The sequence below is a fragment of the Rissa tridactyla genome, chromosome Z (assembly GCF_028500815.1).
Source record: "Rissa tridactyla isolate bRisTri1 chromosome Z, bRisTri1.patW.cur.20221130, whole genome shotgun sequence".
Taxonomy (NCBI): domain Eukaryota; kingdom Metazoa; phylum Chordata; class Aves; order Charadriiformes; family Laridae; genus Rissa; species Rissa tridactyla.
Genome location: NC_071497.1, coordinates 61881518 through 62158955, shown reverse-complemented (window position 1 = coordinate 62158955; position 277438 = coordinate 61881518). Strand labels below are relative to the sequence as shown.

At 39.6% G+C, this 277438-nt stretch overlaps 3 protein-coding genes across 14 annotated transcripts; 1 reads left to right on the top strand and 2 right to left on the bottom strand.

Annotated features, from left to right (window-relative positions):
- Positions 1 to 4473: 4473 nt before the first annotated feature.
- On the bottom strand, positions 4474 to 51448 carry TENT2 (terminal nucleotidyltransferase 2). 9 transcript variants are annotated; one of them, XM_054185512.1, is made up of 15 exons: positions 51308 to 51448; positions 49027 to 49218; positions 47767 to 47892; positions 45319 to 45568; positions 44057 to 44255; positions 43845 to 43936; positions 43150 to 43216; positions 36285 to 36354; positions 32094 to 32170; positions 28509 to 28637; positions 24413 to 24456; positions 17491 to 17627; positions 11202 to 11293; positions 6717 to 6782; positions 4474 to 4892 (listed from the first exon to the last, which is right to left on the bottom strand). In XM_054185512.1, the coding sequence occupies exons 2-15, from the start codon at positions 49179 to 49181 to the stop codon at positions 4780 to 4782; spliced, it is 1617 nt and encodes a 538-aa protein (XP_054041487.1). In that variant the 5' UTR covers positions 49182 to 49218; positions 51308 to 51448; the 3' UTR covers positions 4474 to 4779. The 9 variants fall into 9 exon arrangements, with proteins under 9 accessions (XP_054041487.1, XP_054041488.1, XP_054041482.1 ...); XM_054185513.1 differs by having other exon boundaries at positions 6703 to 6782; positions 44057 to 44171; positions 47767 to 47883; XM_054185507.1 differs by having other exon boundaries at positions 6703 to 6782; positions 51308 to 51423.
- Positions 51449 to 88660: 37212 nt separating this feature from the next.
- On the top strand, positions 88661 to 181029 carry HOMER1 (homer scaffold protein 1). Its single transcript, XM_054185518.1, has 9 exons — positions 88661 to 88754; positions 112831 to 112987; positions 120212 to 120343; positions 124995 to 125087; positions 133077 to 133219; positions 156994 to 157150; positions 171284 to 171394; positions 173002 to 173082; positions 178226 to 181029. The coding sequence occupies exons 1-9, from the start codon at positions 88750 to 88752 to the stop codon at positions 178412 to 178414; spliced, it is 1068 nt and encodes a 355-aa protein (XP_054041493.1). The 5' UTR covers positions 88661 to 88749; the 3' UTR covers positions 178415 to 181029.
- Positions 181030 to 190427: 9398 nt separating this feature from the next.
- On the bottom strand, positions 190428 to 264753 carry JMY (junction mediating and regulatory protein, p53 cofactor). Of its 4 annotated transcripts, none has more exons than XR_008463795.1 (11): positions 263878 to 264753; positions 243852 to 244025; positions 228285 to 228435; positions 225895 to 226064; positions 218750 to 218915; positions 214640 to 214827; positions 206367 to 206453; positions 203685 to 203780; positions 201891 to 202443; positions 195211 to 199544; positions 190428 to 194767 (listed from the first exon to the last, which is right to left on the bottom strand). XR_008463795.1 is itself a non-coding variant. In XM_054185501.1 (11 exons), the coding sequence occupies exons 1-10, from the start codon at positions 264718 to 264720 to the stop codon at positions 199237 to 199239; spliced, it is 2736 nt and encodes a 911-aa protein (XP_054041476.1). In that variant the 5' UTR covers positions 264721 to 264753; the 3' UTR covers positions 190428 to 195866; positions 199234 to 199236. The 4 variants fall into 4 exon arrangements, 3 of the variants coding, with proteins under 3 accessions (XP_054041476.1, XP_054041477.1, XP_054041475.1); XM_054185501.1 differs by having other exon boundaries at positions 190428 to 195866; positions 199234 to 199544; XM_054185502.1 differs by having other exon boundaries at positions 199234 to 199544.
- Between the last annotated feature and the right edge of the window lie 12685 nt (positions 264754 to 277438).

Genomic DNA, 277438 nt, shown 5'->3' with positions numbered 1-277438 from the left:
CCCACTCCCACCCCACCCCCCGCCAAAAAAAAGTGCATTTCACAAGTTAAGCAAATTCCGCCCTTGAGCGCACTCAGAGCCCCTCAAATGTGAGCTGGAGAGGTCCAACACAATTAATAGTGGATGAGCCTTGGACACACGCCTTTAATAATCCACACCGTACCATGTATCAGATGCACTGTAGTTTTTAACACCGCACAGGCAATATATTTGAACCGCCAAATGTGTCACTGTGTTAAATCACAGGACATTTAAAATTTCCTCTTTGAGTGGACATGAACCAATTTTCATTTAAAGCAAAGACAAACTACTTTACCATGTAAGGTTTATGTTATGCCATGTCTATCCTTTATTATTCTGCATTTTTTTACAAAATGCAGTGCTTTTCACAGACAAAATGGAAATAATTCCAACCTGTGCTACCCAATGACTGTATTTAAAACTATCTTTCCGAAAAGGGGGACAAACACCTATCTGATTCTAAATAAAGAACTTCTAAGTCATTTCAGGTATAAAACATCATATATACAGTAAAAGCCTAATCCTCCTTTTTTCTTATTCCCCCTCCCCCCCTTCTTTTTCTCTAATTTTTTCTTCAAATAAATAACTGGTTAGAAATCAATCAGCAAACTCATCCTTGTGTTTTAAGTACAGAAATACCCAAGCAGGTATTTCTGAGTACAAACTCTCTCTGCAATGCTAAATGAAAGCTCTACTGACAAACTCACCTGAAGGGAAATATTTCCTGAACAGTACGTACAGGTAAAATCTGTGTGCTCTCTTGACCTACCCACTGAGGTACACAATTTATAAGGTCAGAACATAATTTCTCAAAGAAGCATACCTGAAACAAATACTAACCTAAACTCCAGATTTTACCATGAGCACAGAGACAGTGTACGCAGCAGAATGAAATTTAAGGTAGAGGACTTCACATTCTTTACACTTGGAAGAGCATTACAATCTTCTAGAAATGCTTATATACAAAGGACACATATATTGCATGAGCTTTGATTCAGTCTTCAGCACAGTAAGAAGGTAAGCACCCTTATAGCAGAATGCCTTCAAATTATTTCCAGACCCAGTGCTCTCCTTTCTGTACTTCTCACAACTTAATTCGACCTGTAAATTGACCAAAATAGCATATTCTTCCATGCTCTTCCTACAAGCATCGTACTCTGTAAAATCAATGAGGGTAAGATTTCCATCAAAACACACAAGGATTAGAGAAAACAAGACAAACCTAACAAAAATAAACACTACAAAAGACACGTGAGATAACTCAGAGCAAGTAGAGTCCATTGAATCAAGAGCAACATTCTCTGGTGGACTTAAATTTAACACCAAATACACTGTGAATCAAGTAAAGCATTGGTTCCAAATAAGCGTTTGGGATGGTGTTGACAAGCGCTAACTTCACGTTATCTACAAATCTTCTTACATCCTTTTATCGTGGCTGCCCATTTCTCCCAAATAACCATGCCACCCTTCAATTTGAGCCTTAAAGTTGGTTTATATTGAATTCTTTGAAAGGGATTTATTAAAAATAACTTTTCATACTGTCAGAGCTTAAGGTACAGACAGTACACTTGCACAATCACATTTTAGAAGTCAGAGCAAGAGAACTAGAAGAGAAGCTTCAGGTTTCACAGTATACAGCCTATACCAGTTCTGGCACTACTGTTATGAATGGGAAGCTCTCCCTAACATTTGGTTCTCCCATGCAACACACTGCTAGAAGACTAAAGAGAGTTCGTAAAATCCTAGACAAGATACTAGCAGTTCCTGATATTATATAAGGTGAGACACGACAGGCAAACCCAATGCCAAAATGAGTAGTCAAAACTAGTCCTAAAATAACAAACAGAGCTGAACTAAAGCATGTTTATTTCACAGCAGTAAGAAGCCTCAGAGAAGCTTGCATCTTGCATGCACACTGAAACCTTGGTCAGCTGTGAAAACCACTTTTTACCAAAGAAAAACTATTCCTGCTAGACCGTATGCCAAGGGATAGGTGTCTGAAGGTTTTAATTTTGAAGTTGAGGAGAGGGGAAAACTTCACGCTAACATTAAGATTTATGATAGCCATTAGTGGATTTCTGGCTCTGGATACCTGCCCAGAGTAGATGAAACTCCAGGTCATTAAACCACTGAACAACCCCAGACTACACAGAACTGAATCGAAAGTTAGTTAAAGTTCAGCTCCTACTTGCTCTTCCCAAACCATTCATTTTGTGGTATTTTATCTGAAGTTTTCTGATGAAAGTTGCAGCCCACCATTTAACAAATACCATGATGTTCGCTCAGCATCGTTCCGATTGTCCGGCACTTCCATGGAAGATGGTGCTGCTCTTGTTTGCCTTGAAAGGAGAATAATATAACACGGCATCTGGTGAAATTTGTTTTCCAAACCTCGCAGATTATTTTTCAGTCTGTGAGAGCGCTGCCACTTCCCATGCTCTTGCGAGATTACCCACTAGCTTCTTTCACTATGAGCTAAAACCAAGCTACACCACGTTGCACCTTGCTTAGCCAACGCAGTAAACTACTGGGGAGTTGCCCATTGTTAGAGAGGATGTGACAAACAGGCTTGTCCCCAAACAGTCAGGGAAAACTACCGCCTAGACTTTAAATTTCTGATTATAGATGTAGCTTATCAGAAGTACATAAGCTTGAGGGAAAAAAAAAAAAAAAAAAAAGGAAAAATATTCTTTTGAAAGGAACAGGCCATTATGGTTACAGATCTTTGCTTGTATTAAAAAGACCACTGAGTTGCTGGGTCTATGTTTACGGAGTTGCATGGAGGTACCACAATTTTTTTAATTGAAGCAGCCTCATACCTAAGGCAGTAATTTAAGGTGTGAGATATGTTGACACCTTAGGTGATGCAGGGCAAACTCTTAAGAGCTAGACATGCATGAAGTTTTGTGCCTCACGTCCAGCTCATTTGAAATACATTTTTGCCAAGTTTGAATATACATGTCCCTTCCTAGTTATCCTACGGTGGGAAAGTTACACATTTTCCAGACAGATAGCCAGCACCTTTAAAAACAAAAACAAAACCAAACCAAACAAACAGAGGAAAAAGAGAAGCCTCCTTCTCTCCCCAGAACCTATCTGGGGCTAGTAAGGCATCTTTGGATCCAGACAGCATCCTGGATGCTGTCAACATGGAAGCAACAGCAAAAGTTGTGCTTTCATTTTACATAAAGCAGGTCAAAGTGACTATTTTACTGGGACCAAGTCTACCACCTTTTTATAAAGAGGATGGGCAGTGAGGAGGAATGTACGCATGGAGGGAGAACATTTTAGTATATTGCTGTAGTTGGATTAAAACTGCAAGACTGTTAAAATTGCAGAAGGATGCTGTTTTAAGAAGCAAGCCAAACTCTTACATAGACTAGATCATGATGAAGTGTGCAGTTAAGTAACCTCGCAGCAGGCAAACAGTTTACAGTTTCTAGAGCTTCTAAACTGTAAAACTTAAAATGAATTAGAAGTTTGCCCCAGAAGAGATAATGCTTGTTATTTTACACAGTTATAAGGGCTTTCACAATCTCGTTAGAAACAGCAGTAGTTTAAACTGTTACCTGTACACAGATGCAGGGCAGAATAGCCATACAGAAGTTTATGATTTGCAGCAGGGGCCTTACCTTTACAGGGCATTTCCTTTTCTGCTTAATTCTATGGAATATTTCAAATATGCAGTACAAAGTAACATAAACTGGAAAAATAAGCTTTATCTTGCATATGTAAACTTTATTCCACTGAACACCATACAAAATATTAAACTTAAAAAAAAAAAAGAGAATATTAATTTGACATCAATGTTAAGTACAGTTTTAACAATGAATTGGTCTTCAATAACAAATATAGGAGAGGCACAAATTGTGCTACAGCAGGTCTAAAAGAGGGTTCACAACTTTGTATTGGAAAAGCTGGAATTTTCAAGGTTACTTATTTAATTTACAGTAGCTGAACAATTTACAAATATTTACACATAATCAAAACAGAAGTCCAGCTTATCATTGTAGCAGTGGTTGGGTTGTGGGGTGTTTGGGGTTTTTCTTTTTTTCATTTTCTTCACACCTCCCCCCTTTTTCTCCCCCCAAAGCAGGTATCACTACTGCTTCAAATATGTAAAAGGAAGCTGCCTACTCCCTATGAATATGAAGCATTTATTTATATTGATTTGTCCTTTTTTATTTCATCATCTTTGTAGCAAAACTGTTCCTTGAAAATTCCAGTTTAGATTACAGTTCTTGATATCTAGAACACTACCAACAATAATCCAGCTTAATTTTCATAAATTGTTGCTTGTTGTTCCATGGAAAAGGGAAATAAAACTGGGAAGTGCCCAGTTGAGCAAAAGTGCTTACTGCAGTTAAGGAGATGTAAAGCACGGGCTGTATGTTCATCAAGAAGTGGGAACTGTGAGCAATGCTTTAAGGATATAGACAAACATGCACAATGTTCAGCTCTGTATGTCTTTATTTCATGGTTAAATGTGTCTGAAATAATGATTACACAGATTTTGGAAACAACAAGTCAGTATATCCCCATACTTTCCTTAAAATGGATTTATTCTTGTTGTTTCAGATTCTTCTAACACAAGTGTTTTCAGAAAACATCTTTGAATGAACAGCTGTATTAACAAATATCAATAATAAAATACAGAGTCTTTATTATAAACATTTCATTAACAAAAGTTTACAGAGAAAAACAGATCATTAAAAAACATGTGGTAACTGCCTCTTGATTTTGATACTGTTCTTTATTTCAGCAGGATCCAATACGAAGGAAGTGAAAGAAGCTGGTTATCTTTTCTGTATTGTTGGTCTTAAAGGTAATATACAGTTCAGGTCTTTCTTGTCTTGTAATATCTGCCAAGACTGGGGGAAAAAGTACAATTTATTTTTTTTTGTCAGTAATACTTATATATCGTTGTCAGCAGTAAGCCTCACAGACCCACAAAGATAAGGTTGACTATTTTTTCCCCTTCTTGAAGAGAGAGGCATTTGGCTTTGTTTTGTTTTTTTTTAAGGGAAGAAAAAATCCAAAAACTACACAAAATGCAATGAAATTTTGAGGAAGGTACAGCCTTTCAAGAAGACAGTGATTTGTGGAAACTGAGATGTTAACATTATTTAAGCACTACATTGATATTCTGACTGCAAAATAATTGGCTTGAATTCACACATGTCAAGAGTTCCTTATATACGATGTTACGCTCTGACATTCCCAGAACTTAACTGTGTCTTTAAAATAGGTTATTTCGATTTTCTTCTGTATTCTAGTGTGAATTCCAGGACACATCTGTCAGGCCATGAACCTGCAAGTAACTGCAGTGACCCTCCTATTTTTACATGCAACACATTTAAACCACAATGTGTAATGAAAACCACAGGAAGAATAATCTCTCAAAAGGCTATGAGATAAACAGATTCCTTAGGCTTCTTAAAAAAAAAGTGCAAGATATTAATAAATACTTGCAGTTTTAAGCAATTTCTTTAGGGCCATAACACTCTAGTATATAGGCTTCCAGATGGCTAGGATCAAACAGCTGCTTTTACATTTTTCAGAAAACCACATAGGTTTGAAACCAATGTTTTAATTGAAAACTCTGAAAAGAGAAGTTCACCCTGATTTCACACAACAGTGACAGAGCCCGGACTACTTTGTAAACCGCTGCATTAGCAGATTCACAAAATCAAATATTTTACGTGAAAGTATGTGAACAGTTCAGTATTTTGTATGCTAACATGGTTAAATGGAAGGAAACTGACATTTCTGACAGAATTATAAAGCAAAAAAGTTATCCTTTTCTGCCTAAGGCAACACCTTATAGCATTTGCTTTATTACAAGTATCTGGCATTGATTTCCTTTTTGCTGGAGAAGCTCTCAAGATATTTAGGGACTTGATTAACTGGAGTAAACAGGAGCCTCCAATGACAGCATAACAGGGGAGTCTAACTGGTTAAAGCTGGAAGCCAGTTCTGCGCGCTAATGTCTAGTGATAACTACATTATGAATAGTCAGAGATCTCACAAAATGAGAATTGGGGCAATGCAATGCCTGTGATAGGAGACAAATGTAAAAGAGAGCTGGTACCAAGGCCTAAATCTTGCTTGCTTCAAAGTGCCCTTGCCTTCTCCACTGACTGCAACCGTGAAAGCTCCAGTTTGAACTTCTCATGTTCTAAAATTATGAGTGTGGTCTCCCTAAAGCAAAGTACCAGTGTAATTCAGTTGTCAAAAACCAGTAGAAAACCACTGGTGGTGATATTTACGAAAAGAAAAGGGATAGGAAGTATAAAACATTGTTTATTACTAGTCAAATTAATGTAAGAAGAAATAATGAATGAAGATAAAGTTGTAATTCTAAAGCTATTAGCTATCACTAGAACTTTACGCACACAAGAAAATCTAAGACAAAGGGTTTACTATTTCAAGTATCCATTTAAACTTAAGCGTTATGCTAAATGGCAGACATTAATTACTCTTACTAAACAGACTTAGTTATTCTTAGTAAATAATTTTCCACATTTTTTAAAACAATACATTTCTATTATTTATATAGTAGAAAGCATAAAAATATTCATAACAGAAACATCAGAAACAGGCAGGTTCAATGACTAGCATTTGTATAACTATCTTGAAAACCAAAGTGACTAGAAAAATTAAATTAAATGTATTTTTTACCTTCAGAAATTCACCTTTGATAATATCAAACTTCTGTTTCTCATGTACAGCTCTAGCCGTGTTTGTCCCGTCAAAGGGCTCTGCAAGACCAAACACAAACATTAAAAATGTCAAAAAACCCCCTTAGAGCTAGGCTGTCTTCACTGAGCAAGTCACCAGATAAAACCTAGAAGAGTCAACATATCATTGCTTCCCAAGAGTGTTTTGAGTGCGTGATTCCACTTTGCTTCTCAATCTTTATTTTTTCATAACATTCATCAAAAAAAAAAAAAAGGCCCCAAATGGTCTAACAGTTTGTAATCCATAATAAAGGCAGGTTATTATACCTATTGAAGCACACTCTGATTGTGCTGAATTTATGCATCAGTAATTATTTGCTACTGCTTAATAGTCTGTGATGACATATCAGAATATGATTTTGCACATTAAATCTTTTGAAACTTCCTACACATGTGACTCTTGGAACTGTTCACTTTAGATTCATCTCACTCAACAGCTTCTCAGTGAAATACATGGAGTATAGTAAAATATTTTCTATAACTTTTTATATAAGATGTATCCACTGCTGTAAAAATATATTTCATCAGTTCATATGTATTCTACAATGCCTATTCATAAGTTAACTATCTGGGGCTTCCATCTTCTAACAGACTACAAATTCACATGATGTTTTCCCTTTGGTTTTGATAACATAATTAATAATTTGGAACTTTTTGTTTTTTAATTGAAGGATTAAAAAAGTACTCCTTGATGCTGATAGGGTTGCCAGCATTAAAGCAATAGATAAAAAATTATGATGCAGAGACAATGCATTACAATGCACTGCAAACCAGATTTTATAGTCTTTTTTGCCTTACTAGAGAACTGCTTAAGTAAGATGGTACATTTCACACTTGCAGAACGCATGAAAGTCCTTAAGGGCCACAGAACCACAGAAGTATTTCCTAGATCATGTAGGTTTTTTGTTTGTTGGTTATGAATTGCTTTTATTCAGATAGGGACATATAGTAAAATAAAGCATTAAAAAGACATCAAAAGGACTCTGCCATTATGGAGACTGAGACTCCAGATTTGGAACATGTTCCATGGCACTGCGTTTTTATTTCTGCAAGCTATTTAAATTCACAAAGAAATTGTTTCATGGACTAGATGTTGTATTTCAGAGGTTTCCAAAAGGTTTCTCTTCAAACTACCTACCAAGTTTTCAGTGGGCATTAACAGGAAGATTTATTTTACTTTAGAATGCATCGTTAATTTAGATCAGAACAAAAAACTAGCCATCAAATAAAAAAGGTATATAGTCATCTAAAGTAAGTCATATGATTTGACACAGTGGCCTACTGCTACTAAGAATTCTATGTCCCTTACCATGTGAAGCATTACCACATTTCTTTTGTGTGTCTTAAACATGATGTTAACTGTTTCTTTAATGCTAGAACCTTTACGTACTTTATGTTGAATCAAGAGATGTATATTTTTTAAACCAACAAGAGCAAACCTGTACAATCTTCTGAAACTGTCAGCAGGAAAAAAGGTACTCTAGTCACAAAAGCTGACTCACATCTTCCCTTTATTCTTCCTGCATACTTACTGACTGTCAAAAGACAAACTCACTCCCTGTAGCGCAGCAAGAATAATTTTGCAATCAGCTACTATTTACACCACTACATTTTCTAACCATTAAGACAGTGTGAGCCCATCACAAGTTATTTTCTTCACACACAGAGATAAGAATATTAAAAGAAAAAAAGTAATACAACTTCAACACTGATGCTTGAGAGAAAGGCTAAAGAGGATCGTCTTTCCAAATGAAAACACAAGAAATCAAAAAACTTCAGAACTTCTGCAACCAAACCCTGAGAAATTATTTTTAGAATTATTTTTAGGATGTGGATCTGAAAGATTTAGAAGTAGAAGCATGAATCAGGTGCAGCTTAGATGGCTTCTGATGGCGTTCCCTAAATGATTATCAATGTAATCGTCTCACAAAATTGCCATGTTTCTAGCTTTTCCAAGCTGTCTTTTTCACTAGTAGAGTGTATGATATTATTTGACATAGAGAAAATTTAAACTGAAACCGGAATAGTTCCTAGCAATTTAGAATTCCAACCGGGAATGTTCACAAATGTTAGCTAAAAGCAGTGTTCTCTGTATTCCCATAATGGTAATAGCCTGCCAGATTTTAAATCGTCTGAAAAGAGCATCTCCACTGTATTTGTTTCTCTAACAGCAGAAAGACTGAGAATCAGTCTTAAGTGCAATAGAAATTAAAACAGAACACAAGTTTTTCTTTGAGCAAGCTTAAATACAGTGCTACATGCAGAATTATGGCAACTTGCTGGCATAGACTTGTGTAATTTATCAACAAATATATTTAAAATATTAAGAAATACCTGCAATAACACCGATTACTGAAATTTTAGTCTGCTAACTGGAAAATCTGACAAAACCAGAATACGTTGACATGTTTAGCTAGCTTTTAAAAGCTTCTTCTCAAAGTACAAAGAAGTCTATCTGCATAAGTTGTTAAACTAGTTCATCTTAACAGCTGTTATACAGATGAAGCCTACTTTGAGTTGAAATAGGAAATTTAATTTTTCCTTTCCACTTAGAAGCAAAAACTTGGTGAGTGAGACTCTTAATGAAGTCTTGAAGCACACTGTAACAGGAAGGAATCGGATGTGCCACCTATAGATAATTTTGGGTTTTTTAGCAGTGCAAATGCAAGACGCACTCTTAAGGAAAAGTTGTATGTAATCAAGCCCATTTAATACACATTCTAAAACGCCTATTTTGTATGCTGATATTCTATTTTCCAATCTGACAGAAAGAAAACCTAATTACCCAACCATTTTGTAATGCCATAAAAAAAACCTGAGAGCTTGAAACACACAACCCCCCCGCCACACAGCGGATCAGCATCATGTGACAGCAGCAGACACAGCTGCCCAGCATTCCCTCCTCCCACGTTCAGACCAGAGCCATGCCTGCACTGTGATATCCCTTATCATTTCAGCTGTGCAGATACTCTAATTCTCACATTTCTCAACTCTGAGACTGCAGAGTCAAGCACGCAGTTGCCTTTTCAGAGTATTTTTTCCCCTATGATTGGTAGTTGATTTTTCCCCCCAAAAGTCAAAGAAAGAACAGGAATCCCATCATGTGGCTTCAGGCTGCTGTCCATACAATTATGGCCAAATTGGTGAGCTCCAGGCCACATTACCTACCACCAGCAGGTAACTACTGTCTCCACAGAGCAGCACAAATGCAGGAAGTTACATGCACACTTATGTGCGCACACACATGGGTGCACTCCCACCCCCAGCGATCTTGAGGGATGTCTGTTCCAGCCACAGGACTTCTGCCTTATCCCCACTCTCCCCCAGCCTCTAAAAACTCTTTCCATACCGTTTGGCTCCTGTCCAAGTTCTGTTCCTCTTTCATCCTAAAACTTCAACCCTTGATATACTGATCCTAACAGCCTGCGTTTATTTACAGACAGGGACCAGGCCACCTCTCTGATTTCAAACCTTCCCTCTTCACCCCAGTGTCCTAAACCACCTACTTCTAATGCTGCTCCCAGTCCACTTCGGTTCCTTATCCAAGGTCCCTTGTGCAATCAGTTCCCCTTCACCTAATGCATTCCGATTCCCACTTCCCTTTCTTATCTCTTTGTGTTAACTGTTTCCAGTTAGACAGCACCTCTTAGGTCCTTCCCTGCTTCTCTTTACTTTCTCCTAACACCTCAATCCTTCTCTTGGGCTGTTATCTTCTCTTTCCCTTATCCAAGCTTCATATCTCCTATGCATGCTATCTATTCAGCTCCATGTATATTTCCCATGACAGCTGAAAGGCATCACGAGCACATGAAAGAAGCCGTCTGTATACTGCTTTTGCCCAGTTCAGCCTGCACTAAGGCGGCTGAGACCTGCCACTCCAAAAGGTAGCCTGGGTTTACCCTCCAATTCTGCAGGGGATCACGCAGTCTCTGCAGAAACTCGCACAAGCGAGCCAAAAATAGTAGCCACAAGGGGACTGACATATGCATAACGTAGTCACTGCTAGGACTTGGGAGGCCAGAACATTTCTAGAATAAAGAATATTCTTAGAGAGGAATCTGAGTGTGTGCTTGCTGTGTCTTTTCAGAAGCTCAATCTTGGCAAAACTGATGACTATTTCTGCAGAGCAGGAAAACACACATTACTGTCATAAAAGCCATTCCTTGTCAAAGTCCTAATCCCTGTTCCAAAAGTAACAGGGCAATGAGTGCTCTTGAAGAAAAGGTCAGGAGAACTATTTTTAAACACTATCGGACTTAAAGCTTCCTTCTCAAATGTTTTTGGCAGGACTGTTTCCAAAACTATTTACACTGGTTAAACTTGAGTTTCTACATAAATATATTACATGTCTCCATTATTAAAACACAATGTCTGATTCACAGATTTGTGTATTTGGTGTCTTTAAACAGTTAAAAATGATACTGCAGCTTTACATTTTACCTTCTACACAAATAAATTTGTTTCTCCATTCAGTACCATCAGGTCTTGGAATAGCTCTGGCCTCACGAACTGAAATCATCTGGTGGCTCCAACTAGGAAAAAGAAAAACAATTTGCAAAATTTTTAGCTCTTGATTCTATATGAATAGTATCAGTTTACATTAAAAAATTGTAGAATTGCTATGTCATAAGCCTGGATAACACAGTAGTTTATAATCATGAGTAATTTAGTGTAACAGTCTAATCTTCGTAATTCACAAGAGTAAGGAATGATGGGTAGGAAACAATAAAAAATTTTCCACAAACACAAGTTTATTTATGAAAACATCTGCAAAACAGAACATTTCATGTATCCACGAGTAATGTATAGTCACAAAAGCATAATTTTTTCAAAAAACAATGTCAACTTGAATATGGACACCTACATTTATTTCTAAATTCAAAAGAAATTATAGCCTCAAATCTATCTTTCAGAATTTTCTGTGGGGAGAAAAGGCATGTAAGGAGTTCAAGTACAGATGAAGTCACGTACTACATTCTATTATAAAAAATATTCAACACTATAAAGATATATAAAGATAGCGTGCTTACAGGTCAGCGTTCCTGGTGTAAGAAACCTATTATTAGAAAGCACTAACACTTTGCATATGCTTAATTTTAGATATCTACAAGTGTAACAACAGAACAACAACATAAATATGCATCTGAAGATATCCTACTGCTTTCTGCACGCAATTTTGTAACAACAAAACCATAGGGAATGACCACACTGAAACAGGAACAGCAGGCAGTTTACAGGGCAATCTTTACAATATGCCAAGCATCTTTATGATCTTCTATGATGCTCGGCACAACAATATGCCAAACGTAATGGAAGCCAAAGCAACCACTTGCAGTTTTGTGTTCTCACCTACCCAGCCAGTTTTCAGATGCTCTTAACTAAACCAGGGAACTACCACATCAGCAAAACGCCTGGATCACCAACAATGCATCACCATATGCCCTGATTAAATGCGGCTTAGGAACAGCTGGGTGCTGATAGCTCTACTGGTGTTATGTACACCTGACGTGATCTCCTGACTGAATCAATCTTTTGACATAATGCAAAGAGAGGAGCTTGGCTGGGTGCACCAGCCACCTGCAGTAAATCTGTAAATATCAACTGTAAATCAAAATACAATTATAATTCATCAGTTAAATTTGGAATAACTCTGTGCTCCCTAGGCCACAGATCAGCTGTCACAACCCCATTAAGTCAGTGGTGATAAGACAATTTACACCAGCTAAAAATCCGTGCCTGTAATTCTACAAATCACCTTGGATATAACCCATGATTAAAACCACTTATCAAAGTGATCTGTTTGAATAACTATACTTCCACAGAACACATATGTTATTCTTCTATTTAAGAATATGAATAGGGCCTATTTCAAAAAAGGGCAGGACACAGCATATGAACCATAGTTTAGGATACCTCAGATTACTTGTTCACCTTGTTCACTGCTGTGTATATTTAGACTTCTCTTGATATGCTCTTTAGAAAATTACTACAGGTGATGATGATTTCTAGCATTCAACGCAAACTAAAGCGTTACTTCTAACCCATCACTCTCCCTCTCCTTAATTCCCATAGCAGGCCACTTTTGCAAGAATTAGAAATATTGTGAAGCACCAAATAATTTCCTGTCATGTCTTTTTAATAAACTACCATTAACACAGCTTATCAAGAAATTCAGATGAATTGATGAAAAAAAGAAAAACAAACCAAACACAAAAAGGCAAAAGAGAAGAAGTGACTAGAGCATCAAAGAAGCTTCAACTGCAGCTCTGGAACACTGGTCATGAGCAGAAGCTGACAGTTCCACTCTTCTGCTTTTTCTAAAAGTTAATTTAAAAATCAGAGAGAACTAGGCCAGAGTTGAAAAAAAATAAATCACACAACAAAGTATTTGATCTGTGTTTGGTTAAGCCAGGCTCTACTCTTTCACTTCAAACATGTAATTCTTCTCTTGACTTTTTTTTTTTTTCCTCTAGGTTATACTTGGCTTGATTCCTCAGCAAAAAATAAATGCATTTATAATACACTGGTTTTGCAAAAAACAACAAAAAAGGTGACATTTCTAGCTATTTAAACAGCTTTTTATTTAAACTTGAAAACAACTGTTTTATCTAATAGTCTAATTAAACCTTCACTTACCCTGCCTTGATACCAAAATCAGCCTGAATTAGAAATGAATTACCAATAGCAAATGATTTGTGTATCAATTTTAACAGTTTTGGCTTGCACACAGTAACTTCATTATTGCCAACACAAAGCAAATATTCTCTGTATATACACTTTCAATCCATAAGCTAAGAATAACCATTTAAACAGCTATTTCAATTATCAGTTGTTTCTGGTGTCACTGCCCGCATTAGGTTATGTGCTCCTCATGGAGAAGGCAAGAATGTGGAAGACGATGACCAGGCATTTCCACATCTAAGTGTGTATGAATACTCCACAAATGGATTAAAAAGCTTATCTTCTCTAGAGCATTCTTATAAACCAAAGCCACTTGCATAAACGCACTAAGATGGGTACAAATTACAAGCATATTTAATTCAACATACTATTAAAAAATGATCCCTTTATTCCCTGAGCAATTCGACCCTGAAGAGAGCCATGAGCAACTGTATTTTACATTTTGCCATGATAGTGTAACCAATCTTTTATCTTGTCCATGAAATACAACTGAATCCATGAATTATCTTAAACAACTGTTATATAACTTGAACCAATAAATTTAAGAGAAGTACAGTCACAAAGGACAGTCTGTAGGTTCCCTAGCAGTAGCTTCAGGGGAGCAAGGCCATGCGCCAAGGTCTTGCTTTGTAAAGAGATAGCCAAGTGAAAACCTGTTGCCTTCACTCAGAGCTGCAGGAATGAAACCAGACACTCTCTCCAGAGGGCCTGGTAAACATGGACCAGTTTCCAAATGCTTTCTTTTGAGAACACCTCCATACATTTTTTACTTGATCACGTTCACTGTGTGATCAGCAGACCCTTGACAATTTGAAATACTTAAAACGAAGTTAAAAGCATACTTTTAGCCAGCTGTCTCATACAAAACATTACGCAGACTTGAACTCTTATGGCAAGCTAATTATACAACCATGTCGGCAAATCAAGCTTTGCCATATGTAGTGTGTAAGTCCAATATATGCGGCAATTTCCAAATCACATTTCTGGTAACTTATAAAGGGGGACAAAAATTACTTCCTACGGACACACCAAAAATCCCAGAGTAGGTCTGTGGAATGTGCACTGTATAGACACATGGTAATCGGCAATTTTCTGCAAGATCTTATAGTCTAACTGAACAAAGCAGATTAAAAGCATAAGGGAAAAGAACACAGCACAAGGAGATAAACTTATTCATGGCTGCACAGCTGCAAGGTTCCTGTTTCTTCCTTCGCGCCACTCCTGTTTCTTCCTTTGTGCCCATCCTGCCTTTACATATTATTCACAACATTAAGTAAATTAAAACCACAGACTTTAACTCAAATACCTACTGGCTTTTGCCAGACCGAGGGGGAAGTTTAAAACAACGTAACTCCATCTTCCCTTCATCTTCCTGACCAATACATGTAAGAGAGCTGAATCAGTTAAGCATTCCAGGCAGGTGGTGGCAATGACTCATTCTGTCCAAAATGGTGATCTTCACACATGGTCTGATAATTCTTAACTGCACACTGTTCTTTCAGCAGAACAGATGCTGTGTATCAAACCTGGTAGTTTGGTGTCCTAATCCATCAATAGGAATCTACAAAAGTCACTTTTATGAAAACTTAAGTAATATTCTCTTTAGTAATCTTTTAATCAAACGCATTACAGTTCAATAATGAAAGTTCAGTGGCACGGCACAGGTCATTTAAATGTGACCTAACTTAATAGTCACAGTATTTGAAATACAATCTCAAAATTTCTGTGCATAAAAACACCAGTAAATGCTTTACAGGGAAAGCAAACATGGAAAAAAATATTGATTACAGCAATGAATATATTCAAAACATTCAGGAGTAAAATAGTAGTTCTTCCATGAAAGGCAGAATTTAAAGAGCCCTGTGTTGTGTGTATTTAACTCTTATCCTCATTCCCACCTATAATGTTGTTTCCATCAGCAACCTCAAAGCAAAATAACAGATACTGCGGATAGCACAACACTGTACTTGTTCTCATCAGCTGGCTATCACACACACACACAAATGTTTAAACACTATGTTCTGCCCACCTTTTCCCCAGCATGGGCATTAACTTGGCTTTCTCTTCTCCAGTCAACTACCATTTTTTATGAAACTATACTTCGAGTTACAAAACTCAAAGAATTGTAGTATCTTCGAGACATACACCCCCCTCCTTTCAAACAGGATTTACAGTTGTCAGGGATACGCAGATAGTCAAGTAAACAATAAACCCGACTAAGCTTTATTTCTGTAGCAGAGAGAGTTAAAAATAATATAGATTGCTGCATTAGGTGCATCATTTCCTGATATGACTTCTCAGCTATGCAACATTTTCAACACAGGAATTGTAATGGCTTTTTTTTTTTACAGGTTTTTTGTTGTGGTGGGTTTTTTTGGTGGTGTTGGAGGTTTTTTTGTGTGGTTTGGCTTGGTTTGTTTGTTTTTTTTAAAAACAGAATATCACCAGTCAAATGTTTAAACACTTAACACTGCAAAAACAAGCCAGATGTTTTTTTGCTTGGTAACATTTTTTTCCTCATTTATGATCATCACAAAAAATAATATGCAAGGATTACCATCAGTTCAAGTACTGATATTGCAGCATTGTCAGTCTGCATACTTCTTAGGACACCCTCCATGTCTAATAGCAGTCAAAAAAAAAAAAGTCTTCCTAGACCAGCTACTGACTCATGCAGAAATCTGCTCTTAACTATGTTCACAAGCACCCAAACCAGAAAAGTCAAATTATGTATTTTCCCTGCATTTGGGCAAGATCATCTCTGCTAGTTTACACAGGCAAACCAGAAACTTCTTCCTTAGTGGAAAAGATATTTACTTTCATGTACGAGAAGATTAACAGCTCATTATACAGACAAGTAGTTGAGGATGCATCTAGCATCCCACATAATTAGGAACTTGAGGATATCCCCCAGCAGTGTCTTCTAATTTACCTGTTTAGCAAACAGCACCTTGCCAGCTGAAAGGAAAGGTACTCAGGAGAAACTTTTAGGACAAAAGACCATTCCCTTACCTGCAGAGATCATTGAAGGAAAATCCTTTATGTGAAAATCTCTCAGAATCAGGCTTAAGCATGCACAAAATGCAATTAGTTCAAGAATTGCCACAGGCAATACGGATTTAGCCTAACATTCCACATGTGGTGCACACCCCAGCAATGTTTTCTTACAAGGATTTCATTATTTACTTCTTACATTGAAGTAAATGATGAACACTTCAAAAATTATAATGAATAGCCAGCAGTTATACATTTTGTTCTCCTTCCGGGAAATGGATATGATGAACATACACAGGAAAGAAACGTGTATGAACAAACTGCCTCAGCAACAAGTTCTTTAGAAGATCCTTAAGCTTATTGAAATATAACCATTTGATATTGTATATGGACAAGCACTTTTTATAAGAAATTCTCGAGTGACAATTTGGCAAAGTGTTCGTAATCTACAGTGTTCTCAGATGCCCTCACAACTTTAGCTTCTCCTTCTCTTTTACAAAAAAAGTCCAGATGCCAGAATTAAACTCATTCCAGCAAACCAACAAGGTTAGTGAACCAACTATATATGGGAGAATTCTTCACTAGGTGTGGCCTATGTTGATATAGATTATAGTCAAAGTAAGGAGCCACCTGCTCAGTTACCTCCATTGACTTGGGGTGACAGAAGACAATCGCAGCTATTAAGGTTTGATAATTTCTATCACAATCAATACCTTAAACTACAACTAAGAAGAATAAATTTTTCTCACATATGGATATGCAGTTTTAGAATAGTGTAATATAACAAAACCCAGTTATTTTTAAAGGACAAAGCTCTCTTAACTTCTGGCAGCTATTTTACAAGACAAGATGCTTTGTTAAGCAAAAGATGTCAGACACTCTTTATCAGCATTCCTGTTGTCCTTTAATCTTTTTACCCTTTTCCTCTCTGTCAGTTACCTCTCCTGCATTACTGCTATTCTTTCTCTTCAAGTGTTATTAAGTGTTGGTATACCGAACAGAAGGAATCAAAGTTTTGCATATTCTAAAACACTAAGATGAGCTCATTACTTACTCAAATTCTGTGGCATAATATTTGAAGAAGCCTATTAGCAAATCCCCAAGGCTTGATCCATTTTTTGAGTGGTAAGGAGGAATGGTACGTGGAGCTCGATGAACAAGATGCAACTGCATAGCAGGATCAAAAGATTCCTGTCAAAATAAAATCAGAGACCATGTATATACACATGCACCCAGCCTTAATCTAGGTGCATATATTTTTCACAATAAAAAAAGCTGCTTATCATTTGTTCAAGGACAACTTAAGAGCAAAAGACACTACATCTCTTGTGCTCCTCTGTTGGTTAGTAGTTACTCTCCCTGAACTCAGGTAGAATCATCTTGCACAGGAACATACAAGACCATCTCTTGCCTTTTGTATGCTAAAGAATTTTAACATGAGAAAATCTCTGAACTGGATTTGCTTTACATGCTAGTAAAACTGCATGAGCAGAGGCTGAATAAGGTAACCTGCACTGAGCTGCCTGCAGTTTAACTGAGATAGGGAAGGTGAAGCTAATGCACTTATTGCCAAGTTCCCGTAACTGTGGTATAGAAACATTCCAAAAGGAAGGCCTGACTTCTTTTTCCTACAGCATGGGGTTAAAATTGCATATGAAACCCACTGGCTGTAGTATGAACCTGCATCCTCCCACATAATGAGTTTGAAGACTGCAGCAGCACCTCCTCTAACCAACCTATCTGAAAGAATTAAAAAAAAAAAAGTTATAGAAAAAGCCTGAATACACAGAATGCAGCGTTTAAGCTGAAGTATGCTTTTCTTTGAGGGGGAGGAAAAGGGGTGGGGAAGAAAAAAGTCGGATTTGCCACAAACAAAAGTCACTATTGTCAGCTTAGAAAGGAATCTATACAAGTCTAAATTAAGATGGGTTTAGATCTGCTGTACTGTTTGGGTGTCCATTGCATCCTGTAGGTTCCTCTGAGAGACTGGAATACCTGGAGAACACATTTTCTCTTGCTAGAGAAATAATGTTTAAAACCTGGTAATACTATGGTTTACAGCAATGTTGTGTATTTTAAGGCAAATGAACCCAACATACACAAAAGCAAGCTTTACATTCACATAAAGAAATACATCTATGTAAATTTAGGAACCTGTTCAGTCATTCCTGTATGTCCCCTCCCACTCCTTTGTTATTTTAAAGAGTAGTATCAGACATGAGTCAAACTTTATAGTACTAGAATATCACTGGAAGCACTATACGCTGTAATACTATTTCCATGTTCACAGCTGGCTATGCTTCCTTGGAGAAAAGTATGGTTATTAGTCAAACCAGTAAGACTGGAAAGTCTGGGTCTCCCGTCTTCTTTTGCCGGTTCTAGCACAGCTTCCTGGAACCCTGCACAACACCTTCTGGGAAAAAAAGGCCATTCTTCTATCTATGAAAAAATTTGTCTTGTTTTCACAATATAACTTTGCATAGAAAGTATTATTAGTCAGCAGAGCTCAGAATTTAACAGCTTACAGTCCAACAGAACACACCAAAAACACGGAGACAGACAGACATAAAAAGCAGATGTGCAGCATACAAAGATCTAAAGAGGGAACAGCTGTTCTTATGTTACACAGCATATACAGTTTTAACCCCAAAGGTAATCAGACAAGTACTAGAGTAAGAGTTACTCCTTGCTCATTCCCACAGAAAACTGTAGGAGAGTCATAACAAATTTAGTATTAGCAGTATAACAGCTCATGAGGAAATGGACATGGGGGTGGGGTTAGGACTGAGAACAAGGGCTGCTGACCTCCAAACAACACAAAATAGAAATGCAATAAAATTACTACAACAGATGTCTACTAAGACTAATAAGTAAGTGTTTGGAGGCAGCAAACATTTTTGAAAAGGAGAACACGTGATTATTTTTTAAATGCTTTGAACGTTCAAATGTCTGCGAACTTCTCAACTGCAAGAAAAATCTGCCACCACAGGGAGGCTGGCACACTGAGCAGCTAAAAAGTTAGACTTTGGGATATTATTTTTCAGGATTATAAGTAAGCTATTTTCCTTAGTCCTATTACAAGCTTAGAGCGGGTGTTGCTTTTTCTTATCAATCTTGACCTTAAGTACATTTATTTACATTTTATATATAGATCACAATTAATAATTTTTATTAGTGTTTGTACATCATTTGAGTAAGAAAAAAATAAATCAACAGTTATAGCAAAAGACAATATATCAAATATAGTTGTAATAAAACTTTCAGGAAAAAAAAGTATGTCTGTGCCTGTATGTGTACGCTTACACTCAAAAAAACAGAAGAGCAACAGCATATCAAATACTACTTTGTACAAAGATTTTTTTTCAGTAGGATTTGTTAGCGGTTAACGAAACAGGAAGTTATGAAACCTTGCAGAGTTTTAAAATCACAAATCTGTAGTTTGAAAAGGGTGCTTATGATAGAAGCATAGTCGAGATGAATGAGTTTTTCAGGATATTTCGTTTCTCTTTTTCTTCACTGAGTTTGCAACTGATCAAAAGTCATGTAAGCAGCAGCGATAAAACTGAAAGTCTCCTAATTTGAGAAGCAGGAAGTCTACCACATTCCAAAGATTCCAACCTATGGTAGAAGAGATAAAATTCCTAACCTGCATTAGAAAGCAATTCTCTAAATCTTCATTTAGTAATTAGGATTAAAACCCTTCAATTCTTCAATCTAAAATTATGATGTTTAATTTTTTTTTTTCAAAAGCAAGTTTAATTTAATGAAACTTGCAGTTCCAAGTGTATATTAAATACACTTGCCTCACAAAGGTCAGGCAAATTAAAGTCTTCCTTACTCAGAAAGGCAATTGCCTTCAAAAAATAAACACATATTATTCTATACAAGTGCTCTAGTAAAAATGCAAGTTACAGTCTATAACAGCTAATCATTTAAAAACACAGCCACCTAGTTTAAGAGACACGTATAAATAATTCCCATCTCCACTTCTTTTAGTGGTTATACCACTATAAAAATGACTCTTAAAAAGACAACTAAGCATTACAAAGTGGAAAACATGATTGATACTACTTTTCTGGAAGAAGATTTTTTTACACTAAGGCAAACTGTTAATCATATGTTTCTGATATTATTAGTCAATTTATCTTTTTGGACACTGAGTTGCTGATCACCACATATAGAAGAAAAGAAAAAAGTGTTTTATCTTTCTGAAATGCACAAAATTTGTTAAGGAAGAAATTGCTATTACTAGATTTGAAAGTTTTACACGTAAAACCAAATTAATTATTGCTTAAAATTGGGTATGGGGAAGATTTAATGAAAACTTCTCTCAAGATATACCAATACTCAATATATCAATAAACAACAATGTAGTTTGTTTAAGGTCATTTCTTAACAAAGCACTCAGTGAACAAGAGGTCAGACCAGCCACAGGGTACCTAGGCTCACTTTTTTGCTTTTCCACAGACAACCCATGAAAATCCATTAGCCTCAGCCCACCCTCATTCACCTATTGTAAAACAGGGACAACAGTACTCTTCTTCCTGCCAGAGGGACTCAGGGATTAACTAGATGAACAGAACAAGGTACACCTTACAGATTCTGCACATAAGGGAGGTTGGTAATAAAACAGAATTACAAAGCATCCTTCAAACTAGCTTAGTTTCAAGTAGGCGTTCCCTGCAAGCTTTCCCTACTTAACTTACTCTAAAGGGCAAAAAACTTCAGCCTCTTTTAAAACTAGTCCCTAATTTGCTTGCTGTGTCTTTGGATTATGCCGCCTTAAGAAATGGCAAAGAAATTCAGGATCTGGTTGACAACAAATAGAAATGATCTGTCCATTACTTCAAGATACCCCAAGGTGTTTTTTCCTTTTTTTCCCCGGATCTCTACTCTTGACCTTGGCCGGCTGATTTCTCAAGGAAACACTAGCATTCAACAACATGCTTCATGTTCAAGCTACATAATGCTTACACATATTCTCACTCCACCTTACACACTGGAAAGGAACACAAGCGTACATTAAAAAAATCTTTACATTTGAATATCTCGATGTATAATGTGTTTAACTCTGAATGTGCAAGATTCTTCCTTCAAAAAAGTTTAAGTGGTAGCATCAGCATGGTAACTTGCCATTTTTTGGTGGGTATCTATACTCGCACATATAAAATAGCCTTCCCCAGTCCTACAAATGAACATTTAACTCATGTTTATATTTTTAAAAAGTGCAACTCAAAGAGTGAAGCAAATCATGTCTGTCCAAGGACTGGTGCCCATGCATGAAGGAGCTCCAGTAAACACCATCCCATCTTCTGCCTCACCCTTTGCAAGCTGAGGCAGCAGAAACAAAAATGTGCTCAGGCTAGAGTCCACAAAGTTTACAATCCAGAGCACTAGTGAAGACACACTTCCATCTGGATTTAAGCTAATATGCCAGGCTGCTCTGGAACACTGTAGACTTGGGCACACATTCCCTTCTGACTCCCAGTTGCAGCAATGCTCACCTCTGGCAAACACAGGCAAACAACCATAAACCATAATGGCCTCAGCCTCCACAGGTTCTCCAGAGCTCATCTGTAAAAGTCCTGGCTTGGAGGCAAGTTCTATATAGACTTCAGAACTGATCAACACATTTTATGGGCTACTCTCAGCTACCCCATCTAGCTGGGAGGGGGGGTGGGGGTGGGGCAGGAAGCCCCATAATCCAACCCCACATCTGATATGGTCCCATACACCCTCTAAACTAGCAGTTGCAAAACACAAGAGCTTGGTGCCAGCTGGAGACTCCCCCATAGCAACACATGGGCAGATTTGGTGGCTTTCCATGACTCCTCACCCTTCACATCTGCAGTAGAGATATACTGAGTCAGAATCTGTGTTTTGTTTGCCACTCAAGGTAAGCATGTCTCTTTTACACAGCACCTACAATTTAAAACAAGCAGTTTCTTTCAAAGCACAGAAGTATTTTCAGGCTGCAGAAAGAGATGCAGATTTGATTTTGGAAGAAACAGATTGTAGGTAGGGTGGCTTGTTTCAGAAAGGGAGAAGCAGTGTTTATGTGTAGTATTAGGATGGAGACACAGCTTTGACCAGCTACAACCACAAAACATACAGTTTCTTTGGATACTGATATTTGCCCGTGCTTTGTAATTATTACTGAAAGTTAAAAGACCAGAACTGTTTTGGTGTATTTATTTTCATTTGAAATGTCTTTGCAATATCACTGTTCAGAAATTGTAACTTTCACAATTTTTAAACTCTTAATTATACTCCTAATGGAGACAGCAGACAAAAAATATATTTTCAAATTTCTAGCACTTTTTTTTAATCGTAATCCATAGTTTTGATTTGGTTTTATAGTAAGCATGTATAAAATATTATTTTTATTCTATTAGCAATCCTACAATATTTAGTCCATCCTCCAGAGGCAAGATAACTAACAACAACAACAAATCTACATTGAAACAGGGTAAAAAAATTTTATTCTTGTTCTAGAGCCACAGGAACCTACAAGTGATTTACTACTGTCACACGTCACAAGATAAAACCTTGCATTTAGCACAGATTCATCAGATTCGTAAGCTTATGGTATTGTATACTTTTGCTTTAATCATTTAAGCCATTAATATTTGTACAGTGCTCTGAAGTCCTTCACACAGTTCAACTCTATAAATATAAATGTTTGCATTATTATTACTAAGGAGTCAGACGTTACCAATTTTTCCCGTTGTTTTCTTTAAATTATATGCTACACAAAACTTAAAATGCTACAGTATGTGAGCATTAAGCAAACATAACCAGCAAACTTAGCAAAAACCCATCCAGAAATGAAAAACAGCTTCAAATGCTTTTGAGCACTAACAATGAAGAAATCAGAACGTATATACAGCAAAGTAAAAAGTCAGAGGAAAAAATAAAGACCATAATAATTTAGCATAGATATGCCTAAGCAGGTTTACAAAATAGAAATAAAGCTGCAGTGCACTGTAGCTCAAAGCTTTCTTCTGCATCTCCATTATCCTAATTACCCCAAATGGCTGAAACCACAGTATTTTCTCCCTGATGTACAGTGCCATCAAATATTCCCTTTTCAGCATTATTGGAAATATATGCAAAAGAAAGAATGGCTTTCTGATACTACCTCAGCACAGTTATCAGCAATGGTGAAAAAAACCATACATAGACAGGGACATAAAACTATGGCAACTATGAATAAAGAAAAATTTAGAAAGTGACATGTGAGAAGGTAAGGAGGAAGGAACTGAGGAGTTTCTGTTAATCAGTTATGGCATAGAACTATTCAGCAATAGCTCTTTTGTCCCCAGACAAATATTTAGGAGGCTAGGTCTTATTTCTAGATAATCTTCCTTAGACTAAGTCTCACTAATTACAGTCCTAATTCTGCAGAGGATCAAAGCATACCAATTCACAGAGTTCTCTGAAAATCAACAGAGTATGATCTGGATATAACAGCAAAGCCCCCAAAAGTCATTTTCTTGTTGGACTGAAGCCAAATTTTTTGAGGTCTCAAAAGTCTCCTTAGTAAACATGTATCTTTCACTCTCTGCACCCAGAAATATCAGGCAACTCAACAGCGGTGGGAAGGTATGGAATTCTGAAACACCACAGCTGGATGGAAAAAAACACTACTTAAGGTATTAAGAAATAAGAATCAGAAAGTTACAGATGACACAGGGATATTTTCAGGCCAGCATAAAGAGAATTAGGTCAGCAGCTCTCATTAGCACTTGTTTCCAACTGTGTGTGAGATCTTCTCATACGTAACAGATTGTTTTCACTAAAGAAATGACAAAAAGCAGCAAATAACCTTTTTCACACTTATGTTTAGAATATCAATGACCAGGCTTACAGGCTGTGTTTAATTTAATCCATTAAAGATATTTAAGAATTCATGAATTTTAGATAAGCAGCTTCATACACATATATGATGTAGTAAATTAATGAGAAACACTTACTGGGTAATTTTTTTGGAGGGATGGAAGGATGGGTTCAGGTAGGGCTATAAAAAAAGAAAGTTTAAAATTGCTGTGATTCATGTAATTCACAGGAAACAATATCATATCAACGACACCAAAGGGTTGGACTGAAATTCCATCTTAAAAAGATCTATCAAGAACTTCACTTTCTTGCATTTTGTAAAACAGAAGTTATTCAGCAAATCCTTCTATTACTGTATTTTGTATATAGTAGTATAAGGAGTTAATTCAGCTAAGGGATGCTGTTACTAAGATACTACTATTTGTAGAAGACATGAAAAATTCTACAGCAGCTGGGTACTACTTCACTTATAAAATTCATGTTAATTCACAAGTAGAAGAAACTAATCTATATTCCCTAAAAGAAAAAAAGCCACTCTTCCCCCCTCGCCCTACATCTAATGCAATATTATACTGTCACAGCATAAGAAGTCTGCAGATACTACAAAAGTACACATTCTTCAGCTGCAAAGGATTACACACTGAGTCTCCAAAAGTAAAGATAAAATGCCCAGTACACTTAGAAGGCATTGCTAGCAAAATCCCCATAAAATACATAAATACAGTGTAATGCTGTTAGCTGGTCTCCTGAACAGCAAACAGGTTATGAAAGTTACACAGACATGAACAATACAAACAAACATAAACTAAACAATTTTAACTTGTATGAAAGTCAGGGATGGGAGAGCATCTATTGCGCAATACAAGTATGGGGAAAAAAAAAAAACAACTTATCTCCCAGGTTAGGTGGTCCTACAGATAGACAGAAAAAAAATCCTGAAGTATTCACATCCCACACAAGTCTTAGAGCAGCTACAGAACTGTTAGAGCACTTCTCATACTAAAGCTTTAACATTGTATCTTCAGCATTTATTTGTTTTAAAGAATTGGGCTACATTATTCACTAGGGAGAATGATAATTAAGTTCAGCACACAGGACTCTGACTTGGGACTTAATTCACCCTTCAGACAAAATCTCACAGGGAATGAGATGTTACAGAATCCTTTTTCCATAGGGACTAAGAATCAGAACAGCAGAATTCTCAGAACATGCTCAGGATATCTTCAAAGAGTATAGTATATTAACTAGCAGGACTGCTAAGAATATGATCACAGCTGCTTTAATAATATTTTTATTTTGTTTGTGGGTGTTCAGAAATGTGCAAGAGCATCTTATTTCTGCAACATCTTGGACAATTTCTAGTTCTCTGCCACACTAAAATAAAAGGCAACAAAATCTGAGCAATACAAGCAATGAAGATATTTTTTCTGGGTCTGTTTGCTATACTAAGAGGATGCAGTTAAGTGGAAAAGTTACCACTTACCACTAGCATTCACCATGAGTTTTCTTTTTCTTACTGTACAAGATAGTTGGACCTGTTACCTGGAGGAAAGTTCATGTACAAAACAGTAATGTATCTACAAAATAAACTCAAGCCACACTAACCTTAGGTCCAAAGACATCCACACAAGTATAAGAATATAGAAATGGAGTAAGTGGTAAAGGAAAGAAATTTGCCTAGTGAAGACAGGGAGAGTATTTATTAAAAAGCAAGCTTTTATTTTGTTTTTTTCTTCGCCAGTAATAGCAACAAAAGCTTTATTATAAATTCTATGACTAGGACACAAGCTACTTTCAGTAGCATCACATGCATGTAGCAGAAATGGGGAAAAAACCCAAACATTAAAATCTGCATGAATAAAACATCAGACTCTAAAAAGCTCGTGCCAGATACATGTCCAGAGCCACACTTCAGCCTTTTTTTATCACAGAAGCCTGTTGAAGCACAGGTAAAAGGCTCCTTTTTGGGCTGTGGACTGCTGACCCTTCCCAGGCAGCTGACAGATCATAGTTTTGCATGAAAAGGACTATTTGAACTTTTTTTTCCCTTTACTAGACAACTGTGGCAGCTGCCAAAGATAACTACAGCAAATGCCCTCATGCTTTCAAGGTTAACGCTCTGGCAAGCCTACACATTTATACTTCCTTGCGACTCTTACTCTCTTCCCTTTTGTGTGTTAGTTTTATGCACTGCTCAGTAATTGCTATCAATGACTGCACAAAGCACCCAATACATCCCTCTAGAGTAAGTGGGATACAATGAAAATAGATTTGGAGAATAAATTACCAAGTGAAAAGGCCTGTTTCCATTAAAAGTATAACACTAACTATCAAATGCTTATCAAGTCACTGTTAAGGTGGTCACTAATTGCTAGACCATGTAAACATACATTTTCTCCTCTCCTGCTTGTGCTTCACCTTTGCATAGCAATCTTCACATGCAGTAGTACCCAACATTTTCAAACTTGTATCTAATAATCACTTTGGTATTTTTAAGTTCATTTAATCTCTGCCAAATGAACTTTTTTTGTCTGACTGATTTTTTTTTTCCCTGGTGTGTATTAAGGATCTACAATGAAGTACTCAGTCACCTCCATTATGGTTTCAGAGCTGTGACAAGACTTGGCCACATTTTGTTTTCTGTCCACAGAAACAAAAAAAAATAAATGGAATTCCATCATAGTAGATGCAGAGAAAAAAACAAACATATTCACTGGATAGACTAGCTTATGTCCTACTGTCTTCCTCATTCGTACATTAACAACGACCACAGAGTATGGGCATCAAAGAATTCACAAGTAATCCAGCCAACTGGATCCCAAATACACAAAACAGTCTCCTAGGTCCTCTACTACAGATACTGTTCAGGTGAAAGAAAAGCCACCAGCTTGAGTCAACTATCATAGAAAGCTTTCCACCCTAGTACAGAGTGGGTGTAGAGTGATCTTGAAACTAATAAATAGTTGGCTACCCACTCTACAGCAAGTATCTACATTCCAGGCCAAACACACTGTCAGAGGAGCTAAACATTGTTTCTACCTGATTTAAAAAGAAAAAAAAAAAAAAGAAAAAAGATTAAAACGTACACAAACTCACAGATGGAAAGCCTAATGCAATGTGTCCACAGATAGGATCATAAAATGTTAACAACGAGTTGCCGTTAAAATAACACGAACAATCAGCACATTACAAAAAAATTAAAGCAAAGGTGTAGAATGAGTACAAGCAACAAAATACAGTCTATACACAAACTGACAGGAATTAAGAAAATACTTCTACAGGCACGTTACTCCACAAGATATACACTTCACAGGTTCCTTGCCTTCCTTGCTGAAGCCACTTATCTCCCAATAAAGAACCAAGAAACTCATGCTGAGCTAGATGATTTCTTAAGCAAGAATTGCAAACTACAAAAATCACAAACATGGACTTCCTCTACAAAAGAAAGAAATAGAGGGGGGAATAAACTCATTTCAATTTATTCCTCAATAACATTTCTGGACTGCATGGGATTCTTGAATTTTCAACAGGTATCCTTAGTTTCTGAGGTAAAGTTTTCCAGCTTCATACAGATGTTCAATGTTTCAATATATTGAAGTCTCAAGAAATCACACTTCCACTCGCAGTCAAATATCCCAACTTCTAATGGCCTTTAACATCTGTCACCTTACAGAAGACAGTAATCAGTGGAAAAATCTAACCGCATGGTAGTGCATTCTTGCATACACATATCCTCCATGTTCAGCCCTTTGCTCACCGAAAGACAGCAGAAAGACCCACAGCATTTGTTGCCCCTTTGAATTTTCTTGGAAGTTCCCAAATTAAAAAAAAAAACAAACCCAAAACCAAAACCAACCATGTAACAAAAAACCCAGAAAAAAAAACACCAAACCAAAACTCACTGAAATTGTTATTTAGGCTTTTCCCTTTGTTAAAAGGCAGATTTCTGTTAACTAGAGCTTGAGTTTATTTTATAGTTACACTGTGTCCTGCAGGTACATTGATATATTTTTTTTTATTTTTACCCCTTTAAAGCTGGTAACTCTGCCTCCAGAGAAGAGGTCCATTCGTTAAAGAAAAATGCCGCACTAAGGAAATGGAGTAAACACACTTTATTTTCAGAATTTTCTGTGTGGAAATGAGAGTCCTGCTGGTGTTTGATTTTATTAAAGAGGAAAACTACATAAATATGAACTCAAAAGGGACAGTTTTAACACATAAAAAAATACTTACTCTGTAAATAGTGCAAAACCATCAATACAAGACTATAGCTGTTTAAAGTACCACGACTGGCATCATTTATGTCACGAAAACTCGCCCACTTCTTAACAACAAGTACTAACGGACGAACTCGATTCTCAACTGCAAATAAAATAAATACATCTCAAAAAAAGCACATTTGTCTAGACAGCAATCAATCAACAGTTGTTCCTACTTAATCAACATGATACTCTTGTATTCTAAGATTACCTTTTGCAGTCATTTAATAGAAATTGTTTAGTTATTCTACAACTACTATCCATCTTATAAAAATCAGAAAAAATATTTGCATTTGAAAACAGTCTTTTGAGTAGTAAAATCCACAGACACATTACAAGGGATATGCCAGCCAACTTGCAGATAAGAAAAACTGAATACATCAGTCAATGTAGCAGTGTCACATTCCACTTTCAAGTTCTCCAGTTCATTGTAGTAATATTCCCTGAATTAACTTGCTGCCAGGACAAAGCACATCTAATTTTTTAATTATTATTTAGACTATACACACTTTGAGGACAGGGAAAAGAACTCTCCTGGTTGGAGGACACAGAGCTCATTCTTAAGTTTTCCTCAGGATCCATGAAAGCAGTAATGTCTGTATACAAACATTAATTTTAAATTTGTCTTATCCTCAATAGCTTTTTATGTAGATGAGATGTTAGATACAATAACTCATTAAATCAAGACATATGTTTTTCATGAGGAAAAATACAGATACACTCATATTCCAGGTATGATATTCTGAATTTCTGGGGAATATTTTAATTAAGAATTACCTTCTAATTAAGGTAGTAACATGTTGTAGGGAGATGTCACTCACCACCACCTCCTAGGGACGTTGCAGCACACTTAATTTATAAAGTGCAGATATGTGGCAGCAGATCATCAGCTCAGTCAAGTGCTTTATGATGGCCTTACAATGCATTGTATGTTCTGGAGTATCTTTTCTAACCTGACAACACTGTCCAAAGTTTTTGTATTCTGCACATCAGGACAGGAATATAACAATAGGTAATCATAGAATGTGTTGGGTTGGAAGGGACCTCTAAAGGTCATCTAGTCCAGCCCCCCTGCAGTCCAGGACAACAGACATCCTAGCACAGCACCAGTTGGAGTGCTCTCTGTTATTCTGAAAATGCTATCAAGCATGTGATTTTCTCCCAACCTGTTCACAGTGGTTCACCACACATGCCCCTGTAAGTGGCACTTTTTTTTCTCAGCAGGAATGACCTAGCTCTGGAAGACCTCTTAGAAACCACAAAGCTCCTTACCACCAGTCACCTCATTCCCAGTGGTTGAACTAAAAAAAAATATGACTATTAGTACACTAACTGTGAGATGCAGAATTACTTTACAGTCATCATATGAACATGCATTAACTGAAATAGGATTTTTCCATGAAAGAAAAATGCAAATAGGCTCAAATTCCAAAAAGGACTCTTTTGCGTGTCTGTGCGTGTATTACAGTAGAAAACATCTCTTTTTAGTTGATCTTATTCTGAGATAAGGTTTTCTGTCTCCTAGTGCCTGTAATTAGTATTATTATAAATAAAGTTAGTGTGTGACATGGCCAGTAATCTTTTCCTGTAGCTCTTTCATCAGTCAACAAGCTACCTGCTCGAGAAAATGCATAGTAATGTAATTTGCTCAAAGGTCCAGATTCAACTAATTGAGAAATACCTACCATCAATTGCTGATTTAATTGCAGACATGCTTCCTTAGGCAAACAACTGATAACAGCATAGACCTCAGTTTCTAGCTTTGCTTAATCTACCTACATTTTCTGTGGACATTCCGCTTCACTTTGCCGTATCATCTTTGACATTTTCTACAGCACCTATGCACCAATATCGGAGGGCTGATTTCAAAAAAGACACAAGAGCATCCACAGAAGTATTTGTGGTTTGTTTTGGTTTGTTTTTTTGTTTGTTTGGTTTTTTTGTTTGTTTAGTCGTTTTTTTTTAAATCATGCTCACTAAGATAACAAATCCCTTGTTTGCCTGAGCAACTAATTTGTTCTAATGGAACAATGAGACCCATATATCTTCCACGTGAGAGGTAATTAGATCTTTTTTTCTCCCATGCAGAGTGAAGCCCTTCAGCCACAAATTTAAATGAGCAGGCTAATACTTTTAATGCTATCCACCCTGGTTGATATGACTTCAAAAGTACATAAAGAGACTGACTGAAAAAAACTTTCCATTTACTTTTGTTTGCCTTCTGTCACCTGAAGAGTTTTCTGGTCCAAAGAAGACAAGACAGACTACGCTTGATATATTTTGCCCAATTAAGAAAGTCCAGCACAATCAGGATATAATCTTTTCAATCACAAGTCTCCCTTAGTTACTAACTCACTCCTTAACCTCAAGAAAATAACAATTATTTATCCTTCATCAGGAGACATAAAGTTAATTGTGCTGGCCTTATAAAAGTGGGCACCAAGGCAGAATGAAAGAAACGGTGGGACACTAGGACCCCTCCCACTGCTTTGTTCACATCTGGACTCTTGTCTGCCCTACAGTGATATGCTGAGAGCAATAACAGAAATCTGTGGCAGAAGTTAGGAACAACTATGTCAACATCAGACTTGGTGAAGTGACCCCTCAATTGTAGCCATGAATCACAAAGATTATTTCCCTAATCTTTTTAAGCTTGGAAGGAAAACCTTCTCCAGGCATATGCCTTCCTGAATGTATGAAGAAATTATAGTTGACCAACTGATCCCGGACAAGTTGTAGACTCTCCCAGTAATGTGAATATGGACCACTAAAATTACTCTGACCAAAATATTAGTAAAAATGAACTAGTAAAGGTAATTTCTACTGATAACTTCCTACCCAAAAAAGAAGGGAATTCCTGTATGCAAGAACTGAAGAAGGTGGTAAAGCAAGAACTACAAGCGGCCTAGAAGAATTAGCCTGAGGTCCACTCCTTATGTATTTATCTGCCAAATGACATTGTGTTGCTATGTAAGAAAACCTTAGTTTAGGCCTGAGTGCTGTTCTTATTGCTTCCCTTCAGAAGTCTGTTTCACAATCTCTCCCTAAAACACCAACTCCTGACACAAACCAGTTTTATTTTGGGGTTAGTATAAAAACTGAAGAAGTATTTTGAATCTTCCAAGGAAAGACTCTGTAACACCATACAGACACAGCTAGCTATCAGCCACACGTACCTATCAGTGTCTGTAAGGAAATAAAAGAAACTGGAGATTATACCACTAGATAATCATTAGTATAATGATCTCGTTATCTGCAGAATACCAAAGCAGCTCTTGTAGCAGATATGAACCTTAATATGAAGAATGTTTCTTATCTTCTGAATATAATCATATTTGATTAAAAACATACCTAGCCGGTATGTATCAGTTTTTGCCATATATTTAGAGTGTGCAAGAAAAAGTTATCTTAAAGCTATCTAATGCAGCTCATTAGGTAATTTTATACATATATATATATTAACCTAATATATTAACTGAGTTTTAATAGTCTATTAATACCAAAATACAAATTTAAAAACCAAAGTTTACAGAAATAAGAAAATACATTAAAAACTTACTGTGTGCATAGGTTCTCAGAAGGAATGTATTTCTTATTCCTACAACATTGTTTACATTCAAGTCAAACTCCACACAGCTATTGGAGAGGAGAAAAGAAAAAGAGTCAAGCATCATGGTATTCAATTTCAGAATATTTATTAACTAGTTAGTGACAGAGATGGAGAAATGTAGCTTTAAGATAATACTCTAAAAACTTTCTTCAAACAGAGTTTTGATGCTGTGATTTCTACTCTGGTTTTGTTTCTAGGACTCAAATGGCTTATAGACTTGAATTCCATTATTAGAAAACTGTAATTGTTGTTGCATATAGAGAATACATGTAGATTCAAATTTATGCCTTAGGAAACTTAATATATCAAATACATTTTGGATTGTTAACGAATCTTTCGCCCAACTAGACTAGCACTACATGATTTACTACGGACAACTTCTGATGCGAGGAAGGATTCTCTGAGGTATCAATTTAGGAAATCATGCCAATGAACAGAGAAGGAGAATTGCAAGAGGTCAAAAGGTAAGAATCTTTTTTCTGCAATGATGGGCGGAGATAATCAGCAAGCACTTTGAAATGAAACGTGTTTATTAGTAAACATTGCATGTTTTGTGATAAAAGTTTTTAACTGTTTCATGCTGTTAACAGCAAATAAGAACAAGGCAAACAGCGCTACCTGCTTTATTTATATTGATCAGATCCTGCCTCAAAGTTTGAATTTCTTACTGCATCTAGGTCTTAACTATCCACAGTACTTAAGAAACGTTATTAAATTCATAGTTAATAAGCTATAGCAACATTGTAACTCGCAACAAGAAGAGCCTGTTATTGACAAAGAAGTAGCTATCTGCAATGTACAGCTATTACCATTTTATATATCCAAGCCTCATTCACATAGCATGTTTGCCTGAATATTCCTTTGGATTTTCTTGAATTATTGTAAGGGGAACATGGACCTTGAATTTATTAAGCTGGATAAAACACATTCATTTGGTGCCTTTGGTGTCAAAAACAAAAGGTTTTTGACATCATTTGCTACATTAAACCATTCTTTGCATCAAAAGTATTACATTTTAAACCTGCATTAAGCATGACTTTTTAGATGTCTGAAGAGTACAGTACATAATAGTACAGGAAATAAACAACCTTGAGCTACTGCTTTACAGCTGTAAAAGTAACCATAAACACCAGTAAGAATATTAGTTGTATGTGAAGATAAAATAAAGAAATATGTCAGACTGCATACATAATTCAAATTAACCCCAACTGACAATATTACGATTTACTAGATGGTGATTAAACAAGTTCTATTTCTGTTATTTTGTACTTTAATATGCATATTTAATAGTTGTTGCTATTATGGCAAGCAATAAAGGTTTTGTGCTGTTGGGAACTCAAGTTCTACCAAAAGCACTGAAGGAGAGGAAAAGAGTCAACTGCACATCAAATGTAGCATAACTGGAAGCTTTTGCATCCTCTGTAGTACAAAAATCTTGTTAATTAATCAAAGGCTTGTCTGGTGGTGCTCTGCTGGCTCAATGCCGGCTCTCAGCATTGGAATTATTTCCTGGGAAAGACTACAGAAAAAAAGATAATAAGTCTTTAAGTGCAGTGGATCTTCCCTTACTGTTATAGCACTAAAAAAACCTTTAAGATGAAAAAGAACAAACACAAACTGAATGCTTTCTTGTTCACCAAGTCCAAGTAAGTGGGAAATGGCAATTTTCAGGTATACATGGACCATTGGTAACATATTAGAATTCAGATGCATAGGAACCTTATTGCAGCCTTTCAGTACTTAAATGGGGCTGCAGGAAAGATGGGGACAAACTTTGTAGCAGTGTCTGTTGTGACAGGACAAGGGGTAGTGGTTTTAAACTAAGAAAGGGAAGATTCAGACTGCATATAAGGAAGAATTTTTTTACTCTGAGGGTAGTGAAACACTGGCACAAGTTTTCCAGAGAGGTGGTAGGTGCCCCATCCCTGGAAACATTCAAGCTCAGGTTGGACGGGGCTCTGAGCAACCTGATCTAGTTGAAGATGTCCCTGCTCATTGCAGGGCAGGTTGGAGGAGATGATCTTTAAAGGTCCCTTCCAACCCAATCCATACTATGATTCTGTTCTATAGCACACATTGAATTCTACCATCTTCTCCCAGCAGCCAGACATCAAGAAAACTGGCTTTCACCAGAAGCTCATCATGTTTAGTTTCTGGTTTTGGCTAAAACAAGGTTACTGCCTTGTGTACAGAATATTCAATCCATTTTTCAAGGCCTCTGTGAAAAAATGAACAAGTGTGCACGTATATACATGTATGAGCCTACAAAAGACAGAGGCCGATAAGAGACTAGAAAGAGACAGATGCTTGAGACAAAACATGGGTGGAGATGACAGTTTATGTAAGAGAAAAATAACTGGAGAGAAAAAAAAAAAATATAAAACCAAACAAAACCCCAACCCAAAGTCATGTCATTCTCTCCCTCTTCCCTCTTTCAAAAAAACAGCACAGGAAACCAGACGGTGAACAGTACTGGTTTTTTCCTCTGAAAAATGTAATGGGCAGCTTCTACTCTAAGAAGATTATATTTTGATTTACTAGGAAATAAAGAATTTTTAAAATCCTGTAAGGGATATGAATATAATGACTTTTTTTTTTTGCAAGTGACCCTAGTATGGACTATAAATGCCTACAAAAAGACTTCAATCTTCTGACATAATCACTTAACAAATTTAAGGTTTCTTTTTAAAGTTTATTTTCTGATTTTATATTGGAAAAAAAATATCTTGCTATAACTCCATGATTTATTCAATACTTGTACCAGGAATTTACCATTTAGTGCATCTATGAAAAGACTAGCATTGTTCTATGTAGCTAAGCATTTAACCCAAATTTTAGCCTAACAAGTCTAATACTTTCAGAAAGCATGGGAGAAGCCACCTTCTGTACTGCTAGAGGAGAAAATTATAAGATAAAAAATATTCCAATTTTTAAAAGGTAGGCAAGTATACAGAAGTAAATATGAGATTATGTGAAAATGAAAAAAAGTATAAAGCAAAAAACCTAATGAATGGTATATAATTTCAGATGCAAGAAAAGCTTAAATGGGTGACATTTATTAGTTCAAATGGAAAACACGACAGATTCAGTTTTAACACAGCAGGGGTTCTGCCCTGATAAAGGTACATTGTGACAAAGCACATTGTGATATGCTTTTATAAAGAGAGGCCAGAGAAGTGGGCTTGTTTGTTTTTAAAAGACAGAGACACGATTGCAAAATTTTGTAAGTGTATAGTCAGGATGAGATAGTTAGATACAAAAGAATTGTTCAAAATACTACTTAGAAAGAATCATCAAGCTATGTTATTACATGAAAGTGATACACGTAAGTCTTACAAAAATCTAAGCCTATAAATACCGGAAGATTTCAAAATACTCAGACTCCCAACCAATTTGAGGCGTTGCACAGTTTTTTCCTCTATCAGATACTTTTATCACACACAATTAAGAAATACATTTTTCTGTGTCCCAGTACAACACTCTTTATTATTCAAGTCTTCATTATGAAGATACAAAGAATGCCCATAACATACAACACATCCACTTCTCTATTACTTCCCCCTTCTAAAAAAAAGTCATACAATTAGTACCTAACACTGAACAGAATATGTAATACTACTTCGCTAAACAAAGAATACCTCCCTAGAAGACAGCAGAATACACTCTTCTAAAATGAACAATAGTTTTTTAATCAAGAAAACAGCATCATCACAAGAAACTAAAGTTTGTTTTGGTGTTATTTATATAGTATAAATGCTGTGAATAAGTCCTTAAGCAGCTCAATAGTTAAGTTTGCACAGCAATCAAAATTATCTTTCACAACAGTTTTCTTGCCACTGTTGTTTTTCTGTCATGAACCATTTGTCACCATGTACAAATAACCCATAGAAATACATGATGTAGTGCTACTAATTCACATCACAGAAACTAAACAGCACCTCAACCATAGGTGGTGTTTCAGGCCATCAAGGAAGTAAGCCGACTGCCACTGCATGCTAGCTGTACAAATCTGCAATACAACTATAGCACAATACAAATAAACAAAGCATGAATTCAGTAGGACTACTCATATGGACAGTACATATATAGAGTGCTTTCCCATGTCAGAGACTAATAAATGATGTTGAACAGCATACTTACCTGACTTTATCCCTGAACTTCACTATTGGCACTTTTGCTCGAATCAGCTGAGGTCGGTCAATGTAGCTTGCTGAAAGGGAGAAAAATATGCAATTTAAGTTTCATGTAAGATGCTGATCTTAAAATAAGACCCTAAAGTGGAGTCATATTAACTGATTTATAGCAAGTAGTAGCCTATTAAATTTAGAAAAGATATTCTCAGAAAGGTTGTGCTAAACTAAGTAACCTTTAGCAACTGCAGCAAATACACAATCTAGGAAAACGTGAGAAAAAAAAATGCACTAAACATTAGAGAAAAACATTAGTGGAAGATTTTTCTGTGGGAAGTGTATTCTAGAAATTTGAACATAAGGAATGCAGTTCTACAGTGCTTTCACTGAGCAGTACTTGTACTAGAAATCCTGAATAGTTGTAATAAAGGTTCAAAAAGAAGGGAGCAAGACCATATCCACCCAGGATGGTGAGACACTCAAGCCCAGCACTACATTGTAGCAATGTGATCAGCTGCATACTTTTTAATCCTGTCCAGTTTGCTTAAGACCTGGAACTATGCATTTTACTGATCAAAAAATATTAACACAACTGTATCTTCACTATGCTTATTATACTTAAAACTACCTTTAAGGAGTGTTTATTTGACTGATAAAGTACATACCAAGAAACACATTTCATATCGAATTGTTAGTGAAAACAGGACACCGCTTCCCATCAAAGATGGGATAAGCTTTATTTGCTTTTGCTTTAATGATGATAGGACACGTAATAAATATACAATTACAGGAGTGCACTTCAGATGATTATCCACACAGTACAGATATATCCACACAGGTTCAATGCCAGACCATCCAAACCCAAACATACTGAGCTCTGCCAGACTCATACAGTGCCACCAAATGCACCTTTGCAACCAGATCCCCAAAACTCTTGCATCAGCCATATTATCTGCAATTTCCCTATTCTTGATGATATGTCAGGCTATATTTAGTAGTTGCCCATAATCCTGAATGAGAAACGTGCCCAAGAAAGTAATGGAAGAGAAGCAGAGCCTGTAGGTTACATGACATGAATTTGGTCAAAAAGCACAATGTTAGTAATTTCTTCTGTTGCAAAATCTAGGACCACTTGAATTTGCCCATGTGTAACATCATACATTTTCTCCATGCTTCTATAAATTAACCTCAAATTACCATAAATATCTATGACAAAGCTAGAAGACATATAAACTAAAAAGAACCATAAATAAAAGCTGATTTTCACTTTTTTTTGGGGGGGGGGGGGAGAGGGAGGGGGCAGGGGAATGACAGAAAAAAGGAGGTATTTCTATTGGTCTTGATAGCAACCTTGATTAAACAGCGTTATCTCCATTGCATTTGGATGACAACTTCAGTTTTGCTAAAACCCTACTGTGCAATATTCAGTTAAAATACATTTCACTTTTTTTTTTTTGAGACTTTCTGAAAGTGTTTTATGGATATGTACATTTAGACATATTTGATCTGAGGTAATCCTTTATCTCGATTTTAATGCATTGTATGATCCCAAACAACACACAGACTGGCACTCAAAAAAAAAGAGATAATCTTATTAACTTACCAATTTTAAACAAGCATCTTACAGAATTCCAACCCATGTTAACTGAACGTACAGTCTAGTACAATTTACACACAAGAGCGCCCTCTTTCTAGTTGCACCTGCAGACACATACAAGCATTCCTCCTCCAACACCCCAGAACATTCTTAAAGCGAAGCTATAAAGTGTTGCAGAGCTCTCTGACTCCTTTCCTTTCACTAGTTTAAAATAAAGATGCCCAATGCATTAGCACCTGGTAGGCAATGGTGGGTATCTATCTGCATGCCACAGCAATTAACATTCCTCACTATGACCTTTCTCAAGTGCCCTTTAGGAGTTAACTGAACCCATTCTAGTGACAATCCACTTGCAAACACATCCTTGTCTGCAAATGCCTCCCAGTACTTGATGGATGCTTGTGCCAAATTCATTGGCTAAGAATAAAAAATAATATCTGAAAACATAATCCAAATCTGTTTCCCAGGGTGAAACAAAACAAAGAGGATGTTAGAAGGCAGTAACTTGTTGCTGGTACCCTCTTTCTTGGCTCACACCAACAACACTGTTAGCAGAACCTTTACTGTACATTAGATTGTCATACTACAAGGGAATAAACAGTCACATACATGTGATGTGGAATTCTGAAACACACACAGGGTGAGTGCCTTAGTAAACTGACTACCTGACCTTGAAGCTATGACCAGAGGGACTACACCAAAATACACGTAAAGAATTACACATAGCTGCTCCACAATTTTGGGCATGTCTATGAAAAAGTCACAAACACCACTTCAGCTGTAGTGAAAAAGAATATAACCACTTCAAAAGACTAAGCATTGTTTCATAAATAACTTATTAATTCAGAATTTCAGATTAAACAGCCTAAGTCTCTCTTTTCTTTTACAGAATAATAGATTAATCAAATGTAGAAAAACATTAATCACAAACATGGCACATGCCAAAAAGATCTGTGGCATCCTGTACATGTAGCCTGCTCTCATTGATAGGGTTATACTATATAAAAAGAAACTGGACGACACAGAAGGCTGAACCAGAGTCATGAAGAATCTAGGAGGTTACAGCCCAGCACAGGGTTAATTAATTGTTGATGTTTGCAATTCACCCACCCACCTGCACAGTCCTTCAAGGTCATTCATTTGAGTTCCCTTGCTTGTCCTAGCTGTTGCACATTCCCCACTAGACAACTGTTAGGTAGATTCCTCTCTGATATCCCAGTCTCAAGACTACTGCATCTCTTTGTATAACTAAGAGAAAATGAGCTCTTTGTCATTTATTCAGACAGTAAACACCAGTCAACCCAGCACTGCTAAGCTGTTTTTCAAATGAATTCTGCCTAGACGAATCTGAAGACAGTAGTAAGTTTGACGTTTACTCTCTGTGGTTTGGATTATACTCTCTTCCATATGTTGTAACGGTTACCACCCCAAATTCATGCTTCACATTCATGGAATTAAGATGAAATAAGCAGAGAATCACACTCTTATAGCCCTTATTTTGGAATGTACAGGAACACCACGGAGGGCATGAACAAAGAGGAAGATGTTAGGAAAGGCACAGCTCCTCTCATGTTTCTGAATTGAAATGATCTGGAAAAACTTTTTAAAAAGCACTAGAGCATTACCTGTACCACAAATCTCCTCCTTATTTCTTTTTGTCCTTTAACTCTCACAAAATCATCCCAAGAACTTTGTTTAAATAACATCTTTTCTTTCCTCCCCCTTCTTGCTTCTCTTATAGCTTGGCACATACTTAGTTGCTTTCATGTTTGGCTCAACCTATGTTTATTTCCATTCTTTTGTGTGAAGCAAGGAATAAGCTTAATGACAGCTCACACACTTGTTGAGAACATGCTGCAGTCTTTCTTCTACAGAAGAAAAAAAAAAGAAGGAAATACTTAACCATCATTGTCAAAGGGGGATTACTTTAAGATTACAGGATAGCATCATATGTATTAACTGGACAGCACAAAACTTAAAAATAATGATCAGAAGAAGGTTCATACCTTTCAGGTTGTTAAAAAGCACATGCTATAAAATACAGAATACTGTGGGAATGAAATTGCAGTTCTTAAAGAAGCTTGGTACAGACAAATCTTACACTTGCTTGAACATAGTGGCAGCATACGTGTACTGCTAACCCTTTAAAAGTTGCAAATCTAGAATTCTGGTTCAAGTTGAAATAATGTCTCAAAAGAATTACAATTTCTGTAGGCTTTTTCTTTAAATGTATGTACCTTTAGATCCCATCCTTGATGATTAAGCAGAAGCTGACTTCTGAAAGCCGCAGAAGGTAGGAAATCACTTTAAAAATTGCAGTTCTATTAGAAAAGAACTCAGCAGACAATCTGAGCTGACAAAGAATAGCCATTTCTAAGCACGTAAACTTGACTCCACAAACCCGCAGGAATGCCAGCAGGACAACGCTGAAGCACATACTGCTAAAATCGTTTCCCCAGAGGTGAAGAAAAGGCATATGAATTCATTAGCTTCTGAAGTCTAGCCTGGAGAAACTCCCTCCCCGTCCCCAACCAAAACCAACCCACAAGCTACTTCAGAATTATGGATGACAGAAATTATATTTGCCTAAGTACGTTTTAATGAAAATAACAGGGCAACCCCCTTGTTTCAGAAGTACTGAACCTTAGCATAGTTGAGCTACAGTTTGTAATTAACTAAATCCAAATGGAAGACCCATACGGCAAAGCCTTTTCATTTTGAACATTTCAAACAACTTTTGTCTATCGGTTCTATCCACAGAACATTATACACAGGCACAAGGACAGATGACTAGGTATAGGAATTCGTGCCCATAGTGATGTTAAGATTATGAAGAAATGATCCAAGAGGTCTACATACCACAACTAAGAGAGTCTGACAGGAGAGGTAATATCAGCAGTGTTTTGTTCTACTACACCTTCCAAAGAACATTTTGATTAAATGAAGCTAACCAAAAGGCACTTGCAAGATAACAGAGAATTAGGAAAGCATCAAAAATGAGCAATGGCACAAAGAAAAACCTGCTGTGATTGTCCCCACACGACCATCACGTCTTTCTGATAATCATATTCCCCGGCAAACAAACTTGATTTTGTCTAAAGCTCTGTCACAGAACACAACCTCTTGAAAAAAGAAGATGGTGATAGTTTATTTAGATGCTCCCTTTCTGATCCCTGAAAACACAACTGTTATATCACTGTGCTTCTCAGAAAGCACTGGAACATCTCGCATCCTACACCAACATAGACTAAGTGCTGGACTCCTTACGCAAACATCAATATACAATAGTAATAAACCACTAAGTATCAGATGCCTGTTCTGCGATAGATTTATCAAGTCTCTTGTCAATTGAGCTGTTGCAATGTGGGTATGCACACTTGCCAATGAAGAAATGTTGAAGCCTTCATTTAAGTTTCTGGTGTGTTCCTTTTACCATTGCAGGATTGTTCAAAACAGCAATATAAGGAGTGGCATCAAAGAATATACTGCAAGTCTGAGAAGTAGGGGAACACAGTCATTGACATAAATAAATGACAGGGTCTTTTATAATTCAAAGGATGGTACAAAAGTCTCTGAAGTAGGAGGCTTTCACATTTAAGTCAAGAAATGCCCATGTGAATTCTTATCTGAAGAGAGTCTAAACAACAACTCATAAGAACTATGAATTGATCTCTTTCTCCTGTAATTGCTGGTACTGCCAACATTTAATATTTTCTTCACTAGGCACCTAAGTTAATTATTTCAGTGGTATCAGGGTGCCCCCCCAAAAATAAATTATACTCAGTCTATTGTGAGTGACACCATTTCCCACAGCATTCTCCTGGAGAAACTGGCTGCCCATGGCTTGGATGGGTGTACTCTTCACTGGGTAAAAAACTAGCTGGATCGCCAGGCCCAAAGAGCGGTGGTGAATGGCGTTAAATCCAGTTGGTGGCCAGTCCCAACTGGTGTTCCCCAAGGTTGGTAATGGGGCCAGTTCTGTTTAATATCTTTATCAATGATCTGGATGAAGGGATCAAGTGCACCCTCAGTAAGTTTGCAGATGACACCAAGTTGGGTGGGAGTGTTGATCTGCTTGAGGGTAGGAAGCCTCTACAGAGGGATCTGGACAGGCTGGATCAATGGGACGAGGCCAACGGTATGAGGTTCAACAAGGCCAAGTGCCAGTTCCTGCACTTGGGTCACAACAACCCCGTGCAGCGCTACAGGCTTGGAGAAGAGTGGCTGGAAAGCTGCCTGGAGGAAAAAGACCTGGAGGTGTTGGTCGACTGCTGGCTGAATATGAGCCAGCAGTGTGCCCAGGTGTCCAACAAGGCCAATAGCATCCTGGTTTGTATGAGAAATAATGTGGCCAGCAGGACTAGGGAAGTGATATACCCCTGTACTCAGCATTGGTGAGGCCCCACCTTGAATACTTTGTTCAGTTTTGGGCCCCTCACTACAAGAAAGATGTTAATGGTACTGGAGCATGTCCAAAGAAGAGCAATGAAACTGGTGAAGGGTCTAGGGCACAAGTCTTATGAGGAGCAGCTGAGGGAGCTGGGGTTGTTCAGCCTTAAGAAAAGGAGTCTGAGGAGAGACCTTATTGGTCTCTACAACTACCTGAAAGGAGGCTGTAGCAAGGTGGGCGTTTGTCTCTTCTCCCAAGTAACAAGGGACAGGACAGAAGGAAACAGCCTCAAGTTGTGCCAGGGGAGGTTTAGACTGGATAGTAGGAAAAACTTCTTCACGGAAAGGGTTGTCAAGCATTAGAACAGGCTGCCCAGGGAAATGGTTGAGTCACTATCCCTGGAGGTATTTAAAAGACGTGTAGATGTGGCACTTAGTGGTAACTTAGCGGTTGGACTTGATGATCTTAATGGTCTCTTCCAAACAAAGTGATTCGATCATTCTCTGATCTTATTTTACAAATTCTTAGAGTATGTTCCCCAGGCAGCCACTGCAATCTAGAAAAGTAGTAACAGAGGTTTCCCAAACAGAAATCTACTTTTCACACCACCTCACTCCTCCCCAGTTGTGGTCTACAATTCAAAATTCATTTTAGATGCTACCCCTTCTTGAAGCCCTCTAGTTTGCAAGGCAACTGTTATGATTTTCTAATTACTAACCATGAGCACAAAGATAAGTCACATTACTAAATATTTATAGCTTTTCTCCAAACAATGCCGTGATTAGAAACTAGACAAGATACAATTACACAGATTAGTTACAACTGTGCATCAATACGTCTTCCAGAATTGCCAATAATCTTACCACCTCAATGTAGCCATGAACTTACAAAGTTTAGTACTGAAGAGTTTTTGGACTAAGCTGAGTATATGCCTTGCTTCAGTCTTCTGATTTACCTGAAATACAATATTAAAATTAAAGAAAAAAGTTGGCATCTCTCATTTAGATGTTCCAAGTAAGCATGCTTTACTTTTGAATAAAATTAAGTCACAGAGTAAGACATGAACACGTATACCAATGCATTCCAGAGTCTACATAGACCTTTTGTGCAGCAAAAGCCAGACAGAACAATTCATATTCAATATGCAAAGTAACTGAGACATTCATAAATCATAGAATTTGATGAAAATCTAGCCTTATACAAGCATCATTTCCCCTTGGTGAATCCATACGTATCGCTCCCGGTAACCTTCTTTTCTTCTACAGGCTTAGAGAAGACATCTGGAATGAGCTGTTCCATCACCTTTCCAGGAACGGAGGTGAGGCTGACTGGCCTGATGTTTCCCAGGTCCTCCTTCTTGCCTCTTTTGAAGACTGGAGTGACATCGTCTTTCCTCCAGTCCTCAGGCACCTCTTGTGTTCTCAATGACCTTTCAAAGATGATGGAGAGTGGCCAAGCAATAACATCTGCCAGCTCCCTCAGCTTTTGTGGGTGCATCCCACCAGGGCCCTTCCAGCCTTGTAAAAGCACATACATTTTAGAAACAGACTTTGTTTTAACTATTTATGTTTTAAATTACTTACTGGTTCTTCTTTAACCACCAGGCACAAGTCACCATCACTGCTACGAGTACCAAACCCATTCAGTGAGGACCCAACCAAAAAGAGTCGACTCTCTGTAACAGAAGAATCACACAATAAAACTATGATATGTCGTACCAGTTTTAAGTGGAAGGAAGAACTGCGAACCTAAAGTATATTCAAACTGATATTAAGTAACCAAATTCAAAACATACGTGGAAAAATTCGCTGAATCTCTCTCTGGAGTTCTGTTCTGCAGAGCTCTTTTCTGTTCAAATCACAGGTCTGTTGCTGACATACTTGAAACAAATCCAAAACCTGCTGACTTAACTTGACACCCACATGCAAAAAGTAAATATACAGAGAAGTGAACATTCTTTGCTGCCAGAGATGCAATACATGAAACACAGAAGACTGTATTAAAACAAAAAAAAAAAAAAATCAAAATACAGCATCATTTCACATGACCTATTCCATCGTCTAGAGTTTACCACACTTTAATTCATGTTGAACAACTCCCCAGAAGAAATTTCTGCAAAGTTTTTAAATTTAAATTTGTTCAATCTGTTATAAAATATTTATCCACAGAAAATAATTTTCACCTCATCAGTATCTGCTGCCTTTCAGGGAATAAGCAGGGAAAGACTAGAGATACCTTCTGCTGACTTTAATGTCATCAGTTTGCCTACCAGTAATAAGGAGAAAAATTAATATTAAAACTGATTTAAGTTCGCTTCCTTGTTTTATCCCACACAAACTACTAAAGAAGTGGTCAGATCTTTGGTGGAAGGAGGTATTAACTGCTTCTCTTTCACAACACTGCTACATACTATAATCAGACATATTTATACTAAAAAAAAAAATAAGTCTTCTGTCACGCTGGTGCAAATAAAGTATGAAGACTGATTAGCCACGTTTGAGGGTTTTTTTCATTAAAAATGAACAAAAAACACAGTTCCAATTCCACCATCCACCTAAAGAAGACATCCTCTTCTATATTCCAGAACAGCTCGGACACTAACTTTTATCTCCATCTGAAGAAAGGCAGAAGACACCTTTACAGGCCCAATACTGTATTTATTCAGAATGGGCTTCTCTCACAGTACTTGGGTGGGGTTTTCTTTTCCCCACCAGGATTCTCCCTGCCCTCCAGTCATGTGACAAATGGGCTATCCCTACAATTTCTACTTCCTGGAGCAGATATGTAGGTTTCCTGACATTAGTAACGAAACCAAACAACACAAGCAAACACCACCCCTACACCGAAAAAATGCTCCAACCCAACCACACAAGGAGGCTATATAAGACCATAGCGGCAGCTACGCTTACCGATATTCCTTCTAATGACGTCTCAGCAATAGAGACCCCCATGACACTGTCAAAGAACCTTGCAGAAATTTTTGTAGTCTTCCACAGCACCATTGGACCCTCCCTAATCAGAAGGCAGATGTAAAGTGCAGACATAAAAAGATACTACCTTATCTTTGGCCACAGGGAGCGTGGTTTCTGTATGGTCTGGAAACAAAATATCTCGCAGTGGAGGGGTACATCCAATTAAATCTGGTAGGTGACATGCATAGAGCACTGGAGATTGAACTGATCCTGGGAAGGAGTATCTGCATTCTTCTGGTAAAGGCACTGTTTGGTTAACTACAATTGTTTCAGGACGTTGTGAATGAAACCGCTGTCGTTTGACATCATGTGGAACACTTTGTTCACTTAGTCTCCTAAAAATAAAAAAAAAAATAAGAAAAAAAATCAATAAGACGACAGTCATTCCTCTAGTTTGCAAGCACCAAATCATGATTAAAAGACAGTTCCTACAAAGTACAAATACCAATGCTTAATTATGTGACTATTTCACTAAAACCAAGTATTCTACAGAACAAAAGCTTGCCTATCCTAGATAATAGGTGAAATAAACCTGACATGGGGCAAGAGAACACATGGCTGCAAAAGTGCAGCTACCCTTGAAGTGAATTGATCCAACTGCTTTACAAGAGTGTATTAACCAATTGAAACCAAAATGGGAAGTTTAGTTAAGTAGGACAGCTTGGAAAGCTGGTCACACTATTTTGGTGACAACATACCTTTAAAAAAAAAAAAAAACAAAAAACAACAAACATACAGACTATGTAAGGGTACTTTTCTTTAAAATCAAGATAAGTGCAGTGAGAAGTTTTGTGAGAATACACAGCGACGAATGAAATAAACTTGGTAGCGGGGACGTGAGAAAAATAAATTTATCACAGTAGCCATTCAAAATGCAGCATTTCTCTGTGTCTTAGATTGTACAGAGAGTAAGCTGCATAATCTGGGCAAAAAAGAAACACTATTCATTTGACAAATCAAACTGATGATTGTATTAAGCTACACAGGTCATAAACCTAATGTCTCACTTTCAAACTTTAGTCTGTATCTCCTTGTTAAGGCCTTTGTCACAGGAGTTCAAACATATTTGAAGAGATAGTGCTTACAGACAGCCCCTTGGCGTCTGAACTCTTCATTAAGAACAAGTTGTACTGATAGCTGACCAGTAGTTGAACAGTGTCATTCATCCACAGTAAAGGACGGACATTAATGTTTTGTTTATCCATCAAGTATTGCATAAAGTTAATCAGTATGAGGGTAATCATACTTTTTTTTTTTTAATTAAAGAGCATGAAATCAGATGTTCATATGTATGAATGAATTAACTGTTAATAAAACTACAGTAATTTCTTGTAGTTAAAAAAGCTGGCATCAAAGTAGTTTGGGGACGTGGACAGATACTATTATTAATAATAAAAATCTAACTGAAGAGACTTCAGGTCATCTTTTCAGTTTTCAAGTCTGAGAGAAGTTCTGATAACATTATGTACCTGCAATCTTAAAGAAACCCATAATGTAACGTCAAATCAAAACATAATGCTGTTTCAGGCTATTTTGACAGAGAAGAACTTGCACAAACTCACGTTCAGCAAAAATACCTTAAGAAGAGCTGACTCAAAAATCTAAGGATTAACTAGTTGACTGCAAATGTACTAACATAGCACAGCTTTCCATAAACCAGACTGGTCAAGAAAAGACACACATGCAGCATGAAACGAGTAACTTCCTTAGTTCATGTGATAGTTATTTATTCAACTATAACTTAATACCATGCATTTAATTGTACTTATTTTCTCATCTTTTAAGTCTGGAAGAGAAATCGCATACAGGAAATAGTTTTCAAGACGGATTACACAGAGCTTCCTCCCTACCAGCCGATTCACAGAATTATTACAAACACACATCAACTATTTCTGAACTGGTAAGAAGTAATTTTTTTCAATAATTTTTTTCTAAAACCATACATTCATCTGAAATTCCTCTTTCTGTTGTAAAGTAACAAAGGAAATTATGTACATTCAAGTAAGCTTAGTTTTTTGAAAAGTAGAAAAACTATGTTTCCATAAAATTCCTCTTAAAAACCGAACTTATACATGCTTGAATTTAGCACTTTGTATTTGAAAAATGAAGTATCACATAATTAAGAAAATCAGGAGAAACACCTAGTGTGTCATCAGAAAAACATCACAATTCCCATAAAACTTTGAGGGTGCACTCTTACTCATAACCTGGCAGATTAACAGGAACAGAACACTCAATTTATTGATGCAAACCCTCTTATAGACAAGCACAATCTATTATAGTATTAAAATAAAACATGTAAATCACAGCTCTGTAAGGCTCTAGCTGTTGGAAGAGAAAAACTACACATACTAAGTCACTTATGAGTACTAAAATTCTCAAAAGCAGGTACATGGCCTGTTTCATCACATAACATTTTACTCAGTAGTTTTGCAATTTCTAACATAAAAGCTGCAAAAGAAATTTATATTAGACAAGCTTCATCATGTGTACATTACAACCAGAATTACTCAAAGACACACAAAGAACTTACTTTCTTCCCCGGAATGACGTGGAAGCATCAGACCTATGTCCTGAACTGACATTTCCGTAAGTCATTGGCTGCAATGCAACAGCTGGAACAGTTGCAAGGTTCCCACTCAAAAGAGCCCTAGAAAGACTACAGTCCATAACTGTTATTCATATAATAACTAAGATGCTTTTTATGGGTTAGTAGTTTTTCTCAAGTGAATATGAAACTCAGGAAGTCCTATCATTTTTTTCTTAGAAGCAATTCATCTGTCATTTCTACCCAAAATGAGGAGATATTTCAGTATGTATTTTTTCCTTAGAAAATAGAAGATGGTCATTCTTCACAGCGCACATGTAAGAAGACATTCTTTAACCCCAGCTGGCAACTAGAACCACACAGCTGCTCACTCAACACCCTCCCCCTCCCCTTCCTTCAGCCCCACTCCTCCAAGAAGGGTTGGGAGAAAGAGCGAAAAAAGAAGAGAGGAAAGGGAGTAAAAAAAATCAACTTGTGGGTTGAGATAAAGACAGCTTAACAGGTAGAGCAAAGCCATGCACACAAGCAAAGCAAAACAAGGAATTAATTCATTGCTTCCCATTGGCAGGGAGGTGTTCAGCCATCTGCAGGAAAGCAGTGGTCGGGTGGGGTCAGCTGTCCTGGCTGTGTCCCTTCTGAACTTCTTGTGCACCCCCATCCTCCTCGCTGGCGGGGCAGTGTGAGGCATGAAAAGGCCCTGACTGCCCAGGAACAACTACAAACGCCTGTGCGCTCTCAAAAGTATTTCTCATCCCAAATCCAAAACATAGCGCTATACCAGCTGCTAATAAAAAAGTTAACTCTATCCCAACTGAAAGCACCAGAGGTTAGTAAACAAATAAGTTAATAACTTAAGGTACTGTTAAATTTGAGAGCCTAAAGAACACTATGGTGTCTTCAAACCTAGCCCCAAGAATAAGTGTTTCTTCCCTTTCTCATCTCCCCCGTTTTCCCCAGTAAACAAATACAATTGAAGATCTTTAAAACTGAACTGTAGATTATTAACTCTAATCAGTGTAATGGCATCTCATGCATTATGGACAATGCAGGGGAGCATTAAAACTTGCAGGTTACCAACAGAAATGGTACAGTTTTGTTTTACACAACACCTGTTTTTTAAAGTTTAATGCAGTTTAGTGTTAAAAACAGTGGAAAACATCCTCCATAAACAGAAATACTTCTCTCAAAAGACCATTAATTCTCTTTCTCAACCCAATCCCCACTATCAAGTCTTATTGTACTTACACTGCATTCTGAAAATTAATCTCAGCATAAATACTTTGCTGGTGAGATAGATGAGTAGGTGGTATATTTAGAGGAAGCTTATTGAAGAAATTACAGCGTTGTTGATGTTTTGGAGGGAAGGGTGGACGACCCAAGTTGGAGGAATTTGGGAACATGCTCCTTTCTACTTGAAGTGAACATGTATCCTTAGACCTACAATTAACAACAAAAAAACAAACAAAAACCAAAATTAGGCAACAAGAAATACTAGTTACCTTTTGAACTCTTGGTTTAAAATTTCGAACTACCTAGAATATATGTCCAGAAATTGCTTTAAAGAATTGTGATAGTGGGCTAGTTTTATCTCCTTTCAGGACAAGACACTAAACAAAAATACTATATGCTCTTAAGTTTCACGATTATTACTTACTTTACTTATGTTTAAAAGTGAATTTTTATTTGCTTCCCTCCATTTTAATTTTAGAAAAATTACATGACACAAGACATAAGAGTTTTCATCTCAAAGAAAACAGAGTGGAATATGTTTCTTATTTCAAACACTCCACAATGAGGCTCACAATATATGTAAAGAAACACTTGACTACATCATAAGAACATGATGATGCAGCTGATCATGAACTATAAGTAAAATTAATTTTTTTTCATTACATGATATGCAAAGAAGCAGCTAAATGATGACAGCAATTGGAAAGTAATCTACTCGTGTTTTAAGTATATCATATATATAATATTATTTTATGTTTGTGCTTACTGAATGGATTCTATGATAATCTAATGGATTCTATGATAGAAAAATGTAGGTTTATTATCTTTTAAATTTTAAATTTATTCTGGCACAACTGACTGCTGTTTGATATTTTATCATTACATGCTTTACACATTAGCAGAAAGTTTGGATGAAAGTCTTTGCCTCTACAACAGGTTAAAATATATTTTGCATCCATTTTGCAATTCATCAATATTTTACCTTAAGCTCAACTTACATGTTGGAAAGAATAGAAGTTCAGACTTTACATTGGAAAAACAGTATCAAAAATTTTTTAAAACTAGTTACAAGTACTGTATATATCTCTTAACTGGAGTGAAAACCTGACATTATTTTCAAGTTTCTTCAGTTGATTCTTACTTCAGTCTTAAATAAGAGCCCTACAAGCAAAAATACCACTGACAAACACAGTTGCACATGATCGATCTCATTACTCTGCATACAAATATTTATCCAATTAGTGCAATACAGGGTTTCAAATACAAGAGGAAGAAGTTTTTTCAAACAACTTTTGACTCCTCAGGCAGCTCTGACTACCACTGCAGGCAGCATTAGCTTGGAACACAGGCAAATAAATACCAAGGAGTTTATTTGCTCCGGTTTGACTTTGTTCATACGTCCTGTGATGGCAACCCACACTAGTGAAAACCCAGTACTACCTACACTGCTGTACGAGCTCCAATAAAAAGCTGTCAGGACTAATGCTCTCACAGCTTTTTCTCCTTTTTTTTTTTGGGGGGGGGCGTGTGGCGGGGGAACATTATGTGTTAATGAAAGGTATTTTGGAGATGTTTACTTTCAATTCTGCTGAAGAAACAAAACCAAATCACGTGACGCGAAAGTCACCTGACACATTTAGTCTGAATGATATTTACATGCAGTCTAAACTTCTCCATTTCTAGTGCAGACAGGCGATGTAACAACTGTTAACACGCCACATCCATCTCAAGCAGCCCAGGCACCCTCAACATCACACACAGTTGTACATAAGCTTTTTACGGATATAATCCACCAGTAACAGAACGGCGCGTTAGAATTCAAGATGGAGTTGTAAACGTAACGCGGTCGTTTTAGTCTCCGAAGCCGTAAACACCACGGAACAATGAAAGAATTCCCTTCTAAAAAACCAAACCAGTGTGGTAACACCGCCGCCCCACAGGAGCTATAACGGCATTCACCGTGACTTCCAGTAGATTAAATTTCCTGCCGGAAATCGACAGCCTCCCCCAAGAGTTTCACAATCGTTACAATTCAGGCACGCTTGTCCCAGCGGGCCCTTTTCCCAAACCAGCCTGTACTTTGGGGGGAAGCACGCCCGTAAATGCCGGTACACTTCCCGCGTAATCAAGCCCAAGCGCAGACGCCGCTCCCGCGGCTACCGGAGCCCCGCCAGGCCCCTACCTCAGCGCCTGGCGGCCCAGCGGCAGGCCGCTGGGGCCACTCTCCGTCCCGACCCCCAATCCCCGCCGCCTCCGGGGCAGGAGGGGCACCCCCACACGCCGCCGACAGACTCACGCCGGGCCGGGCCCGCGGGCGGCGCCGAGCAGCCCCTCCGGGCGGAAACGAAGATGAGCTCCTCCAGATAGGTCCTGCTCTCTCACCCGGATGCAGATCCGCCGGCAGGAAGTGACGACACGACAACACCTCGCCGCCCTCGCCTTCCCCCTCCCTCCCTTTAGCGGCGGGGCTATGGCGCCGGGGCCGCGCACCGGTGTCCGCCTCGCCGGCAGGCCGGCCTGGGCCGGGAACAGCTGCCCGCTGAGATGAGGCACGGACGGCGCGCTGCGCTGCGCGGCGGGGCGGGGCGGGGCGGGGTTGGGGCCGCCCCCGCGTTGCTGCGCCGCTCTGTCAGGATGAGGAGGAACCAGCTCGGCCCTGTAAAAGCGGACACAGAAAGCCCGGCCTCACGGCCTGTCTCTTCTCTGTCCCCGGCTGTCATGGCTTGCCTGAGGAAGATCTGATGGCCGTTGTGTGCTGACGAAGGAGTAAAAGGCAGAGGGTACAGCTCACAGAGCTCCACTGACAACCGGTTCTGGTTGAGGCCAAAAGATAGAAATGACAATGCAGGTGTCTTGCTTTCTAAAGTCACTGGCCGATCATAATTGAACTACCGTTCAGAAGTGTGTCAAAAAGATAGTATTTGAATAAATAAGTTAGGATTTGGCCACCAGAGACTGGTGACAAACTCTGTCATATACACTCAGACAAACTCTGCTGGTGTATATGGAGTGAAGCTACAAAGGTAGTGACAAAGGAAAGTTCAGTCACAAAGAAATTTCCCTTAACAATTTTTGATTTGGGCCTTTTTAAAAACAATTATTTATTTATTTGAAGTCTTAGCACATGGCTCGGGTTAAGGCATGGGTTTCAGTTCAGAGAGAGACAAAGCCTAGGGGTCTAGATGAAGTGGGACTGCAAAGAAGCTGCCAAGGGAAGGTTTGGGCCACAGAAGGTGGGTTCTGGGCAATTTTAGAACTAGGAGGGAGATGGTTCCTAGGGGTCTAGTTGTGGTAGGTTTGCAGAGGGGCTGCATAGGGATGGTTTGGGCTGCAGAAGAATTACTCTCAAAGACTTCAGTCAGGGCCATGTTCGGGTTTACCTGGGGTTAAGGCCCTGGGTGCATTTAGGGTGAAGAGACGACAGTTCCTAGGGGTTTAGGTGGTGTGGGGCTGCTGAAGGAAGGTGTGGGCTGCAGAAGGAATACTCTCAGGACATTTTTATCTGGGCCCCATTTGGGGCTGTCGGGTGTTAAAGCTCTATGCACTTCTAGCATTAAGGTTCAAAGACAGAGAAAACCTAGTGATCTAGATGAACTGGGGCTGAAAACAGGCTGCCAAGGGAAGGTGTGGGCTGCCAAACCAGTTCTCTCCTGAGAACTTTCTCATCTGTGCCATGGTTTGGGTTTTCTGGGTTTACAGGCTACCTGGCCAATGTAAGGGTTAGGATTAGAAGGGAGACAAAGCTGAAAGGTCCTGTTGTGGTGGGGCTGCAAAAGGGCTACCAAGGGCAGGTTTGTGCATCACAAAGAATTATCCCCTGAGAGCTTTTCCATCTTAGCTGTGGGTTGGGGTCTTTGGCTAAGGTCAGCCCATAGTTAAGATTAGGGGCAGGGTAAGGGATATGGTTTATAAATGTCACAAAGTCCTGGTGTGAGTTGTTCGTGGAGGGGGATGATAAGCATTTGAAATGGGAAGTATTGGGATGAAGAGTTCTGCCCTGTGAAGGAATTCAGTCCCAAGAGAGCTAAATCTGAGGATGAGTAGCATAATACATCTTTAGTTTCATGAGAATCTTACCAGTGCCCACTTCTGCAGGACTTTGATTTTCAACTGTAACTCAGCCTTCTTTATATGCTATTGGTTTGGAATCAAAACTTAACTCTCCGGTTTCTGCTCAAGGCAGAAACTTAATGTCTTAACTGTTAATAATATGACTCCTGATAGCTGGAGTTCCCTCCCCATTTGGCCTGTTCAAATGGTGTTCTCCAGACCATTCGACCACCCTTCTCACCATAATCTATCCATTAACCAATAACATGTCATTCTTTGCAGTTTCTCACATTTGCTATGGGGCCTACAATAGATATAACGTAATACAATCAATATACCTGGTAGCAGGCAGTGTTTATAGCAGTGTATTAAGCACCAACATTTTTTCGTACAGCAAAAATAATAATAAAAAACATTTAGGAATGCATTTACCCAATTAAAGTAACTTCTGTTGCTTTGGTTTTCCTTGTCTTCTTTTCCTCTGCTCCTTGGCACAAGGCACCTTGATATTTTATGTTTGTCTTAATCTAGATACTAAATCTAACCATTTTTTTTGGCACAGACTGTTCACCCATAATTTTACCTGCATGCATTTGCCAAAATAGCTACACATTTCAGTGAGGCAACCTGAAATAAACTGACGTTTTACAAATAGCCATCAGCCTTCTGAGACAAATCTCTGTGCTTTGACATGCTGCGAGATCTTCTATTTTTTTTCAATATGTTCCTTCTTACATCCTGACCCTGACTGTGATCTTAGAAAGTTAACTGGGTTAGATTATCTTCTGTCAGAAAAGAACTACAAAGCCTTACTTCTGGTTTTAGTCATTCAAGCAAAGAATCAGACCGTTAGTCAAGAGATGCTCGACTGAAAAACCGCAACAAGGAATTTGAGAACTAGCACTAGACATTCCACAAGATCCCCCAAAATAGAATAGGATTAGTACCAGTCTTGTGTTACTGCCTCGAAAGAGAAATATTGCTTTAGAATAAAAAATGGTATATTTATGGTAACAGAACAGTTGGTAAACCTAATTTATTGGAACAACAACAAAGAAACTGAATGACCAATGAAAGAAATTTATGACCTATAATAGAAGCAGAGGTTGTATTCAACCTCTAAAAGCTATAAACAATATTTAGTTCTGATAGATATAAAAGAGAGTGGTTTCCAGAAGTCATTAGCAAAGAGCTCTCTGATAAACTAGCTGCAATCTCTCTCACAGAATGGAGGCAATTCTGCAACATTAAAGTTCCTGTTTGGTGCTATTTGCAATTTTCTGAAACTTTTAGATCTGAAGTGTTCCAGGTATAGTTGCTGCTTGAAGGTAAGTAGTGCTGGAAAGTTTGGTCAAAGCAGCTCAATGTTCAACAATTCAAGGAGAAAAAATACAGGAAAAAACCCTATTCTTCTATGGAAACCTTTGTCTAATCTTAAAAAGTCTATAGGCTCTTTTCTCTATCTCTTAGCGCCATATGGGAACCAAGACAGGTGTATGTTCAGAATGTGCTTTACCATAGCAAACAGCCTTATGAAAGAGCATTTAAGACTGTTGCTTTAAAAGTGTTACCTGATTAAGAGTGATTAAAAACATGTACTCATGCTTTCTCTACTGGGAAATTACTTAACTTCCTGGAAACATGTTTCAGTTTCAAACCCAGCTGTAATATATGATCATTTATGATGTTGTTAGTCTTCCGGACCACATCTGAAGTAATGAAACTTGTATCACTACAGTGCTTCATTTTACGTATTTTATACTGAGCCCAAACATGGCAAGTACATTAAAATAAGAAACGTAACTCCAATGAAATAAATGAAGCTATAACAAGGATTAATATGGTGCAGAATCCACAGTGAAGGCTGCAGCTTTTTAATCATGATGCCTACATGATTTGCTTTGCAGTTTGTTGAGAGACCAGGATATTCTGGGATTGAAGCCAAACCAGAGACTTGGGTCTAAAATAAATTTTACGTACCAGGCAAAAAGCATCTTTTCTCAGGAAAACAATACAAGATTTTAATAATAATACAAAGAACTTAAATTAGATGTATGTTAAGAAACAATATTAAACAGGCACAAATCAATTGCTGAAGGTTGCCAGGTGTCTGTGTAAATATCTACCACATTAAAGGCAATATTCAAGTTTAGCATGTAAATACTGAAGGAAAAATTAACAATGTTCTTAATTTAACAAATGCAGTATTTTTTTTCGTCCACTGTGCAGCATCCTAGTTCTGATGTTCAGCGTTCAGCCAGGTTCAGTGATGTTCATGTGTGCCTTTATATGCCTTCTGTAGGGCTTTTTCAGTGAGAAATCAGTTGATATATTTAAGTACAATATGCTAATTTTTATATATGTATATGCGTATCATGTAATATACAGTACAGTATTTATGAAATGTAATTAGTGTATCATCGGCATTGATATGAAAATGTTAATTAACTATGCAAACATGTATATTGTACCTACAAATTCCAACTTAACATTATAAAATACAGATTTTATAAATCTACCGTGCTGATTTATATAAAAATATTTATTTACAGTTTTCTTTATTTTGCGTGATCCAAAAACATGTCTACATATGAATGATCCCTGTATCTTTTTCAGATGAGTTGTTTGTACTAGGCCATTTTAGATTACTGTTGGAAATACACTATTTGTTTGGTTTTTATGAGAATTAAGGCTGTTGTGATAAATGGTTAATGCTGTGCCCTGGTTAGATTAATGAGTATATTTGCTAGTAATTTCATTACGTCAGTGCTTTGGATTTGTAAATTTTGTAATTAAACTCCTTTAAATACATTTTTAAAGGAAGGTCTAAGTTCTGGATTTCCCTAAATTTTAATATTTCTCTTGTGTGTGACAAAAGACAAGTTTTAAAATAAATAAAGTCATGAATTTTGATTGAAAACAGTGGATGATGCCAATTAATTCTGCATAACTCTTCGAAACTGTTTTTTTCACTTAGTTTTGTTTTAATCCATTGTACTCTTGAGAGGATAGTCATATTCCCCAAGTCCTAAGCTAGTCAGTAAAGTTTTTGAACGGTTTGCCTGATATGTCAGTTCCTGGTGGTTAGGTATTTAAGAAGGAATTTGATTACTGTTACAAAGGTCTAGTAGATATTTCACTGTGGCCTGTTTTTTATCAGTGGCTGAGAAAAAATTAATTTAGAGTTAATGGATCTGGAGGCAATACCTACTTATTAACTTAACTCCGTGTGTATATTAACATCGCCAAACTGGGGTACAGACAGATGCAAACTTTTTTATCTCTGGAACTAGGCATTTTATAGAGACAGTGAGAATTACCTCTATTTTATACTTTACTAGATTAAGCATGCACTTAGAAATTACGAGGTCTCAATGAGCATATTGAGATTTGAACAAGGGAAGTCCTCCTATGAATTAATGAATAAAACATAACTTGCTACCTGCTGTCTGTTTTCCTAACATTTCCTATGTGCTCTGCCACAGGTTGAGTAGGGAGCGAGAGCTAGCTGTTGGTGGTCAACTTAAATTCTGTTGTATTCCACTTCTTCACTGCCTTCTTCAGGTTTTTATGTCTGATTTTGATTGCTTACTTGTTTGTGGAAAATGCATGTGAACGCCCAGTTTATTTGATTCCCATGTCTTCCCATGTTTAAGAACTAAATTTTGTCAGTTGGATATAAATGATCACAGTATTTTATGGGGAAAAAACTTTATGTGGTGGTTTTTCTGGCAAAGATGTGTGCCTATCTCATATCCCCCCAGAGCAGATTATTAAAGATAGTACTATTCTGGGTATTACAAGTCTCCTTACACAAAAGCTGTTGTAAAGTTTGCCCAATTTCAAATACACTTGGCAGAATGAGGAACATTTTCATGTACCATAAAAGCTTTGAAATAAAATGCGTTTAAGAGTTTTTACTCAAGAAATCAGAACATCTTTTTAGCAACTTTAAAGATTACCTTAAACCTTACAATATGCGTAAATGTGTTTTCTTCAGACCCCTTCTACAAAGCCTTTCAATAGGAATAACTAAAAGCATAGTTTTTACTTAGCATTTAAGTAAAGCAGCCTATGAAGAGTTGGACCTATGTACTTTGGCTCTGAAAACCCAGGTCCCTCTCTCTGAAGTTGCTAGCATTTATGTTACTAGTAAGCTATAAAAGTGACTTTCATTTTAAAATGCAGGCAGCCAAGAGATGGACACGTATCTGGGTGCCCATACACACTTGCTGAAGTCTGTTACAGAAGGCTAATCAAAAGTTATAGGTTCAAAATTGGAACAATTCTGTCTAACGCAGCAGTAATCCCCAGCATTGCTTTTATTCACAACTAGCATTTTTCCAGATGCATGTGGTATATGTTCTTTAATGAGTTGTAATTCAAATAAACTAATTTTTTTCCCATTTTCAATTTGCAGACGTGTTCCTTCTTGCCTTCAGTTTTAATCTGGCATTTGTCAGGCCAGATGATAGATAGTTTTTCAGCCGGTGTCATAGGGGAAATGAAACAGGGCTCCAAAGGGAAGCTGACAGCACCTTATCTACGAAGAGGCTACCACATATCCATAATACATTACACCAGCTCTAGGCAAGTTCAGTCTTTGTTGTGAGCTGTGTATTAGTGCAGTTTCTTCTGAATAATTTCTAATGTTGCTATGCAAACTAGGTTAGTATTAGGAGCCCTAGAAATGTCAAGTTTCAAAATAATCCTTCTATTGGTAAAAGTATTTGGTGTGAACTACTATATTAAAGCGACACTGAAGCTGAGCTTTTGAAATCACAAAAGGCAGGAAATGCAGAGTTAAGGTTGCCATAGAAACCTTAACTCTACACCTTTAGGTAGGTAGTGTGCTATGGTTCTAATTACTTCCTCTTCATACAACTCTGTATAGGTGTCTTCCTTTTATTATGCGAATTCTAATTCTATTGAATGCTATTTATAATACATATTAATTGCACTGGCTACTTAGCAAACATGAGGAATCAGTCATTAGCTATGGCTGACTGTGTCTTGCACTCTAATATTAAGGTAACTGTATGATGTGTATCTAGAAAAGAATATTATGGCTAACTTACTGGCTAAGGTATTAAAAAGTGCTTTGTCTGAGTAGGAATTGCACAGTATGGCCATCACATTACAGGGTATCATCACCAGAAGAGCAAAATCTTAGAAAACACAGGCAGTTTGCAGGAGGTAAACTGAAAATGGTACTTCCCGGAAGTTTAACCAGGATGATGGTACGCTTCTTCAGCAAAGCATGAAAATATGGCATTAATGCTTTATAAATGTGCATTGTTCTCTCCAGTACTGCCTCTTGTACTTCAGAGGACATAGGTTTTGCTCCTTCTCCTCCAGCTTCCTTCCCAACAGCTTGGTGAGCAGTCTGAAGCCTCTTCAAAGTTTGCATTAGGCTACAAACCCAGAAAATCTCCAACCCAATTCAGAATTCCTGTATCTGCCTGCTAGTGAGGCAGATTTATTTGAAGTTTTGTCTTCTTTAAGTTAGCCATTGGCTTGATTGATATGCAAGGAACATTGTTGACATGTTGAACGTTAGGAACCTCAAGCCGAGAAACCTGGCAGCAAGCGAACATCTTTAGTATGGTACCTTGAAAGGTGTTGCAAATTATATGGTACATTGCCCAGAAAAAGTCCTCTCTCCATGACTGCAATTCATATGATGTCCAGGAGAATCTGTTTCAGGAGAGGGCACACTTGCAACTAAAATTTCCAGTACATTCAAGTACAAGGATAGATACTGTGTTAACATGCTGGATCTGAAAATCAGATTTGGCCTTCCAGCTCAGATTTTTTTTTTTTTTTTCAGTTTCTCAAAGTGTGAGTTGTGCTCTTCATGGTGCTCCCCATAAGGCAAAACCATAGATTTACACAAGAAGGCTTCCTAGGGTTTACATAGTTCCTACGAAGTCAGTGAATCCACTGACAAAATTTAACAAGCTAAGCGCAGTAGAAAGCAGGATGGGGAGGGGTTCTTCCCTATGGCATTTCTCCGGGTACTGCAGCCTGGTTTAACTTTCAGACTGCAGTTACTTGTCAGTTGATGTGTGACGGATATGGCTAAGATTAATATCAATACCAATGAGATTTAAGACAAAAAGGTAAATACTTAGTAAAAGTGGTTCAACCTGCTCTGTCCTGGTGGTTTGCACTGATTTTGAGCACTTGTGACTGAGATGATAATGGACAAACAAGGGCCTAAATGTCAGGCTGTATGCAGGCCCAGGAGGAGGCATGCCTCTGCCTTTGAAGCTACTTCTGGTCACCAGATGTGGTGTTCCTCAGGGCTCAACTGTAGAGCCAGTTCTGTTCAACAATCTGGTTGCAGGAGTTGAATGCACCATTGGCACATTTGCTGATGATACCAAACTGGGAGGTGCTGTTGATTCTCTAGGAAGAAGAGACCTTGCAGAGGGATCTAGACAGATTGGAGCGTTGGGCAATGATTAATGGGATGAAATCTAACAAGTCCAAATGCCACATCCTGCACTGAGGATGGAGTCATGCTGGTCACAAGTATAACTTGGGAGAGGAGCAGCTGTAGAGCAGCCCTGCAGAGAGGGATCTGGGGGTGCTGGTTGGCAGCAGCTCAAGAGGAGTCAGCAGTGGGCCCTGGCAGCCAAGAGGTCAAACCATGTCCTGTGGTGCATCAAACAGCATCACCAGCTGGTCAGGAGAGGTGATTATTACACTGTATTCAGCATTGGTGTGGCATCACCTGCAGTACTGTGTGCAGTTCTGGCACCCACCATTTAAGAACGATGTGAAGGTCATTGAATCTGTCCAGAGGAGGGCAACAAAGCTGGTAAAAGTGCCAGAAAGCATGTCCTATGATGAGTGGTTAAGGACTTTAGGCTTGTCTAGTTTGGAGAAAACTAGAGGCTGAGGGGTGACTTTGTTGCTCTCTACGGCTTCCTGAGGAGAAGAAGGGGAGAAGGAGGTGCTGATCTATTCTCCTTGGGATCTAGTGACAGGACACATGGGAATGGTTCAAAGCTGCACCAGGGGAGGTTTAGATTGGATACCTGGAAGCATTTCTCTACTGAGAGGGTGGTCAGGCTTCCTAGAGAGGTGGTCGATGCCCCAAGCCTGTCAGTGTTTAAGAGGCATTTGGGCAATGCCCTTAACAGTATGTTTTAACTTTCTGGTCACCCCTGAAGCGGCCAGGCACTTGGGCTGTATGGTCGTTGTAGGTCGTTTCCAATTGAAATAGTCTGTTCTGTTCTAACTGCGGGACACTGTGCAGTCTCTGAGCAGCTATGCCCTGTTCTGTCCTGCCAGGAGGCCACAACCAGAGGAGGAGGAAGTTGAATGGGACAGCACTGAAGGCTGCATTGGCTGCCCTACCCAACCGATGAGCTATGAGTCTGACCAACAGAAGACAAGCCAGAGTAGCTGAAAGGGCAGGATAAGGTATTTGGCCCCATCAGGAGGAGCGGGGAAATGCTTTTTTCTTTTTTGCGTGTTTGAAAGCAATGTGAGGGTGGCACTGTCCTGGCAGCTGGTGGCGCACCGACACAGGGCTATTACAGAGCTCGTTAAGGTCATTAAATGAACAGTATCAAGAGTGTAAAAGTACACTGAAAAGACAAAGGGAATCATAAAACAGAAGAAAATGGGAACAGAGATGGAGCAGAAAGGTAACATCCCAGTCTGATTTCTCTATTTCACTGATTTGTGAGAAGAAAAACCTCAACCCTTACACACAAATCTTAGACATAGAAAAAACTATGCCAGACTATGCCAACAGAATTCAAATATAAAGCCAAATATTCAGGATTTGGAAATGACAAGAATGAGATTGCTTCTGTAATTCTAATTCAGCTGCTTTGTGTGCATGCATTATGCTCACTCCATGTATCCTTCAGTCTGCTGAAAGAGAACTCCTATTAACAATCCTAACAGCTAGTATTCACAAAATCTTGAGTCTCCCAGAAGATGGAGAGCACTCCTGCCAACTTTAAAGTCATCCCTCAGCTAGAATTACACAGGTATCATAGTAAGAAGGAGTTAGGTTCCCCTGAGCAGAATTCAGCTGCTACAACTACAAAATTATCCTCTCTTTCATTTAATTTCTCTTCCTTTTCCACTTAAAACCTACTTCTGTGGCTCTTCTTAGAGCGTTTACAGTACAAGCCTTTTCTTCTGGGCAGGTAGAGACTCAGTTTCCCCTAGGAAATGCGTACATTCCAAGCAATGCAATACACAAGGCTTCTTAGAGGGAGGTTTTCCTTCACTGCAGATCGTCTTCCAAGCAGATCCATCCATCCTAGTCATTCAATAAGGCTGGAATTCTGTGCAAAAAGGAAATTACAAAGTTTGCCTGTACATCCTCATTTGTAGAATTTCTCTGAATATCCTTCAAACACCTGAACCATAAAAGACTGATCCCACCCTGTGGCATCATATGGTCCACATGGCCCACCGGCAGGACGGAGGCATGTTGTTACTTGACTCTTCAGAATAACTAGTACGATTTACAGTTTACCACCATTACACCGGCAGCACAGGACAGGGCTGAAATGCCGATGGAGCCTGTGGGTTTCACTGCTGTGTTCTGACAGCAGAGGAATGACACACTGGAATGACTGCTGAGCAGACTGTCCATCCAGTTTCACCCATGCAGCCATAAATCAGGCTTTAAATATGTCGATAAACTAATAGATTCGGGGGTGGGGGGGAGAAATATTAAATTTTACTTAACATTGAATAAACAATTATAGCCCAATTACAGCCTAAAAACTGTTATAAGGGAAAAAGAATTAAAAATTAGGCTTTAACAAACAGTACTTTGAAGGAGGAGAAACACTTTGGAGGAAAACTCAGATTTTAAAACCCATACACATTAGTTAATCTAGTATAGAACTCCATTAAATACCACTGACTGGTCCGTGTCAATACAAACTTCTGCAAAGTCAACATACAAATATTTACTAATGTATTAGTTGTTGATTTTATGAAAGGTTGGAACATGACTGCTGGACATAAAAAGGAAAATTCAAATTATTTTCTTGGTTTCAGCTTCTCTATCTTACAGGGAGATTTGATGCTTCCATAATGTAACTATTGCAGATGCTGGGTAATTACAAGGTAAAAGGATGACTATAAGTGTTCAGGCTTGCATGCTGTCTCTTCTCCTTCTTTCTTTTTTGAGACAGAATAAGGGGTGGGTGGACTGCTGGTCTCTTCTAGTGTGCTATCTGTTATGCTCTTAATCTGTACTGTTCAGTGGCTCTTTCAACAAAGATTGCACCAGGACTTCTGCTGTTACAAGTTGATGATTTCCTTCATTTAGATTTGATTGATAGAGCTTCTGTTTCGACCACTGATACCGTTGCAAGCTGGACTGTATCTACAGCCGAGATTTCAGATACAGGAGTTTCATCTAGATCTTTTTTTAATAACTCTGAAAATGGGACAGACAGATTTTAATGGCCAGACAACTTAGCCCTATATAAATCTTTCGGAGTCATCTGTAAAGAAAATTTGTTAATAATGAGCAATTAAAAAATGGCTGAAAAGGCAGATCCAGTTAATAATACTTTGTTTCCAGCTATCAAATTACAGGCTCAGAGAAAGCCTTATCTCTTAAAAATTCTTTTCATTACATTAAAATTACAAATTTGAGAGCAGATCTGAGCAACCTCCATGGAGCTCTTGAGTTGGCAAGGCAGTGCACAGATGCAAGCTGACACAAGGACCATGCAAGAAGTGACTAAGACTGGCACCTGCTTCAGGAGCCCTTCGTGTTGGTAAGGCACATGACTGCCAGCATGTGAGCAGAACAAGGGAGAAGACAGCTATTATCTGTAGTCACAAGAGTCCAAGTACAAGGGATCCTCCATGTGATAGATCAGTGAAGATAGCTTAATTTATTAGAAAGGGAAGGATAGAAAGTTGATTCCTGCCCTCAGGCTACAAAATTGACTTTAAATCTGGCTTGCATTTCAAGTGTTGTAGTGATTAACATGGAGTCATGAGAAAAAAATCACAACCGGAACTTCCTATAGTTAAAAATTACTGTTAAGAGAAAGCACCTGGGCAAACTGTAAAATGGGGATTTTAGGGCATTAGTTGAGCACTAACCATATTTGAATCCTAGTATTCCTTAGCAGAGTAGATTACTTGTAGTAGAATCTTAGGGCAGCATGAAGAAAATACCAGCTAGAAACAAATACCTGCTAGGTTTCACTATTCCCTGATGAGACCTTGCTATGTATCAGTGGAAAGAAAAGCTCAACAGCGCTAGGGAGGATTTTATAAAAGAAGGATCTTCTTTTCACTTTTCTTGCTAGCAAACAGGGTTAGAAGTTGACGTCTCCCCACAGAGATGCTGTTTCTTCACAGTATCAACACAGTCTCCCTTATTGACCACTAATTACAGCTGCATTCCTTCAGGGGACCAAATGCATGGTTCTGTGCCCAGTACTGTCCCAGTAGAGATCCTGTTGGGAATTGCTCCCTCCCTGTCTGCACACCCAGGTTTCCTAATGAAAACCAGAGCAGCTGGGGGAAAGAGGGAAATGTTGCTTCCCAACAGGTATCTGGGCTGTGGCCAGGGAACATGTCTGCTTCCTAGTGAGATCCAGGAAGTTCTCTCCAATCCCTGAGTTTAGATATATCCAATGGCCATCTGAAGCACCTCCATGGAGCCTCTGAAAGAAAGCTATTTCAGAAACACTAATTTCCCCATACCACCTGTTCAGTGAATGTATATTTCTGTAGAGCAGAAGCCTAACTTAGCTCCATGTTGTGAACTTTGTCCATGGCAAGGTTACCTTTTGCACATCACCATGAGAGAGAATCTAGAGAAATAAACTTCCCTGAGTTTATATAAACTTACAAAAACATTCCAAAAACCTATCAACTAAAACTAACAAACCAACCTATACACTTGTTACCTTGCCAGATTTGAGAAAGGTTCCAAAATTTTTTATTATTGCAAATGCCACAGAACCCTACACTAACCTTTGCCTATTTTTCTCTTATATTTAATCAGATATCCCAGAGATGATATCTTAAGCTAATAATAAAACAGGCCCTTCAAAATATGCGGTTCAAAATATATGCGGTTCTACTGGTCTATTCAACGTTAACTAAACAAGATAGAGACACTGAATGCACATCCTTTAATGTACTGCATTTTGTGCAGATAATGCACCACTCGACTGGTGGTTATGGCATACTTCTCTTTCTGAGTCTATATCCAGAATTTTTCACAATGAACACAAAGGATGAACTAAAATAAAACATTTGGCCTGTATACCTTTCGATACTAATTTCCTGGTACCCATAATAGATGTTTCTTTGTGGTGAGATTAAATGGGTCTAAACTTCAACACAATCCAGATGGTTTACTGTATTAATAAAATTTAAGAAAAACAACAAAGAAATAATACAAGCAATGCATGCCATCAGCTAGGAAACACATTTAAAGAGAAGTACTGTGTCTGACTTGACAGGCCGTTAGTCTGGGCCTCAGAACACAAGGGCCATATTAGACCTGCTGGTTTCTGATAACCTTGGACAGGGTTATTCATTCTGTGATTTTTTTTTCCCTGGCTATCTGTTACATAGCATAGTGATACTTAGTCTAAACATCTGAAATTTCTTAACCTCTGAGCAAAGAGCCACATCTAAGACATATTATTAAAAAAAGTAACTGAATTATGCCATGATTTGTATTTGGAAGCAAATATGCTATTTCTGCTTTCTTCTTAGTTTTCATGGGGTATTAGTAAGGATTACAGAAAACATCAAGTTTTATCATTTATTTTTTTTTATCTAACCCACGATATGCTGGCTGACATCTTGAAGCTGAGAATTTTTGTGGTTTTTTTACTTCTCTTCTCCTGCCTAATAAATATTAGAAAATACATGTATTTTTTCTTCCCAAAAGAAACTGGTGCACCTCTGTGCTTCCATAATAACCCACTTATTGAAAACCTATCCCTCTTAAGTCAGTACCAAAATTTCAGTTTAACAGGCTAGTATTCTCCTTAAGACTTTACTGCTCTGCAGGGAGCAAAAAGATAAAAAGCTGTCAAAGACTTTGAGTTTCAGAAAACTATGGAATTTGTTTAAATATAAAATGAATTGAATCAGCTTTTTCTTATAAAGTTATACCAATTTTTGTATGAAAAAAATATCCAAGCTTGTTGATAACTGGTTTGGTTACTTTAAAATTTAGTTTGAAGAATTGTGTTACCTCAGTACGGTTTTTCTCTTGTAGGACACTGTCCTTCATGCTGTCACTTCAGGCCATAAGAAATAGCCACAGGGGAAGAAAGTATAAATATGGTCCAATTCACCATGACTGAAAACCGTGCTTATAATCTTAATCATCTCCTGCTGAAAGACTTGAGGGTGGTGGGAAAAATGGGACTGGAAGAGGAGAAAAATATTTTAAGTGATACTTCAAGGTGAAGAGCAATTACAACCAACTGCAAAACTGGTAATCTCCTCCCACATTGTAGTGCTGGAGTTATTTTCTGGCCCTCCTGCTGAGTACTAAAGGATATATCAGAGGTTCTTTTTGTGTCCTTCCCTGCTCCTTCCTATCAGCCATTGCAAGGTTGCTTACAACTTTGTGATTCATCCATGAGCTGCTTTTTCCATTAACACACTGAACAACCAGCTGAGCAGACATGTATCTAGTTTCTATCTTTTATTCTTTTCTTTCTCTTTTGACAGTGGACAGTGGAAGTTGCTATTTTCTTTTTTATATGGAATTGGCAGCCTGTCCTTGTTTCCTGTCATAAGCAGGAAAATAGATGCCTCTAACTCTTTGCCAAATGCAAACCCTTTTCTTTCTCCAAGGACAAATCATTTGAAAAGGACTACCTTGAGTTTTCACAATTATTAAGACACTTCTTATATATAGAATGCAGCAATACTCCAACTTTATAGGCCTCCTTTACTGCAAGAATGTTCACCCACTCCTCTGGTATTTATATATGGTCTCCGTCTTCTGCCCTTGCCCAGGGTTTTTTCTCTTGCCACGTAGATCTGCTTTCTACCACAGTTGCATGCACTTCACTGCGATCCTCTCAATGTAACTCTGTCACCTTTTCTCTCCCCAACATCCTCAAAACAGCAAAGCGCTCATACACAAAACTTTGCGTAAAGTCTATCCTGACTCTATTCAGTTCAAAACCCGTGCTACCCACCTCAGTTTCCAGCAGATGATCAGCTTCTTGTACACCTAGTAACAAACACTTTCCTTGCCCCCACTAAAACCCTGTCTATTCCAGCTGACTCTCAAGCCTCCTTCTTTCTACTCACAACCTTCTCTGCTCACAGTACCAAGTTACTCCACATGAATTAGGGTTTCACCTCTTTTCTTTTGTATCAAATTTTTCAGGTGTCTTTGTTGCATCATACTTAAAAATTACAGCTTCACTAATTTATAATTTCCTTTCCATGCAGGCTACCTGTGGTTACCTAGGCATGGCTGGAACAAACTTTCTGCTATCAGCAAATGCTAGTCACAGAAGATAAGAAAGGGAGAAAAAGCTAAGAAACTTCAAATGATGTGGCTGTAGAGTCAACATGACGACTGAGAAGACCATCACCTCAGAGTTCCTCACCTCAGGAGTTGGAGGCTGGTAATTAGTAGTGTACTCTGGGGTCAATACTGGATCCAATATTTTTCAACATCTCCATTAATTAATTGGATGATGGGGCAGAGTGTACCCTCAGCAAGTTTGCTGATGACACAAAACTGGGAGGAGTGGCTGATATGCCCTGGGCATCATGCTAGCATCCAAAGGAACTTCAGCAGGATGGACAAATGGACTGAAAGGAAAATCACCAAGTTCAATTAATGAAATCGAAAAGTCCTGCACCTGGAGGGGAACAAGCCCATGCACCAGTACATGCTGGGGGTTGACTAACTGGAAAGGAGCTTTGCAGAAAAGGATGTGGGGGTCCTGATGGACCCTCAATGGAAAATGAGCCAGTAGTATGCCTTGGTGGCCAAGAAGGCCAACAGTCTCCTGGACTGCATTAGGAGAAATGTTGTCAAATGGTCAAGAGAGGAGAGAGCTGGAGCTGCTCAGCCTGGAGAAGAGAAGGCTCAGGAAGGATCCCATCAAACTGTAAAAATGTCTGGAAGGAAAGTGTAAAGAAGATGGAGCCAGGCTCTTTCCACTGCTGCCCAGTGACAAGAGGCAACGGGCACAAACAGAAACACAGGAGGTTCCTCCTGAATATCAGGATACACTTTTTTACTGTCAGGGTGATGGAGCAATGGCAGGAGTTTCCCAGAGCGCTGGTGGAGTCTCTATCCCAGAACAATATCTTCAAAAGGAAGGAGATCTTCAAAAGCCACCTGGATATGGTCCTGGACAACCAGCTATAGGTGGCCCTGCTTGACAGAAAGCAAAAGGGGATAATGTCTTGGAGTGTGCCATGAACTTCTTTAACATAAATGCTGCAACACAGTCCCTTTCACTCAGCTCTAAACACCTCCCCCTTCAAAGCACTGGGGCAGGATTGCCCAACCCCCTTTGCCATCAGCCAGGCCACCTGTCCTGAAGACCTGCAAGTCTGGTGCCATGGACAGGGGCCATGCTGACAGCCCTGTCCCCACTGGGGCCTCCTGCCCGTACCTCCGCACCTAAACAGCCCTTGTCATCCTTCCATCAAAACTCTCCGAGCCTTTCTCTGGCACTTCTCTACATGCAGGAGGTTTGCACAAGATGACCTCCAGAGGTCCTTTTCAAGCTCTGGGGCTTTCCCATGGCAGACAAGGGGTGAGTCCTTCTTCCCTGACAGCCCCTGGAGGAGCCTAGTCAGGGTGCTCCCTTGGCACTGGTGAGCCCACCAGGGTTCCCCACCTGCATTACGGGCTGCCCATTGCCAGGCTGGGAGGAATCCCCAGTGAACCCTGTGATGTCACTGGGGGCATCTGAGACAGCCCCAGCTTCTCTCCTCTTTAGCAGCCTTAGTCTCTATCCAGACACTTTTGGCCCAGGGCTTCTGTGAGTGCATACACATAGTGTGCAAGCTCCATCAGGAACATGGACCTCTGCTTGGAGTGCTGACTTTGTGCAGAGCCTTGGCTGGCAGGGGTGCTGCGGGTCCCACACAGTATCTGTCCCAGGGCTCTGGGCTTGAGAAGGTTGCAAGGGCTCTTGGCACCACTGAAGGCTCCCAGCTGGTTCCACCACCTTCCCTGACCACCTCCTGCAGGTACTCTTGCGCTAGCTCGAGTCATGCCGGCTGTCTGGGGGGAGCAGAGGGGATGGAGGGTCTTGGACTGTGGGCAGTGTCCCTGGGGGAAGCCAAGGGGGATAGGGAGGTGGGGAGGGCGGCCCTTGGGGCTGGTTGTCCCATGGTGCTGCTCCTGCTGCCGCTTTTCAGAGCCTTCGGGAGGTCTTTGCCTCCCCTCTCCCACCACTTTCTGGGGCTTTCTTTGCTATTCTGTTCCTAGCGCCAGGAAAGCTCAGGCACTTTGAATATCTGTCTTGGCAGGATGTGGCGTTGGGTGCTGAGGAGCCTCTGGAGCAGATCAGCTCTACTGCCACAGCAGCCATCAGCCAGCTGCAGTGGTCAGGGTGGTGGGAGGCAGTGGCAGACGACTTGTACTCCATCTGCCTGGGCAAGATCGGCAACGCAGCCTGCATCGACATGTGCTTCCAGACCTTCTGTTTTGGCTGCATCTATGGCTGGGCTGCCGCAGGAGCTGTGTGCCCCCTCTGCAGGCACCCTCTGATCCTGCATATGGTGAGGGCAGATGATTACTACCACGAATACATGGTCAGTTCATCCACCCACTGGCAGCGGACCCCAGCCAGGCAGAGGGTGCGCAGCAGATCCCCATAGTGGCACTACCACCTGTGCCCAAGGCCCAACAGCAATGACCCCACAGCTGGGAGACGGGGGCCTGTGGGGAGGGACCAAGGGGCACGGGGGGATGCAGCTCCAAGGATCTCCAATGCCTCTGCCCAGCAGGCTGCAGGGGAGCGCCCAGGCAGCTCAGTGGATGAACCTGTCCTCTGCTTTGACATGATGGCGCTAAGAGCATGGCTGATGGCCTTCATGGACATTGAATAAAGATCCAGAAGTTTTTCAAAGTGTATGTCTTTCAAAATCAAAGCACAAGCCATTGCAGGCCGTGCATTCCAGCAGGGTCTCAACAGTGTAGGAAAGCAAAAGGGAACAATGTCTTGGAGTGTGCCATGAACTTCTTTAACATAAATGCTGCAACACAGCCCCTTTCACTCAGCTCTAAACACCTCCCCCTTCAAAGCACCAGGGCAGGATTGCCCAGCCCTCTTCGCCATCAGCCAGGCCGCCTGTCCTGAAGACCTGCAAGTCTGGTGCCATGGACAGGGGCCATGCTGACAGCCCTGTCCCCACTGGGGCCTCCTGCCAGCACCTCCACACCTAAACGGCCCTTGTTATCCTCCCATCACAGCCCTCTGAGCCTTTCTCTGACGCTTCTCTATAACAGCAGCCTGACTCCTCCAGGCTCCCCTATGAGGGCGTTGCTCTTCTCTTCTGGGGACAGCCTGCCTGCTTCCCAAAAGCCATTGCAGAGGAATGCGGCCCATCTATTGATTTGCACACCTTGGCTTGGTCTCAGTCAGGAAAGCAAAGCTCCAAATCCTAGGCATCCTGGGATTTCAGCAGCCATCAAGACACAGACTGCCATGCGAGCAAAGCACGCTTCTGCCACAGGCTGAAATCTGCTACTTCCTCAGCATCCAGCAGGACCCATCCCAGTCTCCCACCTTTGAGCCTTCCCCCAGGAACACTGGCATGAGTCTTGCACATTTCCACAGGGCCCTGAACAATGGCTCAATGTCCAAATAGAAACTAGTAATATGTCATGTCCTTCAAGCATCCATACATAATATCTTCATTGATGACATGGACAGTGGGATTGACTGTGCCCTCAGCATGTTTGCAGATGGCACCAAGCTGAGTGATGCAGTTGGTTCACTGGTGGGAAGGGATGCCTTCCAGAGGGACCCTGACAGGCCTGAGTAGTGGGGCCCTGCAAACCTCATGAAGTTCTACAAGGCCAAGTGCAAGGTTCTGCACCTATGTCGGGGCAATCCCCAATATCAGTACATACTGGGTGGTGAATGGGTTGAGAGGAGCCCTGCAGAGCGGGAGTCAGAGGATACTGGTGGCTAAAGAAATGGATACAAGCCAACAACATGCACTCGCACCCCAGAAAGCCAACCGTATCCTTGGCTGCAGAAGCATGGCCAGCAGGTCAAGGGAGGTGACTCTCCACTTCTACTCTACTCTCATGAGACCCCACCTGGAGCATTGCATCTAGCTCTGGGGTCTTCAGTACACGACAGGGATCTATTGAGGCAGGTCCAGAGGAGGGCCACAAAAACTACCAGAGGGCTGTAAGACTCATCTCAGTCTCTCGCTTTTGAGCCAGCACCCAGAAACCCTGGCATGAGCTTTGCACAGTTACACAAGCCTCAGAACTGCATCACAACTTTTGGGCACCCTCAAGAACATCTCCCATAAGAGGAATGGCTGAGAGAGCTGGGATTTCTTCCTGAGTCCCTTCATCTAGACCACAGAATCACACAATCACAGTATGTTTGGGGTTGGGAGGGACATCTGGATGTCACCTTGTCCATCCCTCATGCTCAGGATCTTATCAATGTTTATCAATATCTGGTGGGAGGGATTAAGGAAGACAGAGACAGGCTTTTTGCAGTGGTATTTGGTAACTAGACTAGAGGCAATGGGCACAAATTGAAATATAGGAAATTCTATTTAAAGATAGGAAGAAACATTTTCACCGTGAGGGTGGTCACGCTATTCTGTGATTTCTGAAAATGTCTGGCAGCTGCTTATGCCTATCTGTATGCAAAATTCATAAACAACTCAAATTTCTGTAAAATATTTTAATCTTTGGTCATAATTATTTAATTTTTGATTATGCTAGCCTTCCTTTTAAGCTGAAATAAAAGGAAAAAGAGAGGGCATTAGTGTGCATTAGGTATCTTTTTGACATCTCTGCCTGCTGACTGATCCTGCATCCCACTTCTATTTCTACTGTGCTGTGTTGATCATCAGGAGAAAGGAAGGATCCTGCTTAAAAGGTAATGTACAGAGCAAAACATAGGAAGAAGTGAGAGACGACGCTTTTATTTTACCTTATATTTACTTTCTCAATCACACCTTAAAAATGTCAGGAACAGATTAGCAAGATCCTGGAAGGAAGAAATAGTCTAGCCATGTCTTCCAACCTTTTGCTGTAGGGGGAGGATTTTATGAGTTTTTGTCTCTGCCCTGGTACTGGGGAGAGGAGCCACTAATATTTTTTCTGTGGAATAATCCTTCAGGTACTTTTTCCTCAACTGCATTTTTTCATTGAACTTGGAACATACGAATCTATTTGCTAAGTGACCCTGAAAAAATATATTGAACAAAGATCTCAGCAATACGTATAACATGACCACATAAGCTGCTGACACACATCCTTCTCATGCACGAGATTTCTTCAATGTCCCCCACAACACAGATGCTGAGAAGCTGTATTTTGTGTACTGGCAGCTCCAAGCCTTGGTGCCTGTCACAAGGAGCACGTGCTCATTTGGTGATCTGACTCCTACCATGGGAGAAAAGCTGCAGCACTGCATAGCAATGGGGCAATGTGTGCAGTACAGCATGGTCTTACATCCCCTTATTGCAGCTGTGTCCTTCCCCTTGCGACATACCTGACGCTAGGACTGTATGCAGCTGGAAGGAAAAGGTTGATTGTCTGTAACTTAGTTACCTCAATGGTATAAAGTACGTAGAGTTTTCTCCGCTTTCCTAGGTAAAGGTAAGTTAGTGTAAGGAATGTATCATATGAGTGTCACTGGTGATATGAACCATAACACAAAATCCATAGGTCTAAGCAAGAAAAATGCCTTTCAGAAAGTATAAGGAGATAGAAAGATAGACAGATAGATAGATAATTTGTTTTCACAGAACTCTGTTTAGAGGCTTTCCAGTAAAACTTAAGGTCACAAGCTTTTTTCTCTCACTGAGGAAAGTTTACCTGTATTTCCCTTGCTGTCCCCTTGCTTACTACCCATGAAGATCTCAGCTCTTCCACAATACAGGAAAGGAGACAAAAGAGGGCTGCAGAGCTTCGTGCTCTGTTACTCCCAATACCACAAGGCTCGGGGAACTCGGGGGTAGTGGTTTGCTGAAAACTCTTGAACTAGCCAGAACATTTTGGCCCAAATTACGGAACAATAAATCCTGTTCCCTCTATGTCAGTTTCCACGAAGAGCTCAAAGCTAATGCCAGTATTCTTCCTTAGTAATGCTGTAACGTATCTGTAAATGCTACTTTTAAGAGAAATTGCTCTTATATTTGGGGGTGTGGGGGCATGAGGGAAGCTGGTGTGTTTTCCTTTACACAAAGGTAAATCAAAACTACAGTAAGAGGTTCTGAACAGCAAAAAGTAATGAAAACATCCTTCTAATAGAGAAGAGGTAAAATCGTGTAAACTGTAATTATATGCTTTCCATATAATTTCCAATTGTGATCCATGTTCAGAGAGGTGAAGAGTTGTAGGAAATAATATCCTAATATATTGTTTGTTAGATGCCAGTATAGGAGTACTGGTGGGGGCAGTATTTTTTCTGTGCATATTTATATGCTGCCGAGCCTTTGGATAAACCTTATCTTTTAACGGCAAAAGCATCTATCAATAATATACTTGCTCTCACAACTGAGGTAATAAAGTAGCTGACTGCTCACCCTCAGAAATAATGCAGACCTTAATACTACAGTCAGTTACACACATACTTTCCTATCATATATACTGGACAATTCATGTACACAACTATTTGCAGTCTGAGGGCATTGGAGCATAAGTAAATGTGCTGGCTTGTCTATTTCTCACCACTTGCTAAGGACATGTTTTTCAAATTTTTGAAGAACCATAATGGTAAAAAGGTATTAACCTAGTTCTTCTTGAACGGACACATCATGCTTTTCCTTCCTCATTTGTACACTGTTTTATGCTCATAACTCATTTCACACTCAAGATCTAACATTACCCTAAACACATGTAGCTGTAACGTAACTACTGCAACCTTCACGATAGGCTTCTTTTCTTGTTGAACAGGCATAAATTCTTTAAGATCTTAACTGCTGCCAAGACAACATTCTGGTAGAGAGGGAAAGCAAATAAATAGAGAATAAATAATAAATTTAGTATTAGCCTACAAGAAATGGAGAGGTGAGCTAGCTTTAAAATGAAGACACATCAAAGAAACAATTAAAATGCCAAAACGATAGCAAAATATGATTTGCTTTCATTTCAAACAACTAAGACTACCTGCACTAAGACTCTGAGCTTCAATTGCTTGAGGAGGGCTCAATCTGTTTGGATTTATTAAAAAATATAGCATATTTCCTACTCAAATGACAGAATTTTTTGATTACAGAGAAAGTCTTTTAAAAGTGTCCAGACAAAACTCTTACAATATAAGAGAGAAAAGGAATTTTTAAGGACGTCCTTTAGGAAACGCTCCTATCCTTTTTTTTTTTTTTTTTTTTTAAAAAAAAGCGCGATGGCATGCCTCTTTTACACAGCCGGCTGGGGCTCGGGTCAGAGCGGGTTCGTCTCCCTTGTGAGAGGACAGACGCAGCTGCTTAATGAGGTCCTGCAAAAACGCTGCCTTTCCCAGCGCTTATGAAGCAGTTGTTGCTCAGAGTGGGAGTGCAGCTGTGGACAGAGAACATCTCCTTGCTGCCTCCTGACGGACGCGATGGCTGCCCCTCCGAGCCCTCTGCCCGCGGCCTCACCAGCGGGGCCCGGCAGCCATGTTGAGGCAGGCCCCGCCTTTGCCCACGGCACTGTGGCAGGAGCCCTTTGCTGACAGCAGCGACTCGGGGCTCAGCCTTGCTCCCACCCCTCTGTTAGAACCCCCAATTTTCCGGCTTGCTCCACCGTGGCCGTTTCTAACCCCGAGGGCGGCGGGGCCGGGCTGTGACGAGCGGCCGGGGCTGCCCCGTGCCGGGCGCGGCCGGCTCCAGCCGGCTCCGGCCTGTTCCAAGGGAGCCGCCGCAGGGCACAGCTGAGCCCGGCAGAACGGGCAGTGGCGCCGCTATGGGGAGGTGCTGAGGGACGGGCACCAGGCGCCCTCAGAGAGTCTGGGTGAGGGGACGGTCAGTGCCTTCTGGAACAACCGATATTGGGCCGGAGAATGGCAAGAACGGCGGCGGTGTCACCGTGAGGTCACCGCACGGTATCCCAGTGGGGAATGTGTCAAAAGTTTTAGCTAAATTTCCTGCTATGACAAGCACAAGGGTAGATATTGTGTGGTTAATTAATATGCTGGTTCTGCTGGGCTATTACAGAGCTTGTTAAGGTCATTAAATGAACAGTATCAAGAGTGTAAAAGTACACTGAAAAGACAAAGGGAATCACAAAACACAGAAGAAAATGGGAACAGAGATGGAGTGGAAAGGTAACATCCCAGTCTGATTTCTCTATTTCACTGATTTGTGAGAAGGAAAACCTCAACCCCTTTATGTAAATCTTAGACATCGGAAAAACTATGCCAGACTATGCCAACAGAATTCAAATATAAAGCAAATTATTCAGGGTTAGGAAATGACAGGAATGAGGTTGCTTGTATAATTTTAATTCAGCTGCTTTGTGTGTGTGCATTGTCATAGAATCACAGAATGATTTGGGTTGGAAGCAACCTTTAAAGATCATCTCCTCCAACCTCCCCTGCAATGAGCAGGGACATCTTCAACTGGATCAGGTTGCTCAGAGCCCCGTCCAACCTGAGCTTGAATGTTTCCAGGGATGAGGTACCTACCACCTCTGGAAAACCTATGCCAGTGTTTCACCACCCTCAGAGTAAAAAAATTCTTCCTTATATCCAGTCTGAATCTTCCATCTTTTAGTTTAAAACAACTACCCCTTGTCCTATTGCAACAAGCACTGCTACTAAGTTAGTCCCCATCTTTCCTGCAGGCCCCCTTTAAGTACTGAAAGGCCACAATAAGGTCTCCCTGGAGCCTTCTCTTCTTCAGGCTGAACAACCCCAACTCTCTCAGCCTGCCCTCATAGAAGAGGTGCTCCAGCCCTTTGATCATCTTTGTGGCCTTCCTCTGGATTCACTCCAACAGGTCCACATTTGTCTTGTACTGAGTGCTCCAGAGCTGGATGCAGTACTCCAGGTGGGGTCTCACAAGAGAGGACTAGAGGGGCAGAATCACCTCCCTTGACCTGCTGGCCACGCTTCTTTTGGTGCAGCCCAGGATACTGTTGGCTTCCTCGGTTGCGAGCGCATGTTGCTGGCTCATCTCCAGCTTTTCATCCAGCAGTACCCCCATGTCCTTCTTGGCAGGGCTGCTCTCAATCCCTTCATCCCCCAGTATGTATGGATACCAGGGGTTGCCCCAACCCGGGTGCAGGACCCTGCACTTGGCTTTGTTGAACCTCATAAGGTTCAACACAAGCCCACTTGTCAAGCTTGTCCAGGTCCCTCTGGATGACATCCAATCTCTCAGGTGTGTCAACCTCAACACTCAGCTTAGTGTCATCTGCAAATTTGCTGGAGGTGCACTGAATCCCACTGGCTATGTCATTGATGAAGATACGGAATAATACTGGTCCCTATACAGATCCCTGAGGGTCACCCATCTCCATCTGGATATTGAGCCATTGACCACTAGCCTCTGGATGCAACCACCCAACCAATTCCTCTTCCACCAAAGAGTCCACTCATCAAGTCCCTATATCTCCAAGTTAGAGAGAAAGATGTTGGGGGAGACTATATCAAAGGCCTTACAGAAGTCCAGATAGACAACATCCATAGATCTTCCCTTGTCCACTGATGTCAGTCTATCATAGAAAGCAGCTAGGTCAGGCAGGACTCACCTTTGGTGAAGCCATGCTGTCTGCCTCGAATCACCTCCCTGTCCGTCATGTGCCTTAGCATAGCTTCTGGAGGATCTGTTCCATGATCTTCCCAGGCAGAGTGGTGAGGCTGAGAGGTCGGTATTTCCTAAGGTCCTTCTTTCTACCCTTTTTAAAATGGGTGCAATGTTTCCCTTTTTCCAGTCACCGGGAACTTCACCTGACTGCCGTGACTTTTCAAATATCATGGAGAGTGGCTTGGCAACTCTATCAGCCAGTTCCCTCAGGACTCTGGGATGCATCTTGTCAGGTCCCATAGATTTCTGTATGTTCAGGTTCCTCAGCTGGTCATGAACCTGATCTTCTCCTACGGTGGGAGGGAGTTTGCTCCCCCAGTCCCTGACTTGTGGTCCATCCACTCGAGAGGTGTGGGGAGAGAGGTTGCCAGTGAAGACACAGGTAAAAAAGTTGTTGGATACATCAGCCCTCTCATCCATTGTTTCCAGTTTGCCAGTCTTACTCATCAGGGAGATATACTTTCTTTGACCTTCTTCTTCTGGTTGACATACCTGTAGAAGCCCTTACTATTCTTTGCATCCCTTGCCAAGTTCAGCTCCTGCTGTGCCTTGGCCTTCCTGACCCCATGCCTACACAACCGCGCAGCATCCCTATACTCTTCCCAGGACACCTGTCCCTGCTTCCGGTGCCTGTGCATTTCCTTCTTGCCCTGTAGTTTGACCAGCAGGTCTTGACTCAGACATGCCAGTCTCTTGCCCTCCTCTCCTGATTTCTTACACCTGGGTATTGAGAGCTCTTGTGCTCTATGGAAGACATCCTTAAAGATCTGCAGGAATTATGTGCAAAAAGGAAATTACAAAGTTTGCCTGTACATCCTCATTTGTAGAATTTCTCTGAATATCCTTCAAACACCTGAACCATAAAAGACTGATCCCACCCTGTGGCATCATATGGTCCACATGGCCCACCGGCAGGACGGAGGCATGTTGTTACTTGACTCTTCAGAATAACTAGTACGATTTACAGTTTACCACCATTACACCGGCAGCACAGGACAGGGCTGAAATGCCGATGGAGCCTGTGGGTTTCACTGCTGTGTTCTGACAGCAGAGGAATGACACACTGGGTCCTTTACCATCAGGACATCCTTTACAATTGGGAGGAACTGGTTGCCCTACTGAGCAGACTCTAGTTTCACCCATCAGCTTTGAACAGTTTTGTCCCCTCTGTCACACCACATATCACCCTCTCCTCTTGACTCCTCAGGTCTGTATTATCTTTCACTTGCCAGTTCTAGCTTCTAAACATCAGACTTCTCTATTCACTGCCCTGCCAGTCTGAAGTGTCCCTTCTGCCCTTCAGCTTAGATTTTCCCCATCCTAGTTTTTCATTCAGTCAGTTTCCCTGCCTGTTAACTTTTTTCAAGCTTCTCTCACTGGATTTTAGCCCTGGGTTTTTATCCAATCTTTGTTTCATTCTTGATTCACTGGTTCCCACCCCTTTGACTGCCATTTCTCCTGGTTTCCGCTTGGACTTCTGACTGTTTGTCAGAATATAATGTGAAAAGCTGGTCTGACTTTTTACCAAGCTGGTCCTAGTCTCAAAGACATCTTCTCTCTTAAGCCTGAGCTGCAGAATGGCGTTTTAGAGATCTGCAGGTAAATTCCCAAGTGTGTGTGAAAAGTAATTTTTTTTCAAAGTTTAGCCTGTTGTAAATGGGACCAGCCTGCTAGAGGAATGGAAGAAAACTAAAAGTGAAAAAAAAAAAAAAGATATTCAGAATATTTATGGCCAAATTTCATTTTTTTGCTTCACAAAATGAAGATGTTAGTGCTTCTTGAAGCTTGGTCAGAATTTTCTCACGTGGAGAAAAAATGGTGTATATGCTAGGATTTCATTCGCAGCAGCAGCTGAAGCCCAAGTGCATGGAAACTCTGCGGAAATAGTTGGAAATTCTGGATGTTCTTCGTGGAAAGATTTACAGAAGTACAGCACAATTTTCTCCAAATATGACTTTTTCAATGTGTCAGGAAAACTCACCTCTAAGAAAGAAAAGTCAGACAGAAAATTAAGCAGTTTATTCAAATATTCACAGGTGCTATTATTAGAACATCTACAAGAACTTTTAAAAAATAAGTAGTAAAGAAGAACTGCGAAAAGGCAATCTCGTAACTTCACTAGTGAAGGAGTACTTCATACACTACAAGCTTTCAAACGCTGAGAAATAAAAATATTAACCTATGACTTCAAAGATAGGAAGAATGGATACAGAAATCATGGGTGATGTTTGGAATTTGTTAGTTCTACTGTAAATCAGCTTGGTCTGGTTTGGCAGGAGTGACAAAAAAGAGAAATGCCATACGATTGCTATGACTTACTCTTTCTGAAAACACAGACCATATTGTCTATAATGTAAGTATGACTGAAAAAACTTCTAATCAGCATGTGATTTCTCAGATGTGATCCACAGAGAACACACTAGAAAAGAAGACTCATTGTGTGCAAGTACAGTTTTGCCAAGAAAGGAATGCTGTTGGAGAGGTTTCAGATTCACAATGCCATTATTGCTACAATTCAAAACTCCCAAGTAAAAAATACAGTGTTGTTTTAGAATATTTTCAGCATGTTCAGCTGAAACTGCAAAAATATCTGAACGGATTTGGGGAGGCAAAGCTGAGTGATGTATCTAGATAAACTTGGAGTGATTAGACAGAAATGTCAAGCTGACATAATCAGTGTACTGGCATAAACTGTGCTTTCTCTATGGTCAGAAAAAACATGGAGGAAATAACAGCCACTGATAAACCTGACTAAGAAATGAAAGCATTACTCAGGGCTCAGTATCTTTAAAAAATTCCTGTTGGGGTGTAGTGCCACAGAGCTGTGTAGGAGATGTGCGATCTATTTCTGGTGGTAAGACAATGAAATGTTGGAAGTGGGTGCCGGAAAACGAGCATTCACTGGCAACAGGACAGAGTTAGAAATATTGGACCATAAGGCATCTCAGGGAATTATGTCATACACTTGCTTTCAAAAACAAATCTAGTCTTAGTTTGAGAGTACCGCATTTACTTGAATAGAAAGCAACACTCTAGGTCTCTTCATCTATTCCAGGAGAAAAAACGGTGAATGTAAATTCCCCCAGAATCCCTCCAGGCCCACCTGATATGACAGTGAAGATTTTTCAAGACTGATGGAAATGCAGATAGAAATCTTGGGCTCAGGGAAAGGGATGCCTTTTACTCTCTTCCCCTCTTTTCTGTACTTCATTTATAACTTAAACACAGATCCTCCAAGGAAAATGATGGAGAAGTGATCCCACTCACTGAAAGAAGCATGTGTGTGGGGAGGGAGATTTGTGATTAGACAGGAGAAAGGAGGGCAAGGAAAAGGCATAAAGGAGTAGGAGGAAGGAAGAGACACAAAATAGCAGTAATGCATGAGAAGTGAGGGAAGTGTGAGGTGCTGGCTTCCTCATCTTCAAAGGGAATAAACATCCACAGTGTCCCTGGGGATTTTGGAATTTACACTCATCTGGTATTAAAACAGCAGCTGATGTAAGGGAGCAGCAGTAGTACCCCAGCCCAGAGCTCTGGAGGAAGTAGTGTCTGCAGGCTGCGTGCGAGCCACCGGAGGAAGGATGTCTCTATCCTGCCAGCTACTCTCACCTCCTCCCACATGGAGGCAGTGATGGCTGCCATCTGTGATTACTTTTCAGTCATTGTTTTTTGCACCCAGTCCTTATTTTGGAAGTCTGCTCTTGAAGCTACCAGCTCTTTGAAGATCAACAACCTTTGGAGCACCAGGAAAAAATATTTATAGCAAGTTTATACTCATTTATTCTTTTGCCCTTTAATAGCTCTTTTCACTCCCTTGCTTGTGTTAACCTCACCCAAAATATTTGGAGACCATAATAATGTGTTGTATTGGATTTTACTTTGATAAACCAAGCAAGATAATTTTTATTTTTCTATTCTCAAACAATGGCTCTGAGGTTCCCTAAACAACCTTAGAGTTTTTCTCTGGTTTTGGTGTGCTAGAATTCCTGTGCTGACCAGAGCTGAACAAGGAATTGCAGTTCAAACATTTTCAGTGCTTTGTCGAGTGAAATGGGATTTCCCTGTGTCTTACAAGCATGTTTGTCTTTTCTGTAGGAATAGCAGCTCCGAACCAATGTGCAATCAGCCCGTACAGATCTGGTTTTGCATGGAGAAAACAGAGGTACCATGCAAGGAGAGGCAAAATGCAGACCCTTGGCGTGCTTCTTGCTTTTTCAGCTCTGTTCTGCTGTGCTTACAGGACTTTGGCCAGACCAGTGGCCGTGTTGATACTCAGCAGGCTTGAGATTTAGACAGCACAGCCATCTGTTTTTTTTCCATCTACAGATATCCCACCGGGAGGTTCAACCCAACACTCCTTTCAGAGGTATTGATACTGCTGCCAAGATTACAGGTGTTGCCCCAGCTGGTTGGCCATTCAGGGCAAGGGTGTCAGAACAGGGTTTGGCAGCTCGATCGTTGGCTATGGATGTACATGCCAGGAATATGCTACTTCAGAGCAGCAAACAACAGCCTTTCTCCTGCACCACCCTGTGCTGTGCCCTGCCTGAAGCCACCCATCTCTTGTTTGATTGTGGTGTTGCGGAGTAACAGCTACTGACCTGCTGATAGTTTCCATCAGGCAGCATGCTCTACAGCTCAAGACTGCCTCCAGCAGAGTGCTCTAGACAAAGAAGTGTTCTAAAATAGCAGGGGAAAAAACCCCAAACAACCAACTTAGAGCTGAGCCTCTTGTCATCACTATTTAATTTCTTCATGTTACATTATTTCAGTCTTCAAGATGGAGTGATTGTGTATTGTTTCTCCTGTTAATGTCTATGATTCAGTCGCCTCGTTTGCTTTCTTTGTACCTGCATGTACAGTTCAGCCTTAGCTGATGGATGTCACCATGTTTTTGTACCGTATATTAATTTGGAGAATGGCAAGACAGAGAAGTGATTTTAGTAAGCTTGGCAAGCACAAACAAAGGCTTTTTCCACAAGACAAATAAAGTTAACTCAACCAAATCAACCTGGAAAGTGATCAAAATTTCGAAAGGTTTTAATTGAGACAAAGTTTAAGGCTTAGAGAAAGCTCACTCAGACTTGGAGAAACAGTAACAATAAATATGGAAGTAATCAACTATGTGGAGCTTCTACACTTAACTGTAATAACCAATTATCACTGTTTACATGAAGAATTAAGAGAAAATAAAGATGAACCGTGAGATGTACTTGGAGTGGTGCTTTCATTGGTCAGTAAAGACACTCTTGGTATCCCACACGGGATTTTTCTGGAGATAGCAGTGCTTCTTTGCCCCTGAATCTGTTCACACCTCTCATTGTCAAGTGAACACGCAATTCTTTCCCCCAGGGCTCAGTGTGTGTTTGCTTTCTTTTATATTTTTTCTTTTATCTTCAGTCTCAGGGATTTCTGGTTTCGCACCCATACAGTGGGAAAACATACTTCATGCAAGCCAAATATGTGAACAAGTTGAAAGGCAGAGACAGATGGAGCCATCTCTGTGATAGCTAAACTAAATACTTTGGACATAATGAAATACTAAAGCATTTGCATTAGTGTGTGAGCTTGAGCTGAAAGACCAAAAATGATGCAACAGAGTTACTCATATGTGGATTTAGAGCGTTAGTTTCTTTCCTCTTGACCTGCTGTTACTGCATCCAAAATGTCAGGTGGGACTTTTAGAAGCTAATGAATCTAGGCTCCTAGCTACTTGACATCAAGGAATGTATTTATCAGCTGTGTGTTGTTTACGCTTGCCTAGTCTGAATTATTTTTGATCATAGTCTCTTTCACTCTTATCACTCTTATCATAGGGAAAGAAAGAACTGTTGTGGATCTTCATCTTTCCCCCACCCACACCAGGGACTGCCTCAAACAGTTTTATGGATAGAAGGCTGTACATCTAATTTGATTTTTAGTGGAAAATACATAGAGCTTCATGTGTTCCAGAGTTAGCACGTGAAACCCAACCAAGAAATGACAATGGCAGTCCAGAAAAGTTATGCAGCCTCATCATAACTGTGGATGGAATGCCTCTGCTATGAAGACAGGCTGAGAGTGTTGGGGTTGTTCAGCCTGGAGAAGAGAAGGCTCCAGCAAGACCTTATAGCAGCCTTACAGTACCTAAAGGGGGCCTGCAGGAGAGATGGGGAGGGACTCCATATCAGGGAGTGGAGCGATAGGACGAGGGGTAATGGTTTTAAACTGAAAGAGGGGAGATTTAGATTTGATATCAGGAAGAAAATTTTCACTACGAGGGTGGTGAGACACTGGCACAGGTTCCCCAGAGAGGGATGTAGATGCCCCATCCCTGGAGGTGTTCAAGGCCAGGCTGGATGGGGCTTTGAGGAACCTGGTCTAGTGGGAGGTGTCCCTGCCCAGGGCAGGGAGGTTGGAACTAGGTGATCTTTAAGGTCCCTTCCAACCTAAACTATTCTATGACTCTATGATTCTATTCTATGCATGTTCTGAGCATTGCCCACAACAAACCTAAGTCTGTTGCCTCTCAGTAGCCTCTCAGCTTTTGTAGCTCAGTGCCTTCACTTCAGGTTATGAGATATTGTCTGAGAAATGGGAAACTGAAGAAGCTGTTGTTTTGTCCCTTGTGAGGCAGTCTGCCTGGCTGCTACTGCTAGGAATGATTCATGCCAGGTTTCTTAGGCTTGTTTTTGTTTGGAGATGGTTTTCCTTGATATTTAATTTGTCTTCCCATAGCTGATTACTTTTATAGGTCAAAATGTTGAAGCAAAGGTCCGTAAAACATGTGCATGTGCAAATTAAAATAACCTTTGAAAATGTCTATCCTTATGGTGGGGAGATCAGATTGTTAGGTAAATCCTTTTGTTGGCTTTCATTCCAGTCTCTTCGTGGGATACACTTGGTCCCAGGTAGTGGAGATCTTATGAGAAGACAACCAACCTTTTGTTAAAACAACAGCTGAGAACGTACCATTGTTTGTTTTGTCACGTTTTACAGTGCCATAACACCCATTAGTAAGCTTGGGTCTTGTTCCATTTTTATGTGGGGATTGTCACCTAGTATCTTATTGGTATCTCCCTCTTACACTCATAGTAGTTTAACTGTGAATAAAGAAATTGATAGGAGGAGGCAACAGATCAACTTGTGGCTCCAGGACTGGTGTTACAGCCAGGGCTTTGGGTTTTTCGAACATAGGTGGCTATATGAGACACCTGGCATGCCATTGTCAGGTGGGACACAGCTGTCCCAGAGGGGGAAAAGAATTTTGGGGCAGGAGTTAGCAGGGCTCATTGACTGGTCTTTAAACTAGATATGAGGGGGGAAGGGGAGATAACTGGGCCTGTCGAGATTAAACCTGAGGAAAGCATGCCACGGTTTGAAGGAGACCACATTAGTGAGGACTCCCACTCTGACATTTCATCAGGGAAAGGTGATAGACATTTAGAAATTACTGCTAGAGAACAATGGGAAAACCCTTTCCTAGAAGGGGAAAAGGGTACTAGGCTAAGAGTTAACAAAGCTCATGGACAGAGCTTTAAGCCGAAAGTTAAGGGGGAAGGGGATAAAACCAGGCCCGCTGGTAATGAACCTGAGTGTCAAGGGCCAAAGATGGGGGTGAAATCAGTAGCCCAGGTCAAGTGCATCTACGCTAATGCACGTAGCATGGGCAACAAACAGGATGAGCTAGAAGCCATTGTGCGGCAGGACAACTACGACATAGTCGCCATCACGGAAACGTGGTGGGATGATGGTCATGACTGGAATGCTGCAATGAGTGGCTATAAGCTCTTCAGAAGGAATAGGCAAGGAAGGAGCGGGGGGGGTGTGGCTCTGTACATTAGGGAGTTGTTTGACTCTATAGAGATAGACTCCAGTGATGAAGAAGTTGAGTGTTCATGGGTAAGGGTGAAAGGGAAGGCTAACAGAGGTGATTTTGTGCTGAGAGTCTGCTATAGACCACCCAACCAGGATGAGCAGGTTGATGAGGTATTCTATAAGCGGCTGGCTGCAGTCTCGCAAACACCAGCCCTTGTTCTAGTTGGGGACTTCAACTTACCAGACATCTGCTGGAAATATAACACGGCAGAGAGCAGGCAGGCTAGAAGGTTCCTCGAGTGTATGGAGGATAGCTTCCTGACACAAATGGTAGGTGAGCCTACCAGGGGAGGTGCCTTGCTAGACCTACTGTTCACAAACAAAGAAGGGCTAGTGGGGGACGTGGAGGTCGGAGGCCGTCTTGGGGTTAGTAACCAAATGGTTAAGTTTTCCATTCATAGTGAGGTAAGGAAGGGGGTTAACAAAACCTCCATCTTGGACTTCCGGTGGGCAGACTTTAGCCTGTTCAGAACCCTGGTTGTGAGAGTCCGTGGGAGGCAGTCCTGAGAGACAAAGGAGCCCAGGAAGGCTGGACGATCTTCAAGAGGGAAATCCTAAAGGCCCAGGAGCGGGCTGTCCCCATGAGGCGCAAAATTAAAGGGTGGGGAAAATGGCCAGCCTGGATGAACAAAGAGCTCTTGATGGGACTTAAGGAAAAAAGGAAGGTTTACCACCTTTGGAAGAGGGGACAGGCAACTCAGGAGGAGTACAGAGATCGTGTTAGGTCATACAGAGAAAAAATCAGGAAGGCAAAAGCCCAGCTGGAACTCAACCTGGCAATTAACATAAGGGACAACAAAAAAAGTTTCTATAAATACATCAACAAAAAGAGAGTGACAGAGAATGTCCATCCCTTACTGGATGCGGGGGGAAACCTTGCAACCAAGGACGAGGAGAAGGCTGAGATACTTAATGCCTTCTTTGCCTCTGTATTTAATAGTCAGACCAGCTACCCCCAGGGTGTTCAGCTTCTTGGGCTGGAAGATAAGAATGGAGAACGGAACAACTCCCCTGTAATCCAGGAGGAAGTAGTTAATGATTTGCTTATGCACCTGGACACGCATAAGTCTATGGGGCCGGACGGGATTCACCCAAAGGTTCTCAGGGAGCTGGCAGGAGAGCTCACCAAGCCTCTCTCCATTATCTATCAACACTCCTGATCAACAGGAGAGGTGCCGGATGACTGGAGGGTGGCTAATGTGACGCCCATCTACAAGAAGGGCCGGAAGGAGGATCCCGGAAACTACAGGCCTGTCAGCCTGACCTCGGTACCGGGAAAGATCATGGAGAGGATCATCCTGAGTGAGCTCTCAAGGCAAGTGCAGGGCAGCCAAGGGATCAGGGACAGCCAGCATGGGTTTATGAAAGGGAGGTCCTGCCTGACCAACTTGATCTCTTTCTACGACCATGTGACCCGCTTTCTCGATGAGGGGAAGGCTGTGGATGTTGTCTACCTGGACTTTGTTAAGGCCTTCGACACCGTCCCCCACGGCATTCTCCTGGAGAAACTGGAGAATCATGGCATAGACAAGGGTACCCTCCGCTGGATAAAAAACTGGCTGGATGGCCATGCCCAGCGAGTTGTGATTAATGGAGCAAAATCTGGTTGGTGGCCAGTCATCAGTGGTGTCCCTCAGGGCAGTCTTGTTCAATATCTTTATTGATGATCTAGACTAGGGGATTGAATGCACCCTCAGTAAGTTTGCGGATGACACCAAACTAGGTGGGACTGTTGATCTGCTTGAGGGTTGGAAGGCTTTACAGAGGGATCTAGACAGGTTGGATCAATGGGCCAAGGCCAATGGGATGAGGTTTAATAAGGCCAAGTGCCGGGTCCTGTATTTTGGTCACAACAACCCCAGGCAACGCTGCAGGCTTGGGGAAGAGTGGCTGGAAAGCTGCCCGGCAGAAAAGGACCTGGGAGTGTTAGTGGACAGCCGGCTTAACATGAGCCAGCAGTGTGCCCAGGTGGCCAAGAAGGCCAATGGCATCCTGGCTTGTATCAGGAATACCGTGGCCAGCAGGAGTAGGGAAGTCATCGTGCCTCTCTACTCAGCACTGGTGAGGCCTCACCTCGAGTACTGTGTTCAGTTTTGGGCCCCTCTGTACAAGAGGGACATTGAAGTGCTGGAGCGTGTCCAGAGGAGAGCCACCAAGCTGGTGAGGGGTCTGGAGAACAAGTCCTGTGAGGAGAGGCTGAGGGAGCTGGGCATGTTTAGTTTGGAGAAGAGGAGGCTGAGGGGAGACCTCATTGCCCTCTACAACTACCTGAAAGGAGGCTGTAGAGAGGCAGGGGTTGGCCTCTTCTCCCAAGTGAATAATGACAGGAGCAGAGGAAATGGTCTGAAGTTGCGGCAGGGGAGATTTAGATTAGATATTAGGAAGAATTACTTTACTGAAAGAGTGGTCAGGCACTGGAACAGCCTGCTCAGGGAGGTGGTTGAGTCACCATCCCTGGAGGTATTTAAGAAACGTGTAGTCATGGCTCTTCAGGGCATGCTCTAGTGCCCAAGATTATTGGTTTGTGGTGGGGTGTTGTGTGTGGGGTTGTGGGTGTGGAGTTTAGTAGGTGTGTGCTTTTTTTGTGTGTGTGTGTGGGTTTTTTTGGGTTTTTTTGGTTTTTTTTTTTTGTGGTTGGACTCGATGATCTCAGAGGTCCCTTCCAACCACTAAGATTCTGTGATTCTGCGATTCTGTGATTATGCCTCCGGTGACTACGACATTGCTTAAGCAGGAAAATACCATGAAAATATTGAAGGTGGTCCTAGAAGCAGCAAAGAGCTGGGATGCATGTCCCACCTGGGGTGTCCCGATGTCATTGGCATTCTCTAGGAGCAGTTATACCTAACGTTCATAAATCCAGGAAAACTTGGGGGAGTTAATGGAAGTATTTGCTGAACCAAAGGTGAGGCATGTGCCGTGGAAGGCAGTGCGTGGTGCTGGAGCTGGGGCTGCTCTGTGGCGTTAGGAGCAGCCACACCATGGTATCTGTTTGCATGGCACCATTGAAGGACTCAGCCAAACCCAGCAGGATCTGGCAGGCTCCCGGTGCTGGCTGTTTCCGTGCGGTAGCACTGACTGGCACAGACGTGCTGGAACCTACATTTTTTGGGGGCGATTTTTAGCATGGCTGCTGCGTCTCCTTCCCGTTCGGCCGGCAGCGCTGTCGGGTGTGACGTGCTGGCGAAGCATGGCGCGGGGCTGGCGGGGGGGGGGGCAGGGACGCTGCCGGCCCGTGTTTCGGGCAGGGCACCTGCTGCCTTCGGAGCGGGGCGCCCTGCCCCAGGGCGGAGGGCTCGGGCGGGACCCGCAGCCGGGCCCGCCGCGCCGCTCCGCAGGCCGCGCCGCACCGCCCCAGCCGGGCGCGGCGTTGCCGTGGAGACGGCGCCGCAGGGGGCGGGGGCGGCAGGGGGCGGGGCGGCCGCCCCGCTGCCAGCGCCCCGAGGCGGTGCACGGAGGCGGCGGGTCCCGAGTCCGTCCTCCCCCTCCCGCCGTCCCCCGCCGCCATTCCCTATTATAGAAGAGCTTCCGGCGCCGTGGACCACTCTGACATCATCCCCCGCACCCCGGTGACGTCAGCGCCGGGAGCGGGGCGTGACGTCGGTGCGTAGGGGAGCGCGGTGACGTGTGCTACTTAAAGCTCCCTTGGCGGAGGATGGAGGCAGAGCGAGCAGGTGCCGCCGCCAGCAGGAGCGAGCTGGCCGTGTCCGGCGCCGTGCGCGGGGGACTGTAGGGCAGGGCGCGGCGGGGCCCGGCCCGGCCCGGCTTGGCTCGGCTCGGCTCGGCTCGGCTCGGTTCTCCCCTTCCCTTCCCATCCCTTCCCCCGGGAGGAGCGGGACGGAGGCGCGGGCTGCGGGCAGCGACTGTGCCTGCCCACCGCGGGTGGGACGGACGGACGGGCGGGCGGGCGGTAGTGGAGGTGTGAAGCAGAGGCGGGGGATGCGAGCGGGCAGAGGCAGCGGTTCGGGGGCGCCGGAGCAGCCGGGCACTGCCTGACGCGGCGATCGCTCCCTCCCTCCCTCCGTCCCAGCGGCGGGGCTGAGCCCGCGGCCCCGCCGCAGAGGAGCGCGGGCTCGGCGGCGGTCGCCCCCTCCCGCCGCCCGCTGGCAGTGACCGACCCGCCGCGCCCCAGGACGATGCCCGCCCGCTCGCCGCAGAAGAAGGCGTGACGGCGAGGAGCGGACCCGCCGCCGCGGGAAGGAGGAGCGGCGCCCCGCGTCTCCGCAGCCGGGGGTGGGCGGGCGGGCGGATCGGGGGAGCGCGGCGCTCCGGTGCCCGCCGGCGACGCGGGGCCGCAGCCCGCCGCCAGCCGCCTCACGCCGGAAGCCCGATGCCAGCGCCGGTGCGGCGGCTCGCTCAGCCTCCTCGGGAAAATGCATCGGTGCCCGCCGCGCTGCCGGCGGGGGTGCTAGGGGGAGCGGCGGCGTGGAGCCCTGCGCGCACCGCCTGCCCCATCCCGCTCCGCCTCTGAGGCGCACAGAGCCCTCGGCGGCCGCTCACGTCCCGGCCAGAAGCGCCGCAGCCGCCGCCAGCCCCTCACGGAGAAGGCGACCGCCCGCAGGAGGGGACCCGTCTGCCCCCGCAGCTGCCGCCACCGCCCGCCCCGGGGCCGGAGCCGCTGCCTGCGGGCGCCCGGCGGGGCCGGCGGCCATGGGAGCCCGGCCCGCGGGGGGCGCTCCCTAGGGTGCGGGCGGCCCCGCTCGGACCGGCGGCTGCGAGCCGGCGGCGCGGCCCCCCCCAACCCCCGCCCACCCCGGGCCTGCGCGGCGAGCCCAGCGCAGCGGCCCGCCGCCACGGGGCTGCGGAGCTGCCGGCGCGGCGAGGAGCGCCCCGGGGACGCGGCACCGCCGGTGCCCGGCGCCGCCGGCCGCCATGGGGTAAGGATGTCGCGGGGGCCGCCGGGGTTGGTGGCGGGGTGGGTGGGTGGGTGGAAGCCGCTGGTCGCCCGAGCTGTTGCTGTTGAAGCGGGCGTTGCTGATGGGGGCGAGCGGTTTTGGTCGCGGGGCGCAAGGCGGGGCGGGAATGCTGCTGCCATCGGTGCCGTGCATCGGCCCCGCTGCGAGGGGAGCGGTGCGGTGGGCGCGCCACCATCTGCAGAGGTTCGCCTGCGCCGTAGCCACGTTGGGTGGCTGGAAGAGCCGTCGTGGCTGCCAGATCGCCGCCGCCAGGACCTTCCCCTGGGTCGTTAAGGGGTGGTCAGTCCTGAAAACCACCGCTTTGAGCTGGGTGTGACAAGGTGAAACTTCAGAGCAGCGGAGGCTCGTTTTAACTCTTCTGGAGTCTTCAGGAGGTGTATAACGACATGTGAATTTCCCGATAAAGTGAAGAAGGCTCTAAGGAAATCTGCTCTGCAGCAGGTCCCCTCGTAAACTGGGACATCCACTTCTCATTTTAAGGAAATGAGAGGGAATAAAATCTTTAAAATGAATCCCATCGCATCTAAATTAGCAGATTTAAAAAGTGACATAGATACCTGTGAAAACTTTCCACAGTTGTATCCTTAGTAATTTGTATAGTGGGATGAAAAAATAATCCCTGCTACCAGGCTTGTGTGGTAGCCTGTCAGTGGAATGGAAACTCATCCATGTTAAAAAGAACAGAAATCTTGAATGATTTGGCGAGCTGCAAGGTGGAGGCACACTTTTAATGCATTAACAGGATGCTGGTTTTCTAAGACTTTAAGACGTAGTATAAAAGTTACAAATCATCTCCTTTGTATTTTGGTCATTCAAGAATTCAAATGTGAAATTTGTATATTAATATGGAAGTTAAAAGTGCCTCTTTCCCCAAGCCATTAAGGACACTTGGAATCCTCCAGTTTATTTACTTCCTTGCATGTGGGGTGATAACAGCTGCATCCTTGTCTCTGTCCTAGTCACTGGGGTTCACAGTACAAGATGTAGGAAGGAATGACTTCTTCAGCTAGCTGTTTCTGTTGTCTTCCCTTCCATGTGGAAAAAAAAAAAATAAAAAGAAATCCCAACAGAGTAAACCCAAGCTTGCAGCTATTTACATATTTAAGAAAGTGATAATGTGTTTCAAAAACATGCCAGAAGGCCAAATGATATTATAATGGCATATATACTTAAAACTGCTAAGGAGACACAGAATTATGTAGCCTTTTAAATTCAAATAATGGAAAACCTCTCAACTTATTTAAAATCAGTGTTATGTTTGTAGATACATCAGTTACGTGCGTCATATTACAAGTACACAGAGCTGTTGAAGAGGAATAAACATTCTTTCTCCAGAATTAAATTGAGCATTTCTGTAAACAAAAACCCGACTTAAAGAAATTACTCCCTCATTTCATCAACTCCAGTACTGCTGGTGCCTTAGTGTCATAGCTTCTTAATGAACAGTGCAAATCCATATCCGTAGAGGGAGTTGAAATAATCCTAAATGCTGAAGTTGTTGGTGTGGTGCCTCAAGTAATATCTTCGCACATTGAGGTCAAGAAGACAAAACTTGCTGGCAAAGATTTTGAAGACTCTTTAGACAGTACACATTGGGGTGTTGCAGATCATCTAACGAGGTGGACCTTCCCAGAAGTGTAGGTTTGTGTTACTGGTAAGCTCCCTGCTCTCTAAATGTGAGCAAGCACATCCAAGCCAGGGCCAGCACCAACTCTGTGGATCTGTGGTTAAGTATCAGACATATTTGCTAGCGTTCAGAGCAGAGGTCTTGATTCAGTAGCTCTTGATATTAACGTCTAAATGCAGTTCCCGGTGGATTTTGGAGTATTTCTAGACCAAGGTGTACTCGACTATTAGCACTGCAGTTGTGAAAATAGTCTTCTGATAGTCTACTAAGGTCTTAAAATTGAGTGTTCTGCAAGTAAGTTGCAAAATGGTTGATAATCCACGTACTTGGCCACATGAGGGTCTGCGTACTGCATCCAGTATTTAATGGGTACTTCTATCCTGCGTAAGCTTGTACAGTGAGCTTGTAGTACCTGGCTGGTGATTAGTTTACCTATACCAATGGTCAGAACACAGAAAACTTGAGATGGGGGAGAGGAACTGGCTGGCCAAACCGGCAGTGGCTTGTGTTCATCTCATTTGTTATAGTGAAGAATTCGCTGTTCTGCCAGCGTAGTTCAGCCTGCTCGGCGCATTGAATACCATCAGGCAAGTCAGGTAATTGTGTGCTCTGTGTGTGGTGGATACCAAGCTGTGGGTGGCTGGTGTCTGGGCCAGTGCTGCTGTTACATATTTGAGAAATTGGAAACTAGAGAATGGTATATAGGATGCAGTAATTCAAGAAACGCTCTTCGTAGTGCTGTATCCCATATGTCTCTGGGTGTCTCTCATCTCACAGGAGAAGGTAAAGGAATTAAGCCCTGGGGATCATATAGGCCAGGCACAGAGGATGTCTGCTCTTTCTTCTCTGCCTGCCAGTCTGTCTCTCCCCTCCTAGTTTCTCATCCCTGTTGCATAAGGACAAGTTCTTACCAATAGTCACCGTTGAGTGATATACCCATTTATTTGTGCGGGCCCTTCTGTTGGTTTGACCACACAGAATATAGCCTTCTTTAATAGGAAAACGTGGATTTTTGTGTAAATAAGATGACCTCAGTATGTTCTGTCCTAGTTCATAACATGTCTCTCTTGTGTTCCCAGTATTGAGAAACACGTAATTTGTCAGCGTTGTGCAATCACTTGCCTTTGAGCAGAGGTTTGATTACATTAAAAATCCTCAAGAAATAGGTCTTATGTAAACATACTCAGGATGTATATTGGTAGCCTAGATTGCTGTATACGTTGACCAGGTAAATTCCGTGTTAAAGCTGCAAACCACCACCAAAACTACCACTGCGTTTATTTTTAGCTGGGGCAGGGGAGTTGGAGGTTTGTATTTGTGGACTGTGATGCAGTCATTGTTCAGGCTGAAATGAATGCACTTCATGCTAGATACAGTATGGAAGCTGCATGGCCATGAGTTCTGGTAGAGGTGAGAAGTTGGTGTCCTGTTAATCTTTTGGATTAATTCCTGGTTTATTAATGGGTAGTCTCTCCATAACTGCTTTCCTTTATGGCTTTCTGTGCTGTGGGCAGGTATCCAAATTTATGTTGCTAGCTTTCCCCTTCATTCTTGCTGAATGATAAGGAATTACAAGGTAAAAGCTTCTGTAAGATCGCTTGTCTCTGTCATGTCATGTTAATCAAGGTGTCTTTATAAAGACTTCAGCTTCTCTTCACTTTTGTTGGACTATATTTAGTATGTTATCTTCATAAAGGTGGTTATGATATGTGTCAGTTTGAGATGGCAGAATTAGAATACTAGGGTTCTTAAGTTGGCTGGAGAATATTGTGGAAGATGAATATTTTAGGATGTACTTATTAGCGTTGTAGTTGCCTAGAAATAAGTATTTTATTATAATTTTTGGCAGTCAGGAAAATGTCTGTGTCTGGTTGATCCACTCCTAGTTCTTACCCATTTTGAAGGATGGGGAGTTAGTCAAATGCATTTCTTTAAAGCACTCGGGTTGCAGGGGCCCATTTTGAAAAGAGGGTACTGTAGTTGTAGGGGAATTGAGAAATCATGCTAATTCTAAACTGTAGGATGTAACAATTTTTACAAAGCCTGTTTGAAGCTTTAAAATCTAAAATTATGTGAGCGTTTGTAGTGTTTGAACATATGGGATAGACAAATCTTGCTGTGGAAATTGGTTTTGGTTTGCTGTCTGTTGACTTACTTTTTCAGGTGTTTCCAAAGCATGGTCTTGTCCCTAGACTTTTCAGTTTTCTTTCTCTAGCTGCAACACTATGAGCTGTTATGAACATTATATGAACATGAAAGCTATAAAGCTGTTAGGAGACAGAAGCATTGTTGACCATTGGATTTGGCCTGACTCAGGTTCTTTAACCTGTCTTTTTCCCTCCCACAAGACTTAATGATAGCTTTCCCAAAACTTTGTCTTAGCAAAAGTTCCATCAGCTGTGTTCCTCTGACACAGAAATATTGCAGGTAATAGAGCAGAAGGTACAGCTTCTTGGCAGTAGTTCAGTGTTACTGCAATTCCTGGCCATCTTGCTTTCTTAGTGGTAAAATGAGGTGCTTATTGTGTGAAAGCAATGACAGCAAAGTAGTTTATGCTGTCTTCTGTAGCAGTGGGGAGAGTGTAACAAAAACAGTTCAACATCACTTACTGTAGATAACACCCACCAAACTTGATTATCTGAAAAAAATGAGTGAAGTATAAATACCTAGACAGATGGACTGTATGTAAATCAGCTTGAAATGGTTAATGAACTGCTTTGTCAGGCACTCCACACTACTGTGTGGAGACCTCTACCATGCTTAAATTATATTCTGTCACAGTAGTTTTATGACCATGAAATAAGCATGAGAAATCTAAACCAGATCTTCTGGCCTGGCAACACATAAATGCATGTCCTGAACACCATGGGGGGTGATTTCTGTGCTGATGCAGTTGAAAGTATTTGTAATGCCTTAAGGTTGCGATTGATCTGTTTCAGTATTTCCATGTGTCATAAAGATTATATAGACCAACTCTTTGAGTGAAATCCTAGTTCCACTGAAAATAAACATTTAAGTTCTTCACATTCATCACATTGAGATTATTTTTATTCTCAGTGTCTCAAGGCAAACATCAGATGAATGCTCCGCATGTGTGTTCTTGTGATTTCTCTCTCCCAAACAGTGCTTGCCCTACCACAATTCCTGTTGTCTTTGCAGGGCTCGTAACCAGATGTCAAGCCGGTACTTGAGGAAGCACGCGGTCTCAAAGCCATAGAGATTGCAATAGCTTGAAATACTGTAACAGGCTAACACTTCTTATTAGGGGAGTCAATGACACCTAACTGGCATTGGAGTGTTTCTGCGTGCTGGTTAGTAAAAGTAATAAGTAGAATTCAGATATCACTCTTATGGGCATGTTGTTGGAAAACATTTATTCTTATGTTGACTCTTAACCCTGTAATTTGATGTAAAGCTCTTAGCTGATCACTCTTTAAATCACAGCTTTCCAAACCTACATCTATGCATTAGTGTACTACAAAGAGAACAGCGTTACCTCATGATGTAACACTAATTCACTAGTAGTTTCTCATTCATATAGGTGCCTGGGACATCACTTCAGCTGAGCCGATGGTTCTCCAGTGTATTCCAGATCAGTAACTATCTCGCCCACCTAAAGAATGCAAACACTTCATGCAGATTAGAAACGTAATTCTTCTATTCTTTTAGATACCTTTAATTTTGAAACTGTTGAGGCCCAAAGTAATTACCAAGAGCTGATGTCTCTTCTAGTCCATAAGTTGTCGTTTAAGAGGCGCTTTGCAAGGGAGCGTGTGTGGTGTAGAGATAGCCAATGAAGCTGAGACCCGATCTGGAACGGAACTCACATGAATATATGTATATATGTATGCACACAGAAATTAAGTGCGCTTGTGTTTTAACAGTGTGCCCTTTGTATCTGAGACAGTCCTGCACTCGAGAAAAATCTCATGCTTCCCCATGTGTGTGGTTATAGTCTTAGTAACAGGAAACTGTAACAATGAACAAAGGGACAAAGTATTCTGTATTATGTAAAATAAAAACAAAATTCAGAGTACTCAGTCCATCTTCTTTTTTTTTTTTTTTTTTTTCTACAGATACCATGTTAGGTTGAAATGTGTATTTAAAAGCCCTACTTAGGGAAAAGCCTTCTGTAAAAAAAATTTGCTAGAGCATGCTTTCTAGTTCAGGGTTTTGTGCTGTTCTCCCTGTGAGACTTTTTCAGATGTATTCAGTCTTAAAGGGACAAGGAGTGTGGGAGCATTGCACTATGAAAAATCCGCTTTTAGATCTAATTTTGGTAATAGGTTTCTTTTCCCCATTCTGCTGCGATTATTTTAATTTTTATTTTTTTCGAGGCTGGGCTGTGTGAGATCCACCAAAATTAGTATTCTGTTCAGGTCAGGGAGATGAGGAGGTCAGAGGGGAGAGGAGGCTAGAGGGAGCTGTGGTTTTTATTCCACCTGGGCCTTGCACAATGTAGTGTTCATGTCTGTTGTATCTACACAGAGCCCTGGTAGCGGTATTAATGTTGTCGTCTCCTTTCTGCAAAGTAATGGCACTGTGTTTGAATACTGTATTGATTTTCTGGAACTGCATCACAGATATGCTTCTGGCAGCACACTGCATTCTGACACGCTTCTCTGGTGGCAAGTACTGGTGAATGCCAGTCAGCATTTAAAAAATTAGTCTAGGGAGACACTGTTTAAATATGCAATAGGTGATGCTGGATTGACAGATACAAGCATATATTGACATTTCCAGTATCTAGTCATGCTTTATTTATTTTATTTTTTAGCTACAGATACCAAGTTAGCTAACTTAAGCAGTCTGCATTACTCATTTTGTCTAATGGCTTTTACCTGAATAAAGGGGGAAGAACTTGAAATACATAGTTCCTCTCAGGTTTTTCTTCTTCCTCTATATACGTGCAAATGATTCTCAGGCACTGTTTTGTTGATCTTTGTGGCTGTCTTCTTTGTCAACACGTTGATTGTTAAGTTTTCACTGAGCTTGGCACCAAAAAGTGGGAACAACAGAAGACGGGGGCTGCTTTTTGCTGTTGTCTGCTGCAGCACAAACATTTGTGCAGTGAGCCATATCAGTTCTGTAACCTATCTGACTGCATGAAGGTACAAATACAGGGGCTGCCAATAGGGAAGTGTCATTACAGGTGGGATAGACATACCTTTTGCCACAGCGGTGTCTGTTTATTCTGTCAGGAAGTGTTCAAAAAGATCCAGACTCAGAGCTATCCCTGTCCGAGTTTGGTCCTCACTTTTGAAGTTCAGGTCTGGAAAGGGGTGGTTTTTTTGAGACTGTCCACTAGGTTGAGTCTCAGCTTGTTGAGAAATGGCATTTTTTTTCTCCTTTCCATAGTGTCTTTCATAGTAAAAAACATAATAGGTGATATTGGCGGGATTTAGAATTTGGGGTTTTTAAAATGCTTTTAAATTACTTATTCTGTAAATAGTATGTAGTTAATCTTGAAGCTATTCTTCTAACAGCACACATAATGAAATCTTTCTTGAGTTTTGAAAATTGAAGAATGAGCTTTAAATGGTCAACACTTTACAGTGAAGTGTTGGTGAAATAAATAATCTTTGACATGTATTCTCGCAATTCCTACTTCTTGTTCTGCTTCATTTCCCACAGTCTGCTGCCGCTGGCTTGTCTGTACGCAAATCTAAAAGAAGGTAGCGTAATATTGGAGAAACCAGTGTTTTCTCCACACGACTCACTGTGGAGTGTGCAGACATGTCAGGGCTTCTTAGGGTATGAAGCCTTTTCCATGCCAACAAAATTAAGTTTATGGAATAATATATGCTGTGTAACTCTGCTGTCAAATCATTGCATGCAGTAACTGAGGTCCTAAGCAGCTATTTGGCCATCTGACTTTGAAACCAGAATGTCTGTGCTTTTGCATTAGCTGTATTTTCACTGACTGGTGTGTGACTAAAAGAGTTAACCTGCAATTGGACAGGAACAATTTCTCCGGGATTAATTTGCTTTCAGCTTCTGGATATTGATTTCCAAGTGCTTTTTCAACCTCTGAGTATATATCCCTCCCATGTCAATATTTGTTCTTGTTCTTTTACAAAACATGGAAGGATTTCCTCTGTCTGCTTTAGCAAGCCTGCTACCCAGACATCCAGAGCTCTCTGCATCTAGACATATGCAGGAACTGGATTCCTACCAGGAAATGATTGGCAGCGCTTGGGGAATGGGTGATGTCCTGCTGATTCGAGTGCTAGGTAGGCTTGATCCTTGAGGAGCACTGCACAGCTCAGATGACAGCGTGTCTGGCTATGCGCAATAGTAAAACTCCCAGGATCTTTAGGAAGTTTTGTGGGAAAAGACACAGGTGCTAAAGCACATTGTTAAGTAATGTTCCATTTCGATGGGATGTCTGTGAAATGTAAGCACTAAATTCCATAAGTTACCTGACATCTTAATGGGCCACTCAAGATCTGAGGTCATTTTTACTAATAATTATGTATTTGGTGACCTTAAATGGGAGATACGTCTTTTAAAAAAATCCTCCCTTTTTGTCTGCATTAATTGTGAATTTTAAAAATCAGGTTGGAACAAAAGCTGGAATAGTTCTATTACGGGATGGATTGATGGGCATTACAGGGGCCTTTCTATAACATCTGTGACTTACTTTTATCATTAGTAGGATTTGAGATTTAATATTATTCTGGAGTGAAATTCTTAGGAAAACAATCTGCTACTTCCCCAGTTGTTCTTACAAAGAACAATTTTACTTAGTATGAAAATGTATTTAATGACCTTAAGTCCTAGATTTAAAGAATACTGCTGCTTTTGAGAGCTCAGGGATGGACATGGTAATCCTGGAATCACTTGCACTAATTCTGCTTTTACAGATAGGACCCAAACCCAGATCTTGTAAAGGCTGCCTTCCGTTCCACCTTCTTGCTTGTCTTGTCTTGCTACTTCTGCCACTGGCTATTGTTTTTGTAAAGCTCTAGACTTCACTGATTCAGAGGACCTTGTTGTCACTTAGAGCAACGTGTAGGGTGTTGCATAGGTTTCTGTAATCATTTGGAAAAGAATAGTTGAACAGCCTGTCAGGAGGATTCTGTTGAGGCAGACTATTAACTGTCAACACCATGCTCAAGTTCAAAGTGGTTTTACAAAATCCAACCATCCAAACAGTTCTGCAACCTTGGAAAATGCTATTTATGTAGTAGGAACCTGGAATAGATGATGATTTGATGTCCTATATGGCTCTGGGCAAATCCTAATGAGTCTATTTAGAGCCTAAAAAATTGCTGGCTTGATGATCCTGCAACTTGCATATGGTAATATTTCTCTGAAGTCCCTCAGGAAGAATGAGTGGAATTTACCCAGTTAATAAGATACAGAGTTTTGTCTTCACCCTGTACAAGTCCTGCTGGCTTCCTCATTGTAGTGTAGAAATATTGGGTGGGATAGAATGATGAATTCAGACTGTGGGTAAGTTAACCAATTTTTGGAAAACCAGATCATCGAATGCTGCCTCATGTGAATACCAGTTTTGCAGCAAAGGACATGACTGTGTGCTACTATTAAGAACTTGATGATAACACACAGTTTATGATTAGCATTGCTGGTTGCGATCACAAAGTGAAATTTCGTCTTTCACATTCAAAAAATGCAGCTAGTATTCGTCCGTGAGTAGAATTGTCCTTTGTTCTGCTGAAAAAGAAATACCCCTAACCAGAGTGGCACAATCGCAGTTAATCTTTATTGAAACTGGACAGTCATGGTGACCTGCTTGTCACCTAACACCTTTACAAAGTCCATTAGAAACAAGAAAAAAGACAAGAATTCTGGTTTCAGATACCATTATGTTTATAAACTAATACGCTTGTATGCTAGAGGCTTGGGAAATTAGTGGTCATGATCAAACTTTACAGAGTCACGATTAAGTCATGATTAAAACTGATGCTTTTAACTTTAACTGGCAGATAAAAGAATTTGCTATAAATCATCTTGTCTTATATGTGTGCTGTTCATCTTCCTAAAGAACTGTTCCTCTTCATTTGCTTGTAAATGCTGAGATTTTTTTGTAGTTAAGTATGGTATTAGTACCTCCTACTCATGGCATTCTATTTACTAGGTTAAGCAGTCATATATCATAGTATGTATTCAGCTGCTAAACACAAAACCTGGTAGAGAGTGGGAAATGGCAGTTTCTGCTACATGGTCTTCTATTTGATGCTTTAGTTAAGCCTCTTTTGAAAGTAAACATGTGAGCACTTATGTGCTCCAGTTTAGGAAGACTATACGACATTCAGCATACATGAGTAAAATGTTTTAAAATACAGCTTTCTTCAAACCTGACTTTGCAATGCAAGCATTCTGTAAGTAGCTAATAAACCTGCTTGTTTCTGGCCTCTGTTTATTTCATGGATACAGAAACACTAGGGATTGACTTCTTACATTTAATATCTACTCTGTTATTTCTGCAAAGGAGTGGGTGGGAGAGGCTTTTCTCATTCTTGGTTTGTACCTAGGTTTTGAATGCATTGAACCCCACCAGTTCATTCAGGTACCATGTATGGAAAACCATTCATGTTCACAAAAAAAGGTCATACTGAAATAAGTAAGTAGGCGTTAACGAGCACTGGTACCTGATCTTTGATTAGGTGCTTCCTAACTGTGGTAGCGTGTATTCATTGCTTGAATATTTTTATTGAACTATTAAGTATAGGCCTCTAATATAGGTAATTCCAATTCCATGTGAAATAGGTAAGAAAATTCCAGTTCTATCTGCCACACCAGCATTTGGGCCAACACTTCTGCACAAACTGCATGGTGTGCATTTTGTTGCTCAGTTTGTCAAAATGCTGCACAGTTTCCTGAGATCTGATTTTTTTCCTGTGATTAATTGCACTTCCAACAAGTAAAGTAACTTCCATCTGGGTAAAGCCCTGATACCTACCTGCTGTCTTGGGGTTAGAACTACAGTCATTGTAGGTGCCTTTCTGACGTATAAACTGTATTTTGAAGCAGGTTTTGCCAAGGTAGTTGATAATCTAGTTCCAGCACAACTAACACATAATACTTTGGCTTTACCATCCTCCAGCAGTGCAATCAAAGCAAGTGCATGGGCTGTCAGTGAAGAAATGTTTCTTTACATGTTTGTCTAGCAATACCCAAGGGTAGTACTGATGCAGCCATAGTTTTTCCAGCACAGTCATCTTTCCTATGAGCTGCTCATCAGTGAGACAGCCTACTTCAGATTTGGCCATTCCTTTTCAGCTGTTGGGGCCGGTCCCCGTGGCACAGCACTTGATAGAATCCCTTGTCTGGCACTTACTGTGCAGACCTATGTGCCTATTCCCATGTCAGCCTCTGTATCGGGCCGTGAAGGGCACCCATTGCTCCATGCACAGTGTGTGGTCATACTGGTACGTTTAAAAACTTGTTGTGAATCTCACCATTACGGTGGAAAGTTGCCTGACAGTGCAAGGCAAGTCATCGGAGGAAACAGGATTTGCAGCATCCTGGGAATGTCTCCAGTGATCTGATAAGCAAACTGCTCTGGAGGCCCATCAAGAATGGTATTTGGGTGCCCTGCCTTAGGAGGAGTCTCACAATGTGTTTGGCATATGTATGGTGTGAATGATCAGGGAAACGGAGATCTGTCACTTCCAGTTACAGCTCAATGTAGATGCAAGCACTGCTTCTAAAATTCAATAGTGTTTACTACGCTGTAAGTTATCAGAAGGGAGGGTCTTGCTGGCGTAGTAATGGCATACTCAAAGTGAATTAAAGAGGCTTTATAGCTCCTGCAGTGCTCAGTGGGATGATTCAAATTGATTTGTTACTTATGAATATAAAATTAATTTGTTTACCTTTCTAGGAGTCTAATTCAGTTCCTTGAAACAAATGAAATAATCCAGTTCTCGTCTTGTGATGTGGACCAGCGATTCTTTTTGAAATTTAGCATGCAGCTGTAGCAGTCTGGATGGGATTGCAAATTGTTTGAAGATCAGTTGATGGTGATAATGATGAAATGCATGTTTATTCAGCCTGGTTTATTCTACTCGCTCCATTTGTAAGTTCTGATACTTCCACTGGTGGTGGTGGAACCATGACTTCAGCTTTGAGGTGTGTGCAGACAAAGTGCAGGTTGTGGTAATGATTTATTTCAGGGTGTTTATTTCTGAGAGTTAAGTGTAAAAGCTCTAAAAACTGACTGTTAATTGACAACTTCTTAATGTTAAATAAAGGGTTTGTGAGTCTTAATCTGGAAATGGGAGGAATGACAAGTGCCAGGCCCACTAAAATAAAAAGCATTTTCACATGTAGAAGGCATGTCAAAATTAGTAACTTGGAGATGCAGAAAAAGGTGAGGTAGACTTGCCTGATGGGGTGAGAACTGGTAAGGAGGTGTGATCATTTCTGTACGAAGACCTACATGGAAGCAAAATGGAAGTTTAAAGTCAATAATGAGGGTAATGTAAGAAAACTGGTAAGAAGTATTACAAGGAGGGGTTGCTAAAGATGGTGGTGCCAAGTGAGGAAGCCTTATTTTGCTGCAGAAATGTGTTTGAGACAAATTCCAAGTGTCTCATAATAAATAAGGAAGGTACGTATTCCTTGTTTTTTCTGTAGTTGACAAGTTGCTGAGAGATCTAGTCTTTAGAATAGCAAAATCATGACTAGTATTAGTTGAGTGTTTCTCTCAAAGGTGATTGGAAAAACATCAGTTAAACTTAACATCATCTAAAAATACTAATTTTTAAATTATATCATTGTTTACCATATAATTGCTGACTATCTTGGTGGATACACATGGTGAATTGGTTCTATGATTTTGTCTTCCTTCTGTTCCTTTTTAGGTTCCAAATTTCTCATCGGTCTCTATTGTCAAATGCCCCAGCTTTTTCTCTGTTGCCTCGTACCTGTGAAATACAGCCATGAGAACAGAAATTTTTATCATAGGCAATGATGACACTTGATGGAATGCACACAATCACATTGAATGTCAAATTAGCAAATACTGTATTTATGTTGTTTATTTGAACTCTGCCATGTTTTATGGAACTTAAGCTGGTGTAGGATTGCCACTCTTATTATTTCAGTGCTCTGCATGACTGCACATCCTAATGCCAACCCTCTGTTCTGGGTTCCTTCTTGCTGCGCTAGCTGTGCACTGTGACACTTGTCAGTGCTGCTGAGGGACTTCATTACAGCTGCTAAATTGATCTAACCAAACTTTAGAACACAGGGTGTTGGGTTTTGGGCAGCCTCGCGCTTTCATGTCGTGACAAAGCAAGTAGTTTCAGCCTGTCGATTGTTTGAACGTGCTGCTCTGTGTGGCATTTCTACCATGCAGTCTTATGTCTTGCATCCCACCAAACAGTACGATTAACATCAAAGAGTCTTCATGTGCTCGCAGGGTGCTGATTTTCCCCATCTGTGCCTCAGCAACAGCCCCTAAGTGGCCCCATCTGATTTGTCATAATTCTCACCTTGTTTAGTCAGCATCAGTTGGTCTAATTAGTTATTTCTGAGTGGCAGACCTTCTCACAAACTGAAAATTGTTTTGCAAAGGAAACTATTGAACTTTAGGTCTCAAAGAGTCTGTGAACTAACTTGAGGGTGTCTGTGAAATGTGACAAGGAGAACACACTGGATGGGAATAGACTTGCATTCTGGAGGTTGCAGGAGATTGAAAATTCTGTCCTGTCTGGAGCCTTCTTCCTCATCCTCCTCCGCTGTTGCCCTGGAAGGCAGAGAGCTGCTGGGCCTGCTTGTAAAGCTGAGCGTGGTGTCCTGGCTCAGCAGCAGCATCCCTGGATCCCAAAGCAAGTTTGTGGTCTTGCCCTTTCTGCTTCTGTATTCGGAGACCTGTGCTTGTTCTGCTGGTGTAGGGGTTCTCTTTATTTATTTTCTCTTCTTTCCCCCTCCCCTCCAAAAAAAACCTGTAGGTCTTTTATTGATTCTGAAGGCTACAGATACTGTCCGTGAGGACCATGTCTAGAAAATGTCTATTTATTTAAACTCAAGAAAATTGGTGGCGCAGAGCTCAGGACACTGTAACTTAGGGGTTGTATGACTGTGTGTAAAGTGCTGTGCCGAGCAACAGGAGAAGTTCAAGATGAACAGTTAAGCTGCTTTAGGTTCTCCCTTAAAATATTTCCCTGAGTTCTGTAAGAGTAATGTCACTGACACACAGATCTGTTGCATGGGAGATTTTAAATGCAGATTGCAAAGGAAAGATTGCCTATGTACAGAGATTATCAAGGAACTAAAGAAATTAAAAGGAAAACCTGGTTATCAATTGCTTTTGGACCTTTCTAAACTTTTTTCCGAACAGATATGAATGACACTTCTTCCTTTGCTACGTTGTGCTGTGTAGGCTTCATTTTTCTCATTTCTGTGTGTGTTGCCAGTGTGGCAAAGTTGCTTTTCCATGCTATAGAATAGAGGGTAATGAGTATTTTTAGGCCATTGCGTGCCTCTTTCTTATTCCAGCTGCATCTTAGCTTAGTTTACTATATGTAAGAGCTGTTGCAGGAATGTTAGCACCTAGACTTACTTTCAGAAATGTCTCCTTAGCCTGTTGTTCCGGGGTTCTTTCGTTCATAGAACAGAATCTGACCTTAGGTTGTTTTTCTCCTTGCTTCTGGTTAACACTTTCAGTGACTAGATGTGGAAAATAACTATACATCTTAAACTTAATTGTCTAGTCATAAAGATAGAAGAAATCCTTTCTTGACAAGAATTTTTGGACACAGCAAAATCCAGGAATAAAATCCAACTTTGTATCAATGTTTGCTATCATGATTACTTGGTATTTTCACTATAGGTAAATATCTATCCTAAAATCCAACTTAAGATAGTGTAGCTGCTCTTAAGTTATTAAAAGTTGCTGATTAGTTCTCCAATCTTGTAATTTAAAAACAAATTTAAGGTAAAAGTTAATTCAGAGATACTTCTGTCCACTTACCTGCACTATTTAGAGACATAATCACCTAGGTACCTAGAAAAATCATGAAGGTGCCTGTATCCCTGTAACAACTTAATAAGTGAAGAGCATGAAGATAAAGCTGAGTACTCGTCCTTGGCAATACACTTTATATTATCTCATCTGACTCTCAAGGTTTTTACTTGACTCACAATAGGAAAATGAGCTTTTAAAGGTTGGGTGGAAGGGCGAAAAAGAAAAGCCTTACAGAGATGGACCTTCACGCAGCTGTTGGAGGAACTTTCGTATTCAGTGACAAATTCTTGGTGTGGATGTTTTCTGTAAAACTTCAGCTGGTTGCCTACCTGCAGACTTAAGCAGCGTGTGATAGCTGGGGCATTGGAGGACAGGCGTTTCTTAAAACCCCACAGAATTATAGAAGTGAAAACAAATCCAATGTTTATGTATTTTTCTTCCTTTTTAATTACGGACTACATATCCTCTTGGTATCTTTTTTATTCTTTAGTGTAAGCAGTTCCATGTTCACTGACATGACACCAAAAATTGTAGAGTTTTGGTGGGTTTTTTCCCCTTACTCTAGAACGTAAGACTTAATTTCAAGTAGTATCTATTTTATTCAAAACATTGAAGTTTGCATCTTAACTGGAAAATGTAATTTAGCGTGTTCTGTTTTGATCAGGACGTTGAGGGCATGTTGGCTCTGCTTGTTCGAGCTCAGCAGGAACGCCTTTACCATCTTGGAAGCCCCAGAAAACTGCAATGCTAGACTGCAAGTTGTTCTGTGCAGTTCGGAGGCAGACTTCTAGCAGAGGTTCAGCATGCCAAGGACAAGGAACTATTGAGAGACTACCTAGATGGCAGGATGAAATGCCTGAGCTACAGGTGTAATTGTGACTCACATCTAAGCTGAATTTTACTGCAGAATCCTGGGCACTATGTCCTGTTCCTTCTCTGAAGAATGTGTGTACATTTTCATGTTTCAGTTTTTGCTTTCTCCAATTTGTGAGAAAGCAAAACATGATTTTTTGCAGATGATGTGGCCATTATTTAGTAAGACCCACCTAATACCACTGTATCATGGATGAATTTTTGTCTGTTCCTTGTTTGAAGGAAAATAAGCGGACACTGTCAGTTTTTCAGTATATTCTGAGAAATAGTAATGCAACTAGAGAATTCACTTAAGTCTTATCTACTGATATCTCAAATTTGCTCTGGAAATTAAAAGAAGGAAAAAATTAAAACATCTATCATGTGGTGAAGTTAACACTGACCAACTAAAATAATTTATTCCATCAATCTCATTAATTATAAGTTAATACGTTAAAGCCTTCCCTGCCTGATTTTAGGCATCTGAAGATGAGATGAGACAAAAGACAATTCTTGGTTTCTGAGTGCTTGTGCATTTTCTGTGCCTTGTGATAGGGTGAGGGCCAAGGATGGCTGCAAGGGGTTTGTTCCTAATGCAAGATACTGAGGGCAGAATCTCTTTGTTTGGTGTGCTTAAAGTATGCTAACTGAACTCGTGACCAACTATATTATTAACACACTTTGTCATATCTTTGAGGTATATATACAATGTGTGTGTCTATGTAAAAAATACTGATCAGAGCATGTCAAAATGAATGTGACATTAAGGCCATGAAGGACAAGCAGGACAAAGAAGAGTATCAGAGACAAATATTTAGGGGACAGATGTTTAAGGAACCCTTTCTCGTAATGTTTCGTAGGGCTTTCCCAGTTAGTGAGATGCCTGAACAGAAGTGCTGGTAAAACAGGTTGGAGAAGTGTATTTTCTAAGAGGGAGAGTGCTAGGAAAGAGTTGGTCAGGCCAAATGAATGACTTGCAATGAGGCAAGAAGGTAGGTCTGAGAAGATGGATCAGAGCCAGGTCGCTTGGGTCCTGGTCTGAGACTCGCTCCATTCTCCTGAGCCTGCGTCCTGCCACCACCACTGTCCTGACAACAAACTCATTGCCCCTTGGCTTTTCTTGTCCTCTGTGGAGAGTGGGAACCAGGGCACTGATTTGCTTTGTGATTTGCAACTCTGCCAGCTTCCACACTCTTGATGTTACAAAGTTTTAAGTCCATAATCTCTAGGCTGTACTACAGTTAGTTTTAAATCTGTGCTGGGGAAGAAGATCTTTACTACTCTACAGTTTACCAATAACTACTATCCTTCACTGGTCTCTTATGAATGGGAAGCTCAGACAGAAGAGGAATGAGTTTAAATTAACATTCTCATTGCTCTTCATAATTATGTTTTGGGGGGGGGGTTGGGTTGGGGTTGGGTTTTTTGTTTGTTTTTTTTATTTGTTTGTTTGTTTAATAGCAAGAGCCTTATTTCCCCAGGTATGGTGATGCTAGCTCTTGCAATTTTATATGATGACTATAAATTGTAAGTGCTGTCTGCAGTTGTCTTACAGTGCCTGCTTGTAGGATACTCCCCTGCCTTTCTTCTCTCCCTTCCCCCTCTGGAAAGTTTCATCTTTGGGCTTCCTGAGCATTTAGTTGAGATTGGCACATACAGAGTGGTTAATTTTTTTCCTAAATGGGACTATTTTGTAGGATTAAATGCTCATAAAGATGCCAGCAACATCAATGGATGTGCCAAAACATTATGAGAAGGAATCGATTTCAGAAATGTTTCCTGCCCTACAGTTTGAAGTTACCTGCTTTCCTGACTTGCCTCGTGTATCATACAAAAACCTTTATTCATTGATACAAATAATCATAAGTAGGCAGTTTTCTACTGATGAAAGTCTATAATCACTGACTTCATTAGAGCTCTCTGTTGTTTACTTATAGGTGTCAAATTTAGCCTCGCTTGTATAACACTGTATTCTTTGCATCTGGCTGTACACATATGTATTTTGCACATACTTCTTAGTGATGTTGAGTTGTGAGGTTTTTTTGGTTTTTTTAAAGCCTAGGGTTTTAAGGGATGCAAATAGAGTGCAACTTTTCCCCCTCATGGCTGAATAGCTCTCACGTTTCAACTAGTCTTTGTAGGGACATTGACATTTCAAAGATAATAGATTTCTGAGAATTTTATGAAAATAAAGAGACATGTTGAACAGAGTGCTTGTTGGAAGAGCAAGGGCTCAAGTTCTAATAGTCACAGAGGAATCTCTTGGGTCAGATGTTCTGCCCCAAAATGCAGGAAGGTTTTGGAGGGAAGTTTCTTTTTGTTGGACACTGGAGGTTCAACTGTGGGTTAGAATTTTGCTTTAGACCAATTTTTATTAATTCTGCTATTTGTAAAAGTACTTCAAAAAACATCCCCAAAACTTGGTAAAGAAGAGGAAAAGGGGTTGCCATCATCACCAACAGCTCCTTATTAAATAAACAGAGTGTGGAACTATGTGATATGCTGTGTCTTTGGGATGATACAAAATAGTGTGGTGAGCCGGACTAGGGAAGTGATCATCCCCCTGTACTCGGCACTGGTGAGGCCCCACCTCGAGTACTGTGTTCAGTTTTGGGCCCCTCGCTACAAGAGGGACATTGAGGTGTTGGTGCGTGTCCAGAGAAGGGCTACAAAGCTGGTGAGGGGTCTGGAGGACAAACCTTATGAAGAACGACTGAGGGAGCTGGGGTTGTTTAGCCTGGAGAAGAGGAGGCTGAGGGGAGACCTTATCACCCTCTACAACTACCTGAAAGGAGGTTGTAGAGAGATGGGGGCTGACCTCTTCTCCCTGGTGACAAGTGATAGGACGAGGGGAAACGGGTTCAAGTTACGTCAGGGGAGGTTTAGATTGGATATTAGGAAACATTTTTTCACTGAAAGGGTTATTAAACATTGGAACAGGCTGCCCAGGGAGGTGGTGGATTCACCATCCCTGGAGGTGTTTAAAAAAAGGGTAGATGGGGCACTTAGGGACATGGTTTAGAAGTGGCTTTTGTCAGGGTAGGTTAAAGGTTGGACTCGGTGATCTTAAAGGTCCCTTCCAACCTCAGCAATTCTATGATGCAGGTGTAAAATTGGATGAGTATGAGGTCCTGAGTCACATTCCACTGGAATGGGTACCATGGTATATCTGCTATATCTAATTATCTGTCTTCACTGTTAATAATACCAGTGCTCTGGAGTCTTTTCTTGTAAGCTGTTTTCCAGGGACTGTTATATGAACCCATCACAGAATCATTTCCAGTTCTAAAAAGTGTTTTCCAACTTGGACAGTATCTTAGAGCATGTTGTGATTTCCTGTTCACTGGACTAAAGCTAGTAAGTCTATTTGAATTCTAAAACCAGCTATGACAGCCCATTTAACATTAGTGTCACCATTGTGCAGTGCAGTTTAAGAGGGGACTCCAGGGGACTTTGCTTATTTATACATGCTTTAATGTTAGAAGCTGTTTCATCAGTTCAGTATGGGGTTTGCCATTATCTTCTGAAGTTATTTGACATCTAAGGAAATTTAAAAATCCGGTGTTTGAATAGTTCTTCTGTATTTTCAAAGTCTGATCTGTAATTTGATTGAATTAGAACTAATTCAGACTACGGTCTGTATTTCTACCATCTTTGAAACTTCTTTGTTTACACTTAAGACTAGAGCTAACGAGCAAAGAAGATGGATGAAGATGCATAGAAGCTGTAGTGTGGGCAACAGTGGAGGGGAAGGGGCAGAGTTTATGGGCTGGGGTTTGAACTTTTCCTTCGTAAAAATAGACAATACTGGGCATCAAAATGTCTACTGTAGATTTATAAAAATAAATGTTAAAAAACAGGCTACAACTTAACCCTTGGAAAAGCAAAGCGTTGGAGCTGGCCAGGCTGATTAAGCTGTCAGGCCTGGCAGCTGTCTTGTGGTGTGTCAGCAAGGCCTTGTCTCATGATCACCCATGACAAAACACTAATTTCATAGAAATGTAAATATTAGCAGATCACTAAATGATTTCCTTTTGACTTCCTGCATCTTATGTCCGTTAAGTATGGTGTGTTACCTGGTTTCAAGCTGAAACAGTTTAGTTGCTCAAAACTTCAGATCCTTGGAAATCTAATGTACAGTATGTAATCGTGTTATTGGCAAAGATAAATGTATTTTTTAATTACTTTACTTGTTCTGCCTTCAAATCCTGAAAATTTCCTGGTATTATTTGTGATGGTGTGCTAACTCAGAAGTGAGTAAAGATCTAATACTAAATGTTAAACGGGAACAAAACAGTTTAGAAAACAGCTTGAAGGCACTGCTGTGTGCAGCATTATGTAGCTATAGAACATATTCTATGAAGTAAGCTGTTGAACTTTATAGGTAAATAGGTGCATATATGTATGAACTTCTAACTGAATACAGAAAACTTACCAAGCTTTTTAGGAACAACTTCCTAAGCTTTTACTGACCTTGCGTAAACCTGACTCAAACCCAAAACATAACAGCAAAAGCAGGTCTAAGAATGTAAGTGTAAAATTAGATAAACAACTGGTGGCATAGGAGAGATTTTAATCTGGTTGCTGGATTTTAACTTCCACTTTTTTCACTATCTCAAAACTTGTTTTGAGGCATCAAAGTTGTTACTTTATGTATGTAATATAGAAAGCAAAATCTTAAGATGTACTCATTTCACAAGTATGCTGAGTATGTTTTTTTCAAGTACTTTATGATTTTAATTTTTATTTCAAGGTGACAATCATCAGTCACTTTCTGTCCAGAAGAAGATTTCATTTCAGAACAATTTCCATACAACAAGAAGCCGATGTTAGGCAATACTGTCCCACAAGCTAGAGTATACAGTATTTATCAGACTTAAGAGCATTTATAGGAATAAGGGAAATTCTATGTTTTTCTCTTGCTTTGAATTGTGTTTGCAGAGCTTGTTGACTCAGACTTTTGAGAAGCCATTGTCTGTGTTTGGATGCCATAGTTGACAAATCAGTTTTGACTATAGCTGCACTTTTAATCTCTCTCCTCATTTCTTTTCAGGCATCTCTCCTCAAGCTCAAGTTACTCTACTCCTTAGAGTAACAAAAGCTTGCTACAGCTTTAAAAACAAGCTAGGGAGAGTATTTTTCAAGACTGTAGCAGAGCATTGGAAGAAAGCTCTTGGTATGCTGTTATTTTGAAAAAGCAAAAAGGTCCTGAATCTGAGGATAATCAGCAAATGCCTGAGAAATCATGCAGAGAGTTCATGTTGTCTGTTATGGGGAGAGATTACCTTGGGTGACAGTTACTGTACAGGCGCAGAACTCGCTGTGTGCAGGATTATCGCCAGCAAAAACATGTACGTGATGCCTGCCGAGAAGAGTTTGCGGTCCTTAGGGCTGCCAGAGCACGTGTGCTGAGTGTGCAGGCTGCCACAGGCTGAGGGCAGCACACCTTGTGTCCAGTCTCTGCTGTGGATGTGGGTAACTTGGAGTGTAGTTGTACTCCAGTTCTGAGCATGGGGATGTTGTCCTGTTTTTGAATGCACAGGGCATCATCTTCCTCTGAAACTCTGAGACTGAAATCTGAAGGGTGGGATCTTGCCCTGTTTGCAACTTGCAAATGTGATGAAAAGGACTTCCAAGGCACATTTTGTTGGACTTGTCTTGAAAACAGTCTTGTATGTGGACTCCATGTGCATCAAAACCAGTAAGTCTGGATAATGCACTTCAGAGTTTTTAAGATCCATATCATGAAAATAGAAATTGTGGAAATGATTGACATAAACATTAGTTCTCATCGACTTTTTCATTACTCAGTAGCTACTTAGAGCTACCAAAGCTGAGCTGAGTAGGAAGACCCCATCACACTGGACCTGTGTATTCATCCCGTTTTGTCCTACTGGTTGGGGAAAATCAGTCTGCTTAGAGATTTAAAACTTCTGGTGTATTTGAATGCTTTGGGGATCCAAGAGGCTGTTATATAAAGTTTTATCTCTGTTTTTCTGTGTTTGTGGCAGGGAGGAAATGTCATGTGCAAGAAAACCATTGTGATTCAGGAAATTTAATTCAATTTAGTTTATTGCCCCAATCCTGGGGCAGATCCTGGTCTGTTTTTGTGTCTGCACAGGGCAGTCCCTGACTACCAAAACCCTGGCAATTTAGCCCAGTATGCAGGGGGAAGGGAGAGGGGTGTGTAATTTAAAAAATATTTTTAGCATCATTAACACACCATAAAGCGAGGCAAGGAGGACATCAACTAATGCTGTAGAAATTCATACCTTCTTTTCAGTAGCCTTGTTGTTTTTACAGTACCTAAACAGAATCCCAGCCTTGAGAAAGTTTAGATATTATGGCAGTGGAAGTTACTTTGGAGTCATGGTAAACGTCAGTGTGGGGAAAGAAATAAGAGGAAGGAGATCTTCAGCACTAGTGTTGGCATGATCTGGAAGTGCCAGGCATGTCGAAGAATATATATCTTTTTTAAAAAAAGCAAATATTAATTATGGATTAGCAAGGAAGGTTCTTTCTAACCTTCTGTACTAACTTAAGCTTCTTTTGTGAAAGCTTTAATTAGTGTACGATACGGAAAAATGAAACCTTAGGTTCTTATATTCGGTAGTCTGCATTTTTTTGAAAAGGATGTGTTAAGGTGTCAAAATGGAAAGAGTGGTTGAAAACTCTGTTTATTCAACATTTCTTCTAAGACTAGCTTAGGACTGATCACGTATCAATGAATGGATTTCTGCATCGATGTTGAAAAAACCTGGTGTGACTCTGCCTGCTTAAGCGGTAATTCTCATCCTTCTTCAGTCCTCACATTGCCTCTCAAGTCCAGAAGGACTTAGCACTTACTTCTTTTTAGGTTGTGTTTGACCATTGTAATGTTGCAGTCTAAGCAAATTAAGAACAGCAGTGTATTAGCCTTAATGTTTCTGCCATGCCTGAGTCGACGTTTCTAATAGTCAAAGTGTGTTACTATGGCATTCTATTAGTTTCTTTTCTTTTTGTTCAGCACCAGCATATTTCTGGAAAAATGAATGACTTCTTTTTGTAATTAGTGATGAGTTCTTGTCTTAGTTCCTATTAGTGTCTTTAATGAATACTAAATACTTTCTGGTAATGAAAGAATGAAAAGAGGAAGCTAAAAGAGGAAGAGAGGAGAGGGAAGAGTAGGGAACTGATAGGAGGTTTTTCACAGGACTGTTTTTTCATATTTAAAGCTGTTCTCTTCTTCCTATCTCAACTCTGTATAAGCAAAAGTAGATTTATTTTTTTTTAATATATAAACATATATTCTATAATCTATATGAAATTATATTTTTAAATATATGTTAATTATCTGAGCACTTAGCAAGGGAAAAAATAAACTATTCTCCTATTTAACTAATACTCCTGTAGCTAGTACTACTTCAACTGAATTAACTGAAACTTCCAGACAGGTAGGACATCATGTCCTGTCTGGATAATGGAACTACAAAAAGTTTGAGTAAAGGTTGATTAGCTGAGGTGTTCAGTGACGTTTGTATGGAGGACTAGCATGTGCACTGATTCCCCTGGCCTGGCTTCCTTCTCCTTTAGCTTTCACTGAAACTCTCTGTTTCGCTGTCTTGGTCTGTTCTGTGTCCTTCCTGTCACTTCTTCCAACACCCAACGTAGGAGAACACCACATCTCCTGGCAGGATGAGCTTCAGGGAGCCTTAACTCCCAGCTGGGTAATATGATTCTTCTGCTGAAAGCAGCTGGTCTCAGCTGTTCTTGCTGCCAAGTAGTAAAGCTATTTCTAAGAGTTCACATGTACTCCTTTGCAATGAGGCCAGATTGAAACCTTTAGACTATGAGTACCCAAAGTCCTAATTTTTAATTTTGCTGTTATTTTGGGCAGAAAAATGTATTAAAAGCTTACCTCTTAAAAGGAGATGAGGGCAGGGACAAAGGATGTGTTCTTCACATCCTGGCAACGGGAGAAAACAAGAGAGTCCAAAAACCTAAAAAGTTAAATCCAACTTAAAGTTCTGGTACTTAATATCTTTGGGATTTGATGGCAACATTCCCTGAAGAATACAGCAATCTATTTGTCACTAAAATGTACCTAAATTTAAATGGAGAACCATCATAGTGATACTAAAATATTTTTAGATTTCTGTGCAATACTGTGTGTCCTGATAATGATCAGAGAGAAAATAAATTGTAAATTGATTAGAATAATCAGAGTGTTAAAAGATTTTTGAGAAGATGGGGGTTTGAAGTCATACACATTCTTCAGTGTGCAGTGTAATGAGATGAAGTTACACATATATTAATGCCAGTTTATTTAAAGGGACAGATGAAGGGCAAGGGCTGCGGAGATGATGGGACAGGACTGAATCTATATTTAGAGATATCTGTCTTTATCTGACTCTACGGTTGGGTGCTGATTTTTGCCTTAGAAGGCTTGCATTTTGTTTGCATATGTGTATTAACGCACTTATCTGCTCTACGGGGCTACAAATACAGAAGTTCTTAGGAAAAATTTATCATGCAAAGTGAAATGTGTGCATCTTAGTGGGCACAACTGGAAGATAACTTGTGTGCAACGATATTACGTACAAATTGGATTCATGACTTTACTCTCTATCCTTCAGGGAACAACCCATCTACAGCACCCGAGCTCACGTCTTCCAGATTGACCCAAACACTAAGAAGAACTGGGTTCCCACCAGCAAGCATGCTGTTACTGTGTCCTACTTCTATGACAGCACAAGAAATGTCTATAGGATAATCAGTTTGGATGGCTCAAAGGTAAGTTTTATTTCAGAAAACTTCCTTGCTTTGTCAATTTTTGTATTTATTTTCTAGTCTGGTGTCCTTCATATATGTTCTTAGATGCATTTACTGACATGATAAAATGATAACATTGCTTCATTACATGTTTCATGTGTTTATCTGAAAATGCTATATTTCCATATGTTCCATGTATTTCCATGCCTTTCCATGCAATGTTTACTTTGATAAATCTATTGCTGAATTTGAGTGATGACCTGTTACTTTGTATTATGAGCCAGCTAAAAAGGAATTCCCTGTGAGGGGCCCTAAAAAGTACAAATAGGGTTAGAATAACCTGTTTTCATTCCCGCGTTCAATGATCTATCGATATTGTTGGCTTCAGTATTATGAAGGACATCTGTTCAGTGCCATAAGCACTTAGTAAATCCTTCTTTGTTACGTAATCTTCCAATTTTTACTGTAGAGAATGTGAGGATTCCCTCCTAATAAAGCTCTCCATGGTAAGCTTACATCAAAAATCAGTTTGGTATTTTGTGTTTGTTTTTTTATTTATTTTTAATTAGGAAGGATAATGCTGTTGTAAGAAGCCTTGTCTAAGAAATTAATTTGGCATGGAGAAAATATTTGACCGTTCCTTAGGTTCTACCCCAAGAGGGTATAAAACCAGTAAGTTTACAAACAGCATATCAGAAATCTCTGCAGTAAGGACATTAAAGATATACAGAGTGTAACAAGAAGTTGTAATCCTTTCAAGAGACTTTCATTTGCAGCTTCTGGAGAGGCATCAGTTCATGATGGTTGGAACTGAAATACTCTGTTAGAGCATGGCAGTATTCACAGAGATTTTGCAGCTATTTATTGAAAGCTGAAATATATTGCCCTGCGTTTTTTTTAAATATCCAGACTGTTGCTGATTTAAGTAAGGAAGGAGAATTTCTATGATAAAGAAGTATGTAGAAATATCTCACGGTCAGAGATCTCTATATGATAGTACTGTCAGTGATATGAGACTCTGGTATCAAAGCCTACCAGAATTTTTCTCAAGTTTAAGTCTTATGTTGTTTCTTTCCTTCTAGCCTTCCTTCAGATGTGTTTTTTTTTTGTAGTTCTGTCAAGTAATTAAAAATCCTTTTATCAAATAGTTAAAATACCTTTTGTGTGAGTGTTTATTTTGGGATTGGAACTAGGTGCTACATGAAATCAAGACTACCAGTTGTAACCTGTAGCACCTTAATTGATCTGCACAGCTTACAAAGTCCTTATTCTGGTATCTACTGGGGTTCCTTTGCCTTTGTCCAAAGCTGCAGCTCCTGCAAAGTGGCTGCTGAGTTAAATTGTCAAGCATTTGTTCGTCTCTTTATTTGTTTGTCTATTGCAGCTTTTCCTTTGCATTTGCAGTATTATTGGCAAGGTATATTGATAATGCAGTCTATCACTTTTATTTACTCTCTCTGTGATTGCTGCAATCCTAATAACGTTTTCACCCAAGTGTTAGAAGTCTGACTAAGATCTAGGATCCCAATCATGATTAAGAAAGACCCATTGTTTTAGACATCACAACATTGCTCTGAAACAGACACAGGTGAATAGCAGGGGGACCCATGGAAGAATTTTAAGGTTTTCAGCATAATTCCCAGAGAATTTTTTTATTTTTAATTAAAGCCCCATCTTTTTTAACATGTCTGCACATATACAGTATAGTATGTACAAAGGGCTAAATATAAAGCATTCTTAAGTTTGGAATGTGTCCAGATAGTGTCTCTGCTATATGTCATACAGCTGGGTGTCAGTAACACTACTGGCCTCTGAGCTTGTAATGCCTTATATTGTTGATTGTTAGATTTGCAAAGGAGAAAAAGCTATGCAATGTAATTCTCCCATTTTAAGTTTTGAAATGAAACTGAATAAAGATGATTTTGTGGGGTTTTGTTTATTTGTTTGTTTGTTTCTTAAAACAAAATTTACATTGAAAATGTCTCAAATACAGATGTTGCCAGTGGCCACAAGCTGCCGCTCCCCTCCCTAGGAGGGAATAGATGTATGATCCAACCAGGTTTTATTGTAAACCTTGGTGCTGGTGGGGTTTACAGCACCCTGCAGGTTCGTATGGTGGAGAGAAGGATGTGCGTGTGGCTGCTCAGTTACAGCGGCTCAGGTGCTGAGCAGTAAGTCAGTAAGTCACGGCAACTGACACATATGTTCACTTAGACGGCAGTAAGGAAAGTCAGAGAGATACTTTAGATCTGAGTGATAATCCTATTTCTGTCATACACCTTCCCCTCTCTTTAGGTCAGTGGGTTTCAGTAGGATTCCTGAATAAAATTTAATGTCTGTACTGATTGTATGAATGCCATAAATGTTTCTTCTTGAAAACAAAAGGACATTTTAAAGTCATGATCTTCACTCACCTCTGAGGGATACTACTGTACATTGCAGATTCCCACTTGAATTTTCTTGTGCGAGTCTTTGGTGTATTTTTAGAGAGGGTTTTTTTGCTTATTCTGTATCAATAGGTATGAGTCACATTGAGCTGAGATAGACTTTATAGAAGCAAATTCTGCTTATTTTTAATCCATTCTGTGTAATGTTGTTTTCTGAAGCTACAGTCTCCTCTTAAAATGCCTTGCACAAGTAATGGTGCATCTACATCTAACTTGACGCCAGAAAATTTTCTAGGGCCATAAGTTCAGCGTTCAGTGTACAGACCATATTTTAGAGTCGTACACAGTATCTAGATCCCTGTTGCCCATGGCAGGGGGATCCTGATGCAAATAACCTGATACAACTCAAGGCTGTTTTCTGTGACCTCTTGAGTAAGTACCTTTTATGCGACCTTTTTCTCCTGCCACTCTAGGAATCAAGAGAAAGCCTGAAAAATAAAATTTCTTATGCAATATGACATGACAACATTGAGCAGTTGTTGCTAAGGCTTTCCGTTCTCATTAATTATGTAGTCATTTCATAGCTCCTTGGAAAAGTGTGTTTTAGTACTTCTTTCTCCTAGGTGATGGAAGGAAGCTTCTGTTATTTCTCTAGTAACACTAGGCAGACACTAGGATTATTCCCAGAATCATGCTGTCTTTTCTGTTCAACTGGTGGTCACTGAGAAAAGAAAGGAGATCAAGTAATGTGGTTCCTGCAGTACTAATTAACTCTCTGATCATTTTTTCATAGATGCAAGATAGGAAAAGAACCCTAAAAATTTGTGCTCATCTAAACCAAGGGAAGACTGGAAAAGAGTGGTTTTCCAGTCTGTAGGTTCCATGAGCTTTGTATGTATTATTTCTGAGTCAAGTCTCCCATCAGTGTTACTGCAATAGATGATCCTTGTGTTTTCAAGACTGCTGTAAAATAAACTAGTCACACAGCAAAGTGATAACCTTTTTAAAGCTGAATACAGGTTTTAAGTAAGGCCTGTAAGCACAGGTCTTCAGTGAGCTTCCTTTGAAGAAGTTAAAAAATACTGTGCGTTTTGATTATTATTATTGCCATCAATTTTAGCACAAGATGAAATCATATTTGACCACAGCTGTGTATCTTGCAGCTGTTGGATTTGCAGTCAGTAAAACGAACAGCTAAGACACATGCCCTATTTTCTCATAGCTAAACTAATATGAAAGGAAAACATGAAAGCTATTTTATTATTCCAACAAAATCTAAAGATAACAAAAACAGTTTTATTCAAAAGCTAAATGTCTGCCTGTCAGATTGACTCTGTTCTGGTTTTAAGATATTCTTGTACGTTTATACTAACAATGTTCTGAAAAGTTGATGAAATATTTGACACTTGTTAATACTGGTAACTCTACAGTGAAGTCTGGTGTAGGGGAGAGCAGTTAAGCAGTACTTATTTACAGTAGACAAGACAGGCTTAATTATAAATTCTAATTTAAAAAATAAATCTTTATTTTGTTTTTAATCTGAAGACATGAAGGATTCATATCTAGTATTTTCCAGAAGTAGCTGACACTGACTGTTTTTGTAGTATGCTCTAGCATTGCACTTTTTAAAAGCATAATTAATTTAGCATGTGAGAGATCTAATTCAGAGAGGATTGAAAGCCTTGATTTCCTTGTAAAACTTGCAAATCTAATGAAAGGACTCTTTTTTTGTATCAGTGGGATATGAATGTAGTCTTCCCAATGGGGAACTTGCTGGTTTTGGACTAATACTGACCGACCACTGGAGGGAAGCATCCATATTTTTCTCTGCTGTAAAATAAAGGGAAGAATTGCAGCAACTCTTTCTCAATACAATTATTTTTTTTTAAAGTTTTCTTCCTACCTTTCCCCCTTGCAAGGAAGCAATTTGACAGCCACTGTAACCCAACCTAAATGCAGACTGCTGTCAAAGCACATGCCCCATTCTGGTCCAGGCAGCCTGGCCTGGGTTCTCTCAAGCAACCAGCCATGTGGTCAGCCGACGCAGTGATCAGTCTCGGCTAAAAATTGGTTGGTTTCTGGAAGGTTTTTCACTGGGTTATTTTGCGACCAGATATGCCACTGTCACTGCAGCAAATGCCAGTCCTGCAGGCTTTAAACCTGCCTGTTGCTTGGAGGTCCTAAGTCCCTGTCCTCAGAGTTGTCTTCCGCATTGAGGAAGTTACATCCATGGCATAATATGCACACTCTCAAATCTGTGATGTAAGCTCAAATTAATCAAGCAATGGATGGAACTAAGGCCTAAGCAAGCTAGACAACATAGCTAGAGCTTGAGTTGGGAGGAAGACTTTTCTACACTGTGCCCCCAACAATTTAATTTCAAACATATTATTGTTGACAGCTTCCACAGCAAGACAGGCTGAGCATTAAGAAAACTTGCACAGCATTGTTCTGGGCTTCCGCCAGGTTATTTCAAAAGAGGACTTCCAGGCACTAACAGTGCACAAGGAGACAAGAAGCATAAAAGAAAAAAAGAGCTCTAGAATACCTCCTTTCCAATAAGTCAATCACCCTGTCTCACATTATCTCTTCTGCGGCATAGACAGCCGTTTTCTATGAGGTCAGTTGGAGGCCACAGTGCTAGTGCAAGCCTGCTGGCTTTATCTGGGCTCTGGACCTTATGCCTAAAGAAAGAAGAATGAAGTTTGAGTTATCAGTGACTTCATTGACGAGCTTCTCCTCTATGAAAATCTGAGGAGATGTTTCGTTCTCCAGTCTCTGATCTCACAGCATATCCTGTCCTTGACCTGAGGAGGCTTATTGGTTCAAATGTAAGCTTTCAGGCATTCCAGTATTTTCCATGAGTTGTTCACCATGGTAGCCAAAACTTGCATTTTGAGGCAAAGGTTATCAGAGAGGACTGCCTGTTTGATATCCTCCACTGTGTCCAGATTTGCTCTTCTAATTTAATGCAAGCATAGCGGAGCTGCCAAAGCCACTGCAGAAGATGCCAGTTTTGTTAAATTAATCTGTACTGCAGTGTCTTTGCTTGTTTTTCTACATGTTGCAATAGAATGCATTCCTCTGAACTTTCTAGTAATGCTCCTCTCTGCCACTTCATCTGAGAATCACCATATAGACCTGAAAGCTGTTTGTGGGCTTAGCTGGCCCCTCAGCTGTGAATTTTCCAGGCTTCCCCTATAGAATTCAGAGAAAATTGTATGTTGATGGTAGCTGTGCTCCGGTGCTACCCAAATCTCAGCAAAAGCAAAAGGTGCTAAGTAAACTCCATAACTACTCATTTTAATATCCACCCAGAAGGCCATCTTGCACAAGTCGTATAGACTGATTTTGACTTCTAGAAGATCTCAGGCTTGGGAGAGCAGTACTTCGTCTCTCTCTGATGTTGAAGTTTCTCACTGTCACCATCCTGAGAAAATACCGTTACGCTCTACACATCTGTTCCTGCTATTCAAAGAATAAAAGAAAGATTTTGTTATTTACGACAGAGAAGATGGTTTGGACCATGTGGATTTTTTGCTGCTCTAGGATTCTACGGTAATCAATGGCTTTGAACTGCCAGGGGTAAGGCAGGGGTTATGGTTTCATGGAAGCAGGAAACATGCACACTGATGTTCGAAAGATTCCCGACTCGGTAGTGTAAGACAATTGCAGTAGGTCACATACTGACAATAACCTTTGGAGCACAGTAACTGGCGTGTAAGAAAGATTCTTGCTGAATTGCTCTGCTCGCAATGTGTGCTATTTTCTGGGAAGTTTTGAGGACATTCTCTTTCACGTGGGTGTTGCAAAGCACCAGTGCTTCATGAAAAGGGCTGTGAATTACTTAACAGATGTGGCTGAAATTCTTAGTAGCACCAGACAGATGAGAAAGCGTGCCTGCGTTTCACTTCGAAGACACATATTTTTGAGTTTTACGTCTAGTTTTTCTTGTTTGTGTTGTCTGGTTATAAACTGTACTAACCATTGGTTTTCTAGTTAAATGGAACCCACTGGTGTCACTGTAAGACTTTATCCTGAGGTACTTCAAGTCAGTTGGACAGTTCCGTGTCGCAGCTTTAGAATATGTTAGACAAACTTTAATGTGATGGAAATACTGTTGAAATCCATCGTAAAACTCTACTTAACTTTTAATGCAACCAGCATATAATCTAATAGTTGCATTTTTTGTTTACAGTAGCAGAAGTTGTATGCTGGAGGATGTGCTTGTTCCATCCTGTATGTAACAAGAACTAGAGAAGAAAAGTTATTCTTAGAGTAGCTCTTCTGTAGTTGGTGTATGTTCCCATCATTGTTAGGCGTATTTCTCTGTGTGTACAGGAAAACCAGATTAATCTAATACAGAAACTTAAAAAGAAATTGTGCTTCTTGTTTTATGGCATGTTTGCCAGTGAGAATCGCGTATACAACAGGAGTGGGGGGAATGGAGCAGTGAAGCTTATGGTGGAGCTTGAGAGGTATTGCTTTAGGGTACAAAGAAATACACTTGTGAGACAAAAAAGGACTTTGCTAGTTCTTCTATTTTGATCTCATTAGCCTATGCAGATGCTTTAATGGACTTTTTTTAGACTTGCTAAGTACTAAATGACTGCATGCAGTTGCAAACAAGTGCCCTCCTCCCAGCTTTTGCTCCTTTTGCAGAATGTATGCAAAAATACATTTTCATAATTTTAGCTTTGATTGAATTAGAAGAAAACTGTTCCCTAGTTCCAGGTTTGTTTCTCATCGAGTGTACACAGATACTTGACTACAATATTGGAATTTTCAATTATGAGTAGTCTTTAAAAAAAAATCAAAACCACCAACCCCCTTTTTTACAACTATTACTTTTTTTCAGGCAATAATAAATAGCACTATCACCCCCAACATGACATTTACTAAAACATCCCAGAAGTTTGGCCAGTGGGCAGACAGCAGAGCGAATACAGTCTATGGCTTGGGATTTTCATCTGAACATCACCTTTCAAAAGTAAGTATGACCAGTGGCAACTATTCAGCTAGCCAAGTGGCTTAATAATGTTTGATTCCTGTTCATTGGACCTTGACTCTGTGCTCGCTGCTATTGTTATTTAAAAATAATTTACAAAATAATGTTCTGTATCCATCCTTGTAACGTAAAAAGACAAGACAAAGTATGTTACCTGCAAATTTTCTTTTAACTGATGGAGGAAAGGAGGGAGATTTCAGCTATCACAATATATGTTGTTAATGCTTTCTAATTATTAATTTTTTAGGTTTCTCTTTTTTAAAGTTGGTTCTTCCATTAAAGTTTTTCATGATAGAATTTGAAGGAGTAGACAATTTAGTGTTTCTTCTGTATTTGGATCTCCTAGAAAAAGAATTGTTGATTGTCTTCAGATGACTTTTTGTCTTTTAAGCCACATTCACTTTCACTTTTCCACTGTGTAGTGCATTAGATTACAGTTATTTCAACATCTGCAAACTTAAAGTAAAGCCAGTAGGAAATATATTCAGTGTAAAAGAGAACCACATTTTCATGTTGGAATACAGAAGTTGAAATGTTTACGAAAAGGAACTCTATACCATATCTGAGGGTTTTTTTCTGTCTACTAGTGCAGGACGGATGTACATTTTATTTTGAGGAAAGCAGTAACCCCTGTTTCTCAAAACAATGGTATAGTTCCTCTGAGCACCCTTTCTACAATCCCTGTTGCTATTCATACTACTCTGGTAGATGAGTCCAGGAACCTGTACAAACATTTTTCTCCAGATGGGGAATTTCAGTTCAGTTTAAGAACATGTCTCCACATTAAGCAGAGGCTTTTCATCTTTGAAGTATACAAAAGATCTGGAAACCCAAGTGGAATAAAAGGAAGGCATAGCAAGTACATCTTTAAGTAAGGAATAATGATTGGCTTGTTATTTAAAAAGAAATAATCACACAAGCCCCTTTGAGAAAGTAATTGTCACTATCCAAGGATAGTTAGAAAACTGTCTAACTTTCTAATGGTTAGAAAACCATTAAAATGAAAACCAGTAAAACTGCTTGATTTAGACAAGTGTTACATTTGTAGGATTTCTTCCTTTCATAATCCGATAGCTTTCATTTCTACAAAGCAACACAAACACAGGAAGTTCTGAATTGGTGGGTTTGTGCACCTATCATTGCTTCAGTGAACTTGGGAACTTTGTCACTTAAATTGGTTGTGTATGTCCTAGAGGCACTTGGTTACCAATGTGGTAATAACTTTTCTTAATATTTCAATGGATTTAGGATAAATGCTGAGTTATTTTACCTCTCTCATAGAATAGCTTGTCTTCCTTAATCACAGAATGATTCTTTGGAGGCAAAGTATCATGTTGTGGTCATGCACAGTTTGTGTTTGCCTGACTTTAAACACTAGGTTGTCCTTGCCAGTGAAAATAGTTTGGGTTTTTTGTCTGTCCTGTCCTTGACTCTTTTCTTGCCATATGGTATTTATTGCCTTCTTAATTACAGTTGTCTCAATCCTATTCTTTCACTGACGTCAAACGGATGTCTAGAGTTTTATGTATGCCCTTGGTTTAATCTCAAAAGCAACAGTAGATATTTTGTCTTAAGTACGTGTTTGATTAGCAGTTGCTCCAAGTGCTGTGCTTTACAAAGAACACACAAATCTGTTGAGAAAAATACCAAGTCATAGACCTTCTCTGAAGCTTATGATGATGAATCTTCAGGACCTTTTAGCAAACTGTCCCTGTTGTATTATATCTTAATTATCAAACTGACATTCATGTGAGTTTAAATTGCTGATTGTTGCTACTAAAATTCATAAAGGTAAAACTTCTAGTGTTATTTTAAAATTAACAAATATATTTCGTGGGGGAAAGGAAACTTTTCCTTAGATTACAGTCTATTCAGTCACTGGAGTTCATGGATATGCTGGTCTTGGAATCAGAAAAGCTGAATTAGAAACCCTAGATCTCCTGTGTAGCTTTAGAGAAAGTACATCCATATTCTCTTCCTTGTCTTGTCTCCCTGCTCAGATTACTAACTCTCACTTCTGTGTGCTAGCATTGTAGTCAGGTTTATTAGAGCACTCTTAGGTACACCTAGCGTTGTAGGACATGAAATCTAATTTAGGGCTCAAAGTACTACTGGATATTCTGGGTATTGGTAATAGGGCTAACAAATAAACTATATTAATGGATTTGTTCAGAAACAGTTTGCTTCTAGAAATTGCCTTAAAAGTGGATTCTGGAACTTCTTTTCTGTATTTGATTAGTGAACAGCCCTGTTGCGTATAACTTGTTTTGCAGTAGTGTCTCTGAGCCCCAGTGGAATATATCAAGTTCTGGTGAGCAAAAGACAGCCTGCAACCACAAAAAAACTTAGTCTAGTCTGTGACTGATTTCAACAGGCTAATGAACCAAATAATCAGAGCAGATACAATAGACTGTTTATTCTCAGATCATTGTCTGTTTAGCTCATAGTAAATGTTTGACTTTTGGACTATGTGGTTTTGGTTCATGTGCCTTTGACCTCCTGAACTAATTACTAGGGTAGAGTGCAACAGCGTTAACCTCCTTCTGTGCAACTATTGTGACTGAGAATTAGGAGAGTGAGAATATCTGGTAGAAAAATAATGGCACGCTAATCAACTTCATATACAAACAGTATAGAAGAAAATTAATTAAACATGTATTTATCCTCATGAGAAGTTTTCTCAATATGTCAGACCACAAGTTCATCTCAAGATTCCATCAGAATCCAGTGATTCTGATCGCTGACTTCCATCAGAAGTCAGTGATACCTGAAAGATGCTTCCTGGGTTGAAGAATACTCCCTTCACAGGATCAGGATTTGTGAGCAGAGTCCCTCTTGCTGCTGCAGTAGGAGGAACAGAATGTCCCATGATTTTCAGAGAAAACTGGATGACTTTATCAATCAGAATGTAAGTCTGTGCTTTTGATAGTGGAAGGAGTTCCTGATCTATGAGGAAAAATGTTCCTTTTCAGGTTTGCTGTCTTACTCCTTTGAATTACTTCACCAGATTTATTCTATATAACTTAAGAGTATGCTAAATGGCAAAAGTGCCACCACAGATACTTGTAAGAGCCTCTTGTAGACTCCTTGCACCATTTTTCATCTTTTCCTTACAATATTGATCCTCCAGAAAACCTTTCACACCATGAGATCTCATCTTTGTTATTCAGGAATTTTATCAAGAGATTGCTATTATCCATCATCTAACTATCTCAAGGCATTCTAGTAAATTTGTTGAAAATTTTCACTATGTTAGCCTTGTTGGCTCTTTCTTAGAATGCAATCTATTTATCTGTCTATTACATATTTTTTTATAGTTGCTACCATTGTGATACAGAAGATTGTATTTACTCCCTTGTGTGTCTTCAGCCATTTATTCTAAACCTCAGCATCATGTTTGCCATTTACTAATCCTCTGATCTTAAAGCTGATTTAAATAATAGGTTACCCATCAGATTCTGAGGTCTGTGTACAAGTCTTAAATAAGTATCATCTAGTTCTGGTGATCTGTTGCCAATTTTATCGTCTATTCTGACACATTTTTTGATGCTGGATTGATTAGACTTTCAAGGTGGTATCTTTTGTTTCCTTCTATATTCAGGAAGTGTATGTTTTTAAATAACCTGACAGATGAAATATAGGATACAAGTGGAGAGAAATGATATTCACTAGCAAGTGAAGTTCTGGTTGAAAATGGTTGAAGAGGTTGTGTGACACAAAGGGTAGCCTTCATCCCTTCTAAATACATGCAGTGCAAACCAATTTCTTTGTATGCTCTATGTTCTGTATAAAAGCAGTAGGAAACAAAGCCAAATGCTTGGCTACTATAGCAATCAGTGTAGTGTCAAGCTGAGATCTATAAAGCCAAATTTTTCTCTAGCCTGAGAAACCAGGCCTTAATAAATTGATTTAATCTCTCAGTTTTAAGGGTGTGCGTATTTCTAAATTTCTGCTTTAGCTATTTTCTGGAAGAGGTACATGTAGCATAGAAATCAAGCTTCATACGGCAGTTCAATGTGCAATTCATGAATTTTGTGTTCGGTATATGCAAGTTCAATGAATTTGTTCTTTAACTTGATTGATGTCAATGAACAATCAAGAGATGAACTTGACTCAGTATTCCCACTGCTGCTTTCCTAATTAGCTATTGAAATTATAAATGCTGTTAAAATTAGGGAAGACATCAGTATTGTTTCAGTCGTGAAAGAATGAAGCCCATTGAAAGCTCTAGGCTAATAGTGACCGTACTAGGCTTCAGAACCAGATCATTTGTACTCAGGAGGAGAGTAAAACGTGAATCTGAAAGAAGCTGTGTGAGGCAGCTTGTCACTATTATTAGCCATCTCTGAGGTGGGGTTTTTTTTAACACTTATCAGCAACAGATCAAACTTCATTGCATCATAATTTTCCTGACATATAAGCACTGTATATTATATCTGAAAGGTACTGAAAGGTATATCACTGTGTAATTCACTAAACTGAGTATCTAATAAGGAGAAAAATTTAAAAAATTCTACTGACAGAATTTGACTTTGTAAAATGTTAAGTACAGCTTTCTGTTCTGCATGTAATGTACTATTTCACGCCTACTCTTTCTCTTTTTCCTTTTTTTTTTAAACATATGTACCTTCAGTTTGCTGAAAAATTTCAGGAATTCAAAGAGGCTGCAAGACTAGCAAAGGAAAAATCCCAAGAAAAGATGGAGCTAACAAGTACACCCTCTCAAGTGAGTCTTACTGCCTGATTCAAGCCTGGTACTTCATATCTCTGCAACTCACTGTATTGTATCTTACACACGCATGTTGTATTAAAAATGAATGGGGTACTTCCCAATTACCCTGAATCCTCTCAACAGTCAGGTAGAAGTGTCAGGAAGTCTAAGAATACATTTAACATACATTACAGAAATGTGAAAGAGACCTGCTTTAAAATAAAATTGGCCTTTTTTTAATTCCCATTCGTTTCTTTGAGCTTGCCCCAGAAAATGAGTAAACATGGTGAGCAGTTATGTAAGTAAATCTGTAGTAAATACCTTTTGAGTTTTTTCTTATTGTATCTATGAAACTTCAGGTGGTGCACTGTAAAGGACTTTTGTATAAAAATCATTGTAACAAAAATCAAAGTTAAAGCAGCAAACTATTTTTACGTATTTCCTACTGTGTAGTATTCACTTGTGAAATGTGTTGAAGGAAGATGACAGATTCACATGCTGGTTCTGGAGTTTCATTGCAGTTAGCCATGATGTGAAAGAAGAGTTTGTAAAAGGTATCTCAAAACATAAACTGGGTTAATGTGAGCCTAACAGGAGGATAAATTAATATAGTCACATTTACATCAGTCATGCCAACAATTAATTTACTTGAAAACAAATACTTTGAATTTGCTTTGAAAAAATAAAATCACATGAGGCTTTTATGCCACTCCACTCCCAACCCGTGCCCAGTGTTTCTGGCTTTGTATTTAGGTGTTTGCGATATTTTAAACAATAGTGAAGACAAAGGTAATTCCTTCTCTTGGAGGATGAAGCAGCTATAAAACTGCAGCAGGGGTTCCTGCGTTGAGTAGATTAATGCAGCTAAGTCTTCTTTCCGGGGATTCTTCATTCATTGAATCAGTGCATCTCTTGGGTGCTTTGCACTGTAATATGCTCCTGATCTTTGCTGGAACAGGGATGGCAGGCAATTTGCAACGTGCTGTACAAATAGTTTTATTGCCACCAGAAAGCTAAATCTGGTGCCCTTCCAAGAGAAGTCAGTGGAACCCACAAGAATATACACAATCAACCAACCTCACGTTGTTTTCCCAGTAGGCATTTTGCCCAAGTGCTAGGCTGGCGTTTGCTGTTAAAGAGAAACTGCTTCCTCTACTGTAACAGGAGAAAAATAAGGCAGTCTTTTTTGATTAGTTTTCTTGACTGTCTCTAAATTTCTGATAAATTCCATAAATAAACACAGAGATAATGGAAGCAGGCATTTCACTATTATAACCTAACATGCACTTGGCTTTGGAAACAGTGAAGTGCTGCAGACAGGCCTCTAGTTACTTGGTATTATGGGCAAAACAATTACTCTGCTTCTGTTTTGACATGTTAACAGTCTGGACTCGGAAGTTAAATCTGACGCTGTCAAATGGAGTGACTTATTATTTGGTTTGGACATAAATTTGAACTATTCACTTAGACACAAGATGCTTATGTCTAGCAGCTGCCCAGGGTTAAAGCTTTCTCTTAAACTATATAAGCTATTAACATTTTTCATTTTCCTCTACAGATTTCCTTTTATACTTGGAACCTAACATTTTATACTGTAGGCAGTTACAGAAATGTTACCTTGAGCGATTTTATAATGCACGTTGAGAGCTGCAATTTAATTACTGCACGCTTAGGAATAATTTCATATTCAGGCCTTACTTTTCATCTCTTGGCTTTTTGCTGTGTTGATAAGTTAGCGTATTATTCTGAAAGATACAGTTAGTGCAAGTGCTGACACATCAGCATAATAGTCTTCACATACTTAATGCTTCTCATTAGTTCCCCAGAGAGAAGGGAGTTGAATCAGGAACTTCGGAGCTTGGAGCAGATGAGAAGCGATGGCTTCATGGCAAACTGCAGCACTTCCATGGCACTGGGGCTCATTCAAAGAGCTCTGACTGCAGGGAAGATAGGTGCTTGGTAGTGCGGAGGGAAGGTGGGACCCTAGAGACATTTGAAGGAGAATGTCATTTTGATCATCTGCCAAGAAGTGACTGGAATTGGAGTGTTGCCTTTCTCAATCATTTTACAGCTCCTCTTTCCCTTTTGCGTAGTGATCCTTTGCAGAGAGGGAGAGTAAAAGAGGAAGGAGATATTTTCAGTGTCTGGTCAAGACTTCACAGGAACCTGGCTTCTTTAGGAAGCTTTGACAAGAAAGGCACGGGGAGGTAGCGTGTGATTAGTGAGCTCTACAACGGTAACCCAGTTAGCTACAAGTGTCAGTCCCTCTGCTGTCTTGGACTTGCAGATATCCTTCCTCATTAAAGTAATAATAAGTAGGAAGATACTGCATGTAAAAACTGGAAAATATATGAATCAACTGTAAATAAAATGTTATATTTCTCTTGCTTTTACAAATGCCCTTATTATTTACCAGTTAATTAATGTACCACATGTGGTACATTGTCCACCTTCCTTGCTGCACCATTCTAAAAGATTAAAAGTACGTGTGCTTTTTTCTGCATTCAGTATGTTCCTACAGATTGAATCTTGATTAAAATATCTCTCCAACTAGTGTAACAAAACCCTGGACAAGGTATTTGCTCTTCCCTATTGTTTGGTGTAACCATGCAACTACTACTGGTATAGGTGAGTTTCAGTTCTGAATGTCTGCAAAAACTTGTTGTGAAACTAACGAGAAATAGAAAACTAGAGATAACAACAGAAATATCACATAAATAGAACATGAATTTGTAGTCCAAGTACTTACCAGAGTTAGTCATGTTAAAACTTAAGAACAATCGTATCTAAAGTCCACTGAGGTTAGGGTGTTTCTCTAAGGTGTTACAAGCTTTAGCAAAGTATGGGTACTATTTGGCTAGATATTTCCACCAGAATAGTGCCCCAACGGCCAGGAAGTAGTAGTTCCATGTTGAGCATTTTTTGGATACAGTGTTTCTGTATTCTTCAGCATTTTTTGTGTTTGTCTGTGTGGGAAACACATAGTAGAAAGAAAATAATACATAGCCCAATTTGCAATTACTTAGTAGCGGGAGTTCCTTTTCCCTTAAGCTATGCTGCTGCTAATTTTAAACTCTGCGTTCTTACGGTTTCTTTAATACTGCGTGTTCGCCTCCTGTTTACCAGTGGGCTTTGCTTTAATTTCCCAGAATATCAGATAATATATAAAATCACCATTCACCTTGACTGTAAATAGAACTTAAACTTGTCCAAAGAAAGACAGTGGCCCGGACCAACAAATTACAAGAGAGATGCTGCTTTGTTAAGTGTAAGCCCCACCGAGTGCACAGTGCTTTCTTGAAATGAAGAGGAAGGCATTGTTTCTGTGCCAGAGTACTTGTACTTTCGACCCTTCTGTGTTAAGATGGATTCATATAATAATACACCCTTTATCTATTTCCGGTGTGTCTGGAGGCTTTGGTCTAGAAAAAAGTTGTCTATTTTGGTACTTCTGAGACCACCTATGCACGTAGGTACCCCATCTGGGTCCCTTTTAACTCAGCCTGAGGTAATACAGTTTTGCAAGGCTCTTATCTTGTTGATATAAAACTAAAATACTGGCTCCCCTGCTGTGCCAACTCCTATTTCCCTGACATATCTTTTAATAGAGGGAATTATTTTGCTTAATTCGTAAACTCATGGATCTTACAGTGACAAGCCACCTATTGTCTGTTTTCAGTTACAAGCTTGCCTGTGCACTGAAAGAGCAACACTTCGATCTGAAGTTCACTGTGAACGTGAAGTAATAGCCTGAAAACTGTCTCCCATCCCCGTTCCTCCCACACACCCCCTTTTTTTTTTGTTTTTTAAGCAAACCTTAATTAGGTTCAAGTACACAACCAAACTGAGCAGTTTGTGGGGTTTTCAGTCTCACCCCATCAGTCTTAAAACCACCTGGAGTGTGAACCTCAGTTCTTTTTCTCTAAGCAAGAATCTGTCCTCTGATTCTTCTTTTGACCCCCATCATTTCACATTAAGATGTCTGTTAATTTCTGAAATTGTGTGGTGAGTAACTTGCTCAAAACAATGTTGTCTGTGATTCTGAGCCCCTCCTGTGCAGACAATTAGGAATAGCTATTGCCTGAAAAGTTTCAGAATCACGACATTTTCTAGTGCAAGGAATGGGTTGATTGGAGCAATATGGTCATGGTTTGTCACCTGTTAGCTTATTCTTTTTAGAAGTACAAAATTTACTTACAAAGCTTGTGGAAAAAGTGACTTTCTGAGATGTTATGTGAATTTCTGCACTGGAACAAATGTTTCACATGTGTTGTGGTATCTGAATCAGTAGCTGGCAGACTTATGCCAGTAATTACGAGCAGAGAAGCACTATGAAGAACACCAGTGCCAGAGAAGTGTATGGGATACTTAATGAGAAAACAGTATGATACTTAATAAGAAAACAAACTGGAATTGATTTGGTTTGCTCATGATTTTAGAATCACCTACTCCTCCTTTTCTTCTGTTCCCGATCTAGTCACCATTAAAAGGTGGCTTGATCTGTGCTGTGAAGTCTGCTTGTTTTACTCTACTGTTTTGTGACTGCATGCATTTTGCTTATAAGATTTTTAAATTTAGGCATCTTTTGATGAATTCCCCTCTGTTATGTTCAGTTTACATACTGTAGGCACTGTCATTTTTATACTGCTTGGCATCACCTGAGTCCTGCATTAGGAAGGCCAGAGCTCCTTTAGATAGTGCAGATCTCTGACAAACTCTTAAATAGCAAAATATACCTGAGTCAGTGTCTCACATTTATTTGTCATGTAGAGAAATACTAATCCTCAGTCCATGTGTAAGTCCAGGACTGGTGAGTGGCTTAAAGTTCAATATCCTCCAGAAACTTATATATGATACAACAGTGGTTTTATACCATAAAAGAGCTGTTAATACTTTCTTCTCAAATGTATGAAATACCTATTTGTAGCTGTCACAAATGGAAAGTATCAGGCATTAAAATACACACCATTGATTTACAGGAAGACTTGTCATTCTCAATTTAAGCACTGTTTTTTCCATATAGTGTCTATACAGTTGAATGTTAGAACTAATTTAACCTGCTCTCCCAGCTAAAATGGAAGGGTGAAAATCCCTTTTTAAGTTGACCTCAATTTCTTCCCCAACTCTGTAAAGTCTGGAGTGGACGTGTGAAGCTATAATGGTATGGAATAAAAACTTCATTAATGTATAAGCATCTCACAAAAATGTTTCCAAAATTCTTTACTCTCTCTAATTAATGCAAAACGGGAACACATTATTTGTAAGAACTTGCAAAAATTTTGTTCAGTGTAAGTTGCTTTTTCTGTTCTCTTTGACGCTTTATTAATATCCAGATTCATTATAGTTAGCTGCAATTAAATTATTTATCAGACAGGGGTAGTTGTGAGTGTGTGAGAGCACTGATTAAACTGTATTATTGGTGGGAGAAATACATACTAGAATCTGATGCTTCTCTTGTACATACTAAATCAGCCACTCATGAATTTGCAGGTAGCAAACGTCTAGGTATTACATAGACTGTGGTGTTTATCTGCATTCATTTTTGACATTTGAATTTTATTCACATTAGAAGCCTATGAAAGTGCTTTACTGAAGAATAAGCCTAGATGGAACTTGCACATTTTGTTTTCTTTTACCAAAATAATTTTTATGCATTCACACTTAAAATATTTTAATAAGTAGGCTGTGCTTTATGTATCTAATAATAGTGTTGTAGGATTTTTTTCTTAAAGATACAAGCCATTCAGATTTTGTAGGGTGTGGTATGTATTTTTTAGAATATTTAGTGTAGTTTGAGAAGAGGAGGAAATAAAAGAGAAACTCTTGGGTCCGTAAAGTTTTTCATTTAATGTCACTGGAAACTGTTTATCAAATCAGAGGATAATAATAGACAAAACCATATGATTTCTATAAAATAATTCATTTGCCTGATTATCTTGCAAACTCTGCTCTCCTGTCACACTTAATTTCAATTGAGTTTCAGTTCAATAAAATTAATCTGTAAAAATCAAGACTTAATTTTGACTTTTAAAGTATTGGCACTTAAGGTAATAATTTTTGAGTATAAAATAACAAGATTCTTCCTGAAGGTAGGTAACAATTTGCATTCATATAATTAAAAAAATTGCATTTATAATATAGATAACAGTTTATATCTGTGGAATTAAATCATTGTACGCTAATTATTTGAGCTTTTTAATCAGTAGGAATGTAATAAATTTCAGAATGGAGACACTGGTGCATGTGCATTGTATAACTTGATGAACGCTAAATATACTAGAACTGGAAGTTAGTATAGTCAGTATTAAAATGTTGTATCACCCACTAATTCAAGTTGTAGAGTGAGGTACATATATCTCAGAATGGCAGAATAAAAGCAAAGTTTTGACGATTGTTGTGCTGCAAATGCTTAATGTAATTTTAAGTGCAATGAAAACATTGAACAACAGTATTTTGGTTAAGGGACACCAGAAAGGTGTGGAACGTGGTGATGACAGCAAGATTGTATTTTCTTTAGAACTGAGGTTTTCCATCTAGTTAAGGCTTAAAGTCAATTACAACATTTCCCATAGATGGAGGATCAGATTCAGTATTGGCTTTAAAAAAGCCTTATCCTTGTAAAGTAGTTGAAGGCTCTAAATGGAGGCTGAAAATTAAACCTTGATTTTGTAAGAACCTTTAAAGGTCCCTTCCAGCCCAAACTATTCTATGATTCTATGGTCTTCAGATATTTTGCAATTGCTTCTGAGATTGAAACTCTGTATAGGAAGCCAAAGAACAGCAAGGAACTGCGAAGAGGGGCTGCTGGCTTCCCAGAGACTGTCCTGTCCTTGTGCTTCAGTTTAATAGCATTAAATAACAGCTTTATCGTTTCCCCATGCAGATGGTAGGAGCCTGTGTGGCCATAGGAGATGCTTAGCTTTTGGAAATACTGTAATTCAAGCAGTTGTATGCTGTATAAACACCCCTCCATGACATCCAGTGAACTCTATTCCTGAAACTCTTCTATCGTAGAGTTCAATATTATCACTTGATTACTAAAACCCTACTAAGATATTTTAAAATCAAGATGAGCTACTTCGCTTATATGACTCGCTTATCTCCTGCAAAAGTTATTACTTGAAAATGAATACAATAGGAAAGAAAATAATAAAATTAAATCATGTACAGGGACTGAAGAGCCTATAATGTTCTACCTTTGGATGTAGGCTACAAGAGCGTACTTTGTTTTTATCCAAAAGAAGTACTTCTCAGTGACTAGAAATTAGCGAATGATGCTTGTTGGCTAAAACACAAACGTACACGTTGCTGTGACGCAGGGTGATTAAAGCTGAACCAGTGCCTTCTGCTGGGAGGCAGCCATTAAGTTTTTCAGGTGTCCAGTTACGCAGCAGCAGCAGAAGCTGCCTGGGTGTAGCTGGAGTATTCTCCTTCACAGATAATACATGACTAGCGAGAGCTAGCCCAGGCTAACGCGCCTGCAGAAATTCCGCAAGGACTCTGCTGAACCAAGTGTTCTTTACAGATAGGTGAAATGTGAACGCACCAGCAATGGCCCTTCCACTGTTCACTTCGGTTAACAAACAATATGAAAGCTAGATTTTGAAACAAATATTAGAAGCATTTGTTTCACCGTGTTAGAATATAAAGTAAGAGATAAGAATCCTGGGTGTCAATAGTCACCCATTGCGTAGCAGTATGAGGGCTGAATATAATACCAGGTAAGGGCGAGAGGTCTGTAATAAGCAGGAGGCCGGATACTTGCAAATAATTCATAAGTCAATTGTATTTTGTACAAGATAATGTGAGACTTCTGTTAATATACTTCCAAATTAAATTCACGTGATGAAATAGGACCATGAGAGATGCTGTAAATCTGAGCCTCACGTTAATACTACCTAAGATTTGTGTATCATTTAAGACTTTAATGTTAGTGGTCATATGCACATAGCCTTCCTGAGCAGGTCAGTTTGTAATTTTAACCTGTTGTTTGTTTTACTTAAGGAATCAGCTGGAGGGGATATTCAGTCTCCTTTGACTCCAGAAAGTATTAACGGGACAGATGACGAGAGAGCGACGCCGGAAGTGACGCAGAACTCAGAACCAAGGGCTGAACCAACCCAGAATGCATTGCCATTTACCCATAGGTACAGATTCCATTCCCACATCCTGATTAAGTGATACCTGTCTCCTTCCTCGTTAAAGGGACCACTGGTTAGTGGTTGAACACTGGTTAGTGCAGGTGTCCCTTTAACAGGAAGCATTATTTCAATGTCTGAGGTCTTAGTGAAATTAACTGCTTCATAGAATATTCCAATTAAATTATTTTTGCACCCATTCTTTAAATGACTGATAGGACTGGATGTCAGCCTTTCATTGACAAATTATTGGAAGAAAAGGGACTTTTACACCACTTCTGGATTACGAAGTTTAAAGCAGCCTTTAATTGAACAGTTTTCTAAGACATGAAAACAGTTTCAAATTATTTTTTTTAATATGAGAGAAGTGTAGTTGCTTCAGACTGAGTCATAATTTGTTGCACTAGGAATGGTGTGCTCTCTTGTTCTTTAAGAAAGCTAGGAGTTTTTATTTAATGGTACAAATGATGAGTGAAGGTGGATATATCTCCCCTGTTAGAAATGATTGTAAATGGGACACTCTGAATAAAACACATAATGTATTGAGACTACAAAGAGTAACTGAAACATTTAATAAACTTAGAACAGAGCTAGAAATACTAGATTTATTTTTATAAACATTGTTTAATTCAATTCAAATAGAGCTTAAGAGCTCTTGATCAAAGGCTGGGGAATACTAGGGTGCCAGATATGTCATGCAATTCAGAATGAGCAGAGATGGAACTGGAATTGTGCAGGACTTCTTGCTTTTTTTGTAAGAGACTACTACTATTAAATATTTATGGAAAAAATAATATACATTTTCAAATGAGAAAAAAAAAATATACTTTTGCACTAATTTTTTAACAGAGTGATTGTGTTTATTTTTATACTTCAGTTGTCACCAGTGCATCTATTACATGTTTTAGAAGAAATGGTGCTTTGTAAGAGTGCTCTGTGCATGTCGAAGGAGTATTACAAATGTTGCACATCTATCAGTGTTCTGTAATGAGTTCATTTAAACTGTTTGTGTGTTAGAATTCTCTTATCAATATTTTTGTGAAATGGAGTTGTGATAAAGTCCATGAGTAGTAGTTGTTTTTTAAAAAAAATGATAGCTGCAAGATCTTCCCTGTTGTTCTGCATATGTAAATATGTTTTCTGCTTTGCTAGTATAGTAACTACGCTTTGCTCTGCATTGAGCATGACTGAAGACACTTTTTGAAACTACCTAGTTGTAATTTTTGATGGTGTGGAGTAGAGGTTACTAAACTTTTACGTGCTTTGCATTATTCTAAATCTACTTTGTTTCTGCAGTGTGGGGGCCTGGTTTTAGTTTTTTGTCCTGTTAAATACCACCAGCTAGAATTGGTCTTCCAACAATAACTCTGCATTTTGAGGGTCACTTCTTATGGGGATTCTCAAAATGGTGACCAGAGTTTTGTCTTGCTAATGGTAGCTTCAAGTTTATTACTGAAGAAAATGCAAATTTTTAAAACCCTTGAAATAAGTTGAATTTGGGACTAGATGAGGTTTTTATTATAAATAAATAAAGATTATTTATTTATTTTAAATAAATAAAAATGCATGAAACGCATGAAAGAGATGGAAAGTGAAGCCTCTAGGATTGTGTTAGACCTGGTTAAAGGGCATGTTTTTGTAGAGGCATTTCGTAATACTAAATGGGCAACTCAGTAGACATACCGAGCTGCTTGTGCTGGCCGAAACAGTGCTCTCTGCAGGCAGTCTGCTTGCTCTGATTTAAAAGAAAAAAAATAATTAAATTAAAAACCTTACACAGCAATCATTGGAGACTCCCTGGGCTTTTCATGTGTCAGGGTAGAGAAAGGGATTGTATTCCTTCTTGTTGCCTGCCCTTCTGAGAATGCTGTGTGTTGGTGGCGCTCCATGTGTGATGGAGAGGAGTTGCTGAACTGCGCCCTTTCCCTGTGCGATCAAACCTGATTGCATTGCGTTTCAGCGAAGGTGAAGTTTGGCCAGTGCTTCTGGGTGAGGAGGATAACGCTTGATGGGCGTTTGGGTATTGTCCGGTGCATGGCAATGCTTTTTACATATCTGCCTTGACTCCAGGAGCTGATGATGAATCACTAGATGCTTTTCAAATGAAAAGGCGTTGTGGTCTTCCCTTCAATGAGTTCAGCTATAGGGGACACGAGAGTCAGTGAGGCTGGCTGTGCTTCACTGAAATAACAGTAGCGTAGCACGTTCATTTCTTCCATAAATGGGAAAGCTGTATTCCACCCTGGCATTGACGATACGTACTTACCCTGTGAAAGGACCAAAAGAAGTGGTCCCCAGTGTAGGCTGGAGAACAGGTAAGGCACCCGTGGGGCTGCACGGCAGGAGCCCAGGCAGCCCTGGGGCAAGTGTTGGAGCTTTGTGGGCAAGATGAGGTGCCACGGCACTGCAAGGCAAGGGGGGGAACCGCTCTGCTGCCAAGAGGAACATTGCTGCAGCAGAGGACAGGGGTACAAGTTTGAAGGGGGCTGCTGTCGGAACAGTGATATAGGTAAGGGTTTTTCAATGTCTTTGTATGAACTGGCAGGGTCTGGCAGGAGTTAACAAGGTCGGAAATCAGAGGTGTGGAGGTCATGCTTTGGTCTACACGTTACTACTTGTCATTTTTCATCTGCATACCTGAAAAGTGTTCAATTTGATTTTGTTATAATACATCCTTGCTGGCCAGGTATGTCCTCTTCTGCAAGCATTCTTCTCTGTGTGTACAAAAGACACACTTTGTATGTCTTGGTGTAAGTAGTTGGGGCCTGTTATTTCAGCAGCATAAGTAAGTGCAGACTACATTGGTATTTATAGTTATTTTCTCGCCACTTACACCCAAAAGCTGAAAAACAGCATTGTGTAAGTCACCAGAGTTTTGTTAGTAGAACTCAAATTTCGTATTATTTCAGTAAATAATTGTAAGTTTTGAAATGAACATGCTCCAATATATGTCTACAATCCCATTCATACCCCATAAGCATAATAGAGCAGAAGTCTAGTTGCTTCAGTTTATCCTCATCTGAAAGGTCCTAATGCTGTTCACAACCAGTGTTAACGCTAGTCAACTGCTTGGGAGATACGGATATTAAACAGTTACAACCCTTGCACAGAAGATAAACTCTTGCAATTAAACATCTTTTTTTTTAAACTATCCATGATGGTTAGTGTTGAACTATGAAGTAATATTACTTGGGAACTCCCACTTTCTGTAATGTACTGTAGCCTGAGCACTGCCAGAACAAATGAAAGTAAAATGCAGCCTAAGCCTGGCATTAGAAATTTTAAAAATCTTGGCTGAGACATTGATCAGTCCTTTTCTGTATGATAACTAGTCTAGGAAGGCTTCTAACAGAAGCTAGTTAATCAAATGTAATATTTTAAAAAATTAAGACTAAAACCTACATGTTTTCATTCTTAAGTAAGTCTTAGTTTCCACAGACATCTTCTTTGCCTAAAAATAATTTCTACATTCTTAAAATTGTGATTATTTTTTTTTCAACTGAAAACTCTTGATCATAAAATGGGATTTGGAGAGAAAAAAGTTGTGAAAAAATTTAACCACTTCTGTTGTGACTGGCTTTTAAATAAAAGTTCTGATCCTGATGGTGCATAGTATGCAGTTCCTGATTGTCTGAATCAACCCAGAGAAATACTATACTAAGGTTATTCAGTCTTAGAATATAATTCATATATTAAAACTGAATGGTGTATCTGGCGAACTGTGCAACTGCTGCTTGGGGCTTTTTGGTAACCGTTTGGTGAACTTGCTCTTTCTTTACCCTTGAAGAGAATACAATTATTTATAACAAGCTTTATTCCATTTTTGGCACCTTAAGAAGCTGATAAAACACACTTTCAGAAACAAAATGTAAGAGGATTCTTCTGAGACAAATCTGGAAAATCTTCAATTTTGTCAACCGTGACTCGAACCTGTTGCCTCATTTTTTCTTGTAATACATAAACTTGGAATTTCTATTACATAATGTTTTGATCCGACGATATATATGTGTGTGTTTGTTGCTTGTTCGTTAAAATTCCTATTTTTGTATTCAAACAAGTTTTTAATAGGGAATTTTGACTCCATTGCCTTAGTGAAAATGGACTTATTTCAAGTGATGTTTATATCTTAGGTATGTTATTGTCTAGATAGCTTACCATTTAATAATGCTGCATGTAAATCCAATGCTGTACAACAAAGAAAAAACAAAAATCTTGCTGCTAGCTCGTGTTCCTTCACTTGAGTTTTCATTAAAAGTTGTATGCAGAAATCTGTTCAGTAGATTTTTCACTTTCTGTGTTAAAACTACTCACTTTTACAAGCTTAAATATTTTAGTTATGTTACAGTAAAGGTGCTGTGTGGGTCATGCTGAACTGTTAAGCTGGCTTCAAGGAAAAGTTTTGAGTTAATTTTTGTCGTGTTTTGTAATTTGAAATTACACTCAAATCCTAGTATTTGGATGTTATTTATAGGGTTATGCATAGCTTCCTTACAAAGTAGACCTGGGGTTGTCTATTACTTTTTTTATTTATTTTTAAATTCTTGGTTTTGAATGTTATTTAACCTGATCATAGGATAATTTCTCATTGTGAGGAAGCTCAGGAGCTGTATAATCCAACCTCCTGCTCAGAGAAGGTCAGCTATGAGGTCAGACCAGGCTGCTCTAAACTTTGTCCAGTTAGGTTTTGAAAACCTTCTAGAACGGAACCTGATAAAGCCAGGCTTTTTAAAAAGGTTTCTCTGTAACATAAAAGGCAGTAACTGTCTTCACGTTGCACAGTACTATAATGAACTGTGACATTTTAGGGCACACTGGGGGAGCTCTGGTAAATTCAGTTACTGTGTTGAGAAGAGATTATTATTTCTGGAGGCACACTCAGAGAAGAGACTCAAAGGTGATACGTTCCTGCTGTCAGTGTAAGCAAAGAACTAGTTAATATAGCAACTTAGACGTAGGTGTTGGCTTCACCTCAACCAACATTTGTTTGATGTTGTGAAGGTCGTAGCTGTACCGTTCTTCTGCCCCTTGTGCTCCACTGTCAAGAGCCTGGTGGTCTCTGGAAGAAGAACACAGGGAGGGATTGCTCTCCCCTCCCTCCCTGACCCAATTCCTGCTGCTTCCTGCACTTCTGCCTAAGCTGCTGGGGTCTAGCTCAAGTAGGCTATCCTTCAAAATAAAAGGTCTTGCTAGGAAATTACTAATTTGAAAGGAGAATCTTTCCTTGTGTTCATGTACTTTTTTTCCCACGTCTCTGTCTTTCCTGACAGAAATTTCAGACATTTTCAGAAAATTCTGCAAGGAGTTTCTGGAATACACAGTAAACTATTACCTGGTTTTAAGCCAGTAACCTGTCAAACACAGCACAGTACAGTTCATCCTTTTTCATAAGAAGATATTTCTAGTAATGGAAGGGAGGTGGAGAGGACTTGTGTCTGCTATTGGAAGAATAGTTCATGGTGTAGACGTTGGTTAGCTCTTCAAAATGAAGAAACTCTGCAACCGATAGAGCTAATTTTAATGACTGGGAGAATGGATGAGGGCCAAAACTAAAAATAGCTTAACACTTAAGAGAGTAATTTCACCATCTCCCTTGTGCGCCTCAGCACGTTCTAGTTTGGAGCATGTGAATTACCTACTTCCTGCCGTTTATCTAGTGAGGGCTCCAAGCGGTGATTCAGACGATGTGAGATGGGTGTTTGAAATTAGATAATATAAATGCTGTCCTCAGGGATAAGTGAGCATTCTTGAAACATATCTGTCAAATACGTTCTTAGAAGAGGAATATAATCCTTAGGCAATTTATATTTAAAAAAAACAACAAACAAACAAAAAAAACCCCAACCCCAAATCAAAACCAAACCAAACCCATGATATTTTTACTATGTAATTTTTTCCCCTTTTAATCACATACATTAAAAAAAGGCTAGTAAAATGAATTAAAAAAAAAAAAGGAACTATCCTGCTTAAGGAATGAACTTTCATTTTCTAAAATACATCCATTTTGCTCAACTTATCCAAAGTATAGATGACATTGAAAGATTGTTAACAGTTCAGCAACTGTGAACATTGGCTCATTGAGAGTTGGCAACATTGGAGTTGGGATGTATGAGTCTTAACACTAAATCAGATTCTGTGGGGTGGGTGCTTTGGGGTTTTTTTGTTGTTGCATCCATTAATTCACAGTCATTAATTTTGTTAGGTATTTTCAAGAATACAGTTTTCTGAAATGTGTTACTCATTTTAGGAGTCCACTCTTAGCACACAGTGACTTTTCTTGTCATTTTTAGGCAGTGGTAGAGGAGCTATTCTCTTTGTTCTGAATTTTTCTAGTAATTTACTTTAATAATTCTTTATTAGAACTTTTTCTATGGTGCATTTCGATACCAGTGTGTATACTTGTTTAAATTTGTGATCAGTGTCTGTGAGTTTGTTTTATGGTATGATTTGTACATATATTATTTAGAATATCTGCTGTTTTGTGAGTTGTAAGCTCAACCATGCAATCATCTTTTCAAGAAGAATTAAAATGAACGTTAGAGAAGATCTTATGTAGACAGATTGGTACCTCATGTTTTCTCTACTCCTACTTCCAGCAGTGTTTTTTCATAGGGTTAGTGTCATTGTAGGAAACCTTCCAACCAGTAAGTAAGGATTAGCTGCAAACGGAACTTTCCCCAGACACCATGAAGGAGTCCAAGGTGTCGTCTTTAACACACCAGAGACCTCTCTGGGTAAATTTTGTTGAAGTTAGATCAACATTTCCAGATAATAACCAGTGTCTTCTCAAACATTTTTCTCCAAACTGAGAAGTGTCATTAGTAACAAAGAGAACAGACACCAAAGAAATGCTGCAGGTCTCGATGCACTCTTCTCCAGAAAAAACACAGTGAAAGCTTTTGAGAGGAAATAGCCACTTTGTAGAATTGCTTTTTATTTTAAAATCATCTGTGGACTTAATACTTTGAAACTGCAAATGTCATGCCTTGTTTGGGTTGGAAGCCTCGGTGCATACTTATCATTTTTCAGCCACCCATTAAAAAAACAGAAACAGTAAGCCAGTAACACTTGAAGTTACCAGGGGGGCGAGGAGGGAAATACCCACATAACTATTGATCCCCTGAGTCCCAAATGAATTTTCTAAAACTCATGACCCTTCAAAAGAGAAGTCTTTTGTGAAAAACAAAGGCAGAGGGGATGTTTTGCAGGACAAATATATTTTTCACAGTGTCTGATAATTCAAACCTCACTGTCTCTTCCTTGTGGGTTAGGAAAGTTGATGTATTTCAAGACCAAGATAGTGCAAATCATTCATGCCCGTACCTTCAGCCTGGGATTAATTCTTGATGAGGAGGTGGGGGGCTTTCTTCAAAGCCTGGAATTTTGACTTTTTGTAACCAGATTTTCCTATGGCAGTCTGTTCTGCAGGTAAGAGTATCACACAGTTTGCACCCATCTGCACACACACATGCTTTGCCTCCCCAAAGAGACCTCTCCAAATTTTGCCCCAACAGCCACTCAAAAGTATGCGTTAGAAGATAAAGGCTCCTTGTAGCTGGTGTGTAGCTGCTTCAAGTGCAAGACTTAGTCCACTTACCTTTACCAACACAAAATAGAACACTTATGCAACCATCTATATGGGTAGACAAATGCTAAAGAAACTTTTCCAGACTTGGTCACTTAACCGTTTTCTGTCTCTAAATGGACTCTGTAGTTATTATCTGGTTCCATGAAACTGAAGAATAGTCTAGACGTGGGTTTCAGTGTACATAGTCCCATCCACATAGAAATGACTGAAAGGTTACACAGTTTTAGAGAAAGGAAATTAAAGAGAATTGAAGATTTGTGGCCTTCAGATCACTTTTAAGTATGCTGCAGAACAACCTGCATCACTATCATACTTCAATTGTGTATTTTACTCATCTCAAGGTTCACTTGCTGTCAATTTTGCGTTATTTTGTAAAATCAATATACAGAACATGAATGAACTTGTGTTACTTACAGTCATTGTAGTCATGGTAGAACGACTCTGTCATATTCCTTAGAAGTAAAGGAAATTGAAGTGTTGCTGAACAGTTCTGAGTTCAAAGTCCACAAGCTAAAATACAGCTTTAAAAAAACTCAGAAAGCAAGAGAAAACTTGGCTTTTTGTCAGTTTTGGTATATTAAAATATGCTATAACTCATAAACAATATATGCTCAAAATACAGCCTTTCAAAGCCTGCCCCCACAAGCCATGCTTTCTTGAATATTTGTGAAGTGTCTGTACTTAATGAAGAAACACTTCCAGTTGTTCAATTGCTCAATTACTTGAATATCCTCACCCAAATTTTTTATTATGAGGTTGATGAGACACTAGAACATGTTGTTCAGAGGAGTTGTGGATGCCTCAACATTGGAGGTGTTAAAAGTCAGGGTGGATGGGACTTTGAGCAACCTCTTGTAGTGAACCATGTCCCTGCCCATGGCAGGGGGGTTGGACTAGGTGATCCTTCCAGCCCAAACCATTCTATGATTCTGCATCAGGAGTTAGAATCTTGCTTTGCTGTGAAGACAAGAGCTAAAATTAAGTCACCTGAAAAAAAAACAAAACCCAACCAACTGCAGCAAAACAAAACAAAAAAAAAGCCTTTCAGTTAGTGGCTCTTTTCACACGTAGGCTGTTTCCAAGTCACTTGACCCCTCTACCCTGCACCGTGTATAGTGTGTGTTTTGGCTGCTCATCTGCTCTTCCAAAAGATCTCAGTGTTGCTGTACCTCATCTGTCTACCTTATTGCAAGAAAAGTTAAGTTTTTTATGCAGCAGGGCCAAACCCAGTGGAGTAATTGAGGGAAGTATTTTTAAAATGGGGGAAAAATAAAAAAAGAAAAAAGTGCATAACTGAGTACATTTTAGTAAGGGTGTAGCTCCATTAAATGCATCTGCATGATACCAGTTTAATCCTCTTACTGATACCAACAAGTTACTCTGCCTTCTGTGTTATCTCAGGTGTAGTGGTGAATCATGAGAGACATGGACTTCCCCTGTGAGAAGCTGCATATATATATATACACATAGATATCTACTTCTGAAATCTTATATATGCTGTCTGCTTATGGTTTCACTGCTTCTGGAAGGCCTGATGATAAACACACAACTATGATGACAATGTTAATGACTGAACAACTACTATTCTTGGAACAGTGTAGAACTCATTTTCCTCAAACTTCCAAGCAGAATATAAATAAACATACCTCTATCCTTTAACAGCTCACCTTGGAGATTTAATGATTAATTTGCTTTATGGATTTTTGTATTCCCTTTAGTTTTTTCTGTATTACTCCCTTCTTAAGTGCCCCATGTCCTTGGAGAAGATGTACACTCTGGAAACAGAAGTCAGTCTGGCTAGCACCACCTTCTGCAGGTGTTTAAGCTTGAAAGCCTGTCACTCATTTTATTCCTCCTGTCATTTACAAGGATACTATTAGATATGGGGCATGGGAATTTACATTACATCTGTCTTGGTGAATTATTATTTGTGGATTCACCTAAAATGCACTACAGGGATGAGTTTTGCCATTTATAAAGTGCTTAGATGGTGTTAATGAAGCCCATATGGACTTAAAAATTAGCTAATTTTTGATCAATTAGATAACTTTCTCCTAGGGGATTGGCCATGAAAGTCAGAGCCAATGATAGCTGGCAACAAATTTTTAAGTTACAGATTCTTTTGCTCTTGAAGATATGAGATAGATGTGTTGCTGTGCCAAATTCTGCTTGGGTTAAAAGGAAGCAGAGATGGAGCGTGAGTTTAGGAGGTGGCTGCAGCTCCTGTTCCTTTGCTACCTCTCTGATACTGTAGTTAAAGCTTCGGAATTAGCAACTGTAATTAGCAACTGTACCTTGAGCAGCTGGTGTGGGCTTCTCCAGTGGTCACACAGAAAGGAGGATTGGGTAGAGCTGCGTGAATGCTTCTGTTCCCTGGAATATTGAATCCCAGCCACATGCGGCTGAGGAACTAACTGTGCTCTGTCTGTTGACTTCTCGAGTTCAGAGCCGACATACAGTTGTCTGCATGGTGCAAGGAAATCATGGGGAACTTGATGAAGCCACTTGCTGGTCTCACATATTTATTGATAGGATTCAGCCAAAGGGATTACCTCTGCCTGCTTCTTGAAGGAATGCAAATTAAAAGCTGAAGTTTGACAAAGCAGAGAAAAAATGTTCAGAAAATTCTCTATATTAAAAATACATAGCATGAGTAGTAACAGCATATTTTTTTAAAGAATTGTTTCATATTTAAATAAATCCCTTATACAAAAGTAGCTTTCATCAATTTTTTTTTTCTAGAATTTATCTGGAATAGAGCTGACTGAAATTCATAAGCTCTGTATGCTTTCAGGGATCATTTTGCATCCCTGCAAGAGATGTAGGACCAAGGGCCAGAAGCTCTTAATTTTCACATGAAGTAAAAAACTTAGTTTCAAGTTTAATCCAAAATATCCGTGCCATTTTACTGCTATGATACTCTTTGGTGTGTGTCATTTTTGTGTGTCATTTTTGTCAGATGGACTAAGATTGCTAAAGATTTCTCCCTTACTTAGAGGTAGGCTTTACAAGTAAACCCAGTTAAAGTAGTAGTTCCTTTGGAGAACGCTGTGGCCTGGATCCTCTGGGGGAGAACCAGCAAATCCTGACACTTTCACGTGACACTGAGGTCAAAAAATTACGCCTGAGATGCTTCCTTAGTGCCTGGTGCGTTTCCTCCTAGATAAGTATCTTAAGACCAGTCAGACGAAGTGCCATCTCGCAATACTTGACCTCTCTTAGTTTTTAAACATCTAAACCTGAGGAAGATGGGTTTCAGCCACTAAGCTCTCTTTACCAGGTCCAGCCTTTTCTCCTGCCAATATTATGATCCAGAGTTGTGCTTGCTGTTTTCTGTGGAGGCAAGACAGTGTCGTGTTCCCCGGCGTTGCTGTCACCGTGCTGTAGCTCCTTGGTGGGCTCTTTCATGCACCCTCCCTACTCTCCAGGTCAGATCTCCTGTCCAGATAATGTAAGCCCCTGGAAGACTAGAGTCAAAGCTCATTGATCAAGTAAAAGTCCAAAGTTGCTCTATTATAAGCCATTTCAGAATGTGTCTGAATGTGCGAATGGTATTCGGGCTCCACCTGGACAAGTAGTGTTACTGAACATAATTGTGTTGTGTTGATTATTTTCCATCACATTGCGGTAGGCAGACCCCTTGCAGTGGAACTTCAATAGCATCAGCCTACTTCCTGCAGACACTGGTAAAGGTTAGGGGCAGGCACATATAAACACAGAAGTTGAATATTTTGTCTGTCAAAAAATGAAGCACGTAATACATTCTCTTCTTGAGGTAAGAGTTAGCCTGAAGAATAAAATGGGGACTACAGCTAAATGGAGATCGTAATTTCCTGTAGTTTTCCATCAGCTTTATGCTTTAGGGAAGCTTTCTGTACCTAAAGAGTCACATCTTCTGAGTTCCTTTAGTATCACTGTAGATGCCAGTGGCATTTTGTCGTACAGGCAGGAAGTGGTTTGTGTTGATCAGTGTTCTGAACATATAGCAGGGGGCTCTGCTGAGATGAATTTAAGTTGCTGAATAGCACTTTGGTGAGATGTGGACGACTGGCAATTCATAAGCATCATCAGCATATTTCACAGTGACACCAAACAGCCATCAAGTTTTGTCTGTAATGAATTGAGTTGGCACAAACTAGCAATGAACTAAGATATCAGAGGGGGTTTTTTTAATCAGCTCTTAAGCCATTTGGCAAATGAAGGAAGCTGGAGCTGGGCGAAGGTGCTGAAATAAAATGTCCAGGGTGTCTAGGACTCTGTTTTCTTAAGTACACAGTAATAAAACATTACGTGTGGTCCATTTGTTGTGATGAACTTCCATTGTATGTTGTTGCCTTTGCAGATTTTACTCCGTGGCACTGTGGGGTAATGATGTTCTCTCTTCCTTTCATGAAACACAAAGGGTTTGGTTTCGAAATTAAAGTTAGAATAGTGAAAACTGTTCTTCCGGGAGACTGCAACCACAAAGGCAATTAAGAAGTAATTTTATTTAAACAACATGGCTCAGACAAAACAAAGAAGCCAAACCAAACCAAAACCCTAAAACTGGATTGACTGAATTGTAGTAAGTTATCCAAATCTGTAGTTGGATAACAAAATAGAAAAATAGAAAAATAAAAGGTTTTTTTCCCCTCACTGTAGTGAAAATAGGTGTGAAAATAAGATATGGGCTTGCTGTTTGAAGCCAAATGCTTTTTCATGCAGGCAATACATTCAGATTAAGCTGGTCTGAATTTTAAGAGGATAGCTAAAATAGTTTCCTACGTGCCCGACGTGTGATCTAACTGATCACAGTGTATGACTGCGACTTACCTGTTCACTTTATTTAGGAAATACTCTGAAATTTAAAACTGATGTAATTACCTGACAACGCTGATTGTGTAGCACCTTCTTTCTACACTCTCCAGAGATTTTAGCGTTCTTGTTTAATTCTATTTTAGCACTTCAGGGATCATTTGTGCTGGGCTTACGTTCAGCACAGCAGGAGGCTCAGGAAGGCTGGCTTTTAAACATCTTCACATCATGCTGTTTGCCATGCCCTTTTCCTAGTCAGTGGGCCTTATCAGGGAAAGTGAAATAGAGCTTGTAATATTAGAAAAAAACATGCCGAAGCAGTGTTTTGGGCATCAGCATAGCCTCGTGAAGGGGCGGGGGCCCAGCATCTGTTCTGCTGTTTGTGAATTTCCAACTAGCAAAACTTATGTGCAGCTTCATATTGGGGGCACCCCTGTTGGGTTTGTGACGAGTTAAGTAGGATGGGGCTTCTTTGAAACTGTTATGTCAATTAAGTGTTAAATTGGGAAGAAAACATCTATAAATTACTATATTTCTGACTTCTGTCTGAGTTTTTGAGCCAAATCATCTGAGCTATGCATTATTCTGAAGAGAAGCTGAAGGAAAGCCTAGTTTAGACTGAGTAAATAAGAAGTAGGAACTATCAGTGAATTAAGCAAGGTAAGGTTTTTTCTTAAAAACTGGGATTTTTTACAATAGGGGAGAGAGAGAAACTTATATAGGGATGACTTCTGAATGAATGTTAGCATGTAGTTCACAGAAAAAGTACCACTATCAGAGACTTCCCATGTATTAAATTTAATCTTTTTTCATCCATTTAATCTTTCTTTAGTAAATTTGATTTTACGTCCAACATAGTGCAAGAAATTTAGTCTTTTCTTGGATTCAGATTTGATTTAAACAAGGCAAATTTAATATTTCCATTCTGTTAAAAAGCTGGGATGGAAAAAAAACGGGAGTTGCTGTATCCACTTACAAGTGTTGCAACTCACTCAGAAGTTGTTCCATTCAAACCTGTGCAGTCAATAAATGTTTTACTGTGTTCATATAGTTCATGTGACTTACTGCTTGTTCTTCAAAATACTTCTGACAGCTCCACAGTAGGTTTGGTTTGGCCTTTATATATAGGCTATTGACTCTTAAGTAATTGTACGGCTATCACAGGAGAGAAATGAAACTTAATTAAATTTCCCATGCTCTCACATAGCTTCTGTTCCCTTAATGGAATAAAATTACTTTGTTGTCAGCATGTAAACTGACAGTTCATCTCCTGTGCTAACTGTACCATTAATGCGTGTCGTTGTATTTACTGGGATAAGCAAACTGGCAATTGTAGTGCAAAAATGAATTGCACCAGTAGTTACTATTTGATGTTCTAAGATAACCTAATGCACTAACTGGGTGGAGGCCAAATACTCGTAATTCAGAATCTTTATGCAACTGCCCGATCACATATAAGTATTTCTGTAGGTCATTCTATAGAACGTGTTCCTGGCGCTGGTAGTGGAGTAGTGAGGCCCTGCGGCTGCAATGGTTCTTCCGCTGAGCGCGGTGTTTGCTATGAAAGTAAGACAGGAACCGGCATTAGGGGGTCTTAAAGGCTGGGCTAGCCCATGGTGCCACTAACAGGAGGCTCAACTGAGCTCTAAAATCGGCACTTGCAAATCTTGCATGTTCAGCCACTCATAACAGCCGCTGTCTTCGGCAGGGGCACACACGCTCCAGTAAAGGCTGTGGCAGTACCTGGAAAGGCAGGCACAGGCTTGTGCTGAGGATCTCCACCCCTCATGTGTGGTGTGTGTTGGATTTACGGGGCAGGTAGAGGTCCCTTTAGCCTCCTCACTGCTTTACGTGTGGCCGCAATTGCTCAGGGCATAGCTCTGCTGTTGCAAAGCTGAGCATCCCTGCTGAGCTCCGTAGAATCGACCTGTAGTTGGGATTTGTGGGCCATGTCTGTACGGCTGAATAAAATGGGCCTTGGCACTGAGGGCTGTGGGACATTTCCATAGGCTACAGCAATGATGCGGGATCTCTCCTGCACCCGTGCAGTGTCCTTGAGGTTGTAAGACACAGTTCCTGTTCTGTATGGAGTCCTTTTCCAGTTCCACACGCCCGCAGTGGTCTGAGGGCTGCATTGCCACTCACGAGAGGGGTTTTCTCCTTGCACGGACTCTCTCAAAAGCACAGACCTGCAGTGCATGCCCAGAAGTGTTTCAGCTGGGGGTGGGAAGGTTGCAGGTCACGAGATAAAGCCTCGGAAGACCGCAGAGGTGGAAGGGTGCTAAACCTTACAACATGCAGACTGTGCTTGGGATCTGTCTGGACAGCCGGCACGGACCGTGGCAGTTTGTGGAGAGTGTGAACTCCCCAGTCCGTGCGACCTTCAGAAGATGGGGGCTTTTTGGCCCCGTTTTACTTAGTGGTCACTGGGAAAAGAGTTGTCCCTTGTCCTAACTACCACAGCACTTCTAGGTGGAGCTGGTTCTCACGCTCACCGAGGTGTAACAGAGAGCACAGTTTGGTGAAACTCCTACAATCAGAACAGCACTCAATAAATGAGAGCCAGGCAGGAGAAGTGTAGGGTAGTCAAATACTCCCTTCTGTTGCACTGCTGACAGTGCGGATTGGTTCAGTGCACACACAAATTGTTGTTATAGGCAGGGTTTTTGAAAGAAACAGAGGGTTTTGTCTAGCCAGGGGCCTCAGCAAAATTAGTCCATACTAATTCAAAGTGTGAATTTCCAGTTAAACTGCGTTAAATTCTTGTGTGTATAAATGAGTTCCAGAATGAAAGTGGTTGTAATTCAGATCATTTTAGTGTCAGGGTCACCATGTCCTGGTATCTGACTTGCCAGTAACCACATCATCTAATCGCTTTTATAAAGTGATTAAGTGCCATAGGACCCCAAGTCAATTTGACTTTCTTCACAGCCAAATACCTAGTGATTTTAGAAAATGAGACGTAAGTTCCTAAATAACTTATGTGGCTTTTGAAAATGTAGTTTTGATGGAATATTTGAAGTATTCAGCGCCATAGCAACAGCAAGGAATTACGCCTAGTGTTTAAAACACTAAAAAAACTTGCTGGGTATCAGTTGTGAAAAATATGAGTTATATTACAGGTGCAAAAATAAACTACTTTCAATGATACGAAAAAGCAATTTCAGTAAAGGAATAAGGGCAAATTTTTTTTACTTTTTCAGAGTGATAGAATTTTAGGTTTGCAAGGTCTCACAGGCATGAGAATAAAATACTTGCAGTGATACTGGTAAGCAATTTCAGTAGGGGAGCAAGGGCAAATATTTTTTAATTTTTCAGAGTATGTGATAAATGTTACGTCTGCAAGGTTTTAATGTTTAGTGCAAAAAACCCTAGAAATTAATTAGCTATGCTTGCTCTTGAAAAGGGCTACACGTTGTAAGACAGACTTACTGATTTTGGTTTATGCTTTATGGCCTTCATGAAGAGATAACATAGTCTCTCTTTACTGTATAGAATTAAATGGCTAAGACAAAAATGAGATCTTTCTAAGAGAATAAAATTAAAATAAAAGTTGAGCCTCTTCAGAGAAATTAGGGATTTTCTTAGTGCTACTGTGATGATTCAGGTTAAATACAAGTCTTGCGTTGTGATACAGTGTACAAAAGATATACATAAAACTTATTAACAGTGTAAGTTTAATCAGAAACAAAACTTAAATGTCATCTATGCAAATACATTCAGCAAACACTACAAGACAGTACAAGAAGCTTGGAAACTTCATTGTTTTTTGTGGAGAAGAGTGACTCTTCTCTTTGTCCCCCACTTTAACTTGGATCTAACTTGGATCTAAGTCCCTGACTGATAAGTATCATAGCTGAAGTATTAGTTTTGTGTTAATATCTAGTATTCAACATCCCACGGAGTGCCTTTCAGGAGCTTTTCTGTTGCTGTTGTCTCTTCATGTTTCAATAAGCACTATACTTATTTTTTTTCTCTGGCTTTGATGTCTTCTGCAGGAATACTGTGCTGGGTTACCATAGAGAATATTTCTGTGAATTCTTTCTGCCTTAAAAAGAATTTACTATCCAGTCTATTCCTCAGTGATAAGCTTCCATGTTGAAAGGCAATCTGTGTTGTGGTGGTTTCTATGGGCCCTGTGGTGAATGCAGGCTGTATTACAAAATACAGAACATGGATTTATGTGGTGGATCTAAATAGGGTATAGCCACAATTTGTGTTGCCTAGTGATCTGCTATATAGTGGAGTCTGTAGCGTTATTCAGCCTCTTTGGTCATCTTCACCCATCAAGTCTGCAAAGATATTGACCCTTCCCCAGTGAGCTGATAAAGCATAGCACAAGAGACGCCTAAGAGCAGGACTGCCTGTAACAGAACTGGAAAGGCTGTTCTTCTGTCTGTGGTCAAACGGAAAGGCTAAACGAAAGTGAAAGATCGTGTATGAAACACCTTGAAAAAGAAATCTGTAATAGCTTCCTAAGCATCCCTCTGCCCAAATTTACAGAAAAAGCTTCTGCATGTCGCTCTTCCACACTGGCACAGAAATTGGGAGTTCAAGTGTATTGTGGCTCCGAGTTGAGCAAAGGGGTGTGCAAAATAAAACAAAACAAAACAAAACAATATACCCTGGAGTGGGATAAACCTTCAACATTTGTAGAGAATGACAGACTCTCAGAAAAGTCATACTGTCACCTGCTGATTTCAGCCATTTGGCTGCCTGTCTCACTTTCCAGTAGGTGCGTGTGGCTTTGTTATTAGTTACCTCACTTAAAGTACGATGTGCTTCCAGGGCCTCCGTCATCTTTCTTGCTGCGATCGAATTTGTCATTTAGCCAATCTAAAGAGCTGATTCACAGCTATGTTTCCCTGGTTTTGTGCTGATGTAACTCCATTGAGATCATGTAGATATTCCTTATCCCAAAGGGAAGAACAGCTCTTTCATGCTCCGTTAATGTTCCTACTTCTCTCCCCAGGGGAGCTATCCTCCTTTGCTAAAAATTCTTTTGAATACTCTAATTAAGGATAAGGATCTCTTTGAATATTAATTAGTTTTTCATTGGCCTCACTCAAAATATTTAACTCGAAGTAATTTTCTGGTAATTATGTCTTGATTATAACTTTGAGAGGATTTACCCTTGTTTAATAAATTCCAGTTTATCAAATAAGACTTCCTGTTGTATGTGTCCAGTTAATCACAACTACTGATATGATAAGACAGTAAGCAGTCACTGTGAAGAGGCAATTTTGTTTTGTTTCTTAAGTTTTCTTCTTACAAAAGCTGTCAGTCTTACTGTAGCTTTCTCTCTTTTCGTGGCATTTAATTATTTAACTATACTGTAGGTGACTGTCCCTCATGCACATAGGTTTGGAGTCTTTTGAGTGGCTGACTCTACTGGGCCTGTACCAGCAGACAGCTTTGTACCAAGACTAAAATGGCAGAACAACTCAAAATTTTTCTTTCTTGCCTATTCTGGGAATGGTGAGATAGGACCTGATCTGCTCCACTGCTCTTTCTTCAACTTCCTCCTCATTCTAGGATCCCCAGTTTAGGTATAATTAAATAAATGACCCAACCCCTTTCTCTTTCCAGTTGTGCTTTGAATGCTAAAGAGAGAGGGAGAAATTTCCATATCATCACTGAGGGCATATGGTACTTTGGATTAGCAGCAGGACAAACTCTAAAGCCATCATGTTTAAATCCTTCCTGTCATGAAATAATTTTACACATTTAGTAGATGGCCACAGAAGATGCCGTTTGAAACCTGTCACAAGGGGTGACATTCCCAAAATGCCTGTTTAAAATTTCTTCTGAATCAGGACATGAAGTGAGGAGCTTCAGCTCCTGTTCTCAGCTTAGCATGAATGAGAGGAGGATTCTTGTGAGCTTTTAGGAATACCTTGAGGGACGCTGCACTCGGTAGGCAATAGCAAGCGCAGCCCGTTGCAGAGATCTCACCTTTCCAGCCTGGGACCGTAGTGTTATCTGTAGCTTTTTTCATATGGGGGATTTCATAAGGACCTTGTGCAGAATTCCTTCCCAAACGCACCAGGGAGTTTTACATAAACCCAGACACTTGTCCTACACTTCCAAAGAGAAGAAGCTACACTACTCGAGTTCACTAGAGCTCTCAGATACTACTGTAGCAGAAACAAATCATTCACAATCCCCCTTTGCTTCCTTAAGCTTGAAGAGCTGCTCCGTAAGGCTCACCAGCAAGGCTGTCAGAAAGGATCACCCCTTGCTGCCAGCACATCTAATGCATTGCCACCAGCTGGTTGACATACCTCTCCCTCTGATCGGTAGTGCTCACTCCACCAGGCTCTTGGGCTGCTTCCAACACATGCCACTATTTATAATCTGGGCAGCAGCTACAGGGACTCTGCTCTGTTCATATTTGTCAAGTCTTGTGGATTCAGTTACTACACCAGATGCCAAATTTTGTAGTGAGAGTACTCCATTCTCTACTCAGCTGAATTCTTCCTCGTTTCTGTTACCCCAAGGCAGCGCTCCTCACCATACACCTGCAGTGCAGATCACAGTGACACCTGAATAAAAGAATTTACGTGCTTTTGAGTAACTGTAGATCTTTGAAACCATGACTACGCTATAGTAAGACATCCAATTTTTAAATTAATTCATTTTATGCAATGAATCCAATATTAAAACCCATAAAATATTAATAAAGCAGAATTCTGCACACATTTTATTTCTGTAAATCCGAAATAAAGCTTAAACCATGTTTTATAGTGTTGGTATTGCGTACAACTCAGCAAACAATGAATAAGCACTACTGATTCAAAAAGCAGAAAACATCCCTTGATTTGAACTGCTTTTGTTTCTTTGTTTCATGAAGGCATCTCTCTAAAATAACTTCACTCTGAATGCAACTCATTAATGTGTGCTCCCCGCCCCTTTGTAAGCCTTCTCCAACTGGCTAAATGTGGTGACTGGAGCTTTTCGGATTAATTTTCCTTAAGTGACCTACTTTGCAGAGAAAGATAATCATGCATTTATAGCCTCTGGCACTCTATTCAGGTCACAGATGGACAGATAGCAAAGCTATTCCTCAGCGACTTACTGGGGTTGTAACTAATCCCCAGTGAGAAGGGAGATCGGCCTATTGTTAATTGGTCAGAATGCCTAAAAGTATGAAAGATCATTGACTCCTACTTTAATTTTCAGGGGTTACCACAGTTAGGCTGTATGATACCAGCCAGCGGTAGTTCTAGGAGTGTTTTGTGGGACTGATCGAATTATTGGGCACTGTAGATATTAAATATCTGACTTTGAATCCTTTGCCTTGACGGTGGAGCACCACGTGGTGTTCCGACGGTGGACATGTCTGATGTTACACACATACCAAATACCGTGGCTGGCACCAAGGATTGAAGATTTGTGAGAGTTTTCACCTTGTGCTGACTAAGAAGTGCTTATGATCCCGTGAACAGTTATCATTGTAAAGATAATTTTCTGTGCAGTCCGACCCAAATCTCTGTTACAAAAGCATTCTTTTGTATAGCATGATCAGCTGAGCCAATAAAACTCTTATTATCCTTTAGAGGCCCATTTCCCCTCTTGTATTTGGCACCAATGTAGTGATGTATGCAAAACAGCGTCTTCTTTTACTTTCAGACGTTCAGAAGTTTCACAAGGTAAATGACCAGGCTTTATTCTCTGTTAGGATATTTTTAAAAGCTTGGTGGAGAATCAGGCAACAAGCCAGGGTGTTATGGATGTCTCTTTTTTTGAAGGACCGTCTTGAAATGTTGAGTGTGCCAGGCAGTCAGTGATGTTAATTCTGACAGGTCTGAAGAAGTAACCGTGAAAATTATGACACTGCCAGCAAGGGGATAGGTGGCTTTCAGAACAAAATAGAACATGTATGCAGGTTTAATTCTTGCACCACAGGACCACAAACATGTGCCCCAGTGTGTACGTACAGCTTTGCACCGCAGTGCAAAACTGGAGGGTGTTGTGGTTGGAGCTGCACTGCAGTTTGGATCACTTTGATCACTGAGTAAATTTTTGTATTTCATGTGCTTCCTAGAGCAAATAATCTCAGAACACATGAGGAATTATTTGGGTTTGTTGTAGATATTTACAATCGTTAAGACAACCTGACAGAGCTGTGTGTGTATTTCCTGTGACAGAATCTAACGCATTGAGGGCAAAATCAATTCCTTTTAGCAAAAAGCCTTTCAGACACAAATTAAGTAGAAGATTTTAGAGAGAAAAAGTATGTGCTGCCCTCCCATACCTGTCCTGAGGGACTCTAGTGCAGCTGTTCCACCATCAAACTTCTGGCCATGGGCTCTAGCAGTTGCTGGGAGCCCTTTGAATTTTCCATCTGTCCTTCAGCTTCTGGATCTATGTGTTCCCTTTCCCGCCTATTACCCCAGCATCTTCTCTTCCGAGGTAGAATTGTCATTGTGTCTGAACCTTATGTTTCTCAGCGATTCCTCTGGAAGTGTTGATAAATTTGAACCAATGTAGCTCTACTGATATAGGCGTCAATGCAGATACTCCAGTTTAAGAAAAGCCTCCTTCTTTTATCTGGTCCTAAAATAATTAATGTAAATCCAAATAAAACCAGTTTTAAGCAAAATAATCCGTAAAGCCTAATTATTTTTTTTGTCTTGTTTGTCAAGAAAGTATTTGAGAAAAGTCAATGAGCAGTGCCAGGATTTGTTACGGGCTATTTTAATCAAATTATGATTTTATGAAAGAGTATTCACATCTTTGGTTCTGTGTTTCCTGGTATGATATCCATCACATTGTTGTGTTTATGTCAGAGAATGTGGAGTTTTGTAAGAAGAAGCAGGATAAGTAAACAGTTGGGAAGTCATTGTGTACTATCAGGTACAAAACTAGACTAATTAAAGTAATATGCTTCTATTTTATGGAGCCATAGTACAGTCTGTAGAAGATAAAGTATAAATTCTTTGTAGGAAAAAACAGTATATGCTACAAACAAATAACATCTGCATTACAGTAGACATGTTCATGCCCTCTATGTAGATCTCTTAGGGATAAAAAGTATGATTGAAAAGTAATAGTGGTGCATTCCTGTCAAAAACAACCAATTTAAAAATAATCAGCTCTAAAGAAACCTTCTAGCTTTTGAACCAGGGTAGCTATAGCAGTAATAGAAAATACATGCTTCATATTTAGTGCTGACATTCCAGTATCCAAGCAATAACTTAGGAGCTCCTGACCGTTTTCTTGGCAGGGTGGTGAGGGCACCGGGCAAAGGTGAAGGTAAACGCCACGAATCCCCCTTGCATTTATTACTCAGCACTACCCGAGAGTCTGTCTTCTGGCATCTTCATGGCTTAGAAGTTTGCCTTGTGTGATTGTGGGTATACACACAAATACACATTTTTACGTAGGAAAAAAAAAATCCATTCACTTCCCTGTTTGCATATTAAATTAGAATATTAAGTGATCAAACAGTTCTTGTCCTGCAACTGTCCTGGATACAAAGCTTTTAATCTTCTGTGTTACGTCAATATAAAATCTTGTGTGTTTATTTCTTCTGTGGGGAAAGTTGAGTAGTATGGCACGTTTTGTAAACACGTATAGGTCTCACACACACACAATTTACTACTAATCCTGCCATAGCAGGGCCACTAAGTGGAACTACTCACTTGCATGGGATGGCTGGAATGGATATTTGTTTGCCAGATCAGCACACCAAAGAGGACTTACGAATATCATAACGAACTAGATTTTTTTAGCGTGTTTTTTACAGAAATTGTTGATCTGCTATGCTACTATAAGTGAAAAGTAAATCTGATTAGAGAAACAGAAGAGTAGACGTTACAGAAATTTGTTCTCATCTTCTTTAATATGTGAGTCAGTGTTCCCTGATGAAGTAGGATTGTCATTGTTTTAGTTTAGTCACTTAAGATTTTAAAATTTCCAGTGGTGAACTTCTAATTAGTTGAATAGATCATGAAATGCTAGAGCAGTTTGAAAAAACCCATATTCCTCTTCTGAAGGAACTTGTGTTCCTGTTCAAGGGGACGATGCAGCATATTGGGAAGGAAATGCTGGAGCGTGGAAGGCTCAGGCATCACGTTTTAGTCAAGCAGTAGATGTGATCTGAATTGGTAATGAATATTACTCGGTGGCCAGTTGATTTTGAACACTTAAAGAGCATTTATAAGAATCATAATGTTTTTGAAATAATGCTTTGGTGGAATAGGCTGTGCATATGTGTGAAGTGGAAAAAAGTAATTTGGTGGACAAAATGGTGGCAGAATGTTTCATTGTTCATATGCACAAAGTTCAAGTAAACCTGTAAACTTACATGCAAAATATCAATAATTTATAATGAGATTAAGCACATAAAATATATTTATTATAATAAATAATTAGATTATAATAATTCCTCATAATTCCCATAAACCTATGTACAAAATAGTTTTGGGCAGAGTAACAGATCTTTGGTTTTCAGTGATGCCTTTAATAGTAAGGTAATTAGACAAAGTTAATTATTTTCTATATGTATTTTCCATGTAGGTGTGCACCTCACATGCTGTTAGCATTATAGAAGTAAACATTAATGAGCTATTTGCATTCTAATACATTCACCTGATGTGTCTGATTTGTTTTTCCCTTGCATACTGGGTGCAAAGATAGGGTCTGTGGATGATGGCAAACTAATTACCTGTGACAATTAAAGCCCTGTGTTTGCTCAGAGAATAACTAAATTGTAGGCAACGATTGTTCCTCCATAGGCTACTTTGGTAAACCCCAACATTGGCTTCCTCTTTGCAATAAAGCAGTAATATCTCTATGCTCCTTGATCTTTAGTCTCTTTGCTGATATTACTGAGTAATAGTAGTATGGTGTTGAAATTCAAGATCTTTGAGTTTGCGAGTACAAATTAAATATGGTATTTGATAAAGAAAGTGTATTTCAGGGATAGAAGGCTTGCATTAAGACAACTAAGCTGTAGTTCCAAAGCACTGTATTAGCTCTCTCTAATCAAGTTAGTGACAAATCTTTTTCTACAATGCATTTCATAAAGTAGTAGATTAAAAAAGCACTTTCACTCAATAAGTATATATTAAAATAGAGACTAATCATATACGTGCTCTAGAATTACATGCTGTTGCTTTTGGGAAGCTGATGTGGATTTCATCATCCTTAGCATTTTATTTAAAAAAAAAACCAACCTGTTGAACTGGGAAGGTAGAGGTTGTTTTCCAGTAATGATATACCTGTATTTTCTGAATTTATGGTTTTGATGATTTGAGCATTTGGATTCTCATTTGGACATTCAGTGATAGGATTTTTGCGTAATTCTTTTTTTCCTGCATATTTTGAAAAAAAAAATTATAAGACATCTTAAGAAAAAAATAAAAAGGCTCTGACCGTTCTCGCTCTGTCTGTGCAGTTCGACAATCAGCAAGCATTGGGAGGCAGAACTGGCCACGCTGAAGGGTAATAACGCCAAGCTCACAGCAGCCCTGCTGGAGTCCACTGCCAATGTGAAACAATGGAAACAACAACTTGCTGCGTATCAGGAGGAAGCAGAACGTCTTCATAAGCGGGTAAGTCGAGGCAAATGGCCAGGATCCTTGAGGTGGAAGTACTGGTGACTGTATTTACTCATTTTCAAGAAAAACAAAGAAGTTTATTGTTGGGGCTTTAGGTTAGTCTTTGAGACAGAAATTAATGATTACTTTAAAGCACACAGGGTTCCTCCATTGGGAAATTCTTTCCTTTGTAGCAGTTCCTTTTCTGCAAAGGGCATTGTTGCAGGAAGAGTTATCTAACCTGTGGTACTTAGGACATGTTTGCCAGCTTTCACTCTTCATTTGCTGCCAGCTGCATCACATCTGATTCAAGACCTTTTCCATAACATTACACTTCAGTCACTCTTGCAGTTAAGCCCACAGAAACTTGACGTTAAATCTATAAGTTAAAGAAACTCTGTTGTATTTTCCACAAATAACAAAGACAAACAGCTTCCTCTCATCCTTACATCTAAAGAAAACTGGACGTAGAGTCAAGATCATTATATGTAATTAGAGGGATCTGCTCCTGCTTTCATACAGGAGGGGCTGGGTCCTGTTCTTTTCACTGTAAATTTCGCAGAGATCATTTGGCAAACCTGGAATTAGTGCACAGTGGGGGAAGGAACAACAGTATCTGAGGGAAGAATAAAGCGTATACAATGTTGAAGGCTGCATTATGAAAACAAGTATACAATATTTTCATTTCTCTTTTCACATGTAACTCTTCATATATTGTATAATCTATTCACATTTATCCATGTGAATTTGTCATCATAGCTTAGGGCAGATTTTTGTGCGAAGTGACAGCATGTGTGTGGAGGGAAGATGTCTCCAATGAAGCTGAATTAGTATTGTTAATATCAGTTAATTAGAATAATATGAAGGAGATGTACTTAATTAAGAAAATAAAACCAAACGAAGGCATTGCTTTTTTGCATGAAAACAGGTTTAATGAATATGCTGACAAGAAGGGAAAGGTCAAGCAGCAAACATGGCAGACCTTTCAATTTGGTTTTGTATGCTGTATTCACCTATATGAAATAAGGTATGCCAGTTACAATTAGCCAAATCCTGCAAATTGCGAAGGGTTCTTTCAGACCTGCTCTGGACCAGTCCAACTGGAGGCTGTTAGTAGTCCTGAGAACAAGGCTTACATTCATCTGAGGGGGAAGAAATTCAACAGGCTACGTGTAACCCGGGGATGTGGAAGAGTAGCAAGAATTCCCTTGAGCTTGAGAAATCTGGGGAAATGGCAGGCCGTTGGGGATGTCCTGTAGCTAGACTGACTTGCAGACAAGGATCCTCAAGTCCCAGCCAAAGGAGTTGACAGGGAAGAATGACAATTTCTGATGGACTGTAACTGTGTGCGCCATAGCTGGCTGGACAAAATGCATGAAGTGTAATTAAAAGTGGGGGTTTTTTTCAAAGTGCATTTAGTTCAAGAAATTGGCAGTTGCTGACAAAACTGCTTTGCTTCAGAAATTTTCCAGTCAGGCACAAGCTTGTCATGTGTGTTTGTAGACAGGGAAACTCTCACTTTGTCATCTCACTTAAGCGTCTTCTTTAGAACGGTGGAAGTTCTAACCTGTGCTCCAGGTTTGTGAATAGATGATAATACTCATTGTTGATAAAATTGTTTAAATTACAACCTTGTATTAAAATTACAATAGTGCAGATGTCCAGGTGGATTTGACCACCAGATAGGCTTTACAGTGAACAACTCACCGTTAAAACATGGACATAATGAGGTAGCATTCTTCCTAATAAAATGTACTAACGGCTTTTTTTGCAAAGCTGAGACAATATAGTTCTTACCTAGGAAAGAGGAGAAAAGTAACACACAACAACAGCAGCTGAATCTGCCTTGGAGAGACCCAAACAGACAAGACTATAAAAAGGACGTGGGCCTGTCAGAGGGAGTCCAGAGGAGGGCCCCAAGGATGATCAGAGGGTTGGAGCACCTCTCCTGTGAAGACAGGCTGAGACAGTTGGGGTCATTCAACTTGGAGAAGGGGAGGCTCCAGGGAAACCTTAAAGCAGCCTTTCAGTACTTAAAGGGGGCCTACAGGAAAGATGGGGAGGAAAGTTGGGGAGTGTAGTGATAGGACAAGGGGTAGTGGGTTTTAAACTGAAAGAAGGTACGTTTAGATTAGATACTAGGAATAATTTTTTCATGAGGGGAGTAGTGAGACACTGGAACAGGTTGTCCAGAGAAATTGTGAATGCCCCATCCCTGGAAGTGTTCAAGGCCAGGCTGGATGGGGCTTTGAGCAACCTGATCTCGTGGAAGGTGTCCCTGCCATGGCAGGGGGTTGGAACTAGATGATCTTTAAGGTCCCTTCCAATTCTAATGGTTCTATGAATCTATGATTCTATGAATTTTTAGCAGGTCACTTTGCTTGCATGTGATACTACAGTTAACAGAAGGACTAACCAAGTTTTTGTATCTATATTCATTCATAGAACCATAGAATACCAGGTTGGAAGTGGCCTCAAAGATCATATGGTCCAACCTTTCTTGGCAAAAGCACGGTCTAGACAAGATGTCCCAGCACCCTGTCCAGCTGAATCTTAGCAGTGTCCAACGTTGGGGAATCCACCACTTCCCTGGGGAGATTATTCCCATGGCTTAATCTTCTCATTGTGGAAAATTTTCCTCTTGTTCTGGTTGGAATCTCCGTAGGAGTAACTCATACCCACTACCCCTTGTCTTTTCCGTGTGACTCCTTGTAAAAAGGGAGTCTCCATTGTCTTTGTAGCCACCCTTTAAAAACTGGAACATGGTGATAAGCCTCCCCTAAGCCTTTTTTTCTCAAGGCTGAACAAAGCCAGTTCTCTCAGCCTTTCCTCATACGGCAGCCTACCAGTCTTTTGAGCATCTTTGTGGCCCTTCTCTGGGCCCTCTCCACCCTGTCCGCATCTTTTTTCATAGCAGCGATCAAAACTGAACACAGTATTCCAGGTGTGGCCTGAGAACTGCTGAGTAGAGTGGGATAACAACTTCTTTATCTCTGCTGGTGATGCCCTTGTTGATGCAACCCAGCATCCCGTTGGATTTCTTTGCCACAGTGGCACACTGTTCACTCATAGTGAGCTTGTTGTCCACCAGGACCCCCAGGTCCCTCTCCAAAGAGCTGTTCCCCATCTGGGTGGATCCCAGCCTGTGCTGCACTCCTGGATTATGTTTTTCCCAGGTGCAAGACCTTACACTTGTCCTTGTTGAACTTCATAAGGTTCCAGTTCGCCCACTCTTCCAGCCTATCCAGGTCTTCCTGCAGGGTGGCTCTTCCTTCCGACACATCCACTTCCTCACTCAATTTGATATCATCAGCAAACTTCATTAGGGTGCACTTGATCCAGATCACTTATGAAGATACTAAACATCATTAATAGCTGATGGTTTTTCATAACCTCATAAACTTTACCCAGATAATTTTCTGCAATTATTTTGTATTTCTGAGGGAACGCAAAATCTGATAACATGGGATCGTCTACACTGTGCTGTTTTGATCACCTTTTTACACGCCTTTATTAAATGTTTCTGTAATGTGTGACCTTGGGGCTTGTTGATATCTCACGTAGAATATAGGAATGCTCAGTGCCTCTGTCTCTCTGGGCGGGCCTGTAGATTATGACAGGATAGTTCGTCAAGAGCATTACCCTCTATTGGAATTGCTTTTAGAAAAACATAGACTTGGCTAACTCAATAAATCAAACTCTCTAAGCAGAAGTATGCAGATCATGTAAAAAAGAATCAATCTCAATCTGTTATCCATACTGTGCGATACAAGAGCTCTTGTAACCTGCGTGCTGGAGTCTGATCTTTCAGATCGAAATAGTGCCCCATTTCTAAAAGAAGCTGCAAGTCAGACGCTTCTCTCTTGCAGAGATCAAAAATGCTCTGTTGAAATGGCAGATCTGGAGACTGTTGGTTATGGTACATGTGGTAGCAAGCAGTGTTAAGTCACTGTATTGTGTTGTCGTCCTCTTAGGTTTATCCATTAAGCTCAGTATAAACATGTAGTTGCAGCTGATCCAAAAAATATTCCTCAAACTGGAATCCATCTCACCTGCAATTCTGTAAAAGTTAAATATCAAGTCTAAGATGGTCATCTTTTTTTCTTGTGATTCTTGGCAAGACAAAAGCATGAAGAGTAAGTGTCCCAGTCTTAAGAAAACTGACTGAGGTGCTGAGTTGAATTTGCTTCTGCTTTCTCCATAGGATAATCATCTAGATAGTCCTATAGACATACTTTTTCAGTCCGATGAAATGAACACCACCCTTGGTTTGTAGAATCACAGAATAATTTAGCATGGAGGGGAACTCTGGAGCTTATCTGGTCCAGTTCTCCACTGAAACCAGGGCCAGCTTTGAAGTTAGATCCAACTGCAGGGCTGGATCAGGTTACTCAGGGCTGTGAATCAAGTCTCAAAAAATGGAGATCCCACAGCCTCTCTGGGCAGCCTGTTCCAATGTTTGACCATCCTTGTCAAATTATTTTTCCTAATATCTTTTCTAATCAAAATTCACTGTGCTGCGACTTGCATCTGTTGCCAGTTCAATAGGAGAATGAGGTTTAATCCTAAAAGAAATTTGTTGAGAAATGCTGAAAATGGACTGGATTTTTAGAAATAGTCTCAGAAAAATTGATTTCAAGGAGAAACAAAAATTTGGAAATCAGTTTGCCTGTTCAGTTGTAATGTAGTTGTTGTTTTGTATGGAAAAGTTGGCTGTCACAGCATCTTGCCCACTGGAGAAAAATGTGTGTAGATGTGTATGCATTGGAGGGATATGCTCACTTACCAGATCATAGTCTTGTACAAAACAGACCATCCTCCAACATGAAGAATGGTACTGGTACTGCCGACATTAGCTGCTATATTTAGTTCAGTTTAATAATATATTATGTGGTTTATGTATAATGTAATTGTGGTACTCACTTTTTATGTGCTTTAGGTTTATATACAAGTTTTGGTGCCTGAGTCACCTGTCTGCAATGTATAGCAGACTCATATCCTCCATCAAGTGTGGTGTGTATGGGGAAGTAATGCATATTAATCAGTAAACTTTGCATTATTATTTCCATCTTTAGTTTCTTCTTTATAGAAATAGTCTTATAAATAGCCTTATTTACATAAATAATTTCCTCTTTATATTAAAAAAAACATTGCTAGTACTGTCTTACTAGTTGACTTCTTATGGTACCTTTTTCAACAGTTTGAACTTTGTCATGTTTTATTTATAAATATTCTTTGATTTCACATTATGTCTCATTCTTTTATCTTTTTTTTTTCATTCCTTGCAATAAACGGGGTATTTCATCTCGTGCAGTATTTCTTGTAAACTTTGCTCTTTAATTTTTTTAAAATCGTTGTAAGTCCAACATTTTTATTCTCTGTTTTCAAATTTGGCTGAAATAATAGTTTTTCTGTGCATCACATTGTTTACACCTTTTAAAATACAGAAACAAAGCTAAAATGCCCCTTTCTTTGATTCTGATTGCATTTTTAAAAATTAATTTCATTTATTATTTGCCAGTTCTGACTAAGTATAATATTTCCTCATCTCTTCTTCATATTAACCTACATTTATTTGCTTTTTTTGAGGCCTTTGTCTTCCTACTTCCATTCGTTTTCTGCGTTAGTAATGCCTAGAGCTGAGACAAAATACAATACAGATTCGGTGTGGCTGAGTGCAAACTTTGCAATAAATTAAAGTTTTATGCTCTGTTCTGATATTTTTTGATCATAAGTCAGACATTATGTATTTCAGAAGTTCGCTAAATGAGTGTATGGGTTTTTTCCTCTCAAATACAAAGAGATAATAATTCTGGGAAGATGTGATGCCCAGTCAAGATCTTAACTTGGAGCGCTCAGCCTTCTCTCCTCTAATCTGCTCAGAAGCAACTTAACAACAAAGATTTTCCTTAAACAGGGTTGGGGAGCACTCCTACACACCTTGCATAGCTTTTTAAAGTCAAAAGGGATTCATAAGTTTAGAACAGCTCAGTAACAGAATGAAAAACCCTGAAGTGAGCTACTTCAGACAAGTAGAATAGCATTGGTACTAACATTAATCCTGATACCACAAAAAGGAAAGAATTGCACGGTGGTATGAATTATGGAGAGTAACCCAAAGTTCTGTCTTTGTCATGTAAAAAATGAAACTGATGTGGTTTTTTTCTTGCATGCTAACTGCTAAAGTAAATCATCCTTTGACACTGGGCAATAGCACAGAGTAATAACACCAGTGCATAATAATAAGAGCTGCAGTCCTTGAAGATCATTCATCTGCAGGGAAAGAAACCTAAGATAAAAAGACATGAAGGGAAGTGATCAAGCTCTTGGGTATTCCTGAAAGAACAGAGAGGTAATCTCTTGAATTCTAGCTTGTAATTTTACCAGAATTTCCTAGGAAATAAGATAAAATTACCCTACTGTGTTCTGGTTCTTTCATTCACTGAATAAATTAGGAAGAGGGCATCTTATGTAGTTATCAAAACTACCTGACAAATAATGGACCCTGATTTCACTACTGTTAAAGGAAAATTTAAAGTGGATATTAAAAAAATGCCTAAGCATACAAAAATAAAACCACAGTCATTTTATTGGGCTATTTCTGTGCTACTTAAAGAAAACAATTTATAAAAGCAGTTATTAAAGTCCACAAGAAGTATGAAATGCTATATTAGCCATCTGCTCAGATTATCTATAGAAAATCTTTGCAGATCCTTTAGCAGTCAACTCCATGTTTCCACCAGCTGCATTAATAATTGAAGAACGAAAACTCGAACATACAGAAGTGATAAAGTTGCTTGCTGAATCAGAGGCCATATTGTGGGCTTCATCCTTGTTGAGAACTCTTCCTAGCATCACCGTAGGACTACCATGAATAACTGGTTTTATGTGGCCGAGGAAGGACATTATCTAAAAGTGGAAATATGAAAGAAAGTGGCAGGAAGTGTGGTAACAAGAAATTTATGAATGGAGTTTTGATCCAGAAAGTTATTGGCAACGCACATTTTTTATGTGGTGGCTATCTCTTGTCATCCTCCTTTTAAGACTGTGTCCCTCCTACCTCCACTGAACAATCCAAATTTACGTTATATTAAAATTTGGTTTGATTTATTAAAGGAAAAAGTGACCAAAGTATAACTTACTTTTAAGGAAGTGGCCAGAAAGCAGCTTGGTGCAATTTGTTTATAATCTAAATAGGTAAGCATTTTGCAGGGTAGATATGGGTAGCTTCCAATTTAATCAAAGCAGTGGGATTTAATCAAAGTTGTGTTAGTACTTGTCTGTAAGCCAAATAATTTGAAATTTCAAATAAATTTCATTTATTTGAAAGAAACGTGTGTGCAGATAGACCAATTCTGAGTGCACAAAAAATGGACAACCAAGCCCCTGTATAGATGTATGCAGTCCTTTCATCTGGAATTGCAAACAAACTCTTGTTACATTAGAAACTCCTGAAAAGGTGCAAAAAAAAAAAAAAAAAGGCAGCTCTTGTCCAAGTGAGGTCATAATGTTAAACATAGACCAAATGTTCAAGAGAGATGTTCTGGGGAGTATTACGGTTTTCTGTGACACAGTGAGATCTGTAAAGGCTAATTGTTGTAACGGTGATAGTTGAGTTTTTAGAAACGTATGGGATTATAGTGACTTTGTTTTTTCACTTTTGAAATTAAAATCTTGCCTTAAAAAAGAGTTTATATTTCAGAGCAGGCTGTAATTATCTGTGTAAGGTTGGTTATCCTTCTTGCAGTGGAACTAGTTTCTAATGAAAAGAAATCCAGAGTTAATATTGTAAAAATCCATGAGAAACCATTGCAGAGGCTGACCACCACCTTTTCATGGCATTAGAGGGTACCGAAGGAAAAATACGAGCATTTTATTTCAGGGCTCCTCCAATATCCATTTCAGCTGTCATAAGTTCTGTATTATTTTTGAAATGGTATGTCTTGTCAGTCTTGACGTTGGATTATCAGAGCATTTCCTAGGACAGGGTTTCTGAAATCCAGCACGTTCTCTCAGCTCCCTTTCTGTGTGTGATCCCTAATACAAATAATCCATGTCTAGCCTTTATCAAGATTCAACTGTTGGTTAATAATTACGGTTTAGTAAAAAAGCTGTCTCTTCTCAGACAGGGCAGGTGAGTCAGGTTATGTTAGTTTTGTTTCCTGAAATCAAAATGTTTTGTCTAATGTACAGTGAACTGAAGACAAGTCCTTTCTGTCTTCTTCTGTTTTCCTTGATTTGTTTTTAGAGCAGATTTGCATTTAGGACCCAAGACTATTTAATTAGGTTTGTTTTTTTTTCTGGGAATTCACTTTCACTGAATGTGTCATATACAGAATTATAATTTAAAAAAACCCCAAACCACCAACCAAGTTACCATCACTCTGAGAAACGAAAAAAAAGAAAGATTTTCACTGAAATGTACCTCATCCCCATCTTCATCTTCCTAAAACACCTAAGAAAAGCGCTAAGACCTATTTATTTGCAAGTTGTAAAAAGCATACTTTGTGGAGGCATGCCACAAAATTTTTAAGTAGTCGAAGCTTTGTAGAATGAAATATATCCTATAATTCCAAAACTTCCTTGGAAAGGAAATTACTGGATTTAAATCCCCTGGATTAAAGGATGACATACCTGTACTGTGTTTGCTATTGCATGTATTTCATAAACCGTCCATATAGCTGAAAAAGGTATGTGCTAATTAGATTGCAGAGAAAGGGATGTCCCCTAAAGTTAGTATTAGCATTATTAGTTGCAAATAATAATGCATGGCTGAAACTCAAAGCATCAATTTTAGTAAACTTCTTATATTTTCAAATATTCCTACTGTAGTTTCATTACTTTCTTCACAAAATTCAAGCAGATGATGGATTATTCCTCTTTCATCTCTGTAGAAATGAGTAGCTGTGGAAAACATTTCGGTATTTCCATGGCTTGAGGCACCAGTGCCCACAGAGAAAAATATGTCCTTTTCAGCAAAATCTTTAATTGTTTTCTCTGTTGAAAAAAGCAATATATTGTTGGTAATGCACAAAACTCCCCCCTGCCCCCAGGTTATCATTTTATCTATGGGTAAATCTTGGAAAACTACAATAATTAATTTGCTGTCAGAAGTGATGTATATGAATAATACTCTGGTGTGCTTTTTGTTCTTTCAGCAGCAACCTTGAAAAGCAATTTTCCCTGTTTTCTGCATTTTCACGTTTCTCAGCACCAAAAATCTTTCCAGAGTTTTTTATTTTTGAAAGCTATACTGGAATTATTTTTATGATCAGCTTGTTTGCATGCTCCCTTGCATCTTACTGTCCACCATGAAGATCTGAGAGGCTTCTTCTACATAAAGTACGTGAAACCTTATGCAGTTTTTCCTAGTGTTGCTGAGCCATGCAACACCATTTCTCTTCTCCTTGTGGAAAGCAAAGGGCTCTTTTTTCTTTGTAGGAGGTTCATCTTGAATTATTGATGGAATAATATTATCACAGTCACAGTTACGATCCATTTAGGGATGTAACTCAACCAGCTAAAAATACATAATTAATACTTAAATTCAGTCTTGCATGTGAGCACTCTACCTTTTCTGCACTGTAGCCTGGGCTGGTAGACCTTAGATAGGGCATTCCACAATAAATAGAAGGGATAAAAACACCTTTAGGAAATGACAGGTTGATAGTGTCAGGTACATAAAATGGGCTACAGCTACACTGAAAATATGTTCTAATCTGTCTGTCTTTGCATTTCTGTAGCAGCCAAAGTAATTTCTGTATGAAGTTTAGAAGGAGTTTCGTAATCTATTGGTACTGAATTTAAGATGCTGAATAAAAATTATCGTTGGTTGGGTTCAGAAGTGTACAAATTTATCTCAAAAAAGTGGTTTCAAAAAATACTCAACCTGCAGCAAACACAGCGCAAATTCCTTCAGTCAGTAATTGCTTGGGGAAAGTGATCACTCAAAATATTTCTGTGATTTCCACTTCTTTGCCTCTGTCTAACTGAAGTTCTTACTTGTGAAGCAGTCATCTGTGTTGGGATTTGATGCAATCTCCTCTCGATTTCTTTGTGGTTTGATTTGACTTGTTTGCTGAGATTCTACAAGTCTTCTGGAGCTTTGGGTAGTCACTGTCTCAGGCTCATGTCAGGGCCGTTCTTGCTTACGGAGTGATGTGGCCTGAAGCCCCACTCCTCCAGTCTCCCCAGCAGCCCAGTCTGCGCTAGCTGCCTGCTACAATGCAAACGTTTGCCTGGCATCCTCCTCTCTTCATAGGCTGTTGACCCTACCTCACATCTTCCAGAGAACGCTAGGATGGCCTCTGCCGAGAAGGTCAAGGCTCTGCCAGAACAAGTTGCCTTGCTGTCTTATTTCAGCTGACGTATTTCTCACTGAAGTACGCAATTAAGTATAATGACAGCCATATACTAGAAGAGTTAGCTCATTAAAGAGTCACTAAAAAGCCCTTTCAGAATTTTTTGCCCTACATGCGATCCTTACCTGGATGATAAATGCAAAATAAAGAAGCAGAGGCTAAAAACACTACTGTTTTCTTTTTTAGTCTCAAATACAAAGCCACAGTATTGACTTTTTTTCAGATATGCAAGTCGGTGCAGACTTAGGATAGCACAATAGAAGAACTTTGTTTAGTCAGTGATTGTTCAAAGACTGTTCTTTCAGCCTGGATTCTGTACTGGCACAAGGCTTAATCACAGATACCTTGTTCAGTGTTGCTGTGCAAAGGCTTGAATGATTGATCGAGCCTTGCTCTTAGACATGGAACACTGAATGAGATGTCCCTGAAAATAGCACGTGGGAGGGTCAGACTAAAGCATTTTAGCTTCCTTTTATGCCCCCTTCTGTGCATAATGCATAAACAGTTATTTTTAATGATTTTTGGACCACTGGTCATGAGAAAAATGAATTCAATTTGAAACAAGGAAATAGAGCAAGTAAATGCTATCCAGATTTTTGCCTAGAGCTTTATCTTTTGTTACTTTTGTTTTCAGTTGCATATTCTTTATATCACATAATTTTCCAGCCCATCTTACTCTACAGATTTTTTTGAAAGGGTCACAATATGATTTTCTTTTTTATATGTACATTCAAGAAGATAACATCATGAAGATAGTTGGCATCTTTTCAGATCTTTGTAGGAATGGGTATTTAAATAAGACTGCGATTAAAGTAAACCCATTTTTTTAATTGAATTTCTTCTTTTTTTCCAACTTACTGATTTTTCAACGAACAGTAAACAAAACAGTTGAACAATGCATTCTTTTCTTGCATAAGCAGTAAGAGATGGACGTTTGCCCAGAGAAAAGCTGGACCAGAGGAAGACATCACAACCCCTTTAATGTTGGTAATTAATTTCCCTGCGGACAGCAGTTGCCTCTGTTGGCAAGAAGTTCTGTGAGAGCACTCCCTTCTCTGCTCAAGCAAAATGAGTTGTGTTTGCTTCAGCAATTTCAATAGTGTCTTGGGTTGGTATGGATGAGGGGGTCCAGGGGAACGTTCAGGTGAGCTGTGCATCTGGTGGGGCTGTTGCCGGAGATGTTTTCAGCCAGGGACAATTTGTCCACCACAGTTCAATCCACCATCCTCCTTGGGTTCCAGGCTTGCACCAACACACGCATCCTCGTTGTGTGTACCAGCCCAGAGGAGACCAGTGGGGGTCCGAGTGCATCCTCAGTCGCAGGATGAGATGCCTTTGCACACTTGCTTCCAAGGCAGTAGGTGCTAGGACAGAGGTGGTTTGGGGACTGGGTTTTCTTCTGTCTCTCCAGTTGAGGCTGTTACCCTTTTGCGTAAATGAGTATTCACTGTGCCGGTGCTCGGTAAGAGCCAGTGGATATTGCGGAGCGCAAGAACTCTAAGAGTGAGATTGACCTTCTCGGAGGTTACCATACAAAGTTGCAGTCTTTCACAAGGGGTGGGAAGGGCCTGACGCTGGGTTCCCCTAACAACCCTAGCCCTGGATCCATAGAGGCTTCTACCACCAATTCAAGACTCAGTTCAGCAGAAAAGCTTGGAAATCTTTAAGAAGTTAAACATCAGATGAGGTGAAAGTAGGCAAGGCGAGCGAGTTTGACAGTTCCAGCAAAATTTAGGAATGCATAAACCCTCAATGTCAGGAACACAGGAACCTGCCTAAAACTGTGGTAGCTCTGCTAGAGAGTGAAGGGTTCTTGACCAGGCCAGGCCCTGAGCAATCAAATGTGACTTCAAAATTGGCCCCATTTTGAGCAGGGGTCCTCAACCAGATGACCACCAGGGTCCCCTTCCAGCCTAAATTAAAGTGTGCCTCAGTGATTCTTGCTGTGTCTAGATGTTAGTTCAGACGTTGTGTAGGCATAGGTTCATCCTAGTCCGTCTGCTCCAATTCTGCTTGTATGTGTTTGTGTAACTGTAGTGGTGAATTCTCTGTCAGTCGCAATTGATAGCAGTCACAAGCAATCTAAATAGATATATTTTTGTGTAATTGAAGCAAATTTACATAATTATCTAAGACTTCAGTTGTTATGTTCAGTGGCAGATAAAACGGAGCAAACTGCTGTTACTTTTTGCCATGAGCACTGGTATTTCTTTTGGGACAATTCCAGCAAATAAGATGGTTCTTTGGGGTGGGCGGTGGGGTATTGTGTTACCAAGCTGTATCTTCAGCTCTCATTCCCCTTACCTCTCGCAAGAATTTGCTGTAATCTCAGTACTGTCCATTTATAAGTCTGATGTGCAAAAATGTCTAATCACAGTTTTCCAGTAGAAGAACTAAACTTGTCATGGCTGTTACAGAGGGGAAGTTCATGCCCTGTGACTCAGAAAGGAGAAGTTGATAGGGATTTTGTTTTCATTTTCTTGTATTTCATCTAGGTTTTCCTTTGACTTCTCTCTGCACTCTGTAATCTACCTTTTGAGCCTACAAGTGGTTCAGAGTCTGAAATCACGGGCATCACAGTGGCTTCACTACCTAGACATTGGTGCTGGAGGGCACCAACCTTGATTGTCAAGATGTTCTTTTATCTAAGAAATAAAATTTTCCTGGAGAATGCCTGCCCTCTGTCTAAGGGCTACTTCTGCAAGAGAGTCAAATGGAGACATAAAGATTTTCATTGCAGAATTGGTTAACACTTTGTCAAAAGGAGTTCTTGGGCCAGATTTGTTAGTTACTGTAGGTAGATGGTGCAGCTCTGTCAAGACTGTGTGCTAAGAAAGACTGACAGGACCATATCTTCTGGAAAAAACAGTTACTAGGTTTTAGATAGTTTTTTAAATATTTTAACAGTTTGTTATTAAACAAAAGGTTTTAGTGCACACATCCACACAGACATGCAGTGTGAGAGTTCTCAAATATTTTGATCTGTAATTTGAGAGGTACACCAACAAAGGCTTTTCTGCATAGACTGTAGCTGCATGGATTTTATGTCTTCGCTGCAGAAGCTATTTTTTACAACTGTTTATTTGTGAATGGTAGGGTAGTAACATATCTTTGATTAAAAAAATAAAATAAAAAGGGCATACTGCTGCCAGGTATCTTCAACTTACCCAAGGGCAGATGGAGAGTGTTTGCTGTCTGCTAATAAAGAGGAACTGTGCAAATCCAAATTGTGCCATTAGCTGTTGGCTTTGTGACTGAGAGATGAGATCTGAAACTAGAGGAAGTAGAAAGTTGGCAGCAGGACATTGATGGCTGAGTGTCTGCTATTACACTGTTATGCCGACTTAGAAATTGAGACTGTGAAATGTTAATTGGCTTGCTGGGAAGTGGGTGAGCATTGTGGCTTGGTTGATTAAGTCGGTGCAATACTAAAAAGTGTCAGGTGGACAGGTTAGTTACACAGACAGGTCTGTGTTTAATCATCTAGCTGTTTCTGAAATGGTAATTCAGCTTCTTTCATAAAATTTTCAATAATTAGTAAGTGTAACTTTTAATTAATGTGCTCTTCAGCCTGCAACGTATGAAATTTATTGTTTCCAAGAAGTTACAGCAACCATTTTATGCTAAACAATTTGTTAAGGAATTTTATGCTAACTTCGTAAGAACCCCATAAGTCACCCAGAACTGAGGCTGTATTTCCAATGCAGCTATTGATGCAAAAAAAGTAATAGTACCTTGAATTTGTTGAAATTTATTCTGTATGTATTGCTTCTACTTATTTCAACAGGTGACTGAGCTAGAGTGTGTGAGCAGTCAAGCCAATGCAGTCCACACACATAAAACAGAATTAAACCAGACAATACAGGAGTTAGAGTCTACGCTGAAGAAAAAAGAAGAGGTATTTGCTAACATTTATTCTTGGCTTTTCTGTTATATCATTTCTAAAGGCTTTCAATATTAAGCTTGTGATGGCTGGTAAATATTATTTCCTATTGCTGTTACAAACTAAAATTTTTTACAGCTTCTTTGAAATTATTAATATTTTTCCGCATGTATAATTAAGTCAGTCCAATATAGAGCTGGATATCCGAACAACAAAAAGAAGTATCATGGTTTTCTGTTTGCTTTTACCAAGCATCTCTGTTTGCAAAAGTCAGTCATAAGTGGTTTCCACAGAGCAGTCATCACGCTGAACGAGTCCAGAGTCGGTAAGAAGGGAAGTTGTCGTAAGCATGCTTTCCTTCTTCTGGAGAGTAAGGTTTGGAGCAAGTGATAGATCAATGCCTTTTTCATGCCAATCTGTTTTTCAGGCTGTGTTAATATAGCGGTCTTTTATCATCCCTAAGATCAGCCCTTTCCATAAACGCATGCCAAGGCCCCCGCCTGAAACTTGATGATATTTATTGTGCCATCTGCCTTGGGCTGGGCCAGCAGCAAGAAAATAAGAGTAACTGGAGTAACACCTGCATTGGCATGGGTGCTAGAGGAAAGCAGATTTGTGCCACAGAATGGTTGAGAATCGTCTTTTGTGGATGGGAAAAAGGAGGTGGAGGGAGCTGTGTATAAAGGATTATTTTTTTTTTTGCCCTGTGTAAGAGCAGATTGCTTGAGCCCTCCGTGACTCCAGTGGAGCAGTTGTTAGCTGTTTCCAAGGAGGACGCAGGAGAGGCACAGTAGTTACAGAATATTCTCCCAAAATGGAACGAAGCCTTTTCCAAACTTCCTCATACTTAAGACATTAGCCGGAGATCGGTAATGTTTCCTATTTTGGTGCCCGTGCACTTTTGAATTATGCTGAGCTGATAGCTGCAAAGACATGTTTCTGAAAGGAGTTCTGGGAGGTGAATATGCCCTTCCAGGTAAAAGTACTTAATAGTTTTAAGTTTGATACACTGTAGTTTCATTAACTGTTTCTATTCATGCCTCCCGAAAGTAGAAAGTGTTGATTATTATTTTTATCTATATTTGTTATTTTTATGCATTATTACTTTCTTCTTGTTAAATTAAAGATACCATTTTTTGTAGACTCTCTTTTTACAGAAATCAATAGTCAAAGCAGGCGATTTTTTGATGCTCAGCCCTGCTGCTAGTGACATAATAAGCAGCTCGCAGATGAAAATTGGATTTTTCTCTTGAAAAAATGGAGAAAGATAGATTCTAATAGAATTTAAAGTATAAAACTGTTTCTCTAATTACAAGGACCCTTAATTTTCCAGGAAAAAAATATTTCAGGTCTTTTGTGTGGGAGAGGAAACTTGGACTTTTATAAAAGAAAATGCCTATCCGTATTGTTGTTTATTTGCAATGGAATTGCTGGTTTGGGACTGTGATTCAGGAGTGTTGAAAGCAGGGCTTAAATTTTGTGTGCTGTGATGGGCAGTAGCCAATTGCTGGTTTTGGTATCACTGCAATGGCTGGCTCAGGAGAAGAAGCAGTAGCCAGCTTACCTGCACTGCGGCCAAGCCAGGTAACGTGTTGCTAGCAAGGCTGTTTTTTCTCCCTTAGGAAATAGAAGGATTGAAACAAGAAATCGAAAATGCCAGAGAGCTCCAGGCACAGAGGGATTCTCTGACCCAGAAGTTACAGGTGAGCTATAGTGCATCATCTTCATTTAGAGAGAAGGGAAAAACGATCATCAAGTGAGCAGTTCACATCAGCAACTTGTGCTGCATTCACTGAAGGTGCCAGATAAATATGTACGTTAGACTGCATTGCGAAGTGGTGGGTTGGGATGATCCTTAGGAATTTGTATCAAAGTTTCCACCTGCTGTAAGCTGCTATTTTTACCCGAGGGAACAGACCCAGATTTCATTTACAAGTCCACAGAGCACTCTCAGGCTAGCAGATGTCCTTCATTGATACGTGTCCTGGGCAGTTCTGTCTCACTTTCATTACAGTGTCTTCCCATAGATCTTGTGTGCCACCAAAACTGTCAGGCTGCGTATCATCAGGTTGGGATGAGTTTGTATTGGGCTTTTAAACGTGCCCTGACAAAGTAAAGGTTAAAGCGCTCTTGTGTACTACAGACTTTAAAACCACACTTTGACGTTTTCTTGGAATTATTTAGGATCATAGTGGTTTTATTGGGTTTTCTTCTGGGTTGTTTCTTTAGTGTGTGTAAAGCCAGATACCTCAGCCTACTGGAATGGGCATGCCCTCAGTAAACCCTCCCTTGCTACATCTCAGCTCCTGTCTTTCTGTCGCTGGGCTGACCAGCCGGCACATACGCACCTCCCTTGTGAAACCTGCCCTCTGAATGAGGCTGACCCAGAGCTTCGACGGGTTCAACTCTGAATTCAGACTTCAGAGTTTTGATAGGACTGGGAACTCAAGCTTTAAATGGCTCCAAGCCCAAAGTGCTGAAAGGTGACCCTCACTCTTCTGTGGCTCAACCTCAATCATGCTGAAAGCAAGCCCCATCAGACTAGCCACAGCTTAAAAATCGTTAAGCAAGTGTTCTTTGAAATGCATTACAAGAATTGGAACTTCCTTGAATCTCCTTCTAACCTACAGAATAAAACCACATTATAAGGACAAAATGAGTTTATTAATTTTTCCCCATTCTTAAGTCAAATTATTTGGAGAAAGTATGTTATTACTTTAAACAATCTTTAAAGATTGTTTTGAATACACCTGAGCTTGCCTGTTCCACTATTTCAAGAATTGTTGCTGGCTTTAGGCTAAAAATGGGGAGTTTTCAGCTGAAAAGGAGCTTATCTGAGAGACTCAAAAGGGAGATTATAATGAAAGCTGGAAATTGTTCTAGCAATAGCATATGCCACAATTTCAGTGTGAGATCATATGAAAAGTAATAATGAGCCAGAAATCAGCTATCCTTAGCAAGCAGAATTATAAGAGACTAGAAAGAGATGAACGATGAGAAAATGCTAAGTTTTTATTAAAATTTGTATAAAGTCAGTAGCTTCCTTTTGGTATATTGATATCTTTAGTAACCAAATGGATATATTGTGTATATATGTCCATACGTCATGTTGTAGGCGATCAGTTTCTGAAAATAGCTCTATATGGTTCTATTCAAGTAAATTTAAAGCTCACTTAGGATCTGAGTTAAAAGGGGCCTTTCTTAAGCTTAAAGCTTATTGATGACCCGATGCAGCCCATCTAAAAGACCTTGAGTCTTTGCTTTGCTATAACCGTCCTGCTTTGATTATACTGGCCTTCTCTGAGCCACTTCACCCCGCATCTGTGACGTCCGTGAAATGGTGTTTTCTCCTCTAGCTCCAGACTAACCATCTCGCATCTGTTCACTTTGTTGACTCATCATCTGTTTTCAGGGTGATTGTCTCCAGGGTCCGTATCTGTTCATCTCTCTCTTTTTTTCTTCTGGTTTATTTTTTTTCCCTCTTGTGCTTGCAAATGGATTATGTAATTCTAAAACATTTTGGAATGTAGCCTGTATGAAAAATGCTATACAGAGAAATGACCGTTTCAAGGTGTGTTGCGTTTCTGACACACTCATGTCAGGGAATGCATTAGGAATCCATCACTGGCAAATTCCAGTGAAGAGCAATATGTTATCACTGTGAAGGGTAAGTATCGGGGCCCTTGTTACTTACTAATTTCATTAGCAATGTAGAGAGGACATATCAGTGAGTCACGATCAGTGTGACTCTCACAGTAAGTCAGGGTATCGTCATTACTATGGCTGATTCCTAAATATAGCTGTTGTGTATGAATTCTTTGCAGTGAATTCTACAAAAGATTATTACAGTACGAATAACCAACATAACTTGTTAATAATTTATTTCTTTTCTGAAATAATATATGCGAAATGATTGTGTCTGCTGTAAGAAGAGCTTGAAAAAACAGGGTAAAATAGACTTTGCAAAGGGCGTGAATGTATCAGAAAAGTCAGTTTATTGTTAGATGAGATTAACTACAAATAAAATGAAATGACACGACTAAGGGAACAGATTACATTACATGTAATCTCCACTTCTTCCCATCAAGAAGCAACAGTTTTGAGGTAGACTGATTTGTCATAAGAAACTGCACATGAGCTGGACATGAACTTGTAATGCAGTACTATTGTAAAAATCATTAATACTAATCTAGGTTAAATACGTGTAAGGATCAAATGTAAAATTTGGGAAGAAGCATTTTCCAGAAATTAAAAGCAACAGCTCCTGGCATATTTCAGTTTGTTCTACTTCCCATACGTCATTAAATATTTTAAGCATAAGGTAGGGAAAATAAAACAGGAGGAAGGGTGGGAGAAAGTATATCTGAGGAAATGTTTGGGAAGCTAAATGTATATGGATAAGGAAAGAGATGTCAAGACTGGGATATAAATAAAATATGGAAGCTGGAAGTTTAAACACAAGGGAGCTCTTCTGATTTGAAGAGATACAGGGCAAGGACTACCAATGGAGAGTTAGCCTTTTGCTGAATATGGGTGAAGTTCCTACATCTCACTTTTGGTTTTACCTCGGTGCTCACAGCAGAGCAATTCCGCAGTTAAAGAGCATCTGAGGAGGGCCTGAAACATGATCTTCAGTGCTAGATACAGACCAATGGGATGCTCTTCAGGCCCGGATATCACAAAATAAAACCATGTATGTATCCATGGATTTGTTCCAAAGTGGTCCCTTTCATCACTGGCTTGCCTTCTTATAGAAGTTAATTATCTCTAGGGTAAGAGCAGTGGCAAGGAGACTTCCTAGAGCACACAGATTTGGTGTGTAGAAGAGGAACAGTGACAGGAGAAGCAGGATGCGTGAGCAAACGTGGACAAACAGCAGTCGGTTTTGTGTGAGATGAAGATAAGACTCTGTCATTCCTGCAGAGCTGAGGGGACCTTGAATTTCCCTTTTTGTCCTGTGCTGCAGTCACTTGGCCTCAGGGGGCCCGAACCCCTGCAGTCACTACAGCAGGTGGTACTTGCCAGTACCTGGTTTGCAGAGCAGGAGTGGGCTCGACGCAGGAGAGCCTTCAGAGGGTTATAATCAGTTAGCTTGTTTGTTTATAGCAGCAGTGGGGTAGCTAATCACTACATACGCATGTATGTATTTTAATTTCTATTGTTTCTACAAATACTCTTTTCAGTTGCTTCCTTTAGTGCTTTGGCAACTGTGTTGTTCAGTGTTAAACAGATTAAACTAATTCTTCTGTGGGTCCTGGCAGCAAAGAGTAATTCCTGCTCTCAGTTGTGCTGTTCAAGACCAGTGCCCAAAACTCTTAACTTGCCCATTTACAAACAAGAGGTAAGGGAGGTTCTCCACTTCAGCTTGGACATCACCCTTGGCTGCACGAGCAGCCACAGTTATGAGGAGATGAGGTTCCCGAGGCGCTGCCTTCTCCACCCGCGCCACTGCTGGGGTGCCAGGGCTCTCCCCGGCTGTGGGGCATGGGAGCCCACACTGAGCACGAGCCACATCGCCCCATCCCTCCTCGGGCCAGGGATGCAGCGGACCATCGGCGCTGCCATCAGACCCTTCACGGGGGGAACGTGTCTCTTGGGCCACGGACTTTGACACAAGTCTCATACCTTTTACTCTTGGCTGCCCAAATACGTGTTCTGCGTGGGTCAGGCTGTTTCTTAGCTGAGATCTCTCCCGTGAAGAACCATAACAAAATCAGTGGAAGGGCAGAAGGAGGAGTCGCTCCTGCCAGGAGCAGCAACTGCTGCCAAATGGCTGTGAGAAACCAGTTGTTGTAAAAACTCAGAGCAGGGCCATTAAAGCTTTGTGACACAAAGCCGCTGTAAAGGGAAGAGGTGGTGAAAAAATGTTAAGTGTGTGTAAACACAAATTCACTATGCACTTTTCCGGAGGATGGCTGCAGAAGGTGCGTGGTATACTAAACATGCTGCCCCGGCGCTGCCGTGGAAAGTGTTTTTCATAACCGAAATTACAAAATTCAGCGTGAAATTCCAAGACGTGCAATGAGCGCGCCAAGAACCCGTGTGCTCTTCCAGGCCCAGGTGACAGGAGAGGAGGGCACAAGCTTTGCAGGAAGCCAAGCGGTGTCACCTCCCTCCCCCTGCCCGCGGACTGGCACGGGGGGGGCTTCTCCTCCTGCTGAACCGCAGCTCAGCTCGCTCGGCATCACCTCCCCCCAGCTCTGGGTGACGTGCTGCTACTTCATGGTTCCACCCGCCGTGTGGGAACAGCTTTGTCCGTGCGGCACTTGGGCTGCTCCCGCCGCGGGGCTTGCGGGTGTGAGCGCCAGTCTTGCTAGTTCATGTTCCTGTCTTAATCTTCAGGGCGAAACGGCCCATAATGTGGTGCGGGAGTGAGGCAGTACTCCTCCATCCACAAAGCTGCATTCTGGATGGGTTTCTCTATGAGACCATTTAGTGGGGACGGTGTCCTTGAGCAATTCATGTAGTCTAAATCAGGGAACACTTGAACTTGGGTAAACCTTTGAGAAGCTGTTTTCAGTAGGTGGCACATTTCTGAATGATGGAGGCAATAACTAACCTAAATAAGTGTACCATCTCATCAGTTGTTCACTGGCTGAATTTTATCCCTCTCCAACAAACAGTTTCTGTCCTTCAGACGAATTGCTGAGAAAACGGAGGAAGCGGCAGTACATACGCAATCATAATAACAATTTGGGTGCCGGTTTTGGTGTAGTGAAAACTGTAAAGGGTCACAGATTGCTTTAAAATCCAGTTGACAAAAATAGCACACGAATACCAGCAGGAGGTTAGACTGCATTCTGTTTGCAGAACAACACATTAACGTATTATGTATTTTCTCTGAAGGAAGTAGAAATTCGAAACAAAGACCTGGAAGGCCAGCTGTCTGATCTAGAGCAACGTCTGGAGAAAAGTCAGAATGAGCAAGAAGCTTTTCGCAATAACTTGAAGACACTTTTAGAAATTCTTGATGGAAAAATATTTGAACTAACAGAGTTACGAGATAACTTGGCCAAGCTAATAGAATGCAGCTAAAGAAAATGGGATTCCAGTGCCAATCAGCTTAAAGATGCACTGTCTCTCTTCATAGGACTGTGTTGGGCTCTGCATCAAAGTTGCACAAAATTAGAAAATGCTCCTCTGAGAGGGCTTGTTTTAAATTTGAGTCGTATTTCAATGTAAAATTCAGAACTCAGCTTGTAGCTAGTTGAAAAAAAAAAAAAAACAACAAAAAAACTTGAATTACAAATTACCTCCTTGTACATTATTGGCCATAGATAACTTGAAAGATATTAACAGTAATTGAATGCAATCCTTTTCTAATTATCAGTGATGGAGGAATTAGCAGTGTCCCAGGTCACATCCCCTTTTTTTCTGGTAGACACAATATAGGTTATCTGCTGTTTTATTTATTTAACATATTTAATTGCTCCGTTTTGTGCAAGAACTTAGTGATGACAGCCCTGTATTTTGTTGTTCTTAATAATTTCTCAGGATACTTTGCACTGCGGAGAAGCAGTGCCATTACCAATTTATTCTTTCCAGGAGTGAGAGAGATGCATCTTTAATTGAAACAAAGTTACTATAACTGCTTGTATAAAGTTCTTCCTTTTGGAGTTTTTTTGTTTGTTTGGTTGGTTGGTTGTTTTTTGGTTTTTTATATATATATATATCTAATGGAAGATACCGTATTTCTTTATGGAGCTTACTCTGGTGTTCTACAATATTGTCCAATGTAAGGTTTACTTTTTCATATGAATTCCATGTAATTACAGTGAGATGCTATCTTCCACTTAACTATATTTTGAAGCCAACCAATGATAGAAGGTGAGTCCCCCCAGGAAAAAAAAAAAAAAAAAGGCAAAAAACCTCTGAGAATTTTAAATGTAAAATTTGACATGCACAGATAACGAGGAATAGCCAGTCATTTGTTTTCTGGCCTTGATACATATGTCGAATATGTATGTTCAATTAACTGTTAACCTGTTCTGCAGGAGACTTTTTCAGAATGTCACGTGCATTTCAGGTTTTGTGAATAATGGCTTATGGGGAGCATTGTTTTATTACAGATTGCATTAAGGGCATAGAGCTATTGCAAGAGATTACTTGTACACTGAACTTGTCCAGCCAAGAAAGCTGTTTCTAGAAGTTTTGTTGTCATAGCAAATTGGAATGGAGACGTTTACTCTTTTATGGGTCTTCATATCACATCTTTATTGAAACTACACCAGGCAATATTCTGAACTGTTAACTAAATGTTTAAAAACAGGAAATTGAATTCAATTATCCTCAGTGAGCAGGTTTTAAAGTTGTTTTGATGTAATTTTAACAGACTTTTGGCAAACACACATTTCTTTATATAATAGATTTATTTAAACAAAAAGAACCTCTTTGAAAGGTAAGCCAAGTGTCATGTGTCTTGCATCAAAGTACATTCTTGCCATAAATTGCTTGTAATGTTGAAGAGGGCTTTTTTAAAATGTATGAATGAGTGTCAGACTTCTGAGTCGAAAGATGCACGGACCTTTGTTTGCTCCCCAAATTAATTTGAATGTTAAACATGAAATCTAGCTGCTTATTAAATTTGTACAACACAATATTCTCCACTGAGAGACTGCTATTCAAAACTAGAAAAGATAAGTTTGTTTTCATGTGTGTACTGTGTGTATATACCATATAATACACACAGGTTCTCATTTATATTAGAAATACATGCTTTATTTCTAAGATACCGTTTTTTTTCTTTACCAGTGATTTATCAGGTTTCCCCTGACTAGTCAGGAAAATGGTTTAGGTCAAATGCTAAACCGTCATGTATTATACTGTATGTAATGTACACAATGTTTAAGTTTCCTCCATATTTTTAGGGTATTTTCTCACCTGTTTTATTTATTGAAGGGATGGGGGGAGCTTGGTTCAGCGTGCTACTCGTTGAAAACTTTGTGGTGAGCTACATGTTTTTCATTCAGTGGATTTTAGGCCGTGATGTGTATATCTTCATCAGGTCCAGATGAGCATATATAACTAGTTTTTAATTTACTTGGGGATGTTTGGGCCTGATTCTCCTGTCACTTGAGCTGCTGTAAACCACATGTGTCCTTGATGTGATGCCAGCATCGTGCAGTTGGCATAGCATCTGTGGAAGTGCAAGGAGAATTTGGCCCGCTAATGCTCAGTGGACATAATAAAGATGAAGAAAAAGAATAAAAACACAGAAAGTTGATGATGGAATAAATGTAATATTATTTTTAATGATAATATTATTGACATTTTTAAAGCTATGATGTCATTTACATGTGGGGAAATAGTGGACAGAAGTATTTCCACTTAAATTTTGTGACTATGTGTGGTACATGAGTATTTCTATGTATACGTACACACACATATGTATATACAGAACATGGAACAATTTAGATGTGCACATTTTTAATATTTTCCTATTGAAATTAAATTTAAAATTGGAAATTGATACTTGAGAATTTCTTTTCTCATAGAGTAGATATGCTTCATTTCTTTTCTTTTTTTTTTTTTTTTTTAATAATACAGTTACAGAGGGCTGCACCTTTGAATTCCCAAATAGTTGCCAAACAGAAATATGGGATAAGGTGGACATACGTGCACATATAAATAAAATCGTATTGCTAAGACTATTTTTAATGTTTACATACAGTAGATGAGTGTTTAGAAATTGTGATCTAAAGTTCATATTTAGGTGGCTATACCTACTGTAGCCTCTCCACTTCTATTTTAAGGTAAAAGCTTGCCTGTTTGAAACATTACTTTCCCAGAGACAGGTATCATCCATTGTATCTATCTTTGAGGAAACTATGGGGATATGGATATGAGAAAACAGTGTTGAGTACTATTGCATGAATATATCACCATGAACTTGCACTGGAGGGGAGGGCAGTCACATCGCATATAACTTGTTATATGGCAACTACAGTCTCGTAAAAGGAAAAAAAAAACAAAAAGAATTACCAAAAAACCTAACAGAAATACCCCCCCCCAAAAAAAAAAAAAACAGAAAAAGAAAAAATACAGGTTTTTATTTTGAAATACACTTGCTGTTCTCTGGAGAATGTACTTTTACTCTTTCTTTTTTTTCCTTAAATCTTTTTCAAGTATGTGCAAGTGATAGCAGCAGCTACCTTAATCTTTCAGGTGCTACTGGATTTTGCATTAGTGTGTTATGTTGTGAAATCCTGACTTTGACATAAAAGATTTTTGTAAGTATATCCCCGTCTGGATAGTTAGTTTTTGGAGTGTCTTGTTCGTAATCCATATGCCTCAATGATCCAGAAATTGCATTTTTCTATGTGGATAAAGTAAAACATGTGAATTAATCTGTCTGTTACAGACTGGGAATTCCTTTTCCTGGCTAATACATCCAGGAAAGAGGAGAACAAAATGAACTGATAATGCAGAAATGCTGTTATAAGGTCTCTAAGAAAATACATTTTCAGGTAAAATATAAATAAATAAAGGGCTAAACCAGATGTAACACAAATAAGTATCATTTAATGCTATTGGTAGCATTCCCAGGATAATTCCTTTAAAGAAAACCCTGCAAGAATGAACAATGCATCAATTAAAGATTAATATTTTGGGATGTGTCTTTTCAGTTGTCAATTGTGAAAGCTTTCTGATTTCTGCTCATTTTTCTACCAGTTAGGGACTAACTTCAAGTTTACCTTCAACAAGAGGCTAAACCTCAATTTGTTCTAACATCTTTTATATTCTGTGCTGAAGTGGCTACTGAACACCGCTCTGTGAACACCACATTCAAAAATCAAAATTTTTTTCAGAAATACCGCATGGAGGGAGGAATGGAAAACTGTCGCAGACCTTAATTCTCTGCAGAACTGTGGATGTCAGTAAAAGCACTTAATCTGGTTGATTGCGGAAATCTCGGATCTTGAGGCCAAAGATAAATCTGATTAGAGATTAGGTCTGCATGTCGAAAGACAAGTAAAAAAAAAAGGGATCATCAAGAATCCCCATCCAACGAGTGTAGTTCAGTCTCAGTAAACCGGACACGCCGGCTAAGTGCACAGCTGTACACTGATTTTTTTCAGGAAATGGACCTGACTCTGCAAAGCAGTGTTCAAATTGTCTTGTTTACATTTTCTTAGTAATGCTGCATATGTGCACTACCTCTGAATGGTGCTAAGCAGAGAACATATCACGGGAATAACAGACACTGTTTAAAATCTTTATTTTTTTCTTTCTTTTTTTTTTTTTGCTTAGCAGCATTAGTTCCTTGCTTTACTCCAGTTACTTCAGAAAAGTAGGATTAATTTTACCCATGATGTTGAACACTTGGGAACAGCGAGCAGAGTTTTGTGTTAGATCCTGGAGTCAGTTCGGCTCGTGTCCGCTCTCCTGGCTGCACAACCCAGCCAGAAAGCGGCTGCAGCTGCTTATGTCACGATACTCGCAGTACCTCTAGACACTGCCGATGGAAGTGGGTTTTCACACCGTGTGGGGTCTCGTAGCCTGCCCGCCACAACCTCTCAGGGACCTGTAGCTGCCAGTTCTGCCTCCCCACTGCTGGCAGCTCATCCTCGGACCAAAGAAACACAAGCCTAATTTATACCCACTTTCTTCCCTGTTGCCGGGTCTTGCCCAAGCAAAGCTCAGCTGCGACAGTGCGTCTGGCAGTTTGTGTCATTTTCAGATACAGGCATGGGAAGGAGGAGTAACCATCAAAGGTGTTTTAGATTTGGGGTGGGGGGAAACAGAAGAGTTGTCAAAAAGATTCCCTTACATGGAACCGGTAGGGAGAATGGTCTGCGTAGCAAAGGACAGACCACCTGAGCTGCTGCCAGAAGCGACAAAAAGGTTCGTTCGAGAGGATCTTGCTTTCCCTTAGGTATGCACATCATGCGAATAGTGAGCGCGCCTGGCTTGCCCCAGAACTCTGCTCCGGTTGCCGTAGGCTTCTCAAGGTCAGCATTAGGTGTGTGTTCCGTGAACACAGCCAAAGTTCTGGCGGTCTACAAACCCCGTGTCCTTTCCATCTTCACAGCTCTAGAGGTTTGGTATCGGTGTTAGTCATCAGTAGTGGCTGATCAACAACACTCCCTATTTTTTCCTGCCATCAGTTCCTAGCACCTGTGGTATTTGTGTAACAAAGTTGTGAGCTGGGTTTTGGGGTTTTTCTTTCTTTTCTTTTAACTTCAAAGTAGTTTCAGACCTTGTCTGTCCCTGCCCTGGGGATTCTTACCTGCTCTCATCCAGCAGTGTGTCAGCCGCTCTTGCTTCCACTAGATTGAGAATAGCAACCTAGAAGTTTTCTTGGAAGACAACTTGCATTTCTGTGGCTGTGGCAATTCTTGAAGAGGAAGAATTTTTTTCCCAGTAGATCAAGAAGGAGGCAGAGTCCAGGACCTTCACAAACAATACCTGCATCCAGGTGCTAAGGGGAGAGGAAAAGCTGCACTGACAAGGTATGTTGAAGTATAATCTGCCTTTATGGATTTCCACCTTTTTAGTTAAACGTGGTCATGCAGATATTTGCAAACTTTAAGATTTTCAGAGAGGGAACAAGGCTTTTGAAATTCTCCAAGTCTGGATTGTGTTCTGTTAAATGATGACAGGAATTTTCTGTAAACAAAAAAGAAATGGGAAGCAAAATGATCCGGTACTTCCCTGCAAGAGAAGCATCACAGGCCTTACCTGTGGATGGAAAAGTAAAGATTAAATCTACTTTCTCTGCATCTGAAAATACTGTTATTTTTGTAACTCCAGCAGTGTTGTTTCTCAGGAATCTGCAGCAATGGGAACCAGAAACGTATCAGTGGAAGGAAGGCACGGTGCTGTCTTTGACTTTCGCTTAGTGAGAGGAGCCAGGACAGTGATGCGCAGTTGAGCGACTCAGGTCATATCTAGCGTGAGCATCCTGCGGAGCCCCCGCTGCCCCGGCTCCCTGCTGCTCCCTCCTACATGTGTGGCAGCTGGACCAGGCCTGGCTGCGCTCGCCCCCTGTCCCAGGAGCAGCCCCGGGGGGTTTGTCACCCTTTGTTCAGAAGCTGCTGGTTCGAACTGTAGCCCCCATCGTCACAGGTTGAGCCCTTTTGCTCCAGAGATCCCGAGCAGAGAAGACAGAGGGGAAATTTCATTCTGCAGATCCAGAAGAAGAGTAACGCGCTGGTTTGGTATAAGCACCTTTTCCCCACCTCTTTGAAAGAAAAAGGAGTTATGAAAGCTTTATTTGGGGTAGTTATTGTTACCATTTGGAAACCTACAAGTCAAAACTTTGTTATCCTATATTTCTTATTTTTCCTTTTGTGTCTCTGTGCTCTTTTCTCCTGCGTAACTTGGGGCACCAAGCACATGTTTACGATAAATGTAAGGAAGTCCTAAACTGCTTATGGAATGAGATACATGAACATCCAGTGTGCTGCTCACCAGGCAGGCACGTCAGCAACCCGAACAAAAAAACACATAAAGGGTATCCATAGATATGGGGTGCTGTCTGATGTGCATGAACATCCCTTAGCCTCGGCGAAGGAGCTGGCCAGGCAAAGAAGCCAAGAGAAGAGGCAGTGGGGAAGCACCAGGAACGTTCTAAACAAGCATTACTGAAGCATGCCACCAGGGAGCATTTGGAATCAAAGCTGGCTAAAACAGAGAGCAGTGCAAGTGTTCTCAGAAAACAGGAGTCTGTGTACTCTTTATTGAGGATGGCTGCATTGCAGAAGTAGAAAATTCCTATAAGGCATGTTTAACTCCTCAAGTCAAAATGCAGTAGTGTGTCAGGATTGGCAGGCCGTTTTCAGAACAGAGTCAGAGCTGATTTTTTCTGCTAAAACAAAGGAATCCTACACCAGGCAGCAAAAATTGCCATCCAGCCTGAGGATTTCTGTCAGCTAGGGTAGGAGACAGATGTTTTGCAAAGGAATTAAAGCAACATTTTGCAATTTCCCTGAGAGAACCAGTACCAAGAGGAGAACAGATCTCTCCGCAAATTGCCTGAGTCAGACTGGGACATCCAGCTACAAGACTTACCGTCTGGACTGGCCGGACGGGCAGGCAGTGAACTGTGCTGTAGGTCCAAAGGTTTTTTAAGGGACTTGTGACAGTTTGGCCAAATTCCAGTAATGAAGCTGTAACAAGGATCTATGTATCTAAAAACAAAACGCAGAAGGAATTAGGGCTCCACAGAGCACAGCAGCAGTCAGCCCCGTCGCTGAGAAACCAACTGCGCTGGGGGCTCTCCGAGTATCCAAACATGCGATCTCCTCCGTGACCCTGGCAGAAAGGAGGGTTTGCTTACGGGATAAAAGCAAAGGGGTTAACCAGCCACTGAGGCAGGTTTTACAGCTCAGGAGTAGCTACCAGGTGGCTGTGGAATTTACTGTGACGTTTTAAGTGTCTCTTTTCAATGCGCTGCACCAGAAAAGGGAGCCGCTACTTCAGGAGGATGGAAGCTGACGTCCATGACCCCAGTAAGCATAGCTCTGTGCCTTATAGTGGGTAAAAGCTGGGGCATAGCGACTTGGAAAGTAGCCACGTGGTGACAGGGGTATGTCAAGGGGTCAGGCCTTCACCAGCTGGAAGTTCTTGAGGTATAAGAGAAGAAATTCTAATTTCCAGTATTTCAGTATATTAGAACATTTTTTTTTAAGGAAAGCCCATGACTTGCTGTTGCGATGACATGTTGATGGGCTCACGGAAAACATCGTGGTGTCCTGTTGGGAGTCAGCCAGGCTTCTTCCACTGGTGAGCTCCAAAGGGGGCAGGAGATAAATTTTGCCTTCCATCACCGAACCAAGCTGGTACTGCCAGTGCCAAACACTCCCTCATTCAGAAGCATCCCTGAAACCGTGAGCATCCACTAAGGACTGCAGGAGATTGGCGTCCCAGGGCCCGGAAAGGCCGGAAGACTTGAGCTCTGCTGGCTGGCAGCAGGAGCCAGGCTTTTCCCAGGTGGCTGATGCAGTCTTGACAAATGCTGGTTGGGACGCAGAGCTTCTGTTTAAAGCCTCTTATTGCAAATTGAGTTTAAAAGTTGAAGACTTGAAGGTTGCGGTGTTTGGTTTTTTTCTGTGAAATGGGACACAGCACTGACTTGCAACTGTAACTGCTTTTGAGTATTTAAATGTGCTTTAGATGTAGTATGTGTTAGTTTGCATACAAATCTAAACAAAGCATGTCCTGGTAGGCAACCTGCAGCTCACGTTCTCCCTGAAAACATAGCCTGAACAGAAACTACTTTTTTTTTTTTAAGGAAAAGTGATAGACTTCATCTCCTGAACAATTTGCTCTATCAATCAGGCATGGTTAACTAACGCTACCTTTCACTGAGGGCAAGTCCTGCGCTCCTCCCATCTTTTCCCAGAATGGATTAAATGATTGTAGACATGCTCCAAGTGTCAGTTCGCTGGTCTGCAGCTTTTCTTGATCCTGTCTGCTGGCCACAGGCACTGGAGGAACGGCCCACGAACGGCCAGGCCTCGCAAAGGCCAGCAGGCTGACCCACCGAGCTGATGACAGAGCAGGGCAAGGGGGTGAGGTGATGGGACACATAAAATGCTGTTGCAGAGCGGGTGGAAGTAATTTGTTCATACAGTGGTAGTGGGCAGGAGAACAAATAATGAACGACCTTATGTTTCAGCTTTGGTACTAATACTAAGAGAAGCCTTCAACCAGCAGGCACTGCAATGCATCACTTGGAGAGGCTGTGACCTTCCGTCAGTAGAAACCTTCAGGAAACTATTACAGGAATGACACAGGTGTATGTGCTCCAGCAACAAAAGGATAGGACGTGTGATTTTTTTTTTTTTTAATAGTCTTATTTTTTAATGCCAATTCAAGACAACTTTTTGGTTTTTTGTTTTTTTAACACATCACTATAAACCAAGAGCAGTGTGCCACGGCTTCTTTGTCAAATTGTTTTTGCGGGACTCTGTCCGGTCCAACAGTCACTTTACTCACAGCAAGTGAGTGCGGGGAGAAAAAGGCCATCACTTCATGATGCTTTATATGAAGTTGATTCATAAAACATTTGTGTTGTTTAAATTGTGCAGTTAACATGCATGGCAGTTCGAGCATGCATTGATGATTTTGTACGGTAAGAGCTCAGTTACACTCCTACTGAAATTTAATGGGATTAAAATAAAGTACTGAGGAAGAAAAAGTACAGTTAATATAAATTTTTTGTATGAATTGCATGAATCTTCTTTTTTTCTTATTCCTGTGACTTCTAAGCAGCAATATACAGGGGGAGCATGATGCAAATTAGAGTTGTTGTTTAAGATAAAAGAATGAAGTAAACAGAGATTTTTGTTTGAAAGACTATGAATGTGCTTGGCCTTATATAAGCCATATGGGGCATAGTGAGATATCTCAGAGAAGTCAAGTCTATTTTCTTCCATGGTGAGGAGAAAGAGTGAAAAGAAGGTAATGCAGATGATTTGTCTGTGACACAAGCGTCCCCAACAAACATGCCACAGACAGCACACAAATACGGTAGGAACAAAGGGATAAGGCAGCAGATGCAGGGAATGATCTTGAATGTAATTTTTGTTTTGTGTTGGGTTTTTTCCCTCAAGAGTTTTGGTTGATTAAAGAGGGGAGCGTGAACACCAGCACTAACGCAGACAGGCAGCAGCTGTCACAGCACAGATAAGAATCTCTGCCTGTTTTTATCCACCAGCCCTTCCTGCCGAGGCAAGGTTTCAAGGGAGATGTGCTGCCTTTGGGCTGGGGAAAGCCTGGACAGTCAGCATGAGAGTGGTGAAGATTTGCATAACATTAAGAGAAGGCAGGAGGGACCCAGAGCCTCGGTGCAAAGGGGGAAAGGGCAGAAGGCACCTCTGTGGGAAGAAGGCAGGTCTGCAGCTCTGCGGGATGGAGAGTGGGACAGAAGCTTGTAGCATCGCTGGGAGGAGCAAGGCAGGTTACATGGTGATGCTGCTACGGCTTCCTGGCAAAACCTCTGGAATCTTCTGCTGTAGCACAGTTTGTGTCAGCAAAGCAGTGCTCAGAACAGTTAAATGGCTGACATGACACATCTAAAGTTTACAGAGGCTATTTTATCGTTAGGTTAATTACATCCCTCCCTCCTCCTAAAAGGTAAAAACACAGTGGTAAAACTCCATAGCACTAGAGCTGGATAAGTGATCTGTGACACGAGCATAAAGCTGGGGCTCTGGTGGCGGCGGTGAGATGCTGGTGGTTTGGTGATTCAGGTACTGCATCAGTCCAAGATTCCTGTAAGCTCCCTCCTACGGCAGGAAGAGGAACGCCTGTGAAACGGGCTTCTCCCTGCGATGGGAAGCAGCAGTAAGAACTGCTGAGAGAAAGAACAGTGCATCGGTTTTGGAAAAAGAGATCTGACCAACTCCCTTACCATTTGTGCTTCCGTGCCTTCTCCCCATCCCCTCTGCTGAGTATTAAGCGGTGTAACAGAAGCAAACCGTACACATACCAATGGTTTCTGTGAGAACAAGGGCGGTGGTTTATTTCTGCAAGTTTGAGGACTGTGGCCCAGTGGCTATTTATTTACAATGTACCTTTCCTTTACATCTGACATGTAACTAACATGAAAAAAAAAATTAATAAATGATGGTTCTACCCATCTCCCATCTTTTATGTGTTGTACAAACATTCAGGTCTTATTCCCAGTAGCATACCACCACCTTCCAAGTGTGCCTACAGATATACTCACTAATTTGCAATTCTGGTGCGTGCATTAAATTTAAAATTAAAAAGCTGTAGTAATACCCGTAAGAGGCATAAAAAAGCAGCTAGTTATCTACTGAAGCCCATGCCAAAGTAGACGCCAGCTGACAGTAGCAAATACCCTTACACAGGAGTCAGTCCCGCAGGGCAGAAGGTGTGACATCACCCGCCGCAGGGTCACACATGCTGGCAAGGGCACAGCCACAGCGTTGGGAACAGACCTGGGCTACAGATATAAACCTAGTCCTTCACAAGAAAAGTCAGCGATGACCAAAGAACTTGCTTATTTCAAAACACATCTCCTGCTCGTTCTAGATGTTCTGCCACAACCCAAAATTAGCAGCACACACCGTCATCAGCAGAAGTGAAAAACACTAGAAAACCTGAGCCAGACAGGCCTCGGACTTGGGTTAAGACACTTGGCAGTGTAGATTCGTACTGCAAATCCAACCTTTGTTTCACTTTGTTATTGGAAATGTCATACCTTTTTCTTGTTTTCTCAGGATTGTAATTGCACGAAAAAGTTCCTGTTCCAGAAACACACTGAGAATTTCTTTTTTTCTCATGTTAAGGGACATAGAAACAACCTGCACTGACTCACCTGTAGTTCTTGTACCAGAAACACAGGAGTGAAAGGAAAAAGATGCACAATGCAAACATACCTCGTTCTTAAGATACACGACTAGATAAATAAGAACACAAAAAGGCTATAGGAAAAAAAAAAAAAAAACCACAACAAAAAACCCCAAACAGCTGGCAACTCTAGCCTGGGAGATGACCACTCATCTGTTTTGGGATATTTCCCCTCCCCTGGAAAAAAAAACGTTAAACTCTTCAAAACGCTCATAAAGGTACTTCTAAAGCATCCACGTTCTTCATATAAAACCTAGTTTGCTTTTGAAATATTATATTGTACATATACCAAAAAAGCAAACCATGGAGAAGTTGCATATTTAACAAGGGCATGTAAGAAGGGAGCTAAGCTCTTAGTATTTCTGGGTTTCAATTTTTAACCTTTTTTCATAGAACGTTTTTCTCTTCTGATTAAGAGATGGAAAGTGTCTGTGATTTGTATTTAAGCACAACTATCTTGCATTATTTAAAAGCAAGATTCTTTTATAATACCTAAATTGTTTATGTGATTTAAGTTTTAACAAGATGTTACCTAAATATTCCCTACTGCACAACCACCTGCCATTAAGGCATGGCAGACAGCTTGAGGAGTTGCCCATAACAATGGAGTAACAATGGAAACCTAAATTAACTAGATAGGATTTTTTTTTTTTGTAGGAACCGAACTGTATTAAAAAATTTTTTTTCATGTTGGTACACATTCAAAGTTAAAACCAGACAGTGGTCAAATAAATATCCTTTAATAAAGAAAAAAGGAATCATTTAAAGCACCAAAACTGTGAGTATGATGTTACATCGCATGTACAAGAAGGTGAGTGCAGTACTTTGTGTACAGGTTTAAATTTCTGAGTCATGATAATAAAAAAACATGAAATACACAGCAATACACTTGCACTGCAGAAAAGCTGCACTAAAGAAAAAAAGAGCAAAAAGCAGACAGTTAAAACTTTTTTTTAGTTTTTAGATATTGCTAGAAATGTTTGTTTAGTTTTTTACCCTCTTTTTTAAACGCTCGTTGCTTAATACTTTATAACATTGAGCATTTTTAGGCATAGTAAATTTGCAGAGTCGTTTACAATAAAATATGCATTTAATATGTCCTTTTGAATATAATGGGAGTTAAAGAACTTTCTTAAAGCCAAGCACAATGTGCTAGTAGTGTTTGAGTCTACAGATAATATTGCACAAAGCTAATCAAGAGCAAACTGGTTTTCTTTCGATTATTTCTTATTTATTCAACAGGCTTAACAAAGAAGTTAGTTTCATTAAACTTCACTGGCTTCATTCATGCAAGACAACCTGCATCCATCTGTATTTCTTAAGCTTTCATCTTATCATGATGTATTTGTATATATTTAAGTCGAAATTCAAAACATATAGCAAGCACAGTAACACACTGGGAGATGTTAAGTGAGTATCCATAATCCCCAACACCTATTTCCCAATTCAGAAATCAAAAATATGTTTCTGAATCTGAAAATCAAGCTGGTCTGCGGCAAACTAATTACTGAATAGGTGGCAGTCTCTGGAATAAAATCTCTGCAGAGTTTGGACTATACTCACCAAAATGGGCATCGTCCTTTTTACTTGTTCCAAATGGACACACTACTGGTTAATAGCCTCAGATATCAGCTTTAAATAATACTCTACATTAATATTAGAAACTCCACAGAATAAAATTCGTTGCGTGGTCATTTTCCATGAGAGAGCATTCACATTTGAGAAAGGAAAGATGACCTTTTCTGTCAAATTCTGAAGCTCTGTGCCACAGAATATTGATTACCTGAATCATAATAAAAATACATAAATGTCAGGTTGCAGATTCACCACAGTCAGAGCTGGGAGTTTTGGATTAACAGTCAAACTGAACGGGAAGTGCAGAGAACCGTATATACAACAGCCCCTCCCAAAAATACATTGGCATGCCCACCCACCCTTGACCCTCCTAAAAATTCTAAGTATTTACGTATTAGGCAGCAATTAAATATAAATTCATTTTGTAGGAAAAAATTTTAAATTACAGTATATTTATAGGTTAAAAATAGCCATTGCTGTACTTTTTCCAGCATTGATAGCAATATGTCAATGTGCTTATTACACCACAGAGCAATCTGCAGTCAAGTTTAGGATGACCTACTGTCTGCCAGCTCCAGTAGCACTGAAATCATGCAATGTGCTCTCCCAGTAAGGTGCTTCTATTCACTCCTTTTCTCCGCAAGAAGCTTTCACTTGTTCTTAACATCAATTCTGTAGTGCTAAATATAATGTATTGTCCGTGCTTATGGAATCATTACCCAAAATACACTAAGGTAATTTAATTACATAAGCATTACAATGAAAATAAAATCTGATTACATACGTGAGCAAACCTCATTTACAAATTACACTCTTGAAATTCAGTGCAACAAACGGAATAAGGGTAACATTAACCAATAAAAGTTTCTGCCTCCTCTTCTCATTAAGTTGCATCTTCAATAATGCACCTGTCATTACTTTAATATTAAACATTACAGAATATAGTGTTTATACTCAAAATGATTCTTTACAAATAATGTAGTGAAGTATCTTGAGTCCTATCCCCAATGCAGCCACAAAAGAACACAATATATAATCATACTAATTTATTTTATAGGTGTCTGGTGTAGGATGCAGACTGTCAGATTTTTAAAAAAAAAAAAAAAAACGGAAACAAAAGTGATGCTTAATAAAATTAAAAAAGCCTTCATCTACCCTAGACAGATAATTTTATTAACATATGAGAACACAGTAAAGTGAATAAAATAAGACTATTGGTCATTCGTAAAGGATCTGGAACCTCTGTGAATGACAGCGTGAAATTCACGTTGATGCAAATTCCATTTCTGATCAAAAGATTATTGTTATTTACCTTACGTTTTGGTTATTTTAGTAGAAATTGAGTATTTCATTTCTCATTCCCACTCATAAAAGATTTTTCAGTCCTCGCATAAGCATTTGTAGAATAAGCATTATGCATTCCAACTCTTTACCTCACTGAATCAGTTACACTATACTAAAACAGTTTTAATTTGAACAAAGAAAGAAGTTTCTAAAAATGGAAAAAGCCTAAAAGCTGACAAACTGCTTAACATAAATGAGTAGCAACAGAACAACACAGCCACAACAATGAAGTCCAGCCACAAATGAAAAACACCAATAATAGGTAGAAAGGTATTTTTATGGAGGCTCTTTTTCCCTGCGTATGCTTAAGTGTTTTTTTCTGTAGTGATGCTTGCCAAGATTTCTCAAGGACCAGCTATGGAGGAACCGATCTCATTGTAGCACTGTCATAATTTCCGTAACTTTCTTGTGAATATACTTAAACTTTCCCCATTTGCTGCTGTAGCCATCCCACTGCGAAATTTCATGTTACAGAGGATGGGAATTTTATGCATTAGCCTGTACACTACATATGCACAATTTTTATATCAAAGTGGAGAATTATGTGAAATTGTGACATCTAGTGACTCAAGAAGGATTAAAATCCAGGCTGTTTTTTTTTTTTTTAGCAGTATGTGGAAAAAAAGACATTTAATTTCCACATGGAAGATGGCAATTTTGAACTGATATAAACTGCTATGCTCAGCATAACAACTACTTTTTGTGTGCGCATATAATACATGTTGGTATGAGAACTCCACTTCTATAAACTAAGCTATTACAGGAATCTAAGATTTCAGATAAATATAAAACACATTAAGGACAGTATTTTTTCTCAATCATGCACACATTTTTCAAGGCAAAGATGACAGATCACGTGGCAAATGAATCTGAGAACTGTATTACAGTACAGCATGGAGCTATTTCGACAAATCACAACACGCAGTAAACTGTAGACACAAATATTGTGCAAGAGGACCATTGCACCTATGCTTTAAAATTTCACTACTTTTCCGCAGCTTGGAATTTTGCTAGTGTCCTATATGCGTACTCTAAGGAATAAAACGACAGGCTGGAAAATAGGAAAAAAATGGACATAAAAGATGCTCAATCACCACTGTTAATTTAGCACTGAGTTTCAGATGAACTATATAATCTGGATTACCATTCTACATCATGGTTCTGCTTTGTGCTACAGCCAAAACTTTAATGACTACCTCAGTTTTAACATGTGGTGTGACGGGAAGTACAGACAAATGTAGAGAAAAAATACACCACAGTACAGGCAATGTCAAATGATTACGCTTTGAAATTGCTGTTATTGCTGCAAGAACACAGTATTTGACAGTTTACAACCACACCACGTAAACTCAGGGTTCAGAGAAGCTGCTTAAGAAAAAAACATCCCCTCATTTTAGGTCCTTGGAAAGCGAGTATCAAGTGTTTCATAGAGCTGATCTCTGAACAGAAGAATACAGACCTGACGACTAACACAGCAAAAACAACAGAACTCTACAGTAACACTGCTCACAGGTGCTTTGAAAATGAATGTTTGCTAACTTTATAAATAAGGCAACAAGGTTAAGAAAATGCCTGTTGATAGCAAGGGTAAAGTGACATCCTTTTGAGATGTTTGACAGAGCTTTAATTTCAGGACAGTCACAGCAAAACAACTGAAGAGTCCAAGAGCTGAGATTCCTTTAGGTTACCTAGCCTATTGCTAAGGTAAATTCTCCTGTTCCTCTTTCTGTAAGTAAATGGCAAGACGTGCAATCTCCTGTTACAAATGTGAACACAGTACGTGTTCCATTACAAGACAGCAGCAATGCAGAACTCCACTCAAAAACACCCAAATACGCATAGTAGTTTGTCTGTCACGAGAGGAACAGTGAATGGACCACAGTCCACAAAGGACAGGGACTGTGTATTTCTCAAACACCGTGTCTGTCACGCTAGTAAAAATAAAATGCTAGTGAAGATTCAGTCTTCTTGTAACGGTCTGACTTTCATATCAGATGGAGTTTCTGGATGGTACAAGGCTACTTGGATCTCTGTACTGACATACCTCTTAGTGCTGTGGTATCGTAAGAGTAGCTGCCTGCAGCCATTAGTCATGAAGTTTAGGATTACTTCTAAGTATTCACTGCAGAGGAAGTTGTAAATCCCCTTTAAAAAAACCAAAACAACAGTCAGGATCAAAAGGGAACTTCTTTTTTTTCCAGCCAGTAAGATTTTGGTTATGGAATACAAACATTTTTGCAGCCACTACAGTGAATAATGAAAACCATCAAGAGAAGCATGATTTTCACAACTGAATTATCAGTGCGTTTAAGTGCTTTGACCTTTTTTAAAGAAGGCTGCTTAATCAAAAGCCATTTTAAACCAAAAGAGAAAAATAATCTTAAGTATGAAATTACAAAATATTGCTTCTTATAACAAATGATAAAAGTATAACTAACTTGGTTCAGCATAGCTAAATATTATTTTAAAAAAGCATGAAAATGTCTACTTATAAAGGTGTCAGACTACAAATGACCTTCTAAAAAGGTGCTGCAGTATGTCTTGCTAAATGTACCATGTTGGAAACAAACACATTATTGAATATGTACTGAATTCAGCTCTTATTTCTCATTGTGCTGTAGTCACTTGTTACTTTTCATACTGATGTAAAGTTCTTCAAACTAAGAAGAAAAAAAGTCATAGTTGCACATTACTGAATTTCAGCTACTGCAGTGCAACTAGAAATTCTGCTCTTTCTGTAATATCACACTGCGACACAGCAAGCTTCTCTGCAAGGAGCTATTTAGTTGGATTTTCAAGCAGATGATATATTCAGTGCAGTGAAGGGAATGTTTTATAGCCGGTTTGATGTCTTGGCCGAATCCCAAAGTAACTCAAACAGCAAGTATTCTCTCAACTCAAAATGCCCCTCTCACTTAACTGGCCACACATTACTAACGCAAATATAAAAAGTGCTTAAGAATTGGGCATTCTTGATTATATAAAATGCACATCTAAACAGTTCAGCTTTCTGCTCAAACCATATTTTTTTTGAACAAATTAAAGAAAAAAAGTGGCCCGAAAAATTAACATTTCAGGCAATTTTTTCATATACTGAATCATTTGCCAAAGAAAGACTATTTCTTTGCCAAAGAAAGCCTGCGGAATTGATGGTCATAACTGCTGGCTTTGAATTTTCAGAAATGAAGAGGAAAAGTGATCTTCAACAGGGGTTTCTTTTCTCACATCAGTAGCTGTGAATCACCTGTTTGGGGGAAAAAAAAAAAAAAAAGGAACATCTGAAAAGCTAAACGGCTGTACAAATACTCTGTGATCAATGTATTAGGCAATTCCAACATGCAACACTGAGCAGCGTCTTCAAAAGCCTCGATTCTCTTTGCTCCCAGGGTAATGACACGCTATCTCTGGAGCCAGGATACACAGGGTATGATCAGGTCTTTTTTTTTTTTTTTTTGCCTTCTGGTGTTATTGAAAGTGAACACAGATTAGAGTTTGAAAAGGCCCAAAATACTGGATTAAAACACAAGGGAGAGCAAAAACTCGCTTCTTAGCTGTTATTTTGTCCGTCACTCCCAGGAACCCAGGTTTCGCATTACTTATGTAATGCAAAATGTACTTAATGTACTGTAGTGATTTATGCGTACCATTATGTACACACACACAGAGATAGGCTTGGGACACTCTGATAACCAGTAATCTTCTGATTTTTCATACAGAAGCTACTGCATCTTTATACTGCTTGTTCAGCTGTAGTTCCAATACATAGCACGCCTCAACATTTTCATACGTGGTCCGTAAGAAAGGAACTGCTCTTACAAACGTTAGTCATCGCTTTATGTAGCAGTTAACTCAAAGCAGGTAATACAAGAGATAACTAGATCTCCTGGAGGAATAAGTTACTATTAGTTTGTCTTCAAACTTCAATAATTAATGAAACCACTTCAGTGGGCATCCTTGCATATACATGGAGACACTTTTTGTCACTTGATAAAACACATCATTATATCAGATGTATTTTTTTCTCCTTGTATATTTGCCATCGTTCCTAAGGCAAATAATTGCATTCCATTTAGCCTATAAAGACGTATGTGTATTAAGCACGGTTCATAACCTATGTGGCCAATATACTTTTGTGTAACTGTTTTAAAACTAAAATCTCTATGCAACTGTTTTTTGTATGTGCAGAGCTTACAGTTAAAAATCAGTAGGTCAATCTTAAAGCATCGTATTAAATGCTTACAGTAAAAAATACTATTTTGCAATTTCTACAACAGACTTTCATTAGATTTGACTCTTGTGTAATAAATTCTGGGTAACCAGCTAATGTGTTTAAGCAAGCATACTCATCTATATGAAAAATATTTATTTAGCTGAATTTCACGAAGTCTCAATCTCTGTTCTCCCAGATTCTTTTATGCATTTCCATAGCAGGGGTCCATTTTTCTTTTCTGAGTGTTAGCTATTTTGTACAATTATTTTTCAATCAAATCTGTGCTATCTGTTAAATAGTCTCATCTCATGAAAACAGGATTATTTTCATAATAAAATATGACACTGGTAAAAGAAAGCAGGTCCCAGAGGTGTGAACACACAGTCAGAACTCTGACACTGCATCCTGCTTTTGGTCCAAGTGATTTCACGGGACCTCAGCATTTGGCAGGACCCCATCCTTAGAACGGGAACTGTAGATTGGTAAAAAGGAGACAACCACCACTGCACTACAGTTACTGCACAGCAGTGATTTTCAGCCTGCACTCTGAACTGCTTCTATGGGGCTGCAAAAGATAGCAGAGGAAAATGTGTAGTTATATTGTATGGCAACATACACGTAAGACTTCTAAGCGGATACACCTTCCAATGGAAAGTGTTTAGGAGGTCCACCAACTAGATTTAAACAATTCAAAGTCATCCTTGGAAAATTCCTTCTTTTTTCTTTCTTTTCTTCTAAATGACCTATAGCATTAAAAAGTATTCTCGCTAAAAAATGCAAACAAGATCCCCATGACTAAGTTAGATTTACCAGCTTAGTCAAAATCACAAAGTTTAAATTTGCTCAGTTATCTAGGAAATGAAAAGAGAATAATTGCACTGAAAAAGCCAAGTCAGTTCCAAGGCATGTCTTTTCTTATAGCTGTCACTTGACTTCTGAGGGGCTGTGGCAGTGGGAGTTTTCCGTATGCAAGTATAGAAAAAAGTTGTATCCAAGCAAAATTATTTTCACTTTGAGTTTCAGCAAGAGTTAAGTACACCTCCACTCCTGGATTTTCAGCTCCAAAACTAGCAGTACTTTTGGTATGGAACAGAAGGAGTACACCATAATTAAACAGTATTAAATCATTAGCGTGGCCAATAGCTACTCCATGAGGAGATAATGACAACTTTTATTTTCCTTTTTCAAAAATTTAAATACTATTAGAAAATAGCATACCAATGGAACAGTTTGAGACATAGTATTTCATAATCACAACAACATTCAGCAGATGATGTACTAAGTCACCATCACTTTTTAAACGGCTGTAGCACTTTATCAATAGTCACTCCCCAGCTATAGTAATAACTAACCAGGACAGAAATGCCTGATCGTAGACATCCCAAAAGTTATCTTTTTCATACTGCTAGCTGTCTTGCAAGGATTATAAATATTTATATTCCATACTCTTGAAATAACCTTTGATTTCTAAACAGATTTTTAAATTCTTTACAGATTGTCATATCTCTTGTCCAAATTTTAAGTTTAGTGGGAACTTTCACTGAGACCTAAGTTCATCCACAAGCCAGTAGCAGAAGAACCACCACAGAAGAAAAGTGCTGTATGCCGTTATTGTAATCAATAATCTCTTTGAGCTACTGATGCAGCCATAATTTTGAAAACTAATCTCTTGCCAATTTCTGGGTTTTTTTTTCCTGAAATCACTAATTTCATCTGCTGATGTCTAATACCTGTACTTTCAGGCACCATAGCTTAGTATAATGCAAGTTCATGGGATTCATATGAATAGCAGAAGTATAAATTATATTTGTATATTTACTGCTTATAGTCTGTAAATTCAATGAAGTCAGAGACTGTACAGATTGAAACCCAGCTATCAAAGAGTCAGTCACACAGGGTAACCAATGAAATTTCAATGTGTTCAGCAGTCAAATCTAATCATCCTTCACTTGGAGCTATTCAGCCTGAAGTGATAAACATGCTAAATTTTTACAAGGCCAGAAGTAATTAGAAAATAAGTAGAACGTGTGTCCAAGAGTGATTGTGCTGCTATGTTACTTAAAAGCTTTTTAAAGCTTTTTGGTAAGCTGCAAACAGTCCCTTCAAAGTCACTAAATAAAATAGAGCTTTTTATAGGATCAGTCCCGTCAATATTCAGCAAAAGTATTCCAACAATAAGAGGCTAAGATGTTGCCTAAAAAAGTTTTCCTTTCTATAAACCTTAAATTTTTTGAAAAGTCAGTAATACTAAATTCCTATGTGCGTGTTTTACCATGTTGGACATCAGACTGTTTAGTCACATTCATACTAAGTCTCCTAGAATGCAGAACCTGAGGCTTAGCCACTACTGTTATACAAAAAGTGTTGAAGAAATATTTTTTTTTAAATGTAGGTTAATTACAGGTTAATTTTCCCAGTCTGTGCAAGGCAAACTCTCCTCTTCATCCTCTGATTCAGGTGATGCTTCCTTAATTCGTCGCAATGCTTCATGGATGCTCCTTGTGAGAGGGTCAGTATCAGGCAGAATTGTAAAGGATTCTCTCAGAACATCTTTCTGCACTTTCTTCAGTTTCACCCCTTTCCTGATCTGTGCCAAGATGTTATTGCTATCATCTTCATCAGGAAAAGGAGGGAGACTTCTCTGCTCAACTTTTCTTAAGTGAAAGCTGCCACGTTTCAAGGAAGCCAGCACTTCGTCCATTGGGGAACTCACTGCAGTAAATCAAAAGACCTTCAGTATTATTTCTACTAAGTTTTATCAGTCTTCATTTATTTTTCCCACAGACCAAAAAGCAGCTGCATACGTTAATGTAACAGTCCCATACCATAAGCATAATGTTTTGGCCTCCAAATTGATCTTTCCTATTACCACGTAAAAACTGGTTTACACAGACAATTATAGTTTCTGTCAGGCAGGTAGTAAAACTTTTTGAACAAGATGGCTTTCCTGTTTGCAGTCAGGACAATCAAAGTAGCCAAAATGAAAGCGTTTATTACATTAATTTTCTTGCCTTTGAAACTCAGGTAATGAGTATATATCATGTATTGGACTGTGCAATCCATTCCCAGCATGTGCATTTTGTGGCGAATTTTACCTACTGTATGACTATTACTACATGCCAGTGAGGGAAGCAGCAGGATAGTCAACCGCAGGATAGTCAACCGCAGCAGCATGCATTTTCCTGCTTCTCTAGATTCATGTATGCATTAGCACCATGTACCCATATAAATTCCCTTCCTTTATAATTAATGAAAACAGAGAAGAGTTAATACTTTATCACAAATCCTTCCTTTATCACCAATTTGAAATGAGTTCTCTGCAGAAATAAAAATCAGGCTTTGCGTCTTTGAAGAGCTACAAGTAGGCAATTCTCTATCCCAGAGAATGCATTACAATAAAGTGCAACAGTTTGAAATAGCTCATATACACCAGTACATACAATGTGCAGCACGTATCAATCAATGTATGAATATGCATCTCCCATTCTTTTTTGTATATTGTAGAATACATTTTTAAAACCGGTTTTGCATTTATGAGTGGGCTTTGTCCACCAGACTAATGGCCCAGACAGTTCAAACAGACATGAAGAAAGAGAAATAAAAGAATACAGGACTGCTCATTTGAAGGAGGAAGGAAGGATTGTAAAACACTCGTCTGCCATAGAGAGACAAATTTCCAAAGCCACTTAGAGACTTGGAACATCTCAGGGACACAGAGCAGCAGGTAGAGTGCTGCTGCAGACATTAACAATAACTCTTAAGAGGGAGGATATAATTTGATTTTATATTTGTCGTTTTATGATGTATATCAAGTTGCACACGCAATACGTGCTTTATATAAAATTGCAAGATAATATGGGTATCAGAAAAAATAAACAACAGGACTACAGACAAAGACAAATGGAGCACAGAAGCATCAAAATTGATAATGAACTTAAGACACAGTACCTGAGACCTGCAAGGTTCGTAAGAGCTTAAGAATTCTAGAACTAGGCAGTTGCTTCAAGGGCTTTCAGTCATTTAAGGACAATTCTAGAGGAAACACTCTCATTTCTGTCTGATTGATGAAGATGAGGGAAAATGTCAATGGAGGGATCTTTTCCATAGTTGCACTTGGCAGAGCCAGATAGGATTTTTAATAAAATGTTATTACAGCCGTATTACAGCAGTGCAAACCAAGGCCCACTCAAGGTACTTTTTCCTCAGTGGCTTCCAGTAAAATAGTTCAGCTGAGTGCTTTTGAAAAACCCGTCTTTGATTTACAAATAAAAACTTTGCTCCAATATCACACATTTCACCGAAACACCAGGATTATGTTGTTCAAACATGGCTGCCATTCACCCTTTTTTTCATATGGGATAAAGGATAAACAGTCAAAAACAAGTAGCACAGAATCAACAAGTTGTAACAGATCTTCCAGCTCAGCCCTGTGCTCTATTCATTCTCCTCGGTTTCCAAAGATGTTTTTCATCTTTTAACTATTTATTAACATACTTTGCTGAATGATTACAGATTTAATTTACAATTGTAGTTAAACTTCTATATTTTAACTCAGAATATAGAATTTTCTTACTTGGCTCTCAAGGATACTTCAGCGTTTGTGAATTTTATTATAAAAATTTGAAAAAAACTTGAAAAAAGCATTCTCAAGGTTTCCTATGTCACAAGACAAGTATTCATTTTACTAGGTCATAAATTCTGTAAAATTTTATTATTAAAAACACTGCATCCTCAGGTGAAGCATGTAATATTTGCAGCGCTAGCTGTAAAAGAGTAAGAGATTCTTTTAGACAAGGTTTAGCTCCATTTTTTAGTTAGCCAAATGTGGTATATTATAGATTCAGTTTCACCAGTGTTTTCTGTCTAACTGAACAAGTACAGGGCACGTTGTTGTACAGGTCCTAAGATTTGTCTGAGTTGCCAACATTTGTCAACTAAAAAGGATTTAACAACAATTCTCATAATTATATATGAATCACAGCATACACTTTTCTATAGAGCATTCAAAAGAGGATCTGATGTGCACTACAATTAAATACACAGAAATGAAAAAATTACCTCTCCTCCGCTGTAAACCCTCTAGATCACCAGTCTTCTTAAGCTTCTTCTTGGCACTGACTAGCTGACTGCTGTCAAAAAGATGTGCTGGTGGGACACCAGAAGAGTGCTGGACTCCCTTCTCCTCACTCTGACGTTTAACAAAGCTGTCGCTTTTCTCTAAGGATTTGGTGGCATCTTCCTTGGAGGGCAAAGGTGGAGGCGGAGGCGGAGGTGGTGGAGGCAAAGGAGGTGGAAGCGGTACTACAGTAACAATCTCTGGTTGAAGCTCCTTACTGGTGAGCGGAGAAATACTAACATGAGGCAGTTCAGAGGTAACACCATTGGGAGGTAACGAGATATCCTGAAGTTGTTCTAAGCTTGTGGCTTCCTGCACTTGCAAAGGCTGAACCGCATTTTCCAATTCCACCTCTTCACTTTTCTCTTGGATTCCTATGGTTGCTGGCAAAGACTGAGGCGGATCGACACAGGACACCAAGCTGGCTGCACATTTTCTTCTTGCATGAGCCAGCCGTAGTCTGGTTGATTTAAGTATTACTTGCCCAGGGTACCGCTAAAGTGAGTAAATTATTGGCAATTAGTTAACTACGTGCACCACACTATTCTAGGTTCTAAGTACCTGTTGTTAGGGTTTGCCTTCCTGACAAGTAGAATTCATCTGCTATTTTCATTCATTTTGCTCTGAATGTAAACACAAAGCAAATATATCCTCACCTTTTTGCAAAAATGATCTGTTTTCTTATTCTTGGTTAAGCCACAATTTATGTGTGATTGGTCTAATCAAGGATACATATAGGTTAAAATTAGGATTTCACAAAGAACCAGATTGTTTTTTCTGGAAACTAAAATTCAAAATTCCCTCTTGCTTTCCTTTTCTAAAACTGGTCAATGGATCCCTCTGCACAAAATCCTCTCTGACCAAATACACCAGCCTTAGATGTGAATCATACTGCTTAAAAAGGTATCTCTTGAAAACATCAAACATTCTGAAACTTTTCAAAATATTTTTAACATTTCTTAAATTTGCTGCTTCAATATCTGTCTTTTCATATTAGTTTTATTGACAGCCATTTTTATGAAAAAATTTGATTTTACACACTTGTGGTAGGCCTAAAGCAATAGAGAGCATAACAATATAAACATGCTCATAGATAAAGCCAGTTCATTAACAGTTGCTAGTTAAAATAAGTAAATTTGCTTTAATTTACAGAAGCTATGCAATTCAAAAGCCTTGCAAACAATAAGGATATGAAGAGTGTACTGCTGAGCAAGACAGCTTTCCAGTAAAGAAAATTCTCATACTTACATTTTTTTAATGTATTCAGCAAAACCAAAAAAAGTCTTCCCCTATTAATACAGTCGTGTCTGTTTTCTTGCACTTTCACCCTTTTCCTTATCTCTCCCCTTCATTCCATCTTCTATCTATTTTCTGATACTTACGTTGTAATAGGAAGGGGAAAGTATTGGCAGGTGTTCTAGCAATCAGTGGTAGTGGGGGTATGTCGGATGGTAATGCTCTTTGTGGAAAATACCATTTAGGTTACACTTCTTTAAAGAACGTTTGCTAAGTGTCTTGTCACAGGATGTGGATATAAGAGTGAGCAGAAGCTTATTATGGCCCTTATTACTGGGAATGCAATGGTCAGAGGAATTCGTTACCACCAACGCTGTGTTTTGTTTTAAATTTTCCAAAGAACAGTTAACTGCACAATGAAAAAGAATAGCTAATAGCATAGTGTAGTCCCGGAATGAGTGAAAATTTCTTGCGGAAAAGAACACCTCTTCTTCTGTTACCTGTTTAAACGTGCGAAGTCTGTCCAGTGTTTTCTGTCGTTCCTGACTAACCCAGGAGCTCTTTCTTTCCTCTTCATCTTGTAATTGATCTCGCTTCTGAGAAAATATATGAAAAAAACATGTAAATATTACATCCAATGCTATGTTTAGCACCATTGAAAAAAAAACTGAATTAAAATAACTCTTTTCCTAATTGTTAAGAATTACCTAGCAATCTACCTCTCAAATAAACACATTTCTGAACTTCAAAACTTGGCCTTTGTCTTCCCCTTAAAAAAATACTATGCATTTCATGTTTTATAATCTTGAAGCAATGTAGAGCTCAGTAAAGAAAGAGTTCAATCTGGAATAGGAACAGTTGAAGACTTGTTATCTTGGAGGATGAGAAATAAAGAAAGGACTAGAGATGTGACAGAATATTATACTGAAAAAAAGCCCCCTTAAATTAAAAATGGCATAAACTAGCCAGACAGCAAAACAGTATCTATCTTCTCTCATTCCATAAACAAAACGACACTCGAACTTGCAAGATTGCCCACTTAAAACAAGTCATATTAGTCTTTTCAGAGTGCAAGAAATCACAGAACTCAGTGCCACAAAGTTTTGAATCCAATACTAAGCAAATTAAGTCAACATTTTCATTCTAATTTACAACACTAAATGGAAGTTTTGTATTATAGTAACTTAAGCTGTCATTTTTTAACGCAGCTTGATTTTCTGTAAGCTTACTTCAGTAAAGGCCTGCAGCTCTTCCTTGCAGCTAAGACAGTTGTATTTTTTCTTATTTGGGCATCTTACCTCAGTGAAAACACACATATGGATCCACCTCCTTTAACTAGTGATCCATTTTCACAAAATTTCAGCAAAGTTACAACATCTTTGAAACAAAACACTACTCTTCAGTCAAATTTATTGAAAATGGATGCTAGTTATCATATGGCAGAAGTCACTGTGTATGCGAGTTCAGAAGTTATCAGGAAAAGTGATAGAACAGGTGACTAAAGAAAAAACTGCTAGCAGAAACAGGAGCTTTAATTCTTAAATGACTCACAGCATTTTAGTATTACTTTTAAAAGCTTATCATCATCAGAATTAAAAATTCTGATCACTTTTATGAACTTTTATTGTCATTCGGTCAATACAAAAGCAGTGCCTGCCTGCCTGCCATTTTCAGATGTCAGCTAGTGGCCTGGTGTCCTTCATAAAGAGCCAACTCCTGTGATTTGGAAATAAGGAAGTACAGATGCATTAAGGAGAGGAAGAGGACAACATGTCTGAAAAAACAGTAAGGACAGGAAACAAGAAAAGGTGAAGAGGAATAGAAGCATGTGCTGAAAAGAAAATAACAAAGCAATGGGGCAAAGAAGTTAAAACAGAAGCATAAAGAAACGATTATAGCAAAAAGAAAGGATAGTTCTACCACCAAACCTGCACGTTACATACACAGTCAGATCAAACTTTTCCTGAAGCGGTCTCAAACTCAAGGGTTTTATTATTTAGTTTGGGTTGGGTTTTTTTTGTTTTTCAATAAGAATAGTGAAAATGCAGTTCTTATTTGGTTTCAGATTTGGACACGCTTGACGTTATCTTTTCAAAATTCATGAAAACTGGTGGCTGAAAACCTATTTTACAATAATAGCAGAAATTTTCAGTGACATTATTAATAGTAAAAAAGACCAAAAAAATTAGCACACTTTATATAAATATATATATATAAAGCAAGTTCTTTATATAAAGCAAGCAGGCAACTCCATGAAATAAGTAACAAAAAAAGTCCTGTAGTGTTTGAGAGACAAGAAAGTCCTTCAGCTTTGTCAAGTCTTATTTTTTAGAGTGATAAACGGGATAAAATCCACACAGCAAGTGGCTTTGCCTTATTGTAACCACCAAAAAAAAATAAAATTTTTTTCTAAGTTCCTAAAAGAGTATGCCAACATGTTACTGCCTTTCACAAATGGCCTTTTCATAAAATAAATTATGCATCTGACTTCCTGGACAAATGTATCAATGTTAAAAATGTATAAGGATGAAATAGAATCACTTTCACTAATCTAATTGAAGCCTGAATTAAAGAGACTTGGATTTCAATGCATCTTTGTCAGTGATCTTTATTAAATATTGATACTATATCAGCTCCCAAGACCTAGCCCACGATTTGAATATTCTTTAAGATAAAGTCAATTATATTCAGCACAAGAGTCAGATCGGCTAGCCTGTTCTCTGCGATGAGACTGTGCAGGGGATCATAGAGCATACAGCTGGAACTATATACAATTCAAGCGATTTGTTTTGTAGAAAGAAGAAAAATAATGAACAAGCTTATTAGGATTCAAGAATAGATGTATGGTTTTCTTATCTCAGCATATCTGACGCTGTACTGAGATGTCCGGAATTATCTATGTGCACATGATAACACACTGTATGCAGACTAACCCTAGAAGTAATCACTTTGTCATTAGACTGTGAACTTAGCATTAAGAACTCTTCTATTTGCTTGGGTTCAATGTCATCCTAACACAGCAATAGTCTCCCCTTTACCAGCATAATATGATACAGAAATCCATGGTACAAAGGTCAGGGATACACACCATCTTTTTAAAACAGCTATTACTCCGAATGTATAAGCAGCAATGCAAGCTATTAACTAAAGGCTAAACTCAACAGCAGGAAACTCAAACTTACTAGCTGAACAGTATGGTGCGTTTTGTATTCCTCCTCACTCTGGTGACGCTGCTGGATCCTTTCATTATGCTTTGCAATACAAATCTCCTGTAGAAACATAAAATGTTATCTACAAAATACGAATTTTAAATATCAATTTACAGGGTATCATATCATATTTAGCAAATAGCATTAAGAATCTTAAAAATAAAAATTACAAAGCCTATCTCAGACAAGCTAATATAACCAAGCCAATTTAACTTACAAATAAAACCATAAAATGGAAACAAAACCAAGACAGACAAACCCAAACCTATTACTTTTAACTGTCTAAAGAATACAGACAAGTAACAGCTGCTTGAAAAGTCTGTTCTACAACACCAGTACAAAAGCAGCAACAAAAACCAACTTGTCAAATACTTCATAAAACCGAAGTTTAACTCCATGTATTTGTATACCAGGATAATAACTAACTCTCAAATGTATTACGTCTTTATCTTCATGCAACTAGGCAGCTTCCCATTTAAAAGTGTCAGTTCATCTTTTGGACATACAATCTGCAAGCATAAACATTAATAAAGTTGTTGCAATTTTACGCATGCATAAGCAGGTTCACTAATTATACAAGCAGGTTCACATGTGTAACATCTGGTTTAAAAACAAGCATTTATTACATTACTTGCAAATAAGAACAGGTTAAAAAAAAAAAAAAGCAAACAGAAAACAGGCCATGTTACATCAGATGACCAGAAACAGAAAGACGCAAACTTCAGTGAGATAATATAAAAAGAACTGAATTAAGTATGTTACAAACAAAGGCACAGAATCATAGAAACATTTAAGTTGGAAGAGACCTTTAAGATCATCGAGTCCAACTGTTAACCTAGCACTGCCCCGTTACTACAAACCATGTCCCTAAGTACTATGTCTACACGTCTTTCAAATACCTCCAGGGATGGTGACTCCACCGCTTCCATGGGCAGCCTGTTCCAATGCTTGACAACCCTTTCAGTGAAGAAATTTTTCCTAATACCCAATCTAAACCTCCCATGGCATAACTTGAGGCCATTTCCTCTTGTCATGTCACTTGTTACTTGGGAGAAGAGACAGACCCCCACCTCGCTACAACCTCTTTTTAGGTAGTTGTAGAGAGTGAGAAGGTCTCCCCCTCAGACTCCTTTTCTCCAGGCTAAAACACACCAGTTCCCTCAGCCGCTTCTCATAAGACTTGTGCTCTAGACCCCTCACCAGCTTTGTTGCCCTTCTCTGGACCCGCTCCAGCACCTCAATGTCTTTCTTGTAGTGAAGGACCCAAAACTGGACACAGTATTGGAGATACGGCCTCACCAGTGCTGAGTACAGGGAGACAATCACTTCCCTAGTCCTGCTGGCTTGTATTAGAAACAGTGTGGCCAGGATGCTGTTGGCCTTCTTGGCCACTTGGGCACACTGCTGGCTCATATTCAGCTGGCTGTTGACCAACACCTCCAGGTCTTTTTCCTCCAGGCAGCTTTCCAGCCACTCTTCCCCAAGCCTGTAGCACTGCACGGGGTTGTTGTGACCCAAGTGCAGGACCCAGCATTTGGCCTTGTTGAACCTCATACCATTGGCCTCGTCCCATTGATCTAGCCTGTCCAGATCCCTCTGTAGAGTCTTCCTACCATCAAGAGGACGTGCAGGAATTTGGAGTAGTGACAAGACAGGTAACTTCATAGGACAATACTGAAGACCAGGAAATCAGACAGCGTGGTCAATGAATTTAGGCCCAGTACAAGCACAAAGTCATATTTGTAATTAGAAACTGATCTCATGGCTGTGTAAGAGAGGGCAGTGTTAGGAAGCAGGCTGGAGTTCGACTGCAGCCAGAACACCAAAGAGATGGGGTTCCCAGGCGTCAGTCAGTTTGACTTAATTGAGTGGAGACAGACAGGAGTTTTGCCATTGCTTGGGGCAGCTGATGGAGTTATCAGCCATCAAGTAAGATACTACAGTAGTGGCAGAAAGACATAAAAAGGAGGGAAGGGCTAAAAAAAGCCCACAATTTTGGGCACTTGGAAATGCAGAAAAAGCTATGTTCTTCTACAAGCTGACTACAGACATACTGTGATCACGTAAAAAGGTAGCCAGTGTTTCAGTACTATGCTATCTTGAATCTAAACAGTAAGACCACCAATGTTGCCACTGTATATATGTAACGTTCTGACAAAAGCTGTCCAAGCTTCATCAGAGGTATATATACAAACACTGCTGGGTTTTACATTTGTGGATTTGTTTTCCCTGATGAAAAGAGTTTAATTAATACAGCTGGCAAAGTAATCCATTTAATTTGTCACTGCAAAAGTATGAACTACCTCATTTCTGCATTTCAGAGACACAGCAATAGCTTCAGAATATTATTAGAGAATCTGAAAAACTTTTTATAATACTACTGATTTACCTTTATAGTTTATTCCCTTTTTATGTGTTAAGTTCCATTAAAGGTCTTCCAAAATAATGAGGAATATGTATTACAATATATAAAAAAGTATTATAAAATAATAAGAAAGTGTATATTAGGTTTGGTTTGGTTTTTTTTTTAACATGTCTCAAATACTAGGGAGGCACATGAAACATGGAACATTTTCTCTTTAGCACTACTATTTAAATCTTTCTGATTAGGAGCGACAATGAAAGATATTTTAAGCATGTAAAGAGGATAAACCAGACCAAAACCTATTTGGTGCTGACTTTGTACTAATAAACAACCTACTTTAATGTAATTAGATCTCTATGACTTGAAATAATAAACAAGACTAGGAGAGACTGAAAACATGCTGCAGCACAGGATTAGATATCCAAATCATTTTAACTAATTACAAAAATGGTCTAAATAAAAAAAAAAAAGAAAACAAGGTTGCAATTTCATAGGGACAAATGTAGGGTTGTAGTTGTTGACAAGATTAAGTGACTGCAAACAAAGGATGAAGAAGAAAAAACAGCCAGGTGGCAGCATTAAGGAAAATGATCTGGATGATTATGGCAGATTACAAATTGAACATAAACCAACAATCTCTGGCAAAAAAAAGAAAACATAAGTGGGTGTATGAGCGGGAATACAGCCTGCTGCACATGTGAAGTAGTCCTTCCTTCTCAGCACTGACAAAGCAGAAGCCCTATTTCCAGTGAGAGCAATGTGTCAAGAAAGATGTTGACCAACTGTATGGAACTGAGAGCATCAAGAAGTAATGTGTGTTTCCCTTTTAATCACCTGACTGATTTCACAGTATCAAATTATAGTTTATTAAAGAGACAAAAAGGGAGAGCTGAGGAACCATTTCAAGCCTCATCACTGGATAAACTACCATGTTTAAGACTAGAATATAATATATGTAAAAGAGATCTGCATTAGTATTACATTTAATTAGTTCCAGTGATCCTTGCTTTCAGATTGAAAAGCATCCCAATTAAAAGGTTAGCTTCTCATTTAGTAAGCTCTAGTATGTACAGAAAACATATTTTACCGTAAGCATTCTGTATAGTTATGTTAGTAATAATAATAATAATATGAAAACATACAAGTAACCCTATGCCAGATGTCACTGAATCTACGTAAGACCTGTTTTGGTGTGGGCTATGCTTTTAAACAGTAGGCTTGCAAAGTAGTAAAAGCGTCCCGTTAAATGGACACAGCAGCATTTGAGGAAGGTTCCTAAGATCAAAACAGACATTACGAACACACCCCAAACTGCTTCACCTACCAGGTGCTTCTCCCAGTCCGCTCATGATAAAGAATACTCTTCCTGGGTGTAAAATAATTCCATTTCTTCACAATTCTGTTTTTTGGAAGATATTTTTTCTAAATGCCTTCTATACCATCTTTTTAACCTTGGCTCTTTGCTATTAATCTAGCTCCCTAATAAAACAGCGGCTTGTTCCATATGATAACCTAATTAATACCTCTGTGCAGCCAGCAGGGGGTAGACTGGGATAACAATAGCAATAATCTGCATGAAAAATCCATAACTAGCTTTCCAGAATAAAAATAATAAGACCGCTATTAAAATCTTGTTTTTGTATAACTAACTCACTGCCATCTACAAAAAGAAACACAAGAAATGATTGCCTAAGAAATGCAAAATCGGTTTGTATAGAAAATATGAGAATAAAGAGTTTATAATCATGGTAGTACATACAGTGAAAGAACATCAACCTCACTGAAACCGTGGATTTAAAAAATGCTAGCTCAGTTATTCAGAATTACAACTGATGAAGGTTTCTAACACACCTTTAGCAAAACTTTCTAAATAAAGGTTTGGTACAAATATTTGACAACATCGTTAAAAAATAAAGGCATCAACTGCCAAAAGAGGGAAGGAATTTCTGAAAAATAAAATGAAAAGAGACTACAGTTACAGAAGTTTATATTTATATTACATACAGTCTTATTCTACATGTGTAGAGTAACTGATTCCCTTTCACTGTGTTACTTCCTAAATGTAAAAGATTTTCAAACACCCGGATGATGAAATGACTTCCTCCAAAAAATAAAAACTGATAATAGAGAATCATTTCCTATTGTTTTCTTAATCATATCTGCTGCTAGAAAGGAGGCATTCTTCTAAGGGAATCTTCAGTTGCCAAAAACCTTATAATGAACAAAGACGGTAATAGGTGGTGTTCCCCAGGGGTCAGTACTGGGTCCAGTCCTGTTCAATATATCCATCAATGACCTGGATGAAGGGATAGAGTGCACCCTCAGCAAGTTTGCTGGTGACACAAAGCTGGGAGGGGTGGCTGACACAGCAGAAGGCTGTGCCACCACACAGAGAGGGACCTGGACAGGTTGGAGATTGGGCAGAGAGGAACCTTATGAAATTCAACAAGGGCAAGTGTAGGGTGCTGCACCTGAGGAGGCATAACCCCATGGACCAGTACAGGTTGGGGGCTGACCTGCTGGAGAGCAGCTCAGCTGAAAGAGACCTGGGAGTCCTGGTGGACAACAGGATGACCATGAGCCAGCAAGGGGCCCTTGTGGCCAAGAAGGCCAATGGCATCCTGGAGTGCCTCAAGAAGAGTGTGGCCAGCAGGTCGAGGGAGGTCATCCTCCCCCTCTACTCTGCCCTGGTGAGGCCGCACCTGGAGTACTGTGTCCAGCTGTGGGCTCCCTGGTTCAAGAAGGACAGGGAACTGCTGGGGGGGGTGCAGCAAAGGGCTACAAAGATGATTAGGGGACTGGAACACCTCTCTTATGAAGAAAGGCTGAGGGATTTGGGTCTTTTCAGTCTGGAAAAGAGATGACTGAGGGGGGACCTTATCAATGCTTATAAACACTTAAAGGGTGGGTGTCAGGAGGATGGGGCCAGGCTCTTTTCAGTGGTGCTCAGCAGCAGGACAAGAGGTAATGGGCACAAACATGAGCATAGGAAGTTCCACCTAAACATGAGGAGGAACTTCTTTACCCTGAGGGTGGCAGAGCACTGGGACAGGCTGCCCAGAGAGGTGGTGGAGTCTCCATCTCTGGAGACATTCAGAACCCGCCTGGACGCGTTCCTGTGCAACCTGCTCGAGGTGACCCTGCTCTGGCAGGGGGTTGGACTAGATGATCTCCAGAAGTCCCTTCCAACCCCGTGATTCTATGATTCTATGTATCACAAGACTGTGATATACACCACTTAATGCACAGCTTGCTTTTTGTTTTCAACTACAGAACCGACAAGGTTAAAAAAAAAAAATAGAAAAAGACAAAAACAAAACACCAAAATCTCATCAACCCAATCCAAACCAGAACACTTGTTTACAGTTCTGCTTTGAGATACTTTGCTGAAACAAGCATGGTCAGGAACACAATCTGAAAAGCATTAAGTAGCCTCTCATCTCAGTTCAACAATAAATGTTTCTTAATTGAGCGAGACAGACAGACTTTGAGAAAGAGATTTACCACATAGTATGTACTTTCCAAATGCACCCTGAAAAACTCATTCTTTTCTCCACTTAGTATGCAATCATCACTGCCCTCATTCTCACCATCTAGTCTGCTTCTGCATCCCATCTGTATCTTTGTTCTGCATGGTTAACTTAAACTCTTGAGAGCAAGAACCCTTTCTTCCTCACAGTTTTGTAAAGTACAACTACTCACACACCAGGCACCATAAACAGTGTTCATTAACATTGTTTTGCAGTATTGCTAGAATGGTCACTCAGGACACAAAGCTTCTTTATTTTTGAATCAAAGCCACAAGTCTTGATTTTCAGGTAATTACTAGTAAGCTTAACAGAGTTCTGCGTTACTCGTCAGTAATAAGGGCAGCTACAGAAAATACCTCTAACATAAACATCCATCACAATGGCTATGTTCTTTACTGCCCAATGCCACAAAATGGCACACAACAACTGATTCTGCTTATCCTTTTGCTCAAATAAAAATGTAGGATTTCACCCTGCAAGTTTAAAAACGTGTTATTCTACTCTGTGATTTGTTTAGAAGCTGGAAGCTAAGCATCTCACTGCAGCACTCAATGGCAGATAATGCTACACTGGGCAATGAAATTAGCAGAGAGCTGATACCAGTTCTGAGAGCGCTGTGATGTCCATGCTGTGATGTCCAGCAGTGACGTTCCACATGGAGTCATTACCTCAGGTCCTGAAGCAGTACAGTCACATTCCTCCAGCACAATGTTGAGCAGACATGACTACACTACTCCTGTACACAGACCCAGATGAGCAACAGTACCAGGACAACTCTGCATCGTGCCTCAGTGCACAAGTAGGCATACTGCCACTAGTGTTACAGCCTGGAACTAATTCCTTCAGCTTAAACAAAGGTATTTTATCATAGCATACCTTTGAAACAAATAAGCCAATTGAAGGTGACTAGTTCATTATATAGATAAAGAAGGCATGCTAAAAAATCTCTACTCCTGCTTTAGGGTTGCTTCTTGACTTGTTAACTCCTGTAAGTTAAGTAAGGAACAGCAACCAGGCCATCACTTTTAAACAGGTTTGACTACTGCAAGATGCCAGCAGAGTCTTTTCATATTCAGAAGGAAACAGCATTAACTACTATAATGTAGTCTATATTAATTAGCATAACATGACAGATTGGATCTATTCCTTAAAGTACTAAAAATCCCAGTTTCTTGATATGTTTTCTTTTTACAAACTCACCTAAAACAAACTCAATGACTCTGAACTAACTACTTCCCATAACTGGCTGGCAGTAGACATTTCTTGAATCATAATTTATTTGCAGTCTTCTCTATATTGTGTTTATCTGAGACAGGACAGTGATTGAAGAAATATATAAAAAAGCCAAAATATAAAGTGTATCTACAAAACTACTGCTCTCTTGCTTGCTCTGTTATGCTTCAGATTCAGGTACAGAAATAGATATATTAGTTGTGAAGAGGAGGCAAGACCTGAAGTCTTCTACCCTCAATCTACTTGAACTCTTTATATAAAGGAGTTATCTCTCACATCAAGGGACATGGCTGGGAACATGCAACCGCACCAACCCCTGAACCCAATCTAGAATGAGGTCTCAACTGAGACTTCTGCATAGCCTTAGAGTATATAGTATGGGGTGCAAACCTATTTTATAATTATTACAACGCTCTCTCAAAACTTTTATCTGCTCTCTTCTGAGGTATCTCAGTCATTAATAATGCATACTGATGTAACTGCAACGGAACAATAAACAAGTCATTCTGGAAAAAGGGAATGAACATATTTACATCCACTTGATACACAATTTCAAAACATTAGCTATATTAAAACAATTTTCTGCACAACACGTTACAATCATGTAACACATGAAAAAGGCAAGTGGCCCAGAACAGCACACCTAGTTTTACAAATTAAGAATATATACTGGACTTCATATATATCTGTTGAATACAGAGTATCAATGACACATGACATAAATTGAAAAGCACCAGGTAAGAGAATGAAAATAGAATTCCTCAGTGGAAAACACCCTTGAGAATTCTCTTCTACAAATATATATAACACTACTCTCTGTAAAAACATGCATTCTGTCATGTACTTTCCACATGAAAGTATTCTGATTAGTTAATAGAAACAAGTTTATTTGTTGACTTCAAAGTAATTAAAAGTTCCTTTAAAGCTAAACTATATCTTAAATATATTAATTTAATAATACATGCTATTGTATTTGGTAATCTACAGAACAACTTTTAGTAACTAGTAAATATAACCCACAAAAATTCTGGGAGACTTAGCAGTTGTATCTGAAATTAAACCTTTTGAAGTTTTATTAAATTTGCTAGTTATGCTAGAAATTTGCAATTTAATAATACCTTCTTATTTCTGAGGTAGGCTTTCTTGGCTGAAATACGTCCACGCCTTGCTTCCAGCTGGCGGATTTTTTGTTGCAACTTTTGCAGCTCCTCTTTTTGCAAGTGTATAGATGTTGTCATATCCTCTTTTTCAAGCATAGCTTCCATACTTTCGAAAGTGTCATAATATACCACTTCATCTCTCTTCTCTGTTTTAAAAATGTCAGCAATGAAAAAGTCAAATCAATAGTTTGTATCTGATCAACATTTTGTTTTGTTCAACAACAACCCTCCCACTGAGTTGCAAGGTTTAAGATAGAAGAATGCCATAGTCCTTCCAGAGGACTATCAAAAGGTCAGAGGAAAAGCACCACGTAGCAAAGCACTGAGGGCTCTAAAATTTATATGAGGAACAGAAATCAATAGCAATGAAGCACAGCCAGGTATTCAGATAAGCTCAGAACATTAAAAAACAAATTAATCTGTAAATATATGTCTGTGTCTGTAGGCTAACTTCATCACAACATCCACTCACGTCTTTGGGTATCTTAACTAATACAAGGGACCCACGATGTGCAATAATATCCTCTGGTCTCTTCTACAAACATCAGGATATACAGACTCTTTCTGAAGTCTTTGGCACGAGATTCTTCTACCACAACCGACTATTAATTTCATGAAAGGGGAATAACACAACAAAACACCAAAAATCCTCTCTTCGGAGGTTTTTGACCTCCCAGGCACTGCTTCTGCTCAGAGGCAGCAGAGGGAGGGTAACTTCAAGGCAATTCTTCAAAGCATTACAGGCCTGAAAGGACGTCATTACTAATACTTTTATCAACACTCATGATTTTTAGCCTCCCGAGTGAAGAATTCGGCATAACATTGAGCTCATCTCTGAATGCTGCCCTATCATCTCTTGCCAGGAAGGAAAGAGTGATGATTATAAATCCTTGCAGAATGTGGGGATGAAGAAGCAGCAAAGGCCTCTTTTTCCTTACTTCACTGGCCTAGCAAGTAGTATATTTTTGTGATACACCAAGAGGGATATGCATTACTGCTGGCTGAAACAAGCAGATACAGCTGGAATGACTGTCAAGTGTCTCTGCAGCACTACCAAACCTTGTCAACTTCACCAGCTACTTTCAGCAAGACCTCCTACTTCTGCTACTAGATTATCTGGGGAGAGAGGCAGGGTTTTCTTCAGTACATTGTGCATTTTAAAAGCTGTCATTACTTCATGTAGTTTGTGTGTACAGTCTCTGCTGCAATCAAAATTCTGACTGCCATGCTAATTTCAGCTTAGCAGAAGACATGGCAGGACCAGAGAAGAAAGCACAGCACTAAAGTAACCTTAACATGAAAACTAATAAACACCCCAGACCTACTAGATTTTTTACGTCAGTGCTCAGTTAAAAAAAAAAAAAAAAAACACCAACAAAACACACACACAAAGTTGCAAAGTTGCATCCATATGTAAAACTGCGAAGTCACTAGAAACTGCTCTGAGACATCAATGAGTAAATGAGTAAAAATAAGACTCATGACTAACAACAATTGTATTTGTCTATGCACTCACATGCCATGGGAGAATTTACACCCAAATTTTGTATTAGAACACTTTCATGTAGAGTTAAAAGCAGGAATTTACAAGTCAAACCCCAATTGCTCAGCTGCAAACGAGTCAAATCTACCAGTTCTAAAACACAATGTTAAATTACGTTTTACTGTTTGGAAAAAAAAAACAACCAACCAACCTTGGCAACTCTATTGCAACCTCCATCAAACATTCCAAGACTTTTCTACAAACAGCTTTTGAGTTTTTGAAATGTCTATAAATTTGGTAAGTACTTAAGATTCTAACAACTCAGCCACTTAAAATAAAACGTTCAGAATTATTCATTTGTAGATACAATCCACACCATTTTCACTCACTCAACCTACCCTCCAACCAAAGCAGGAACCTACCATCACATTCTCTGTTGACTTGCAATGCATCCACCACAAAACCATCTTACAATGATGTACAAATAGTTTGTACAGATAGGAAATACCCTTTAAAATTGTAACCTAATAAAATTCACAGTTTGTGAACTTCAGTATTGAAGTTCAGTATTTGAACCAAATATTCAGGTATTCAGTTAATGACAGTAAAAACCTACTACTGTTATTTATAATATGACGATCTATTATCATTCGATACTTTTCAGATCCAATGAGCCAAATTTGCAAAAGAAAATGTTTTTCTTCCAAATCAAATCAAAACAAACACCTGGCAGTCAAATCAAACCGCGCTCTCAAAAAATTCTGTTGGGACTTCATTAGCAGTGCTGCAGATGTCCCTCAAATCAAAACAGAATCCAAAACTCTCTGAAAGACCCCTGCACAGCCAATACAGTCAGAGAGTAAAGAATAGCAACAGTCTCTACACATCAGTTAGACACATGTACTTCAAATCATACAGATGTGCACAATTAAAAGGCTATTACTTTACTGATTAAGTACAGTTTAAAAGGGAAGCCTAACAGAAGATGCAACAGACCATTCTTTTCTCTCTGACTGCATAGGAAACAACACATATTAAAAGACTACTAAATGTTTTAGATGCTTTCATTCAGATTAGGTGCTTAACAGTCTTGGAGAGATGCAGCCACTTCCGGGTCACATTCTTCACATTAATTGTTTTATCCACCTAAGTAAAGTCCGAAGAGGTAACATCATCCTTTGAACAAAATTCCCACACGTTAAGAACTATATTTTTCATTTTCTGTCCGATGGGATATTAACTGAGTGTTGTTAAAAAACAGTAATTCCTTCTAACGTAGACAGAAGTCTTTAATAGAGAAAAAAAACAAAAAATGACACAGATTTAAAACAGCAAAGAAAGCCAGAACAGTGATCTCCTTTGCTGCCATTGGTGAAGGAGAGGGTTGGTTGGTTAGCTGACTGGGGTTTTTGTTTTATTTTGCGTCAGGTTGCGAGGTTGGGGTTTTGGGTTTGGTTTTTTGTTTTTTTTTTTCAAATTTCTGGAGAAAACATTAGTGACAAGCCGTAATAACCTTTGTTGTAACAGCAGGCTTAATCTCTGTGGGCCCTGAGGTTTTACCATCACTATATCAAAGAGAAAGTATTTTGATACACATTCCTTCTCAGCCTCCCGTTCAAGCCACCCTATGAACCTCCTTTGGTTCATAGGTAAGCAAACCATACCATGTCTTCAGTACCAAAATTAAACATCTAGTTTCTCAAGTACAAAAGCTACCTCTCTCTAAAGCACTAACTAGCTCTCCACAGAGGCACCCAGTCAAAGCTGCCACATTTCTTCAAGTCATTTACAGAGTTTTCAATCCTCGTCTTCCATACATGCAGTTACAGTTGTTGCCATCCCAAGCCTAAAAGGAGGAGATTAACATAACAGCAAGAATCCGTGAGACCTATGTTTTCTATTTTTCCACGAGCAACTCACAATACAATCCAGCTTCAGATCTCTCTTAAGTGACCTTACTATCTGTAACAAAATTTCCTATGCAAGCCCTATGCACTAAACAATAAAACAGAGCTTGTGTGAATAAAAGCATTAACTATAGAAAGGTCCAAAGGACAGAACCAGATCCAAAAATGCTGTATGATTTACCTGTGTCATTTCCATAGTTTGCAACTACACAAAGTATAGCAGGTTCTGGAAACATACGGTCTTCATCACTGCTCTAAATTAGTCAGAAGGCAATACAACAAGCTTCAAAGTCTAGCTGAAGCACTCTGACTTGCAGGAATACCTTTTGAAACCAATCACTTCAAAGAAATGAATGATAACCAATGCAAATTTTTAATGAGACAAGTCCAATAATTAAGGTATTTCTTCCTCCCTGAACTTAGTTTTACAAAACTTACATAGTATCTTATATGCTTATTTCCAAACACAGGCAACGAGAACTAGACCAAAACTTCTGCATGTATATTTATATGCCTTATGAACAGGTGTAAATTTTCATTTAACAGTACTTATGTTAGAAGATCCAGTTCTTCTCATGGTAAAGAATCTGTTCTCATTTCATTCCCACACGCGTTACTAGGCTCTTAGAAGAGAATTATCTTTTACAGATTATGTCTTAATTAAAATGCATAAAGCACCTGACATCAGTCTTCTGATGCTTTCAAGTTGTGCAGTCAGCAGCAGCTCTTCACATTTCAAGATCTCAAACTGCACTTCATATAATTGAAGCTGTAGATCATAATAATCAGCTTCTAACTGGTCCAAATGGGCTATGGCTTCTGTACCACCTTTCAGGCTCTGCATCTAAGTGGAAAGAGAAAAAAAAAAAAGAGAAAAAACAAAAACAAAACCCCACATGACTCCACGATAATAAGAACAAAACCACAGACTTCACTATTACAGCTAGATACAGTCAGGTACACTAAGTGTAATGTGTTAATATTGAACACATCAAGAGGAGAAGATAGGTATGTCTAAACATAATTATACTAAAACAGAAAGATATCTGTACTGAATTAAACCAAAGACCTATGTTACTCAACACCCTGTTTTAGACAAAGGTTAACCACAAATACCCAGGAAGATGAAATATAGTAGGCAGTGCAGTGATACCTCCCTAAAATTTTTCACCAGCCTCTAGCACAGCTTGCAGCACAGCTTAAGTCCCAGTGCTGCCTTTTATACAAAATACTTACTAGATTTTACTCCATAAATTTGTCCTATCCCTTTTTTTATAGCATGTGTGCTTTTATCACCCGCATTATTACTCATTGACGTGGATTTCGTAGCTCAATTAAACACTAAAGAAACAATTCTCTATATTACGCTGCTTTCTATGTAAGATTGATAGACTGGAGACCTGTGAAGCAATTCTTGTAACATCTGTTTTAAAAATTTCTGCTACTATACTGTATATTTACTGAATGCATTTTTTGTATGTCAACTATTAGCATGAAAGGCTCAATAAGTCCTCAAGTGAATATCATAAATCTTACAATCAATGATGTATAATTTGTGTTTCAGTCCAATATGACACCAAGATGGAATGGTGTAACAAGATATTACTCTGACTCCATATTAAATTGATAATTGTGACCAGAACAGTAAATGACATAATGATGGCATATTTGGAGTGAATTAGAAGCTAGTTTTCTTGGAGTGAATTAGAGGCTAGTTTTCAAGACAGAGAGACTGATTCTCTCGAACATTTCAGTTTTTCCATAAGAGGTATAATGTTTACTGGTCAGGCAGGGTATCCTGGGTTTTGGCATTTTCAAAGGATTTTCTCATTGTAAAAAAAATATACCACAGCAACAAAATGTGGTGGGGGATTTTTGGTTTAGTTTGTTTGTTGGGGGAGGGAGGGGATTCCCCCCCAAATTAAGGCAGTCTCATTCAAACCTCTACCACAACTAAGAACTTTTGCTTTGTCATTAAACTGTGAAATTCATTCAAACTTACACTTTTTTTTTTCTTTACAAAAAGACTTTCCCTAATTTAAGTCCACAGACTCTGTATGAAGACTGCTTAGAGACATAAATAGGCCATCTTCAAAAGTATCAGGTAATCAAGTTATAGCAGCTCAGTATTTCATTCAGCTGCAATGGTGTCTGCCTGATAAAGGACCTGTCTGACAACTGGGTTCTTAGCCCTACAAGCATACATGAGAGATGGTGCCAGCTACCTGGTCTTTTTAAGGGTACAATACAACTATATTCAGTTTTCAGGTGCAACAGCAATGGGAAATTAATATTGTCATGTGGTTCTCAGGCAGATATGCTATCTACACAATAGCCCCTCATGAAAAAGAAAAATGGGGACCTTTAATTTCAACCACTTATGTTAAAACTTTACGTGAGATGCTATATGTGTGTGATAATTCAAAACAATATCCTCACTCATGGGAAAATTTCAGCATTTTTGTTAAAAATTCAAGAGTGGTTCAATTCTTAATGATACAAATTGCTATCTAATCTGTACAATTAGTTTGCTGCATCCTTGGTAGGTCTCAAGGCTGATCAATATGGTGAAACAAACACAGAGCACTTTAACATGAGGATGTTACCAGAAAGAAACATCTTGCAGTTGGACAAAGAATTGGAACTGAGATCAGTGTTCAGTTTCCTCCTATGCCACAGCTTCTTGCGTTAACTCAAGCAAGACATTTAATTTAATCTCTCCGGCCCTTACAGTCTTTATTGGCTCCTTCATACTAAGTGAAGAACTGAAGCAGGAACTTGGGTTTCTTATTAGCTCCAGGGCAGAAATGTATCATCCGTAAACCCACATATTGGTAATAAAGATATAACAGTTAAAACAGAAAGGCTCTGACAAGAACTATGAACACACATACTAAAGGGATAGATAACAAAATTTCATAGAAAAATAGTCAAACACAGAATACAGATGTGAGTGCCATCAAATCCAGCCTTCCACCACCATGGAATGCTTTCGATAAACATAAAATGAACTGCTTTCATAATCTGAGTTCTTAAAAATAATTTCCATGTTGTTATTGTTGTTCTTATTCTGCTTCTGTAACAACAAAAACAAACCAAAAAGCTTCCACAAAACTCAGTGTTTGTTACTCCCGCTGGAAGTCTGTTCCAGATACTCCTACTTAACTGCCAGGAAACTTCCTCCTTATTTCCAGTATATTCGTAATCAGATAACACCATTTGTTCTTGCACCAGTTCTGAACAGCAACACGTGTTGCTCGTCCCTAATATTCATTCACATTAATATTTTTGTGGAGAGCAATTTTGTATCATCTCAGCCTTCATTTTATTTGCCAAAACAACTCTACCTCCTCCTGTAACACAGACTCGTTATTCCTGGCGTCATTGTGGTAGACCTCCCTGTAACTGTTCCAGTTAGAACTAATCTTTCTTGGGTGATCAGAAACACATGGAAGAAAGGTGTAGATGAAATTTCACAAGTCCACATGCAGTGACACTAACACTTCTCCCTTTGCTGAAAATACTTGATTTGACAGACCCAAAAGCATCTGTTGCTACCACCCTGTTGCACTGATGGCTCAATTGCGTTGCTACTAGGTTATAAGACCACAGTCATTGTCATCTCCTGTCATTTAAAGTAGTAACTAACCTGCAGTTCATGGTAAAAAATTGTATTACTTTTCCCCTAGCAATTCATATTAATAGCTATTATTACATTTCCTATTATCCAGTCTTTTAAGTAATCTCTTACTGTTCAAATAGAATACAGTGTCAGAATACAGTGAATCTGGACTGTTCTCTAGTTCGAGTATTCATTTCAATTCATCACTGGTGCTGTCCGAGAAATCTCAGAAGAAAGGAGTAAAATTCAGAAAAAACCTCAGGTCTTTAAGTGTGAATGTGGAAGCTCATACTCAAAACCAAGTGAAAGGCATTTTAAAGTATTTCTAAATGATTATAAGGGAGACATGGAGCACTCCAACCACTGATAAAAGGCAGGTTCTAATTCATACCTAGCAACTTGTAGAACAAAAGTACTCCTCCAACCAATCAAGTATCAGGAGTCAATTATAGTTAGGTCATGATACTACAGGATATGATATTATTAAAAAAAAAATGAGCTTGAGATGATCACTTATAATTAGTATCCCGGGCAATCAGAAAAAATTTAGACACTAGAAGAACCACCTTTTCCCCTTGAAAAGGATGCACCACTGGTTTTAGAAAGTTTTTCTTTTCCAAGACTAAATGTTCAAAATCCATAGAAAACATGCTGAACACCAACTGTTTTCTTATAAACAATAAGATCTGGGGTTTGTTCCGATTTATCACTCTTTCTGTCTTAAACTGTGAAAAATTAGTTTCACTAGCATTTTAGTGTTTTTAAAGGAATATCCTCTTTTTATCTTCTATGCCTAGAAAACAGTAGCTAAATGGTTTGCCAAATAAGGTATTTCAGTTTGGATTTTCTGTGAAGTGACTCACTTCTGTGAGTCTGGTTTAAGTGACCATAAATACCTGACCTCTTTCTTTCTCTTGGCAAATGGGGACTAAGTATCAGTGATGCACAAAATCCTTCAAACAAAAAAGTCTGTTCAAATGCTGGGATTTGCCCTCTTTAATACTCTTTACCCAGTCATACTCTGGGAAAAAAAAGAGGCATGAAAATAAATTATGTTCTAATAATGTTATTCCAAAAGAACTTATGTGGGATTTTGTTAACTATTAAGTACAAAGTAGGTTATCATGTTAATGAGAAATTTTCTAATAATGTCTCACTGCATTATTAAAAGCCTAACTATGACTCCAAGTTCTGTGTATAGAATGCACCCATAACTTCACCTGAAATCGACATTTTTACAACAAATTTTAGTTTGCCAATTTAAACACTGAAAGTGAAGAAGGCAAAAGCATTCCTAATCTGTTATTAAAAATAATAATTCAAATAAGTTTAAATCTTCAAAGATTTCACAATTTTAGCTTCTTACTTAGCCTTTCCAAAGAGTTGTCAGAGAAAGAAAAAGTTCGCAAAAGATACAATGAAAGCTACCAAGGTGAAATATACTTTTCTGAAAAGTATAATGTTGTATCTGTATGAAAACCACTGTCCATTTCTTACAGAAATATGATTATTTTTCCAGAAATAGCTATTTATGCATTCTTGAATAGAATTTTTGCCAACGCATCCATCTCAGGCAAAAGTAAAATGAGTCATGAATGCAAGATATGCTTAAATACTCAAAGTCACTGTAATCAAAAATATCATTGATTCAGGCTCAATGTACAAGAAAGAAAGTACTCTTAGAATTACGAAACCATGAAAAAAAATATTTAAAAACCTAAGCAGTACTTCATTGGAATATGATCTTGTTTATGAAGACGTGACAGAAAATCTATCATGTAAATTAAAAATAGTTTTTGAACTGTATCTTTAGAACTGAACTGTACGCTTCTAAAAGGAAAAATAGAGCAGACTAGTTACTGAATCATATATATGCAAGATGGGACTTGTTGGAATTTATGTCTCCAGTCACTCAGTTCCATTTGTCCAAACTATTTTAAATAGTTAGAGAATTACAAAGGATTCTCACCCTGATTTAATGTTTCTGTTTACTGTTACGAGGACAAGACTTGGCAACCAGTCCACAAAAGCAGACTCTGGTCTACCTCAAGAGGAAAGTTTTCATCATTCTCCTCCAACAAAATTCAGAATAACAGATGGAACTTAAGAGGTACAAATCAGGAAAATAAAAAAGCTCAATATGTAACTTAATGTGTAGAGTTTTTTTATTATTATTATTTTGTAATACAGCTAGTTGTAGCCTAACATTTTTAGCTGTCAAATACAGGAAATTTATAACTAGCCTAAGCACCTAACCAGGTGATTTTCATATCATAATTTGGAAAATGTAGTAGGTTTTTAGATATTTACAGTGTGAACACATTTTAGGAAACAAAAAAGTGCTTGATTAAAACTAAATGAAGATTACACTAACAAGGACATTTTTACCATCCCTCTTGAAAATCAAATCAGCAAGGTTGGTTTAGATTTGGAGAAGAGGGAATTAAGAGCAAGAGAAACAAGTACAAGTATTTCCCCCGTGTCTCCTTTTCCTACTCAGAGAGAGTAAATTTATATATCCAAGCACAGCAGCAAGGTCTTCACTTAAGCTTAAAGGAGAAAATGTATCACCTTTTCATTTTTTTATTGTTGTTTTCTTCTTCTACTGTCATCTCTTCCAAATACACCAACTAATGTAATCACCAAATATTTTCCTTATGATAAGACTGCAACCCTTTTCAAATATGGGATTCCCACTCACTTTTGTCACATCCAACTTTGCATACTTAGGGCTTTTACATTCTCAAAGCAAGAAGAGATATTTCAGAACGGAAGCTGGTTCTCATACCTCCCCATTACCATGTTTTGACCCAGAGCTCTCTGTACTTTGTAATACACCAGCCCAAAGCACTAAGCCCATGCACACCCATCAGATGTTCCTCATTTCTCCTTCCCCAAAAGCCCCAAACTCTGAGTTTGGAGTCCTTCAACCCCCTGTATAGTGCAACGAATCTCTCCTTTTCCTATGCAGCCCCTAACGCTTTTGCACATCAAAACTCATTTACCAGATTGAGATCTCATTCAACAAAATTCATGGAAGGTCTCCAGTGCGAGAAAAATAAGATGTGCTAGGGAAGAGATGATGCGTGGCTGCTCTAAATATGTGAGCATATTCAATATAATATTTCCAATTAGTACTGCTGGATTCTCTCATCAACTCTTAGCTAAGGATTGCAATAGCCTGATAAACCCACATTTCCAGACAACTCTTGGTTTTCTAAATATAAAGAGTGTTGAAATGGAGCAAACTTTATTTTTGTGCTCTGGGTCTTGCATGTACACGCTCTTCCTTGCAGATCAAGCTGTCTTGCACAGAAGCTCCTAAAATAGGCACATGGTCTATCAGGCTTACAAACGTACCAATCTATACAGTGTTCAAGTCGTGAGTTCTCTGGATAACCTTTTCATAACAGCTTTAGTCAAATTTTCCTGAAACATTTCAAAAGTGCTCTAAAAACAAGCAACCAATTGGATAGAATGTAAATTAACATCAGTATGACAGAAAGTTCTTCGTACTGAATACCCATATGACAAAAAAATTTAAAAGAGGATTTATAGCATTTTTGCTTTTGAGAAAGTGTCATAAAACCAAATAAAAGTGGGACATTTCTGCTAAGACATTTAAAGAGTTTAATGCATGCACTCTTCCTCAGGAAAGCTGTAGCTACCACAACCCCCTCTGGACAACTGTCTTAACAGAATAAGCACAGATAAAAACTGTGCAGTAAAACAGGCTAGTCATTCATATATTTACTAATGTTCAGATACCTTTCATCTGGAATGTCAGAACTATTCTGAAAAAGTGGTCACACCTCTGAGAGGTCAAGTGTGGAGATTACATAGCAGCAGGCTTCTGTCCTACCCCTTCTCTTCATTTTATTCATCTCATTGGATAGCTGTAAACATTAACAGTAAAAACTGTCTTCTTGGTTGACTAACCAGGAAAAAGTGAACGAAAAACATAAGTAAGTGGCAGAAAAAACCACGACACATACATTGCAACTCCATTTGTCTAACATGGTAGAGTGTAGTAAAAGTTTAAATATAGACGTTTATTACTAAAAGCTGAAAAATAACGACTTTCAAGTCTGGGAGGTTTTTGTGTTTTGGTTTGTTTTTTTTTTAAAGCACATCAACACTCTTTAAGGTTTGGGGGTTGTATGCATGTTTTATTTTCCTATGTATCAGTATGAAAAATTACCTCCTCTTTCAGCGCATGTTTCTTCTGCTCCAAACAGATTTCTTTAGCACGCATCAACTGCAAAGTCTCCTTAGAAACTGCATACTGAAGTTTTTCCATACGTTCCACTGCTGCTGCCCATGCTGCCTTACCAAATTTTTTCTGGTCTGCTCGCATTCGATCGTACACAGCTATAGAAGGGAAGAAAAAGCAGACAGCTTACCAGTCTACTTTTCAGACCACTAGTGATTCCACAGCAGAGACAAGGCAGACATTTGTAAGCAAAAACATACAAAGTTCTCTTAGCAGGGAGTAGTCACTCTACGAAGTACTAACATTCAAATCCAGGATGTAAGTACTCTTAGGATTCAGTAAATATGCAATTAGCTATTTGTTGATCATTTTCTCATTATAATTCCAATTGTTATTATCCACAGAGGGACCATTCTGAATATACAGTACATGAACACTTGAACCACTGGTTCAGAATTCTTGATTTAACAAAAATATCTCATTAACGCTACCGTGTGGTCTTAAACTGCATCCCAAGTTTTCCCCATTTCTGAAAGCACCAATTATTAGCTACTAATGTCTCCATTTTCCCTTAATAACTTCTATAGTGCAGTAATCAGTTTAAAGACATCTGCAGAGTGAAAAAAAAAATTACAATTTAAACCAAAAATTTCAGCTTGACCTCAAGTGCAATTCTATAAGAATAGTGAATTAAATTTAAATAACATCTATCTTTTAACTCAAAATGCAGGCTGCCTCACAAAATTAATTCAAATTAACTAAACAAATTATAATCTGAGCTTAATATGGAGAGACAAATGAGAATCTTTTCAGGAAGACTTCAGAGTAGCAGGAGTCCCTTGCCTGATTCAGATTTTCTATTCTAGAGCCCCAGACAACATCTGGGCCGACATACATGAGATTTTCACTATTCCTAATACATAGAACAATCACACGATACTGCACACTCAGCTTTGCAAAGCAAAAGCCATGCGAGTAACACAATCAAAGGGGCAGCGTTCAGCCCCCAGGTGCCAGAAGACATTACATACTGTGGTTAGGTAGTAAAAAATACCTTTATATTCTCATGTCTTTTTCCTCTGCCATCTGTTAGCATTTTGCTATATAAGACCACCCTGTGATCAACAGGAGGCCAAAAAAAGCCCAAAACATAACAAAACAGGCAAGCAACCTGCACAACAAAAGTCTAGGGTTGTAAACTGTCTCCAGACATTTAATTTCCCAGTGTTTTTCCCACAATCCTGACTGCTGTACATAAAAAAAGCATGTGAACAAAAGTAACTGTAAATATATGTTCTTTATCAACTAACAGGGTATTTTATTTGCTGCTTTTGCCATACTAGAAAAGGAACCAAACTGATATGATACATTTAAAATTTCCTCTAATTAAATTCATTCCAACATGCCTGAACTGGTTTAGTCACTTTTTCGAAATAAGGTGGAGTTTCATGTTACCCTTAACTTGGGTTGTCACCAAAAGGAATCATTTTGCAGCGACTGCTTCTTTTGAGGCAGATCTAGCAGTCATGCAGGAAGATGACACGAAAACTACCCATTAAAAAAGATTTTCTCCCAGTGGTACAGCTCATTCATCTGGTTGCACAAATCACTATCACCAAGGCAAAGAAACAAACAGGAACCCACAGTCAGGCAGGGTAAACAGTCAGACATAAACTCTGTCAGTAGGAGCCCACACTCAAACTAAAAGTGACATGAAACCACATCCTCATGTGAGTTTGCCCTAATAAACTGGTTATTTAAGTTAAAATGGTACAAGGATGAGAGCACAGATATATACGGCAAGTCGTATGACCTGGTTTTACTGCACCAGCTCTTCAGTAAAACTGCCACATTCTTCAAGCGTAAAAATGCCAAGGCTGTATCCATGAAGATTTCTGAACAATACAGCAGCTTTCACTGAGTAGTTAAACTGAGCTGTTACTTAATACTTAGAGCTATGAAAAAGATTACTGAAAGGCAGGTGAGACAGGAAATGAACTGAAAGGTAATAAACACTTAATATGGTGGTCTGCCATATCCAGCACAGGTGACAGAATCCATCAGGGACTCTACGCTCCCTAAGTCCTTTGCAAATGTACACTGCAGATAGTACAGTCGCATTGAGAAAGAGGCTGTGAAACTTTTACCTAAAATTTCTATTCTGCTCACTTCTGAGGATGTTCTGAAAAGGCTTATCAGTGAAAGATTCAAATAGACAAAGAAAAAACAAATGGGAATGACAAATTGCATTTGATCCTCCAGCTCATGGAGGACTGATAAAAAACAAATAAGTGACAATACAATACAGAACACGGTAAACATTATATAAACTTTTTAAGATCTTTTATTTGATGGACAGGACAGTAGAAAATAATTACCTTTCTGTGTTTTAGCTGTGATTTCAAAGTATTTAACTGTAAGATCTTGAATAGAAAGCACAGCCATATGGGCTTTCCGCTGCCAATCAGCATCTTCTTTTTGCAGACTCTCAATTCTTCTGGGGCCTAGGTAGTCATTCTCTATCGAGATCTGAAAAAAAATCAGTCCATAATTAACAAGACAATTAATTGTTGTTATTTTGTCAAACGCAGCCAGTTTCGGGGTGGCTAAGAAAGAAAGAAAAACAAAAAGGAGAGACAACTACCAGCAAATCACCATGGCTTTTATTTAACAGAAGAAAACCTCTCTGAAGTGCTCCTTTCTGTTGGAAAAGTATATCCACGGTTTCATTACTATTCTTACTGGAAGCACAAAAAAATCAAATGTAAATTTGATTTGTCACTATCTTGTTCTTAAATATCTTATTGCCTTCAGATAACACGTATGCTTCATCAAGGTTTCTTCCAGCCTGGAATATTTCATTCTGAAGTAAATTAATGGTCTTGAGTCAGAATGAAGCTGGAAACAGCATATGTGTTCGGGTACTGGTAAGTAATCATCAATATTTTTAGTTTTTCTTTGTCATAGAGGACTTAAAAACATACTTTCCTAGTGACTGGGAGTTCAAATATCTTTTCATTGCCAATATGAATTCAATTTTATTTTGAAGTGACAATAATCTGAAGCCAGTAAAAGATTTGGCATTTCTTTTAAAATTAATAAAAATACAGCTTTCTGTCTCCAAACCAGAATTTTTTACATGCTTTTTTAAAAGTTATTAAGTAGTCTCCCTACAGACAACAGACTACATAGTTAAGTAATTAAATATTTAAGCCTGCTCCCGCAACAGCAAAGCCTTAATTTTGAATATTTTTCATTTACATCAGCCAAGACGACACCTCACTAATATAGACAAAAACCCCCAAACAAAAAAGTGCTCATAATCTTATTTGTCCCCAGAAATTTTAACCTGAATTTCTAATGCTTCAAGTATTATTCTTGATTTCATAAAGCTTCAATCTGGTCTCAAAGAGCCATTCCACTCTGTAGTTGAACTGCAAACAACAGGTTTTTAAGTGACTGTTCAGGATCTATCTCCACATATCAACTTATCCCATCTCTTAGAGAGATGATTTTTTCCAAGTAAAAATACATAGATGTTGTCTAAGTAATTGTTCATTTATTGAAAAATGTACAAAGTAGTTTAATAAGGTATTTTAATCTACCTCTCATGTATTTCCAAAACCCTCAGAAAGGCAATAGGCAAAATAAAGATGTGGACAAACGATAAGTGAATAATTTAACTAGACAGGTTGTAACATGTAATTCGATGGAGCACACATGTACCATGATTCCCACAGGGAATGCTTATGAGTGGACAGACAAGAGTTTCCAAATAAATGTCAAACTGTGTATAACCGTGAATGATGACTGGTGATGTTAATGCTTTCCATTTATGAAGAACTCTGAAACAGCAAGTTCCTTTGAGAAGCAGGATAAAAAAAAAAAAAAACAAAACCAAAAAACAATACAGTTGAAAGTCTTCCTTTTCTAATCCTTGGTAAAGATGAGGTAATTTGATACTGGAATTGACATAGGATCACTGCATAATGTGAGTAACATTCTTATTAGGCATCATTTCTAAGAGAGTAAGAAGCCTCAAAATAGCATTTCTTCATAAAGCTTTGCCTGCCAAAACATTATTCAAACATGGTGCAAACTAAAGAGATTTATGACAGCATAATGCAATTGTATCTTTGTTCCCTAAAGCAAGCATTTACAAGTAACAAAAATAGGAAGCACCTTTTCATTAACTGCAATCCCAAGTATTTCAGCCATGCCATCACTCACACTGAGGGTGTTCATACAGCAAGGGAGAGAAAACCCAAGAAGCCTTTGCTGTAGCCATCAATACCTATACAAGTACACACATTTACATGCGGCCATAAGCAGATGGTCACCATCCTGTAAAGCTTTAGAAACTGGGGGAACAAGGAAGAAGATGACATTGTAAATGTTTATGAGGATGGACCAGTTCAACCCGGTACAGTTAACTGTTGCGTAACTTCCCCTTTATGCATATGTTCATATACTCGTTCACATCTAAAAGACACCAAGCAGCATACTCCAGAAGTGACTACTGTCTGGAAGGAGGTCCCCAAGTAGTTGCATGAACAAGAACGGACCAACATAGAATCACAGAATCAATGACATGATTAAAAGCAATTGCAGCATATCCCCGGTGCACCACAACCTCCATCAGGCTCTGCAGGGATTCCTTCTCCAGCCCCTGCAGGAGGTTCAGGTCAGCAAAGCCTGCCATGCGGTGCACGGACAACATCATGCCTTAAGGCTGCAGCAACAGCGGCATGCTTAACTGTCCTGGTTTGGGGTGGAGCAGACAGGGTACACCAGTATGAAGATAGCCTCTCTCGTCTCCTCACTGGAACAGCCGTGGAAAAAATGGCTGAGCAAACTAAGACAACAGCCGAGCAAAACACAAAAAATGATAAATTTTTTCATGAACTTCTTGAAAAACTGTCTGAGAAGGGGAAAGAATCCCACTCTTCCTCTCAACAGACCCACATCTCAGTCATTAAGAAAAAACACCCTCCTCAAAACCCATTCAAAAGAAACAGGACCCACTCTGGGACTTCCTGCGGCTTTGCCTCTGCAGCTATGAGAGGATATGAGTAAATGGCATAAAAACCCTACTCTGCTCCTACGAGCATGAGTGCTTGAGTTGCAAGGTAAAGCCGATGGAAGAAAGAATTCTTCCATCAGGATGGCTATTCCAGTCCACGGTAAGTAGTTCTCTGGTCTGCTTAGGAGCTCATCTGCTAATCATAGATGGTGTCCTCAACACCAGAGGTGAACTGCCTCCAACCAGGAGGAGGAAAGGGATAACCCAGTTTATTGGACTGTGTGGATTCAATGGCCTGGTACAATAGAGCCCTAGTGGACACTGATGCACACTGTACCTTATTGTCATTGAATCATAAAGGGGCAAAATCTGTCACTATTTGTGGTGTGACAGGCAGGTCTCAAGACCTGACTGTACTGGCTGCTGAAGTGAGCCTAACTGGGAATAAATGGGAGAAGCACCCAATTCTGACTGGCCCAGATGCTCCGTGTATCCTTGGCATAGACTACCTCAAGAAAGGGCATTTCAAAGACCTGAAATGGTATAGATGGGCTTTTGGTATAGCAGCTGTAGAGACTGAGGATATTACACAGCTGTCTACCTTACCTGGCCTTTCAGATGACCCTTCTGTGGTGGGACTGCTGAAGGTTAAAGAACAGCAAGTGCCAACTGCCACTGCCATGGTGCACTGATGACAGTATCACACTAACCGAGACTCCCTGGTTCCCATGCAGAACCTGATTCATGGGCTGGAGACCCAAGGAGTGATCAGCAAGACTCGCTCACCCTTTAACAGCCCTATATGGCCAGTGCAAAAGTCTGACACAGACTGGAGATTAACTGTAGACTATCACGGCCTGAATGAGGTCACACCACCACTGAGTGCTGCAGTACCGGATATACCGGAACTTCAGTATGAACTGGAGTCAAAGGCAGCCAACTGGTATGCTACAATTGACTGTCAATGGGAAGCAGTGAATGAATTCCTTGTTTTGCTTTACTTGTGTGCATGGCTTTGCTCTACCTGTTAAACTGTATTTAACTCAACCCACAAGTTTCCTCACTTTCACCCTTCTGATTCTCTCCCCCATCCCACCGGGGGAGTGTGCAAGTGGCTGCTTGGGGCTTAGGCACGCACTGGGGTTAATTTACAACAACGGAGGAGGCTCTCTGTGTTTCAAAGGACACATCCAATCAACAGGTGAAGACAAAATCTAGGTGCCAGTGGAAAGCAGTCTTTGACAGGTGAAAAACCACAGCTGCTTCCTTAAGAAAGGTGACTAGCTAAGTGCTGAGGATGAACCATAAACTGAAAAGCTTGTTCCCTTCACATCCCAAGCTGTTGGACCACAGTCCACTGCTTGTTCTAACAACCATTTAACAGCTATGCCAGCCAGAGGCAACTGAAGTTCAAGGTGACAAATTCCAAATGAGAAAGTTCAAGAACAAGCAAGAGCTGCAAAGGATCAGAATATCCAGTCTCTTGGGCTGATACCTGGAGTAACAGTCCTCAGCCGCAGATATGTTCGTTAGTCTTTAGACAGTCTAGTTAAGGTTCAGGATAACACACTGTGGCCACTTGCTGCCAGCAGAAGGCATCTCAGACCATTCATTGGGCAGTAGGAGTCACATGAACCAAAGAAAATTCAGGGAAGTTAACTACCTAGCAGCACACCAGGAACTTAGCATTGCATATTACAAACATAGGTAGTCTTTTACCTAGAGCAACCAGAGATATTCTCATGCAAGGGAGAAGGAAAGCAATCAAGTTGCTTTAATATTTCACTTCATGAGAAGACCTAATTTTGGGAAAAGCAGACCTGTCAGATGGAGACTCCAGAAAGAGCAAAAGTCCAGAACAAAGTCCACATTGTCCTCGAAGACAGGCCCTTGCTTCCAAGCTTTGTTTCTTTTAGGTCAATGACTTTCTGAGCAGCAAACTTTAAGACTCCTTTGGTACCCTGGAAGTTGCAGTCTCTGGGGTCTAGCTGTCTGCTGCTCCCTGCTTCTCCCAGCAGGCTTGCTGTGTTCTTGACCAAGCTTACTGCTCTGGGCTCGCCTGACATACACACCCTGTGGCCTCTGACAACCCCTCCATTAATCTGAATGTGCTCCAGTGCTCCCCATGGGAAAAGCAATCTCCCCCCATCCAGCCAGTGCATTCCACCCAATTCAATTTTTCCATTAAGAAGTGTAGCAAAAAAAATGGAGTTATGAAAAGAAAATACCAGCGTAAAAGAAAATACTGCTAGCAACCTTTCCAAAGGTTATTACTGTCATTCTTTATAATTAAAACCAAATGACTGTGACACACTAAAATATAGAGGGTATGTAAACAGCCACTTTTGGCCATGTGACTGAGGAAACGTGGAAAAACCAGACAGCCATATTGTGTGTGTAAATACTGACAAGCACCAATCACTTGAGAGAAAAACTATCAGGTTTCAACTGCAACCTACCTAGAAAGTTATTATAATCTCCCAGTTATTAACGAAATTTATGCTTGTCATGCTTTCAGGGCAGGACAGACAATCACCAGTTAAAAACAGAGATGAACTACTGAGACATAGTGGTAAAATACACACAGCGCCCCTTGCCGAATGGCTGGCTGAGCATTACATCCCAGACCGGTAAAGTGCCACAACAGCAAATATATATGAAATCATAATATTCAATTTAAATAATATAATTTGGGTACATTTATATAAAAGATAGAAATTATTTGGAGTTGTATGTTATCATAGGAAATAGAAAGTAAGCCCATGAGAAAAAAAAAAGTTAGTTTAGTTAAGGGAAGGCCACACCTGTGATAGGGAGAAAAGCTGGGGAGGAAAGACAGGGAACCTGCCTCTGGAGGCTGCAGCCTATGAAGAATGTATGGCAGCTTTCCTTCTTACCTACAGCACCTTCATGGTAGAAGTGACCCCTCTTTCTGTTTATCCTATCCTACTTAAAAAGGAAGAGGGAAACAGATGTGGACCATTACATAGCAACATGAACAGGCTCATGAGTTTTGAAGACTTTGTTTGCTATGTTGTCTTCAATAATTAATCACCTTGATGCAAGACAATAACTCTCATTATGGAATTAATGGAAGCTCTTATGTGCTTCTGCATTCCATTACTATTTGCAATGCATGCACAACAGGTTTATGCTTCATTTTGCTCACTTCACACCTTTATGATGCCAGCACCTTTTAGTTTTATAGTCCATAAAAGAGCACAGCTCATTTTCTAGACTAAGCAGAGAAATTTTTTTTTAAATTACTGTTGTCCATGCTAGATATGACTAAGAGAAGGCACAAAAGAATTGCAATGGACAGAGTGAGGAAAGAAAAACTAAGAAGTACTGTCATCTAATTGACACTTCTTTTAAACATAGGTATCTATTTTAGATTCAGTCAAAAATTATTTTAGTTAAAAATTTATTTTAGTTAAAGATTAAGAAACTCTGATATAGTTGAAGTTTTTTCTGACCTAAAAGGCTTTTCATTTCCCTAACATTTTCTCAAACTCACTTTTTGGTCTGGAAGTTCCTCATTTGGACTCAAAGTTCTGGAGAAAGTGTGATCTAACAGAAAAACCTCTTATCTTACCACTGGATCAACATAGCCAAATTTACAGTTTCTTTCCTAGTAATCACTTTCTCAAAAAGACTATTCCAGCTACTCTTCCTAAAACACATGGAGAAGAACCTCTTGGAGAAGAACCCAAGCCTCATGGTAAAATTGGCTAAGATTTTTTTTTTCCCCTTTTCCTGATGATGAAACTCACTTTTGAAGACTTTCATGTTTTTCAAGCTTTACTTCAGATAATGCTTTGAAACTAAGAAAATTATGACACTTTCACAAAAGTGGTTGTCAGAAAGCACACACGAAGAAGATGAAATAGCAGAAACTTAACTTCAACACATCATGTAAACATCTATTTCCATCAGCTATTGCTTCAGAGTAATGGAAGATAAAAGAACACATTTCTACTCTGTATGGATATGTTTCTGAAGTAAAACAAATTAGTGTTAATACATGCAAACTAACTTAGATTGGATGGACTAGCATCCTTAAAATATCTGGAGCCTGGGATTAGCAATACAAACTACAGAGGTTTTGATTATCTTCATCAAGATATAGGCGAACAACATATGCAGTTCAATAAAGACTGTAAGGGAATTAAGATAAAAGCAAGCAAAGTGATGGAACATACAGAAAGAAGAGTAAATAAAGTTACTGTACTGTAAAGTGCAGTGGGGAATGTTTTTTCAAAACTATGGAGAATGCTGAAAAATTAGGAAGTATTCAGAGGAGAAAAATCATAGAAGATTAAGGTTATAGCAAGAGTAAGAGGAATGACTGTGATTATTCAACTGTTTTTTTCCCCACGGACACATAAGAGTGTATATAACGGAGCATTAAATCCGCTAAGTTGAAGTATTTTATATTGGCAATTGACACAATTAAGGCTAAATTGTACATTTTAAGTTATGCCTTCCTTATTTATTCACGTGTATAGCACAAACCCTTTATCTAGATTTCCACTTCATTGACTGTACTCTGATTCTAAAAAAAAGTTCACCTTCAAAAAGAAAGTTTTCTTTTTAGAAGAATATATATATTTTAAATAAGACATAGTCTACTAGTTATATGAAAACTTTGTTTAAACAAGTGAGCTAAACTGTTAAAGCAAGTGGGCTTAAATGTTTCTGGATGTTATAGATTCTGTTTGTGGACCAAAAGGATTGGACAGATTTTTAAATCTTCAGTTAAAAATACCTTAATATATAAAATAGACAAAATGTTAAGCACGAACATGAAGAATTAATCAAAATATAGCTGACAATTTTTATATATAGAAAAAAGGAAAATAATAATGTCACAAGCATTAGACAAGAGATCAGCTTAAACACATATAAATACCCATGAATAGGGATACTGATAATAACTGTAACAACTGCAAATAAAGCCCTACAAGACCCAGTATAAAGTCAGCAAATATCATGAAAGCTTATAAAAATTGTTTTTTTTCAGACCACTACTGAAAAAAAAAAAACAAAACACCTGTTTGATTTCAATCTATCTACAGATTTAGGTAAACATGGACTTGCAAAATTACACCCTCATGATCTAGTTATCCTGCCTTTGAAGACCTTAAGCCCCCTTCCCAGCCTACATAACATTACATCAAAGTATCTTCCTTCTTTCTTCCTCCTTCCCTGTCTCCAACACTGCAAAATAGAAAATCATACACATCCAGCTTTCACTCCTTTATTCCTTGCAGGGACACACAATTTAGTATTTTCTGCATGTTTAACATCCTTCCAGAGTTTCACCAAGGTGCCTTTTTGAATGGACATTCTGATGATGCATCTTTCCACACCACTTCCCCTCATAATCTAATCTTAGGTCAGACCTAAGGCTGTCCTGGCCTTTGCCTCCAAAAGGAATTATTATAGCACTTGGAGAAAAAAAAAATTAAAACGCAAGGTATGGATACATTGATAACTCCCAACCTCTGTTACTAAACAGCTTAGAGGCTTCCTGAGCCGATGGCTAATCTGAATCATTGTTAATAGCCACTGATCGGTCTATCTCTTCCTGTAACGCATATACACTTCCTGTCCATAGTTAAAATTTGGAAATTATTGCCACAGAGCATGTAAGGTGCGTTTAATAAGAGTTTCATTCTTTTTCCTTTATTTGAAGGCTGTTTTAAAGCACCATGAGTACATTGAGGGGCTGCTATTTTTTTTTTTTAGCATGAGAAAGACTGAAAGAAATAATTCAATATTTTCTCCCCCATATCATCAATGATTTATAGATCTCCTTCTTATCTTACATCAGTCACATGCTTTCCAAACTAAAGTAATCTGGTTCATTTACTCTGTCCCTGCTCTGAGGCTGTTTGCAGGGAAATACCCTTAATATCTTCACTGCCATCCTGTAACTATTCTGATCCTACGGTATGTTTTTGAGAGGGAGAAACTAAACCAGCAGGATTTAAGATCCAAGTATACTGTGGATATATACAAAGGTTTGATGTTGTTTTCTGTTTCATTGGGGGGGAGGGGGGGAAAGTCCGTAATAATTCAAAACCTTTCTTTCCTCTTTCAAAATGCTTAATGGCAAGCTATCTTCAGAAAATTGCTCAAGATAATTCTCATACCTTTTCCCTCAGGAGTAATAGTTAATTAAGTGCATACAAATGTGCATGTACACTTTTGGAGGTTGTCATCATCCTTCTGCACAGGCATTACTTTTTATTGACAATTTCACCTACCATTTTATTATCCAGCATAGCCTTTTATAAGGGAACTTTAAAAAAAATTAAAATTAAAAAAGCACACCCAAACCTACCTTTTGGCATTCAAACATAATCAGATTTTTCTACAAGTCTTACTAAGCAGTTCTACAGTTGACTATCCGGAGAAGTTTTGTGCTCTGTTCACCTTGCAGACAAGCAGATTTAAGTGACCAGATACACACCATGGTTCTGTCGTCAGCAACCTCTTTTTAAGAGTTCAGTTTTCTCACTTATTCAGACCACCAGCTTGCCTTCCATCAGATCACCTGTTCAGAGCATTATTTTTTCAGAAAGCCCATAAAACCCTGATTTTAAGTCAGCAAAATATTTTGCTATGAGTTCATATAATAAATCTAGAGGATTTGTAGTTCAGAATGTAAACAGAAACTGGCATACAACCCTTCTGAAATAGACTTAGAGACTATAAAGACTATCACAGCGTAATTCAGCATATTACACCAGTTTCTCAAACAAGAAAGCCGTATTTTCAACAAAGTGTACAACCTCATTTGCAAATCCAGCCATTTTGCCTAAACTTAGATTACTGTTTCTTCCCTACTCTACAGGTTTTTTAAAACCCAAGTTTATTTGGCTATGATTTCTGGTTATGTGAGGATTTATCTTCAACTACATATATACTAAAAGGGACTTAAAAATTCTTTGAAGTGTTTCAGTCCCTTCACCAAGTACTGCTGTTTTTATCAGACATTTTTCATCAACTTGTTGGCAGCAAGTCACTATTCTGTAACTACTGGAGGGTGTGGTTCGCAAACTAAGAAGAATGAAATTGAGTTGATTGCCATCCAAGTAATTATACATTTTAATCAGTGCTGCTTTAGTGTCCTCCAATGTGGCTTGTGTAGCTTTATATTCATGTTTTTCACTGCAAGACCACCATGCACTCAAAAATATTACGAGACAAAAAAAAAAAAAATAATGCACAGTTCAAACACCAGCTCACTAAGACATCAGTTATTTAAGAGCCAATAACAAAAACATAGATTTAGTAATACAGAACTCACCCATTTGATACATGGGAACAACACCACAAATTAATAGCATGAAGCATTGATATTAAGGCCAGATAGAATTAAATCTGGCTAGGGACATCAAGGATAACACGGAAAACTTCTAAGGAAGATGTGGGCCCTCTCTGGAAGGAAACAGGAAACCTGGTCACTCAGGATATGGAAAAGGCTGAGGTACTGAATGACTTTTTCACCTTGGTCTTCACCGGCAATGGCTCCAACCACACCAGCCAAGTTGCACAAGGCAAAAACAGGGGCTATGAGAATGAAGAACCATCCACTGCAGGGGAAGATCAGGTTCAAGACCATCTGAGGAACCTGAAGGTACACAAGTCCATGGGACCTGATAAAACTCATCCATGGGTCCTGAGGGAACTGGCGGTTGAAGTTGTTAAGCTGCTTTCCATTATATTTGAAAAGTCGTGGCAGTCTGGTGAAGTTCCTGCTGACTGGAAAAGCGGAAACATAACCCCCATTTTCAAAAACGGAAAAGAGGAAGACCCAGGGAACTACAGACCGGTCAGTTTCACCTCTGTGCCCAGCAAGATCATGGAATCTCTGCTAAGGCACGTAGAAAATAAGGAGGTGACTGGTGACAGCCAACATGGCTTCACCAAGGGCAAGTCATGCCTGACAAATCTGGTAGCCTTCTACGATGTTGCCACAGCTTTGGTAGCTAAGGGGAGAGCAACCGATGTCATCTACCTGGACTTACACAAAGCATATGACACTGTCCCGCATGATATCCTGGTCTATAAATTGGAAAGGCATGGATTTGAGGTCAATGGCTCAATGTCCAAGTGGAAAGCAGTGACAAGTGGCATTCCTCACGGGTCAGTACTGGGACCAGTGCTGTTTAACATCTTTCTCGAAGACATGGACAGTGGGATTGAGTGCACCCTCAGCAAGTTCGCTGATGACAGCAAGCTGTGTGGTGTGGCTGACACACTGGAGGGAAGGGATGCCATCCAGAGGGATCTTGACAGGCTTGACAGATTGGCCCCTGCGAACCTCAAAGTCCAACCAGGCCAAGTGCAAGGTCCTGCACCTGGGTCATGGCAATCCCAGGCACAAACACAGGTTGGGCGGAGAATGGCTTGGGAGCAGCCCTGAGGAGAAGGACTTGGGAGTGCTAGTGAATGAGAAACTCAACATGAGCCAGCAATGTAAGCTTGCAGCTCAGAAAGACAACCGCATCCTGGGCTGCATCAAAAGAAGTATGGCCAGCAGGTCGAGGGAGGGGATTCTCCCCCTCTACTCTGCTCTGGTGAGACCCCACCTGGAGTGCTGCGTCCAGCTCTGGAGTCCTCAGCACAAGAAGGACATGGACCTGTTGAAATGGGTCTGACAGAGGGCCACGAAGATGATCAGAGGGCTGGAGCACCTCTGCTATGAGGACAGGCTGACAGAGTTGGGGTTGTTCAGCCTGGAGAAGAGGAGGCTCTGGGGAGACTTATAGCAGCCTTACAGTACCTAAAGGGGGCCTACAGGAAAGATAGGGAGGGACTCTTTATCAGGGAGTGAAGCAATAGGACAAGGAGTAACAGTTTTAAACTGAAAAAGGGCAAATTTAGATTGGATATTAGGAAGAAATTCTTCACTGTGAGGGTGGTGAGGCACTGGGACAGGTTGCCCAGGGAAGCTGTGGATGCCCCATCCCTGGAAGTGTTCAAGGCCAGGCTGGATGGGGCTTTGAGCAGCCTGGTCTAGTGGGAGGTGTCCCTGCCCACGGCAGGGGGGGTGGAACTAGATGATCTCTAAGGTCCCTTCTAACCCAAACCATTCTATGATTCTGTGATATACACACCCTTCCCCAAAATATCTTCAATTGACTGTGAGATTTTTTTTCTTAAAGTATTCTAAGTATTTAAGTAGTTCTATTTTGCTATCCTCATCATTAAACTTACCTTCTTTGAACCTGTTTTGTACTTTGTGAAAATACTTTTTTTTAAACCAAAAGTTAAAATGTTCAACGCAACATAATTTATTTTTAAGTATTTCATTTTACACAAATCAAAGTCAAGTTAGTTATAAGGTTCACTACTGCAATTCACCATGAAGTATTAAACCAACAAATAAATCTGCGTTTGGTTGAGACAGAGTTATATTTTCAACTATATGAGTACCTGCTTAAAGGAGCTTGAAAGGGAGGCACAACATAGACTAATAAAGCATTCTACAATTTAAAAAACCCTGAATCTGATGAATTACCAACATACATGCTGTTCTAATCTCTTATTTCCAGTGATAGACTTCAACATTAGACCTTAAAATCTCCCCTTACGTTTAAGTGAATTAACATGTCTGTGAAAATAATGAATATGTATGCAATGAAACTAACAGTGCTTTTAAATACATAATTACATTTTATGTTCTCATTTCCTGGAGATGAATTGAGAGGTAATGATGACTGTAGACTCTCGCCTGTATCAAGATACTATCAGTTCTCAGTTAAGCAACAATCCAGTCCAACTCAGACCTTCAAGAATGCTCATGTCAGTTTTGCTGGCATCTGCATGTAGGTTATGAAACAATTTATCTTACATTTTATCTTTTGTCTAACCCCAAGCACATTAAAAAAGTGAAAAAAAAATGCATGAAAAAGAAAGCCTCCCAGTGATTTCACCTGGGGTTTGATGAAACAGCACCTACTCCACATGACTGTGAAGTACTGTCCACAGCTATAAGACCACAACAATTCAAAGTAGCAAGGTAGACTCCTCTCTGTGAAGACTGGTGAACACAACTGTACATACATAAAAGACTTGGGGTTATTGGGTTATAACCATGAACTTATTCTTTTGAATTCTTTTTATTTTGTTTTTAAATAACCAGATTTGGTACCCTGTATCAAAGAACGTTTTATATCTTGGTCTTAAAAGGCTTAGAGCTTCATCACATGAACCTGTCACTAAGTTCTATAGCCAAATATCAACGCTAACTGGTCCGTACTTTCAGAAGACAACTGCACTATATATGGGGATCTGACAAAATTAACATTTAGCTATCTGAAATCAAAGGCACCAGAGCACAGGTATCTTTCTAGTCCTCCACCATGCTGAACAATCCATCCTCTAATGGGGCACTAGATGAGGAAAAATACAACTGAAAAACTAGCATGATATAAAGCTAAAAACCATAAAAACTCAACCAACCAAACAAACCCCCCACTTCTATCATGGACAACACTAATCTGCATTTTCAAGCTTTGCTATGAACCTTTGTTTTGGGTTGTCTTGGTGTTGTTTTTTTGCCTGAAGAATCTGCAGAGAATACAGCTATCCTACTTTAATAAGCCTCCACCAAGCAGACACAATTTTGTGTTTGTTTCTGCCTTCCCTCCTGTAGGCTTTGCTTTTGCTAAAAGTTTCACAACATCAGAAATTTAACACCCAGATGATGTATCTTCCAATCTTTCCAATTTTGCTCCAAAAAGACGACAATAAACACACTTAATTTCCTCCTAAATTCATTCTGAAAACTGACAAAGTGAAACTGATTAAAATATCTATTAAAAACCCCAAATTCTTTAAAAAAAAAAAAAACAAGCAAAACTAAAACAACTTCCCAACAAATCAAAAACAGATACCTAATACAGAAAACTTCTAAAAGCATCAAATAAAATAATTACAGAAGGCATATGCAATTTTGACTAAATACTGATATTTGTATTCAAGCTTAATTATCCTTGTAACTGATTTTTTCATTTTAATAACACATTCTGCAGGTTATACCTTCCTTACCCTGCCCTACATCCAAACTTTATCTTCCTCCTTGTCACCCTTCATATGTAAACAGTATTATATGTTCACAGCTCCCATTTCACCGAGGCATCAGAAATACTTCCATTCTAGAAATACTCCATGCAAATGGAGCTAACCCCAGCCATAAGAGTTTATAGAAACCTAAGGATCTTTGTTCCATTATTAAGCCTGCCAGAAAAACATACTCAGCAAGTTAACACAAACCATTTCATGCTCAAGTTCTATTTATAAAGCAATTCTTCCACCCTAGATACCCAGCGTAATATATATTTTGTCATCATAGATACAAGTACTGCTTTCTCTCAAACAATGAAATAAAAACAAGAGATGGCATCTTTCTCTACCACATAATACAGATGACCAAGTTTTATAACTCGAAAATTGCCAAGTTAGGAAGAGAACTTAACGTACATTCGATGCAACTATGTACAACTAAAAAAAAAAAAAAAAAATCAACCACAGAACACGCCTCTGAAGTTTACCAAGGTTGTTCTTTCAGAAAAAATAGAAAATGAGGTATTTTAAAGCTGCAATTCAAACGATCATTGAGGTTAAAAAAAAAAAGGAAAAAGAAAAAAAACAAGACACAACTCTTGGATCACATTCCCTACTCAATATAATATTTATCTTTTCTTGTTTGACAAAAGACAAAAAAAATAATCTTTTCTTCTCCTACAAATTCTAATAAAATGGGAACTGTTTCATCGTGCTTTGAAGAAGGCCTCTTATTAAATGTAGTGTTCATAATCTTCAGCCATCTGAAAAAAAATATTCATCCCAATTCTCTATGCAGCAACATTTATCATTTGGCGGGAAAAAAAAAAAAAGCACTTTTAGTTCAAATGTCATCACACTATCTCACTGAGTTAGTTTCAGATTGCTGAACTTTCTGAAACATTACTTTATGGACAGAGCAATAGCTCAAAATAAAAATAGTTTTTGAATTGTAAATCCTCTTGCCTACCTCTCTCTTTCTACAGTCAAAACCAGAGAAAAACATTGTAGTTTTAAATTGAAACCAGTAAAAACAATGTTGGCTAATTGAACAAGGTGCCAAGCTGAGATAAATTGACATTTGCAATACAGATTAAATGAAATAAACCCATTTTAGCTGCTATGTTACCACACATATATTAGATGAATCAGAAGACTACAGTCTTAATAATCTGCATAGGAACCAATGATTTTATCAAAAGTGCTTCTGAGATGCAATAAAGATGATATTTGTTATTTTTGGTTGAGTACTTAAAATTGGAATTATTTTAAAATAAATCAAACATAGGCATTATAAAACAGTTTTAAAAAAGTGGCGTATTATTCAGCTGGCTATGTTTTTTTAGCTTTGCAAAATACACTGTTAAAGTGTCACAAAAAATTATATACATCTAATACGCTTCCATGTTTAAGTGTTTCACAAGATTGGATGAGAAGCTACTGACTTGTCGTGGTTTATCGGATTATCTCAGAAAACTAAAATTAACTTCCTGTACAATCTTTTAAAAGAATAGCACAGAAAGAGACATAAGTACAGTATCTATTTTATATATTAGTCAGTATTCACAGTAATAACAAAATTCTTAATTTTCACCTATTAAATTCAGCAATGAATTTGAACAGTCAAACACAGTAAGTTAAACAGGTGATGGTTAGCTATAAATGTCAGAGATGTTCTCACTCTTCAAAAGCACTCCTCTGAGTGGAGGAACCAGAAAAATAGGGTCAACTAATGGAGAAACCATAGTTTCCAAGTACATACTGCATAATAAAAGCAGTAAATAGTAACTAAAAATCACAATTTCCACACTAATAAGATGTTCAGTTACCTTTACCATACCTTTATCTGCTGTCTTCTAAGCATCGCAAGTTCCCTCATATCTCTGAATGGCTGTAGTAAGTACTGGTAGAGCTCTGTGGTAGCTTCTGCAAGACTACTGTAAGCTTCATCTTCCATTTGATACAGTTCAAGCAGCTCTACCATGCTTTCCGTGTTCTTATGTTTTTCCAGAAGCTGTAGAAAAAGCGCCAATTTTAGTTCAAACACTCCTGCTAGAAGTGACAGTCATTTAGAAACCATTTTTTAACCCATCCTTTGTATTATCTTCCCTCTCCCACAAAATCATCACTCAGAGAAATGTACAAATAAACAAACAAACAAAAAATCTTAATCCCCATCCACATCTTAATTTTAGCCAGCCAAGTAGGACCACGTTCTCCAATAACCTTAAATCAAAATGTGCAACGATCCTGTTGATTTTTTCTTTCAAAAATCTCTGGAAGGTAATGAATATGAGCATAAACACAGCACAAAAAGCAACTTAATGCAAGAATCTATAACGTAGGAATCAGCTATGCTACTTCACACATTTCCCAAAAGAAGACAAGGCGCATTTTGATCTCTCTCGGTTTTTTGGTGTTTGGGGTTTTTTTTTTTGGCGCTCTCTACTCTGGACCCACACAGTGCCATTATATCAGCTCCAGACACAGACAAGAATCTATATGAAAGAAAACAGTGATTTGCCTTTCTGGTGATTTTGCCTTCAGGTTTATGATTTTAGCCTAGAGACCGTGTAGGCGTGAAATTTCAAATTTCAAATTTTCAAATGCATGACATTTCAACACAAAGTTTCCATTAGATTTTTCTATTTAAAAAAATACTTAAAATATAATACTTTATGTTTTAATTCATATAAGAAAACATAATATCAAAGTCTGTGCATTCCTTCCTTTGTTTTTTAAGAAGATGAAAATTCATCTGTTTGTACAAATTTGCTACAATGTACGTTTTTAATTTATATGCCTGTTTTGCATCTATTTGGGGCATTTGCCCAGGCACAACTCACATAGTGCTGGAAATCTTTCACCATTTCTAAAAAAAATATTCAACTATTTAACAAAAACTAATCTCATACAGACGTGTGGGGTACTTAATGTATTTACAAAGACAAGATTATGTAAAATTAATTGCCCGTTATGTAATTTTCAGTGTCAAAGTCTCTTGTCCTATATATTATCATCTCAAAAGCATATATTCATAGTCCAAGTTTATGAAGTCAAGGCATGAAAGGTCTAGGCAAGATGGTGTAGAACAGATGTGACACTGCTCAGCAGCATGAGGCAATTTGTTGTATTGCCTAAACAACTTCACCTAGGAAGTTGTTCCTATTGTAAGATTATTTGCTACACCCTTCTGCTCCCTTCCAGCAGCACGTAATATTTTGTGGCATTTGAGCTCTCACTGAAGAGTGCTGGGTAGTGGTTTGTGGATTGCAGTCTGTACCACTGACATTTCGTGAACTTTCAGGGTTAAACACACATAATCTAACCTGCAGTTACAGGGACAGAAGTCACCCCAAGATGCTCTTAGGTTTGAGTCCTAAGTCCCTCTGGATTTCATGCAGTATTCCAGCCCACTAGTTGTTTTAAACATCTAGTCTTATAGCCACCTTCCACCTCAGCTCCTCTTGCTTGTTGCTAGTGCCTAAAAACAGAGTTCCCATACTCAAACCTTCTCGTACTTCCCCCTGGCACTATCAGAAAACCCCCTTGCAATCCCAAAGCTGCAATTATCCTTCTGTCAAGGTACTGAAAAAACAAACCTTTCTTCTCGAGCCACACATTGCAAAAAGGGTCTCTCTTATTAGCAGCAGATCTACAGCACACTGTAATGTTAGTTTCCTTTTAGTTGCTTAGGCTATTAGTATCTTCTTATTAAATACATTCACACATTTCGTTCTGAAACCCTACTATTCTACTAGGATACAAATACTAGAGAACAACAAAAAAATGACAAAAATTAGAGAAAACTTATCATGATTTAAAGTAGAATCTTAAGCAACCTCATTCCAGGAGCAGAACAATGCAATGCAGGCCCTTTTTTTTTTTTTTCCTTTTTTTTTTTTAAGGGGGGGTGGGGGAGGGGAGGGGTGGTGGTGAAGGGGGGGATGTTCCCCTTTACAGACCACTCTTAAGGCCTATTCAATAGTTATATAGTTATGATATCCTGGAAGCCAGTCACAAATTTGCAGAAGTTGGAGTGAAAGCACCAGGAAATGAAGGACCATTTTATGTCCATCAGTATAGCACAAAGACCTCTTAAGGACACTGAAAGTATTACTACTTCTAATTAGCTGGTTGTTCAGTGAAAATCACGCCCATCGCTGGAAACAGTATGGATAAAGTAATCAATTATCACTACATTCCTGCACGTAAATGGGCATAGTTTCAAGGTCTTGTCCGTGTCCAGTTCTATTTGGTCTGCTGCTGGGGTTACCCCAAACCTAAACCTAATCTTCAACTCCTTCAGAAATACCAAACCCCCAATAAAAAAATAAAAAAAACAAACAAGTGAAGGCACGTTATTCATACAGAATATACGTATTCTTCGACTATTAACACCGGGTAAGCAACTATTCTTCCTTCCTAAGGCAACGATGCACACAGAATCCATTTCCTGTGCCTAATGAAGACCTTCCTGAATGCAAATGGTGATGAAATTTCATTTAAACCACAGTTGCCAGAAAAGACGTAACAAAACATGAAAACTGATTTGTAAATCAAGGAGTATCACCTTATTTGGTTTGGAGCAAAGACCAAAGAGCTACTGAATAAGCGCATTCCTCAAAACGGGTAGGAAGGTTACCACCTGCGAGCACTGGCTACACACAGACTCATTACACTGATCAGCCTATTAACGTGTTCTCCTACAGGATCATTCAGACAGCCTTTTGGGGAAAGAGATCCAAACATTAACCTTTTCTACAAAGACTGCAAACAGCTCAAAAGCACATTAAAATTATTTTTTTCCTGTCAGATCACCACCATAAATTGCTGCCTCAAATTTCACCTGGGTTAAAAGTTACATGAGAGAAAGAAGAAATCAAAGAAGTGTGAAAAAATCCAGTTTTAAAAAACAACACAGACAAATTATGCCATGTATTTGAAATTATAGTTATGATACGTGGCCAGGAAGGCCAACAGCATCCTGGCTTGTATCAGAAACAGTGTGTCCGGCAGGACTAGGGGAGTGATCACTGGTGAGGCCACACCTTGAATACTGTGTTCAGTTTCGGGCTCCGCACTATAAGACAGACATTGAGGTGCTGGAGCATGTTCAGAGAAGGGCAATGAAGCTGGTGAAGGGTCTAGAGCACAACTCTTATGAGGAGCAGCTGAGGGAGCTGCGGTTGTTCAGCCTGGAGAAAAGGAGGCTGAGGGGAGACCTTCTCACTCTCTACAACTACCTGAAAGCAGGTTGTAGCGAGATGGGGATCGGTCTCTTCCCCCAAGTAAAAAGTGATAAGACAAGAGGAAATGGCCAGGGGAGGTTTATATTGGTTATTAGGAAAAATTTCTTCTCTGAAAAGAGTTTTCAAGCATTGGAACAGGCTGCCAGGGAATTGCTGGAGTCACCATCCCTGGAGGCATTTAAAAGCCGTGTAGATGTGGTACTTAGGGACATGGTTGAGTGGTGGACTTGGCAGTACTAGGTTAACAGTTGGACTTGATCTTAAAGGTCCTTTCCAATCTAAACAATTCTATGATTCTATAAACACGGTTTAGAGAAATATAAAAGGGTCAGACTATTCCCTCACTTTTTGGAACTGATGTGATTACCAATCACCAAGTCTTCACCAATAGAGAGTGGTATGAACAGAAGATTGGTGCCTGTCCTAAAGGCACTGACATAGGAGATAGATGGTGCTAAGCTGTCTGCGTAGAGGACCTCTCCCACTTTGCTCAATAAAGCAGTCTGATGGAAGCTTTCCTGTTCTGGACCAAAGTCAGCTGAAGCATTTTTTTAGCTGGCTGCCATCCAGACAGTATTCAGACTATCAGATAACAATAACGTCAGGTCTAGCACAGAATCCACTGAATTAATAATGTCATAAGGCAAAGCAGGCCTGCCATAGACTCACAGGTAGTTTAACTGTATATGTTCCAATTTTCACACAGGCAACACCTACACGATACACTATATTAGAAACGTGAAAACTCAGCTAAAACCTTTTAGTGAGATGGTGACGTTGGTTAAGCTGGCCAAATGCATCAGCCAACCTGGTACCTTAATACCATGCAATTTTCAAGCTGTTAGCATAAAAAACACGAACAATTTTTGTGGCTTGTTTTATGCCTCACTCATTAGTAATTTTCAGCACAGACATTCACTGTTACTGTTCATTTACTTCAACAGTCTCAGTATGAATTTTTCACTTTCACAGTTTTTTAATTATATTATTTCAAGAAGTGGGTGGAGGAGGGTAGAGCAATATCCTGTACAGGCCTGACTAGAGCTACATCCATTGAATACTGCATTTATTTTAAGAATCATGTTTCACAGACGTTACATTGTTCACATCTAAATGAAATATATTTTAGGCAACTACTATGCAGATAGACTCTAACCAGCAGGAAACACTTTTTTTTTTATTTAACAGCACATAAATTTGAACTACATAACAAAGATTATTTCCGTCTTTGTTTTTTTTTAAAAATATATTTTGTCCATAAAGATTTAAAAGCATTACAGCAGACAGTGCAATTATGTTGACCACAGTTGGGAACATAATCCAAAGCTTGATTTAATCAGTGAAGAGTCAAGCCTCACATTTCCTTTCTATTATTCCCACAGCCTTCCCTGTTACCCCTATTTTATTTTGTGTCTTTTATAAAAAGATTGCAATATGACACATACCCATTTTCAGCTAAAACAGACCATAAAGATATTTTTCAGTCTCTTCCTAAGCTTCTTCCTATTTTTGGAATTACAGAATGCCCTATTTTCCTATGAATTTATGTTCTCAGAAGCCTTGTAGTATTACTTGCCATTTCCAGGACAAATTCTAAAGATTTTTAATTGAAGCAGCATATTTAAGATTACAGATAAAACTAAGGATAGTTGTTTTCAGAGAGTACAGTTCTGCAGATAGAGTAGTTTTTAGATATTCCATTCTTTCTACTAAACAGGAATCCTGAGAGTAAAATACCAAATCCTCCTGCTGATACACTTGCAATAGTCTCCCATTAGAGCTCTAGACAAAGAATAACGCCCCAGAGAACATAAAATTTGGATGCAAAGTTTTAGGAACTGAACTTACTGCAGTTTCTTATATCAGAACATGCTTAAAATTGTTTCTATTCTCTCTCTTTTTAAGCTATCTTTAAACAAACAACCAAAAAATTCTGTTCAAGGCAAACACACTCCCACATGGCCTCGTAATGAGCAGGAGTCTCAAGTAAACTGTACTACAGGAAAACTGCTTTTCTCTCTTACACACATGGTCCTGAATTAAAATGTCACCTGTTGTGGTTTAAAAAAAAAAAATAATCAAGCCTTGACAGGAAATTTAGCTTTCTGTTTGCATGATTGCATTGCTATCAACAATCCATATCTTTGTAGTATAAAAAGACCATTTGCATATTGAGCAGGTGAAGGCCCCAGTAACAGACCCAAAGCCTGACTCTCCATTATAGATCTAAAATATATTTTACTGTTGGGGCAGAAATCATCTAAGAGAATACAGAAGATGGATACAGAGCTGGGATAGCATAAACAAATAAGGTAGTACTGCCCAGCATGAGAAGTGCTGGAACCAGCACTGCATCTGTCTAACTTCTTAAGATTAAAAAAAGATACAAACAAGCGACTTACATATTAAACTTATTTGGAAACAACACAGTTTATAATTAGTACATAAAGCAATCATACACCTACTGAGTGGACAAAAAACCCCCTAATTTTTACAGCCAGGCTTCTGAAGATGGGGAATGCCAACACATTGCAAAGGTTATTGTCTGGATTTTCGGGGCACTTTCTGAAGGGCTGTTTATAGAAGGACTGAGCTAATTAAAATAATCAAACCAAAGACATACATAAAGCACACATAACAAAGAAGTTCAAAGTTTGCAGTTTTTCTAAGAAACAAACAGCAAACCCGCATGCACACAAAATAAAACCCAAAAAAAGATGCTAAGAAGTAAAACACAAGAAATAAAAAACGAACACTTCTGTAAGATGTCTTCTAGCCTCTGAAAAGCTGCTCCTACCAAGCAAGCCACATTATTCCTCTTTAAACCCTGTTTAAAACAGTCCTTTACCATGCAGAGAGCATGTGTACCTCAGGACATGTGTGCAGAAATGTACTGGGTGTAGGTGGCAAGGTTTTTGAAGCAGGTGTCTACAGGGCTGGCTTCTATGAGAAGATGCCAGAAGCTTCCACCATGTCCAAGAGAGCCAGTTCCAGCCAGTTCCAAGAAGGACACACCAATGGTCAAGGCTGAAACCAGCAGCAACAGTCGCAGCACCTCTTTCATAACATATTTAAGAAGGGGAAAAAACTGCTGCACAACAGCAGCCAGGAGAGAGGAGTGAGAATACATGGGAGAAACAACCCTGCAGACACCAAGGTCTGAAGAAGGGAGGAGGTGTTCCAGGTGCCAGAGCAGAGATTGCCCTGCAGCCTGTGTCGAAGACCGTGGTGAAGCATGTTGTCCTTCTGCAGCCCATGGAGGTCCACGGTGAAGCAGATATCTAACTGGCAGCCCATGGAAGAACCCACGCCAGAGCAGGTGGATGTGCCCTGAAAGAAGCTGTGACGCCATGGAAAGCGTGTGCTGGAACAGGCTCCTGGCAGGACCTCCAGCCCCATAGAGAGAAGAGCCTACACTGGAGCAGGTTTGCTGGCACAACCTGAGACCCATGGGGGACCCATGCTCATGCAGTCTTTTCCTGAAGGACAAGACTGTGTGGAAAGGACTCATGCTGGAGCAGTCCGTTCCTGAAGGACTGCATGTGGTGGAAAGGATCTACATTGGATAAGTTCGTGGAGATCTGTCTCCTGTGGGAGGGACAGACCACACGCTGGAGCCGGGAAGAGCATGAGGAGGAAGAAGTGGCAGAGAATATGTTACAGACTGACCACAACCCAATTCACTGTCCCACTGTGCCACTGGGGGTGAGGTGGTAGAGAAACTGGAAATGAAGTTGAGCCTAGGAAGAAGGGAGGGGTGGTGGGAAGGTGTTTAAAGGTTTGGTTTTATTTCTTATTATCCTGCTCTGACTTGAATAGCAATAAATTAACTTAATTTCCCAAGTCGAGTCTGTTTTGCCTGTGACAGTAATTTCTAAGTGATCTCCCTGTCCTTATCCCAACCCACAATCCTTTTGTCATATTTTCTCACCTATCTCCAGCTGAAACAGTGGAGTGAGAGCAGCTTGACGGGCATCTGGTGGCCAAGGTCACCTCACTACATGAGAGCACACCAGAAGCTAAGACCAGCATATTGCAGATTGCTTGGCATCTTTTCGCTCTTATTAGTTATCATCGTTTACACTTAGGTTGCCCCTAGGACAAAGTACCAATTACTTTTGACAAGTTCATTTACACAGCCTACCAAAATACACCTCATTTCAATACACTGCCTGTAATACAAGTCCATAGAAAAGAACTGAACTGTGTAAGAAAAATTGATGTAGTATTTTAATGTAGCCAAGTGAGCCAAACCATAATTTCCATGTATGCATCATTACTAAATAATGCAACTTCTCTCCTCCCACCCGAAATTCTAAACAGAAGTCTCAGCAGAACTGTATGTATATATATAACTTGTTGGAACATCACGAGGCTCAGGCTTTAAGCTGCCAACTCTGACAACAATGTATGGCACACCAGATCTCTTCTGAAAGCTCAAGAGAGAGATGTCAACAATTAAAAATTATGCATCTCCTTTACTGTAAACAAGACAAAGGTGTAACACCGTGGTAATGCTGCTTTTATTTTAAGATAGCACTCATCTCATCACCTTACCTGACTGTGCTACTCCTGAATTACTCTCTCATGCTAAATGAAGGCATATAAAAAACAAGTATTTGTTTGAGTTTAGTGTATTACTTAGAAGGGCACAGCCACAAATAAGCTACAGAAATTATAGCAAACAAGGGCTAATTGCACAGGAGTGCTCATTGTACAGGAGTGCTAGGCTTTTTTTCTGCTGTTAGTAACCCAGAAAAAAGTATTTAGATTGTAATGTAATTTGATGAATAAAATAGATCCGTTTACTGTGTTTCAAAGTTCTTATGGCACTCTGGGACTCCTTCCCTTTGGAAAGCAGCAAAATAACTAAAAGGTAAAGTCACTAATGAATCACTGATCAGTTGGAACATGGTAACTCTGAACAAAAAGACTTCTAGGCAACACCTCACCCTGAAGGCTTGGCAAAGAGTTTATTTTACACATGTCCTAATGAGTTCTAAGTATTTTTTTTCCTGCAGGAGTCCAATCAAAAATAAAACCTAAAGCCAGAAGACTGAAAACATATCTTATATAAGTGTTCATGCTGTGCCATGAAATACATAAACTTTTGGTCCACGGACCCTCTTATTCTGTGCTTCTGAACTATGCTATCAGTCAGGAAAACATATTTAAGAGCCTCAAAACTGACAACTGTTGAAACAAACTAATATTTGCACATAATGAATACATTTAGTTAGCAGTTATTACAATGCTACTCTTAAAACCCTTCTTTGCATAATGTTTGCAATGCCAGGACACAGGCCCAGCCTAATACCCACTCTGCTAAAGAGCAAATGTTCTTTTATGAAAACAAAGGTGAAAACTTGGTGGGAAGACAAAAAAATATATTTAAGAGGTATAATCAATTTCACTCTGAATTCAGCTGATGGAAATTATATCAGACACACTGAATTAGTACTCTTACCAATTTTACAATGCATTTGGCATGGTAGAAGATATTCTCAAATGTCTGATAAAGCTAATGTTAGACTTTAAAAAAATCTAATTCAAAGTAGTTAAAGCATTGTGACAATACCAGATTCAAAGCACTGGTACGCATGAATTCACTTTTTAAAGCTGAACTAAGCTAATGGCTTGCTCCTATCAAAAGGAGATCACACTTCCCATCCCCTCTTCCCTCTCTCCTTCCAGTTTCACACCACTTCCCTGTTCCTTCTGCTCTCAGGTGCCCTCTTCCTCCACTGCGATTGGCTTTGGTATTTCTCAGACCATTCAAAAATATAACTGAGCATCTGGCAGAAAGCTATTTCTGTAGTTCCTCTTGGATTAATTTACTGAAGTTTACTGAGTTGAATCAGCAAACTGCAAGGGCAGAGAAGCACAACAGGAAGGAACACAAAGCTGAAGCAGGGAGGACAGAAAGCAATAGGATCCCTGCCTTTCAGCACCAGCAAGCTGACGATCCAGTTCTTCAGCTCCCTTCAACAACACGGCTGATGAACAGCCTTTAAACCCTGGATGACAGCTGACAGTTAACTCAAATGGCCCTCTGTGTGATTTCTCAAGGCTGGTATAGTTCAGCACTGTTTCAACCTCTACAGCACCTCAGACAATGATGAAATCATTGAAAGGTAGATCTAAGAAGGAAACAGCATTACACCTGACGAAATGCAATTTTTAAACTTTCTAAGCTAACGTAATGGGGGTTTTTATTTTAAAGTTCAATACAACATCCAAAAAAGCCCAATAGAAAGAACACATTTACAGCCCACTATTACTTACAAAAGGCTAAATAAGATATCAAGAAACTCCTGAAATCCCGTATCATGCACACTATTTTTCCACTTACTCTAACAAGAAGTATCACGTAAATAACAAGCTATTAAATCACTTTCATAACAGTACAACTTTTCAGACAAAAGCAATTTATATTCGTATCAGGTGAACACAGACTTCTGTTCTGTAATGTTACCTGTTTGGGTTGGTTTTGTTCCTGTTTTCATGATAACCGTTTTAAATGTCACAGCGAAAAACACACACACGTGTGATAAAGGACCATGATAAAACACAGCTGAAATAATACATTTACCTATTCATTCAATTATTCCACAGATACAATTTGCAAGTAGTTTAGGATTTTTTAAACTCCCCCCCACATACGGATTTTGCTGAATTATACTACTCTCAAGTGACAAAATAGCACAATTTAAAACCCTGACATCTGATGGTTATAAACAAATATCGCATTACCAAAGACTGAAGAATTTGAGCTCTGAAGCCACAGCACTATTTTTGGAAAAATGACAAGCTTTCACAAACTTCTAAAATCGATCTACAGATTTTCTCCCTCAAACATTGATTTCTTTTTAAAATTTCCCTAAAACAGATACAGAGCACACAGTGCTATTTAAAGTTTGGGGTTAAAAAAAAAAAAAGCCCTAATCAAAATTAGTTCTATTTTAAGCATGGGGTTCAACTAGAAAACCCAGAGAGGTTCCTTCTAACATGACAATCTCTGATTCTAAGTTATTCAAAAACCTTTTACGATACCCTCTCCCTAAAGTAGCTCGAAACAAATCATGATGCAATGCTGCTATGTGAAAAGTTGTGCTACTACTAATTTTAGATGACCCACATAAATTGTCTGCAAGTCATCACAAACAAATGCTAATTGATTATTTAAACAACATTTTTCAAAGGAAAAAAAAATCATCCAGTTCCTTCACACCAACATCACGGCATTTTTTCCAAAAGAAGGTCATATAAACATTTGTCTACAAATACATTTTGGAAACTATCACAACAGTAGCATAAAACAAACAAAAATTTCCATTATTATTTAAGAAAGCAGAGGTACTCAATTTACTTTCAGAAAAGATAAAAATGGTTGCTGAATGACTGGAAGTGTTTTATAACACCTTTCCAGGAGCAATTTGCTGACAAAAAAAGTCTAGTAAGCATTCAAATTTTTCTGAATGGATAATGTTTGTCTGCCCCATACATAACACAAAAACCCTACACAGATCTGGTAACTTTTACTATATAAATACCACAAACAGAAAAGAATAGATAGAAAGGAAACACAGAGATAGGGTCTTACCAGTAAAAGGTTTTTTTTAACTGAAAAGAACCTCTGACAAAATGTTTGCACCTGGTGAACAAGTTCATAGGCAGACACACCACCAGCATTCCATTTACACCTACTCTGAATGGCTCCAGATGAAGATTTTCAAAGACTAGCTTGCCAGGGAAGCTCTGTGCACATCAAAACACTTTTCTGCCTATGACCAGAAGAGTTAATCCAAAAGTAAAATCCAAACTGCACAAATTCTATGAAATGAGCCTCTAAAAAGGCTATTATTAATAATGGACACAGTCAACAAGCAAAAGCTAGTAAACAAGGAGACATCTGTGGAGACTTTTCAAGTTAACGTCTACCACTGTGTGTTAAAATTCTTCATGAAGTTTTCAGACAAACTAATCGTGGTTTGGTTTATATTTCAGGCCAAAATTCCTCAGAAAATGGAAACTGGGCAAGCTGCAACAACAAACTAATTAAAACAAAAACACATTTCCCTTATTAATTTATACAGCTTATGACTGGAAGATACTATGAGATCATCCAATCTCCTGCGCAACAAATTTGGACTATTTGCCTTTTTTTTTTTTAATAATCCTGTTTCAAGTTATACAAGGGCTTCCACAATTAAAGGCTAACCTGTATTGTAGCAAACAGCACCACCAGATTTCCAATGAGATCATACTATTACTTCCTGTAAGGGCACAATAATCCTTTTTTCAACATTCTTAAAATATTCTTGCATATTTGCTACTAAACAACACTGCACTTGAAGCAGGGATTTTCAGTGAACTATCCAAGATCGTTGTCCTGAATGGTTACAGTGATGTTAGTACTATGCAAGATATATGAGAAATTCAAATAAATTGTTCCACTGTGTAATAACTTTGGCTCCCTTCCTCAAAAGCTCTCAATCTTCTAATCTAGATCAGCACACACTACATAGTTAAACCTACAGTTGCTGTTAGCCTCATACGCCCCTTCCCTAGAGCACTATCATGCTGAATACCAACAACAGGACAAAACTTCTGGACACTCAATTTTTAACACAAGAAAATGTTTACAACAGCATATTGTCTTATTTACAAGCTTTTACTACATTGTAAATTAGCAATAACTTGTGGCATATTTTAAAAATAAAGCTAATTTATTTTAACTAGGGGGTTTTATGTTTGTTTTCTGCGACAGAGAGAAGAAACAATGTTAACTGTTATATTACTGGCAACTCCTGAGTACTCCAGTTGCCCAAAATTGCAAAACATGTTTTAGATGCAGGTTCCTCTATAGAGTTCAATTCATGCTCATTTGCTTCTCTTGTTTTTGTATGGTACAAAAAAATGCATTATGGCATTATAGACTCAGTAGATTTATAGTATCACCAAACATTAATACTTGATTCTTCTCTGGAGAAATAAAGGAGGAAAACGATTGATCCTATTTAGAAGATACTCTCTACTGCTAAAGCAACAGGCTCGACATCCCAAAATCCCACCTTATTCCACTGCCAACCCCTATTTAGCAGATAGTAACAGCTATAGTAACTTAGCTGTAAGTAACAGCTCAGATATATATATATGTAACATCACTTAGTCAATATTTATCTTAAGAGCATCATCATTCTCCTTCCCTCTCCTAACTGTCCAGTCTTCCTTCTTTCCCTACCATATACCTTATGGTTAAGTTTTCATCTCTTGAGAAGATAAAAAAGTTTTGCAGATATATCTTTAGTTGGACTGAGTCCCCACTTTGACTGAAGCTCCTGCCAGTAACAGCAATTTCCTGGTGGACTGCAATGGTGTGTTTCTACTAGCATTAAAAAGGAATCCTTAAAAGCACCTCCCCAAAGAGGAAAAATGGTAGGTGCAGCCATTTCTGAAGAACTCTGCTTTAGAGTCACTTCTTCACCTCTGTGGTAGGAATAGTTACATATGTAAAGAACAACACAAACCTCACTGATCACCTGTAAGCACTGTCTTGTCATATTACAGCAAGAAACATAAAAGATGAAATGATTAGAAAGAATCTGCTTTCAAATTCTAAACTTGCCTGTGTAATAACATCTCAGCCAGAAACAGAGGGGGAATAAAAATTTACTAGATTAAAAAAAGCAGTTTTAAAAGGCATCGACTTGAAGGCAGGACATTCAATTCAAGAGAAAGAAAATGTTGGAAAAATTGAGAAAAAACTTGCAAGAAGACAAAGGCAAACACAAAGAAGATGACTAGCCAACCCCACCTCTAAAAGCTAAAATATAAAGTGAATCCTGAGAAGCATAACAGACTACAAAGTGTTTATTATACAGGTGGTACATACTTCAAAATATTCTGGCATATGAAAATCCTGCAACTACATATCAACTAGAAAAACTTTAAACAAAAAGATAGAGGAAGGTCTACCTCTACATCTAGGGAAACAAAACAATCAACATTTCGAAGGGGAATATCAAATAAAATAATCTCATCAACAGAATACCCTCCCAACTACAAGACAAAAATGGTTCCCCATTCCCAGTTCAGACAGTTACACAGGGGATATGCTACATTTCCTTTTTTTCTCCCAGGTACTTGGAAAAGGAAATGAACTACCAAGACTGGCAAGCTGCTGTCTTCAGTTTCTAAAAGTTAAATCTAAACTTGCTGACTAAGGACCATACTGAACAGTATTGCTATATTCTACAGAGTGTACTCTTATTTTTCACGTAAGACTTAAGTTTCATCAAGGAAGATCTAATTTTTTTCCCTGCTTACTGCAGGGGGGTTGGACTAGATGACCTTTAAAGGTCCCTTCCAACCCAACACATCCTTTGATGACTCTATAATGACTTTTCAAGCAGATGTCCTTTTCTTTGTGTACATGTAATTTGTACATGTTTTGAAGAAAGGTACATTGTTTTAAGCGTTCTGCTATTTTCAGATACAGCAGTAGTATTTCGTCATCTTCATCTAGCTCTTGTCAAACTTAACAAGGCATTAATAAAACAATGCATGAAGTCTATCAACATATACATATATGCCATAAATGCACTGTAGAAAGGGGGGGAAGAAAAAAACCACCAAACTTCAAACCCAAAACTGCTATCCTATTGGGACTGGAAAAGAGACAAGAGAAAAAGATTGAAAAAAAACAAACAAAAGATCTAATCACCCTATGATCACAAGTCTATAAATCTCTGAAACAATCTGCTGCTACCTATAAAACAGAAGTAAAAGGGAAGGGCAGTAGAAAAAAAATAAGCATTTACTCAAGAAGATACCAAATGGACAAAGGATAAAAGATAAGATTTTTCAATTAAGAAGTAAATTGTCATTTTGCTTTGAACTTAGACACAGACTAAAGAGACAAGCAAATACTATGGTAATGTGGTATAATGTCCTCTAAATACGGAATTCCTAGAAGCCATTCTAAAGTATGTATTTTAAAATGGTATGTAATCATATCTTAGGCTTTTAGAAACTCTGAGTCCACTGTACGATTAAACTATTGCAAATTTAATTATCCTTGTTACTGTAAGGGTCCAAGAATCCCAAGTGACAGAGCCCTCTCTCCCTCACTTCCGCATCTTCCAGCAGTATCAGATGCCATTATCAAGTGTTTAACTTGTAACATGGATTTACACATACAGAACACATTTCAGAAACTCACTGAAAACAAAATATCCATGTGACTTAGATTTTCATTATTTGCAGAAAAGGGGAAAGGGGGAACCATTCCACATTTAATTCTGCTTATCTGAAAATGCATTGCGGTGTCCTTGCTATTGGGTTTGATCTGTGCAGAATGAGGCAGGTGTGAACTTCCAATGCCTAAAATGCCAAGCCTTCAAATTATTTAACAACTTAAGACTTGTTGGTAACAACCAGGAATAATTGCTAAAGACTTCTGCTGCAAATCAGATTAATAAAAAGATGATGGCTGACAAGGAAGAAAATATCTTTGGTTGGACACTAAAAGAAGCACAAGCCAGAGTACTATTACCATATGTCTCCTAAGAACCTGGAGGCTACTCCCCTGTTCTATGCAGAATGCACTACAGCTGCTGACATACTGTATTTTGGTTAGTACTAACTTATAGTACTGGTACAGTACTTGAATAGCCTATTTAAAAAGCATTTACAAGTTAATCAAAACTGTTTTACTGGAAAGAAGTGTTAACGCTACAAATAACAAGTATGTAAAACAAGTCTTTCAAACCAAAATTTCATTGGTTGGGTTGGACTTCCAGAATGCTCAGCATTAGTCTTAATTCTGCTCCATTCATATCAATAAGAAAAAAAATCCACAGTATCTTATTTTAATCCTCTCTGCTCCAAAGTTAAATCTGAGCCAGTGTTCTTCTCTTCTCTGCTGAGACACCTCATAAATCTTAGTGACTGCAAGTAACATACCGGATCCAGTTTTCTTTGCTTCTTGCATACAAAGATATTACACTGGTTTTGATGGAAACATGACCACTAGCTTTTTTTTTTGTATTACTGAAATACTGAATAACTTCTTTGTAGTGTTTAGTATTATTTACTTTTGCAATATTTACAAGTTTGACATTGAAATCTCTCTTTAAATCACACTGTGCCTAGCCGTAGAGCACTGAATAGAAACAGGTCATCTTACCTCTGAAAAACTTGCATTTTTGGTACAGCACCCCACTACCTACCATATACACATTTACTTTAGAACTGAATGCACATAGTCAAAAGCAAGGAAACAAAATTCTCCTAGTTACGGAGAGGATCTTGAATATTCATTTTCTCTAAAATATTAGAACAGGTTCAACAAAACAAAAGAATAACCTATGGATATTATTTACCTCTTTTGATATAAGCAGAAGTATGTGCCAGCACCTTTGGAAAGCAACAAATGTGAAATTCTATGATCTATAACCAAATCAATTACTTACCAATTTGTGTGATTTAACAATCATATTTCATTCACTGAAAACGAAAGATACTTCCATACTAAAACTGTGCAAGTCATTTAAAAAAAACTGTATACACACTGATTTAAGAAAAAAAAAGTGACTACGGATTTCTATCAAAAAACCCTACATTTTCTTCTCATACAACTTGTTACTATAACAAAACAGATAAAAGATTTCTTCATAACCTTTCTAGCCCTTTGAATCAAAAGAAAATTAAGCCAACCAACATAAGATAAAGTTCCCAGGGCTATTCTGGTGCTTAGTAAAATATTCCACTACACAGGGGAAGGAAATTAAAAATATCAGTATGTCCCCACTCCCAAGGCAGTCTTAAGTTAGCCACAGAAAATAAAATGCCCTCAGAATTTCTTCAGAATTTAGTCATCATTAAAAAGTGTTTCTGAACTTTTCTGTTAAAGCAATTCAAAAGAACACACGCAGAACAGAGACGCAAAATCGTCTTTTAACAGTCTGCCTGCAGACTGTTCATAGATTTTACAGGGCAACAACAAAACAAAAGACTCTGACTACTTTTGTAACTGTCATTCAAGATTCTGTTGGCTATCATCTGCCGAATTTGACTGCCGTGGCAATTAAGAGATATAAGAAACAAAGAGATTCACAAGTACCATAAATTCAAAGATGCTGAAATAGGCATGTAAAGATAGGTTTCCCAAACTCACAACTCGCCATGCAACAGCAAGTAAAAGGATAAGCATACAGTGGAATATGTTTGTTGGTGTGACTAAGCCACCAAGCCCTTTTAATCATAGTTTATACTAACACCGCTTTTTATTCAGTAAAACTGTGACTACGTTCAACCTTTTGCCAACACAGCATTGACAAAGAGGTAATGACACCACCATTCATATTACTTTATTCACAAAAATTTACACTCAGCCTAGAAAAACTCCTCCTATGTTATATGGGGAGGAACATAGACAGGAAACTGGCAGGAACAAGAGTACAGCGGAATACTTTTTCTGCCTTCTAGGTGCAAAGTTTAAGATTTTGGAAATACTGGCCAAGAAGCTGGAATCCTAAATAAGGATTCAGTGCCATCCTCTCTGTTGAAACAGCATCTTTTATCTGGTCAGTAACTGATTCTGTATCTTGTCTCTATTTGGGAGCTCAGACCCGTAGCTGAGCACCCAAGGAATTTTTTAAACAGGCATAAACTTAATGAAGAACGGCTCTAAACAAGTGTTTATTCTTTTTCACAAATGAGGTAGAACAATATTTACTCCTTTAGATACAGTTTTTCACTTTAGCACAAATTAAGATAAGTTAAATTCCTAAGCTATGCCAGAATTAATAGTTTTATTTGACAAAATAAAAGATGTGCTATTTCAAAACTGCAAATTATGTAGAAGAAATTAATTCCAGGTCATACAGTTCCTCTACAACTATTTTTCTTCCTCATCTTGGATCTGTTTCTACTTGCAACATTCTTCTGGCTTATTAAAGGCTTATAATTGAGACAGAGATAAAAATGCCTATTACAAAGAGCAACAATTATTAACTGCTGCAAAAATAAACTGGCTTGTGTGTAACTTATGGAAAGCAACAGATGGCCAAGTAGGGGATGCCGAAAAAAAGAACATGAGAGGTTTTGCTGCTCACTTTGCTTCTCCACTCCGAAGAATGTAATCAACAGAAACTGCAAGCATTTTTCAAGTAATATCTAACTAACTGCACAGAGGAATTTTTCCTGGAAAAGAGAGATCTATGAAATAATTGTAAACTGCAGAGGCACGTTCTAAAATGTTAAGCGAAAGTCTTGGAGTTCCAAACTTGTTTTTTGCACAATTTTACATTAATGAAGACCCTTCACATTCATTACGCTCATTGATGATATTTCAGTTGCTGGTGCTGCTCAATCGCTTTCCCTTTTCCCAAAAAGATCTTGTAAGAAGTAAAGTAATTTAAAATTGCAGGAATCGAACACTCCTGCAATCAGCTAACAGACTGGCTTCAAGCACCGGTGGAGAAATAAATTGAAGTGAGAGATGAAACATTGATTCAGTAGGTTCTCTCGAAAGTATGAAAAACCTTTACTTCAAAAATACCGAACAGTACCCATCATCCATTGCTTCATTTGCCTAGAATTGCAGTGACAAACAATACCAGTATTTGCCTAAAAGAAAGACATTTCCTGTGGACCAAGTAAACCACTAACAGGTAAGGAAAAGAGAAACCTGAGAGCCAGAAGGGAAAGAGCAGGTCATTCTATTGGTTTCTTTTCTTAAACAAAAACTACCTTTAATTAAGGAAGGATCAATTTACACAACTGACAGTGACAGAAATACAGCTTTACTGACTTTAGATACACTACTGGATTGGTTACTATGGGAAAGGAAGATTATCAAATACACAAATAAGCTTTACCATTTTGTCGGCAATAAATTCTGAACATTAACAGAGAATAAGATGTTTTAGTTTAGAGATCTTGATAGATAAAGCTTGCATTGCCTATTGATAACCAATTTATTTTTTGCCAACACTACCGGTGCTAACAAAATAGAAGTTGAGATCCTCCAAGAAACAAGCAGTTATCGTACAGTAATTCCAAATTCGTGTTTCCTCAAAAACACCATGTGCTTTGAGTTAGGTACCCAGTTCCCAAACTCCACACGTTTAACGGGAACTTCTCTTGTCCTGTTCAGCTCCTAATAAAAACTGCTGAGCTGAAGGATAAGTGAATGTAAGTACAAAGTCCCAAGCATTCATGCAGTCTAAGAGAGAACAGGGGAAGACAATATGCTTTCATATTCTCTGGACTGAAAATTACTGCCGAAGACTATTAGACTAATCAGCAGTTGCACACCAAAACTAGCGAGGATTAATTCAGCCCTTTAAATAGCCACGAAAAAAAAAAAAGAAAAATCATAGTATATTCTAACACAACAGTTTGGAAATAAACTTGTGTCCGACAACGCTACACTTGGATGCCCTTATCATGATTTCATCATTGATGAAACAATCTTCTCACACTCTGTAGCTCCAGTCGCTAAAGAAAAGCTCAGTGCAAATCCTACAAAGATGCAAAACTGCCATCAAAACAGACAGCAAGCAAATATGCTCATACTCCATCAAGGAAAAAGCATTCACCACCCCACATTTTTAAACACAAAACATCGGTAGGATATATGCAGCAGCGGAAGCAGCCAAACTTGACCTACCTGCACATAACGGAATTTAGATGGTGTTTGCAAAAATACAGAATTCCATACCCTGATTCTTACACATAGTTGCACCTAGATAGATCCTGGTACATTCTGGATAAAGGCCACTGAAAACAAAAACAAGTGTAATATTCTCCTTTTTTGCTGGAAAAGCGTGGATCCTCATACACCTCAGTCCACAAAGACATGAAAAAAATTCTCACACACTGATGCAAGAAGTTAGTAGAACCTCTTCAACTACTTTCCTCTAACTAGTATGGTATGAGAAAGAGATGGAGTGTCCTGAAACACCCAACTCTTGTCAGACGCTAGCAATGGCAACACAGTAAATGCTCACTAGGACCAGACAGCCTGCTTTTTGAAATCCCAACTTAGCAGCTGAACAGAGGTTGTAGGTCCTACAATTTCACTGGAAAACATCATCCCACTTGAAATACCAGATTCAGCACCCAGAGCCTGTAGAAACCTAAAATTTTTTGGCCTCAAGTGCCAAAACTGTACTGTCAAAATAAACACCATATGTTGCTGCTCCCATTACACAGAAAAACTCAACCTCCAACACATCCTGGTGCAAAGCCACACAAGAACAAAACTCTGGGAGCAAGACCTTGCCAAATCCATCAGATCCTTGTTCACAAACATCTATGTTTGATTGAAAAAAGTACTGAGCCACGCTTAGATGGCTAGAGAACTCTGGACCTTCTTAAATCCTGGCCCTAGAGACCTTGGAAATGTTAAGCCTCATTTTCTTACTTTGATTTTCAAAGCCTTTTTCTTTTAAAACTACTTTTCCCATTTTTTTTGTCCCATGGTTTCATCAACTCTGCAAAGGCAGAGAGGAGCAGCTGGAGCAAACAGCTAAAGAAAAAGTCACAGAGTAAGGGACAAGGTAACAGTAAGGTGGAGATATCTGGACCATGCAGTATCCTCACCTCCTGGATTCGCCTGCGGGCCCGCTGCAGCACCTCCTCGTACCCCTTCTGTCGCAGCTCACTCAGGCTCTCGTAATACTCCTCGGGGTCGTCAGTCTCAGTGAAGAGCACCTGCGAAAGGATCTTCCAGCCGCAGGTATCCAAGCTGTGGACCAAGTAAACTTGCAGTTTGTAGCAGAGGGCATCCATCTCCTGCTCGGACAGCTCCGGGGCTCCGAACAGCACCGTCCACATGCCCGAGGGCTCCTCGGGGAAGGCAGGCAGGTAGGGCTCCAGCTCCGAGTTCACCGAGCACAGCTGCTGGTGCACAGCTCGCAAGTCCTGGAAGGAGAAGAGGCCGGCCCAGCTGCACTCCTCCCCCGCGGGCTCCGCGTCGGGAGCGGCCGGCTCGGCTGCCTGCAGCGGCGAGGCCTCCTCCTTCCCCAGCTCCAGCACTTCTATCTCTTCGGCGGCACCTGCCGCCTCCGGGCCCCGCTGCGGCCTCCGAGCCGGGCTACCCTTGGCGCAGAGCGGGCTCTTGGGCAGCGCTTCGGCGCGGGGATGCGGGGAGCCCCGCGGCAGGCCGGACTCGGTGCCCCAGGCCGGGCCCCTGCGCGCCGTGGGGCTGCCGGCCTTAGGGGCGGTTCTGGCCTCGGGGGCGGTGGTGCCGCCGCGGCGCAGCTCCCGGGAGCCGCTGCGCTGGCGCTGGGCCGTGCGGTTGTGGCAGGTGATGGCGAACTTGCCCTCGATCTCGTTCCAGGCCACGATGAAGACAAACTTGTGCTTCTCCCGCTCCTGGAAGGCGTGAGGCCTGACGGCCACCCAGTCGGCCTCCAGCGTCTCCTCCAGGGCGAAGGCGGCCATGGCGCTGCGCGGCCTCCCCCCCCCTACTCACACGCACACCCCCCGCTCCCGTCCCGTCAGCCGCCCCCCGCCCGCCCCGCCGGCCGGCAACGGCTTCCCGTCAGCCCCGCCTCACCGCCCACCACCGGCCATCTTCGCGGCGGAGGGACGGGGAAGGCGCCGAGGCCGGGGGATGCGCTGAGTGCCCAGTGGAGCGGCCAGGGAGGTGGCGGGGGATGGGGAGGGAGGACGGAGCGATATCACCTCCTGCCCGCTCGGAGCCCGCCGCGGAGGAATCGCCCCGCCGCCGCTTCTGCTCACGGACCCGCCGCCTCGGCGGTCGGTGCCCGGTGCCCCCGCACAGGTACTCCGCGCGCCGCGTCACGTGGGGCGGGATCTGTTTACAAGCGGCGGCGGCGGCGCTGCGGAAAGTCGGCCCCGCCCCTTGACCGCCTCCACAAGCCCCGCCCCCGCCCCGCCGGCCGCCTTCCCCATTGGCTGTCGCCCCGGCGTCTCCGACGGAGGGAGGTGCGCGGGGCGAGAAGGCCCCGCCCCTTCCCCGCCGGCCACGCTCGCGGTCTCCCGGTGGTGGGCGGGGGGAGGGCGGTGTCCCGCCCCTTCCCGCGGACGCGCGACGCGGCCGTTCGGGCGCCGCGGGCGGCATGCTGGGAAGGGCACGTGCCGGGCGGCGGCCGTGAGGGGGTGGGGCCGAGCCGGGCCGTTGGGCGGGAGGTGGGGACGGGGGGGACGCGGGCCCGGGCTGGGGCAGCGGCAGCGGGCGGCTTGGGGCGGCGTGTGCCGCCTCCCGGGGACGGGCTGGGGAGCAACGGCCTCTGCTGCGGGTAGCCCCCGAGGCAGCGCGGGGCGGTGCCCGGCCGCGGCTCCGGCCTGGCGGTTAACTCCCTGGCAGCGCGGTGGGGCACACGGGCCTTAGTGGACTGGCGCTGGCGCTCCCCCAGCCGGTCTCCACTGTCCTGCCCCACCCCAGGACTGTTTTCCAGGGCCTCTGTCCCCAAGCTGGCAGGAGACATTTAAGAATGGATGTCCGTCCAGGTGACAGAGCCCCCACAGGGAAATGATAACTGCAGAGGATTTGTTTCTGCTCTTCCTGTAAAGTCGTTTTCTGCATGGAAAGGATGTGGTGCTGCAGCAGCTTGTTGTAGTTGTATGGCTTAATTCTTTCCAGAGGTTGAACAAAAATACTTCAAAGATCCGTTATCAAGAGCGCCTAACAGCACGCCATGCAGCAGAAGTTTGGTCTTGTGGTTAGGCTGCAAAAGAGAGCATGCAGCATCTGTGACGAGACCTGGAGGCAAAGGGCATGCTCTGAAATAGCTGTCTTGGACAACTGTATACTTCTATAACTGAAGCTAGCTGCACGAAGACACCATGTTTTGTGTTCATGTTGGCCAGTACTACTTAAAAATTGGCAGCGCCTGCAGTACTCTCCAAGTTCTCCAAGTGTATTGCAGAGCACGTAGGTTACAGTAAGCCAGCACAGACAACTCTCATAAGCATGTCTGAAAGGAATGATTAATCACCTGCAATACCAAGGCCAAGTGCTGGTTTCCTGGTGCCCTTTGGGATATTCCATTTTTCCCTTTTATAAATGAAGAAAAAAATATTTCTTACTGTAACAATTCCAAAATACTTGGATCAAAAATAGGATCAGTAGACAATATGCGTTGGCCCATCTGTGATATTGTTGTCCTGCTCCAAATTAGAGGAAGCACTGGGGAAATAAAACATTCTCAATTGAGTTTGCCAGGGCAGCCAGAGTGAGTCACAGCTTCTTTCTAAAGTTACTGTATTGACGAGCATCCTGTCCTAAAGTATTTGAGGAGGGCCTCTGGCAAGCCAAACATTCTCTGATCATTAACAAAGGCACCTTGTGCATGCAGGAGAATCAAGGTTATGTCTCGAATACCCAAAGTGGCAGCTGTTAGGAAAAAGGAGGAAGTCATGGCTCAGCAGGCAGAGGAAGGACCATATCTGCATTCTAAAGCTAAGGGTGATGTGTGCTGCTCATCTTAGCAGCATTCTTTTCTGTTACCGTGAATTTAGGCACCAGATCAAAGCACCTGTGAAATGGTCTGGAAGATGTGGTTATACCCCACGTGAAGTGGCCAAGCAAGCAAGAAATGAGTACATTGGTGGAGGAAATACAGTCTCTTTCTGTTAAGTATTTAGAAACTAATTTTCCATAGATGAATGTAAGCAGCAGTCCAATTTTGCCTTTAGTAATGCACGAAAAAAAAATTAAAACAATGAAGATGCAACAGTATATCTGTATCTCCAGGCTTAAGAAAATTAAACGTGGATTCAAAATTTCTCATCAGCCAAAGGATCAGAGTGTATTTCAGGTACGTTACTGTAGAGGCCAAGGTCTTTGGAGCAGTATTGGCCTGGCGGTTGTGAGGCAGCATAGGGGCAAGCCAGTATGATTTAAAGCAGCAACTGGGTAAATGGGACCCGGCTGAGAACTAGTCTGAAAATCACTTGGCTACAATCAAGTTTCTGATAGGCCTCTTTTCATGTAGCAGAAAAGCTGTGCCATCAGCTCTCAAGAGCTATTATATTTTGCCAAAATTGTGCCATTACAGAAAAAGCTGGAAGGAAATAGCAATTTTTCAAAATCACGTTATCAAGAAGCACTGACTATCCTTCATAGGAACTTCTGTATTGGGGGACATGCGTAACTTGTCAGTATAAAAGGCAGGCTTTTCAGATGTTGGTGAATTGTTCTTAAGGGTGCTTAAATGAAATACATCACTGATTTCTACCCAAGAAACAAGGAAAAACTTAAAATTACATTCTTAAATGCCTAAATTGCCTTCTGAGCTGGGCTTGTGGTGGGGTGTACTCTTCATCACTAATCAGAACTGGGTTAGGTAGCGCCCAATCAGCCTGACCTGGGATTGATTACCACACTTTAAAAAGGTGCCAAGTTTGTGGCAACTGAAAGAACTACTGGGGAGTGTCTCGGAAAAAGAAAACGAGCTGTCTGGAGAGAAGGGAACTGGTGCCAAGGACATGGCCCTTCAGCACCTGAGGATCCCATGGCTATCATGGAAACTGCACACGTGAGAGGCCTAGTTAACCTAACCAACAGGGCTGTTTGAAGTGGCAGTTACTCAGCTGACAAGCTGGATTATTACATTTTATAGAGCCGAAGCTTTTTGAGAGCCACAAGCGTCGTGCCGCTAGTGAGCTGAAATATAAGGTTAGGAATTAAATTGATGTCCTATATTTTTTTTGTAAGAACTGGGTCAAGCGTTAGAACTTTTAAAGCAGGGAGTACTTTGAGTCATTGCTATCCCTGGGCATTCTCCAAGCAGTGATATTTAATAAGATCTTGAATTAATAAGCCAGGAAAGACTAGGTTTGCAAACTTCCAGGAGTTACTCTGTGCTTTGTCTGATTTGCAGTATCATTTCCCTGAGCCTGTATCTGCTGGTTCTCAGACATGATCTTGGTTCAGGTCAGTGTTGGGAGAACAAGGAAATGACAGAATCCAAATACAGCACAAAAGGTAGCCTGCCTAGGCAGATGTGTACATAATAAATGCAGAATCGGGCTGCTGATGGGATGAAACCCTATGGAACTGCACGTATGTCCTTGCTTGTACATGTGTGGGGTGGATTAGCAATTGCCGAGTGTAAAAGGTTGGGTCCTCTGTGGATTGAATAACCTGAACTACTGCGAAGTGCTGCCTAAATTTTCTTTTGCATGCTGATGTTGTGAACAAGAACAGAAATACTCCTCTAAGTGTTTGAACAAACATTCCAGCATCTAGTGTGTGACTCCTACAATGTGCTGCAGGCTGAACTGTAATTATACCCTTCTGGATCCGAATCTTTGAATGCCTTGGATAAACTAGCTTTAGTACAAAGCATTTTTGAGAAAACCAGGTCTCATCTGGAAAGCTTGATTTAACGTTTGGCCAATTCCCAACAAATGCTGTTGCAAGATTATATCTGTCCAAAGGCTATTGTATTCTCAGTTAACCTACTCCTTACAGTAGTCGAGATGAAGGGGGGAGGATATTAAGTAGCATACCTCAAAGTAGTGTAGCATCGTGAGTATTTTTAGGTGTCCTGAAATTGCTATTAAGTATTGTGCTTAACACTGCTATGCTGGACAAGCATTTTTAATAGGTTTCTGTTGATAGCATTATTCAAATTTTAATGTGGGCAAGCCAAATAGCATCTGTTTGTTGTTAGTGGGAGTCTTCTTTCTGGCACAAGTTTTAAGAGTGTTTCTGAGAGTATGTCTGTGTGAAGTGAGACAAGAAGCTGGCTGCACGAAAGCACTGTTGACTCTGTGATGGCTTAGCAGCAATGAAATATCCACCCAAAAGCATACTTTCTAGTAATAGTTGTATCTGCACTTGAAATTCTGGAAATGCCTACCCATAACAGTTTTGATGTAAGAGATTTAGGGTAGTTTCCAAGGACAAGGAATTGCATTGTGCAGCAGAACAAGTATAGCTGCAGTGCATGTGATAGCCCATCTATTTTACGGAGGAAAACTGTATACTTTGGATATTTATGCTGGCTCTAAACTGAAGAATTTTCTGCAACTAAATATTATTGCAGTTGTAGAACATGTGGAGTATTACTGTGTGGTAAGCTTTATGAATGTGTGATAAACTGAACATGTAATGTAACCTCTTGCTTACTGCTGGGAGGACCCAGTAGTTTAAGTATAAATCAATCTTTCCTTGAAAGGAATCATTCATAAAAGATATTCTTCTCCCTTTTAGCCAAACAAGTACACTAGCGAAGTTATTTTGTCTGTTTAAGTGAAAGGCACAATGAACTTAATGGAGTAAAAAGTATGTTGGTAATACTCAAGAATCCCTTTTGAAAGCTCAGATGATACAAACCCCTAAGTTTCCAATTTAATCTTGCCACTGTAGTGGGAAAATTCTAAGTTTAACTAATAAGAATTTTACTAAATTGCATGAAAGTCATCAGTAGTCTCTCTGGCAGATAAAAAACAGTTTGCAAAAAGAGAATTGGTGCAGTCCTGTCTTGCAGGCTGGATGAGTTGGGAGTGATGGTGCTTGCAGCTTTCTTTAGTGGTTGACAAAGCAATTCGTCAACTTGTTTGTTTACAGAAACCATATTCTTACGTGCTCCACCCAAGTGCATGGGAGTAGAGAAAATGATCCTGATGACAGAAAGAACAATTTGTAGCTTTGAGAAATATAAGGCTTTTTAAAACTACTTGATTTTTGTCTTAAGTGCAAAAATGCAAGAAATATTTCTAACATTAAAAAAAAAACCTCTTTGTCAGGCTTAATATCTCATAATTAAACAAAGATAATTTTATAAAACAGTTCCCCAAAACTCACGTTTTCTTTGAGGAGAAGAGTGAAAAACTCCAGTCGTTATATTTTGAGATTTCTCAAAATATTGATCTATAAAGAAAATGCCTACTTGGCACTGAATCCAGTGTACTGAGCTGTGCAGCAATATCAAGACTGTAATGGAACATTGGAAGCTATTATTCAAGGAAAGAGGAAGCAATAGGTTTAGCCACATCCACAATTCAACTCAAATCAAGAACATTTGTAACTAGGCAGGGAAGCCACAAACCACAGAACAAGCATCGAGTTATAACAGATGAAATACCTACATAAATCTAAAAAAAGGAAATTATGGTTCCTGTGTTAGTGAGTACAGACTGCCTTCTGTTTAGTCACTGGAACAAGAAAACAGTTTAGATGTTTTTCAGTAGTCTCAGAGGTTCCATCCTCTCTGTCCCTGATGTAGTGATGGAGAGATCGATAGCCTGACAGTCCTGATCTGTCTGCAAGATGACGGCAGGCCTATATGAAAATAATTTGAATGCATGGCAGAAGATTTATCTGAAGAAATCTGGATTGCCTGGTGAAAAGAGTGGGTTGAAGACCACTTTGCTTTTGATCACTGTATTGGGTTTATGTGGGTTTTGATAGCAGGGGGGCTGCAGGGGTGGCGTGTGTGAGAAGATGCCAGAAGTTTCCCCCATGTCTGATACAGCCAGTTACAGTCAGCTCCAAGAAGGACTCACCAGTTGTCAAAGTTGAGCCCATCAGCAACAGTGGTAGCACCTCTGTGATAATGTATTTAAGCAGGGGAAAAAAACCTGCTGCACAACAGCAACTGCAGTGAGAGAGAGGAGTGAGAGTTAAGTGGGAGAAACAACCCTGCAAACACCAAAGTCAGTGAAGAAGGAAGGGGAGGACGTGCTCCAGGTGCCAGAGCAGAGATTGCCCTGCAGCCTGTGGCGAAGACCATGGTGAAGCAGGTTGTCGCCCTGCAGGGGAAGAGTGTGAGAGGAAGGAGGGGCAGAGACAATGAGTGACGAACTGACCTCAACCCCCATTCCCCATCCCCCTGTTCCACTGAGGGGAAAAGAGGTAGAGAAAATTGCGATTGAAGTTGAGCCCGGGAAGAAGGGAGGGATTGGTGGAAGGTGCCTTTAGACTGGTTCTTATTTCTCACTATCCTACTCTGATTCGATTAGCAATAAATTCATTTAATTTCCCCAAGTTAAATGTTTGCATGTAATGGTAATTGGTTGTCCTTATCTCAACCCATGAGCCTTTTGTCATATTTTCCTCTTGTCCAGCTGAGGAGGGGAAGGGATAGAGCGGCTCGGTGAGCAACCAGCAGCCAAGATCATCCCACAGCAACCACTTATCTTTTTAGTGTGTGATCCTGGCATCTCCCATAAATATATAAAGCTGTTGTTCCTTTGGTCCGAGGGAGGAAAACTTTGAACGCTGGATGAGTCATTCATATTTCCAGTACATTTCCAGGCCATCTGACCCCTGCAAGATTCTGCAGGGCTTATGTCACTGCATTATATGCTGGCTGAGATAAGCATAACAGACTACTGTAAGCCCGGCCAATGCTGTCCTTGGGTCACAATTTGGATGGTAAAATTTCTAAATACATTTTCTAAAAGGCTAAGAATAGATTGAGTAATGGACCTAAATTACTCAATTATGTGATTAAAGGGGAAGTGTGCCATATCTAGCCAATACTCAAGAGGTCTTAGCTTGAATCTAATAAATTTAATCTATTAAGGTGACAAAAATCTGCACTCAGCCAAGAAAGCATCAGGATTTCTTTGCATTGTTCGTGACTTTCAAAGCTGTCCTACCAGACACGGAACGTGCTCTCCAATGAAGGCAACACCTTCAGGGAGTGACAGGAAATTTGTCTTTTGCTGTCCAATTAATCCTCATTGCTTTCTCTGTATTGCTTAAGATACTAAGCATGATCAATTATCAAATTAAGCATCTGTGATTTATAAAATCACAAGACCACTGGCATGATTTTTTTTTTCACCAAAATATTTCAGTGTTTATCATTCATACAGGTCAGGGAAACCCACATATACTTACTATTTCTTTATTATTCACCCCCTGTCTTAAGGATGCCCAGTGTGTTTTGAGTCACTTCCTAGCCTCACCACAAAGACTAGTGTATCTCCAGCCTGTATGTAATCTCCCTGCTATTTCAGCTATATTCTTCTAAATACCCAACCTGCTTACATTAAAGCTGCCTTGAATACATTTCTGCAGGATTCAGTCACAGCTGCTGCAGTGTAGACATACCTAAAGCCTTTGAAGAGCAATACCTTAGAAAATTCATTTTTGGTTGGCACAACGGCAGCAAAGTACGCTAAGACAGAGGCAGAGTTGGGGCAGAAGCTAAAACACAAGGCAGACTAATACCAGTATTAACAGACTTTGGAACATAAAAAATATTACACTTGTATGATGTTTACTAAGCATGGAGTATTTTCCTAGGCATTTTGAAATTCTGGCTCCTAGTAAAGCACAAGTCAGCAGGCTAGAGCGAAATTTAAGTCTTACCAGCTTTTGAGCAGAAATAACTACTGACAGCAGCAATAGTTTGGCAGGTACGTGTTCCAGCATTTTGGGATCCAATGAGGTTGGAGACAGTTCAAGATGGAGGACAGCCTGCTGGGCAAAGAAATGCACACTAGTGAGAAAGTCTTGCAACAAAATTCTCCAGAGCACTATGGGAACAATGGCACAAAATCAGCTTATGGAATGAAAGGTCACCATAATGCTACTGATGGCACAGGCAAGCCTTCAACCTGACTGTTCATATCAAAGCATGTCAAGAGACCCCTGCCTCCAGGAGATCTGAGGTATTCTCCTCTACACATCAGTAGAAGACTTGACATTTAGCTTCACTTACGAAAGACATTTTCGTCCTGATTGAAGTGTTCTGGAGAAATACCGGATAGCATCAGCTGCTGTCTGTAGACATAGCTACACCCGACGCTGCTACATACTTGAGTCTGATCCAGTTACTCAGTACAGGAGAAACAGATGGTATCTTCATCTGGTTACATCTTCAGCTGAATCGCCATGTGATCCCACTGCCAGCACCAAGGAAGGGAAACAGTCCTGGTAAAAAGAAGTCCAGATCTTCTGTTGAGGAGCCTCCATTCTTCCCAGTGGACAGATAAAATCCCTCCTTAAGGCCAGATGGTCAGATTTTGAAGAGTGGCAAAGTCCAAGAGACATCACACAGAGCTTTAATTTGTAGTTTAAATGAAAGCAATGAAGGGCAGATGAGTTTTGTTTCTTTTTGTAACGTCACTGGGTATTATTGTTTGGCAAGCCTCTAAGTAAGCATTCTGCAGTGAAGCAGTGAAGTTCAAGGATGTGGCAGGCGAGAGGGCATAGTGTTAGAAATAATGCACGTTTCTGTATCCAAATGATGTTCAGCATTTGTAAAAAGTGGTTGTTTGTCTGATTCTTTATTACTATTATGTGGTTGCTGATGAATAGCTGGGCTGAAAGAAAATAAAGCTTGTAGAAAAGAACAGCAGCTTTTATTTTAGATACTTTTCCTCTCCGGCAATGTCTCAAACCCTTTGCACAAAAATTCACCTTCTGATTGTGGGCCCTTCAGAATAGAAAAAAACATCCGCATCATTACTTTATAAAGTTGTTTGTCGGTAGAAATGAAATATGGCCTTTTAAACTGAAATTAGAAGGTTATTTGTGTCAGATTTTGTGCTATGATTTCCTAGCCCACTTAATGAGTCTTACTGTTTTCAGTTCTTACATTTATGCCCTAGGCAAAAAATTTATTCTATGAGCAATAGAATATTCAAAACTATTTTCTTACAATTTATGTTCTGTATCCTCAATTCAATGTCCTAACTCACCCTGCCCCTCCCCAAGTGCCACCCCATCTGTGTAAGCGTTAGTATGTGCTATGACTCATCTAAAGCTATGTTAATACAGGTATGTGTGTCTTAGTTGGTCAGTCAGATGATACAAAGCATAAGCGGTGTGTATATGCATATGTTAATGGCAGATTTTTTTGAAACTTGTAAAAAATGCATTTAGCAATTGACACTTCACCAGATGACCTCTTGAGGTCTCATCCAATCTGAATCATTTTGTGATTCAACATTGTTAAATTAATTTGGCTTTGGATACTTCAGGAGTTGGACTCATCCAACCTGAATTATTTTGCAATTCAGTGCTAAAATTGGCCAGCACATTCAAGTATTATTAGGTGTGGAGTGGCAGGGACATGGACTGATGGGTGGTGATTGAGTAAGCCTTGTTTTCTCAGAAGATCAGGCTAGCATAGCATACCCATCAGCAGTCTCTGAGGCTGCCACTTCAGTGTTGCTAGCTCAGGCTCTGCGTCTCATATTACCAAGGTTACTTTCGGTATCTGTTCAATACATTTGCTCCATACCTGACATTACTGAAATGAAACCTAATGACACTATAAGCTATTATCATATGTTTTAACAATCAACTATTTGGTTTGAGCACAATATAGCATACATAAAACAAACCAATTTTTATTATGGTATTGTATTTGCTTTAAGGCTCTAGTCTTGTTTTCTTTTGCAGAGAAGCTAGTCATCCATAGGAATAGTTTTTATTAATGATTTCTCATGTGCTTGTCATTAATTGCCAGCTGACACCTTTTCCAGACAGTCTTTGTTCCTAGAATTGCACCATATGACAAACACATCTTAACATCCATTGCTGTTGATGCAAGATCTAAAGAATTCTTAGTTATTATTCAAGTTCCTGTTGGTAATTTCTTGTCATCATACTGTGGCAAATCCTTTCTGTTTAATTGTATCAAAGCTATATTCTGTATGTTTACTCCTTTTGGAGATATTCAGGCTGTCATAATCATAGCTATAAAAAAGGTAAGACTAACTGTTTAAAATAAGGGGGAGATGTCTTTTATTATACAAACATAGTTGGGGAAAATGTGCTCTTCTTTAAATATTGTTAATTGAGACTATCAGTAGCTGTTAAATTTTATTCTTTTTCCTTTACACTGTTTACAGATTCCTTTTTGGTAGTATAAGGTTTGTTTTCTTAATTGTTAAGTAATTTTCTATTTGTTGAATGCTGAAAGATAGCCCTGATTATTTTGCTTGGTAATTCCTTGTTTGTTTATCAACACAGAAGACTAATTTATGCATTAATCACTCTGCTTCTGCTTATTTAAAATATCACTAGTTCTTCTCTAATTGACAACTGCATTCTTTTTAGCATCTTCCTGCTTTCTGCAAGGCTTGACGGCCCTTATCTATTCTGTCTTTTGATCATTTTTAGCCAAAGTTTTTAATATGTTTGCTGACAGAAACAGATCTACTGAAGACCTTCACCTGTTGCAACTAATTCAAGTCAGCTTCAATGCCTTCTGATTTTATTGGATATGCCAGGAGTTCAGTGTCTTGAATCAAAAATTTCTATCGCCTCATCTCTTATTTACCTTTGCTCCAGTGAGATACTGATCATTCCCTTCTGGGAATGGGGATTTCACTGGTGACCTCATTAACAACAACACTCCCCATCTGGTGCCTTTGTTTAGCACCCTTTCATTTTAATTTCACAAATTGCATTTGAAATTTTCCTGAGGATTCTGAGTGTTACCAAATGTGTTTTATATGACAATAAAAATTATTTTTTACTGTGGGACCCTATTTTTAATTTGTAGAACTGCAAAAGCTTCAATTTCAGTCAACAAAAGTATAACTTCAGTGTAGTTGACTTGTAATTCCTTATTACAGCTCTCTGAATGTGAGTGTCCACAGTCCCTCTAATCTGCATTGTTATTACACTAATATTTTACAGACGAGTGTGTGCTTAATTTTACTACCCTGAATTGTCTCACTGACTTGAAAGAAACATCTTCCATTCCAAGTAGTACGGCAAATATTTCACATAAGCTATTTCTCTTGACATGTTTACAGTCAGAGGAGGCACTAAGAAGCAGAAGGGATCTGGGAAAAGGCTGGTATAAAAAGGGCAACCTGCAATGGGGCCATAAGTGGTGGCAACAGACTTCTTTTGTTAAACAATTACCAAGAGCCTGGCTTCAGTGTAATTTGACCGCAGCTTTTAAGTGGCTGCTTGAAAGAGAATTCAGGGTAGGCTTATCTGGTTTAGGTGCAGTCCGATATTGCTACTTTCATTACAGAATCAGGAACTATGTCTGGGAAGGACCTCAACAGATCAGGCAGAACATACATTCTACCAGAACATAATCCATTGCAGGTAACCCATTCCTGCCAGATGTCCATGCCATCTCTTTTCTGATGTGTCCAACAACAGAGATTCCTCAGTTTTGTTATACAAACTATTAGACTGCCAAGTTTTCTTTGTGATGGGAAGATGTTTCCTTGTTTCTAACTTATTTGCCTTCTGCAGTTTCAATATTGGTGAAGCCCTTTGGCTCTGTATTGGCTAGAATCTGTGATATTAGCAAGGCATAATAGATTGGAAGAGGATGGATGCCTAGGAGCCGGGCATGCATATAAAGTCTTTCCAAGGAAACTGGCTACACAGAAAACAGTGCAGAATGATGCTGTGGGAAGTAATGGAGATGCTTCAGTGGCTGCAGAGGCCAGAAGAGAGGGGTAAGCTGCAATGGGTTAACAGACTATACCGTTGTAGGCCAGAATCTTGAAGGCAAGGATGTGAATGATCTGAATTATAAAAAGGCACTTATCTTCCATCATCATTGGAAGAACTGCATTTTCTCAGTAAAGTAAAGACTCTGAGATTTAGCATAAAGGACTGCCTTTCATTTCAGTAAAGGATATCAGGGTAAGAACAGCTCTTTCCTGAGGAGAGTGGAGATGGTTGGGGCTCCTAAGTCAGTAAGGAATGGCAGCTAAGCAGTGAGAGGAAGAGCACTGGGAAGAAGAACATAATGAAGAAACAATGGCACAGTGTTTATAGAGTAATCTGTGGGGGATGGAGAGACAATAGTGGCATCCTGTATTAATTAGAAGCTTTAAGCCTGTTTTACTGGAACAAATGAGTCAGGAGGGTCAAAGGTATTTATTTATATGACCCACTGTACAATACTGAATAGTTAAAGTCTGGCCATTCAGAGACACACAAATGTCCTTCGACAAACACCCACATCTTAAAAAGAACCCCACCACCAGAAGTTTAAAACTTTACTAGCCACAAAGAAAAGAAAAATTTAGGGAAAGTGGTCAAGAGAGATTTTAACCACATCACTTACTTCCTTTCTTCATAGCTGCAGGAGTGGTTGTTGGCTTTGTTTTGTATCTTATAATAAGGGAAACTGTTGTATTTGGCAGCCTTTTAGGTGGTATTAAAGATGGTAATAACTGTTCTTTTTGGATGAAGAAGAAGTTAATATGATGAGCCAGAGCTGCTGTTATTACTGTTGTGGTA

Bases quoted from the DNA above. Each gene is read 5' to 3' on its own strand.
- TENT2 (XM_054185512.1), bottom strand. From the start codon at position 49,181: ATGTTCCCAAATTCCTCCAACTTGGGTCGTCCACCCTTCCCTCCAAAA. The intron at 45,569-47,766 runs GTAAGTTCTTTG...TTTTATTTTTAG, and splicing joins ACGTCATTCCGGGGAAGAAA to GAGACTAAGTGAACAAAGTG. The intron at 43,937-44,056 runs GTATGTTTTGAA...CTTCTGTTACAG, and splicing joins GATTCAGCGAATTTTTCCAC to AGAGTCGACTCTTTTTGGTT.
- HOMER1 (XM_054185518.1), top strand. The intron at 120,344-124,994 runs GTAAGTATGACC...ATGTACCTTCAG, and splicing joins CTGAACATCACCTTTCAAAA to TTTGCTGAAAAATTTCAGGA. The intron at 171,395-173,001 runs GTATTTGCTAAC...TTTCTCCCTTAG, and splicing joins CGCTGAAGAAAAAAGAAGAG to GAAATAGAAGGATTGAAACA.
- JMY (XM_054185500.1), bottom strand. From the start codon at position 264,720: ATGGCCGCCTTCGCCCTGGAGGAGACGCTGGAGGCCGACTGGGTGGCC. The intron at 203,781-206,366 runs GTAAGTTTGAGT...ATATTTTCTCAG, and splicing joins CGCACCATACTGTTCAGCTA to AAGCGAGATCAATTACAAGA. The intron at 199,545-201,890 runs GTAATTTTTTCA...GATTTACTGCAG, and splicing joins GGGTTTACAGCGGAGGAGAG to TGAGTTCCCCAATGGACGAA.